Source organism: Meriones unguiculatus, chromosome 2 (genome assembly GCF_030254825.1).
Source record: "Meriones unguiculatus strain TT.TT164.6M chromosome 2, Bangor_MerUng_6.1, whole genome shotgun sequence".
NCBI lineage: Eukaryota > Metazoa > Chordata > Mammalia > Rodentia > Muridae > Meriones > Meriones unguiculatus.
In genome coordinates, this window is record NC_083350.1 from 159,844,904 (window position 1) to 160,133,261 (window position 288,358).

The 288,358-nt window shown below is 43.3% G+C and overlaps 1 protein-coding gene and 1 non-coding gene across 2 annotated transcripts; one reads left to right on the top strand and one right to left on the bottom strand.

Moving 5' to 3' along the window:
* The first annotated feature begins 22,718 nt into the window (after positions 1–22,718).
* On the top strand, positions 22,719–213,758 carry Lhfpl6 (LHFPL tetraspan subfamily member 6). The gene is made up of 4 exons (XM_060378299.1): positions 22,719–22,937; positions 24,264–24,811; positions 186,529–186,627; positions 212,617–213,758. Exons 2-4 carry the CDS (start codon positions 24,427–24,429, stop codon positions 212,733–212,735), a joined length of 603 nt encoding a protein of 200 aa, XP_060234282.1. The 5' UTR covers positions 22,719–22,937; positions 24,264–24,426; the 3' UTR covers positions 212,736–213,758.
* Positions 213,759–228,670: 14,912 nt separating this feature from the next.
* Positions 228,671–228,811, bottom strand: LOC132652606 (small nucleolar RNA SNORA48). The gene has a single exon (XR_009590203.1). It is a non-coding gene; the product is annotated as a small nucleolar RNA SNORA48 (small nucleolar RNA).
* Between the last annotated feature and the right edge of the window lie 59,547 nt (positions 228,812–288,358).

The following is a 288,358-nucleotide window of genomic DNA, read 5'->3' on the forward strand; positions in this document are numbered from 1 at the left end:
CACAGATGGCTAAAAGCAATTTGTTTTATAAGCACAAATTTATGGCCTAGTTAATCAATATTTAAATTATATATGTGTAGCTCAGTTGTTAAGCCATTTCTGCAAATTAATATTAACGAGCAATTCAATGACATTCAACAGCAGCATTCTGTCACTGTGCTAGAGCAATCATTGATTTTAATTTTAAATATTAATGTGGTACAATTCTGTCAGCTTAAGGAAATAATTGTCCAGAAACAGCAAGACCTAAGTCTGCTGAGACTCTCAGATTTGAGAGCAAAGCCTCAACAGTGACTGGTTAGCAAATGCCGGTCACTTTAGGTAACAGTGAAGGATTTACCCACGAATTGTAAGTAGCTGATTCCGGGCGAGCTCATTTGGTTTGCAGTCTGGGACCAGTCTGCTTAAAAACTGCTCGGTCTAAGTCTAAGAAGGACTTGTACATTATGGTTAAGCAATTCAGTCATCAGGCCATGAGCACAGTCACTCAATCCAGCTGGTAGAGATGGACACAGGGAAGAGTCTAGGAAAAGAGTGACCATAGATGGGCAACCTTGGTGAACCTCCTGACAGGTGGGATTAAAGAGACACTGCATGTTGCCAAGGACAGGCCTACTCTCTAGAGCACGCAGAGTGAAGCCAAGTTATCTAACACTGTAGTAGAGGACATTTGCTCCTCCAAATGTAGGAGAGTGATTTTAAGCAATATGAGAAGATTCCAAAGCTTTCTGTGTCTTAGAAACACAAAGAACAAAGATCCTGCTTTTGTCCATGGTTTGTGATCTGGACCAGCTCCCTAGCTGTAGCAAGGAAACACTTGAAAAAGTTCTCAACATCCTTAGAGAACGCAGATTAAAAGACTGTAATATTTTCTTTCATCTCAGCCAGAATGGCCAGCATCAAGAATACAAATGACAACCTCATACTGGTGTGACTAGGTCAAAATGCAGCTCATATACTGTTGGCAGGAATGTAAACAAGTGCAGACACTGGAGAAATCAGTTTCTCAAAAACTGAAACTAGAAATGCCGTATGACATAGCTATGCTGTAACGTCTGGGCTATGTGATGGTTGATCTTGATTGTAAACTTGACTACACCTGAATCAAGGGAAGCCCAAGCCCCTGGACGCCCCAGGAAGAATTGTCTTAATCAGATTATGTGAGTCAGTCATGCCCACCCTAAATCCAGGCCACATCTCCTGAGGGCAGCCCACAGAACAAGGATACAGAAGAAGGAAATGGTGTTTTGCCCACTTGCCCTCATTCTTGCTAGTAAGTCCATCCTGGTGCTGTAACATTTCTTTGCCGATAGTCTTCAACGCTTCTTCAGATTTTAGACTGAAAGGTTATAGAGGGAAACCAGCAGCTCTCTGGGAATTCTCAGTCCATATACCAGAATGGGACTGCAGCCATACCAGCCTCATGGACTGGACAACTACTGGATTATCAGCCTCTCTGTTGTGAGACATGTCGTGTTGGTCTACCCTTTCCACTTCCTATAAACCATTCTAATAAATCATAACACACACACACACACACACACACACACACACATGCTTTATTCCTTTGGAGAACCCTGACTAATACAGCATGTACCTTATGAACTTTATCTCTTACCACAGAGACACTTAGACAGCCATGTTTTCTATTGCCCCACTCACCAGTTAGGATATGGAGTCAACCTAGATGTCCATCAATAGATAACTGGATAATAACAACAGGATACACAAGGATCAGCTGTGGGGGAAGTGAAATCATGCAGTTTGATGTATGTAAATAGATGTATCTGGGAGGAGGAAAATGTAACTCAGAAAGACAACCCTTTTGTGTTCTGTCTCAGATACCTTCGATTTTTTGTTTTGTTTTGTATGTTTAAGTTGGAGGCCAAGTGGAAGCCAGTAGACTAGAAAGGGCCCTTGGTGGTTATGTGAAGGGGAGTAATACATAGTAGGTAAAACAAAAGTAGTTAGGTGAAAATCTGATGGTGAAGGTCCGGGTGAAGGAATGGCGAACCCAAAGGAAGAAGATACAGAAAACCACTGTCTCCCAGCCCAACACTTAAACGGTGGAAGGCTAGTAGATCACAGGTGAAATGAAAGATGAAGTGTTGAAAACAGGGCTAAAGGACTGAGTAGGGGTGGGATAAGGGAATGGGAGAGAGAGGAGGAGGTAGTGAGTGGATTAACCAAAACTAAAGATCTACTAAAAGAAAAAAAAAAAAAACTTATGGAAACAGATGTCTATTCTTGGTTGTCAACTTAACTACATCTGGAATTAAATAAAAAACCCCTGTGAGGGATTTTGGTCAGAAGACCCACCCCAAATCTGGGCCACACCTTCTCAGGGTGGCCTACAGAAAGGACAAGGAAGAAAGCAGCTTTGTTCTTTGCCTGCTTGTCTTCACCCTTGATTCACTGAAGTTAGTACTTCTCTTTGGGATTCCGGCATTTTCTGAAGACCAGCTGAGGCAGTCAGCCTCCTGGACAGAACATCTACTGGATTCTCAGACTTTCCACAGTGGAAGCCATTGTTGGATTAGCTGGACCACAGCCTGTAATCTACTCTAATAAATCCTATTTATGGTTGTGAGCCTAGCCTTTAATGGCTGAGTCATCTCTCCAGCCCTTAAGTCTTCTTTTATGTATAGAGTCATCCTATCAGTTCTGTTCCTCTAGAGAACCCAGGCTAATACAGAGACCCACTAGTTAGCAAACAAATTTCAAAGTATAGCTGGAGAGATGGCTTAGTGGTTCAGAGCGCTGGCTGCTTTTCCGGAAGGCCCAGGTCTGATTCCCCACACTCACATGGCAGCTCACAAGCATCTGTGATCACAGACTTGTTAGATAAAGACTTAATAGCAACAGCCTTAGAAGGCTCTGCATCCTTGTTCCACCCCTAGCTAAGGAGCTATATATAGGCAGTTGATAGCTGCTGGGAGAGGGGGTGGGTTTCTTTAAATGTGCTGTCTCTGGTAGGTCCATGTCACTCCAGTGGAAAGCCACACGAAGGTTGGAAATGCACAGGGGTTAAAGAATTCCTTCAGTCAGAGCTGGAGGCGTGCCCAGCAGAGGACATCGGGTATACATACATATCCGGACAACCTATATATAGGCTATCAACTGCCTATGTATAGCTCCACAGCTAGGGGTGGAACAAGGATTAGAGCCTTGTAAGGCTGATGCTTCAGCGGAGGAGTGCTCACATCCACTGTGTGGCACCACACACACACGCAGTTCTCTTTGATTTGATGAAGTTCACCCTTTGCATTACGTATGTAGGTAATTTGAAACTATGTACTAGCCTGGTTTTATGTACCCTCTAAGTTACATCATTTGGGATTTGTGGGTCTCTGCTTTATTGACACTTCACAGTCTTCTACAGTGCGCTCTTTTTAAAATTTTATTTAAATGTATTTACTTAACATTCCAAGGGTGCCCCTCCCTCCTCTCCACCCAGTCTTCCTCTCCCTCCTGTCCCCCTTCCCCTCTCCCTTTCCTCCCAGAAAAGGGGAGCCCCCTCCCCACCCCTTACCCACCCCTTATCCCTCCACTCCATATCAACTCTCCTCAGCACATCAAGTCACATCAGGACTGAGCGTATCCTCATCCCCTGAGGCCAGGCAAGGTAGCCCTGCCAGAGGGAAGTGATCCAAAAGCAGGCAATAGAGTCCATCTTAGAAACAGCGCCGCACCCCTCCAGGCGACCCATATGAAGACCAAGCTGCCCATCAGCCACATATGTGCAGGGGGCCTAGGTCTGAACCATGAATGCTCCTTAGTGGATGTCTCAGTCTCTAGGAGCCCCTGTGGGTCTGGGTTGGTTGTCTCTGTTGGTCTTCTTGTGGGGTTCCTGTCTCCTCCAGGTCCTTCCATCTTTCCTCCAACACTTCCACAAAGACCCCCAGAGCCCTGCCCCATGCTTGGCTGCAAGTCCCAACATCTGTCTCCATCCCCTGCTGTGTGGAGCCTCCCAGAGGACAGTCAAGTTAGGCTCATGTCTGCAAGCATAGCAGAGCATCATTAATGGTGTCAGTAGATGGCTCTCTGCCGTGGGTAGGTCTCAGGTTGAACCAATCATTGGTTGGATATTCCCTCAATCTCGGTTCCTTCTTTATCTGTGCACTTTTTGTAAGCAGGGTAATTTTTGGATCAAAGGTTTTGTGGTTGGGTTTTTGTGCCCCTCCCTCCATGAGTCCTGCCTGGCTTGGAGGTGGCCACTTCAGTCTCCATGTTCCCGCCCCACCCCCACCTCAGCCAACTAGGAGTCTCAGCTGGAGTCACACACAGGGAGCCTACCCTGTGGAAGGGCTCTAAATTGTCAAAGAGATGTCCCCCTATTTAGTTTCTCTTCTTGTTTCCATCGATCTCATCTCCTATCCCCTTCTCCCCACATCTGATCTCCATCCTCATTTCCTTCCCCATTCCCTCTCCTGTTCATTTCCCTCTCTTCACCCACTTCTGCTATATCCCCTTCTGAGTAACATTCCAGCACCCTTGCTTGGGCCCTCCTTGTTACTTAGTTTCTTTGTGTCTTTGGATTGTAGTATGGGTATCCTGTACTATAAGTCTAATATCTGCTTATAAGTGAGTGCATACCATGTGTGTCTTTCTGAGTCTGGGTTACCTCACTCAGGATATTTTCTAGTTCTATACATTTGTCCGCAAATTTCATGATTTCCTTGTTTTTAATCGGTGAGTAATACTCCATTGTGTAAATGGATAAATTTCTTTATCTATTCTTCGGTTGAGGGACATCTAGGTTGTTTCCAGTTTCTGGATATTATGAATAAAGCTGCTATGAACATAGTTGAGCAAATGTCCTTGTTGTATGGTAGAGCATCTTTTGGGTATATGCACAGGAGTAGTAGAGCTGCATCTTGCGATAGAACTATTCCCAATTTTCTGAGAAAGCGCCAGATTGATTTCCAGAGAGGCTGTACACCTTTGCACTCCCACCAGCAATGGAGGAGGGTTCCCCTTTCTCCACATCCTTGCCCACATGTGCTGTCACTTGAGTTTTTGATCTTAACCATTCTGACTGGTGTAAGATGGAATCTTAGAGTCATGTTGACTTGCATTTCTCTGATGACTAAGGACACTGAGAATTTCTTTGAGTGCTTCTCAGCTATTCAGGATTCCTCTGTTGTGAACTGTTGGCTTATTTGGCTTGTTGGCATTTAATTTAAGTTCTTTGTACATTTTGGATATTAACCCTCTGTCTGATGTAGGGTTGGTGAAGATCTTTTCCCAATTTGTAGGCTGTTGTTTTGTTCTGTTGCCACTTTTCTTTGACTTACAGAAGCTTTTCAGTTTCGTGAGATCCCATTATTAATTGCTAATCTCAGAGCCTGAGCTGTTGGTGTTCTGTCAGGAAGTTGTCTCCTATGCCAATGTGAAGTGGAAGTTTCTGGTTTCTTTGAAGACTCAGTTTTGTCATGTGCTGTTTTGTTGGAAGCTGGCTTATGAGAGGGCATGTGATGTGTTGCTGTGAGCTCTTTCTTGTGAGGGGCATCACTTTGGCCAGTTGAGAACATCTGTTTGTGGACTTTGGGGAGAGGAGATATAGAAGCCCACACACAGTGAGGCTTTGCTTTTTGGATTGACATCACTGTGCTGATCTTTGTACTCTGACACTTGACTTTGCAGAGAGAAAAGTTCCAGAGAGCTTCTTGGAGCAATCCAACTGAGTCTTCAGGCTTTCTCTGACTTGTGCTGATTCATGTTGCTGCTTGGTGTTGGCCTTTGGACTGGACTGCTGGTGTCCTGATGACTTAGTTTTGAGATCTCATAAAGACTTATTGACCCTAACCAGCAGGAAGTAGATAAAAGAGGTCTACAGCCCTTTTCCCTACTAATCTATCTAAGGTGGGGGAGGGGGTGGAAGAGAGGTAAAGGTGTTTAAGAACCCTAAATAAAGTACGTTTAGTGAAAAATCTAAGCCTACACTAATGATTTCCAGACTTTCCCCCCACTTTGTCTTCTGGTTTTATGTCAAGGTTTTTAATCCATTTGAACTTGAGTTTTCTGCAGGGTGATAAATACAGATCTATTTGCGTTTTTCTACGTTCAGACATCCAGTTAGACCAGCACCACTGGTTGAAGACTCTTTTTTTCCATTGTATGGTTTTGGCTTTTTTTGTCAAAATTCAAGTGTCCTAAGGAGTGTGGGTTTATTTCTAGGTCTTCAATTCAGTTCCATTGAACAACCTGTCTGTTTCTATGCCAATACAATGCAGTTTAAATTACTATTACTCTGTAGTATAGCTTGAAATCAGGGATGTTGATACCACCTAAAGTTCTTATATTGTTCAGAATTGTTTTTGCTACCCTGGGTTTTTAATTTTTCCAAATGAAGTTAATGGTTGTACTTCCCAGGTCTGTAAAGAAATGAGTTGGAATTTTGATCAGAATTGCATTTGAATCTGTAGATGGCTTTTGGTAGTTTGGTCATTTTTATGTGTTAATCCTACCAATCCATGAGCGTGGGAGATCTTTCATCTTCTATAATTTTCTTCAATTTCTTTCTTCAAAGACTTGAAATTTTTGTCAGACAAGTCTTTCACTTGCTTGGTTAAAGAGTTACACTGAGATATTTTATATTATTTGTGGCTATAGTGAAGGGTGTTCTTTCCCTAATTTCTATCTCAGCCCTTTATTAGTTGTATAAAGAAGGACTACTGACTTTTTAAAGTTAATTTTGTATCCAGACACTTTGCTGAAGGTGTTTATCAGCCATAGAAGTTCTTTGGTAGACTCTTGGAGTCACTTATGTATGCTATCATATCATCTGAAAACAGCAATTTTGTGACTTCTTCCTTCAAATTTGTATCCCCTTAATCTCCTTTACTTGTCTTATTGCTCTAGCTAGAACTTCAAGTATTATATTAAAGAGATATGGTGAAAGTGAGCAGCCTTGTCTTGTCCTTGATTTTAGTGGGATTGCTTTAAGTTTCTCTCCATTTAATTGATGTTGGCTGTTGGCTTCCTGGGTATTGCCATTATTGTGTTTAGGTATGTGCTTTATATCCCTAATCTCTCCAAGACTTTAAACATGAAGGGATATTGGATTTGCCAAAGGATTTTTCAGCATCTAATGAGATGACCATGTGTTTTTTCTTTCTTTCAGTTTGTTTATATGGTGGATTACATTGATAAATTTTCATATCTTGAACCATCCCTGCATTCCTGGAATGAAGCCTACTTGATCATGGTGGATGATATTTTTGATTTGTTCCTGGATTCAGTTTGCTAGTATTTTATTGAGTATTTTTGCATTAATGTTCATAAGGGAGATTGGTCTGAAATTCTCTTTCTTTGTTGAGTCTTTGTGTAGTTTAGGTATCAGGGTAACTGTGGCCTCATAGAATGAGTTTGGCAATGTTCCCTTTGTTTCTATTTTGTGGAATAGTTTGAAGTGTATTGATGTATAAGTTCTTCTTTGAAAGTCTGGTAGAATTTTATGCTAAAAACATCTGGCCCAGGGCTCCTTTTGGTTGGGAAGCTTTTGATATCTACTTGTATTTCCTTAGGGGTTATAGATCTATTTAAATTGTGTTAACCTGATCTTCATTTAACTTTGGTTAGTGATATCTATCAGGAAAACCATCCATTTAATTTAGAATTTCCAATTTTGTGGCATACAGGTTTTTGAAGTATAATCTAATCATTCTTTGGATTTCTTCAAAGTCTGTTGTTATATCTCCCTCTGATTTTATTAATTCAGATACTCTCACTCTGTCTTTTAGTTATTTTGACTAAGGATTTGACTATGCTTGTTGATTTTCTCAAAGAAACAGCTCTTGGTTTTGTTGATTTTTTGTATTGTTTCCTTTGTTTCTAAGTTATTGATTTCAGCCCTGAGTTTGGTTATTTCCTGCCATCAACTATTCTTGGTGTGTTTGCTACCTTTTTTCTAGAGTTTTCAGGTGAGCTGTTAAGTTACCAGTATGAGCTTTCTTTATGAAGGTGCTCAGTACTATGGACATTCCTCTTAGCACTGCTTTCACTGTGTCCCATAAGTTTGGGTATGTTGTGCCTTTATTTTCATTGAATTCTAGAAAGTATTTAATGTCTCTCTTTATTTTCTACTTGACCCAGTGGTCATTAAGTAGAGTTGTTCAGTTTCCATGAGTTTGTAGGCATTCTGTTGTTTCTGTTGTTGTTAAAGTCTAGCTTTAAACTATAGTGGTCTGATAGAATACAAGGTGTTATTTCAATTTTCTTGTATTTGTTGGGGATTGTTTTGTGTCTGCGTATGTGGTCAAATTTGGAAAAAGTTCTATGAGGTGCTGAGAAGAATGTATATTCTTCTGTGTTTGGATGGAATGTTCTGTAGGTACCTGTTTGGTCCAAGTGACTCCTAACACTGGTTAGTTTCATTATTTCTCTATTTAGTTTCTGTCTTGATCTGTCCATTCATGAGAGAGGTGTATTGAAGTCCCTTACTATTAACATGTAGACTTTGATGTATGATTTAAAGTTTAGTGATGTTTCTTTTACAAATGTGGGCGTCCTCATATTTGGGGTATGTATGTTCAGAATTGAGATATCATCTTGGTTGATTTTTCCTTTGATGAGTATGAAGAGCCCTTCCCCATCACTTTTGATTAATTTTGGTTGAAAGTCTATTTTATTAGGTAGTAGAATAGCTACTCCAGCTTGCTTCTTGTATCCATTTGCTTGGAAAATCTTTTTCTAGCCCTTTATTCTGAGGTGTCTATCATTGTTGCTAAGGTGTGTTTCTTGTGTGCAACAGAATGATGGGTCCTCTTCATGCATCTATTCTGTTAGTCTGTGTCTTTTTATTGGGGAGTTGAGGCCATTGGTGTTGAGAGATATTAATGATCAGTGGTTGTTAATTCCTGTTATTTTTATGTTTTGGTGTTTGTGTGTGTTTGTGTGTATGTGTGTGTGTGTGTGTGTGTGCTTGTGTGTGTGTGTGCATGCACATGCATGCGTGAGCTGTGTGCCTCCGTTCTTTTGGTTTTGCTGTTGTGGGATTATTTATTTCCTGTGTTATTCTGGGAGTGATTAGCCTCCTGGGGTTGTAATTTCCCCCCTAGTATCTTCTGTAAGGCTTGGTTTGTGGATATATATTGTTTAAATTTGTTTTTCTCATGAAATATCTTGTTTTCTCTATCTATGATGATTAAATTTTTTGCTGGGTATAGTAGTCAGGGCTGACATCTATGTCTCTTAGTGTCTGTGAGATATCTCCCCAATCCCTTCTTGCTTTTAAAGTTTTTGGTGAGAAGTTCTGTTTAATTCTGATAGAGCTGCCTTTATATGTGGCTTGATCTTTTTTCCTTGTACCTTTTAATATTCTTTCTTTGTTCTGTACATTTAGTGTTTTGAGTATTCTGTGATAGGAGGATTTTGTTTTCTTGTCTAATCTATTTGGTGTTCTGTAGGCTTCTTGTATGCATCTCTTTAGGTTGGAGAGGTTTTCTTCTATAATTTTGTTGAAAATATTTTCTGGGCCTTGGAGCTTGGAGTCTTCTATCACTATTATTCTTAGGTTTGGTCTTTTATATTGTCTCATATTTCTTGGCTGCTTTGTCTCAGGAACTTTTTTAGATTTAACATTTTCTTTGACTGATGTTTTCGTTTCCTCAATTGTATCTTCTACACCCGAGATGCTTTCTTGCATTTCTTGTATTCTTGTATCTTGGTGATGCTTTTGTCTGTAGTACCTGTTCTTTTTTCTAGGTTTTCCATCTCCAAGATTGCCTTAGATTGTGTTTTCTTTATTGCTTCTATTTCCATTTTTAGGTCTTGAACAGTTGCATTCATTTTCTTGTCCTGTTTGATTATATTTTCCTGTATTTTTTAAATGGATATGCTCAATTCCTTCACCTGTTTGAGTGTATTTTCCTGCATTACTTTAAGGGTTTTATTTTCCTCTTTCAAGGCCTCTTTCCTTTTCACAATCTCAGAATTAAGATCGTTTTTCTTGTGCTTCAGGTGTGATAGTATCCTCAGGGCTTGCTGTGGTAGATAGTTGGGTTTCGGTGCTGTCATATGGCCCTGGTTCGTTGCTGGTATTATTACCCTGACTTCTAGCCATCTGGTTGACTCTGATATTAGCAGGCCTGGGTCTCGGTCTCTGATGATAGTAGGTTTCTGGGGTTGTGGCACAGCTGGTGGTCCCCGATGGCAGCAGCTCTCTAGCTTTCCTGCTGCTCCCTGATCTTCGCTGGTGTCCTGGGCTGCAGATCAGGCTGGGTCCCAGGAAATGGTACAAGCTGCAGAACTAGGGAATGGGGTGCACCAGGGAAGCGGAGCACCTGCAAGTGTGCTCTTTTAATGCTCAGATTGTCCCAGGAGTGGTCAGGGTCAGTCCACCCACACTGGCCTGCGTATCCCTGCGCTGCTGTGAGACTATCCCAGGCAATCTGCCAGTGCTCCTAGTTGCCAACATAAATCACTGAATATGCTGCCCATGTAGAGAGGACAAACATCAAGGCCATTGTCACCTGTCCCTGTCTTTACCCATAGGAGGGGAAAAAAAAGTCCAGTTTTTATTATCTGAAAGTGTCATGATTCTGGAATTGAGAAAGCAAGACAAAGGAGACATCTTGACCTTCCCTGTGCTTGGGGCTCCTTTACTCACCCCTTAGCTGGTCTAGGAGAACACTATAATTTGAGACTTCTAAGAAATTTAATGTGTACAGCCATAGTGCCCTGAGTGCTCCCAATCTCCTCTAAGTAATTTAACATACTCATTCACTCCGAGACATTTCTGCTAAAATATGTTTGAAAATTAGATTTAAATTTGAATGGAAAGAGTAATTGTTAAGGAGAGGAATTTTATATGCAATTAAAGATGACTTGTTTATGTTCAGTCTTTACTTCCATGACTCATGGAAATAAATGACTCAAAACTGCTACGGATATGCAGAGATGAAGGAATGCTATCTGAACAGGGAGGAAAAACTCACAAAGACATTTCAATTTGGCATAGAAGAATGGGAGAGACTTTTTTTTTTTTCCTTGCCAGGGAGAACTCGATGATTTCATGGTGAAGTCTGAGAATAAATGCTCAAGATTCGACTTTTTTTTTCCGTTTCGTGTTTTTCTCTCTCAACATCCATTCTGTTTTCAGCACTTGAATCCTCACATGAAGAAGTGAAGTCACGAAGGTCCATGAAATCCAGCAGGCCCATGGCAGGGTCGGACTTTTCCAGTACAATCGCTTGTGCTAGAACTCACGCTGACGGTATAGGAGCCCTGTGGCCACAGAAGATCTTATAGTGATGACCTGTAAGATCCCTGAGGGTAGAGCACAACTCATGATGACGTGCAAGAAGCCTGTGGCTGGGCCCTGAGCAGCCTTCTTACTCCTGGCTTGCTCCGATGCTTTGCTCAGCCTGTTTCCTATAGACCCAGGACTGCCAGCTGAGGGCACCAACCCCACAGTGAGCTGGGCCCTCCCCTGTCAATCTCTAGTTAAGAAAATGCCCTACTGCCTTGCCTACAGGCCTGATGTTAGGGAGGCGTTTTCTTTGTTGAGGTTCCCTCCTGCCTGATGACCCCAGTGAAACTAGCTAGCACAGCACATTTCTCTCAATTTCCTTTTACTTTTCCTGGATTGACAGGTGCAGACTTTTGCAGGTAGTTAGTAAATTGGGCCCCAGCCTTCGTTGATCCACTGTTGTTAGCCTTGGTTTGAGATGACATGAGGGCATCAAGGGCACCTTTTACCTATACAACATCAATGGTGATGTTCACTTGTTCACCTAAGGTGAGGTCATATCTGTATCCTTCTCCACTGCAGTTATTCTGTTGCCCTTTCCAGTCCAGCCCATCTTCAAGGACCAGAGGGATAAGGTTGTACCTAGGGGGAAGAGAAGAGAACACACAGTAGTAGGTGTTTGTTTGTAATTGGAATTCTTCAATTCGTATATTTTAAAGCCATCAGATAATGGAAAGAAGGTTGATGGATTTGAGTTTCTTCTTTCTGTTTTCTTATATTTTCCTCATATTTTTGGTAATAATGAGAAATGTAACCTTTAAATCTGCAAGCAGAGGGCAGGTTCACTCTCTCGCGTTCACTCCCTCCAGCCGCTCCTCGAAATGCCAAACTATCCCCCTGCAGCCCCAGCAGGTGTCAGTGTTGAGAACTCTTCAACAGAAAGTACCTTATCCATTATCCTTCCAGGAATGATTTCTTTTATAAGTAAATAAGAAAAAATAACATTTGGTTTCTCAAACCTGATCAACACAAAGTAGTGTATGTGTGTTTCTATACCAATTTCAACGTTAGTATTGTTTTAGCAAGCTTCCTCCTGTTTAGTATTCAGATCTGTCCCTACTCTTGAAATAGTAAAAGTGGACAATAAAATGGTAAGTGCATAAAATATATCTGATGCTGAAATTACAAAATATAATGTGAAGCTTCACAGCTTTTGTTCTGAATGGCTTCTCTAAATACATAGAAGTCTGTTGAGTTTATGGTACTGGGTCTGATTAATTTCAGTGTGTGGGCTTTTTATAACTCTTTTATAGTAAATTTTAAAATTATAAAAAAAAAACCTAAAGGATTTGAAGATCATGGATACTTTGTGCAGACAATTTTTGTATCTGACCCAGTAATAATTTTCAAGAATAATCATGAGAACTGATAAAAAATAGGTAAGGGGCATTGTGTTTTTGACCTAGTACCATTTAATAAGGACTTTGCGGATCATAGTGAGTGTTTTCTTTGTGGACCCAAAGTGCACATTTCTAGGCTATTTCAGGACCATCTGGTTCTCACATTACAAAGGAGGATGCTTTAGGTGGCTGCTAAACTGGATTGACAAGATGGGTTCAGAGATAGAGTGGGAGAAATGAAAGCCTCATTAGAGGACAGCCTTCTGAAGCTTTCACGCTCAGACTTCATGAGCTCAGGGCAAACATTTATTCCTACCGCTTCCCACACCCAATAATCTTTAAGATATACCAGGTCATCAAAGAGCAATTACAGGGATTTTTCCCCCCTGATCATTATTTGAGTACTGCAAACTCAATAATACATTAGAATTAGGATGCATTCTGATTATTCATGTGGCTGGAGTTTATTTAGTATTTAGAAAAGGATCTCAAATATCCCAGGCTTCCCTTGAATTTCTGATCACACCGTCGAACTGCCTTTATCTTCCTCAGATTGGGGTTACAGGTGTGCACTATCCTTCCTGGTTTGTGTGGTACTGGAAATCACATCCAGGCCTCTGCATGAATTCTACTGAAGGAGCACTGTCCCCTGCCTGAATGTGTCTCTCTTAAACCCTGGCTGGCCAGTGAGATGTCTCAGCCCAGAAAAGCACTTGCTTCCAATCGGACTGCCTAAGTTTGGTCCCCAGGACCCACAGGAGGGAAGGAGAGAGCTGACTCCTGCAAGTTCTTCTCTACTCTCCACACATGGTGGTATGTCATGTTTCACATGCACACACATATATGCACACATAACATCAATAAATATTATAATTAAAAAAATTAATCCTGGAAACAGTAGATTATTGGATGATCACTAATTCTACACAGCAATGCATCTTATAAAGGATAGGCTAGATAGGTGTGGATGTGCTGTGTTATTTGTTAACAAATGACTCTAAGGGAATGTGATTTTACTGACATGCCATGGCAAGAAATCTTCTGATATTAGCCTGATTGGCCATTGGTGATGACCTTGTCTGTCTCATTACACAGTCTGATTGTCCTGGACCCACTGGCATTTGGGTTGTTTAGGAGATGAAAAATTTGAAGCAAGTACTTTTATATTTAGGGCTTAAAAAAAGAAAAATAAAAGGCAAGAGAACTTCCTTGCCTTCTCTACCCTTTGTACACACACACACACACACACACACACACACACAAAGGGGTGGGGGGAGGGATAAAAGGAAGGAGAAAGAGCTAGGGAGCTCCTCTCCTCTGCCAGATAAGGTGATATGGAGAGAGGTAAGATGGCGGCTGTCTGTAAGCGATGAAGCTGGCCTCAGCAGAGAGGGAGTCTTCTGAAGAACTTCACAAAACTATGAGAAAGACATTTCAGTTGCTGATAAGCCATCCTGAGGAGTCTTAGATTTTTGTCACTGCAGTGGATCTCAGGTTGCCATGCTGAAGTGTTTGGAGTAGGAAACAGGAGAATCTGATTTCTTGCTTTTCAGTGTTATTGGTCCAAGGTCAGACAGCAATTTGGTGACTAAATCAAGCCCAGAACTGGGTATTCCTGACTTCTAACTATGCCTAAATCTTACAATTTTGTGTGTGTGTGTGTGTGTGTGTGTGTGTGTGTGTTGTTTTTGTGCCTCCCTCTTTGATGTTTTGCACTTAAGAATGCAAGGTAGAGGGCATCACTCAAGCCGCAGATGCTCATCCTCCATCTCTTCCATTTCACCAGATTCAGTGTCTTTGTCATTCAAGGCAATCAGGTTCTGTCCCTCACTGTGTCGAAATTCTTTTCTGAGCTACACCCATATTCAAATACGACCCAGGTGGTCTCCAATCAACCCAGCAGCTGGTATGAAAGAATGTAACAATTACCAGTAAGCATACTATGTGTGATTTCTGGCTGCAAATCACAATTCTAAAAGAATAGCCCAGCAAGGCTGAAAAAAAAAAAAAAGGACAAAATAGTAACAGTGCATTTGTAAGACTGGTGTGGTGGCACACACCTTTAATCCCTTTAATCCCAGCATTCTGGAGGCAGAGGCAGGTGGATCTGTGAGTTCAAGGCCAGCCTGGTCTATGTAAAGAGATCTGGGACAGCCAGGGCTACATAGTGGAAAACTTTCTGGAAAAAAACAAAAAAAACAACAACAACAACAAAAAAACACTTATAGCAGAGATGGCATTTGAGGCCCACTGGTTTATTGGTATTGTCAACACGTCTATACTAAACCACACATGCTTTCAAGTAAGTGTTCTGAGTAGAGGGGCATTAGGAAGCTGGTCCATCATCACCGGAAAAGTCAGTTTAGCTGCAGCCTAATAAGCACTATCATCCCTAGAGGAAAGATTATAGAAGACAATCCCCCTTTGCTGCTCTTTGGACACTAGGGGGCTTCTAGTATCAAAAACCAAGCACAAACCATTGCAGGAAACTCAGTGCAATCCCAGTGCCCGCATTCATTCAAGCCCTTACCACTAACCAAGGACTCGACCATCTCTCCTTGGGCAAGTGAAAACACGTGCTGACATAAAGGTGCTGGCCAGAGCATAGATAAATAAATGACAACCAGCTTTTGAGTCGTTTCAGCTGCATTAAGGTCCAGACCCTGCATCTTGACTCCCCATGGGATATTCTTTCCCCAAAATGCTGTGCGTTTCACTTACAGTGGCCAGAGCTGGTTCTGGTTCTTTTTGGAAAGAACAGATGTATGCATTCTGTCTTTAAATGTCATTATGTGGACTTCCTATTTTTAATATGTTGCTCGAGATACCTAAGATGAGATAAGATGCATGCTAAATAGATGAAAAGGCACTGCTTTCAAAGAAGTATCCTTTGAAATATAGTCATCTGTGTGTGTGTGTGTGTGTGTGTGTGTGTGTGTGTGTACATGCATCAGAGGTCAATGCTTGGTGTCTTTTTCTACATCTCTAACTTTTTCAGACAGGGTCTCCTACTCAACTCGGAGCTCATTATTTTGGGGGCTGCCAGCAAGCTCTAGAAATCTCCCTGCCTCCACACAGCACCAAGCCCTGGCTCACTGCTCTTTTAAGTGGGCACTAGGGATCTGAACACAGGTCCTCAAGCTCGCTCAGTAAGCACTTTACCTGCTAAGCCAATTTTTTCTAGCCTAGACTAGAGTCTAACCATGCATTTGAACAAGTTTATTTCGTATCATAATTAATTAACTAATTAATGTGTAGGGTGTTTTACTTGCATTCGTGTCTGTGCAGCACAGGTATCAGACCTCCTGGGACCAGAGTTAGAGATGGTTGAGCCACCAAGCAGGTGCTGGGAATGGAACCGGTGTCCTCTGGAAGGACAGCCAGTGCTCTTAACCACTGAGCCATTTCCCCAGCCTCTACTTTATGATTCTGAAAATAAACCTGGGGTCAGTTAATATTTGAGAAAGGTGCATTCACATCTCTCATCATAAGAAATGTTTCCTTATTTGGGATGTGGCAGGGGAAGAGACTTTTATGTTGCCTTGGTCCACGCTCTTCTCCCCCAAGGATGAGAGTGAACAACATTGATGAAAGTGGGGAAAGCTGAAAATAACTGGAGAATAGACTTAGCTTCCAAGGGCTGGACAAGAGGGACAAAGTAAAGGAGAGTCTGGGAAGACGGACCAGCCTGACTATTCACAAAAACAGCAGAGCTCACTAATTAGGTGACCCTACGGGACATTCCGCAATGTGGGGCTGTAGGCTCCTGAGGCCTGGGCTTCCTTTTGAGGGAGTTGTAATGAAGTTATGAAGTGTGAAGTTCACCCTTGTCATTTTGTAAAATGATTGGCTTCTGTGGTCTTGTGACCAGGAACTCTTTTCCCGTTTTGGAGTCAGTGTGAGTCAGAATGAGACAAATCTGAGACTCACAGCCCAGGGGGAGTTTTCCTCCAAGAAAGAGCAATGTAGGCACCTCCCTCAGTAAAGCTATAAGCCCTCAATAAAGGTATGAGGTTCAGATAAATTTTCTTGAAGTTAGGCCTTTGAGCCCTCTGAGTCCTAAATGTATTCAGGCAGAAAAAAGATTGTGGGGCCTGCTCAGCCCCCTCTGTTTTCTTGTCCATCTTCTTGGTATCTGCTCTCTCTCTGTGTGTGTGTGTGTGAGTGTGTGTGTGTGTGTGCTTCCTCTTGCCCACCCTGTGTCTGGCTGCTGACATATTCAGTGCTATTTCCTGCTCCTAACTCTATTTTTATCCTTGTGTCTTCTGCTCTTGTCACATTGCCTACACTCCTTAGCTTTTACCATGCAGAGATATTGATCTTCTGAGACATAACTAGCCAAATGCCATCCCGTTTCCATTCACTCGCTCACTCTAGTTGGCGAGTCAACCAAGTAGAGCATTTAAGATAAAATCTTTGGCAGTTTAGCGCGATGTCAACTTTTTCTGTGTGTCTTCCTGGCCCGGCTCTGGAGCTTCCAGCAAACTGGTCACCAAAATGTTACAGTTAAATGAACTTGCTAATATTCATTGTGTGATCACTCTCACTCGGTCTCTGGAGGGGGACAGCAAATAGTAATCTTCTTCATCTGAAATCTGAACAAATCGAGAGGAAATATAGTCACAGGGAGAGCCCAGAGTCTTGCCATCTCACTGCTGGTAGCAAATCGAGGCTGTCACTCTGTAAGGGGCAAACATGTCTTTTGACTTGAACCCTGAGAGCAGCAGGAATAGCCACTCTTCTTGGTCTCTGCTGTGTGATCAGAGCTGGACTCGGACTCCTCATTTTGGAGTCTCCTGCTGGTGTGAGAGAGTCGCTGTGTCCCTGCCTCTCCTGACTCTTCAGGTTGTCCAGGCGACTGGCTTGAGGGTGGGGGCCAGGGTTCTGTAGGAAAGCAGAGAGCTGGGGAGAAGCCTTCCATTTCACTACAGCTAAAATAGGAAACCATTTCCTTTGGGAAATTATGCTATCAAGTTTCAACTGTGACTTTCTCTCGTTAGATCAGTCTATTAACATATCAGTCCACAAAATGTCCTTTACTGTTGGGAGAACTGAGATTTCAAAATCCTCAGAAGTTACAACTGATTGATAGTCTGTATTATTTTGCATAGAAATTAATTCTTTCAAGGAATGATGGTATATCCCTGTTACTTCAGCACCTGGCAGGCTGAGGCAGGAGAACTGCCATGAACTGAAAGCCAGCCTTTCAGTTTAGCAATACACTGCCTTAAAACCCCACAAAATAAACCACAATTCTTACCTCCTGGCAACTGTCATCACAAAATGCATCTCTTTACTGAAAAAAAGAAACAAAACCAGAAAACACAGACAACTGCTGAGATGATGGTTAAAAAAAAGAAAAGAAAAGAAAATAGTAATTTTAAAGTAGAACCCTAATTCATTAAAAACCTAACTAGGTACAGCGCACACTGGCCAAGTAGCTGAACTATGTATTGTGGTCATTTCCCATTTTGACGGCTCAGTGTGAAGCCCTTAGTATATTAAATGTGATTTAATACTTCATGTGTTCCAGCTTATGAATAAATTATTGATTTAAAATTTGTGTGCTACTTCAACGTATAAAGGAATAATACATAGAAATGACATGACATTTTACATTTCCAAGGTAATTTGCAAACTTTAAATGAATAATGCAGACAGCACCGCTGGGAGCAGGTCAGAGGCAGCATGCATATTCTTTCTGTGAGTGTTCTAGGGAATATACTCATACAAATTGCCATATTTAGAAATTGTACGTAACTAGACAAATACAACTCCTGTGGGGTCAGGCAACTTGGGTCTACAAACACGTTAAAGGAAAGTTACGGGAAATGGGACAGGCTATGGTAGAGCTATGGTAAGGGTAGTCTTGGGATATTATTATTTCCCATATGATTTCAAACTGAAACCTTGTTCCCTGTGTACAAGACTGATAACATAAAGCAGGGTTCCTTCACAGTGGCTTTTCAAATCAGCCACAGTGGCTTTTCAAATCAAGATGGGATGTGGGAAGCAGAAGGACTGGTCCAGGATGAGGGAAAGGGGGCAGGTCCCTGCAGCATGACTGGAAACTGTGGCTACAGTTGTGCGGCTGCGGAGCATCTGAGGGGTCCCCCAGCACCACTCTGGAATGAAGACGTGTGTTTTCTCACTGATGAAGAGCTGATGGGCGCCAGAGCAACGAGTAGCCATGAAAACCTCTTTTCCTTGGTCCTGTCAGCACCTCTCATGTCTACAGTTTTCTTTGGTACCTACTGTCTTTCTGTCGGCACTTCAAGGGAAACTTTTTCTATCAGATAAATTTACAATACCGAGAACTTCCCTTTTGGCATTATTCGAAGGTCTGACTTTTATAAGCTGTTTTTAAGGCTATTCTTGTTCCTATTGCAATGCTTCGAGAAAAGCGTGTTTCAAATACGTGCTGCGGACAATGACTCTCTACCGTTCCCCTTCACCATTTGCTTGAGAAACTTGTGACTCCCTCCCCTGCTCCATCCTCTCTCTTAGTGCTCTGTCTAACCCACTTTACTGTAATGCCAACTGCTTGACTCAAAGAACAAAGTAAAAGTTACTGGGCCAGGAAAAACTTATTGAAGTCTGCCAGAGAGTCAGACATTATCCAGTGGTCTAGTGAAGGCATCAAGATTCCTTCCCATATCCGGTGTCCTCATTCCTACCATATTGAAATTTCTCATCACACCTGGCATCCCATGACTGAAATGCAGGTGCTGTGTGATAAGATGCCAACATATCTGATTCTGGACCAGAAAAGAGCACATGTGATAGCCCCATCATCACTTCTCAGAATTGTGACAGGGCCACTCAATCCTAAGTGCATGTTGGAAATGGAAATGTTAGCTTCTGCTGCTCGCCTTAAGATAGGAAAGAGGGAACAGGAAGTGAAGAAGAACTTGCTAGAGAATGGTGATCTCTTGTTCTCCTCCTTAGTGGCCAGAAGCGCTTCATTTTCTTCCCTGTGTTTACCACTACATCAGTGACATCACATAGCATACCTTATTTGTTTAAAGAGAATTCTGCTTGCACTACAGCAAGTATAGCAATCACATGATGCTGATTTACTTATTAATTCTTCCGTTCATGTTCAGTTATTGAGGCTCTGCTCTACCCACACTGTCAAGCACCACAGTACCAAGTTGACTAATATATATTTCTTGTCATTGAACATATGTAGTGCATAGTGCTTAATTAGAGATACAATTATCAGAAGAAAAAAAAAACCTCTCAGCTTCTGGTGACTTAAACCATATTAATGCTTTTATTGTTTGCTTAAAAGTATTCACAAGGGGCTGGGCCCATACTCATGACTCCAGCAGAAAGAAAATTCAAAAGGAGGTAAAGAGCTGACAACGTGAAGATGCTATGTCACTTCTCTGTGGCCTTCCCATCCTCATGGAATTCGAGATGGTTGTTGTAATGCCAAACACTTCATGTGAAAGAACCCAAGCAAAGACAGCCAGGAAGGTGGGAGAGATGTTCTAATAAGCGTCCCTGCTTGAGCAAAAAATGGTTTTCCCAAGGCCTCCTTAGTAGACTCATTAGCTGCAAGGGAGTCAAGTAACAAGTTTAAGGGACACAGAGACAAGCATCTGCTGAACAAAGGGGGTGGGATTGGGAGTTAATAGTGAGTAGCTAACTGAAAGTGTTGTCACAAATTCCTGCAGTCCGCCATATGCCTACCGTCTTCCACACCTTCATGATCTCATTCCCCACTCAGGAGGCCCGCTAGCCAAACGTTCTGCTCCAGAATCTGGAATGGAGGTACAGCAACATCTGCTGTGTGGGAACTCCTGGCTGTGAAGTAACTTAAAAATCCTTTGAAGATGTAAATCGAATGCAAAGGTTTTAAAAGATATTATAATGCATGTGCTTGTAAAGTATGCACACCTGAATACAGAGGGTAATTCAGGAGATATTATAGTTTGGGAAAATAATTATATGGTGGACTGAAAAAGGAATGAGATGTGATTCTAGACCCTGCTTTGAGTGAGATACGGGAAGGAGTCTCTGTGAAGTCAGGCACTTGAACAAGATTAGAAGACCCCTAACTCCCTCCTCTTGGGTAGGAGTACCCATATTGTCATCATACTGACAGTCAATTGGTTTCAAGATGTTTTACAAGGAAGTAACAGACTCTTATGAGTTGGAATGTCCAGTCCCAGGAAGTGCAGCAGCCATGATTCCACACATAATTAATATTTCATTCTGCTAGGATTCAAAGTTTTTGACTTCTTCGTTTCTTCTCTTTTCATAATAACCAAGCCTCTCTGATAACATTTTTACATTACTTAATAGAATGCAAACAGTGAGACTTTAAAGAAATAAGTCTATGTTTTAACCATATGCTTTCAGGTAAATCACCTGTTTCTCTGTAAGAGAGTAATTACCTTCATGCGTTTTTTCCCCCTCCCTTTTTTGAAGAATTAGCGAAAGCCATCCATTCATAAACTTAGTATACTGGCACACAGTCATGGAAGAATCTGCAGGTGGCATGGTCACTGCTAATGCCTCCTTGACAATCCATGTCACGACCTAAAGCTGCTCCAGGCTTGAGAAAGTGTCCTGGAACTGTTCTCCAGTGGGCGGGGTTTGAGTGTATGTGCGTGGGTGGGTCTGGCCGCCACTATATAATTTTGTCTATGCTGGTATCGGCTACCTCCGCATTACACAGATACGAGATCTGTGATAGCCAGGCAGTGGTACTTAGCTAGAAGTCAGAGCAGTCATTACGTAGCCACCACGCTCAGCAACTGCTGATTTGTACAAGAAGAATTAAAACATAAATTAACAAAGGACAACTCCAAATCTAGACCTCTAAACCGGAGATTCGTGGGTCAGCTTGAACCGTGTGACATTCTGAAACACACCTTCTGGCCTTGGCCTTGTTCACACTTCCAGCTAGATCACTCTGGGTGTGCTCTGTTTACTTACTGAGCAGACCCTCACTTTGTGGACTAGCTGGCCTTCCCAGTCATGGGTCATGCTTACCAAAAACCTCTCCGGACTCTGCCAAAAGCCTCTCCCTTTCTCAAGAATATTCTGATAAGCTTAAGGTGTATTGCACTGTTTCCTGGGAGACTCATCACCCATATCGTATTCATGTAAAGGAAAAGCGTGGAATCAATCACTTAAAACCGTTCAAACAATCTTGAAACAAACGGTCTCTTACTGGTGTTGCCAAATTAAATGGCGCTCTTGAACTTTTATTACGAAATATATTCCTACGCATTTATGACTTCCAACTGCTTTGGAAAGGCACATCACAAAAACTCTATCTGGGAAAGTATGTGCTTCAACAGTTGTGGTTCCCAGATGGTGGCTTCCTAAAATAACCGTCCTCAGCGGAGACTCCAGGGGTCAGCCAGTCACCAGCAGAACACAGCCCCGGCAGAACACAGAAGGGTTAAATGCTCGGAAGGAGCCGATTTTCAGGGAGAAAACCCAAAGGTTGTGTAGATTTTAAGACTGCTCATAGGTTGGGGAGTGGAGGAGGTAAGAGGCAAGGTCCCCCTCATTGGGGGAGAGAGAAAGGGGGGTAGAGAAAAGAGGCGAGAGGGGGAGGGGAGGGAGTGGAGAAACACAGGGAAGAGGAAGAGAAATGTCTTGAAAGAGGTTCCCAAAGGTTTGCAGCTGAGGCTGGCTGGAGGATCCGCCTGCCTTCTCCCTCGCGTTGCCCTCCCTGAATCAAGCAGCCTCGCGGAGCGTGCCCGGCCTTTCTCATCCCTACGTCCACACCCGTCATGGTCTCTGTCCTCCAAAGTGACCACTTCTCAAGAGCCCCTCAGTGCTCCCAGACATCACCCCGCCCGTCTGCGAGGCTACTTCTCGCCGCCGCTGTCCTCAGAAAGCCTGCGCGAACCCCGCCGCTCCCAGACCCCCCAATGCTTGACCCAAAAAAGCAAACGGGGGTCGGGCGTGGCCTCGGCGCCCCCGGGGGAGCCGCGGAGGAGGCGAGCAACTTTCTCCCGGAATTCTCCGTCCGCCTGCCGCCCCCACTCTCGCGCGTCCGGGACTGCGCGGCGGGGCCGAGGGGAGGGGACGGCGGGGAGGGGAGGGCGGGGAGGAGGCGGCGCGTGCCTCGCCTGCCAAAGCTGGAGCCGGCATCCCTGGCGCTCCCGGGCCGCACGGCCATAGCCGGCGGACTCTCCGGGCGGGTCGTCCTCCTCCTGCTCCTCCACCCCGGCTCCCCACAGTCGCCGCGGTCTCCTCCGTGGAGGCGAGAAGGACGGTCTTCGGGGCCGCGCCGTCCCCGCCCGGGGGAGAAAAAGACAGCAAGTTGCGCTGCGCCCGGGACCCGCGAGGGACCGCGGCCGCCGCCCGGCCGGGTAAGGAGCGCGCCCCGCCGCCCCGCGCCCCGCGTCTCTCCCGACTTGGTGTCGGCCTCCGGGGGGTGCTGCCTGCCCACGGCTCCCCCGTCCCTTTCCCGGCGCCGGCTGCGAGAACTTCCCCGTGCCGCTCGGCATCCGCAGATCATTGTGTCTGTGTCCGCGTGGGCCCCGGGGTGCGGTGGGTGTGCCGGGCAGTTTGCGGGGAGGCTGGTGGGTTTGAGTTGGTCTGGACTAGGGCGTCTCGCTCCCGCTGAGGACGAGGCCCTCCTTCCTTTTACCGCCCCCCACCCCCACCCCGACCTTTGCTGGTCACCCCTAGATCAACTCCACTTCAGCCTCTGCTCACCGCTGACAAGATTTAACAAAAAACTATAGCCAGAGGGAGCGCCCTTTGGGTAGAATCCAGGACGGAGGGCAAGCGAAGTGTAGGAAACAAGAGTTTGCTGTAGGCTCTGAAGCTGGACTTGAGATGCAGTTTGCAGACGGAACCCGGCGGAGGGTAGACTTTTGCGTTCTTTGTGGAGAGTGTGGCCAGGTGTGCAAGTCGGCCCACGTCCTCATGGAACCTTTTCAATTTGACATTTGGCATTGGGGATTGGGAAAGCGTGCGTGCTTTCCTCTGGTTAGAGTTAAACGCAGGTGAACCGACCAGCAGGTGAAATCACTGAAGCGAATGGAAGGTGTGAGCCTTAGGGGGCTGCGTGTAGCCCAGAAGATTAAGACCGAAGGAGTTCTCGGTGTCATCGTGTGCTGGGGGTGTGTGACCGTGGTTCGATCCGTGCATACACCTGGGGGTGGGGGGTGGGAGGTGGGTAAAGTGTTAGTGAAATTTACAGTACTCGGCGATTGTAAGAAGTTGCCACCATCATTTTGCTTGGTTGACACGCCCATCAGAAGACGCAGAGAAACTGCTAGAAACTTAAGGGTGAACTTGCAAGCCAAATAAACAAACTACAGTGTAGTTCATTTTCTTTTAATAGCCTGAATTGTGTCTACTGCTAGTAAAAATGCTACATTGCCTTTAATGTGAGTATGTGAAATGAACTCACTGGCTTGGCAAATAGAAGCCATTCGTTTCTTTAAGTAAATAGCTGTCAGAGTTAATTTGGGAGCATTTTTACAGAAGATAAAGACGTGAAAAGCCTTTGAGCTACTTTGGCAAAACTTGTCTGGAGATGCGGGTGGAGAGAGCCGGTTCACCCCACTTTTGAAGCGTTGATAGGAGTTTCAAGTTTCTTAACTGAACGTGGTAGAGCTTCCGGAGACCTATAGAAACGAGCTAGACATACATCACTCTCACTGTTTCCTATTGTGTTTTACCAGGGGCCACCATCATAACCGCAAAGTATGAGAAGTTGACTGAAGATTCATTACAGCTAAGAGCTGCGTCCTCCTTGAAGACCTGTGGATTACTTGGGAGTTTCTGGTGATCATTCACACCTTCAGGACACTCGCCTTGAGCCCTGGTCGCCTTGCTGGGTGAAAGATGGCGTCCAGCCTGACTTGTACTGGAGTGATCTGGGCTTTGCTTTCCTTCCTGTGCGCTGCCACCTCTTGTGTGGGGTTCTTCATGCCTTACTGGCTCTGGGGATCCCAGCTGGGCAAACCTGTATCCTTTGGCACTTTCCGGAGGTGCTCCTATCCCGTGCATGATGAGAGTCGGCAGATGATGGTGATGGTGGAGGAATGTGGGCGCTATGCCTCCTTCCAGGGTATCCCCAGCGCAGAGTGGAGGATCTGTACCATAGTGACAGGCCTGGGCTGTGGCCTGCTCCTCCTGGTAGCTCTCACTGCCCTTATGGGCTGCTGTGTGTCGGAGCTCATCTCCAGGACAGTAGGAAGAGTGGCTGGAGGAATACAGTTTTTGGGGGGTAAGTGACTTTGCTAAACTTGAATTGTTTCTATAGAATCTCAAAGCAGTATTGAAAAGTATGTTTCATTTGTCTACTGATGTAATCGTAATTAACATTTGGAATACAAGGAGAAGTAGCTCTGAAATGGTCATGGTAATAGACCCAGCAAAGTGCAACATTTTTTTTTTTTAACTGGAATTCTTTTACAGTGTCAGGGTTCTTCAAGCATGCATGGCCTGCTTGTAATCCATATACTAGGGAGATAGTTTGTATTTTATAGCATCTTGCTCTTTTTCACCCAAGAGTGGATCCATGGATTGTCTTCGCCTTGCTGGACACTTGAGCTCTTTAGAGGCAAAGATTTCATAGAAAAGGCACAAGGTGTTTGATTCGATATTGTGATCCCAATAAGCCTGTAAGACTCCGGGTGGATTTAACATGGACCTTTGTTTAATTTTATACTACTTTTCCAACCAAGTTTTGTCTTGGCAACTATGTTTTCCACTATGTTACAAATACAGTTCTAGGCTGATTAGGGTGTGAGATCTCTACTTCTCTGGCAACTTTTTCTTTGGAGGAAAGAAAAGAATACCGTGTTTAAAGAATGATGTGTGCAGAAACAAATGGACTGGATTGTCTCAGTAACACCAGACAAGGTCTGATGTTCACTTGGCACTTTTCCAGGAAGTATTGCTTCAATATCTTTGGTCATATGGTTCTAATTGCACTTTATATATTTTCCACTGGGCTTTTTTACCTCCATCCTTCAACCTGACTGGCTGAACTTGCCTGATTTACAATATGCCCTGGTGAAATATGACAACCTGCATAGATTGTACAGACTGAAGGAAAGCAGGAAGCCTGGAAAAACCTGTAAAATTGCATTTGTAACTTCATAACAAAGGGAAAGTCTATTATTCGTCCGCTTGATATTTTTTTTACAGTCCTCTGTGAAGAACCCAGAAGGCCTTTGAAATGACCATTTTGCGGTATCTGCTACAGATTAGAAAGCCCTAGTGCCTTATTTCAGATTATTTTTTGTAAAACTTTGTAAGAAAGTGTGCTGAAATTGGGTATAGCAAAACAGCATTGGGTTTCCAGGCAAGACTTAGATTTCTGTGCAGCTCTTTGTTTTCTCCGAGTTAGCTTCACTGGGGCTTTGCATCTTAGACCATGCTGGGGAAGGGGGCCGGGCAGAGGTGCTTTGGGGACCTGACAGTCTCTCCTGCCTGCTTCTCGATTCACCATTGGCTTTTATTGACTTTAATACATATGCACACACAGAAATGTAGCAAAAGAAAAAAAAATCTTAGAAAACAAGGAGGTTGTCACTGAAAGTGGAAAAATAAAGGCGCTGTTTGAAAACTTGTTGATGTCACAGACTTTTAGAGCAGAGCTAAGGCTGGGAATGGTGAGAAGAGTCTTTTTCTTTAAGAGTAAACTGAGCTTGCTGCTGTTCTACTTGGCTCAGGGAAAATGCTTAGGCAGTTCCATTTTCTCCTCTTATGGTAAATATTACTTTCCTTTTTTTTTTTTTTTTTTTTTTCATTTTAGAGCAGAGACCGCTATTATTTCTGGCAGAATGGAAAAATGCTTACAAAGAGAAATCAGCTTTTATTGATTATCTTTAAACGTGTAATGAAGGAAGGCAACAAGAAGTGAATCTGAGACCCAGGAGACTTCCTCTTCCCTCTCTAAGCTCTGTACATTTTTTTTTAATTATATGGAGCTAATGCTTCACTGTAGAGAGTACTCAAGGGGACAGACACTTGAGAAATATATATATGTGTGTGTGTATATATATATATATATAAACATATATATATATTTAAATAACCATGCTTTTCTTTGTATATATGCTTCATGATCACTTGCTTGGTAAGAGTTACTGACATTAACTTAGTGATAGACATCACTGATATGGTTGGCTCTTCTTTTCTTCCCCCTTTCTCCCTTCCCTCCCTTTCTCCCTCCCTTCTTCCCAGTTCTTTCTGGTATATGCTTCTGTCTCTGTGTAGTTTGTGTACACATGTGGGTGCATACAGGGGCCAGAGATGGACATCACGTGCCTTGCTCTATCAGTCTTTGCCTTATCCTCTGGGAACAGCCCCTCACTGAGTCCGGGGTTAGACTAGCAGCCCATAAGCCAAGCAGTTTTCCCATTTCTGCGCCAACAGTGTTGGGGTTTCGGGTACATGTACAACAAATCCTGACTTTTCACACGTGTGCTGGGGACTTGAACCCCAAGTATTCAGGCGTATGCAGCACGTGTTCTTACTCACCTCACTAGTCTCCGACTAGTCTCTCACTAGTTGCCTCATTTCCTACACAGGTTTCTTAGGGCAGGCAGAAATAATTTTGGTAGTAAAACCTAAGCGAGGTATTAAACATTCTTCCTCTTAAATAGATGTTATGCCCATTACCACAGATAATAGTAAGTTTAGAGTTGAAACGTAACTTGGAACATGGAGAGAGATTTTGAAAATTTGTCACTGATCATCAACAACCAACGGGAGAACAGACGGCTAAACAAAATGCCTTCAGAAGATTGTCTCCAGTTGTTCGCTACATAACTGTGTGGTTTTTTAATTCACAAAATGTATGTGGTTAGTAGTGTTCTTTTATTTGATTCTTTATACAGTGGGTATTTTTTAAAGACCAAAAAAGATGACAAGTCAGAGAATTCTGAGAGTCTTGAGATTAGTGTCAGAATGGAGGAGCATTTAGGAGGCTCTGCCGGGAGGCATCCTCTCTTACTAAAAATGAATTGCCCAGAGGGATATGTTTAGCTAAAGTGAGGATTGTTCCAAAAACAACAGGAAGCAGCGGAATGGCAAGATACAGAGGCATCCTGCTTACCTCTGCCTGCTGGGTCTGGAGTCTGCCCATATGGTGTGACACCGGGCAGAGGGAACCCTGCAGGATTTTGGAACAAGGTAAAGGACAGAGTGTCAACCTTGAATTTGAATATTCTGGTGATGGCTGATCAGAGGTTAAAATGTCTCCCTTTAGCCAGTAGACCACCACCAACAACAACAAAAAGGGACTTCTGTAAAAAGACCTTCTATCTTAGGAATATTCCAAGACCAATAAATGCCCCTTTCCCTAAGGTAACTTGTATGTGAACTTTATTGCTACTGTCTTTACTAGAAGGCATGGTTATGTCATGATTTAAAAATAGTGGGCTTCGAATTTTACTCTCTCTTGAGTTTTTGAAAGGCCTGTAGAAAGGCTTTGGAAAAATATAATGTATAATAAAAAATAGTAGCATGCGTGGGGGTGTCCTTAGGGCGTTTCTGAAAAAATAGGTGTCTGACTTCTGTCTTTCTTCATCCAGTATAAAATTATGTACTTCCAAACACTGTAACTATTAAAGACTGAGAGATAGATAGCTAGACAGAGAGAGAGAGGGGTGGGGGAGAGAGTCAGTCAGTCATTGGGTCTATGTCTTCTGGAGAACAAATATCAAATATGCTGGGTAAGTGGTCTACCACTAAACTGTACCCCAGCTCCAGGTCTTTAACTGCATAGCAAACAAACACCAACGCACACAGATACACACACCATACGTGCACACTCTCAGATATGCACACCGTCTCACACACGTCATGTATGCTCACGCACTCTCTTACACTCACATGCCACACATACATACTCTCTCTGTCTGTTTCTCAAAAGCACACAGGGTTTAGAAGGGACGTGATGTTTGCATTCCTGACAAGTTTTTAGGTGGTAATGCTGCCGTTCTTCTGAGGACACAGCTTAAAATGCTGCTTCATGATAAAAAAAACATTTCATGTTTTAGGACGGTAAATGTTTGGCTTCCAGGACTTAAAGTTAGTTGTGCTTTGATTACATATGAACTTTCCCTAGTCCAGCTAAAGGGATCCCCGCCTTTGCAGTTTGTCGTCCATTGGGTACATCTTGGTTTCTTTTGCCTTGTTCTTGTCACCTTTTTCTGGAATTACCTTTAAACTTATAATATGCATTTCATAACATGTTTATAATATCTATGTTACATAAAACCCCTTCATTTATCAATCTTCTATACTAGAAACAAGATTTTATAGAAGGAAAACTAAAAACAAGACCATATTTTAGCCTCTGTAGTTGGCAGGTAACGGATCTGGTCTCCAGTAAGGACCTGTTTGCTGGGATATGCCCAGGCGGCTCCTGGCCAACTCCATACTACCATGCTCACCTTGGTAGTGGAAGGGTTAGGAGGGCACTTGAGGAACCAGCTTTGATTGGTGAACCGTTTCCTGGTCTTCAACATACGTGCAGAAGAAAATGATCTACTCCTGCTCAATGGCAGGGCTTTCATTACAACCATGTGTTATGATCACACACAGGAATAAGGTTGAGTTGGAGACGTAGACAGTGCCATGGTAAGAACAGAAAGACACGTTGTGTGACGTGCCACAGCCTGGCTGCTCCAAGTTCTAGGTCTCCTGAGTGCAAGAATGATGACACATTAGCTACTCATTCATAAAATATGCAGCACCAAAGTTTACATATTCACACCTAGTAAGGCTTTTGAATGGCATGGTTCACGGAGCCATTGACGTCGGTCTCACTTTTCACATGAAGAGCTTTTCTGAGCTTTGATCTACAACTTTACCCATTGCTTTAATAATTTTCTGTGACGCTTCCAAGCCTCTCATGTAGGGACTCAATGCAGCATTCCTATTGTTCGGTGAAGGTCCTAGAACTACTACCAGTGAGCTTACACCCCACAGAGAGTCCAGAGCTTTGGCCTAGAGAGCATTCAGCATGCCTAGGTTGAGCCTGGGTGGAGCGGGCTAACAAACTTCCCCGGAGATGGATGACAGGCCCAACTGGGTCACAGAACCCTTGAAGAACAAGCCAGTGCTGCTCACGGAGACCCCTGTGCTCTCCTATGCATAAGCCATATTGTATAGGTCACAGCGTAAGGTATATTAGGTGTCAATCTTAGATGAAGCCATCACACTTGTTATTTGGGGATAATAAGATTTGAGGTGAAGAACATTAGAATTGGTGCTGTTACTTTGGAGATTGCCTTTTCTTTTATATTATCCTGCTTGCCTTAGGCGATAGTTACCCTAATACATGCAATTATACAGCAAAGGAGAGCCAGATGTTATTTCCCGTGCTATACTTTGAGAAAGATTGTTTTTTGAGAGCTGCGCTTGAGTCCTTCACCTTGAGATTATGTGATGTAACCTCATATTCTGCTGGTGTCCTTAGGCTTCTGTGAAATTGTACTCTACCCTACCCCAAACCCTGTCCCCAGTCTGAGTTATTGTTTTTGTTTTCTTTCTAACATTACATCTCTGAAATAACAGTTATGGCAATAATTCTTCAAAATGACAGAATATGGGGTTCTGGCATGGGGCTGGCCATGTTAGCAGCTGCACAACAATTCTGCCTTCAATTTGCTGAGATTTCCGACCTGCTTCAGTTCCTCTGTGTGTCCTCAGAGTGGAGAGTCACGTGACTTTTCACTTACTCCCCTTGTTACCACCCGCTAATCCGTAGCTAGAGGGTACAGAGGCTGGAGTCAATAATGGATTAGTTAGCCTCAGTAGTGCATAGACTGCAAAGTGGTTTGTCACAGAGAGACCCCACCGGGGAATGCGAATGAATAACGGTTTGCCAGAACGAACTCAAGAAAGACAACTGAGATCCTCACATTGTTTCCACGTGGCATCACAAGATGCACAGAGTTCACCCATTACACAGGTATCACACTGTCTGCTGTGGGGACTTGAACCTTCCAACTTGGCCACGGTGGCTCTGAATGTGTGTGTTAAAATCAGAGAAAGAATCTGGACACCAGTCCAGATTTTTCATCCTTGATGTACTTAGGATTGACCTGGTTGACCAAGTCTCATCCTCAAGATGGTCTGAGAAACATTAATTCCTGTGTGTCCTGAGATGTGTCAGTAGGAATGATCTCATTAGCAGGAACAAGATGAGTTCAAAGTGGCTGGTTATGCAAATTATCAGATTCTGTTACAACAGGTCTTTACAGATCCCTTGGTGTGCTGAGGCATACAGATAGTTCTTCAGGGACAATGGACCTGGCCGTTGTATTAGGAGTTCCTTTAACTTATTTGTGTCCAACACTGTGAAGAAATCTATGGTACAATTTTCATTTTCATCTCAATTAAGCAAGTAACTCACTGTTTTTGTAAAAGTGATATAAAAACACTTTTTTTTTTTTCAATGCAGTTTATTCAGGAACCTTGAACAATCATCTGACCCTGGGGAAAGCCAGCCCACAGCTTAAATAGCCTCTGGGTAGCCAACCCCAGCATGCCACGTGGGCAATGCAGATAGGTCCACATACATGGAAGCGAGCCAGATCCTCAGCCTTAGCCAAATGTGGAGTTGTTCGTGACAGAGAGAACTCACCATCGGGAAGGTGGAAGGCGGAAACCAGCTCCATCTTTAAGGCGGGGCATTACGCAGCTCTCTACAGTTCCTCCTTTTTGTTTTAGACGCATCAGGCAAGAGTAGAGGTCTGATCTCTGATATTAGAAATAAATTGGGACTTTATACTGATGTTCATTTAGGTGTCATCCACCCGAAGAGCATCAGACCTGTCCGATACCTTTTTCTCAGAGGCAGGACCTGGGGCATCAACCCGCATGCAATCAGACATGCTCTTCTCTGGGTCCAAAGCGGCTGACCCTGAGTGCAGTGCTTAGCCTCGCATCCTGAGCGTATCATTTTAGCTTTTTATGGTAGCTAACCATGCTTGGGGAGACTGTCCTGCTTCAATGGCTGTAAAGGCCTGAATGATCATGGCTGCATTATGCTGTTGTGAGACTCTAATCTTGCATATATACCACAGGCAAACCAAGGAGACCAACACCAGAAGGCCTGCTAATGCTCCCATGCCCGCCCATTCCTTCAGATGATTCATGGCTGCAGCAATCCATGATGATAATCCTGTGGCTAGTCCTTCGTCCACTCTGGTAGAATTTACCGTGACAATGGCCACTCTCAACTGCTCCATCGTAGTATCGAATTCTCCAGTCCAGTTACCTAAAATATAGCTAGACAATTGTTTAGACAGATTTGCAGCACAGGGAAAATTCTCATGTTGTATGCTAGTGACTCAAAGTCCAGCACACTTTCATTGACAGCCAAGTTGAGCGATTTGCCATAGGGTATCAATCCTCTGATTGAACACCATCAAGCCTCCTTTTAGTTGAGCATTAATTCCTTTTTGTACATCTAAGGCATGAGCTACATTGGCTAAAAGGTTATTCAGGGTCTGAGCAGTCTGCACAGTATGACTCCTGGCTAATGCCGCGGTGGTAGCTCCAACAGCCGCCAATGAGATGGCAGTAACAATGGCGGCTGTAATTCCAAGATCCCTTTTCTGTCTGAAGAGAGTCATAGCGTGAGGGGCATCAACGGGCACAGGCACCCAGCGAGGCATGCGAGTAACCAGCTGGTAAATTTACTAGCATTCCAGCATTGGGCAAAAAAGCAAGTATCATTACCACAATTACTTGGCTCTATCTGGCTAATAATGAATAGAAATGGGGGATATAAACAAACAGGTGTGGGCTTATAGGAAATATTATGAGAAGCCTTAACCCCCTCTTTGGAACATCCTGCATCAGTTCTAGAACTAGCAGTGGTGGTGTCCGAGGTCTGAGTAGGTTCAGGAGACCATTGCCCCCAGGGGCGAGACGTGCTCCATGTAAATTGACTAACTCCATGTAAAAACACTATTTTTATAATAGATGATAACATTGAATTTTAGAGTAATACCAAAGATAGCTCCATTTTTTAAATCACTATCCTATTTTATTGTTCTTATTATTTATTACTATTTATTCACTTTGTATTCCGGCTGTAGCTCTCTCCCTCATCTCCTACTGGTCTCACCCGCCCTTCCTCCTCCCCCCACCATTCCCCTCCTCTAGTCCACTGATAGGAGAGGTCCTCCTCCCCTACTATCTGATTCTCGACTATCAGGTCTCATCAGGACTGTCTCGATCCTTTTTCTCTGTGGCCTCATAAGGCCATCTTGCCAGAGGAAATGATCAAAGAGCAGGCAACCAAGTTCATGCCAGACACTGCTCCTGCTCCCCTTACTAGGGAATCCCCAGGGAAACTGAGCTGTCCATGGGCTACATCTGAGGAGGGGATCTAGGGCCTCTCCATGCATGGTCCTTGGTTGATTCATCAGTCTCTACAGATTTTTTGGCTCTGTTGGTCTCCTTGTATCACTATCCTATTAAAGTATTAATTAAATGCCACCTTTTGGAGCTGGAAGATGGTTCAGTAGTTAAGAGCATTTGATGCACTTGCAGAAGACCCAAGTTTGGTTTTCAGCACCCACATTGGGAAGGTTACAACTGCCTATAACTCCAGCCCCTGGAGATCCAATTCTCTCTTCTAGCACATACATATATACATAAATAAAAATGAATCCTTTTTACAAGCTATTTTATGTTGTTTTGGATTTAGAGTTTCTGAGCATGATGGGTAGCGATTTTTTTAGCTTAGGTGAACACTTTGAAGATTTGTTTTATTTTATTTGTATGGGTGTTTTGTATGGGTGTGTGTCTGTGCGACATGTGTGTGCAATGTTGTCTGCACATGTGTGCAGTGATTTCAGAGGCTGGGAAAGGGCATCAGATTGTCTGGAACTGGAGTTTGCAGATGGTTGTGAGCTGCCATGTGGATGTCAGGAACCAAACCCAGGTCCTCTGTAAGACCAACAAGTGCTGTTAACCTCTTTATATCTCTCCTGCCCCTAGGTGAATATTTTTCTCTGTTGGAGTCAGCTTGAGTCTGGCAGAAACCTGGTAATTGTATTATACAGCAGCTTTTCACAAATATGCATTGTAGGTTGGTGGCTCTCTATCTGTGAGGCTGATGCCTTCCTTACTGAGCCGTTACCCTGTCCCTCATTATAGATTTGTCTGTCTGTCTGTCTGTGTATCTATCTATCTATCTATCTATCTATCTATCTATCTATCTATCTGATTAGGGGAATATAACTGTTTCCATTTTGTACTCTATCCTCAAAGTTACAATCAGTCAGAGAAAAAAGACACTACTTCTAATAGCAAAAATTAAATTGCAGATGTCATTCTCACATAAAATACTAGGAAGAAAAAGAACAAAGTCAAAGTTAAAACAAGACCTTCTACCTGGAGTCCAGCAAAATGCCCAAGAGAGCTTTGATAATAATTCTCTGTCTGCTCCAAACTCAGAATTTTCTTTTCCAGAATGGCAGACACTAGCTTTGTGTTGAATATTGGTGTTAGCATCTGCTATCAAAGTGTCCAAACTCTAGTGTCAGAAACCATGCGAACAAATGTGATGAAAGGGCTAAGAAGTGTTCAGTATATCTTCCCAAGATTCTTTGCATGCACCTTTTGTATAGTATGAAAAAAGATCAACCCATGGTATGCTTACCCAAACTTAGCTTTAGATCCCAAGCCTTTTATTCTAAACATTCAGTTTGATGAATGAAAGACAGAGACAGAGAGGTAGGGGCAGGTGGGCAGGCGGGGGGGTGGGGCAGGCAGGTAGGCAGGTTCACACCTTAGGAGCTCTGGAATGCGTTAGCACAGGTAAAATTGGCACTCTGTAAAGTGTTCTATGGAGTCATCATGGCTGTTGAGTTTCTATCCTCTCTCCATGTCGTGGAGAGAAGGGTTGTCTCTGTCTTCATTTACATTCTCTCAAATCCTCCAGTCAGACCTCTCACTGGATTATGGTACCCTTGGCTGGTGATTTTTCTGAGCTGGGCTCTGTAGAGTATATGAGGCAAAGAGGAAAGTCAGAGGCAGAGAGAGAGAGGGGGGAGGGGCTGGCAACTGGTTGTCACTGTGAGATAAAGCAGCAATGACCACTCTGCATTCATGTCTACTTGTCACCTGGAAGGACACTGTCATTCACGGAGAGGAAGACGCCTACAGATTTGGTCAGCTCAGCTCTGGACATTTCGTTGTTCAAGGCTGAAGGCCAAATGAGAAGTTGGGAGCATTGAGCATAGACCTCATAAGAATGGTCAAGATTTGAAAATACAGAATGATAGAAATTGTAGATTTGAAACTTTGTGTAAGAGGCATTTCTTCATTCACTTTCTAAAAAGGTACTGCTTTCGCATTTCCTGCTTCCTTTCACTGTCTGGCTGTACTGGCTGAGAGGCGCGCAGGCTAGCTGCACCTGACATAATGGTGGATGTTAAGCTTTCCCTGGAGAGCGCCAGCTGCTTGGCAGTTATTATGTGGTAGTTCAGGATAGCAGAGGAGTTTTCACTGCTGGGAGTAGCTTTTACTGTCTGGAGTGAAATGCAGTGGAAATCAAGGGGGGATACAATCCTTTTGCATAGGGTTCATTAACAAAAGACTGCCTTGGGGAAGACGGAGTCTAGAAATGTCTAAGTTCTGGACAAAAAGCAGAAAGGTGAAGGGTGAGCGCCTGAACTTTTGTAGACTTTTTTTTTTTTTTTTTGTCTCATGCATAAAGATGGTGTTCTATTTTGATCCCCTGGTGGAAAAAAAAGTCAGTTCATTCATCTCATCTCCACTGGTGGCTATCCTGATTATAGCCTCCTGTAGGAGCCATTTAAAATTCAATTTGGCTGCCCGTGCCCTCAGTGCTCAGTGGGTTTCATTAAATGACACAGCAGTGACTTCTTCCCTGTGTGTGGCACCTTTTGATGCACATTTGACTTTGCTGCAATTTCAGACAATTGTGCTCTGTGTGCAGTGGCCTCACCATAGAAATGTTCCAGTTGAGTTAGGGTAGAGGTGGAGGTCTGGATCTGAAGACAGGAGAAACTGCAAAAAGGAAATGTTTACATTTCTCTGTCCCTTTGCTGCTGAGTTTGTTAGATTTGTAGCATTTGGCGGGCTGTTTATGCAGCATCATGGACAGACTACGTGTAGGCTAATATTTATCCTATGTGAGGTATTTTGGAATTTTCATGGAGTAGGATTCTAAAACAAAGTCTCTTTGAGTTATTAAGTAAAATCAAAGTATTTTTTTTTCTTGTGTTAGCAGTCCTTAAGGAACTTCTTGTTGTCTGGGGTTTCAGTACCAGGATGCATCCATCATCCTGGTATCTCTGTCCCCCATCTTCGTGTCTTCAACTGGGACTTGAGAAATAGGAACTCATTGACATTTTTGTGACTGTCCAGTATATATACTATCAGGCCTGATAAAATAGATTCTCGATAAGGGATGTCTGTTACTGTTGGCCACTAGATAAACGCTTACTGGCTCCTGTTGTGTGCTACTGCGTTCCCATTGGAGGGAAAGCAACAGCAAAAGCCAAGAGCACACCACAAGGAAAGAACGTGGATCCATAGCATTGAGGAAAAAGGCAGGGAGGGAAAAAGAATGAAAGAAAGAAAGGGAGAACGAACTATATTTTCATCTGTTGTTGGTTTAGTATTGTTCCGCATTCAGCTCTCCTGTTGGTTTGTGAAGTATTCATATTCTTCTCAGGTGGTCTATTTATATTCTTTATTAAAGACATAATAAAAGCTCCTGTTTTGATTGTGTGTGTGTGTGTGTGTGTGTGTGTTGGGTATCTTTTTTGATCACTCTCTACTGTATATTTTGAAGTAGAGATCTCTCCATAAATTGGGGCTTGTCTTTTTGTCTGGTTTAGCCAGCCAGCTTGCTCTAGTGATGCCCTGCCTCTGCCTCCCATGTACTGGGATTCTATGGAGTCACCGTAGCCATTCAGCTTTTATGTGGGTCCACAGGCTTGTGTCATCTTCCCAAGCCTGAAAAATCCATCTTTTTTTTTTTTTAACTCAGCACTTTTGCTCTCCACAGACCACAGTTTGAGATGCCCCGTGGGTATCTGTAGATGTTCTCAGTGTCCACGCAATTGTGATTTGCCCCCTTTTTACACTGCATTGTGTTATGCATTTTCTCACTCACAGTCATATTTTTCTGTCTTACCTGTTTTATCTGAGGGACACTGCTTGCTTCTGGATGATAGAACTCAGGGCTTTGGACCTGCCAGGCAAATGTTTCACCTCTGAGCCACGCCCACAGCAAGACACATTTCCTTTAACTCCCCATCTCTCTTCAAGTACTCCCCTCCCCCGCCATGTAGTTTTAGCTCCATAACACTTGTTTGCATTCTTGAAGAATCAAAACCACACTTTTAACATAGCAAGTATAGCATGCACTAAACAGTTTCCCACGTGTTTTCTCACTTAATCTTGAAGATGCTACAGCAGATTTGTGCTTGCAGTCCGCTATGAGTAGAATAACAGAAGCCCATGTCATTCAGGGTCTAACCCTGAGGAGTTTGTAAATTCACTGCTGTGAGTGCTAGACTCTTCCTTTCAGGAACATGCTACTTTTTTTTTTTTTCTACACACCGAAAGCTTCAGAATTGTTACAGGGTTGGACTGTCACTCTGTCTTCAAGGAGCGATGCTTGTCATGGTATCCGCAGGTGTGTATTGCAGTGATGTGAAATAAGAGCTCAGCTGAGGGTTTTTGAGAGCTTTCATTTCTGATCCTCAGGGGAACTGAGAAAATAAAGATAGTGTGTGTATGTATATATATATTTTTTTCTTTAAAAACTGTAACAAATACAGTATAAGAGAAAGATAAAAAGACTTTGATGTTAGAAGTGGGTCATGAGAATTTTCTGTAAAAAATGAGTCATTTTGAGACCAGAGACTGAATCCTGGAAACGAAAAGAAATTTTGTCTTGAATATACTTGGAGATAGTTACTTCATGTGATGTGCAAATAGTATGCAACTAAATTATGCTGCTGTAGTCATGGCACCAGTGTCCATTTACTGATAAAGCCATGGAGCATTATTGTTCCCAGGGTTGTGGTACAGTCAACACTGTGGTGGTACAGTTGTCAGCCTTCGGTCTGGGCTCCCTCCCTGTTACCTTTCTTCCTCCCCATCTAGCATCATGCCTCTGAGAGAATAATCTTGGCCGATTGTGGCTCTGCATTTCTCGGTTGCCCCTATAAGACAAAGCCTTCCTGTGATGTGCTCCAGAGCCCCGTTGGTGAGGGCTGCATCCTTGGCTGCCGTGTACTTGTGACATTAGCTAAGCTGAGTCCTTTAGTCCCTTCAGTCCGAGTCCTGTGTCTGTGCTTTGAAGAGCACTGTCCCTTCACTTTTCCCTCTTCCCAGAGCCATCTCCGCTCATCTCTCCAGACGCCCTGGAAGAGCTGACTTCTCAGCTCCCGAGGAGTCTATCAGCATGGTTTTCCTGGTAGATATGGCACGAGCATGGTGCCCCATTGATGACTGTCATGTGCTCCTGCTGCAACCTCAGCAACATTTTTCTGCCCATTGGACTGCTGACTCCCATAAAATAACTCAGGAAAACTTTATAGCCAGATGTTCGGTGGAGCAAGATGCATATTTGGGGCTGATGGCATGGTTGGCCCATCTTCTCTGTATGGAGTACCCTCACCTCTTCTGGGTGAGTCGCTTTTGTGTCTAACATGCTGGTACCTCATTGCACCGGACAGAGTCGACGGCATTTTCCTCTTTTGCATTCCATTGACTCTGCTGAAAATAAAGCCGCGTTTAGGCCTAAGTATTTCTGATCTACACTCAGTATTGGAAGGTGGCCCTCCTTCTGTTATCATTTTGTGTGCATTCCTACCAACAGCCAGCAGTGATGTAGTGACTGTTGATGATGTAACTGTTCCTGTGGAGCAGTCCAGAGCCATTGCTTTGTGATGATTCTATCAGGGGTATCTAACAGGGCAGGGTGCTTTTGCATTATTCCAAGATGACTGACTCAGACATTTGCTTCACACACACACACACACACACACACACACACACATATCACACACACACCACAACTTGGTCATTCCTTTTCTGAGAGGGGAAAAAGGAGAGGTTGCTGGCGTGTGTATTAAAGGTGGTGGGTGTCTTCAGAAGTCTTCTCTTTACTTAGCCTTTGCAGACACATATTTTCCGTCAGACTGCCAAGGCATTCTTATTTCTGTGCTACCCAACATTTCTATTTGAAAGTATTAGCCAATCTAAAAGGTAGCATTGTGTTGTGGAAGGACCCTGTAAGGCATCAGTTGATCCTGATCTGCCCAAGTGCCTGCCAGTTCCCTGTCCCACCCACATGGAGTGATACAGCCGAGTTCCTCCAAGCAAAACTGAAATGGTAAATCCTTGAAATATTTCCCTCAGTTGCTATATTTTTCACTGGGGTCACCTTTGGGAGGTGACTAAAAGACATCTGTCTATGTATCTATGAGTCTATCTGTCTATCATCTATCTATTGACAGGGTCTCACTATGTAGTATTGACTGGTCTAGAACTTGATATGTGGAGCAGATTGGTCTCAAACCCCGGAGCTCCACCTGCCTCTGCCTCCAGAATGCCGAGAGTGAAGGCATGCACCACTATGACTGGCTGACCAAAAGGCGTTTCACAGAACAACTCATAGCTCGTCGTGTTGTTTGGAAGCTGCTGGTTGGAGAAGGATTGGGACCCCTGCATTTGTTGCGCATCACGCACTCTTTCACGTCCTCTGAGAGGCACTTCACCTTCTCTCTGAAACGCAAAATTGCCCAAGTTTAGAAAGAAGTTTCCCGAACCCCTCAAGTGTTTCTGTTTTGCTTGGAGTAACTTGCAATATCACTGCATATGGGGGGGCAGGGGGACAGGGAACAGTAGGCACTTGGGTAGATCAGGAGTGCAGCTCAATTGTGCACTTTTGATAGTTTAGGAATACACCTTTCCTAACTGCTCTGTGTACCTTTTGTTCAAGCCTTACAGGCTGTCCTAGCTCTTGAATATCATCATTTTTCCCTTTCTTCCTTTTGTCTGTTGACTCAGGGTAATGAGGATGTCCTGTCAAACTGAATTTTCTTGTCCCTGGGAGTTCATCTAACTTACTGAGTTTTCATTACTGATTGATTTATGTATTAATGAACAAACAGGTAATTTTAAAACTGGGCATGGTGGCACATGCTGTGATTTTAGCACTGTGGGTGTTGTGGTAGGAGAATCAAGAGTTTGAGGCCAGCCTTAGCCACATGGCAAATTTGCAGCCAGCCAGTGCTGTATAACCGGACAGAAAACAGCTACCTTAATTCTATTAGTTAAAGCGTAAGAACCATTGAATAGTGGCTTTTGGACAGGTGACATAATCTGAAGAACAGTCAAAATGAGCACAAAGGGCTTCCAAGTTAAAAAAAAAATTATCTAGATTTTTCAAAAGGCAACAGAAGAACCTCAAAAACTCAAGAGTGAGCCCATGCGTCTATTAAAATTCAATACCATTCCACTCTTCTGTAACGTAGAAAGGAGATGGAGGTTTGCATTAGCATTGTGTGTGTGCGCGCGCGCGCGTGTGTGTGTGTGTGTGTGTCTGGAAGTGTATGACACAGAGGCTAGAGGAAAACTTTGGGTATTCTATTCTATTGCTCTCCATTTTATTATTGAAGGTGGAAGTAAGCTGGCAACCAGAAAAGCCTGTGAGATCCTTTCCAGTGTGCTCCCCATGGTGCTGGTGTTGTAGATAGCGTATTTCTGGATTTTCTTGTGTTTGCTGGTGATCTGAACTCAGATCCTCACCTTGTGCAGCAAGCATCTTTTGCCTGATCTAGCTCACTAGACCCTACCTTGTAAAATAAGTGTACATCATCATTTCATTTCCAGGCCTCCTGCTAACCCTTCTGAAGTAGGGAGAGTGCATGCTTATGTTCCTACCTGTCATGGCATAAATTGGAACTAATGCTTAATTTACCATCTTTGACATGTGCCTTGTATCAGTAAGCACAGCATTTAAAGCCGTACACTCTACCAATCTAAGCAGCCTGTTCTCATCCGCAGACCCGGGATTTTTCAGGCAGTCATCAACTCAGCTCTAGTCTGCACGAACTCTGATGAAATGATTATAAACCAGAGCAGTGGGAAGAGGGCTGAGGTACTCTAATTTTGGAAATGAGATAATCAGTGTCTGTGGTCCCAAGATCAGGAAAGAGAACTTTCTGTTGAGGGAATTCTCCCGGGGAAGGTTTAGTTTGCACAAGGAATTGAATTGTAATAAAGCAGGAGGAAGAGATGTCTCTTTTAGGACTCATTGTACGGTCTATAAACTTGAATAGGAAGTAAATGTTGGCCACTCTGATCTTTACAGACTTGAGATAAATAGTCTTGCTCATCTGCCCTGTCACACTGATTCTCTTTTGGCCCCTGGAAGTCAAACTCAAAATCACTAACTGTTGTAGTTAGCTTTTCATTGCTGTGATAAAACGCCATGACTGAACAGCAACTTGGGGAGGAAATACTGTATTTGGCTTGTATGTTCCAATCTCAGACCCTCATGAAAGGAAGTTAGGGCAGGAACCTGGAGACAGGAACTGAAGCAGAGGCCGTGGGGGAATGCTGATTACTGGTTTGCTCCTTATTGCTTATTTAGCCTGCTTTCTTAAACCACCCCGGACCATTTGCCCAGAGGTAGCATCCCCCACAATGGGCTGGACCCTCCTTCATCAATCATTCATTTAAAAAAAATGCTCCACAGACTTAGCTACAGACCGGTCTGATGAAGGCAGTTTCTCAGTTGAGGGTCCTTCTTTCCAGACGACCCCAGCTTGTATCAAGTACAGAACAAAAAAGCTAACCATCACCAGAAGCAAGCATCCTGCCCCAGGCTGCCCCACAAATGGTGTACATCAAAAGAAGCGAAGCCTGCCTTACTGAAAAGTACAAGCATCTCATCCCCCAGCTGGCCCATTGTCCTTCCATTTAGGCATTTGGAACTTTCTAAAGAGTAGATTGTCACCACATCTCCTACTTACTGCTTCTTATCTTTGAGTTAGCTGGTTGCCTCATGTCCCTTTGGAATTCAAATGAAACTAAAATCAAACCTGGACATTTGGACTTTTTCATTCTTGGCCATAGACACTGAGCAGTGGAATCAGGAAGATGCTGTGACTAACTCTGTAACCTCCCTTTCAGGAGAGGACATAGTCTAAAGAGACACCCATACCCTTCCCTTTATCCATCAGACTATTTTAGTAATGGATCCTCAAAAACTAAAAACTTTCCAGAAATACCATGATGAGGAAAGAGAAACAAAACAAAACAAAACCACCAACCAACCCAAACCCTTGATGCAGCCAGAGGAGTCACTTGCTTTCCAGGAAAAGATTCCACACAGTTTTGATAAGCAATCAGATCACTTTGCAAGACAGAGCAGAACAGAGAGGTCAATGGCAGGAACCTTGAGGGGAGCACTTATTTATTTATTCCCTTTGCCCTTTATCTAACATGGATTCCCAAAAAAAATTGACTTGGGGGTGAGTTGCTGCCTCCCTTTGTTAGAGATCTTCTTTGTCATTGTGGCCACATTGATCAAATATTTTTTCCTTTCTATTACTGCTGCTTGCTGTCACAGATGTAGTATAGGCCTGGAAACATCTGTGGCTTATAAAAGCAATAGAAGAAGACTATCTCAAACTTCACTTCCTGTATTTTATACAGCTTCCCTATAAAGTTGCAAAATGATTAACTCTTAAGACTGCAAGATTATTTCCAATCTTTCTTTTATGGTGTAAAATATAACTAAGATGTATTGTTATTTAAATAACAACTATTCCATGAGTCATATAAAACAAGAGCGTGTAAAGTTTTTAATTTGCAAGCTCAGGATTTGCCAACACAACTCTGGTTGCTTTACCTTAGCGGGTGTGCTGGTGAATTTTAACTATCAATTTGACAAATCTAGAGTCACCTGAAGAGGGTATTGATAACGGATATCTAGATCAGGTTGGTCTGTGGGGGATTATCTTGATGATTAATTGGTATAGGAGGACCCAGCCCACTTGGGTGGCACCATTCCCTAAGGTCAGAGCCTAAACTGCATAGAGTAAAACAAGCTGATGGAAGTGATAGGATTATCTGCTTTGTTGATTTCTCCAAGTGATAGGCTGTAACAAGAATTGTAAGTTAACATAAACTCTTCCCTTCCTCAAGTTGTTTTTGTTTTGTTTTTGTTTGCTTGCTTTGGCTCAGGATATTCTAACACAGCAACAGAATTGAAACTAGAACAAATGGAGACACCAACTCATAAATATTAACCTATTTTGATGATTATTGACCCTTTAAATTATTTTATTTGTTTTACATTTTAATTAAGACTCTCCAAATATATTCTAACTTTAGAAAAAAATGCAATTTTTTTTACGGTTAAATGGTTTTTGGCTGAAGGCTGTTGAGACAAGGTCTTTCGGTGTAGCCCTGGCTGTCCTGGAACTCACTATTTAGACCAGGCTGACCTCAACTCAAGACATCTGTCTGCCTCTGCTTCCCGAGCACGGAGATTAAAAGTGTGTGTTACCACCCCCACTCCACAGACCATTATTTTTAAGAATATATTCTAAAAATGCCTTCTTATAAAAAGCTAGGACCTTTTTATACATACTTATATTTAAATTATAATTTATTCCCCCAATTTTATTTCCTTTGTATTTAAACAAGAATGACTCTCTGTTTCCTATTTTCACCCGTACTCATGAGGAGGAATCATAGTTAACTTTTTGGAAATTAAAGAACAGTTATATTCAGAATTGTTTATATTTTTAGAAAATTCCAAGCAGCAATATTATATATAGCTTTTATTAAATTTAAAAGAGGGCTACAATGCACTTAGTTTTGGACTTTTTTTTAAAAATAAATTCAGACATTTGTGGTCATTGAACCAGTACACTGTGTCTTACCTTTAACATCCTTCATCACTTTCCTGTGAATTCTGATCCTCTTGCCCAGAGTCTCTTGACCTTAAATGCTTTAAAGATTATGTGCCTGGCATGGGAGGGGAGATGCTAATGGCCACTGACTAAGTCCCTGGAAGTCATCCTGTGCTGGAGAAGAGCTCAGGCTTCAGGCTCAGCCAAGATGTGGCTATCCCTGTAAGGGCCAAGGCCAGTACATGGGGTTGAATCCCGGCAGGCAGAATAAGACAGGCAAGTGGGAAGAGTGGAGGAGACAGCCAGCCAGAACATTTTAGATGTGAACATAAGGAGTTGCCAAGCCCACTTTGTGTAGAAAATTGGACAGTGGTGTGCTTTGCCAAAACAGAGACAATACTCTGAAAAAGTAGAAGAGGCACATACTTGCATTATATGGCTTACTAAGTACATAAAGCCTGAACCCCAGAATAGGGGTTCCTCTTTCAGATATCTGTAGAAGAATTCTAGCTGGTCTTGAAATTGGTTCATGTGCATATATTTCCCTGGACTATGAGGTCTCATAAAGTTGGCTTCTTAAGTGGATTTTGTCATATGTACACACACACACACACATACAGGCCTGCAGCTCTCAGCCCTACATGAGTAACTGCAGACTGTTCTATATCTTCCATGCTGTATTTTTTGTTTGGTTGCTCTGGATCTTATTTTAGGTATGTTTTAGGTACTTCTGTGGAGGCTTCCTGTGGTTGCCTCTTATGTAGGACACAGGCTGCACTTCAGGCCTTTCTCATGTTATAATACCTTATACATCTCATGTCTCTCCTTCCTGGTTCAGTGTTTACATTTATAACCTTATACACATGGTGAGTTGTAACATTTTAATTAAGACTCTCCAAATATATTCTAACTTTAGAATATTTTTATTGTCACCAGTTCATTGCTAGTAGCTCTCTCATGCATGGTTACTCCAAGTTAGTACTTCAGCTACCATTCAAACAGGTTTACCAGGGCATTTGTGAGTTAATGCTTTGTAGTGGAGAGAAGCAGCCTGATTCTGCTGTTTGGCAATTTTGCCTGTCTCTCTGTAGATGATAAGCCTCAGTTACATGCTAGGAAGTGGGCTGGCAGCTAAATATCTTTAGATGAGCAAGCAAGGACACATGGATTTTGCTCTTATACAGTTTCCCTTTTTAATTTAATTCATTTATTTAAATTAACAGTGAAAACCAGGATTGACAATGGTTCTAGTCTCACTGAGAATGATTAACTGCTCAGGTTTCAGGAAGGATGAATGAAGGGTGTGATGGCTCAATCAAAGCCCCCTGTGTTTGTTGAGTCTTCTAACATCCCTGCCTTTGTGGATGGAGGTCCCTTGTCTGCTGCTGAGCAGCAAAGCAAGCCCTTCCCTTGGAGATAGTGGACATAGCCTGGAGCTTCTGAGATGGATGGCAGGAAGGCATTTTTACTTTTGTCATGAAGAAAGAACATGAAATACAAACAGGGTAAAAACAATCTTGCAGTACTTTCCAAATCTAATTTCTAGGGTGAAACTCAGACAGAGAGAAAGATGACTAGCTGAGAAATCCAACTTTTGGAAGAGTTTTTATTTGAGATAGATTCTTGTATAACAGGCACTTGGAAATTGCTTCCGATGAAAAGCACTGGCTCCTCAGTGGGGCCCACGGAGAAACTAAATGCAGGCTGGAAACCTGGACCCTCCGCCATCATGTAATGACTTTAGACAGACTTGCTTGGCTTTGTATACACATGGTGGTCCCTGAGGAGCGTCTGTCTACCTGAACTATATCAACCTCTTCTGAGGCTGGAGACACAGAGAGAATTCAGTGTTCTAAGTGTGTGTGTGTGTGTCTAAGAGAGATACACACAGAGATACAGAGAGAGACAGAGAGATATATAGAGATAGAGAGCATGTGTGTATGGGTGTATGTGAGTGTTACTGAGGCTGCTGAATCTTGCCCTACAACCCTGGCTAGTTATAGTAATTGTTTGTCTGTCTGTCTTTCTCTCCATCTCTCCCTCCCTCCCTCCCTCTCTCTCTCTCTCTCTCTTACACACATACAGAGAGAAAGAGAGAGACAATTATATAGAGAGAGCCACACATAACATTATTCTCTACTTACCTAGTGTTATATCTTTTTATAGAGTGAATTGACGTCGACCCAGAGAAGAAGCATGTTAGATCCTAGCAGGTCATTGCTCTGGGTAAAGCAGGTGATTGTCACCGCTAAGCTCTACTCAGGCTCACCCAAACCTCAACGTCCTCTGAAAGATGTGTTTCTGTGCAAGTTTATACTCACATCCTCCTCTGGGGTTGTAACAGGCTATTTTGGCTTTCATAAAGCATTTCATAAAAGGCAGTATTTCCCACTCTCTGCTGTTACAAACTATGAAAATATATGCCATGTCACCCATTTTAAGAAACAAATTCTCTACCTCACACTGGTTTCATATATAAAATTTATCTTGCTTTGACTTTTATGACATCCAACATTGGCAAAAAGAAAAAAAAATCTTCTCAACCAAGTAACTGGGACCATTTGCTCAGATTCTTTCTGTAGTAAAAGAGATGAAGAAAATGGTAAGAATAAAGTTGTTTTTTTTTTTTTGTTGCTCTAGAGCAGATAATGTCATTGCTCTTAAGAGTCTGTCAATAAATAGTATTTGGGGCTTCCTTGTCCATATTGTCTCTGCCGAAGGGATTCTCTTCTATGGGGAAGAGTCTGGAGATGATTTGAGGATGAGTGAACGTTGTGTCTAATAAAGCTTTATTAAAAAAAAAAAAAGGCTGAAGATAAAATTTTGTCTCTGTCCTGTAGTTTGTTGACTCCTTTCAACAAATCCAGCCCAGAAGCCTATATTTGACTCATCAGAGACTTTGTAGGTTTTTTTTTTTAATGTTTTAAAGTTTTGTCAAAGGAGAGAAGAGTGGAAGGAAGCAGGAGAGAGAGTCAAGGAGGGCAGAGAAGGGAAGAGGAAAGGAGGGGAAGGGGAGAGAGGATGGCAGAGAAGGGAAGAGGATGGCCGAGAAGGATAAAGTAAGAAACAGACCATATGTGACCTATAAGGCCTAAAATATTGAATTTTTTAGAAAAAAAATATTGGGACTCTCTAAATGATTGCTTACTTCTTCCTTAATAATTTCAAGCCACAACTGGATTTGGGGATCTTTGTCTATTTTGCTCTACTTCCATTTCAATAATAGGAAATAAGAGAATTTATTAGAGAAAATGCGGTTTCTTTAAACTTTTGGTGAAATGTTGAACTTCAGAGAAAGATAAACTGAGAGTTTTCTTTGGTCACTTCTTTTATAATTTAAGATTGTATAGGACACTTAAATATTTTTTTTTATCTTATGTGTGTGGGGGTTTTATCTCCATGAACGGTTCACCAACAAGTGGGGTGCCTGTAGAGGCCAGAAGAAGAGGCCAGAGACCTGGAACTAGAGTTACGGATGGTTTTGAGCCATCATGTGGGTGTTGGGATCTGAACTCCGGTCCTCTGGAAGAGTAGCCAGTGCTTTGAGCCACTGAGCCAGCCCTTTATAGGACGTTAAAAATGTATATCATGTCTTATCTTGCAAATCCTGTCTCTAAGTGAGATTGTTTACAAGCGTTCATTCCTTCTTAGTTCTGTGCTTGAAGATTGGACTCTCCTGGCCTGTATTCGGGACACACTAAGGCTGTCTCCACAGTTGTAATGGTCTTCATGTGATGCCTAAAGTAAGACCAGTTAACATGTATTCATTCCATGGTTACTATGTAAATGTCCCAAAATAAGTGTTTAATCAACGTGTCCTCAGTATATTAAAAGATAGCTGTGGTTATAAACCCCAATTTAAGGGAAATTGAGTAACTAGTCCAAAGTAACAGCCAGGAGCAGTCCCCATCCAACTTTTCCCTCTCCTCCTCTCCCAGCGACTCTTGTCTGCCATCACCTCACCTCAGAAACCTGAAAGTGACCCAGAGCATAGAGCACACACTCGGCCCTCCACCACTCTGACTGTTTCTGCTATCTAGAGATACATTAATGTTTCAAACTGATGCTTGAAGTCTTGGGAAACAGAAAACCACTGTTTACCAAGAAAATAAGAACCCTAGAAAAGTGAGCAGTGTTCGGCTTCTTTGTGCTACCATACAGCTTGCTAACCATTTCCAGCCTTTCTCACACAGGTGAGAATTCCACCTGAAGACTCAATACTTTTCCTTCAGCCTTCCCATCATGTCAAAAACTCCAACATAGTTCTTTACCCTAGAGAGGAGCAACTGGCTGTAAAACCTTGTCTCTCAAGATCCCAGAAGTCATTTCTGCATTTGTTGGCATGTGTCTTTCAGGTGTACCTCGGGGCATCGCTGGTTATGGATAGAGTTAAAAATCAAAACAAAATGGCCTCATTGCTTTTCTGCTCATCTGATGCCTTTTATTTGGCAGCCACCTTTCTCTTGGTGATGCTGTTCTCCATATGATTTCCCTGAGCTGGTTGGTCCAGCCGAGGGACAGAGGGTGGGACCCATTCTCCCCCAGCTCAGGGTGGTGGCCGGAGTCAACATCCTGGAATCTGTGAGCTCCAGAGGGATGGTCCTCATGCAAGCCATTCTTGAGATTTCAAAGGAATGGCTTCCAGCTTCATAGTCTTGAAGCCACCCTGCCGGGAATTTACACTTGGACTAAATTTCCTGAGGAATGTACTTTTCTAATAAACAAACGTTCCTTCCGAAAGTTCCCAGCAGCGAGGGCTAAAACTCCCAGCCTCCCACACAGTCCCCTGCAAACTGCTAGTTTCCTTTCTGCTGTTTCTTAGATGGTTTCCTCCTCCCTCGGCGGTTTGTTTTCGGTCTTGTGGCAGCTTGCCAGCATTCCGTCTTATTTTAACAACCACCTAAATATAAAAACCTCAGCCCCAAAGCTGCAGCTGAAGCTTCGTTTTGTAGTAATAACTGCATGTCATATGTTGCCCGCGGTGACCTTGAACAGTTAAATTCTAACCTTTCGTTTTCGTCTGTAGTGCTTAGAATTGATATTCTCTCGGATACACACGGGGCTTTACTTTTTAGAAAGAATTCTTTGTCACTTCTTGATATTAAAATGTAATTTTAACCTCTTTTCTAACTCCTCCCCATTTATCTTCCTTGTCCATCTGAGATGAACGGGTAGCAAACTTATTGGGAGACAGTTTGATTTGATTCTAAGTAAATGCTGTATTTTATTTTTCTGTGCTCCTCACACACCTTTGCTGAGGATGCCAGCCAGGTATGGTAAATGCTCTCCCGCTGAGCTATTCCTCCACGCCTAAGTTGCGTCTTTTAGAAAGAGCACTTACCACTCTGTGAACAGTCTCGGAATGTAGTAACGTAGGAGAGGTCCATAGACTTTAGACTTTAGGGGTGCCACTCATCTGGCATGAAAAATAACTCGCTTTGCTTGCCGTGGAAGGACGTTTGCCTCACAATCAAGATATACTAAGGAATATAGACAGGCCTTAGAGATCCCTGTCCCATGAGATTTTTAATTTTTTTTTTTCACGTTGGTACACTGCCTCAACTTCCAGATGAGAATCGGGTGGTCAATGGAGAGGAAGGTGGCATCCTTGAAGGTTTATGAACAGAGAGGATCTCAGTGTAAGCATGCACAGTTAATCGTCCACCAGTGTCTCCACGTCCTCATGTCCAAACTCAGCTCCTACACAGACAGCTTGATGCTGCCAACTTGTACAGCCCCAAATGTGTCACATCGCTGTACAGCTTAAGGGAGTTTGGTGACAGTGCTTATTTTTTGATATCTACTTCACCTTGAGTGAGCTACTACATGTGATGGCCTATGAACAGATGAAAGACCATTCTCTTTTGCTGTTCGGTCTTGGATTGCATGGAGCTTGTATGGAGGCGCACAGGTGTGTAGGTGTCTACTGCTCCTGTTGGCTTTGATGTCTGATATTCATTTTTTCCTTTACCACTTCCACTGGGAAGGAGTTCAAGACATCACTGCATTCAGTCATGGCAATGTTTTTCATGTTTTGTCAAATACTCCTCACTACGCACTCAGTATTTATCATGGTATTAGATGTTATACGCAGAGTATACGAACTAGAATTAGAAACTGGCCTCGGCAATCAATTTTTGTGCTAATCTGACCAAATCTGTAATGTGTTTCTTATTATTAAAAAAAAAATAATAATAATAAAAGCCATCACTCCAAAGGAAACCAGTTCACAAACTCCCAGATTCGGTAGCTTTGGGTGGTAGGAATGCTTCCAGTACAGCGAGAACAGCAGCTCCCGTGGGCCTGGTGTTCACCGTGGGCCTGGCATGACTGATGTTAGTGGAACTTGAATTTTAGGGTACAAGCCAAGATTCTAAGAGTCTAAGTGATAAGCCAGCACATTTTAGCGACAGTCTCTGTGCGCCTTTTGTACTAGGAGTCTTACATGCACATTGCAGGATTTTGACTGGCCTTGCGCAATACCCAACATCTATCTGCTTGTTCGGATGATGGACAGCCCTGGGAATGCTATCTCTTAACCTCCTAACAGGAAGCGCCGAGGTGCCAGGAAGAAAAGGATCACGCCAGACCTCACTCTTCATCTTGTTCCCAGTTCCCTGAGTTAGTCCCTATATTTTATGACTTCAGATTATTAATATAATGTGTTACTCTGGCAGGAATAATAAAATACAGAGACACGACAAGAGATTAATAAAGATCTGATGAGGAACAAAAAAAATCCCCAGATCAGTCTGTGAAATGCTGTTCCCAGGGAAGCAGAAATTACGGTCCAAGTCTCATACCAGTGCTTGCTCGTCTGTTTTATTCTTATTAGCCAGGAAGAAATGAAAATATGCTACACTTATGCTCTGGACAGTGCCTCTGTACTGCTGACTTGCAAGCTTTGTCCTCTTATCTCATTCTCTAACATCTGTTTTGACCCTTGTAAGTCACTTACCGACCCCCTGGACTCATCCATTGTAGTCAACTAAGAACATGTTGCTTTGCTGGATAATTCTCATTCATATTCTCTCTCTCCCTCCTTTCTCTCCCATGTTGACCTATGTCTTTTATGACTCACAATAAGGAATTAAAAAAAAATTACTATCACCCCCATTGCAGTCATTATCAGTCATCAGTCATCCTTATGCATAGGATACCTTTTTTCCTTTGAATACCCTCTATTTCCCCTCTGTGTAGAATTTATTCTCCCCTTGGTGTGTGGGGACAAATTACGTTCATAACAGTCATTAATGAAAATGGGAAGAGTGTATAAATCTTTGATGCATTGAAAACTGAATGGTGCCCTGGTGGGTCTTTTTTCCTCTATCTTTCCTTACCAGAGTCTGTTTGGCAGCACAGACAGTAGGTTGTGTAAAAATATATTTATTCATAATTTCTCCTTATTGTGGATGTGTAATATATACATACACACACATATATATACACATGCACACACACACATGCACGGGCACAGGACTTCTATCTGTTCATGAAGGTTACCCCATATTGCTTGGTATCCCCATGAGAGGGAAAACTGATTTGGCTTATTCTGCTCTCCGTGTTTAGTACTGACTGCAACGTTTCGCTAATAGTGGAAGCTCAATAATGTTTTATGAGCATAGACTGAGAGAGTCCATGAACATTAAAGTGAGAGACTGCGCACCCTGCCTGGGCATGATCCTGACGCTAGGGTAAATACTGTAGGAGCAAATGCTTAGATATGCATTACAGTGCATGGGGACCCCGGAGGGAAGTGACAAGAATTCAAAATTTAAAATTAGGTAAGCTTGGCGTGCATCCCGAGTTAACCACTGATTGAGTATTGGAGGAGTTCCCTTAAGTCTTTAGCCTAAATGTTCTCATCTACAACAGAGAGGTGGTAGTCCTTGGCTCCAAGGGCTGCCGTGAGAAGCCCTTAAGTGTTTGCTCTTTGACTCACAGAACATTCACATAGTCCAGTCCTCCCGGGCTTAGGTCTGAGGATAAACAAGATCCCACTGTTTTTATCCCGATTTCCTGACTGTGAAAGGGGGTCTGGTTAAAGTCTAGAGTCTACAGTACCCCGTGAGCCTTTGCTAACGTGAGATCTCCTGTTCTGGGTTTTGAGAGAGCCTGAGACTCTGATGTTGCTGCTCCACCAAGCACAACTTGAGGATAAAGGCTCTAAGGAGCAGTCAGCAAACAACAGTGTGTGTATGCGGGGAAGGGCTACAGAGTTCTTCCAAAGGAACAGTGAGAGGTGCGGTGTTGCCCAGTAAGCACATGCTTAGCATGAGTGAGGCTGGGTCCAGTCTTCATAAAGATTAAAGATGGAAGTAGAGTGAGAAAACAAAAACAAAAACAAAAACCTGGAGCTGTTTGTCCTGGGGATGGGGGGTGTTGGGGAAGAAGGGACAAAGCAAGCTACATTGCCTAGAAATGGGCAGTCTGGGTCCTAAAACGTTCTGGTGATTTTTCAGGCAGAAAACCAGAAAGGTTTTGGTTATCCCAATGTAGACTGAAGGCAACTACAACTCGGGAGTAAGGAAAGCTGAAGGATACGGTGAGAGAAGAGACTAGAAAGCTCACTTGGAGCCAGATGAGCAAGGATTGGCTCTGTTGGCAAGGCTAAGCCCAGGCATCAATGCAGAAGTTTAGTTAAGTAGGAGGCATGAGGTTCAGTAGAAATGTTGCACAGTATGTATAAAACTGCCAGGAATTGTTTATCACAAGGTAGATTATGCATGGATACTCAGTACTTGTAAGCATTAAATGCCCTTTGAAAGCATATGAATAGGACAAAGGGTGTTTCCAAAGGTTCCGGAGATAGGGAACAGGATTCAACCATTCCCTGCTCTGTCATGGTAAATTTCGGTGCTCAACCCCATTAGATTGGGACAGACTGAAAAAGTAAGCCTTGGGTGTGCCTGTGAGGACAAGCATTTCCTGAGAGAATTAACCGTGGGGAAAGCTCCAACCCAAAGGTTAGCAGTGGCGCAGTCACTTAGCTCAGGGCCCAGGGGAAATGAAAGGGAAGAAAGGGCAAATCTGCCTAGCATGAATTATTCTTCCTCCTTGCTTCTGGCCACTGTGATGTGGGCTGTCTCACTCTGTGAAGATGGACTGAAGCTTTAGAAACCATGATCCAAAATAAGTCCTTCCTCTCTGGATTTCAGGTGGCTTTCTGGGCATTCTGTCACTGCGGCAAGAAAGGCTAACCCATAGCTGTATAACTTTGAGAAAAGTTCCTAGCTTTTTGATCTCACTCTTCTTGTCAATACGGTGACAGTAATAAATGCCCTCGCCCTTTTCTGGCTTCTATGGGTACTGCACATATGTGGCATACAGACATACAAGTAGTCAAACTCTCATACACATAAAATAAATCTTTAAAACAATCTTTTGGGGCTGGAGTGTTGGCTCAGTGGTCAAGAGCATTTGTTACTCTTGTGGAGCATCTGAGTTCAAGTCTCAGCATTCACATTGTGGCTCACAACTATTTGTAACTCTAGTTACAGGGGACATGGTCCCTTTGTCTACATGCATGTGGTGAGCATACATACATGCAGGCAAACATTCATGCACATGAAATAAACCTTAAAAAAAAACCTTTCAAACTTATATAGGTGTCCACTATTACCATGACAAGATTACACTTTGTACAGTTTGATACCAAAAGTAATGTCACAAAACTTTTGCATTCCCTTATGTTCATTGGTGTGACAGCAGTTTCAATTAACTGATGTTTAATAAATTCACGGGAGCTCATGATTGTGCCAATCACTTCTTAGATTAAGGAAATGGTGACCTATGGAAATGCTGTCCTTTTTCTGAAGGCCATTGAGCTGCCTTCTCAGGGAACAGCATCAAGGAGTTTAAAGAACTTCTTGCTGAACATAATTGTTTGTACCTGAAAGTAGCAATTTCATGAGTCTTGATATTAATATGTCATTTGTTTTCTTCTCTGCAGAGCAAAATGCAAAAACTTTTTTTAGGTGAAAAAAAAATAGAGTTCTGTTTTGCTGTATGCATAAGCATCACTTACATACCCAATTCTGCCAAATGTGACAGACAGACATGGGTGAGACTAGAAAGACGCTTCTGGAATGTCTTGATTCTAATTGAAATTAGCATAGTTGTTGTTGACAGTCTTTGGATCAGGAGAGGAACATCTGCTGCTGTATTTTGACATTGAAGGGAGAATTTCGAAAGAGCCAAAAGTAGCTTCATTTTGTGCTGAACTTCCCATTTTGATATTGGTCATAGGTATTTATTTGCCCAAGATCTTGGTGTGCTTCTTGGTCCAATAATTAAATTTCTTTTGATTGCATCCTCTCCTCTCTTGGGAAACCAAGATTATTAAATTATTAAATTACTATTATATTTAATAACAGCTATCCGATAATATAATAAAATATTAAATTAATATTAAATTTAGCATATGGAACCTGTGCTATGTATATGATGTACACAGAGATTCAAGAGCTGGTGGCCAATGGATTTATAACTTTCTAGCACCCTGACTAGAGATCAAGCTGCAATGAAGATCTGAGCAGAACGGAGGTGTAGTTATGGCATTAAAGGAAAGTGGAGTTCATTCAAGGCACAAGAAGGGCATGGGAGTGGCAATGAGGGATTCATACCTGCACAGGAAAGTTCTCAGTTGAATCGGTTGGCTGCACGTTTATTAACAAGGAGGAAAGAGGATGGCAACATGTCAAAGCGCTGAGATGTGAAAGAGCATCGATTCCTTCGGTGGTAACTCTAGTGTGGCAGGACTGAAGAAGCACAGAGGGCTGCAGTAGCAAACAGCAAGAAGAGAGAGTTGGCATCAGATAATGGAGCATCTTGGCATTCCTGGTAAGCTCTTCAGAACACCCTGTGGCGTCCTGGGAGCCTTTAAGGTCCCTGACTTGTGCTTACGGGTTGCTATGTCCTAACATGTATTTTTAGTAAAATAATGATTCTCATTTAGCAGGAAATTGCTGCAGTGATTAAAGAATGAACTAAAAAGGCCAAAGAAAGAGGAAAGGAGGTCTTTTAAAGGGCAGCTGTTGAAAGGCTATGATGGGCACAAAGGATGGAGAGACATGACCTAAATGACCCCTAATGGAAAGAATAGGAGAGGGACAGGCTGAAGCATATTGACTAATCCTGAGTCATAGCCTATGGTGATACTGATGACAGAAAGCACAAGAGGAAGAAAAAGAAAAGCAAAGAATGAATTCTAAGTTTCAAGGGGCAACTTGGGACTGACAGGGATCGGAACTTTTATCATGTTGTGTCAGACGCTGAACCCCCATTGAACGTCTTCAAACAGCAGTCACGACAGTTATGTCCGTAAACTGTGAGTCTTCACATGTGTGAAGTGGGTCTTCAGATGTGGCCTGGCTTAGATTAGAATCACCTTTCACTCCTGGATCTATCCTGTGCGAAGAAAGAGCCTGATGGCTGGCTGGCTGTCCTGGGCTGGGTCTTACCACACAGCAGGTGTGTTCAGGTTTGTTTCCGTGATTGCAGAACAAGATCCCAACGTGAAAATGGCCTCTGGAGAGTGAGGCTCTCAACTGGGATGGTATACATCCCGTGACACTGTCCTACCCAAAGCAAGTGACTGGGCTGTCCCAGATCCACAGGGAGAAACTGCAAGTCGACATTCTGTGTATGGGTAAGGTTACTGCTGTAATCAGTCTACCAGAGTGACTCATAATTACTAGGTGATTATCAAAATAATTCAAGAATTCTATTCCATTAATTCTATTCATCTGCTTCCCGGTGAAAAATTAAGATAAACGGTGTTCAGAAGTGGGCATAAAACTGTTGAAACATTTACTTCATTTTCTCTTACTTTTTGTTGGACATATTGAAACACTATTTGGTTTTCCTTTCCTGGTTTCGTAGGCTTTACATGTCTGTGTTTAGCTTCGCTAAAAGGGTGTAACAAGATCTTTTTTCTATAGAAGAATATACTGCCAAGTGATAGTATGCAAGCAATCCTGCCAGTACCGCATCTCAAGGCATTTCTGACATTCTTGACCACCATCTCTAAAAAGACATCCATTAAATATGAGTGCTTGAAGGTGGAAGTAAAGGTGCCTGGGTAGCCCCGGGGTGGAGGCCTTCCAGACACAGGCTTCACAAACTGTCTTGCGGTGTTGCTGCTGCCTTTACCAGCCCTGGTGGTACAGTCAAGGTTTGCTTTGTCTCAGTGGCCTGACTCCGGTCTTATTAATCACGTTTAGCTGCCCCATGCAGAGCCCGTGAGCAGCTTTTCCAGGAAAGACCACCCGCAGAGAAAATATTAAACCTATCTGGTGGACTTGAATGCATTCCTTATGAAGCGGAGTCTTTGCGTAGAATAGACACTTGGGAAGCAATTATTATTAATTACATACCCTTTCATCACATCTTTTGATCCTCTGCATGCCCCGATCCTCTCTGCTGTTCGCTTGTAATGAGGATAGCCCCATAATAGCTTCTGTGCCACGAAGAACAAAGAGACTTTTTGAAAAATATTCAATTTACCAATTACTGTCACAACCATAGTCTTTGACTGTGGTCCTATGTGTTCCCCTCAGATTCTCTTCGTATTAGCGTCGGCCTTTTCCCTCTGTTACAAGTTTCAAGGGACGTGTTTTAGATTCTCTACTGATGTCAAGGTTGGCCTGACCATGTGTCTAATTAATTTTGATTAAAAAAAACAACAACAACAACAACAACAACCAAAAAATCCTCTCACGAGTGAGATGGATACACATAGCTACCAATCCATGAAAGCACATGTACCTGGCACAGTTATTCAAATTTTGTTCTTATGAAATTTTTTTTCTGATGTTGAGATATTTATGTTGTCGAACAAACATTAGAAGCCTGAAAAGATGGTCCAGCTGGTAGAGTACTTGCCATGCATGCGTGAGGACCTGGGTTCAATGCCCAGTGTTCAAGTGTGTCGGGGACAGTGTATGCCTGCAATTTAAGTGCGAGAGAGTCAGAGACAGGAGGACCCCTGGATTGCTGGGGTCAACCCAAACATGCCAGCCCCAGGTTCAGTGAGAGAAGGAGAACAATAGAATAGAACTGACGATGTCAGCCTCTGGCCCTCAGCACATCATAGGTCAACCCCACTGAGTTTATTCACCTGCAATTAGGAAATTTAGTCAAGATATTCTGGACTGTTCTTTAGTAGAAACTTGTAGGTATGGAGAACTGTCGTGTTTAGTAAACAACCTTAATAATGGGTATAGATTCTTTGATGATCACAAATCAGACTTTGGGGAGAGGAATACTCTCATCAAAAACAGACTATAACCCCCAAAGTTCTTCCCCTGGTGACCCACCACCAGCAACTATACCTTCACTTTTAAAGGTTTTATAATATCTCAGTGTCACAGGTGGAGACCAAGTATTCAAATACAAGAGCCTTTGGCGGATATTTCACATTCAGACAGTAACGATGGTCCATAATGTTTTTAATTCTATTGTTATTAGCACAAATCCTTCGCACTTCTGACTTTTTTTTTTCCTGATGAAAATCATATATATATATGTATATATATATATTAGAAAAGCTTCACATACTTAGTATCAAAAATTTGAAATAATTCAATTTGTAGCATTTCCCTTAATCTCTATTTGCTTCTCAAGAATAACAAGCTCCCTGTTAACTTAATAAGCATATGTAAATGGCATTTATCTTATCCATAAACAGTAATCACCAGAGGCAGGTCTAGTTAATAGCTTTATAATTGTTACTGGAAATGCATATTAGTACATTACCTCATAGTTATTCAAAACCTAAAAGAGCAGACTGAAACCACTTTAGTTATCAAAATGCAAAGGCAAGCTTAGTATGTGGAAGTCCTCCATAATGACTGAGACAGCCCCCTGACCAGCAAGCTTTCTGGGGTAGGCATCCAGCGTATAAGCTAATATACAAATTTAAAATCATATTGCTAAAGATTTTTTTTCCCTCCGATCAAAGATAAGATTGTGTTAAAATGCCATTTTTACCCACGATGTTACTTTTGGGGGCCTGGGGAGATGGCTCAGTGCTTACAAGCATTTGTTGCTCTTGCAAAAGACCTGGGTTTGGCTCCCAGCATCTAGAGAATGGCTTACAACCAGCTGTAAGTCCAGCTGTGGGGGACTCAGTGACCTCTTCTTGCCCCCAAGGGAACAGTGTGGGATCTGGGATCAAATTCAGGACATCGGGCTTGGAAGCAGGTGCTTTGCCCAGGAAGCCATCTCATGAGACTCTAGCCCTCTGCTTTCTGATTCCTCCTCTGTACACTACCATAAACTCTGCATATAGTCCCTGGATGAGCATGCAAGAGGTCTGTGACTTAACTTTTTGTTCTTACATGCATAGAAGGATGTAAAACAACAAGATTCTGCAATACCAAGGCACATGTGTCAAAGCTGACAGCAAAATAATTCTGTCATGGAGAAGCAGCCAAATCAGATTTCGCCCAAGTTTTATCTGTTATCAGTTTCACCCCCATTTTTAGTAATAGGTTTACGGCATGCGTCAAGATTTCAGTCAGAATAAGGGTTATTTTTCTTCTTTCCTTCTGCTGTCAATGATGGTAACTAGTGTATTCCGGCTGCAAAGGATAGCTCCCTTGCACACAGAAAATGGAACTCTGGATAGTCTCCCCAAGTGTTTGAGCTATACAGGAAGTGGTAGAGTATAATTGCTATAGAACATGAAAGCAAACTGCTTTTGTAGATCACGAGAATGCTTTGAAATTTTAGGCTTCCTCCTGATCTCAAAAAATCTGTGAGATTTTTTTCATCACGATACTGGCATGCCTTCATGCTAGTTGGTACCAGAGAAGTGCAGAACCATGTAGGAGTGTTTCAGAGTCTTTATTATAGGTTATTACACATCTGTAGGTTCCTGAGACCCGAGGGACTGGTGGTGTCATGCAAGGTTAGAACTAAAATTTGTAGCAGCCCCAAGCTCCCAGTTCACACCACTTTGCTTACAGGGCAGCCCTCTGTTTCCCTGGCTTCTACCTTTGTAAATGGGACCGACTGCAGATTTAGAATATTGCATTGGGGAAGAATAAATCGGCCCATCCTGGCTGTACAGACTTCCCCCAAGCAGAATGGCACGGCAACCATTTGCATAACATTTCTTTTGAGATAGTACACTATTAATCTAGAGGTGATCTAAAGAACGCGGGAGGGTGTGTATGTGTCATATTCAAATGGTGCCACATTTTACATGAACAATTGGGACATGCGAAGGTTGATTATCTGAAGGGGGCCCCGCAACCTTTGGGTATCCAGGGAGATCTGCACGGGCACCAAGGAAATAGCTATCATTTTGTTTAACTATCATTAGAAAAGATTTTAAAACAATCTCCGTGTCCTTGGGGTCAGTTTCCACTGCACTGATGTAGGAGGCGATGAGTGTAGACTATGAATGATAGACAAAGAGAAAGAAAGACGCACTGGAGATAGAGTCGTCTGGAGAGCCACCTCAACTGCGCATCTGTCACCAAGCAGCTGCTACTAGGGTTATTATTACAGCTGCCTGACAACAGTGTGATGGGCACGGGGATAGACAGGTAGATAAGATAACAATGAGCCAGGCAGGCAACTTGTGATGGAGTGCATGCGAGTACGTGTGTGTGTGTTCGGTTTTTCAATTGAGTATTTTATTCTCACCAAATGGTGAAGAAAGACATGGTACCATTCAAAACATCAAACCCCACCACGGCCGGGTCCTACAGAAAAGCATCTTGTATTACTTAGTGTACTTCCTGTTGGCATTCCTTGGCCTTCTCCCGTTTGTTTATAGCGTAATGCCTTTCTACTATATAACCATTATTCTGGTGAAGACGTAGAGTATTGCCAGCACCAAAAGTCTCCTGATTCTTCTTTCCACTTTCACCCTGCCTGGACTACATGCCACCGTAGGAACCTGCAGAACATGTGTAGAATGAGCATCTACTTCACGTCAGATGATAAGAGGTTCAAAGATAAGTCAGGTCGCCCCTGCTCTGGGACAACTCACATCTCAAAAACAGAAGCAAGCATGGGAAAATAATTCAGCAACTCCACCAACAGGTGCTGTAGGGAGCTTTGTGAGAGCGAGGTGGGTCACTTTACATAAACTGGGGTAGTCAGGGCTGTGCTCGGACGAACGTGTCCTCGGGGTCTTGAGGGCTGTTGGGTCGGGCTTAGGGAAGCAGAGCTGGAGACTGAGAATCTCAGGTTGGGCCTGAAACCTAGACTCAGCCACAGCACGTGGTTAGAGAGGTCAGACAATGCAATGTCCCAGGGCAGGGAGGGCAGCGCAGGGATTTGAACACTGTCATTGTGAGTCATGTCCCAGGTCTGTGCCACAATGGCTGAGATCGAAACAACCTGCCAAGTGACAGGAGAAGGAACCTTTGCTCGCCCAGCTTGCCAGGCTTATGTGTCTCTCACAGAGTATGTCTGTGTGGTCGCTTCTCCGTGGCGGAGAACTTGTCTTAGTTACTCTTCTGTACCTTCAGCCAAGAACTCCCACAATGGGTTGAAACTTTTATTAAGCAGACTATAGATCCCCCTAAAGGACTTATTCTCCAACCCAAGCTTTTTTTTTTTTTTTCCAGTAAGAAGAATTGAACCCAGCTTCTTCTTCTCACTAAGCATATAGCCCACCACTGAATGCTCCCTTTGTTAAATTTTGTGAATCTCACTGAGTTCCCCGGGGTGGCCTTGAACTTACAACCCTCTCACCTTTGCCTCTGGTATAGCTGGCAGCATAGGCACCATTCCTTGCCAAAAAAGCCTTTTAATAGGTTAGGGTGGAGATAAATCTCCTCTCCTCTTGACAACACTGACATATGTTTCTAGCTACCAATTAGTGTAAAGCTGTAGTAATATTTCTAATAATGTCTATACTGTGTCCTGGTGTGATCCTTGGAAGAAGGTTTTTAAGAAATAATTAACATGATTATAAACAGCCTTTAAACAACTTAAAGGTTATTATTTTTCTTTTATTTGTCAATTTAAATGACTCCTCAAGCGATACATAGAATTAATTAACAACCTATAATGTAGTATCCTTTTTTATAAGTCTCCTACTTACCGCCCAATTTGATCCACACAGAATAGCAACATGAAAAATGTGATTCCCTAGTGAATGGGTTTTGTGTTCTATTTAATCTACTTTTATGACCTTGAAACTTGGCAGAGAGTCTACCCTCCGCCCCGCCCCCCATCCTCATATTCTGTTTCCAAAGAATTTATTGGCCATCTTAACTTTGTGGGTTTAAAAAAAAAAAAAAAGCAAGTTAAATCATGATTTGGCTTTCTTTTTATTAATAGTGAGTTTATATAATACAGCTTTTCTCTCAGCTTAAACAATATATATTTCTTTGTATTTTATATATATATTTGCCTGCATGTATGTCTCTGCACCATGCAGAGCCTAAGGAGGCCAGAGGAAGGTGTTGCAGCCCCTGGAACTGGAGTTACAGATTGTTGTGAGCTGCCACATGGGTGCTGGGAACTGAACCCAGATTTCCTGACGGAACAGCCAGTGCTCTTACCTCCGGAGACATTCTCCAGCCCCACATTTCAGTTTTTACTCATCCTCTGATTGAAATTCCTTCAGAATCGAAGTCTATTTAACTTTCATGATGTGCCATATACTATAAAAGTTTATTGCTTTTGGTTTAAATAGCAGAGTTGAATAGACTGACACTTTTGATGTTAGGCGAAACCTTACTGGGCGGTCTGAACCAATGGTGCAACTTAATTAATTGTCTAAATATTTAATGCCAAATTTTATATTTCTAATGTCGTCTTGAAGAGCAGTCTGAGTTTGTGAGGGTCATTCTTGAAGATAATTCATTTCTAGGAACCCAGAGACAGGGATAAGTATATTTTAATCGTATCTGTATATACTTGGTATGAGGTACTGGTTCTCCTATGCGGCATTCAGATCGAGGCTGGTTTACTCAAAACCAATGGGGCCTGAATCCATTCTTCTAAGCCAGGGGCACCAGCAGCGTGTTATGAGGGAAAAAGAAAAGATAAAAAAAAGAACAAGACAAAACAAACATCTGACTTTCTGAGTAGCCGTTGTCTAGCAGAAGAGTATGTTGGTTCCAGGGGTGAAGTGAGATGGAGGACCTGTTGACCTTTCCACTTGCCTTCATAAGTTGTTTAGCTGCTGTAGCTCGGCTCTGAATTTTTCCGGAAGGGCCCACGTATTGAAGGTTTGGTCTCCAGCTTTGCACCATCCGGAAGTGGTGCTGAAACTGGAGCCTAGTGGGAGGGAACTAGGTGATTGGAGACAAGCTCTCTGAGGGGATTGTGGGATCCCAGTCTCTTTCTGTTCTTTTGTTCCCTAACCGGGTAAGAGTTCCTCCTTCCATACACCTGAGAGGGTATACAAGCACCACCAGACAATGGAGGGAATTGATGGAACCTCCAGAACTGTCAGCCTTTTACTGAGATTTGTTTCAGATTGTCATTATAGTACCAGGAAGGTAACTAACACAGTGTTCACAAATTAATCAGGTCCAGGCCATGTGTCTCTGGCACTTGTGACCCATGAGCCAGGGGAACCTTCTTAGGAGCAGAATTTTCTTCTTAATGCTTGTTTCATTTAATTCCGGATTGTTTTAAAATGTCACAGAGGTACCTGGTGGAAATAAGACTAGCTGTGTAAAGAAATACTTTGCAGCTAATATGGACCTCGGTGTTGTATTGGAGACGAGGCCTCACATAGCCCGGGCTGACCCAGATCCTCACCTTCCCATGCTAGGATTTTAAGAATGTGCTTCTGATTGGTCAGGACATCATATCTTGTTGTATTTCTTCTTAAGTAGAAATGCAACCAAATGATTAAAGATTAACCTCGAAGAGGTGCAATTAAAAATATGATTATCAAGATTTTTTTATAGAGAAGATAAAGTGTAAGTGAGTAATTATACTTAGTTATAATAGGTTAGAACTTTGAATACAGTGTCAAAGCTCTGGAATTCCCTAGGACACAGGGTTGTAGAACTTCCATCTTCCTCGGCATGAAATACATACCAGGCTCAGGAGACCCATATGTGTTCAAACCTGTGACTTTTTAATATGCACTTTTGTTGTGTTGGTCTAAGTTTTTTTTAAATTTTGCTTTATTTCTATGTTTTTATTAAAAACTTGTGTTTTATAGCCAAGTCTAGTTTTGATCACATTATATCGAAACTCATGGACAGGTTTGATAATCTGATGTATTTAGGACCATGAAATCAGAGTTGCCAGTGACCTAATCTGCCCCATCATTTTCAAGCAGGAATTCATTTCAGGAAAGAAGAGGGCTGGAGGAGAAGGAGGGAGACACTGTAGACAGTGAATGAACTTTAAGAGGCCCAAAGCATCCTACGAGGAGGAAGACGGTTAATTGAAATAGCAGCTGCTGTTTCATAGTGTGCGACCTATGATCGGGCTATGAGGTTGTAGGTGTACAGGGGAAAACAAGAAGTGGATCCATTACTTTACTATTTCACCTCTCAAAGTAGAATTTTAACCATGTTCTGCTTATGAGACATGGGCATGATTTAAATGAGTGATAGGAAATGCTGGTGAGTGCTAAGAGGGGGAGGGGAAAGAAAGGGAAAGACATTTGCTGGCATCTGATCTCTTTGAAGTGGCAGAAGGAGGAGCTCAGAGTTGACTGCAGTTCTGTGAAGGTCTCATCCAGGCTGAGAGGGACTCTCTCAACAAGCATTGCCTGTTAGAAGAGTTGGGTAGGTGAGGTTGGTTCTCATACACTTGTGGTGCTCATTGGCGGAGTGCCTTGGAAGAGGAGGGCTGAAGATGTTACAACCTATCTGTGGAGTCTGCGCCCCTCTTGAAGGAGATCCGAGTGGTTCAACTCCATGGCTGCCACAGATCTTCCACAAAAATAACCAGGATCATGCCATCTGTCATGGTCTCCATAGCCATCACATGGCTGTGTAATTGTATCGAACACAAGAGCTTAAGAGGGTCAGAGAGAGACACAGCAATGGGCTTACTCCACGGCAAATGTGCTCTCATAATAGAAGTTTGCTGCTGGCTTGTGCGAGCACAGGGCTGTCACCTGACAAGCCAGCACATCTTCTGCCAAGGAGATGAAAAGACACGTAACACACACAGACAGAGGGGCGTCATCACCCCGCCTCCTTCCTCCTCCCGACAAAGCGTCAAGCATAGAGCTGAAGTCGGTAATCAAGTACTCTTCACAGATAGTTAAATACGCTTATTCTGCCTGCTTATTACTTGAGGTTTTTTTTTCTTTTTATTTGGACTGTTAATAGTCTCTGTGCGAGCTCATGCCCCCTCTGTCTTGTGCCCAGAGCTTGATTACTTATTCATTTTAGTAACCAAGAACTGGTGATTGTGACCTTCAAAAAAAAAAGGTAAAACCACATCACCAGAATGTTATTTCTGCATTTAATAAATCTTCAGCCTAATTTCTATCTTATTTAACTTAGCTATAAGATTTAACACGGTGCAGATGGAGATAGTGCAACTTCAGGCAATTAAAAACTGGCAGCTGGTATAGCAGAGAGTGTTCACTAGTTGTGAATTCATGAGGCACCCTCATCAAGCATCAATCAGCAATTCCCACCTAGTGCTTTGTATGAGTGATCCGATCTTCCACAAAAGTGGATAGAAATGATGTTTACTAAAATTTCTTTCAATAAGAAATTAATTCTCAGTATTTTTGATGCTATCCAACTCTCTAAAGGCAGACAGGTAGCCATTATGGTTACCCAGTTCTCCTGCTGTACTGTGTTCAGGCCAAAGTAAATGGGCAGAGAAAGGAGCTGTGTTGGAGCCTGACCTGCGGTGGCATCATCATAGCAGTGCTATGTATCAAATTGTCTGCTGTAAAGATACTAAAGTCTAGCTCCAGGTGCCTGTTTATGAGGATGGCCTTGTTTAGAAAGGGACTCTTACAGATATACTCAAGCTAAGATGGAATCATTAGCGTGGGCCCTGATTTAGTATGACTGGGGTCCCTGGAACAATGGGAAATTTCAGACAGAGACATAAAAAAAAAAGTCACACCAAAGAGGAAGAGAGAGAGAGAGAGAGAGAGAGAGAGAGAGAGAGAGAGAGATTGCACATCAAGCTACCATGAGTCAGGGAAGAGCCAAGCTACAAGAAGCTAGAAGAGACAAAAGAGGGTCCTTCCCTAGAGCCATGCCCTTTAGCATGGTCCTCCTGAGCCTTGGACTTCTCTAGCCTGTAGAATGATGACAGAACAAATTATTCTTCTTTAATGATGCCAGTTGTGATAGCCATTGGAAAATATCACGGGTAACATTTCAAGTGGAAAGAGCACAGTAACGATATGAAAACACCCAGTTATCACTTCTGATTTATTTGAACTGGTAATGCATGGCTGTACTGTACATTTAGACTGTCATTAATAACACAAAGTAAAGCATTACTCACTACATACACAGGTTCCCCCCCCCCCCCCGAGGACATCTGTTCTTACCATTTTCTTGGTTGCCATTCACTCATGCAAGACATTCATATGCATCACAGGATATATACAAACTTTTCTTTCCAACCCATCTCAACAAATGACACCCTACCATGTATATACTTGAAATCTTGACTATTTAACTTATAAGATATTTTGAGGGTTGGAGAGATGGCTTAGTGGTTAAGAGCACTTGTTGCTCTTGCAGAGGGCCCAGGCTCTGTTTCCAGCACCTATAGCAGCAGACAGTTCAGAACTGCCTGTAACTTCAGTTCCCAGAGATCTGATGGCCTGTTCGGGCCTCTACAGGTACCAGACATACATCCTGTGCACATACGTGCAGACAAACACTAACATAAACACATAAAATAGTAAGTCTTTAAAAAGATATTTTGAAATCTCTGAATATTAACATAATATTAACATTTATAGAGCTGTGCAAAAAAGCCTCCCCCTTTTTGTTCCTTGAGACAAGGTTTCTTTATATAGCTTTGGCTGTCTGGGAACTTACTCTGTAGACCAGGCTGGCCTTGAACTTACAGAAGGAATTTTAAAAATTGATCTGAGTAACGATCCCAGGAGTCTCTTTCACCTGCTTTCTGTCACTGTCATTCAGCCCCACCCAGTCACACATGAATGCTTAATACCACCGAGCTTTGCAAAGTCTGCGTTAGCTACTTTTCTTCTTCTCGTGGCGACAAAGTGGGTGAAAGATGCTACATTAAGGGAGGGAGGCTTTCTTCCGGCTCATACTCTGACAGGGTGTGTTCAGTCCTGGCAAGGTTTCAAGGCAGTAGAAGAATATGGTTGAAACTTCTCACACCCTAACAGACCAGGGTGAGGAGAGGGTTCTGGAAGGTCAGCTAGCCAATAGCTCTGAAAGCCCACTTCTGTTGTCCTATGTCTGCTAGGTAGACCCTGTGTCCAAAAGATCCCACAACCTCTCAAAAAGCCTTCACCAGCAGAGGACCAAGTGTTCAGACACATGTGCCTCTGTGTATGTGTGTGCAGGTGTGTGTGTGTGTGTGTGTGTGTGTGTGTGTGGTGGGCCATCAGGTCAGGGACACTCCACAGTCAAACCTAACAACTCAGGGGAACCAGGAGTCATTCGAAGCAGTCTGTATGCTTTCTCTAACTCCTTGTTGGGCTGTTGGGCGGAGGCAGGAGAAACAAGAGCACCCATTTCCTGACCCTAAAGAATATAAAAGATGGATTTGCTATTGGAACAGGATCAACTTCTATTTGTGGCTGGCAGTTTTTATAAGTAGTTGTGATTATTGCCAAATTGCCTCAGGGTGAGTTTCATGTTAAAGTGCTTCTCTCTTGTCTTTTACTTGTCATTACTGAAAACCGTATTTCTTTGGTGTCGTAAATCTAATTTTCCTGTGTACAGAGGTTATTCTCAGCAAAGCAAAACCTGGCTTTGATATTTCTGAATGCTCTAACTAGGGTACTGAGGCTGTGAGCCCATGCCAGGCACACTGAATTCAGTGTGTCGACTGCAGATTATCATGACTATCACAGCCTGCCCTGATCGAATTGGAGAGTTGTGTCCCCAACCCCCACCACACAAGGCTCATCTATCAAATAGCTGTCCTTTAGCTGGTGGTACCATTTGGAAAGGTTCAAGAAACTCTGGGAGGTGAGGCCATAGCAGGAGGAAATAGGTCAGTGGGTCCTGCCCTTCTGCACCGAATCCTGTTCAGATCCCTCAAATGCTGCTTCCTGGTCACTATTTGGTGACCACCTTTGCCCCTCCCTCACCTCCCCCACCATGAGCAGAGCCATGGACTAAAACCTCTGAAGACACGAGCACAGGTAAACTTGCCCCTTTTTCAATTGTTCTGTCATGACAGTGGGAAGCTCACTGACACAGTAATCATTGTCTATGGCAGTAAAGGAAGGGCTGGGGGGGGGGTGTCCTTCCTTCCTTACAACCCCAAGGCGCATACGAACATGCGGAAGACAGTGTGATTTCAAAAGTGCTGTAGATACATGGAGGGTAAGGTCCCTGAGGAGCATACCAAAGACCTCTGGTCCGCAACAGCCTTCAGTGGTAGGGAGGCCTCTGGCTTTACTCAGTCCTGTCTCTGCTCACATCATTTGCATCCTGGCTGGGGAGATTGCGTCTGCCTCCTTTGCAGCTATGTGTGGTAGGTAACCAAGTCTGGGCTAGTGAGACGAAGGTGGGAGTCGTGCAGGCGTGTCTGTGTCTAAAGGGAGAGCATGTCTTTGGTGGGGCCAGAGTGACTGTGGGTGTAGATATGCAATGGTGGGGACAGGAGCTGCCACCTTGAGCACAATGGGGAAGCCACGTGCTGAGCACAGTCACCTCACCAACCTGGGGTGTTATCCCTCCCATTAAAGCTCCTGTATTTGGGATAGGGGCCATTCAGTGTTTCAGCAACTAAGATTGTGCCATACTTAATCCACCCCATACCTGGATACTGATAGGAATCTAGGCCACCCACGACCGTAGCTCTTCTGGAATCAAATATTGACCATAATATGGCTATTTTTTTTAAAACACCCTACAGTCCAAATTTATAATGTATTTTTCCCTATTGTTTATTCATTCAATTTTGTGTTTTGATGGCTTAAGGTAAGCCTGGCTGTTATCGTGTTAGTTATGGCATATTTTCCAAATTGCTTTTCAGAGACTTTTTATACATGAGTACTTCTAAAAAAACAGTGAGGGAGTGAAAAAGGCATGGGTCAAATGACTTTAGTCGGTTCTTCCAAGGCACTCACTGAGTATCAACTCTACTTTTCTTTCCAGCAGGAAGAATGGCATATGATGTATTATTCCATGTTCTGTGGAACCCCAAGTTCTTCTTACGTGTGGCTCAGGGTGACATTTGCAGTTACAATCATGCCATTTTAACAGGTTACCTATTAAAGAGGACATCTTACATGTTTTGTTTTGTTTTGTTTTGTTTAAATATAGACCACTTTATTCTTTCTTCAGTTTTGATCCTAGGGAGTGTATCCATGAGACCAGTAAAAGGCACAGGGCTCTACAGGAAGGAGCCGAGGCAGGTTCTGATTATGGCATAACATTGTAATGATTGTAAACAATCACATTTGTTTTATGTGATTTGGGTTATGTTTCAGAGCTTTCTGGGAAGGATTCTACTGTAACACAAAATGAGTCAATAAGCCGTTGCTGGTATTTGTTGAGCACTGGCAGTTGCTATATTGAAAACAGTCAGCCGGGGCGATGAATTTAGATGTGATGTAATAAGCCCCTTGGAAACCACTGAGATTTTGAGTAGGGCAGCTGTAAGGTTAGAATTTTTTTTTCCTTGCTCTTTTACAAGGACAAAAAGTGGTTTGGGCTTGGCTGGGGGGAGGAAGGGTTATCAGTCAGGAAGTTTCTAGCCACGCAGAGGATGAGCACAGAGGGAAGATGGTTCAGATAACTTGCAGACTTCCCTTCATCCGTATCGACACCACCAACCAGCATTACGTTTTGAGTAGATCTAGCTTGTGACTTGTTAGAACCTCAAACCAAGAACAGAAGGTCACAGGGTTGAAGCGTGCAAAGGGCACCAGACACTCTCTGAGCCAGGCTTGGCTTCCCCACGGCCCTTGGCAGCTGTGAGTGGAGTGCACTGACAAAGGGAATGTGGTAGGTTTTTCTTATGCCATTGACCCTGTGCTACATGATTCACCTTTCTTTCTCGTGTGTGTGTGTGTGGGGGAGGGCGGAGTAGAAGTCAACTCTAAGATGTCCGTCATCTTTTTTTTTAATGTTTTCCTTTCTAAGCTAAGGTTCTGGGAACTGAATTTGGGTTGTTTTCTTCTGGTGTCCACAATAACAGCTGTGCTCCTTCCCCAGCTCAGACTCTGCTTTCTTGAATGTACTTGTGGCTGAGGGTGGAATGGTGGAGTTATTATTTTTCTTAGCATGAATAATTTGTTTGCTAGTTGACTATCCTGTGTTCCTTATGTCATCGTTGAAGCCCAGAGGGGAGATTTACAATGTCTCGGGGCCACAAGTCCTGTATCTAGGGCGAGTTTAGGAGTGAAAGTTCTCCAAGGGAGCCTTTGCCCCAATGTCCAGCCGTTTTAAGTTCCTGACTTAAATATGCCATTTCATGTACACTTATTTGTCTAAGTGCATATACATCAACCTCAGAAAAATGCTTTGGCTTGAGTTGGCCTGGAATCTCAGCAGGACATCAAGGCACATTTTGTTAACTTAAAATAATCTCTCCTATTTTCCCGAGTGCGCCCTAAAATTTTCGCTGTTTTAAAAAACGTTATATACTCAGATGGGAACAAAATGTAAGGACAGCCATCAACACAGAAGCAATGGGGTACAGTAAGTCTCATCTCTGTGCCCTCAAGGCCCAACCTATCCCTGCCAGTTCTGCCCATTTTTCAGTTACAAATAGCTCGCAATGTGTTTAGAAAGACGCTGTTTACTTAGAGCATGTCTCTGGGGTCTGGTCTGTGCCCAGGTTGTTTTGTGCCTGTTCTGTCAGCATGCATGTTTTCCTCACAGGCATCCTGGATCAGAGCTGTGGCTGGATCATTAGTTGTGGCAATGCCCCTGGTCTGGCTTACAGGCAGTGCTTCTGCAAGACCTGAAGTGGTTCAGTGGGTCCTCTGGAGTTCTGTGTCGTTGTGTTCCCCATGCGCACCATCCTTGTTACCGCGCCTAATTAGCTGGTGTTCCTCCGTCTATAGAAAGTGGGGGCTGCTTGCTTCTGGCGGGGTTTCTGCTTCATTCGCCAGCTAGCTCTGTGCTCACGGTACAACGCCTCCCGGTGAAGTTTGTCTCTGGCGGGTCTGTGGTTGGGATTTGTAATGTCATGAAGAATCCCTTCTTCTCTACCTATGCCAGTTTCCAGGTTCAGCCACATGAATGCAGCATTTTGTTTTCCTTCTTGAGCCTTCCAACTGGCCACATTCCAGGGGACGCTATTTGCTGGAAATGCAACATAGACGGTGCGTTTTGATGGCACTGATCTTGATGGCACACACTGGGAACTTACCAGTGACAGAATGCCTCCTCATCCCAGGTGGGAACAGGCTCCGCCCCCCTGAGTACAGACATGAATGATGCTCAGTAACCTGCACCATCACCTCCAGGCTCTGTTCCTCCTACTCCCCTCCCACTCACTGCAGCTCCTAGATGGGACTCAGCTAACCAGACAGGAACACGCGCTTTGCCTGGATACCTGCCTTCTATAGTAGCTCTACACTGTGCTCACCTGTTAGGGTCCTATTCATTAGCTCAGTATTTAGCAGTTGTTTATTGAGTATCTACTATGGACAATGTGCATAGATGAAACTCATAGAAAGCATTCAGTTATCTTGGTTTGGGTAAATTAATCTTTGGGAAAATCTCAGGATAACATTACTTCTTTCGCACAATTTTGTTCTTCCTATCACTTTGTGCAAAACTTTATGTTTTTATTTTTATGTGTTTTGCATCATGCTGCGGTTCCTTACTTCCTCTGTTATTACAGATGCTGTCCTCCATTGCTTGGGCTACCTTGCTTTCTTTTGACAAGATAAAGTAAATTCTTTGAAAATGAAGCCATACGGGATTTTTTTTTCCGTTCCAAAAAATAATCTAAGCAACAAAATAAATAAACATATTATTCCTTCAATGTTGAGTTAATTCTTCTTGACAAAGTCAAAAAATAAATTTATAAGAAATTCCAGGAAGACCATCTAGAGACCTAAAAATAAAAATCCTGGTTTTATTTTAAGCTTGTCAACAGGGGTGACAAGTGCAAGAATTGTAGCCCAGATGTGCGGGAAACACCTCATAAATTCTATTCCTCGCTATGTTTTATCTTGCCAGTCACTTTCCCTAAAATGGAAACGATTTTAGCATCAGAGAGAAAAGTGGGAAAGTTCCAGTTTTCATCTGTAGAGGGGCAGTGTGGTCAGGGGAGGCTCACAGGGATGCCGGACTGGTCTAGTAGCTGGACTCTAGGTAGTGGGAGGCCTGCAGCCTGTCCCTGGATCTCATCAGCTCCCGGGCCTGTGGTGACCACTGTTCCTTTCGGGTCTCCAGTAGGGGATCATGAAGATTAGAAGTGTTTTCATTTTTCTTTCTGGCTCAGCCTGTGAACTATCCAAAGGTTTAGTTCTTTTCAGGTAGCCTTTTGGGGAGGGATTGTAAATGGAAGACGGGTGCCACCACGTCTGTTAAGGAGTGTATTTCACCTGGCTAGGTGACCAGGCCAGGGTTAGAGTTTATTCGGATATGCAGAGTTGGCCATAGACTCCAAGGCTGAGGGTGGGTGAGCGGTTCATCTGTTTGAATTCTGCCTTGCTTCACTATGTGAGCTAAAAGTCAAAAAGCATCTACTCTTCCCTTCTTATGGGTAACACCCAATTGAAAGCACATGCATGCCTGTTTGAGTAGCAAAGCTGCCCCAAACAGGAGACCAGTCAGATAACATTTCCTGGTTTAAATTTTATGACCATGGTTCTCATAGAAAAAAAAATATTTTTAAGTTTAAGAGTGCAGTTAGAGATAGAAATACCTGGTTATCATCTAATCTTTGTTTTTGACAACTCGGCAATGCCTGACCTAAGCAGAGGAGTTTTTGTGATGGAACTAAAGGGAAGGGTGGAAGCTAACCCCCCATCTACCAAGTTTAGATTCTCTTTGAAAAGGTTAAAAATAGCTGTGAAAGCAAAGAATCAGAGATGCAGGAGGGTGAGGAGTGTACAACCAGAAGGGGCCTTTGTTCGCTGCCAACATGGGAAAGCCCTTGGGTTCAGAGCAAGACTTCAAACCTCACATAGTTGCTGTGATCAAGAAGTGTTTCATGACAGATGCTGAGACTCCCAGCCAAACTTTGGGTAAAGCATAGGGAGACTTGTGGGAAAGTGGAGGGGTTGGGGGAGAAGAATAGAAGGACCTGGAGGTGACAGGAACGCCACAAGAAGACCAACAGAGCCAACTAACCTGGGTCGAGAGGGGCTTGTGGAGGCTGAAGCACCAACCAAAGACCATGCATAGACTGGATCTGGGCCCTCTACCCAGAGTAGCAGATGGGCAGCTCATGTGGGTCCCCTAGTAAAAGATGCCAGGCTGGTTCTGACGTAGACTCTATTGCCTGCTTTTTGATCACTCCCCCCCTAGCGTGGCTGCCTTCCTAAGCCACGGGGGAAGAGGACTTGCTTAGTCCTGATGCAACCTGATAGACTAGGGTGGGTTGGTGATGGGGGTCTTCCCTTTTTCTGAGGAATAAGGGAGGGGGATATAGGGGAAACAGAGAGGGAGGGGAGGACCAGGAGGAGAGGAGGAAGAGGGCTACAAACGGGATGTAAAATGAATAAATACATTAATTTAAACAAAGAAGTGTTTCATGGTTCTGTTGGAAGCCTGCTGTGGCCCTGAGGGATGACCCCTGGCAGGTCCACGGGTCACTTGAGGAGAGGCTGCTGTAGGAAAGAAGAAAACACAACCCCAGATGTTTGAGGGGTCATCTGTGTAAGGGGTCAGCCTAGGTTCGCCGGGTTGTGGAGCACAGCTGGTACAGCCATGTTGTCAGCAACTCAGAGGGAAAGGAGACAGGAACCTGGAGTCCCCCCTGGGAAACTGCTTGATTCCCTGGTTTAGCACAGTCTATATTAGACAGGTGACTTCTTGCTAGTCAAACTACCTCAGGCAACCCAAGGCTTTGCTGGGGCTGGAAATGCCAGCTCAGTGGTCAGGACACGGTTGAGGGCACAAACAAGCCCACAAGCCCCAGAGTGTCATTATTAACTTCAAAATCTTTATGGCTGGCGAAAAAGAGGGAAACGAGCTCTTATCAAACCGGAGGAGAGTTGTAGATATTTAGCGTCTTAGTGTATCAGAAGTCGCTGGAACTTTTAAATGCCGGCACTTACTAAGGGTGGGCAAAAAAGCTGCTGTTTAAAGTGGAGTATATGCAATTGTAGGATAACTTAACGTATTTTTGAACAAACAGCATCTGTCATCTTGAAATTTGATTAAATGTATCATTTAGAAGTGAATTTAGCTGAACATGTCTAGCAGAAAGGGCCTCTCAGGATCTGCTGTTCGAGTCTGGAAGGTACATTCCAACCTTTCTGGCTCTGCCAGAGGAGTCGCTGAAAGCCTTCCAATTACACGTTCAGAACAAGATTGCTGTAATTTCAGTGGTGCCAATTACTACTTTGATGCTGGATTTAGGGTCTAAGGGTGAAGCGAGCTGGGGAGAAGGAATGTATGTCTGGCTTCCCAAGAGCGGCTGTTCTAGGCTCTGATCTTGTCCTATGGGTGCAGCACCCCAGCCTTCACTGGTCTGACTACCAAGTACCAAGCAACACTCTAGGGTGCTGGCCAGGCAGGACGGGTCCTCGACGGAAACACCGGCGATTTTCTCCACTCTCGTTTGTTCAGTCACAAATTTACTCGCTTTTTATTTTTTTATGTTTACTTATCATTTTTAAGATGTGGTATATGTTTGTGTGCATATCTTTACTTGTGTAGGTGAACATCCACGTGTGTGCGTGTAAAAGGCCAAAACTGATACCTAGTGACTTCTGTTGCTCTCCACATTCCTTTTTGAGGCAGGGTCTCTCACTGGACGTAGAACCCACGGGTTGTCTAGACTACCTGGCCAGAAAGCCCCAGGGATTCTCCTGTCTCAGCTCCCTTCTGGTGGTGCACAGCCGAGTGCCACCACACCTGGCTCTTTCTGTGGCTGGGCAGGGTCTGAACGCAGGTCCTCGTGGTTGGGCAGCAAGCACTTTGCTGGCTCTCCCCAGCCCCCATTTATTTGCCATTATTACCGGCTGCAGTTGCAGTGCTTCCAGGTGATCGTTGGGATGGGAGTGACGTTGATGTTATTTATACTGCGGCCTTGGCTTTGTTGTTGTTGAAGCATCAAATTGTGTTCTGCCTCCAGCCCCTCCCATGGGCATCCGTGTTACGTAGATCTTCATAGATAGATGGCCACGTATGTTTGTGATAAACACTGGCTAGTTAAAGTGCGCTTCAGCCCATCTCAGACCAACTGGAATCCATCACTATATGTTAATCTCTACATGCTGATCTCTGTCCTAGACACTGGATATGTAATGGTGAATAAACTCTTGAGCTTTCATTAGCCAATATGGAGCATTTTCTGCTTGTAAAGATTGTTTTTTGTAGATTTCTTCCCATTTGAGGAGATGATTGTACATGTAAATACGTTAATTCTCAGCCTCGACGTTTTCACTCTTTGACATGACATGGTACAGTGTAGAATATTGACTTTCTTAGGGGTTGGTGCCTATGGTGTAACATTTTGTCCTCTGCATCCACCTACTGGTAGGTAGGAGGGAGGATTATTGTAATGAATCTGTAACCTTGAGTCTTTCTATGGCAATTATGCTGCTGCATTGATTATCAAAAATGCCCTTTGAATGCACTACTTTCTGTCATGCAGCTATGAACCTTTCCTAACAAATCAGCTTAGAAATGAGCAAAATGGGCTGGAAAGAGGCCTCAATGCCACATGGTTTATAAGCATGATGGCCTGAGTTTGGATCCTAGTACCCACATAAAGAAACAGGCATGGTCACATGTAGCCTGAAACCCCAGTACTGTCATGGGGCTAGAGATAAGGGGATCACTGGGGCTTGCTGGTTACTGGCCTAGGTCTAGATTCACTGAAACAGCCAGGCTCAAGTGAATAAGGTGGAAATGATAGAGCAAGTCACCAGTGTCCTCCTCTGGCTTCCATTTGTGAGCACATAACACACATACATGGACAGAGAGAGAGAGAGAGAGAGAGAGAGAGAGAGACAAACAGACAGACAGAGATAAAGACAGGGATAGACAGACAGACAACAGACACATACACACAGAAAGAAAGGGGGAAAGAGAGAGAGAATTCCTTAACTACCTGAGCCTTTGCCTTCTGATTTTGGCCTGGCCACCCTCATTATTATTATTATTATTATTATTATTATTATTATTATTATTATTTGTGTGTGTTTTTCTGTGTCAAAGTATATGAGGAAGATGCAAGGTATGAAGATTCTTAAGCAACATTTACCAGTTACTGTCCCTTCCCGGGGGACTTTATCGCTTTAAGTTAACCAGTGAGTGTTTGTCTCAGGTGAGCAACTAACACGGAATTTATTATGGCTGACGTGCAGACTAAAGACACTATTAAATAAAGAGAGATCCACTGCTGCATTGGATGAGATCCTTCCCGAAATACAATCCTATGATGAAAGACATTCTTATGTAAATTAGTTATGCCATTATCTATTCAAAATAAATTTTAAGTGAGGAGAGAACTGTGCTATGTGTCATTCATTTTTGGAATCTGAACGTTAAGAAAAAATAGATAATACCTCTTCTCGGGTAGTGACCCCATGCGCAAGCCTGTGATTAGAGACCGTGATGAAAATGACTGGGAGCCAGGTCTAAAGAGTGAGAATTACAATTCAGATCTAAGAAGACCTGAAAATCAAAGACAAAAGCATGCCGTTCACAGGGCTACTTGAGGCCTGGGGAGCAAGCAGGAACAGCACCCCTCTCCCACTTGCTCCTCCAAGGTGCCTCAAGTGTTGCTGCGGTGAGGGTGAGGTCCTCAAATGGGTTTTCCTTCCTGCCAGTCAGTCATATTCTCTTCACTTGCACCATCTGAGCTTATTTTTCTGGAGGTTACTTCCTCAGCGTCGTGGCAAAGTTGCCCTACTGGCAGGTAACAGAATTAGTCCTCAAGTTTTATTGCCTTCTCTGCTTTTGATTTGAATCATGCTGTATCCCTCAGACTTAAGAGACCCTAAGTGGATGTGATTTTTTTCTATCCTTTGTACTTTTTTATACCATTTACCCCAAAGCACTTCGCTCTTTCCATACTGGATTGTATTAAGGCTCATTGCGCAAATGGCCTTGTTGTTCCACAATGGCAGATGTACCTGTCCCCCCATTCCCACCCCCACCTACTCCACTGCTATACGGTAGGCGTGGAGAAGGCAGCGAGTGTGGTAGAGCCTTACTTATCCTCCAGAGGGCTTTTAGCTAGAAGAACACAGGAGTTTAATAAAAGCCCAGGCATCTTCCTCTTTTTTTTTTTTTTTTCCCACAGCATACCTTCTACAGATCAAAATAGATTATGTGCAAAGGGTCCTGGGGGATTCAATCAAGTGCTTGTACCCTTATTGAGGCAGGCAGTGGTACCAGACCCAAATATTCCCAGTTCCTAGAAACCTTGTAATATAAAATTACAGTGAAGCTCAAAAGATGTGTAAATAAATATTATTTTCAATCTCTCCCAACCCCCAATCCCAGATGTATCTTTAATAATCATCATCAAATATTTTTTAAAATTCTTGATTAAATCATGATTATTTTGAGGAAGATCCAGATTTTCTCAGTGTTTCTTTTTCCCTCTCTTCCTCACTTTCTCTCTCTTCCTTACTTTCTCTTTCTCTCTCTTATGCTCTTTTTTCCTCTCTCTCTATTACATTCTTAATTATTTTTTTTGAATTCAGAGCAACCTCACTGTTTCCAGGTTCTTCATCATTAGTCTCGCCTAACTATATATCCAAAATACTCGGAAAATATTCTATCTGTTCTTAACCGGAGCCCTCTTTTCCTCGTCTCTATTCCGTTAGCAGAGGAATGTGGCGTTTGCATTGTATCTGGTGTAGTTTTAACGTCTGTGGAGACTGCGTATGTGACGGAAAATGCCATCCCTCCTGTGAGAGCAACGGTCTATCTGTGGATTTGGTATGCATGCTAGACCAAGTCCCACAGCACAGGTCAACGGCATCTTTTTTTTTTTCTATTTTTTTGCTATTTTTAATTTATTTTTTTATATTAATTACACTTTATTTACTTTGTATCCCAGGTGTAGCTCCCTCCTTCATTCCCTCCCAATCCTCCCTCCCTCCCTCCCTCATCTCCTCCCAAACCCTCTCCAAGTCCACGCTGACGGGGGAGGTCCTTCATTAGTCTATACTTGTTGGTTGACTGGAATTCAATCTCAAATCACAAGGTTTCTTTTGTTTTCTTCCACCTCTTGATCAACAAAGTTGTCAGCCATCAAGACACTTTCAGCCTCTCTGCCGTTGGCACTGGAAGGTGCCGACTGATAGCCAGACAGAAACTCACATCTTTATAAGCTGAGAAAAGGGTCCAACTTGTTGTGGTCCCTGTAAATGTGGCCAGTAAACAAACAACAGGTACATATAGGGCAAACCCGACACAGCATAGTTGATGGTGCCCTCACCAGTAAGGAGAACCCAATGACATGAACCCAATAATGAAGCAGGAGAATTTGGATAGTGTAGAGGCATCGAATCCTCATTTTTAGCTCCTTCTCTCCTTTTCACTAGACAGAACCCCTGAAACACGTGTACAGAGAATCTCAGGCCAGTGATACAACTTGGTTATACGTACCTTTGCTATTTCAGAGCACTGTGAAGTCCTCCCTGCTACAATTTGATTCAAGATGAAAGGATCACACAGACATTGTACCTTGTAGCCCTGGATAGTGATGTAATTTAAAAATAGGTTATCTTTACTTCGAACTTGGAAGGAGTATTGATTGAAACAGAGAGCCGGGCTTTGTCTCTGATTTATCTAAATGGTCTGAAAGGCTGTAGGCGGCCTAAGCTCCCTCAGTCCTGTGAAGAAGGCAAGAGAGCTGGTAAAAGAAGGCAATGGCGCCATGGCTTTCTATCACTGTAACATAATTCCTGGGTCAATTTTTGGCTCAGAGTTCAAAAGGGCCAGCTTACGATTGGAAGGAGTCACGGATTTGGAGCCTCTGATAAGCAAGTTCTTCATGGTGGACCCATGTAGTAGAGCAAAACTCACTCCATGACCAGGAAAGAGAGAAAAGGAGGAAGGAGCAGGGTTCCACAATCTTCTTTGAGACCAGCCATTCCACTAACACTGAGAGATCTCCCGGCAGGCAGGCCCTACCTGTTAAAGCTCCTGGCATCTGCAGTAACATCATCTTAGAAACAAGGCCTTAAACATGTGAGCCTTCAGGGGAGAGTTCAGACACAAACTGTAGAAGTTGCTTTCTTTGTAGACACACTTCAGGATTATGCAGGACTTGGCCATGGGCGTTTCCTTTCAGGTCATTCTGGGTGCTGGCATCTTGTCTGTCATTGACCCAAAGCCACGCTTTGCCGGAGTTCCCTCTTAGTTCAAATTATCTTTTGCTCCCGTGTGGGAGGGAGTGGGCTACAATGGGGATGGAAAGTGAATAAACCAACCAACCAACCAGCCAGGTTTACTTTCTTTATCCTTCAGAAACCTAGATATTAATATCTAGACTCCCCCTTATACTACTGAAAAATGTGCCAATATGTGGGGCTTGCTTAATGGTCACCATAGGGTAAAAATAGATCAGCATTTCTATTCACAGAATAGATCAGAGTATTCTATTCTTTGTTCAAATATCTTGTTAAGTCCCATAATGTTAGGTAGCGTGTGTGCTTGTATGTGTGTGTGTATACTAACACTACATAAACCATATATATGGTTTAGAATACATATATATACACACACACATATATATATATAAATGCTCAGAGGATATTTTATAAGTTTATTAAGTGAGAAAATTCCTCAGTGTAATTAATATTTGAGCTCACCTGCAGTCTTGAGGGCAAGATGAAAAGAAAGATTCACTAATCATCTCTTGAAACTCTCCTAACCCTCAGACTATGCTAAGACTTTGATGCTAAATAACCCATCAGTAATTTGAAGAAATAGTCTCCACTAGCCTTATTGAAAAACTGAGAAGTTCAAAAGTCAAGCTAAGGTCAAATACATTAACAACTCTTTAAAAGAGGATTTGTGGTAAAATTTCTGCCCTTATCCAATTTCCCAAGTGAATTTATATTTGAATTAGTCTTGTCAGTTTTGTGGTATTTCCAATACTGTGTGTCATGTTTCTGTAAATGTGTTTATTATTTCTGGTTTTGAGGCACCAGAGTAGAAAGACTCATTTTAATGATAATATTTCTCATTTTGGTAGAATGTTGCTAATTTTCAGATGTTTGTTTTTGTTTAAACAGTTTTTATGAGTGGGCTGTTTTTGATACCCTTTGGAATTGGAGCTGGATTCTGTTAGCTATTTATGCTCAGATGAAGCTCATAGACTCAATCTCCATGTGGGTCCCTAGTAAGAGGAACAGGGGCTTTCTCTGGCACGAATTCAGTGGTGGGCTCTTTGATCACCTCCCTCCGGGGAGTTGCAGCCTTGACAGGCCACAGAGGAAGACAACAAAGCCAGTCCTGATGAGACCTGATAGGCTAGGGCCAGATAGAAGGGGAGGAGGACCTCCCCTACCAGTGGACTAGGAGAGGGTCATGGGAGGACAAGAGGAACGGTGGGTGAGACCGAGAGGAGATGAGGGCGGGCCTACGGCTGGGAAACAAGATGAATAAATTATAATACATAAATCCATAAACACATAAAAAGAAAAAAATGCCTTGAGTACTATTTGTCTGTCATTTGGCCCTTACTGACCAAAGTCTCAACGTACATGAAATGCATTAACCTGGAGAATCTTTTGACTAGTCTCATTAGCTGTCACCTTAAGAGGAAAAGCTGAGTTGAATCTGGATGAGGAAGTCATGAGTCAGGACAGGACTTTGGGATCTCTGGGAGCTGATGGAAGGGAGAGCTACTTGGCTTTATTTTCTAACGGAAGTGTTGGTCAGTACTGCTTAGGCCTCAGGTAGCCATTTCACTTTTCCATGACCACGAAGCACTTCTGAGAAGCCAGCTTTGTAGGTGCTGATGGATAATCCTCGCTTATAGTTTTGAGTTCTTGTGGGTTAACCATTTTTATCTTAACCTTTGGCCCTAGGGTATATAGAAATAGTGTTAGGGCAATGACAAAATAACACATGGACGAGCACTTTTTGCCTGCTGTGCTATATTGGTTAACAAGTTGACTATTACCAGGATAGAACTCAAAGTTATGAATGAATCTTTTAGAACCACCTTCCTCGGTTGTATCATGGGTAGCATAATCCATAAAGCTGCATGTGTTGTTGGAAAACTTACAGGAGCAGCACGGAAAGCCAATCTGAACTCCAGACCCAACGTCCTCTTAACTGCAGACTCTGTAATATTCCTACTTCTGCAGTGTTCTTAGCATATGTGAACTCTTATGCAAAACTTGGCTAGCCTGGACAGCATGAAGACAGAGGCTAATGAACAAACCCCCTGAGATTCTTTGGACGGTTTAAAGCTTCTCCTGTATTTAGGCTTTGACTTTCTAAGCAGCCTCTTCGCTTACTATCTGGTTTATTGATCTGTTCTCACTGTGTCGTCAAACAAGCTTGGATGCTGCTGGTTTGTTTGTGTTCTGGGCATCTTGTCTTGGACAAGGTGTGACTTACCACTGGCCAGCTTTAAGGACACACCTGTTTTGAAGCCTAAGTCACCCCTGGAGTTTCTGAACACCTGAATTTAAAGAAAATCTCTGTCTCTCCAGTTAGTTTCAGTATATCAAAAAGCTGAAAGAGAAGATCACTGAAGGATTTGAATGTGAAAGGAGTTTCCCGGAGAGGTACTGTTAGTCTTGAGATTTCCTGTGAGTTGGTCCAGTGTGAGCTGTCATAAAATTTTAGAAAAAAATGTAGAAAATGTTAGGCTAATGAAATAGAAAATTATATATTATATTAGACTCACTATTCAAAAGTATTACTACAAGGGCTATTTCAACTGAAAAGCTTTTATTATACATTCAAAACATATGTTGGCTGACCATATAGATTGTTGGAAGATACTGGCAAACAGTTTTTCCAAAAGGTATCTAGGATCTTGTGCTGTTCTTCAGAAAACAAGTTGTTTAAGGCCTAAAATACCCACAATTCAATACTTCAGTATCTTGAAAAAGTACTGAGTACTTCAGCATTACTATTAATTGGGAAATTTCAGTGCAGTTGAAATCAACAGACATAGAATGAGAACCTACCAAATGATGTAAAACATGGAGGGCTTTGAATTCCATGACCTTAAAGCACTTAAACCTTATTCTGAATATTGGATAAGCCACTGAGGGAGAAAAGAATACTAGTAGATTTTTCCCTTTAGGACGATTGTCTGGAAAGTGGGGATGGGTACATAGTGAGGAAGGAGGGGTGCCACAGAGACTAGAAGTCCATCCAACAGGCTGTTGCAGCCTTTGGAGCTGGAGAGAATGAGACAGACTTGGCAACGCGGCCAGTGAATGTGGAGGAGGCTGGAAACATGGATTTGGTGACCACATACTTCACTTTCCCTGGCTAGACCACCCACAGCAGAAAGAACATTTTAATAAGGACTCCTGGCCCACGTATTAGCACAAACAGAAAGCACCCCAGACAACCAGCAATATGTAACGGAGGGGAATTGCGAGCTGTGTCTAGGGTGTAAAGGAAAATGTCCGGCTGTAGATACATGTACCTGGGGATTTGATATAGATGCTACTAGTAAAAGAGGATGCCCAGAGGACTTGAGGTTATCCCAGACTTCAGACACAGAGAAGGGAGGCCACGATCATGTATCTATTTTTAAAACCAATGGTGGGGTGGGGAAGTACGTGTTTCATCCAACCCCCCTGAAAATCTAAACCCGTTTAGAACATTACTATCTGCCATGGGCGCCTCCTAACAAGTGTGAGCTTCATTTATTCTCTTTTTACTTCATTGTTTCCTTTCCAATCAGCAAACTGCATTTTAAACAGTCTTGGGTAGGCAGGAACTAATGATATCATTTAGGAGTGTAAATGTTCTCATTACCCCCTACTGTCTACAGGGTTTATCTTTAGAGCTTTTTGAGTAGTTGGCAAGCCTTTCCCTTTAACATCATGGTAGGGTTCCTTTAAGTCCATTTCCAGAAAATGTGTTGTTTGGGGATCATGTAGGGAGGTGAGAACTTTTAAAAACCTGATCTTCTGAAACTCCAGGCATATTCTTACTTCCAACGTAAGAGACAAAAATCATCATCCTGTGGTATGCCTTAAATTAATACGAGGGGCTGACGTAAGAGGCGTAGTGTGCTGTGCTGGACTGCAGCTCCCTCCTGTGCTGGCAGTTTGGATGTTTGCTTTGTGTTTTGACTATTGTCTTTGGGATTGTAAATTACTTCGACAGGCTCATCACAGTCAATTAAATTCAACATCCAATTTTCATCAGGGTTTTCCTTTTATCCAATTTTACTGTGCAGCGAATTGAGGCTTATGGAGGTCAAGTGCCTTGGCCAAGGTCATCTGGCGTGTTAATGTGTTAGCTCAGATGAGTTTCCTTTTAGTCCCTGTTGATTCCCACATTATCCATTCATCTGTCTATTAATTAGCACCTCTTCATCCCTGGTGCTCAGCTTGTGAACTGGCTGTTTAAGGACTTGCAACACCCAGTGGGATTTATGGGAAGTCTGTAGCCTCATGAATTATCTTTTATCTGGAAAATGAGAGACATATAGAGATCAATTATGATAATCTCTGGTGTGCCAGAAGGGGGTCTCTAGGGATTTGTTAACCCCTGCAAGCAAAATCAACAAGGATCTGCTTGGGCTCTCAACTGGAGTTGAATGACAAGTCAGATACTGTCTGGTATTCGAAGCTGGCATGGTAGAAGGTAGGAAGGCCTGCAAATGAATGACTTCATTCCAGGGGCATGAAATCTGCCAGGACACAAATATTCTGCATTCATTTCCTAGAGTCTGCTGGAAGTGTGGCATGGCTGTTAGGCTGATGCCGGGGGAAGGCATTGTCTAAAAGGACACAAACATGAAGCTTGCAGGAATCCGGCTAAGAGACGATTCCAGAAGGATTAGACAACTGGACCCTATAATTAACCCTCTTCGCCTTGAACATTCTAAAATTTGCTAAAATGCAAAACACGTAGAAAATTTCTTGGTTGTAATTTACTTGACGAAATTAAGTTACATACCACGAACATAATGACAGGTATGCTGTAATTGTATATATAACTTTTGGGGAATGAAATCACCTAAATGCATACTCAGGCTGTATGTTTATTTTTTCCCCACCCTGGTGAAACTAAGAGGTTTTCCCCTTTAGGGAAGAATGCCTTTTATTCTCAGCCATTCCTTTAAAAATGGCTCCTGTTCTCCTCCCTCATCATCACTCACCTATCAGTGTGGCTGGGAGGAGGCTGGCAATGTTAATGCAGCCAAGTCATTGCGCCAGTTTATCACCTAGCTCAACAGAGGGGCAAGACTGTCCTGGGGGCTGGCAGAAGGGGAAAGGAATGATTTAAAACAATGCCTTAAAAAGATTATCAAACAAAGGCAAGCATTCAGTGAGCTGCTAAGTCAAAGAGAAATCCCTAGGAAGGAGAAAGAGACAGCCTTTATCTTGCCAGAAGGGCAAATGGTAAAAGTAAAGTGTCAACCCAGACACATTTTATGTCAGTTTGAGTGACTAAAGGCCAATTTGGCACCATGTGTGTTTGGATCATAAGCTGTAAAACGTATGACCTTGTTTCCTGCTGCTGATTTATGGCTTTATATGCTTTGGGGCTTTTTCTTTGCATTCCTGAGGAAAAAGAATTGTCAACCCTTGGTGGAAAAATTGCAACCCCAAAGCAGAAGTTTGCTGGCCCACGGCTTCCCGGAGGCAACGCTGGCAGAGCAGAAGCCACAGGGACAGCCCTTTGTCAGAAATAACATTAAGCGTAAAACAGAATAAGAACCTTTGCCAGGTCAAGTGGGCTGAGCTGTTGGAGGTACAGTTGGCCCATTTAGAGGGGATTCGGGTCTCATCAGGATCAAAGAGGCACAGATGCGCAGCAGGGAAGCGAGCAGTTCTAAAGGAGTGTGTAGGTTTGGGTTGGTCACTATTTATCGATTTGATCTATTCTTGTAAATGCCTGGAGAGCTCAAGTGCTCTTAAGGGACCGTTGGGCTTTTTTTTTTTTTTTTCTTTTTTTTCTACTGCATGACATTACATGGCAATAGCATTTTCTGATCTTCAGCACCTTGTTATTTGCCTCAGGATTTTGGAGGGTTGGAATTAAAAAAGTTTATATCAATCAGCGTGTCCTTGGCTGACTTCTTCAGCTTTGGGGAATATACTTTTCCCCTCCCTTGCAAGCTCAGAAATGCATTTACATTTTAATTCTGCAATTTACTGCCCCTTCCATGGCCCCGCTCTTTTGAGTGCTCTTGAAGGTGGCAGGTGCCTTTTCTTTCTATCCCATCCAATGGAACCCAGCTAACCTTGCCTGAATAATGATTAGCCACACAGGCAGGGTGTAGGCCTGGCATTTCCCTGCTAAACCTTATTTTTATACATATCCTCATACTCTCCATGAGATTGCTGCAGTTTTCCTGTGTAACCAAGTGAGAATCATAACTTGCTTCTCAGGGCAGGTGCACGCATGATGCCACAGGGACCATGTGGATTTGAGAGTACCGTCCTTTCAGCAGCTTAGAACAGCAAGTCCAAAAAACAGCCTCCTAGTCCCTGTCCTTCTGACCTGCAGGCACAGCAAGGTTAGGCCCTTCCTTCTGTGTTTTCAGAAACAGCCTTAGTAGTTAGAACTTTGGCTTTACTTCTCCACCCTTCTGGCTCCGTCCTAATCAGGAACTAAGAAAGGGTCACCAAAAGCTAGAAGGAGTTTCAAGGGGCTTCAAAATCATCCGCATAGGTGACATAAGAAAGGAAGAACACTGCTGTATCAAGTTTAATGTTTTAAGTTATCCCTGCCTGGTGCAGGACCATGATGTGGGTCTTCTTTCTTTTACACCCTTGTTCAGCTTTTTGTTTTTAGATGGATACAATAAATGTCAGCATGAATCTATAAAGGTTATATTGTTGGACTTCAAATGTCTGGCTGTGAAGTCTAAGTTCAAGGTGGGCTCCATCTTTGTTTTTTATTGAACTGTCTTTAGAATGACAAAGGAGGGGCCGTCCCTAAATGCATGAAGCTCCAAGTGTTACCCTTCATGGCCCCTTTCAGGTTCGCTTGGAGAATCTGACTTCCAGCAGTCATCATGATTAGCCAGGAGACACAGTTGTCTATGCTATTTCTTTCTTTCTTCCTTTCTTTTTTCTTTTATTTATAGAGTCACAGCCTGGAGAATGACCGGTCTAGAATGCACTGTGTATTGTAGGCTGGCCATAGACTCATAACCTTCCTGCCCCTGCCTCAACCTCTCCATCTTGCACTTACGCCCCTTATTTTCTTATATCCCTTGATGAGAACACACACACACACACACACACAAACACACACTCAGCACATTCTTTGTATTGTGGGACATTATCTTGAGAAAGAAATTCAAATAATGAGGCCATGGGAAGATACAGAAAAGAAACACAAGCCAGAAGCAAGAATGAGAACAGAAGGTACAGACACAGGGCATCAGTGACAGTAACTGATAAAGCTGATACTTAGAACAGAGGTCCGAGGGATGCTTTAAGAAACAAGCTATGGTTTATGTACGGATCGTCCCCCAAAAGCTGGTTCATGTGTTGAAGGCATGGTCTCCAGCTAATAGATCCAGTCATCGAGAAGCAATTGGATTACACAGCCACTAACTCCACCACCGACTTATCCAATGATTTCATACCAAATGGGCTCTCAGGAGGTGGGTCCTGGCTGGAGGAACTAGATCACTTCAGGTGTCTTTGAATGATATACCTGTCTTGATTCCTTCTCTCTGGCTGTTTGCTTTATGTCCGCTGTGAGATCAGCAGCCAGTCACATGCTTCCCACTGTGAATTTCGGTTTCATCTCAGGCCCATAGCCATGAAGCCAGCTATAGAAATATGAGGCAAATACCCATTTTTCTCAGGTATTTGTCATGGCAACAGACAATGTGACTAAGGCAAAGACGGCACTCTTGTTGGACAGCCTGACAGTTCTGTGTGTCTGTGTATACGGAAGCTAGAGGTCCAGCCTGGGCGTCGTGCCTGAGGAGTCTTCTGTATTAGTTTTTGACAGGATCTCTTTTCTGGCCTGGGGCTCCCTTGGTAAGCTAGTCTGGAGGAGAGCAAATTACAGGACTGTCTGTTTCCGGCTCCTACGCTCAGGAATCAAAGGCCTTTACCACCACACCTGGCTTTCTACAGTAGGTTCTGGAGCTTGAACTCACATCCTCATGTTTGCAAGGCAAATATTGTATCAGGTGAGCCATTATCCCCATCTTGAACAACTCTTTCAGCACATGGCTTAATATCCTTTTAGTAAAGGTTATTTGTTGTTATTCGGAAAACACTCTTAAACACTCCCAGAGAGTGGGACCTGGGGTTGGAGATGAACAAGCTACAAGGTCAGCAACTGCTGAGGGTGTCCTTCAGAAACACTTGGGTCATCTTGGCATTCAGTCTTGATGCAAGTGGTCTTTCTGGCAGCTAGAGGAATGAAAGGACAGGGTCCCAGACCTTTAGGACATTGCCTAGTATTGCACCCAGTAAAGGCTGCAATAGTCCAGAGAATGAAGCTGGCAGGGACAGCCTGGATTCCTATTGCATCTTCTGGTAGATTCCAGACATGCCAGGCCCCCTTTAGACCTTAATAGTAATCTAAAGATAAGAATATTTTCCAAAACAAGTATGCAGAGCAAAATATTAAAATAGAGGATTGATTTAGTCATTTTACAACTGGTGGGCAAAGTAAGTCTTCAATATTTTTAATATATTTTGCATACTCTGAGAGGTCTGCCTTTGGTTTTGGTCACCTCTACAGCTGTATAGGTGACATAGATGCATCATAAAGATAATCATCTTTAAGACTATAAGCATGGGCTGGACAGATGACTCTACAGTGGAGAGTACTGGCTGTGCCCTTGCAGAGGACCTGAAAATGCATGTGAACAATGTTAAAACAGTTAAGTAAATATCTAGGGCTTAGTTGCTTATAAAAATCTTTAAATTAAAAATAAGCTTCTAATCGCCCATCTCAGTTCAGAGTCAGAAAACTATGGGTGCTGACAAGTAGCCTCAGGGAGACCTGGGAGCCAGTCCTTGCTAAGAATTGTTAAGAGTGGCACTAGACGCTGGCTGTGATGGTGAGAAGTATAGCTTCAGGAAATTCTGGAAATATGAATGAATGATGGCAGGGACTGCCACATATTATCAAGGGTGTGTCCTAGGGATACTATGTGCTTGTTTGATTTCCACAACGCAAGGTAGAATCTACTCTAGCTGGCGTTCCAGTATTTGAGGTTGAGGCAGGAGGCTCATGAGATTGAGGTTAGCCTGTGCTACATAGTGAGCCGGTTCTGAAAACCAGATACAGAAAGATACAAAGTTAATTCTTGATCCAGGGAGAAAATTTGGTCTTAAAAAAAATGCTGGCTCTAGACTCTTATTAAAATTCAAGCGAAAATAGTCTTTCATTTTCTTCCTAAGAAAAGAAGAGGAAGTGAGGGAAAGCAGCCAAAAAGTATAAGGGACCAAGAGTGGGAGGAAGGATCTGGACTTGAATTCAGAGACTGAGGTTGAGACTGAACTACCACTTACTTGCTGGTAAATCTGTAACATCTCAGAGCTCAGTTCTATCTTTTATATGATGAAGTTACTTCTACCCACTTTCTAGAGAGACAATGTATGTAGATTATCGTTTATTGCACGGCCTGCTCAGCCATCACTTAAATGCCATTATGATGGTTGTTATTGATGATACCTCACAAAAGGATCGAAACTGCCAAAGCTATAAGCGTTTTCTATGCAGGTGAGGAGAAATGCCTGGAGCCTTTGTGGATGTTAAAGTGGACTGCCGGGTGGAGAAAGAGGCTTTTCTAAGAGATAGAGGAGAACAAAACTTGTCAGACTTCTAAATGGAAAAGAAATACACAGAAGCTGCCATTTGGTTTGGAGTCTGCAGGTCCCAGCATGCAATGGTGCAATTTAATGTGGGCCACTGAGCATTGCTTGTAAGGACAGGCAGTTTCCGTGGGCTACCCCCAGCAGCGAGGAAATGAAGCAAACCCAGGCAGTAAATTCTTAATGCATTGCACATATTATGCCCCGTGTTATTTTTAAAAACAAAGCATACCATATGTGTTGGAATATGTTCATATTTACCAAAAGGTGGACAACTATTGGCTTCATAATTAAAGAAAATCTCCTCCAAGCATAAAAATGTTTATGAAGGAAATTATTTGAACCGTGTATGCGTTGTTCAAAAAAGAAAAGAAAAGAAAAAACCTTGCAGTTTCTGTTTCCATTAGGCACATACTTCTTGGCTAGCCCAGAGCAGAGAAGTAGGCACCAAGCACTAAGCCATTTAAAATCTAAATCAGACTTTAATAAGGGAATGTCATGTTTCATTTAGAAGCCTCTCCTCACCTTCTTTTCTTGTGCTGTCAAGTGAGAGAAAAGCTAGCTTTATAATTACACGGCTGCCTCAGCTTCAGATAATATGTAAGGTCTCACATTATTTTTCCACACCTTTCCCCCCTCCCCTCCTTGCTCTGCCTCCTGTCTACCCATGCTACCCACCCCTCCCCCACCTCTGCCTTCATCCTGTGCTTCCTGCTTAAGGGCCTGGCAGAATGATGGCTTTCTGTTGATTTAGATGCTGAACAGCAGTGGCCCCTATTAATTTCAGGGTGACAAGTGTGTGCGCGCGCGCGCGCGCACACACACACACACACACACACAAATAATAATAAAGAAAAAGAAAAGAAATGAAATAAATGCCTCTGTGGGAGGTGTTTCTTTACTGCAGCTCCCTGGCCTGGCCTGGCTGGGTAGAAAGGTAGGTCATTTTGGTTTCCACTGTTCAGCAGCCATGAAACCAGATGGAACTCAACTTTGACAAATGTTTTCTCTTCCCTTCTCACTCCTGCTGTCGTTCTCTGATCTCCGGGCTCCGATCCTAAGTCACGAAGTTTTCGGCTGAAGCGCTGTTGTTAAGAACTTGACAGAGGTCCTCAGGAGATGGCCCAGGAGCTAAGAGTACCTGCCTGGTTCTGTTTCTGAGAAAATGTTTGTCTGTCTTCTAGGAGAAGCCTTTCAACATTTCATGGACGTTATATAGCCTAGGATAAAACATGTTTCCTGCCTGAACCCCTCCCCAGCCCCCCACTCCTTCACCCCTGCTTTTTCAGGTGGTTCCCTCTTCTCTACTAAACTTCTTTCTTTCAGCAACTACATGTGAGCCATTCATTCCCCATTCCTTTCAAAACTTTCTGCCTAAATCTTGAGGAGTTTGCCTTACTGTAATAATATAAATAAAATGTCACACACAACAGATCTGGAATGAAGAGATTTAATGTACAGGAGTGGGAAGTGAGAAGAGAGAGACAGAGACGTAGAGACAGACAGTGGTAGAGCACAGAAGAGAGAAAGGGGGATGGGGTGAGGTGCCTAAGGGGGGGGTAGAGGGGGGAAGGGAAAACAAAGCAGAGAGAGCATGAGAGGAGAGAGAGAGAAGAGACAGGGGACCTTTTATTCTGGGCCCCTGGCTGCAGTGACCAACGATGATGTCACAGGTTGCTAAGCAACCTAGGAGTGGCTATTGCATTGGTTTCTGAACTAACATTCCTCCATTTTCCTATAATTAAAAAAAAGTAAGGAGCTAGGGAGGGGTGGCGAGGTGCAAATGAGAACAATGGACCGCTTCTCATGCAAGGCAAGTTAAAAGTTCATTGGAAGCAATTCTTGGCTACCATGTAAGGAGACGGGGGGGGGGGGGGAGAGAGGGAGAAGAGGGAAAAGGAGGAGGGAGAGGGAGATAAGAGCACCAAAATATTCGGATTACATGGTGAGGAGGAGGAGAAGCCCCTGCCCTGGGAAGTTCAGGGTAGAGGATGGCATTTGCCAGCCATTCCCAGCAGCACATAGGGACTGAGGAATGCCAGGAGAACCTGGAACTCTTTGTCCTGGGCCTGAAGCACATCACTTAGTCCTTGCATATAGTAAGCTCTCTCAGAGAATAACTTGGCAGAGGCTTGACACCAGTCATACTCTGAATTCCATCAAAATTCTCCTCCCATTTGCATTCATAGAAGATTCTGTCTCATCAGATGTGGAAATAGCAGCGATTCCTGGGATGGTTCCCCATTGATGTCACCACAGGGTTGGTTTTAAATCATTTGTTTGACTTAGTGTTTCCTGTTACATCAGTTGAAGGAGCCCTCCATTCCTCTTGTTTCAATTTGCATCAATGTCCAGAGAAGAATGTGAAGGAAGAAAAGGCAAGTCTGGGCAAACTGATCAAATACAAAAGGTACCTGAAGGAAAGCTGAGCATTGAGGAAGAGTCAAGTTATTTTATTCTAACTGATAACAGCAGCCAAAGAGTTTAGTTGCCATCAACTTAATGAGCTCACTTCTGTAATTGGCAAATTCATTCCGATTTGTTTAAGGAAGGTCACACATTCATTAGAAAATTGTGTGTTTTTCTCTTAGCTTTTTGTCTACATAGATAATAGCGTTAAACATGTAAAGGTTATTTAAGGATGTGAGCATTAAAGACTGTATCGCCCTATTCATGTGTTGAAGAAATGACCACCAATATCTCAGGATGTAACTGTATCCAGAGGTAGCCTTGAAAGACACGACTGCATTCTGATGAAATCTTTAGAGTGCCCGCTACTATAGCATGACTGTTGCTCACTGCAGAGGGGAGAGCGGTTAGGACTGGAACTGTCACAGAGCTCTGTGTGAAAACACACAGTGGAGACTCTCTGAAAGCCACAGAATACAGCTTAGGGGAAACCAGCCCTGACCACACCCTCACCTTTGACTTCCAGGCTCCAGAGCTGTAAGAAGGTAAGTCTCTGTTCTTCCAGCCGTGCCGTGTGTGATGACTTGCAGAAGCTGCTGCACGATGCTGCCCTGAGGAAACGCTGACTGACAGAATGAGTTTGTAAGCCACAAAGCCAGGCTGAGATTAAAGAAGACAGATGATTTCAGGCTGACACTCACAGGCTAACACTAAAGACACTTGGCCAGTATTGGTCATGATGGGTCTTGGCTAGATCCTGCTGGTCTGAATTTATTTATCCAAAATAAACCTATTCTTCCTATATAACAATGCTGAGAGGCAAATTCACAAAACTTGGCAATTAAGCTGCGGCACTTTAAAACATTCTTTGCTGTAACTAAATGAATATAACCGAAACATGTCAGTAGTCCTGGTGAAAAAGTGATGCGTTGTGGTTTCTAGACTCCATCTTTATTACAACTTTACTGTGCTCACCAAAGCTAATCTTTTCACAAAGGGATGGTAAATCAGAACATCTAGCTGTGTCACTTTGCCATCTTTCTTATTTTGCTGTGGTCTATCATGTATTATTATTATTAGCCTCCTGAAGAACCTCCCTCCTTCCTTGTCTTCCTCCCTTCCCCCTCCTTTTTCCCTTCTTCCCTGCCCTCCCCTTCCCTTTTCCCTTCCTAGTTATAGTGCTATGATTCTAAGGCAAGTGTTCCACCCCTGAGCTGCACAGTTACTTTCTGTTTCAGAACAGGGTTGCACTAAGTTGCCCAGGTCAGTCTTAAGCTCACCAGGCCAGCTGGTGTAGTCCAGCTAGGCTCGAACAAGCAGTACTTCTGCTTCAGCCTCCTTAGCAGCTCAGACGACATGCCAAGCTAGAACCTCCTGACCCAGGATCTCTTCAAGGATTTCTGGAGGAAACATTTGTATTAGTCTGCTAGAAAGCTGCATCATGGAAGGCTAGAGAGTTGGCTTTGCAGTTACGAGCACTAGCTTTTCTTCCAGAGGACCCGGATTCAGTTCCCATCACCCACATGGAAGCTTACAACTGTCTGGAACTCCGTGAGGCCAGGAGCTTTTTAAAACCTCTATGAAATGCATTTTCTTTCTTTCTTTCTTTCTTTCTTTCTTTCTTTCTTTCTTTCTTTCTTTCTTTCTCTCTCTCTCTCTCTCTCTTTCTTTCTTTCTTTTTTTTCAAAACAGGGTTTCTCTGTGTAACCCGGCTGTCCTGGAACTCATTCTGTAGACCAGGCGAGCTTCTCATTCACAGAGATCTACCTGTCTCTCGAGTGCTGGGGTTAAAGGCTTGTGCCACCACCGCCTGGCCCATGAAATGAAATTTCTGTTTTTAATGTGTTGGGAGTAAATAGAAAGTTCTGCATATGCCCTCCTAGTCTTTTGAACTGGTGTACCAACTTGAAATCAGAATCCTTTAGAACCGGTTCAAGGTCCCTTTTCCCAACTCTACCCTGATCCTGTGCATCCTTATCAACAGCTGTGGGGAATTTTTTTTTTTAAATAATTGGGAACTTCTGAAAAATCTGAGTTCAATTGCTGCTACTTCCTAGAAGTATGTAACTAGAACACAGGAGTCCATGTTACCTGTCATTGATGAATAGACAAAGGGATTGGATCTTTGTTTTTATTTTAAATTCTGGGTTTTTTTTTCCTTCTGTTTAATGGTTTGTCTGTATGTATGTATATGTGCCATGTGCATGCAGCACCCATAGGGCCAGAAGTAGACATCAGATCTCCTGGAACTGGAGTTACAGATGGGTATAAAGCACTATGTGGGTTCTGGGAACTGAACCCAGGTGCTCTGTAAGAGCTATAAGTGCTCCCAACCACTGAACCAACCTTTTAGCCCTCAGGAACTGAATCTTTAAGTTGTACTGTATTCAGTGACCTGAGTTCACACCCGAAGAGGCAGAGAGAGAAAAACCCTGCTTTTGTTCTATAGCCGCAGGATTGAAGAGGGTGGGTGGGAAAGAGATGGCAGTCAGCCATTCCAGAGCTCAGTCCTTCCCCTTTGGTCAGAAGGCCAGCCACATTTCTGAGTCCTGTGTTGTCTGAGCCTCTTTTGTTCTTATCTCTTTCACTGTTGCCTCATTCTCGGTACATTTAGATTTACACTCAGGAAATGGTTTTTTTTTTCTTTTTTTATTAATTCAATTTACATATCTGTCATAGGCCCCTCCCTCCTCTCCTCCCCATCCCACCCTACCTCCCTTATCTCCTCTGCCCTATTCTTCAGAATAGGGGAGCCCCCTACCCAGACACCCCAGCTCACCTATTCACATGAGGACTGAGTTTGTCTTCCTCCCTTGTGGCCTTGTAGGGAAGTACCATTGGGGGGGAGTGATCTAAAAGCAGGCAACATAGTCCTACTCCCCTAACTAGTAGGCCAACATGAAGTTTAAGATGCCCATCAGACTTATCTTCTTGGGGTCTGCACACTGCAGTATGTCTATCCTGTATTATATGACTAAAATGTTTTTGCTCAACCATGTTCATAGCAGCTTTATTCATAATCGCCAGAAACTGGAAACAACCTAGATGTCCCTCAACCAAAGAATAGATAAAGAAACTATGGTACGTTTACACAATGGAATACTACTCAGCCATTAAAAACAAGGAAACCACGAAATTTGCAGGCAAATGGATGGAACTAGAAAAGATCATCCTGAGTGAGGTAACCCAGATCCAGAAAGACCCCCATGGTATGTACTCAGTTATAAGGGGATTTTAGTCATATAGTTCAGGAACTTCTTCAAACATTGTATCTATTTACAGTCTGCTGAGAGCAGCCTCCAGGGCCATCTGGAGTTTTCTCAGAATAAGGAAGCCATCAACAGTCTACACACACACCGATCTGTTAATGACATATGTGTGCAGATTCTGCCTTACAGTGTAGGGTGCAAGAGCGCCTCCATCCACCCTCTTGCCCTCACCACGCCCCACCACCAGAAGATAGAGAAAATCCTCTATCTTCTGTACCAACTATGTTATATGAGAGATGGCACGTTACTGCCGCCCCTCCCGTCAGTTTCTAAGGTGACACCTTAGGAATGAGGGGGGTTTCTTCCCCGAGCCCTGCAGTGTGGATTGCACCATGTACAACAGCCAGCAGTGGGAGAGGAAACTAGGAAGGCTTCCCTGAGGAGGTTATCAAGACCCAAGAAACCTTCGGTTTCTCCTCCAGGCAGAGGAGACGCTCCCGACAGAGCAGTCACAATTACTTCACCCTGGGCGGTAATACCCACCTAGGAAGACATCTCTGAACAATGTGCTCATTGCACAGGCGTCATGGTGGATAAGATTCAAATAAGTGAGAAAGAGAGGTTTCTTGCGTAGCACTTTTAGGAACAGTCTAGAAACGATTTCCAGGGGAGTAGTCCATTGGAAAATCAGCTCTACCTGTCAACAGTTATGTGCCTTGCAGGCCTGCTGGGCAGTTTGTTGTCTGTTCTGAAAGTCAATGGGCCTGATGAGATCTGTACATCCAGGTCCTTTTGATCTGGCTAATTATAGTGAGGCATGGAAAAAATGTTAATTGCTTGAGTCTTGGCTCGGCCCTTAGCATCCTGCTGCCCTGCCCAGCCTCTTGTCAGGATTTTGAACACATAGTTGACACCTTCTCAGCATTTCTGTGACCAACATCAAGGTTTCAGGCCTGTAGTTGGGGTAAATGAAGGGAGAAATCAGTGAATCTCTCCTTTTCCTCCTCCTCCACTTCCAACTCCTCTTCCACTTTTCCCTTTTTTCTTCCTCCTCTTTTCTCCCTCTTGCGTTTCTTACCTTTCTACTACTTCTTCTCCTGACCTCCAGGTCATAAAATGCCAAAAAAAATAAAATAAAAATCCATTGCCTTACATACATTTTGTAGGAAAACTTTCAAGAACTGTTAGTGGGAAACAGAGACTTGCTACTTAGTTTCTTCTGATGTGCAAGCTGTCTGGAATAATTGAATTTGGGAAGCAGAGGAAGAGACGGCTCTAAGAAAAGGCAAAAACATTTTTCCCCAGAAGATGAGGATTTTGAGCCTTGTAACAGAACCAGAGACTAGGGTAGAGACGGATGTTAGAGTCTCCCACTGTAACAGAAGGCCTGTGCACACAGAAGATGCTGCAGCTCAGCTAAAAGAGCTCTGCACCGGGCATCAGAAGCCATGGGAACTCGTGCCGCCTCTGATGTGGACTCCCTCTGCCGACAGCAGCAGTAGCAGTGCCTGCAGGCTCGGGCATGGACGGGGCACTTGCCACATGCTGCGTTCTGAGAAGCAGGACAAATGACTTAGGTCCTCTTACTGCCTCATGCTTCACACGAGGAAATGCAAACTCTGCCAAAACGTTGGCTTTTCTTCTTGATGCTAGAGCTGCAGGTCAAACCCAGTGTCGAATGTACGCTAGAGAAGTGTTGGATCTCTGAAGGAGCCCCTCCAGCCCAGCCTGATCATGGACACCCAACAGGAGTAGAACTGGCGTGGCGACCTCTTCTCGGGGTCTAGAGATTTCTGTCATAGTTTTTTAGAGTTACCGAGCTGAGGATGGCATTTTGGATCTTGGCCTCAAATACTTTAAGGTGACAGTTAATGTGCAAAGAGAAAAGGAGAGCTATTAGGACAGTCTGAGCACCAGCATCTATTTGGGATGTGCTGGAAATTCATTTTCTAGCCCCACTCCATATCTGCAAAACAAAACAACAACAACAACAAAAAAAAACAAAACAAAACAAAAACATGCTGGGGTGTGGCCTAGATATTTTCATTTTCCTAAGCTTTCTGGGTGATTTTGATACTCTTTCAAATCTGAGCACCACTGATCTGAGGAACCACAATCCACATTTCTCAAAGCTTAAAAACATTAATATTACATTAAATATTAGGCCTGATTTTAATCAGAGTTCTTGTTTTAAAATCTTCTTCAGATAGTATTAAAACTGGTACAGAATCTATCTTCTCAGTTATTAAAAGAAGAAGCACACATTTCAAATGTTTTAAGAATACTCATTATACAGTGCCCCGTCCTTTCCCTAAGAAATGCCTGTTTACTAGAGGAAGCTGCATTTGTATTAATCCATCATTGAGTGCACAGGAAGAATGCGGCAAATGAAAAGGTGCTGACAGGAGCCAGAATGAAGAACTGAGGTGTGTTTGAGAGGAGCACTAGGAGCCGCAAAAGGGCCTTTGCTTAGACAAAGTCGCAGAAAGGAAGTTTGGGAAAACGTGCCAAGGCATGGCAGGAAGGATCAGGCCAGAGAGCAAATGCTTTGTCTGAAACTGAAAGGAGCAAATTGGAAGACAAGGAGTTTAGAAAGACAGAAATGGTGATTTTGGAGTTTGCACAAAAGCCTGCTAGCAGCTGGAACAGGACGAAAGTCTTTAAAATGTTCCTTTAGTAAGATTGGCATATCATAAAAGCATGCAATTGTATCAACCATGATTATTTAGCTGCAAATGACAGAAACCCAATTCAGAGTTGGTGAACGAAGGATGCATTGGCTCATGTCATGGAAGACTAAGGGTAGATTGGCTTTGGGCCAGCTGGATCTGGGACCTCTAGCAAGGTCAGTTCTTACCATCTCTGTGCCCACCCCTGTTTAGGGAGGCAGGACTCCTGAGGCACTAACTCCAGAAGATCTGGGTTTACCCTGGGTCTCCAGAAGCTCCAACAATGTGCTAGGATTGGGCCTTAATTTCACCCCGGCCACACCTGGTCTTCATCCCATCTGAAGAAGGGTGGGTAAGTAGGGCCAGTGCTGCCTGGGGATTGGGAATCGGTGTGTGCTGGCCCCACATAAACTGGGATTTGACTCTCAGAAAGGGGCCCAAGACGTCTGGTCGCCAAGTATGTCCTCTAGGATGACCACGAGGGAGACAAGGACTCAGGAAAGACGGCCAGTGAGGAAGCCTCTATGACTCGGAGCAGAGTGCCGAAGGAATCTGGCAGGGTGTGATCATGAAATGTCCCTCATGGCTGTGAGCTGATTGATTGGCTCCCAAGGGCCCTTACCTAGTCAATAGATTTGTCATGTGACAGACTCATAAAATAATGCAACTATTGGGAAGTGGTGAAATGTGAGGCCAAGTTGGGGAGAAAATGAATGTTCTTGGGGCTGTATGTTGCCACGGCTCCTTCCTATAGCCTTGTCGCTGATACTTGATACCATCTTAGAACTTCCCAACCACTGGATCCGAGCCTCTGAAAATGCCAGGCAGTCTCCCCACCCCTGAAGTTGGTTATGGCAGATGCTTTGTCTCAGGGTGAGAACTGACTCATACAGGCTACCCAACTTTGACCACATTGTGAAAAACCAGTCCTTGTGACCTTTCACAGGACTGTGAGAGGCAGCCAGTTCCTTGTCATACCTGAGTACGTGAGAGTGGTTAATTGGTCCTGTTGGAGCCATGATAAGGTTGAGCGGGACCCCACAGTCATGGAGGGAGGTGTAAGAAAAGCTGTAGTTGACAGTGGCTGGAGATGTGGGATTCACTCTCGAATCCTTTTCCTTGAGTTCTAAGCACAGAGAACTTCCCATACCTGTTTGTCACTTTGTTGGATGGATGTCTGGGGGCTCCCGTACCTTTGCGCAAATGTTGCTATCATCTTGAATTGTAGAGCTGTTTTGCACTTCCCAGCATGCTCTGGATAATTGGACTATTTTTTTTCTCTTTTGATTGATTTCAATCTTTGAAATAAATTGGCACCTCTACTACTCTATATGTAGTTTAAAAAATATGTAACTCATTGAAAACACTTTAACAGGCAGGGTCAGTCTTAACTCTTGTAAGCTAGGCTTCACTTAGCACACAAAGCCAATACATGCTTCCTGCTTTAGGCTAACCAGGGAAACAGTGAGCTTTCAGTTGATTCTGAGTTGGGCATTGAGAGACTGATCCTGTTCTAGACATCTTAATTAGGAATCAGACATTTGTGTCTTGTAAAATAGGTGGGAATCAGGAAGAAGAAGGACAAAGAAGGAAGAAGAAGAGAAAAAAGGAAAAAGGAAATTTGAACTAAAATGCTAAATATGCCACACGGAGCTAAAGAATTAAGCAGTGGGCTTCAGTCTCATGATTGACAGATGTTCTGGGTGGGGGCGTGGCTATCATGGTGTTCACTGCGAGGCCCCAGTTACCGCTGAGAAGATCACTGTCTCAGGAGTGTATGCTAGCACTAAAATCAGACGGTGTCTTCATTAGAGTATTAATCACAGTAGAAATGGGAATTAGACCTGGCAACATGACAAGAGAAGCTGACATCAGAGTTATTAAATTGAAAAGATTGCCACTCAAATCAAATCAGATAATGCTATTACTGTCATCTCTGGCGCTCTCAACACTAAAGAGAGTGGAGAAAATAAGCCCCAAGTTAAACAGCTGTGCGCGCCTACCCCTGTCTTTGGGATTGCTGTCATAATCCAGGAGATTAAATATGAAATCAAAGCAAGAAGGCTTCTCACTGATTGAAACATTACAAACATTACAGATTCATTAGTGACAAGTTAATTTTCTCTGGGGTGGTGCAGAGAATAAAAAAGGAACATCTTACTGCTCGAATGAAGTATATTCTAGTAATTTTTGATGGTTTTTTTTTTTTTTTTTTCAGAATTTTGTTTGCTTTTATTTGGTGGGTATATTTTGCCTGTGTGCACACTAGAGTCCAGAAGAGCGTGTTGGCTCCCCTGGAACTGGGGGACTGATGGTTGTAAGCCACCATGTGGGTGCTGGGCACCAAACCGGGGTCTTCTGTAAACACCAAATGCTCTTCACTACTGAGCCACTTCCCCAGCTCTCCCAACGTGGGTGGGTGGGTTGGTTGGTTTGTTTATTTAACGAATTCTGTGTTCTAATGAGCTTTTCCTCCTGATTCTATGCTGATGGTTAGGCAGAGCTTTCCTGTCTTTCATTCCTTCCCTGTGCCATGTTGGAGATGGCCGGAGGAGGACCAGGGCTCCTTCAGACTTCTCTCACCTTGACCCTCCTTCGCAGTTCTGGGGCAGTGCTAGTAACTAAAACCCTGGTGGCTTTTCCATCTCCCAGGTTTTCCATTTTTGCTAAACAAGATCTGACTCAGAATCCCAGTCTGATGCTTGTGGCACCTTCAGGAAATGGGGCTTAAAGCAGATGAGAAGATTCTGAAAGACAGAGAGCACAGAGAGACTTGTCACCCCATCTGTGCTGTTCATGATGGTCATCTGAACCTTCTCCCCCTGGCTCCATCCAGTGCAGAGCCAGCACTCAGCACTGTGACGGGCTTCTGCTCTCTGCAGAACACAGAGCTGAGACTTTACAGCAGAGGTTTCATGGAGCCACCTGCAGTCTGGGCGTCAGAGAGCCTGCCAGGGTCGGGCTCTTCTCTGGCAACTGGGCAACACCCAGGGTTTTGTGAAAAGTAATGATGGCTCTTTCCTCCCAGATGGTCACTGGAAATGTCTCTGGCACGGGAGACCCCGGGATTTTTTTCTGGTGGCCAGTAGAGCGAGCATTTCCTCAAATGGGATGTAATTAGACCTTTCACTCATGACAGACTGCCTGCCATCCTGAGGTGACTGTTTCTGGTCTAGTCACTCCTGAGGGTATGTGCTCTTCTTTGTAGCTCGCTTCTGGTGAGTTACTTTGCCGGGTCCATTTAGTCCAGAACTCTGTACCTGGTCCCTCTCTGATTCTGAGACATGTAAATGTGAGAGCTGGCAGGTATGTTTGAAGTGCTGAGTTTTGAAAGGGCCTTCTTCGGGGTGTTAACACATCACAGCTCATAGAACCGGCCTCATCCAGCTTTCAGTGTTGCGGTGCTGGACTCTGCAACCCCAGATGGTAGAAGGGGTGCTGGGTGGTTTGGTCCCGAGTAAAGCGCCTTCCCTAATCGCAGAGACTCATGCTCTAATAAAAGAGACCCCACGAGGCTGCATTGCTTCTGTGTGTGAGGACATGGTCAGAAGATGGGTCCTCACCAGTTTTCAAATCTACTTAATGCTACAATTGTGAGAAGCGAATTAGTTACTTATGAATACCAGCTACTGATGACCTAAGTCACAGGGATGGAGTTGGCTGGGTTCTCTTTTTCCTTCTCTGCTAATCTTTTTCCAAAGAGATGCCATTAATTAGTACCAAACCTTTATGTTCAGTATCTCATCTTAGTTTTTTATTTGACTTGAAGAAGCTGAAGCTCAGAGAGGTGAAATGTCTCCCAAGGGCACCTTGTTATCACCTTGAGCTGGGTGAATCCCAGGGCTAAAGCCTGAAGCCACCCCACAGCATTGCTGGTCCCAACACTGGCTTCCCAGAAGCATGACCTAGCAAATTACCCCCACCAGAAAATCACTGAGTTCCACCCCCAGCTTCTCTCCTCCTTGGCCTCAACCTAGGTATCTGACACTCACAACCCGTTTTTATAAATACTGATTCAGGCAGTGCAGCCGGCCCCTTCCACGCCCCCAGATTCTATATTCATGCAGTCAACCAACCACAAAGACATTCCCCTTCCAAACTGCTAAACATGCGTAAACACTCGCTGTCATTATTCTCAAAGCAATAGGGGGGTTAACAATGGTTTACATGGCATATACACTGTATTAGCTATTATTAGATTATCTAGAGAAGATTCAAAGTGGCTCTGCATAGTCTCTATGTAAGTAGCACAGCATTATGCAAGGGACTTAGGCTTCCAGGAGTTGGGTACCTAGGGGATCTGGAGCCAGTCCCTCCCCAAGGTGAGGAGAGATGATTCTATTTATGTCTTCACCAGTGTAGTCATAGGAAGAAGATAAATGCACGTATTGAATTTATTCTTTCCTATGGCAACACAGATCTTGGCTTTTCCTTCCACCTCTCTAAAGTGGGTATAACGCTTTCCCACACATATAACTGACCTACTATGGTCACGAAGCGAATGAGTCCAGAAATACATAAAATGCAGTACAAATGAAAGGTACCATCAAATGAATTACATGATAAATTCTATGCTTGACTCACAGACTCCAATTAGATGAAATCAATGGGCCATGGTGAAAGAGGTTGTAAACTGGGACTCTAACTAGGAAAGAGGTTCTTGAAGACAGGGGCCCTGAAATCTGAATGGCCCCGTTAGGCTGAGATACACGGAACAGATTCCACAGCCTTAAGGCGGTCCACGGTATGTATCCCTGGAAAATGCACTTTTCCCCATGTGATGTACAGCATCTGTTTCACAGGCCTGCCTCTCTAGAGTGATTGAGTTCCCTTGCTTCCATCACTCTCTTCCGCCAGCAGAGATAGCTGTGGAGGGCAGGGAGTGCTTCAGACAGAGTGGGGTGCAGACGGTCAGTGTTCTAACTAGATGCTGAGCCTGACATACGAAGTGCAGTCGTGTGACTGTGCATAGCTTGAATGTACATGGGCAAGTGACTTTCCTGCTTCCAGATTAGGGGACCACTAGCACAAGCAATCTGTCAATATAAATGGACAGTTCCGCACTACTTACTTAATTAGAAACGAAACATGCATAATGTCAGTCAGGGAAACATTTATTTTGGCACAGTTTTGTTCTGCTCTCCCCCGAGTATGGACGTGCAGCTAAGTGTAGCACATTTTATTGAAATTAAGTCATAAATAACTGCTGAACTTAATTCCAATTAAATATACTAGTAAATCTGTGATTATTGAATTTTGCTATAAAAAAAGATGTTTCTCTAGATTTTAAAACTACTTTTCCTTCTTTCTTTAGTATGTTAGTATGTGCACATGTGTGCATGTGAAAATCACATAATTATATGTAGGAATCAGTTTTCTCTTTCCACCATGCGGGTCCTAGGAATCAAACTCAGGTCATCAGGTTGGGCAGCAAGTAATTTTACCTGTTGAGCCAACCATCTCACTGGCCCTCTGTAGACTTTTATAAACCATAATATTATGTGGATGCCTTTTTAAAAAAACATCAAAATCGTTTGCCTAAAGTCAAGCTATAGACTATAATCTGATTATATAAATAATATTCAGTGCAAGGTTGAGAGCACAGCGAAGCTGTGTGGAAACGAGGGAAGGAATGAAAGAGTAAGGCCTGAATCCTGACTGTGGGACTCTCCTCTCTAAGTTACCTCTGAGGCCTTCAGAGGTGAGGAAAACAACAAGCCCTTGCTGTCTTCTATTCTTCTGGGGGGGAGGGGGATGCAGTGAATCAAATTATGTGAACTGTCAAGAAGGCAATGCTAATGTGCCCAGACTAGCTGTTATCCTTCAAGGGCAGCTTGTGGCTATAGGGGCCGGGTGTGGGGGGCATTTAGTAGTCTGACTTCCTGTTCATAGGAGTCAGCACTCTACATTAACAACAACTGTTCAGAATGTTGCAAAGATGTCATAGGGACCCCCATGGGACAATGGGACGGAGTCTCTTTGACACAGTAACAAACGGATTTTACTTTCATTATGAATTAGACTCCACTGAAGTTAAGACACCCATCTGTTGTCTACGGTTTACAGTAAGGTCACCGAATCCTTGCACCTTCTCAGGAAAGGGGACGGAATTGTGGACTGTGTACCGGATCTTCACGGTGAAGCTTCTCTTTGCTTAGAAATCAGCCTTGTCAGAAGGGCTCTCCCCAGGGTGGAGAAGTATGAGGTGGGGAGGGGTGTGAGGGAGAAAGGAGACAAATAAATGAAAACAAGTTTTGTTCAAAAGTGCTATCAGGAAACGGAACAGTTTAAATGGTAATTAAGACTTTTTAGAGTAAGTCCATCTTGCTCGCTGTTCTCTGCAGGGTCAGGGAGAAACTGGATCACAGTGTCTTGAACAATCAGAGTTACTGGCTGTCACCGTGGAGCCTGCCATCTTCCCGAGTTCCCTGTGTTTTTGACCAGAGTCCTCTTAGTTAGGAGCAAGCTCACTGACAGAAGTTTGCGTCTTTTACTGAACTTCCAATGTGTGGAAAAATCAGAAGCAGGAGCAAAGTTATAGTTTCTTCCCTAAGGGCAAGGATTAGCTTATTTTGGCATTTTTCTAGCTTCCTGCCCTCTGTGCTTATGTTTAAGTTTAGACTTGAAGCTGATGATTATAAATCTTTTAATAAGGGGGGCTGGAAAGATGGCTCATGGCTCGGGAGTTATGAGTACTAGCTGCTCTTGCAGAGGACATGGGGTGGGGTCTTAACACACACACACAGCTCACAACCATCTGCAACTCCAGGTCCAGATCTTACACCCTCTTCTGGCCTCTTTGGGCACTGCACACGTGTGGTGCACATACATGCAAGCAAAACACCCAGACATAAAAGTGTTTTCTATCTCATTTTGGACTTCCCGCTAGTATGTGTCACACATGGTGTGATGTTTTGTGATGTAACTTGCCGTGTTTGGTGTTTTGTCTTTAGCTGCCTGACTCTGTTGTCAATCATACTTTATGGACCACTGGGGATTATTTCATTACAATAGCTTTCTGGGAGTGGGATTTTCAGGTTGAGGCTGTTAAGGATTTTAAGTCACCTGATATAAGTAGCCAAATGACATTTTAGAACATTGAAAAGACACACGAACACTGGTAGGGGCATGATTATGGCAAAATCACATGATGTGACATTTGTAGATATTGAAATTATTTTAGAATATTGAGATTGCTAATAATATAATGATTTACTTTTTTGGAATATACATTTTTTTTTAATTTTATATGTTAAGAGCAAAGACAGAAACATACCAGCTTCTTTGGTTGAACTAGTGTGGGGAAGCCTCAAATGAGGGTGAACACTTGTCATCCCAGCACTCAGGAGGCTGAGGCAAGAGAAATGTTAAGTCTGAGGCTACCTTAGGCCACAGTCAAAACCACTGTCTCTTAAAAAAAAGAAAGAAGTAAAGGGAAGAGGGGGAAGGAGGGAGAGAGGAGCAGAGGGAGGAAAGAAGGAAGGAGATGGAGTAACTCTTATTTTCCTAGTGAGATATATTCCAAGTTTCTGTAAGAGCTATCTATTGCATTTATAATTAGAACATTATTTCCCAAATGCATGCAATTAAAGCCTGAAGGTCTTAAGGTTGTACTATATCTGAACTGTTTAGTGTTACCTGAGTAAAAATAGCACTGTCCATGTTACCAAGAAAGGTGAATGCTGGTCCTTCAAGCTGTTTTGTTTATATGCTCAAGAGTATTGATTTTGGAGCTCCTGGGAATGACTTGCATGTCCACCATGTATTAATGTATTAACTCATTCCTAGCTGTTCATTAAGTACCTATAGTTCATTGAGTCACTGTTTTAGGGATAAGCAGAGAGAAGGATGAATGACAACTACTTCTATTTTACCTACCAAAGGCCACAGCTTAATATATTTTAACTGATGCTTGGCTCATGCCAACGTCTTTGAGAAATTGCCAAAAGTAGTATAAATTGAACACCTTTGGTTATTTAAAGACTTTTAGTGGTTTTTCCTTTGGTTTACCTGATATGTTATTGACAGAAATATTTATCACCTAAGAACTCTGCTTTCAATACAGTTGCCAGTAGCTGCCTGTAGCTATTTAAATAGAAATTAATTAAAATAAGATATAATTGAAAATAGAGCTTCCTTGTTGACCTGGACATACTTAAGGGCTGAGTATCCAGAGGAGGCTGTGGCTTTGCACTGGACACCACGTGAATTTCTTAGTGCATGCAGATACTTCTTGGGGCTATCCCCAGTCCGTGTCTTAACTTCCTACCTTTTTAGACTTACTGTCACCTTCTCAGAGGTGCAACTGATTTTGTGTGTCTTGGCTAGACAGTTACTACTGATAGAATCATGGTAGTAGAGAATGCCAACTAAGAACTAGGGGTTGGATTTCCCCATAGCTTTCAAAGCAAGTACAGGCTTTCTTGGAAGCCTTGGCAGGGGCGGGGTGGGGGGCTTGGGAGCCCTCTATAAGTCACGCTCAGCCTCTCCTGTAGGCTCCATCCATGTCTGGCTTCAAGTAGTTGCAACCATCTCCCGTCTCTAAAGCTTCTGCTGCTTCTTGCTAACCTAGCTAATCAGAATGTCATCTCTCCTCAGTGTCTCACTTAGCTGGGGTTTCAATCGCTGTGATAAACCACTATTACCAAAGCAACTTGTGGAAGAAAGGGTTTATTTCATCTTACAATGCTGAGGTCACACTGCATCACTCAAGGAAATCCGAGGAAGAACTTAAGACAAGAATCTAGAGGCAGGATCTGAAGCTGAAAGCATGAGGAAACATTCCTTACTTTTCCTGGTCTGCTCCTCTGGCTTACTCAGCCTGCTTTCTTTTTTTTTTTTTTTTTTTCTTTTATTAAGATTTATTTATTTATTATTTATACAGCATCCTGCTTGCATGTATGCCTGTGCACCAGATCTCACTATAGATGGTTGTGAGCCACCGTGTGGTTGCTGGGAGTTGAACTCAGGACCTTTAGGAAGAACAGCCAGTGTTCTTAACCTTGGAGCCATCATCTCTCCAGCCCAGTCTGCTTTCTTATACTACCCAGGACCACTTGTCCAGGGTAATACTACCTGCAGTGGCCTGGGACCTCCTGTGTCAAGCAGTAAGTTAATACACATCCACTGATTTGCCCACAGGCAATCTGTTGGAAGCCTTTTCCCAGCTGAGCGTCCTCCTCATGGATAACTCTAGCTTGTGAAAAATTGACAAAACAAACAAAACGCTAATGGAGGCCACGCCATACTAGAAAACATTTCACTATTATAACATTTTTGTTTATTATTGATGTCACCAATTACCCATTTCCTTCCTTCTGCTGATGACTGACTCCAAATTTGTAGCAACTGCAAGGCATTATTGCCCGACCTGTTGTGTTTTATTTACCTCGCATATCCTGTTCCCTTGCTATGCTGTAACGTCCTGGCCTAGTTTGTACGTATCATGAGAGAACTCACAAGTCACTGCTGACTACATCTACAGGCATGCTGTGCTCATTATCTTTATTTTTATTGCACGGCTTGAGCGTGCTGCATAGCGGAACCATCTTCATGCCAGTGGGTTTGGAGTTGACTGTCCGTTTTAGAGGGCTGTTATTTTGCCCACCTGCCTGGTATGATGGGAAGTACCGGGATACAATGCTGATCATTTAGGAGGACTTCCAGGGAAGTCAGAGTTCATTAAATATGGAAGAGAATTAACATTAACAAGAGAGAAGCCCCAAGCCAAATAAGGAGTGGTAGGTACAGAAAAGCTGTGTCCTTAGCAGCTGCCTTCTTCAGCTTGGCCTTTCAGATTAAATAATCATGGCTTCTTTGAGACTTTGTGGTGTTGCTGTTTTGATTGTCCTTGTTACCAGCTCACACATCCATCAGAGCCTTGGTTTTATGGCAGCTGCTTAGCTGCACAGCTAATCACATGGCCACAGATGCAGCTACAGCCTTAGCAATGACTGACTTGATCCCAGGACACTCCAGCAACTGACTTCCATTGCACCCAGCGCCATTGCTTTCAGAATGGAGACAGACTCTCCCTGTTCTTTTCCTTTGCTGTGATGAAGTACCTCAATGGAGGCAGCTGAAGGAAGGAAAGAGTCATTTTAACTCACATTTCAAGGTACAGTCTGTTGTAGCCAGGAGGTCAAGACTGGCAGGACGCAGCTGCTCCCATGGCATCTGCAACCAGAAAGCAGAGAGAGAAGAATGAAAGCACGCTGCTGCTTAGCTCTTCTCTATTCTTTGCCCACCTGCAATCAAGATGAGTCTTCCTATATCAACCACCATCAAATAATCCCTTATAAACAAGCCAGAGGCCTATCCCCCAGGGTGGTTCCAGGTACTGTCAAGTTGGCAGCTAACACCATCAAAGGGATGCTCTTTGACTTTCTCTGTCTCAGGGAAAAGTAGGCTTGCCCTTCTTATAAGGGTTATTTGTGTCGCTCAGCATAATTTTTTTTTCCAGTTTTGACCCAGGTCGGGATCAGTGAAGAGGGAGAAGGGGACCGGTCACTCTCGGATCCTCCCACTCACTTTTCCTTGTTGTTATCGCCTGATGGTTTTTCTCTCCAGGTTTCCGACCACAGGTGAAGAAATGTCTTCACCTTGCGTGCTTGAACAGTGCTTGCTTTTGATTTCACGCCTACTGTCTTTTACTGTTTACACGGACTATTGCCGGCCTCAATGTCTGAACGTTGTATAGCAAGCTCGGAACTGGTCATTCGGAAGGCTGCCACACACTTCTTCATCGCTATGGCACGTATGAAAGCTCTTTGTGTGTACTGACAGATCATGAAAATAGGGCTTTTGAAGAAATAACCACTCCATAAACTGCCGAGTATCCTGCTTGCCCTACGGCCAACTGACCTCCAGGCTAGGGCTGTATTAAAACGACTTCTTAGCTCTAGAAAGAGAGCAAACTGTCAACTTTGAAAAAAAAAATTCCCAGGAGCTTTACCTCAAAAATCTTAGACCTACCCATGGCCAGAACTCAGGTTCTAATAATGATCATTATGTACCAGTTAGGATGTGGGCATTTAACGACCACTTAATAAGCTAGCACAGAGCACTGGGCAACAGAGTATGACAGGACTGACCAGTGAGCAGGCAGGTCTGTTCTAACAGGAGGCTTGAAGGCTTGTGGAGAGGGGGAACAAACTCAGGAAGGAAAGGGAGCCATAGAAAACCCAGGCGTTTCTGTTGTGGATGTTTTTGTCCATACCTTCCAGTTTCATGGTAGAGAACGTAGACCGTTCTACAGAGCTGTGCCTGCAAACCCACATGCGTGGCATCCAAGAAGTGGGCTTGGAGTACCGTTTGGAGCTTGAGCTGTGATTAACATCTGAGAATGCTTACAGGGAGCCAGCACCATTCACTTCATTGCCAGAGATGTGAGAGGACTGGCTTCGTGTCACCCCTCAGGTAATGAGAACGATGGTTTGGCCCGTAGAAGCTGAGTCTAAGGGGACAAATGTCAACCTGAAGTGCGCTTCGGTGAACTGGGCATTGTGTGATTGAAAAAGGAACCACCATGGCTTCAGTTTGTAGTTACGATTCTACTCATGTGGCCAGGAGTTTGTCTAAAGTCATCCCTAACGAACGCATCTCTGACAGAAGAAAAGATCGGAGAGGGTGAGAATGAGAGAGGAAGGCATTGTAAAGGGCAGGCTTGGGAAAGGAACAGGCTTCTGGGGCCGTGGGGAGAAATCACCTCATCAGTTATCCCCATCCTCAGAGTTGTGCTCCCGAACTGCTAAGGGCTGATTTTAAACACCCAGGGCTCCCACTAAACTGGCTTTTGAGGGAAAATTACTACAAACATTGATTTCTAATGGTTCTGGAGTCTACAAAGCCCCAGATAAACAGGTGCAGAGTACAGCAGGACTGACCAGTTAGCAGGCAGGTTTGTTCTGATAGGAGGCTGCAGATGTGAGCCTTTGATAGTGCTCAGGGGTAGAACAAACTCAGGAAGGAAAGAGAACGTAGAGGGCACGGCCCGGAGGAGCCTTGTCCCTGGACTACACCTTTCGGTGGCACTGGTATTTACTGGAAAGGTAAAGGAGCTTTCTTGAGCTTTGCTTCCCTGGGTACTAACGCCACTTAGTAGAAGCCTTATTCTGATCATCTGCCAAGTTATCACACCTCTGGGGGGGGGGAGATTCCAATACGTGAACCAGGAGGTGGGCGCCTTCCACTACAGTATTGAATAAGCTTTTTTTTTTTAAACTGTGATTTTCCTTCTGCTTCACTAGCAAAACCAATCAAGCAATGCATTTCTTTTAATGTCACATAAAGCCTTCCCCACAAAGTAACCCGAATGTACTTTATCATGCACAGTCCCCAATGTAATTCTGTGGGCCGTGTAGGTATCTGCTAACTGCTAGCAAATGCTTTTAAAGCACAGAAGCACATTCAGAGACAATGTGAGTAATTCAAGAAACATTTCAGTGAGGTTCATAGCTGTAAGACCTTACTGTCATTATCTTTCTTATTTTGCAGTTGGACATGTGAAAATGCAGGAAGGTTAAGTGCTTTGCTCAAGGACTTGGGGAGTCATAGAACAATGGGAGCACAATGGGCAAAAGGAATGAGTCATTTAGGCGGTACAAAGTCCCAATTTATTTCTAATATCAGAGATCAGACCTCTACTCTTGCCTGATGCGTCTAAAACAAAAAGGGGGAACTGGAGAGAGCTGCGGAATGCTATACCTTAAAGATGGAGCTGGTTTCCGCCTTCCACCTTCCCGATGGTGAGTTCTCTCTGTCACGAACAATTCCACATTTGGCTAAGGCTGAGGATCTGGCTTGCTTCCATGTATGTGGACCTATCTGCATTGCCCACATGGCACGCCTGGGTTGGCTACCCAGAGGCTATTTAAGCTGTGGGCTGGCTTTCCCCAGGGTCCGAGGATTGTTCAAGGTTCCTGAATAAACTGCATTGAAAAAAAAGGAATGGGTCTGTGTACTAAAGGCAGGAGACTGCTCTTTCATGCTTTTCTGTTTGGGGATTTATTTATTTCATTTTATGTGTGTGAGTGTTTGCCTGTTTGTCTGATGATGCGCTGCATGCATGCCTTGTGCTCCAGGAGGCTTGAAGAGGGCATCGGATTCCCAGGGACTGGAGTTAGAGTTAGCCACCATGTGAGTTCTGAGAACTGAATCTCAGTCCTCTGCAAGAAAGCCACTACCCTTACCTGCTAAGTCATCTCACAGATTTTGAGAATCGAGAATTTAGTCAGGAACTGCAGCACTTCCGGGTTAGCTGTTGGCCCATTTATCACTTTTATCAACATATGCAAAGCTGCCTTCTAGAGTAGACCCTTGTCTCTGTGACTGTCCCCAAACTTCCAGTATTGTGCTAAACTGAGAAGCAGCTCGCATTTCCTATGCTGATGAGCTCTTTATTTCTATTCCATGAAGTTGAGCTTTGACACAGCGTCAGGTATCCACGCTTCAAAAGAAAGGAGAACTGTCCTCCAGGCTCTGCCATGAGCTCATTAAGTACAACTGAATGAATTAAGGACATTCACATGTTTTTGTTTTTTTTTTTTTTTTTTTGTAGATTTTTTTTAAAATAAAGGTGCAAATTCAGGCTTTTATTTAGGGCTCCCCCTCATGTGGAATGAGACAGCAAAGAGGCGAGGTTGCCTCTTGACATCAGCTGCCTTAATATATTAGTATTTTTCTTTTTATTCTATCAAAGGGGCTCAAGGTGGTCCCCACTTTTCATGCTGGTGAGACTGTACCTTCTCTCTGTAGTGACAGATTGCAGTGCCTCTCTTGTTGGCAACTCTGTATCTTGGAAAACAAACAAACAAATGAACAAACAAACAAAAACAAGACACCCTGACTGCAGCTGGCAACAATACTTAGTAAACCTCTGGGTTGATACCCCTATGCCAGTGCCCATTAGTGGCTGGCAATAGCCTCTGTGTGCCTCTGAGATGTCTGTTGACAGCACCTGAATGGGCTTTTGTATCTGCCTCCCATTTAAACACAATAGCACAGGGCTGAAATACATTTAGCCGATCCGATCTATACTCTTGACAGGGAACACTCTACTCTTGAGAGCAACTGTCTTGCCTCAGGTAGGTGTGCTGTGGGAATCCCAAAAGCACTGCAGCAGGTGGAAATTCTCTACCCGAATGGAGACCGTCAAGAGCGGTTTTTGAGCGCTCCACTAGCAATAGTGGGGCGGTAGGAAGACATGGAAGTCTTGCCTTTACTTCCGGAAACAGCCCCTCTTCCCCCGCCACACACCTGGCAATGAATGCTTCCCCCCTCACTAGGAGGATGGAACCTGGAGAGGTTGTACCGGGAAGCAGTGGCAAAGCTGGGTGAGGGCTAACTCAGTCTTGTTTCCAGCCTTTGGTGACTCAGTTGTCTTTGCAGCCTTGAGCAGTTTACTTACCCCGAGCGCAGGTTTTCTTCTCAGCAAAACTGGAAGGGCAAAAGGTTGTTGAAAGAATTAGACATATTTTAATGTATTTCACATAGCCTAGAACTTAGCCAAGGATCAGTAAATGACAGTCATCATCACCACCATTATTGCCACCACAACCATCAACAGCGGCAGTACTGCTACCACCTCTACCATCATCATCACCATCAGCACTATCATCAGCAGCACCATCATCAGCACCATCAGCACCATAAGCAGCAGCACCATTATCACTGCCATCAATACCGTACTGCCATCATCACCATCATCATCACCACTACCGTTACCACTACCACTACCACCACCATCATCACTACCATCACCACCATCAGCAGCAGCACTATCACCACCACCACTAACTACCATCAGCACCACTATCATCACCACCATCATCATTACCATCATTACTGATGGCCATCATTTTAACAATGAGTTAGTTCTGATTGCCAGACCTGCTATTAAATATAAATGCTATGTCTATATTTCAGTTTCCTTCGTTATAACGTCTAGATTTTAAAATTTAGACTCATTCATAATTTCTTTTATTTTCATTTAAATGCCTTCCCTTTGTTTCCTAAAAGTGACCTTATTTTCATAGCTATATGTATGTTGGCCAGCTTATGTTTATGCGATAGCAAAGTGAAGGAACATATAAATATAAACACTTTGAAATTTCAAGGTTCTTTATAGAAAAGGCACCAAGAACTCTTTCTTATTGTTTTCTACTCTAATCTTGCTTTTACCCGCTATCTAGTAAACAGCAAAATGACCTTGCTTTTAATCTTCTTTCTCTTCTGCCCCACTGACCTGTGATGCTAGCAGTAATGACTAAAAGTTGTCTATGGGATGAGAAAAGAAAAGCTTCCTGTTGAGTCCCTTTTGGAATTAAGTAATTTTAATACCTTAAAAAAATGCCTGAGCCTCGTTCTTTGAATCTGACTTACAAATGAAACTTCTGGAAGTTTCATTTAAATGAAACTTAAATTTAAAATGTCCCCGAGGCATTGCTGGAGAATAGTGAGATTGATAATGAAGATTGTGGGATACATCTAAAAATATCTCTGTGTGTGCTTTGTATGCAACATAATCTTTCTCAGTGATTTATCATCCTTCATATTTTGCTTAATCTGATATCAAACATGGTTCGTATTCCATAGTAGTCACTGACAAATGGGGGGAAAGTGAGCCTGAAGCACACGAGGTCTGAGTGCAAACCTTTCTAGAATGGGAAATAGGCCATGCGGGATGCCAGCAGTTTCTAAATGGATAACTGTGACTTGTCTGCAGATGAGAGTGGCCACGTCTGGTCATTTGTTTGTTACTGTAAATATCAGTAAGAACCTTCTGGCTAAACAAGGGAAGGGAAAAGTCCATCAGTCATTCTGAAGGTCATGGCAGTGGAAGGCAATCAGATGTGTGGCTCTCTCCAGGAGGGAGCGTGTCTAGCACACAGAGGCTATAACCTCTTCGGTTTGATACTCACCCCTTTCCCCACGTGAGGCCTCTGCATGGAATGGGAGATAACCCTGCTGGCTGCAATGTCGATTACATCCAGGTCGAAAACACCCAGTATCTAAAACTCTCATGACTGCTTCTAACCTCCTGCTTGAATTCTTATTTCTGTTAAAGGAAGTCTGCATTTATGAAAATAAATGAAAAAAGAAAAATATATCACCTTGTCCATGAGGGAAGAGGAAAGATACCGAGAGGAAAAGGGAGAGCTGGAGAGGATCTTTGTTTTCTTTCCATACTTGATTTCCCTAGTAGTATCTATACTGCTTATACATGAGGATTCACTGAAGAACTTATGTCTCTGATCAGACAGATTTCCTCTAACTAAATAGACTCTAACAATTCTAGCAAGCAAGAGATATTAACTAGGAATTGGAATGTATAACAAGTAATTTAGAGCTGAAGCCAATGTGTCCATGGTGGAACCACACTATGTCGGCTCCTGAGAGGGACCACCCGCTATGTCTGCATAAAGGATATGTGAACAGGGGCTCGGAAGTCCTCTCTGACCATGTTGTTTCGAATGTGAAATGCTTAGGAGGCAATAGGCTCTGTGAATCTGTTCCTTGGTAAAGAGGCCTGGATTGGCAAAAAGAACGAGGATTGTGGGCATAAAGATGACACTAAAACCATACCTCAGATGGAAATCCCATGATTAATAAGTATAAATAAATAGCATGCCAGAAGAGGCAATTTTATATTGGTCTTCCTCCTAGTGGATGTTACAAACAAACAAAAACACCTAATCATTTTATTAAAAATGTCAGTGGTTTTCTTGTGACCCAGTCAGTAATCTTGAACACCTATTTTCAACACCTGAAATCTGTCATATAACATTAAAGAAAAAAACTAGGCATGGTCAGTCTCAAGACCCTAGTATGAGCTGGGTGAATATTCTAGGCCCTTCCCATTTCTCGGTCAATAGCTGTTTACCTTGGCGTCTCCATCTTCTTTCTCTGCGCATTGATTTTGGATGCTTCTGTAAACTCCGAAATTGGGTATGCTTGGATCCTGAAACCAAAGAGGAAAACCACCAGTATTCCATCTTGAAAAAAAAAAAAATTAAAGGATATGGAATCTGTACCGTGATCTCATCAAATGAATTTGCCTGAGGCAGAATTGGCTGAGAAGCAGGAAGATGCAGTTTTTTCTTATTTAAAAAAAAAAAAGTAACCGGAAGAAGGGGTTTGGAGTAATGCCTACCGTGTGTGTGTGTGTATGTGTGTGTGTGTGTGTAAAGAATTTTAATGTTACACTTGAGTTAAGAGCACATAAAGTTTCATTTTCTGGTTGAACAAAGTCACAGTAACTGGCTCAGCTTCTCAATGTTGTGCGTCAGACACAACCCCAAGAGAGGATCAGGCGAGCAGTGATGCACATTTGACAGCAGAAGAACCGGGGCAAGGCAGAGATTAGGCCACAAAAATTCCTTCATCTCTCAGTGGGTGTTCCAGTAAGCCTCTAGTGTAACCTTACTATTGTCACAGTTTTCAGATTAAAGCTTCATTCACTAAACTGTCCATTTAAAAAAGGATATGTTCATAATTCTAGCACTTGAAAACAAAAAAGGGTTATAACAATAAAATAAAATTCAATAATTCGAAATGTTGGATTATTCTTTCTATATAATACATACATATAAAAATCTGTCATCTAGCAGGGCGTGATGGTGCGTGCCTATAATCCCAGCACTCAGGGAGGCAGAGGCAGGTGGATCTCTGTGAGTTCGAGGCCAGCCAAGACTGCACAGAGAAACCCTGTACTAAACCCAAAAACAGACAGACAAAAACAAAAACAAAAAACCCAGAAAACTAAACAAAACAACAAATCTGTCATCTAGCTAGCTATCTATCTAGCTATCTGTATATTATTATTAATGCACACAGAGACACTGTCTAATGGGTCTTCATTACATATGTGAAGAACTGTCTCTGAGAATTTTAGGGCTGAGAAGTTCTACAGTTTCTCATGTGCAAGATGGAGACCCAGAAAGATGAGCATAGTTCTATTCGGTCTATTCCTCTCAGGAGCCTGAGGACTAGGGGAGCCATGGCAAGGATCCAGGTCAAGAGCAGCAGCTGACTAATGTTCCAGTTGGCAGGAAGCGAGAGAGTGGATTCCTCTCTTGTCTGTCCAGGATTGTGTTCACATTGGGAGGGTCTTCTGACCTAAGTCCAGTGACTCAAATGATAATCTCAGATGGAAAAACACACTCACAGACATACTCAGAAAGTAGCTCATGAATCAGTCGGGTTGGCATCGGTGCAACGGAGCCAGGCTCACAAACAATATAGATACCCAGAGTACATCCTTTAGGCTACAAACAGTATAGATCAGCTGTTTTTGCCACAGGTAGAGACAATAGATGCTCCATTCATATGAAAATTTAATTTTTAGGTGGCATGAAACAAACATGACTGCTGCTACCATACATAGTCACAGGTACCAACTCATGGTTGTTTTCTGTATTATTTTTCATTTCCAACGCTGAAAGCCCCTTTCTATGAGTCATCTGCTCCATCCTAAGACCAAGGGGAGTATAATCAGCACTTCATTCCTCATGTCAGGGCTACATTGTCTGTTCTCTCCCTGTGGTGGTGAGGGATGCAGGGCAGTGATAATGCTACCTTTTCCTGGTAACTGCTGTATTGTCATTTGTTCTCTGATCATTGAGACTCTCTTCCTCTGATGTCAATCACTATCTCCAGCAGCCATTCCTCTGGGGCTGCAGGGTTGTGCTGGTAAACAGGTCACAGTGCCTTTGGGAAAGGGAGAGTTGTCTTGAAAAAAGTCCTATATATGGCTAGTAGATGGCGTCTGCAGAATTCATGGGCCGTCTTGATTTATATGATCAGACACGCGGCCACCACAGCACCCCATTAACTCATTGTATTCTGACATTAATGTCTGCTTTGAAAACAAGGCAACAGAAATTATCATTTTTTTTGTGGCTATTTTCCAAAAAACTTAATCAAATTTATAAGGATTGCCCTTTCACTTTATCATTAAAAGTTATTCATTGGTTTTTCACAACTTGACGTAAATTAGAATCACCTAGGAAGACAGAACCTCCTCAGATTGGCTTGTGGACATGAATGTGGGGAATTTTCCGGGTTGGTGATTAATGTAGGTGGGTCCACTTGATTGTGAGTACTGCCACCTCTGGGCAGGTGGGCCTGGACTGTTTAAGAAAACAGGCTGAGAAAGCGAGAGGGAGCAAGCCAGTAAGGAACAGTCCTCCCGGACCTCAGCTTCTGTCCCAGCTTCTAAGTTCCTGCCTTGGTTTTCTTCCTCGACTTCCCTAGTGACGGACTGCGACCTGGACGTGTAAGATGAAACAAACCCTTTCTCCCCTAAGCTGCTCTTGGTCAGGGTTTTATCACAATAACAGGAAGCAAATGAAGACAACACCTAGCAGCTGAAAAACCATCACTGGATGAGTGGGTAAAGAAGATGGGGTGTATGCGCGCCGTGGGATACTGTTCGGCCCTAAGAGGAATGAATGCCTGCCATCTGTGACGGTGTGCGTCTGTGACTGTGTACCTGCGGGTCACTGTGTTACACAGCACAAGCCAGTTGCCAAAAGATCAGATCTCGTTCACATTTAGCACCTAACAACTTTGATCTCATACAGCGGAGGAGTCAGCGAGGGCTGGGGAGAGCAGAGGCTGGGACGGAAGGGAAAAGGCTGGTCCACGACCACCAAGCTGTAGTCGGGAGTGACCAGGAGCCGTGTGTAACTGCACGTCTGGGCAATGCAGATGATAATAATCTACATTTAAAAAGGACACAAGTCAGTAGTTGAATGTTTTCACCGTAAGTAACAGTCGTCCGAGACTATAGATATGTTTGCCTTGACCTAATCATTAAAGAATTCATACTTCTACCAAACCGTCATACGGGACCCATTAATATGTACCTTTTATGATGGTTTGTATTCTGTTTGTTTTCATTGATTGCTTGAGTTTTTGTTTGTTGTTTTGTTTTTTTTTTTTTCTTTGTTTTGAGATAGAATTTTGCTATTTTTCTGTGTAGTCTAGGCTGGCCTGTGGTCCACCTGCCTCAGCCTCCTGAACACTGGGATTATAGGCCACCATACCTGGCACAATTTTCAAGTCTTTGTAGATCAGCTAAAATAAATGTTAGAAGGTTGTCAGACACATATGATCTTATCTATCATTTATCCCTACATTGCTTAGGATCACATTTAAGCTCTTGCACGTAGCAAGTAAGGCATTCATGATCAGGCCCCTACCCAGGCCGCTGACTTCTTCACTCCAGTTTCCCAGACACCCAATGCATGGCCTACTTCTCATCTCACAGATGGTTCTTTCTGCCTGATATGTCACCCCCACCCCTGCCATCCATTCCATCTGCTGTGTAGTTCTCTGAGCAGAATCCTGGGGCCATTTGGAACCAGATCAGATGCAAAGCACATTGGAAGCCCAGATTTCTGGGTCACATCTGAGATATCGTGTATATGAGTGTCTCACAAAGCAACGCTGGGCTCTATTTTTGATAAGTCCAATGCAAAAATGTAAGTAGTACTGAGCTGTATAATGAATTCCTGCTTTGAAAGATCAGACCTACCATGGACACAGAGGCCTTCATCTGCTCCCTGCAGGCTCTCCCGTTCCTCCCTTCCACCTGCTGTTTCTACACTGTGTGCCAGGAGAAATGGCCTGCCATTTGTAGCATGTACCTGTCCCATCCACAGCTCCTTGTGAGGAGAGACATCACCTCGCAGCTTCCTCTGACTAGTATTTTTCTTAAGGCCTCATGTGTTTGTTTCATGGTATTGAATTAACCTAAGAATACTTTAAAAAGTCACAGTAACTTGATAGTTGGCTTCTAAAAGGGTGAGAAAGAAGGTAAGAAAGTATTGTTTTCTGTATAAAAAAAGAGAGTTAGTTAGCTTAAACAATTGGAGGAAAAAAGTGATAATGTTGCATTTTAAATTACAAGCTAGAAGCCAAATTCAGATACAAAAAAGCTGCTGCCTAGTCATCATGCCAAGTTTCTTCTCCCGCGAAAAGTGAATCAGATCAAAGACAACAAGAAGATACAGACGGGTTCTTAACGAATCTGGAAAATAAGTTGGGTTGCCATTTAAACAGACCCACAAAATAGGAAGGCTGGATTCTTGCCACAGGCCTCCGATTCCTTTCTTCCTAGGGTAATGCAACCTAAGCCTTTCTGTGTTTTATTTGCACAGACTGCAAGGTATGGAGTGTTCCCTCCTGAGTCTCGAAGGAGGCATATCCACAGCATACCTCTAAAGCAGAGGCATTAAGGTGGAATTCTCTGCTGCTCTAGCTTCAGTCGTATTCGGGAGACAGATGTGCCTCCGATGCGCTCTAGTCAGTGGCTGAGAGTCTGCGTAGTTAACTTTCTCTGGATTGAGGACACTGGGTGTAACTAGAAACTTACTGAACGACCATCTCATTCTGGTTTTCCTCATGTGTCTTCTTCGTCTGCAGGAGTAAACAAAAAGAACTCAGATTTCATGTCCTCTGTAGTCATCCAGAAAGAACAAAAGGAGACCCCCAACATATCAGTGATCACATCATTCAGTTACAGATTGATTCAAGTATCGCTCTCTCCCAAAACTCCACATTGCACCTTTGGCTATTGGTAATAATTCGGTCCCAGGCGGAGTTTGTGTAGGTTCAGCCACACACCGTAAAGTTACATGCTGATGTTTATAAGCTATAGAAAGGTTCTTGTTCAGAGCCTCTCTAGGAATGGCCTCACTCGGGTCACTTGGCAGTTTGAAATGTTCCTTTAGCAAACCATTTCCATTTCCAGCTTGTTCTGGACTAGTGTTTGGCACTCATACATTCAATAACCCCTCTTTCTTTCTTTTTTGCACTTTCTACACATACTTACAGAAAAGTTACTTCATTCCTGAATGTGGGTCAGTTGTGGTAGACCCATCTTTTTAAAAATGATTCAAGCAGGATCTTGGCAAACAGAGTTGAGGGGGACTGTGTCAGTGGATCAGAAACAAACCGTCAGTGGGCTTGGCAGTCTAGAGCAGAAATCTAATGAAATAACTGAAGTTTAGTATTGCGCTAGTTATGTTTTTCTTGTTGTTGTGGCAAAATCCTTGACAAAAGCAACTCAAAGAAGGAGGGGGCTTATTTTGACTCACAGTTTGAGAAGATGCAGTCCGTCCAGTAATGATAAGGCATAGCAGCTGGAGTGTGTGGAGGCTGGAGAAGAGTGTGAGGCGGCTGGCTACGTGGTGCCCACTGTCAGCAAGCAGGGGCTCAGTTTTTCTTTTGTACCTTTTCCTCACTCTTAGATTCCAGCCCACATTCAGGTTGGGTCTTCCCTCCTCAATTAAACCTCTCCAGACACACTCACAGACATGCCCAGAGAAGCATTTCCTCAGTCATTCTAAATCCAGTCAAGTCGGTGATGAAGAATAACCAACACAGACATATTTATCATTTGGAGAAATTAAACCATGTGTGAATAGCTTTGTAGAAAAACGAAAATACCCAGTTCTCACCTGAACTGTGGTTGGCATTTCTTCTTCCACTCTGCAGTCCCTCCTAAACCCAGTGATTGCCTACACATCTCAGCCTCAACTATTGGATGGGTGAGGACCTGGTGTGTGTGTGTGTGTGATTTATGTGTTTGAGAGTGAGAGCTTTATTTTCTTGTCCTTATTTTATAACAAGTGGTCATTTCTTTAGATACCTGTAATTCTTAATGATACCCATTCAAGTGGGTCAGGTGTATGGGATCAAGCCCTTTGCATCATGGTGCTGACACTCATTTTTAATACTATTTTATTTGGGGTACTGAAGCCTCTACCTACTGCCAACTCCTTAACTCTAGGCAAGAGAGAGAGAGGTTAGCGGAGAGAGGGGCGCAAGCCACTTTACTTCTTCCGGGTGTTTAGGGTTGATGGGTTCTTTTGGGTCAATACCAGACGCTGTCAGCAGCAAAAGCAGCAAGCAGCCTCCTCTGTTCATCTCGTCCAAGCCATTGCACCACAAAGCATCTCTCTCTGCAAGCCACCACACCGACCATCTCTGGCCTCCAGACTGCCACCACTTCTCCCCCTGGGCTCTCGTATTTATCCTCTTCAGAGTCCTAGACCACATCCCTATCTGTGCCAAAGAGGCACAGAGGCAGAGGCAGGCCGTTACCAGTTGGCAAAGACCACCCCCCGTCACAAGGCAGTTATCAGCTGTGGGCGAACTAAAGCCTGAACTAAAATCCCGCTCTTCAGATTAAAATAAAAACATATTCACATAACATAACTGAGTTTTTAAAGAGACCAAAACTTTGACTGCATCATGGATCATGGCTACAACGAAAACCTAGGCCATCTTAGAACTTGCTTGAGAGGAGAGCTCTGTGGAACTCTCTGTCCCCACCTGCCAGCCCAGGACACGTCTGTAACCCTGCAGCTTCAGAGTTCTCTCTGAGACACTCCGTGGCTTTGCTCCAGCTGTCCCCATTAGTCCATAGTTGCCACCACATGGTGCAGAACTATTACCAAGTGGCTAAGGCTGGTGTGTTGGGCTGCAGTTGATAGAGGAGGGAAGAACACTTCTGTGTTCACTGAGAGGAAAGACACGTCCCTGCTCTCACTCACGAGCTACGGTGCATCAGCAAGAAAGAAACCACACAGACACCATGTTCTGTTTATCAGACTTCAAAGCTCAGATCCTGTAACAATGAAAGCACTGAGAGGGCCACGAAGCGGGCACATTTTGTGTGTTCAGATGCATCATGGGAGTAAGAAGTGGACCTTGCAAGACAGTAATCACTGAGGAGGGGAAGGTTAAAGAACTCAGTGCTTTTAGTTGTTCAGGTCTGATTCTTATCCCTTATGCCAACGACTGAGTCTCAGGAAAGGGGGCACGAACTCACAGGGAGAAGGTGTGTCTATAAACCATAAGGCCAGGACCAGAGACAGAAGATGAAGGAAAGGTGACTCAACAGCCAGAGGCCTGCCAGTCCCACGTTCTTGTCATGCAATGCTCTGTCATGGCCCAGCTGCATCATCTTTAGAACATCTGTCTGTCCCCCTGTATGGTGTCTTTATCCTGTCCCTGGAATAGCTTGTCTAGAGTGACTGCATTCTACGCACTTTATCTCCACCACTGTGAGTAGAAAAATTGAGGATGATTTGGTGGTTGTTAAAAAACTAAAATCAGTCTCCCCTTTTCATTGAAATTAACTTTGGATTTAGAAGGATGACAATGAACAGGAATGACAATCATGGACAGATAGGCTAAAAGTTTTGTGTTGAAAGAATAGTCTAGAGCCACAAAAATGAGCATGGGTGTCTTGGCTAGTGTCTCTCCTGTTGTTCAGCACACATCATAACTGAACATGCAATAATCGATAGCACAAGGCCAACTCAGCAGGCCATGGATCTGAAAGTGCTGTGCATAGGGACTAGAGGGGAGGTTGGGAGGCAGAGGCTTGAAGAGAGAATCAGAGCAGGGGACTTGTGTGGCCGTCGGTCGCTCAGGACTTCCTGGGTGAGCTATGTTTAGTTAGAGGGCTGTTCAGCTATGGGGGTGTCTCTCATCAAACAGGAACCAACCTCTTACTGCTTCATAGTCCCTCAGGGCCTCCATGGGTAATGCTGAGGGTCTCAAATGGAGCAGTGGCAGGCAAGATAGAGAGGACAGCCATCTTCAGCTGTGTTCAAGGCAGAAAGGTGCAAAGGATAGAAATCCATGTCCTCTTCTGGCCAAACTGTCTGCTATCCTTCTGTCATTGAATATTCATTACAAGGCATCTTTTCCCGCAGAAAACAGTCCTTTTCAGAGGATCCGAGTAATCCTTCAGCTCCCGCCTTCTATGTCTGCATGGTGGGAGTAGAGTATCTTGGCTTTCTCTGAGTGATCCCTACGGCCCTGCAGCAAGAGTCCTTGCATTTAACTACGTAGCTTGCAGTGCCTAGAGTGCAATTCTGCTTTTTGATGTGATTCTGGACACTGGACAAATGCAACACATTATCTAAAATATGAGTCACTATTAAACTTGTTTTGAAGTCAGTGGTTTTGTTTTTTCTTTTTCTTTTGTTGTTCTTTTTTTTTAATTTCAGTTTATTTACATCACATCCCAAGGGTGCCCCTCGCTCTTCTCCCAGTCTCCCTCTCCCCTCCTTTCCTCTTCCCTTCTCTCCCTCCCCTCAGAAAAGGGGAGCCCCCTCCCCACACATCAACCCTGCCCACCACACCAAGTCACCAGAACTGAGCATGTCCTCATTCCCCCACCCCCCAAGGTCAGGCAAGGCAGCCCTGCTAGGGGGATGTGATCTAAAAGCAGGCAACAGAGTCCATGTTAGAAACAGCTCTCTCTCCACTCACCAGGCGACCCACATGAAGATCAAGCCACCCAGCAGTCACATATCTGCTGAGCGCCAAGGTCCAGACCATGCACGCTCTCTAGTTGATAGCCCAGTCTCAGTGAGGCCCCTTGGGTCTGGGTTCGTTGTCTCTGCTGGTCTTCCTGTGAGGTTCCTGTCCCCGTCAGGCCCTTCTCTCCTTCCCTCAACACTTCCACAGGACCCCTGGAGCTCCGCCCTATGCTTGGCTCCAAGTTCCAGCACCTGTCTCAATGCACTTCTGGCTGGGGTCTTTTCAGACAGTCAATTTGGGCTCCTGTCTGCAAGCAAGTTAGAACCTAATTAATAGTGTCAGAGGTTGGCTCTCTACCATTGGGTGGGTCCCAGGTTGGGCCCATCATTGGTTGTACATTCCCTCAATCTTTGTTCCCCCTTCATCCCTGCACTTCCTGTAGGCAGGGTAATTTTTAGATCAAAGGTTTTGTCTGTGGGTTGTTGTTTCCCTCCCTCCACTAGTCCTGCCAGGCTAGGAGGTGGTCACCTCAGTCTTCATGTCCTCTTAGGGTTAACTTTACCAAGTTTGTATATGCAGAAAGAATCTTCTCCACAGCTTGACATGTTTATCTATAGGATTAGCAATTTATTGTGAATAATGGATTCATATATCACAGACAATCAATTTATGGGAGCGCCAGCTCCTCTGCTCAGTGGGCTAGGAGCACGTGTATGCGGATAAATTGCAATCTATTCTATCCTCCAAGAAAAGAGAATTTCATTTTGATTGATTAAGATTTTTCTCAAAGTCTGTGTTTGTCACTGAGAATTTTCCTTTTTAATTTAGATCTTTACAACTGATGCTTAATTACCACATATAAAAGTGATGCACTGCATGAAACATCGAATACAAACTGAAGATGAATTGTTAATATTGCTAACATGGAAGTGAAGCTCATTATTCTAACATTGACAAGAATTTCATAACAAGTTAGACATAGTGGATGGTATTCCTTTGTTTATCTTTATCATTATCATTATCGTTATTATTATTTTTTTCTATTTTGTGTATTGGCGGTATATACATGTATGAGTATCTTAGTGCTTTGGGCATGGTATCCCATTGAACCTGAGGTTTACTGACATATCTAGACTAGCTGGTCAGTAATCTGTGGGGGACCCCTCCTTCAATCTCTGCCTCCACAGCGCTGGGATCACAGATGCATTTGCCGTGCCCTGCTGTCCACACAGGTACCAAGGATGGCACTCAGGCTGTGCAGCAAGCACTTTATAAACTGAGCCACCTCTGCCGCCACTCCTCCCTCTTCTTTGAACATATCCAGAAGTATAGCTGATAGAGGAAAAGTATTAAAGAAGAGGTATCTTATTTAGTCTAAACAAGTGTTTGAAAAAAGAACTTTTTCATTCTAGCTAACCTACTCTGACTCTATCTTATTTATATATACATTATTCATTTTTTGAGACAGGGTCTCACTATGTAGCCCTAGCTGACCTGGAATTCACTCTAGAGCCGGGGCTGGCCTCAAGCTCACGAAGACATTCAGCACATACTCTGAAATTACCTTTTACCTCTTAATACTTTGGTGAAGAGAAAGACAGAGCCTGTCAGGTTAAACTCCACCAATGCTCACTGGGAATTCATTCTATTAGCCTATTTAATCTGTGTTAGACAGTATTTAATAGATCTATGATGATTTTTCATGGTTTAGTTTCGGCCTTGACTATGCATCCACTTGTTTGCCTCAAGGACAGCAAGGAAGCAAAGCACTGTCTCACGAGCAGAGCTGCGATGTGGAGCTCACTCTCAGGAGGAGGTACTCCGGGAATCTCATACAGTCCATACTTCGTAGTAGCGAAAACCAAGGAAGAAGGGGACAGGCCCATGAGCTGGAGGAATCAAGAGGGAGAGCAATAATCAGTGGTTCCTTGTGACAAAGAAGCCATGAACTAGATTTCCACAGGGGCCCAGATCTCAGGAGTGTTTGGAACACCACCTTCCAAGCTGCCCATCAAGAGAATGAGTGAAGTGGAGGGCATGAGAGGGGTGGGAGGAAAGGAAAAGTTCACGTTAGGGAAGACAGCCCACCAGGAAGAACCTCGAGGCTAGCTCTCCTACCACGAGCTAAGAAATGTCTCGCAGCTGGCTGGCCAGTTAGGGGCACGGGCGCTCTTACAGAGCATCTGGTGTGGTTTTCAGCATCCACATGGAAGCTCCCAACTGCCTGTAACTCCAGCTCTAGGGGAGCCAATGCCCTCTTCTGGACTCCACGAGCAATTTGTGTATATAACGACCAGTAGACACAAACAGACACATAAATGAAAATAAATGAATTAAGTAAAAGAGAAATGCCTCACTGTAGAAACTTGAAGTTAAAAATCTCGTGGGAAGAGCGTCCCTCCTAGGATATCATGAGGAATAATCATCCTGAGGTGTGTGTAGCTGCCTAAAATATTGCCTGTGAAACAGTGCACGCGCAGGCATTTCCTTGAGGGGACGTTAGAATCTAAGCACATTACAGACTTTTTCTTCTATTTTAGCACCTTTCCACCCATGTAAATGGGAATATACAACCTAGTAATAGCATCGATTCCCTTGTGAAAGCAGGGTTGAGTTGTTGGTGAGGGAAAAAATAATTCAGTACAGCTTCCTCTGAGAATTTTCACCACAGAAAGGGAAGATGTGAACGATTGGTAATGACAGTGTAAGAGTACTTAGATGTTTCTGATCAGGAAACTATTTTCAGGTAATTTCCTTCTGACGATGAGTAGTGCTGATGTACAAATCATGAATTTTTCTTTGGAACATGGCCAAAGATGAAGAGCACCATGAAGGTGTGGTACCTTTGACCAAATACTTCATGCTTCTTGATTCAAAGAATTTAGCCAGTCTCTCTCTCCCTCCCTCCCTCTCTCCCTCTCCCTCCCTCTCTCTCTCTCTCTCTCTCTCTCTCTCTCTCTCTCTCTCTCTCTCTCTCTCCTCTCTCCTCTATCTCTCTCTTCCTCCCATTCCCCCAGACACTATCAGTATCAGATGATTTACCAGGTCACTGGAGCATGGAAGATAAGAGAGACCAGTCCCTCTGTTCTCATTCAGCTCACTTTTGGGAAGAAACTTATCAAAGCATGACAGGAACATCCGTGGTTTTATTTTATCATGTACCCATCAGTCCTTTGTTTTTGTCCAGGAAACAACCAGTGTTTTTCAAATAGAGATGTAACTGAGGGGATGGCTCCTCTGCCTGCAATGTAAAGCCCAATTATTGCACTGTTCTCTTCCTGGGACACCATGATGGCCAAATATTATGAGGAGTTTGGAAAATCAGTTGCGCCTCTTAAATACCACTAAACCACGCGTCCACATCTCTTCTCATAATAGATACGGAGCTGAAGTATGCAAAGAAGTGGACTTTTCCCATCAAATAGAGCTATCCTTGCTCAAAGGATGGCCTTCAAAGGGGAGTGCTTTCCCAAAAAGCAGAGAGAGCAAAGCTCTAGAGAAGACCATGAGAACTCAGGCCAGGAGCAAGATACTTACGATGAGTTCACAGGGTCCTGTTGCAAGACAACAGGATATTCTGAGGACAGGAGATGCTACAAAGCATACCCCACAGTGGGTCATTGTTGACTTCTGAAAGGGAAAGAGATTCAGAGTAGGCAGCTCCCTCCTTTCTTTCCTAGTGTTGCTTCAAACCTGGGGCTGTTGTAACAGCCATTTCTGCCCTCTGAGGCCAAGCGGAAATTCCACACCTGGAAGCTGTGGTGTGCTCTTACTGTTGCTGCTCCTGACAGATGGACATTTCAGATATTTCCAGAGAAGAATTAGGAAGTCTTTCTCCACTTTGTCCTGTCCCAGTGACTCTTGCAGCTACGCTATATGCCTCACCTTCAACTTTTCCTCTGGACTTGGGAGCACAGGCCACAGGCAGCAGTTTGGTGGGAGATGGGAGATGATGTGAGAACTGTAAGACACTTTCCTGAACTAAATGAGTGGTGAGAATGTGAGGCTTTGAAAATGCTGAGGAGCTGTCAAATGAGGCAGTCAGCTGGACTCCACAGGCATAGCAAGAGCAGAAGTTCTGAGCTCTCCCCATGCTCTGTGTGAAGGCCGTCCTGCTGAATGTCTTGTTAATTACAGGTGGGAATGTGACTGCTTCTCTCAAGTGACCTTAAAAATTGGCATTGGTTAAAAAAAAATTTTCAGGGGAATAACTTTGCAAAGAATTATCATTTTATAGCTATAGTTAGTAACACAATGGAGATATTCTCTGTGTGTGTGTTCTGGTGTCAGTGAAATCCTGTGAGAATAAGAAATCTCATGGGCGACCACATTTCCAACCCTTCTGTTATTGCCGTAGCAACAAAGTCTGTTTTTACTGCTCAAATTAGTTAATCAATAGTGGTCTTTGATTTATGATGTTTGACAGCAGCCATTCCTGAAGATCACTGACTCTTTCTTTCTCATTAGCTGGTAAGTGCCCCTGTTTCCAGACAGCCATTCCCAGGTAAAATATACACTGAATGGCCTGGAGGACTCCTCCAGTGTATGAGTCTGAGACCTCAGAGTGGGCTAATTAGATGAAATATCTGTAAAGGATACATTTGCCTCCATTTATGTCACTGATTAAGGTTAGAAACACATTTTCTGAGCTAGATCATACACTTTATATCCAGGTATTCAAACCTCCAAATTAAGAGATGAGGTCTGGGGACCGGAGAGCTGGCTCAGCGGTTAAGATCACTGGCTTCTCTTTCAGAGGACATGGGTTCAAGTCCCAGAACCTCCATGGCAGCTGACAACTGTTTGTAACTCCAGTTCCAGGACATCTGACTCTACCTCCTGGCCTCCAGGGGTACCAGACATGTAGATACATCCATGTACATAGACATCCATGCAGGCAAAACATCTATAAAAAATTTTTTTAAAAAGAAGTTAGGTATGACAAGGCGATATGTATTTTTATTGGTACTTAAATTTACTTGTATTGGGTTTGTCAAAATGTTATGATAAAAATCGTGTCTAGCTACACCTTTATTAGTTAATAGGCTTCGTGGAAGAAAAGAAATTCAGATTGGGCATATATAAATTATGTATATTGTATATATGTGTGTATTTGAGCAGCTTAGCCTTAATCCACATTTTTTACATACATTCCCTCACATAGAATTACTGTCTATAGATCACTCTAAATTCAATTATTGCCAGCCTTAGCAACCATCATGATTATGGGTTTACCTTCAGTTTCACTTAGCGTTCATATCCAGCTAGCTATTTTTATCTCATGTAGGTAGGGTGAATGCGGAATGGTGATTAACCTTTATGAGTTTGTATGAATCCATTTCCTAGCACCAACCTGTCAATTTGCTGATATATATCAGGGCTATCGCTGGACAGAGCTAATTGGCATGAAAATGGCCCTTCCAGTTTGCTGTAAGCCATCCTTCTCACTGGTGTTTCTGGGTTGAACTGGAGATTTTTTTTTTTAAACTGCGTTACTCCTTTGAGTCCTAATTTGTGATGTTTCAACTTTGAGCTTATGAAAAATGTACAGATCACAAACCTAACTGAAAACTCACCTTTCTGAGCATCTGCCTTGTTCGCTGCTCGCTCAGTTCCTGGCAGGTTTTACTCTGTGGAGATGTAGCAGGTTGAGCTACAAGCACTACTTCTGGCAGAGCCTTGCCAACACCAAGAGGAGAGAGCTTCCTTGTCAGAACGAAGGCCTGTGCACTTAGTTAGCACCAGCAGATGACCCTGTCTCAGTCTCTGCATACCTGGAGAGCATGTAGCTCAATGGATAGGAGGATCAGATCAGGATTTGTTAGTTGACATATAGCCTGGGCATAGTAAAACAGACCCTGAGCACACCAGTTGTTGAAAGAGAATCCCTACAACAGAGACCCGTGAGAATCCACACCTCCTCGCCCTTCTCTATCCTAACTTCCTAGCAGAAGTACTCAGACATTTATCTCACAGCAGGGAGCCTCTCTGCCACAAGGGGACTTGATTCGTAGACTACCATGGCCATTTACTTAGAGGTTAAGGTAGCAAGACCTTTATTCGATGTGTGTGTTAGTGTGGAAATTGGGGGTGGTTAGAGCATTTTGTACAGGCTAGGCATCTGTTCTGTTGGCCACGCTCATTACCATAAGCACTCTTCCTAGCTGGTCACTGATCACTCTCTACTGATTGTATCCCCGTAGCTCAGGTGTGCCTGCTTCCAACCCAGTCTGAACGTATGTAAATTCACAGCGAGAAAGGGGAGTTTATAGCTGGGAGATGGTCGTAGGCACGATGCTAGAGAAGACTGTCATGCAAGGTTGTTTTTTTTGGTCAGATTCACACCGGGAGCATCAGTGGGTGGACTGCCATGAGCATGTGCTAATGGATTGCGTGCTGTTGCCATAACCAGACTCTTTCCTGCCCAGCCCTCTTGGTAATCTGTCACTGTGAGTTGACAATGATGATGAAGCCTGTTTTGTTTTGTTTTGTTTTGTTTTTTTTCACTGCATCTACTGAACCATCCTGTGGCTCAACTGAATTGGTGTCTAAACTATTGACAGCCGTTTCCACTCTCCAACTCGTAGAGGCCATAATAGAGAGTGTACAGCATAGTGCGTCACACTCCTCTGTTGCCTGATAAAGCCTTGTCTGCTTTCCCTAAAAGACTTAGAATGGTAGACTTCAGGAATGTTTACAGAGGGAAGTGATGCCCAGACATTTGACAACTGTGTGGCTAAGAGCAAAAGCCAAACATCTAGAATTTGCTAAGCATTCCCAGAGACTCAATATATGACAAAACAGTCAGCAAAGCACAGGACGTGCAGCATAGTCTGAAAGTAGCCCTGCTAAGGGGATCACGCTTCAAAGGGTCAGGGCCTAGCATGGATAAGCAAGCCTTTGGGGAAGTGGGTCTGAAGGTTGGGCCGCCTCTTCTTGCTGCAAAGATGGTGTTAAGCTACTGCCGTCTCCTCCAGGGGCATGGTGGCGCATGTCCGTGATCCCAGCACTCTGGGAAGCAGAGGCAGGCGGACCGATGTGAGTTCTAGGGCAGCCCGGTCTACAAAGTGAGTCTACAAAGCAAGTCCAGGACAGCCAAGGCTACACAGAGAAACCCTGTCTCCAAAAGCCAAGGGAAAAAAAATATATATACTGCCACATCCAATCCCCAGGCTCTCTGAAGATAAAGAGGTGAAGCGGATCAGCGGCTGAGGGTCTGTTCTCATCCACAGAGAGCTAGACAACATAGACCTCCCACGGCACATGGGAGTATCTGAGGCAGGAGATCACTGCAGTCGGCCCCTCCTCTGTCAAGCAGCGTGCTGAGATGGGTGCCGACAGACAGACTTCTCAGTCTAGAAGACAGCCACCAGGCTTCTTTCCCCACTGCACGTCTCTCTGTTGTGTGGTGTCTAACTCTAAAGAGTAATCATGAACGCCTGCCGAACGCGTGTAGTAAGCTTAGGAAAGGGCACACACCGTTGAGTGAAGGGCCGAGGCTTTGCGGAGGGTGGATACTCCAGAGGCAAGTTTCTAAGCAGGTTTTATCTTGGCTTCTCCAGCCGTTAGGTTCTCACCCCTTCCCCCATGTGCCCCACCACCAGCACCACTGCTGTGACGCAGTACCTGAGGCTGGGAAGTATAGAAAGGAAGGCTCAAGATCCGTCAGGGGAGGGTCTTGTGGTGAATGGTGTATCACAGAGGAGGAAACACCTAAAGAAGACTGGCGGGTAGAAAGCAGCCAGGTTCGTTTGTCAGCCTCCTCTCACCGGTTTCGTGACCCCCGCACACTTCCAGGGACCCATGCCACACACACAAGGCCAGGTGGTGGTGGTGGTGCACACCTTTAATCCCAGTACTAGGGAGGGAGAAGCAGAAGCATCTCTGAGTTCGAGGCCAGCCTGGTGTACAGAGTGAGTTGCAAGACAACCAGGGCTATACAGAGAGACCCTCTCGCAAAAACAAACAAACAAACAAAACAAAACAAAAGAACAAATAGTGATCATCATCTCTTAGTACAATGCATTGGCACCACACCTCCAACACATCAACACCCAGGAGATAGCCAATCCTTCTTGTTAGAAATCAGGCACTCTACCCGTCTGCCCTCCAGCGACCAGGCATATCATCACCCAGTGCTGCCAGGTGGGGCACATTTCCACTGTCCCTAGGAATTGTGTATCTTCCTGTGCAACACTGGCACCCTTTTCAAAGGTCCCTCCCAAGATGATGTTTCTCTCTCATGTTCTCTCTGTCTTCCAGGCTCTCTGGCTCTGTCTCTCGTGTCTCCCTCTCCAAGATGGCTTCCACTCCCTCAACCCCCAGTAAATCTCTCATGTTAGATCCGTTGCATGATGTGATCTCTTAGTGGAACACCTTGGCTCCAACCTGCCAAGGCACATCTAAATCCTAACACCCTCCTCTCTCCCTTTCTCTTAAGTGTCAACTGGGGTCATGTATATCTTTTCTTTGGTAAAGACTGTTCTCAGTCTCTTTTTTTCTTCCTACTATGAGTACATACCAGGAGTCAGGCTGTCTGTGGAAACTGAATGGAAACTGTCTGTGACGATGTTACAGCACAAGAAAAGAACTTGCTTAAGACAGAATGACTTTGTTATACTGTGGCTTTGAGACAAGAACTCACCATGTGGCCTATGGCGGCATTACGCTTTCCAGCCTTCTGCCTCATACATGCCAGTGAGGGGATTACAGGTATTTACCACCAGGCCCATCGGGGAGAGCCTTGTGACAGTGTCTGCAGATGGTTCTGCAGATGGGCTGTGAATTATGCAATCACACTCACTGCTCACATCATTCAGGGAACCCTACTGCTGAAAGTACCAGTAGCCACAACTGCATTATAACCAAATACCGTTTGTGACGTACCCCAAAATGCTACGTCAGGCTCTGGACTAAGTGATTTGAAAGAACCAGTTACTATTTATAACTAGGTGCTACTGAGAGAGAGCCTGTGACTCTTAGGTCAGCTGCTTGTCCTGTTGCTTTCTGTTTTCCCCACTGCAGTGTCTCCTCGTGAAACTGTGTTCAGACTTCTGGGGCAGAACCCAAAGGAGGAAGATTGGAGTTTCCTTGTCATTCACTCAGAGGACTTTTCATGACATTACTTTAGCTAAGCAACAAACACTGAACCTCAGGGTGTTCAAAGAGCATTGCTATGTCTTAAGTTTGGCAGCCTCTATAGGTACATCACGTGACTCTTCACACATCTTTTATGAAGGTTTCATTGAACACCTGCTAATTGGCAGAGACCCACTGGTCACAGGATAAAAATAGCAATTTTCACAGATCCTCAAGGGATGAGTTGAATAGTAGAAAAGTTAAGAGAAGGGATTAAGATATGTAAAGGTATAGTATTTATTATCTCAAAACAATATCATTCCATGTTCCTTCCGATGATAGGAGTCTAGGAGAGCTGAGAGGAGGGCTGTGATGCCAACACCAGTTAGAATATTTTCAAACCTGCTTTAAGTGATTTCTTGCACATCATATTGTTGCCGGAACAAAGCATGTTTTTCTGAAGGTGTCTACAGCTTTTGTTGATGTCAGGAACGATTGCCCTTAAATTCCCATGATTGTGGTTACAGCATCAAGTACAAAAGGACCCCCAGGCTTTTCTTGTCAGGATGAGTTTTTAAATTCCAAACTGAAATGGAAGACATGACATTTAGGAAATGGAGAGATAAATAAGAGCTTGTAACTAGGAAAATGTTATATACAAGAAGCTGGAGTTTCCACAGCAAAGAGAAGCATGCTTTTATTTCTGGAAGGATTAATATTTAGGACAGAACATTCAATACTTGTTTCTCTCTTACCTCAAAGCATTGGAAGTTCTAGCTGGCCTCCAGCAAGTCCCAAGCAGCCTGGAATGGCTTGTGGTTTTATGTCCTTGGCAGCAGCTGAGCACTTAGTCTGGCCAGTACAGGGATCATTTGTTGGGACAAAGAAACAGGGTGGGGGAGGAGAAAGGGAGGAAGGAAGACAATGAGAAGAGGATTAAGAGAAGGGACAGAATTAGGAAGGTATGAGAGGAAAACAGGGAAGTGAAATGAATGAAGGTGGCAAAGTGTATCTTGTTAGCAGAGACCCCTGACTGTGCCTCTGTCTCACAGTCCTGAGGGAAGTGGGACTAGAGCACAGACAGGCGTCACCATCTATCTCCCTCTTGCTGCTTCTCTGTTTTTCAGCACGACATCATTTATCAACTTTTTAAAAAATTGTTTAAAAAATTATAATTTAAAAATCTTGGAAGAAAACCCATGATTTAAGCTGAGTTAAAAATCCCCCAAAGGCTACATTTCATAGATGGAATAAAACTGTACTGAAAACATCTGAAAAGAAATTCCTGTCATTATTTCTTTGGTATTTTGCTATTTTAAGTTTACAGGAAAATAATCTGCAGGCATTTTCATGTCTCATATTTGCATCCAAATGTAGACTTCTTAACTCTCTTTAATTTCAGTCTGCTTTCCTTTCTCCATTTCTTTTCTTTCAGTTGGCTCATCTTGGCTTTCAATTCTACTTGCCTGCTTTCTCCCTGGCCCTCATGACCTTTCTCACATCCCTGCATTTTCTTTCACTATTCCCACTTGCACTGTTCAGTCTCTATAACCTCTTCTCCTGCCAAGGATTTTTCTAGAGATTACAGAATCTGTATTTTTTTCTAGTTGGAAACCCCTCTTTCCCTTTCTTCTGCTGAGGTCTCTCTTCCATCCTGTCCCCTCCTGCTCTTTCCCTATCTCCAAAGATTACTGATGCAGACTGTCCTGTCTGTGACAGGACTCAGCTGTTTCTGAACTGAGTAACAGTTGAGTGTGCACAGCAACAGCTAGAACTGTTGGTCTTAGTATTTCTCCCTGTGAACATTTTCTACCAAGTCAAAGCCCCCAGATGATCTTCACAGTGGTGGAAGGTAGTCTATCTGATCTAAATTTTACATTTAGGGATCTGAACTTCCGATTATTAGCCTCTTGGTCTTAACTGTTATTTTGCCATACTTTCTATTGTTTGTTTGTTCATTGTTATTTGATGTAGATTGTTGTTTTGCTTGCGTATAGATCTGTGTGAAGATCTGTGTTGGCTCCCTGGGAACTGAAGTTAGACTGTGAACTGCCATGTGGGTGCTGGGAATTGAAGCTGAGTCCTCTGGAAGACCAACAGCCAGAGCTCTCAACCACCAAGCCATTCTCCAGCCTCTCCTATTGTTTCCTAAACCCACAGGCAGTGAATAAAGAGGGAGCTTATTTGATGCAATGTAATACGCCCTGTTTGTGGTGAGATTTGATAAGATCTGCTCTTGTGTGCAATTGCTTCATATATAAAGCCCCTCCCTCACCTCAGAAGGTTACCTTGTGGGCTTTCCTCCTTGGTGTACATTTTGTCTTGTGGCTTTTCTTTTAGCAAATGAAAGCATTTACTTTCCCCGAGTTAACTCCTAAGGATAAACTCTCTGGGTCATACCTTTAATTTTATAAGAATTTCTGAACTATGCTTATAATTTTGCATCCTCACCAGAAAATTCTGAGACATTTCACAGGACCCATGTCCTTCCCAGAACCTAACACTACAAGTCTTTTTTTAAGTATAATCTGCCTGTAGCTGTGTGGTAGTAGCTGTGACGTGTTGCTCCTAACTGGCAAGACAGAACTATTTTCTCTGCACTCAGGACCCATTTAGGGCCTTTGTTTGTGGTGGTTCTGTTTGGACATTTCTCTCCTCCTTAAATGTGTGTGTTTTTCCCTCTGAATTGAAAGACTTCTGTATACATTTGGGGATTTAAACTATCTATGGAACATAACACTATAAATATTTTCTCAAGTCTACTGCTTGTACCTCTGTTTTCCCAACTGTCTTTCAGAAAATAAACTTCTTCATTTGGATTAAGCCTATTTCAACAATTCGTTCTTTTATAGTTTGTATTTAAGCAATCTGTGTCTAACCAAATAACATAGGTATTTCTGACATTGTTTCATTCTTACATGAAAATCCATACTCTACTTAGGATACATTTTTAACATTTTTGTTTGTTTGTTTTCTTTGTGGTTCATCCAGCCCCACTTATTGAGATGTTTGTCCTTTCTACATTGGATTATCTTGACATTTTATCAAAAACATAACAACAGCAATGTAGGGAGTTGTTCTGTACTGGTATAACAAACCCATTAAGTCATATGTTGTCCCAGTTATATAGTGCCGAGCTTAACTTGTTAAGGTTTTATTTTAATTTGTTTGTGTGTTTTTGATTACTGAGGCCTCTGACCTTTGAGCCGCTGTTCTTTGTGATGTTCTCAAAACATGAACTGTGCATATTCCCTCTCTGTCTCTCTCTCTCTCTCTGTCTCTTAGGTTTGCTATTATTTTGAAATTTGCTTTTGAAATGCAGAGCTAAACCTCAGTAAATATACCAGGATTCTTTCAAATCCTTCCACCCCTGGTGTGGTGGTTTGAAGAGGTATGGCCCCCATAGACTCATGTGTTTGAAAGGTTAGCCCACAGGGAGTGGCACAATTAAAAGAGGAAGTGTGGCCTTGCTGGAGGAAGTGTGTCACTGTGGGGGCGGGCTTTGAGGTATCATATATGCTCAAGCTCCACCCGCTCAGGTACACAGTCTCCTTCTGCTGCCTTGTGTATCAAGATGCAGAGCTCTCAGCTCCTTCTCCAGCACCATGCCAGCCAGCATGCTGCCATGCTTCCTGCCAAGATGGTGATTGATTAAGCCTCTGAAACTGTAAGCCAGCCCCAATTAAATGATTTCCTTTATAAGAGTTGCTGTGATCATGGTGTTTCTTCACAGCAATGAAACCCTAACTAAGACGCCTGGGTTTGTCCAAGATTCTGAGGCTGGTGGTTTCATGAATATTCTAATGCATTGAGATGCATTCAGGAAAGGAAATATCTGTTGATACCTTAATTTCCCCCAGATTTCGGCCTTCGGCAGAGGCAGGAATGAAGTGACATATGTAAGTGGGCATCTTCCTCATAGTCTGAAGTCTGGACAAGCAGACATGGTTCTCTCCAAGGACTTCCATTTTCTTTATTCTGCAAGTCACCCAGGAATGTTTGCTGAGAATTGTTAATAATCCCTGTTAGGAAATTGTCACTTGTCTGAATGTGACTCCAGATATGTCAACTAGGGCATCTGTCCTCAAGAAGTTTATGTGTCCATCCCTTGCTTGCCACTGGCCTCTTCTTGCACAGTTAAGGTGCCTGAGACACAATGCAGCTATCATAACCTTCTTCTTCTTGAAGGCAACTGTCTAAGAATCAATGTGGCTGTGTCTCATCTTGAGTGGGTAAGGAATGATGCTGTGGGCTTCAGGACCAAGCAGCTGTATTTCTATATCCGATAGGGCTCATCAGAAAGGAAGTGAAATATCTACAATGTCTTTGCTTTCTGGATGCATTCTGTCCATTTGCGGAATGCTCTGAATGTGTTCAGCAAAGCTGTCCTTTCTCTTGTCTCTCACATGGTCACCAATGATTACAGCTAATGTAGTAACCACCTCCTACCATTTGATAAATGCATTACAGCAGCCTCAAAGGTAACAGACAACTTCAAAGCTTTTCCCCAGTGAAATAAAACCAGGTCATTGTTCTCAGAAGCCATCTTTCTTCCCCAGGCTTCTAGACAAGCATTCTCACTGCGGGGTTAAACATATCTGCTTTCTCTAGAAATAATGAAACTCCTGGAAATTTAGGATTTGGGTCACTCTTTTTGGCAGAGCAAAGCAAAACAAAACAACAAAGAAAATTTGTTGTTCAAACAGTATGAGCATCTTTATCCGATAAGCATTGATGATCTATGAAACTAAAGCCTCACTTTTTTGTGTATGTGTGGGAAGAGAGCGTGTTTTCATGTTGAGTTAATTCAGAGTATGCTGTGGTACTCCCACGTCCTGTGTTGTTGAATGACTAACCCAGATATTGCTGCTCTGGGGACCGGCGACTGCCGCTGCTACATTTGCAGCCTTTCCAGGGGGTCTGCACCGTGCATGCCGGGCACTCAGTAAATTTTATTAAATGGTTTAGACATGAAACAACTGAAACCTGCTTGACTCTTACTAGCAAACTCTTTAAAGTTAAAATAAAGAGAAAAAAAAATCAAAGAACACTGTATAAAAATTCTAGAACACTAATTTTTCCAAATGAGTTAAAATGCCAGCAGTTATGAACATTGTGACCTGTAGGGTGAAAATATTCTCTTTTATAATAGTATCACCAGGAAACCAAGAGCAATGAACATGTATGTCTAAGTATACATTCATGCTTTCTACAAATCCCCTGTTATTAAAGTATTATTTAGTAATGTTAAAATAGAATTTCAGAAAGGGTTTAAGTATTATACTTTAAGTAAAACCAACTCTTACTTAGGTAGCCCTTGCTTACAATTCATTCTATTTTTAAAAGATTTATGGATGTGGATGTTTTGCCTATATGTATGTATGTATGTATACCATGTTCGTGCAGTGCCCTCAGCTGAGGGCCATAAGAGGGTGTTGGACACAGTGGAACTGGAGTGATAGGCAGTGTGACCCACCATGGGGGTGCTGGGAACTGAACCTGGGTCTTCTATACAGGCAACAAGTGCTCATGACCCCTGAGCCATCTCTGCAGTCTCTTGATTATAATCCTTAAGGACAAGCTGCTGAGAAAAGAAATGAGAGTTCCCTCCTAGACCAAAGAACGTTGCACACCGAAATACGAGGTGCAGGCTTCAGTGAGTCTAGTTTCACGTTGTTATGTTCTTAACCTGACCTACGAGATAGAATAATTAGAACAAAGACATGCTGGAAAGTTGTTATGAGGAGGGCTCAGTGTGCAAGAGCGCTCGCTGCTTGAGCAGGAGCTGAGTTCAGCTCTCCACCCACGTGGAAAGCTGTGCCAAGCTGTGTGCACACCTATAGCTCCAGCACTGAAAGGGGCAGAGGGGGTCACTGAGGCCTGCTGGCTGCCAGATTGGCTCCAGGTTCATCAGGAGACCCCCATCTCAAAAGCCTAAGGTGGACAGCGATAGAGCAGAACAGCCAACATTATGTGACCTCAGTCCACAGGCACAGGAGTGTGCACCCTCACACAAGTGTGCATACATCTTGCACAGGTACACATGGCAGTAATAATACATTTCCAAGGTACAATGGTGGTTTGGGATCAAATGTTCCTTCGTTTTTCAAATTAAACCTTCTTAAAATCAGAAAGAACCAAGGATGTAAGAAAAGGAGGCTGGTCCATCCGACACAGTAAATGATCATGGAATCAACTGCATTTGCGTGGGGGGATGAAGGAAAAGAACCCGAGTGAACTACATTCAGGCAACACACATCGACCCCCAACATTCCTAGGCCTGACCTTGAACTGGGTTCCCTCCAGTTTTCTCAGAGTTAATGGTCTGGTGTATCAAAAAGGAAGCTGGATTTTCTTTTTTTCTTCAGTCATTTCATGCTTTAATCACTGGGTCTTCACCTAATTGTGGTAAATGTGTTTCAGTTGTCTGTGTTCTGTTGTGTCTGGGTGTTGAAGATCGAATAGACCAAAGTACAATTGCCATTGCAGAGGGAAAGAACTAATGTCAAGTAACCAATGAGTTAGAAACTGATTCTGTTAACCCTGTGTGTTACCCTAATCTCCCTTCTTCAAATATCAGTCTGAAGCAGAGGTAACTTGTCTTCCCAATTTCAAACAGTTTACTGAAAAATCAAATATTATTAACATAGGACTTTTTTTAATTGAGCACTATAAAAATGATACATAAAATCTGTTTGCTTTTTAAGATGAAGGGCTCTGGTTTTTTGGGGTTTTTTTTAAGATGAAAGGGATGAATTTAAATGTGAGTCATGATATACTTCAGGCTTATTTACAATAAAACTACAAACACTGCATAAACCTAAAATTGATGTGGCCTAATTAATCTTCCCCAGTTTGCCTATGTTTTCTCTGCATGCATATTCAAGGATAGGCTGCATAGATATTTTATTTGAACAAAGTAGTCTTGTTAAAGCTAGAATCACCAGGCCCACTTGGATGTTGCTTTTCAAGAAAAGTCTGTGAAAATTGATTCTTTTTGATGGAAAAAATTAATCAACTCCCAGGGTAAGGCTAACACAGGAATATCCCAGTATGTTTCTCTGCCTGGTACACACAGCTGGGTGATATCAGTAGCCTGCAAAGGTCAGGATCCCAGGGAGAATCTTGATTCCTGGCATCTCAGTTGTCTGCACGCTGCCTCTGCAGCACACACCTATTACCTTTGGGTCGAGTAGTGATGATGTCACCCTCTCCAGAGAAAGGAGCTAGATGGAGAAAGCCAAGTGTCAACCAGTAGGATGGAGAACAGGCCAGCGAGGCAGAGCATAAACATCCTAAAATAGGACAGAGTGGCTGTTATCGAGTGAGTAGCTGTCCTGGTCAATACACTTAATGCCTATGTCTGCTTTGAACTCTGTATTTGCTCATTGGCTACTAGTCCTACTCTGTTTTCTTGGGCTTGCAGTGTGTCTGTGATATCCAAATGCCAGTGTCTGAAGGAGGGATTTAAAAGAGGCAGCAGAGGGTGGATGGGTGTGAGATGTCCACCATCAGGTGTCATTGTAATTAGGACCGTATCAGAGTGTTCACAGTCCTCTGTCACCCCACACTGTAACGGAGATGAGACCCCGCTGGCGAAGAAATACAGGCTCATTGCCCCACTGCTGATTTTCCAAGTCTAAGATTGTGAGAGAGATAGTTGTCCTAAAGTATGTGATTTCCTTTTTCTGTCTAAGCCAAAGGCTGCACTTCTGAATTGGGCTATCCTGTCAGAACCTGGCTTAGTCGGCTTCCTGTGCAAGGGCTTCTCTTTGATGGGTAGGCCTCGTTTGTTAAGTTCTGTGAGTACTCCATGACTTAGAAGAGCCAGCGATGGCTTTTCAGGCAGGCTTCTGTGCTGTCTTTCCTTTCCCTGTAAGGCTGCTGTGAATCAAACCTCAGCTATCCTATGAGTCACCTCCGGTCTCTCCATAGCCCAGTAGGGATGGGACCAGCTGGTGTCATTCTACTGACCTCTTTTAAGCTGTTTTATGTTCTTTTCTTTTCAACTTGATAAAGTGGTATAGAACATGTTTTCTATGGAAACATTTTGTTCCTTTAATGAGCCAGGATCCTCTCAGGGCTCCATGAGGTCCATGTCCCCTCAGTTCATGGCCCTTGTCAAAAACATTTCTTAAGCACACTGATTCTCAAAACAGCAGTGCGCAAATCCACTGATTTCTTCTGTACTCTTCCATTTCTGTTTTCTATAGTTTTATTACCATGCTGAGATAGGATCTTTCTCTCAATGATTAGCAGAAATGGATTCAATATAGTTTAGTCTTCTGAAATATTAGTGAATTGTATTAGCTGATAAAATAGGGAAACGAACCCTCCTTGGCTTACCTTTACTTTGTGAGAGTTACTGGAAAGAAACTGTTAGCAGTTGAGGCATATGCTAATAGAACTTGCATTTGAGATGGTTCTAATATAAGGTGGGTGGTAAACAGCATTTGTATAATTTAAAGTTTGCCTCGTTCATCTTCTGACTGGTGCACAAAGACACGCAAAGCAGTTTCATTCAACACATGCAAGACACTGTGCATATCTCTTAGTGGCTTTGTGTGAGCTGTTTTCTTCCCTTCATGAGGTCATGGAAAAGGTTCCACACTGGTCCCTTATTTCCTAGAAAAGATTATCAATAACAAATCCTGATCTTCTTAAACCGAACCACATAATTACCTATGAGAGACATTTACTTGCAATGAAGTCCTAATGCCAATTGGTGTTTTTCATTTGTCCACTGCTAATCTCCCAGTATTCTTAGTCACCATGGAAAAAAACAACGGATCAAGCTTTGTTTTGCAAGAAACACAAACAGATTTAGAAATTTCTTCCACTGACTCATAAACTTATTTAGCCACCTCTTGCCCCTTGCTGAACAAATTGACTGCATGGTTCTCATGCTCAGGAGAAAACACTCAGTTCCCACTTAAGCTCTGTTGTAACTTCCTACGAGACCCACGGGCCAGCAGCTAGCTTCAGTGTCCTGCTATCTCCTGAAAACCAGGAGCAAAATACTGCACAGTGTTTACATGGATGGGAACAACCATTCCTCATAAGTTCATTGGTTGAGGATCTCCATGTATTCCCTTTCAACTGTCAGCATTTTTTTTCTCACTCTGGTCTCCATTAGAAAATCAATCATAATTTCCATGCCACATCTGAGTCCCCACTCGCCAGTTATTATATGCTTGTAGTCTAATCTAATTTTTATAATTGGATACAGTAAAATATACAAGTCATGAGACTACCCCATGATGTTTTGAATTATATAAGATTAGGTATAGCCACATATGAGGACTAATGTTTAATGGGTTGGACCAATAGAAATGTGATTCACTTAGCTTAACCCTAATGAAATCCAGCTCTTCTTGGTTGAGAGCCACAGTTCTTTAGTACACTAGCAACATTCCTGAGTACAGGCAAGATGACCTTCAGGTGCCTCTACTCTAAGCACCTTTCCATAGCTAGATATGTAGATATGTAGGGTGTTTGCATGCATTGATATATACATGTTTCTCACACTGACATTGACACAGATAACACACACATACACCAATATTATACTGGTTGCTTTTCCCATTGCTGGCCAAGGCAACTTAAGGAGGAAGGGTTTATTCTGGTTACTTGTGAGGTTTGAGAGATACTGTCCCTCATAGTGGTGGTAGGTGAGGGAACAACAGTATTAATGTGAGGTGGCTGATTGCACCACATCCATGGTCAGGAAACAAGTGAACATTAGCTGGCTTTCCTCATTTCCCCCTTTTTTGTTTAGTGTGGGGTCCTGGCTATGGATTGATGCTATGTGCGTTCAGTGTGTCTTGCCTCCTCTGCTAGCCTCTGGGTAAAACACTCCCAGACACACCCAGAAACATGTCTCCTGAGTGGTTCCAAACTCAATCAAGTTGATGGTGGAGCTTAACCATCACACTTATATACACCCTGGGCCATTTCAAATGGACGACTTTCTGAAATGAAACAGAAACTCGTAGCTTGAGAAACTGACTGCAGTGAAGAGAATGAGCCTAACGTTAGAACCATTGCTGGGGCTAGAGAGAGAATTCGGCAGTTAAAGGTACTTGCTGCCAAATCTGATGAGTTGACTTTGGTTCCCCAGGACACATGGGGTAGAAGGAAAAGATCCAACTACTGCAAGTTGTCCTCTGACCTCTCCATGTAGTTTGTGGCACATACCTGTACACACACACACACACACACACACACACACACACGTACTGACTTTTTGAAGAATAGACATCAGTTTCCCCCACCATCTACTCTACATGTTCTCCTGGGATCTTTTGCACTATGCTATATGTCTTAATGCCATCTCCCTTGGCGCATTGTACTCTTTAAGTTCTTGTTCATTTCAATGGGTTTTCACTTTTCTCTACTATTACCAGCCATCATTTTTTTTTCTCATAGGATCTATATCAAGTTCTAACACCATTTTTTTTCCTGACTTCTAATATTCCTTGGACTTAGCAAACAGGTCAGCGAGCTTGCAGCATTTTTAGATGAAGGATAAAAGAAAATAGCAACCGACCACAGTGGTAAGGGTCTCCAAGACATAGTAAAGATTTTTCATTGCTTGGCTTCAGCGTTGCCAGCTGCTGATTCTAAGTTGTGTGTCCCAAATGTACCAGACCAATGGATAGATATTTGTAAGTGAAACCTCACGATAAAGAACCAAAAGTGGCCAATCTATATAAAGCTGATTGGACAAACCAATTTATTCTATTTTAGTCTGAAATTCCTTGTATTTCTTTCTTTCTTTTTTTTAAATATATATATAAGAAGCACTTTAACGATTGACCTTGGGTCACTGGATGATTGATTCAGACAGTGTTATTAATATTAGGCAAGCATAATTCCATTTAATTTCCTATTTAGGATCCACTGTTGCCTTTCTTAATAAAATATTCACTGCTGAGATAGGTTGGCTCCTCATATATCTAATCCTCTATTGAAAATGTCATGGTATAAATCAGTGGCAGGGCAGGGTGCTGCGTAAGTCTAGGTTCATTTTTGGACAGATTTTGAGGTGAATGTTAACATTTTTTTTATGTCAAAATATTTGAAAAGGAAAAGCTGTAAATCGACCTTTGTGTGCAATTATAGAAAAGTGACTTCAGCCTCAATATTTTTCCCTTTCACCACTACTTTCCAGTAATTATTAATAGTATGCCTATTCATACTCTGGCCCCTTTCACATTAACAAAAAGACTGTAACTTTAAATCTTTATAATTCTATAACTAAAACGTGTAATTTCCCTGACTTAGAATCAAATAGGAATTTTTGGCCTTCCATTAAAGTGTACTTCAAGAACATTTGGATTTAGTAGATATTTTATTGCAACTGTCATAAAACATAGTAAGGTAACATTGTTGGACATTCAATTTAGTTGGCTTCTAGTTCCGTGCATGAAATAGACAGATATGAAGTGTCCCATAGGCCTCCATTGATTCTATGAAAACTGAAGTCTAGGAACACGGGTCTATTTGTATATGTGCTTGATTCAGTCAGCTTAAGGAGATATGTCCCCATTGGGATCAGTTAGGCACATAATGTGTCTGTCCCCAGCATGTTGCAGCTTCTTGGCCAAGTTTCCTCCTCTCATTCTTTTTCTGAAAATCTAATTCTGTCAGTTCATTCCCCATTAACAACAACAAAAATTGCTTTTTTTTTCTTTGCAAAAACCACATTGAAGAATTCATTATGCTTTTCCAGTAAGTTGTTTCTGTTATAGGCATCTTAAACTATCTTTAAGGATCTTGTTGGATTAATAGCTGAAAAAAAAAATTTCACCTTTCTGGATTCAGTGTTCTCTTATGAATGATGAAAGAATTTAAAATTCTTTGTTTTGTATTTTATTTTGTATATTAATCACAGTTTATTTACTTTGTATCCCAGCAGTAGCCCCCCCCTCCCTCATTTCCTCCCAATCCCACCCTCCCTCCCTCATCTCCTTCCTGCCCCTCTCTATGTCCACTGATGGGGGAGGTTCTCCTCCCCTTCCATCTGATCACCATGTCTTAGTAAGACTTGTCCATGTTTATCTATCTATCCATCCATCCATCCATCCGTCTGTCTATCTATTTTTTTTGAAGTAGGGTCTTTCCATGTTGCCCACACTGACCTCAAATTTAAAACCCCCCATTTAATCTCCCAAGCACCTGGAATTGCAGACACATGTCACAGCCAGCCCCATTTCACATGTCTTAAATCTTAGCCACCACCAGACATAATCACAGTAATTTTATACATTCTATTGTGCCTTGTTTATAGAAAATGAAAACAGAGACACTTGGAAGAGCAATAATTTTAACCGTGTCTAATGTCTGGTTTTGCTTTTCATAATTATAGAAAACATCTAATGAGTTGGATTCTTTAAATAGCATTTTTTTTTCCTTCTTGAAGTATGGGCTGCTGGTTTTCACACTTCCTTATCCTTGTATCCTATGAGTAAATACATATAACCTGGTACAATAATGCTCCCACCAAAGGAGTGGGTGGAGCTTCACCATTTGTTTATGTGGAACTAAAGATGATGTTCTACAATATTCAGGATGGAACACCCACAGGCCAACATGCTTAGCTTAACCCATGCTGCGCATAACAGCCCTACATAGCTTTGTAACTGGAGAATGTTGGGTTTTTTTCCATGAAGAGTCAAACTTCTAAATTAAACACAACCCACAATGTATGCACTTGCTGAAGACAACTATCACAGCTCTGACTATGGGATTCCTGTAGTCTGGCACCTAGCTACAATGAAGATGAGGGATTTGGAATAGGCAGTTTGATTATTTTGTTTTAAGAAATTAGAATGATTATAGGAAACAATGTGAGGTAGTACCTTTGAGGGAGAAAGAAGAGCTTCTGTACTCTCTCCCATTTCTTGCTATGTGACTGAACATGTCAACAAACATCTGCTCAGCCCAGTTAGGGAACAATGTGACAGACCAGAGTAAGGGTCCTATTGAAGCCCAACTTGGCAAACCAATGAGTTTTATTGAGGTTACTCACAGGAATATGGATGAGGGGTTACTTACTTGAGCAGAAATGACTCAAAGACAGATGCCTCACCAAAGCCGACCCCAGCATGGGTGGCAGTTCACAAAACCCTGTATCACACTAAACAACCTGCAGCCAAGTTGGGGAGTTTCTTTCAGGTAGCTCAGATGGTCTCTCGTCCTTTTCCGGCACTTAAACTGGTCTGAGCCTCTTCTAGGCAGCTGGGCTTCTCTAAGAGTGTTACTTGGCAGTCCTTACTGTTTACATAGGCTTGGAGAAGGAAGGAGCTAGTGAATCTTGTCAGTTTCAGGGACTTCCTGAAGCTTTTGAGTTGTTTATCTCCAGAATTTAAGTAGCTTCTCTGTAAGATGAAGCTGCTTAGAACATACTGTGTCTTAAATAGCTTCTCTCTTTGATGGATTGTTCTATCTCAGGAAATTGTTACCGCTCCCCTCCATATTTCCCATTTTCTTTATGCTTCTTATCCTTTTGAAAATTATAAGTAGTTCATAAAAGGTGAGAAGAGCAATGGCCAAAACACCATTCTGTGTGAAGGACAGAAACTCTCTCTTCTCGTTTCTTTGATCTTCTGACTTCAAAACTAAGACCTTGAATTACTCAGTAGGTGTGAGAAGTGAGCAGATGGTGCTAATCCCCGGGTGGAGAATATATTCTCCGTGTGTTGTTGAAGAACCCTGAAGTCCAGGCCCCAGATTACACTAGTTGTACATGTGGTCATGTGGTTCCCACTCAGGACACTCGTTGTCATTAATAGGATCCCGTCTGTCTCAGTAATTCTAGGATCTAAATAAGTTTGGTGGAAAGTCAGTTGCTTGAAGGCCTTTTTTTTTTTAAGTCCATATGTTTTTAGTCATCCCTAGGTACAATGAATTACCATTCTCCCCACACCAAATGTAACAAGGTATAAACCTTATTACTGTGAAAAATTATGTATGGCATTTGAGTCATTGTTTTTCCTATCCTCAGTAAGCTGATAATTTTGAAACAGACAGAAAAGAAACAGAAAGAAAAGAGGAAAGAGATCATGTGTGTATGTATATAACTGTGGCTTGCAATGCAGAGAACCTCCATCTCTGCTGCTCAAGGCGGGCCTCATTCAAACCAGTGCATAGTAACTGTGCATTGCTGAAGGGCCAATGCAGACTCCCAGCCTAAAGGGCTCTGATGCTGATCAGTCTGTAGTTGTTTAACAAGCAGAAGTCAGCACCAGAGATCCCAAGGTCAAGAGTTAGCTCTTCTGTGGGCAGTCACTGATGGACACCTCACCCCAACTCAGGTGACTTGTAGCGTTAGGTTATTGATGATAGAGAACGGAAAGTGGGTAGTAAAAAAAAAAAAATCACTGTTTGTAATCGGTCAGAGTGGCATGCTTCTGCAGTTAGGGAAGTTCGCAGTTGAATGGAACCTAACTGAAAACTCTGGCCTTGCCACTTTATTAAAATACTCTAAGCACAGCATTTCACTTGCTAAGTCTATCTGCCAAATGAGGATGTTATCAGCTCATGAGGGCACCATACAGGCTGAGGAGAACATAGGTACTTGTCTAACCAGGATGGAGAAGGTCCTTGTGTCTGCCTGATCAGCTCCAGGGCTGAGCCCCATGCTCAGCATGCAGGTGTCCCATGTGCTCTGTCAATGCTCTCCACTTAGGCCTCTCCAACCTCTGTGTCTTGCAGCTGCTTCCTCCAGCCACACAGCAGGAGAGGGCAGGTTAGCGAGTGATTTCATTTACTTAAGAGCAATTTAAACTGGATAGTTCTGAGTAGGGGGAGTCACCTGGCGCTAGAAGAAGATGAGAACCTCACAGAAACGTGCAAAGAAAAATAAGTGGACCTATTAGATTGAAGGATATTGTCCCGGTGGGTCTTGAAGTATATCAGAATGTCCATATGTCTTCCATGTTATGGGGCCATCCAGTTAGTTCTTGTCCTAAAGTCACTTTCACACAGGTGTCCCAGAGTGACACTGCCAACTCTCTACTTGTTTTTAAGTTTGTTCTTCTTGGAAAGGCATGGAAGTAATAGACACCATAAAAAAAAGACCCAGCATACAAATTATAAATAAGATCAATAAAAATGTGTTGGAATGATGCTTTTAAATTCTCCTTCTAAAATTATTAGCTCGTCTTGTGGAGAGAAAAATGCAAATGTGGTGCTAATTATGAAGATCCATCTGTTACACTTAAAGCACCATGGGATGGGGGAGCGAAATTGAAAGCTTCTCTGCAGTTCTTTGCCGTCTTTGAAGATGTATTTTTATTTCCATTTCAAGCAAACTTTGATGACCTCTAAGGTGGCACATCTACCTGAAATATTCTGAGTTGACATTTGCAGAAGGTTGTTCTCTCACTCCTACTCCTGGTGTTTTGGTTTGATCTATTCTTCAGCAAGTATGTGGGCTGTCCTAAATATCTGCTTAATGGACACTTGAATAATTACTTGGAAAGGGCTGTTAAATAAATTATAAACAGCAAGCACTCAGTGCTCACGAGCCATGAGTACTTATTCAGAATGTTTGGCATTTGAAATCCTCTACTCAGCAGGGATTCCAAAATAATATTTATTAACAAAAGTATATTGAAAATCTGTTCACTAGTTGAACTGTGCTTTCCCAGTAATTCTGTTCAGGTCAAATTTAGTACTGAGTCAGGAACTCATCCTGAGTTCTTAAGTTTGTAATATTAGTTCCTTTCCAGTAGATCTTCATTAATGCCTACCTAAATACCACTAAAGCTCAAACACATGCTCTTCTCTTTGTTGCGTTCTGACACCAGGCAGCCTACAAATAGAGATTTGTAAACTATCCGTGGAAGGGGACAATGAAGACACTGAAAAGTGTTAGTAATCTAAATGGAGAGAAACATGAACCTGGGTGTGACCACAGGAGAGGCTGAGGACACAGGCCTGAATGTGAAGATGGGATGGAGCTGAGGATGCAGTTCTGGGAGCTGAAGATGCAGGAGAGGCTGAGGACACAGGCCTGAATGTGACCACAGGAGGGTGGGGGCGGTGTGTGCTATTTCTTTCCTAAAGTGAGCCAACCATTACAGAAGTAAGTACTTAGTAAGTACTTGGTTCTTAAATGATATGTTGAGTCAAGAGTGACATTTTCCAGACTATTCCCAATTATGCCAGGTTCAGGAAGCGGTGATTTAGAAATGTTCCATAGCACACACAGGCACATAGGCTATGGATTTTACCCCAGGTATCAGCTAATGATGGAGCCACAGTAAATAACGGTTTCTTCCTCTACCAAAGCAATTACCACGTTTGACTGACTCACTTCCGATGTTCATTTGTTGATTTAAACAATCTGTGCTCATTTTATAAAACCGTAACAAAATGCCAAGAATAAAATTACTTACAACTTCACAACTTTGCAGATCCTGTGAACATTAGACATCTCTCTTCTACGAGATATTTTTTGAGATATTTCTGGAAATATTTCTCAGAATATTTAGCTACATAACGTTCTTGTGTATCACTGGCTTCCAAACAGTTTGTGTTCAAGACTGCTTTGTATGCTTAGAAACTGTTGAAGGCTGCAAAGAACTCTGGCTTATGCGATTCGTAGCCCTCCTTACTTTAAATAAAAAGTGACAGAAGTTTGATATCATTTTTGTTTATCTCTCATCTATCAACCATCCATCTATAGGCCTAATATCTCACCTTTCTACGTCATCACACCATAAAGGGCAGCACTCCACTCACCTCACAGGTTCCTGGCATCTTAGCTCATTCTTGGTGGTTGGTTTAGGGTCATAGAAATACACTTTTAAACTAGCCAGCTCCACATCCTTCACTGTACAGTGGATCCTTTCTTTTGAGAGAATGTCATGTAAAACACGACAGTACGTCAGGCATTCTGTGGGTCTCTAGCTGGTAGCACTGGCAGAGACACTGGGCAAGGAGGAGAACTCTTCATGTCACCACAGGTCAGGATAAATCTCTGCTCTCTGAAGTGGAAGGGGCCTATGTAATGACTTGCTATTAGCTGGCAAGCAGGTCTTTCCCAACTGGCCATCTTAGAGGCTCTGCACCAGTATCCACCCCTGACAGGGTGGGAATTCATAGCAACAGCAGCAGCTAGAGGGGCGTTTCGAGTCGGAGCCCATCTGTGTTGTTGGCTTCCCACTTACTTTCCACCCTTGCAGACGTGGTCCCCTTGAACGTTACTGCAGTGATGAGCCAACCGGCACCCAAAGGACCTACTGTGCTGTCTCCTTGCCTCTTAAAGAATGATTTCTGTGTGTATCTGTGTGTGGGTGTGATCATGCCGTGGCATGAGTGTGGCGATCCAGGATGAGTTTATCAGATCTTTCCTTCTATCTTTATTACGGTGGTTCGGAGGATAATTGCAGGTCATCAGGCTCGTGTGGCAAATACTTTTATTCACTGCACCACCTTGCTGGGCCACTTTTTCCTCCTCTTGTATATTTATATGACATTATTGTCTTTTTGGGCTTATTAGTATGAGACAAGGGGCAGCATGCATGCATACCTCTGTGGGCACACATTCCTTTTAGGAATTTCCTTACCAAATCTGCAAGTCATGTGTCAATTTGACTAGGCTTTTGCATTTAGATTTCTACTCAAATATTAAATGTTTCTGAAAAAGGTAGTTTTACACAAAATTGACAATTAGAACTGACCTGAATATTGACTAACTGACTAGATTGTTTCCCACTGCACAGTTTTGTGTTGCATAATATTCTGGCTAAAAACAGACTACATAGATTACGGTGATTCCAAAAATCTAACTTCATGACATCAAACTTAATATATTCTATAAATATATTCTCCCACACGGAGTTAAGCGCAGCATTATTTTATAATCTTTGTAGTCTTCGTTTTCTTGACATCTGTCTAGCTGAAGAAAGGGCGTTTAGGTGGCCGTATCTGTTTGCACATGCAGTTTATTGCATAGAATTGCTTTGACGACACCTCTGAGGGAGAGATGAACTTACGCATCTGCAGACACAGCAGCAGATTCTCAACAACATTTCCAAATAATTACGCTCCTTTATTACTGCACCGTATAATTCGGCAAGCGCTTGCCTCTTACAGTTTGGTTGACGTGGAGCTCATGGACGGCTGTGGAAAAACGTCAAATCCACCACTGCAGCTTGCCATCAGGAGGGCTCACTACCCATTGGTAGTTTTATAATGTCATGTACTAATCACTTGGAAAAATACTGATTTACTGAGTGTTTTACAGTTGCCCAGTATTGATACATACCACTTTGTAGCACAAAATTGTGTTTATTAACACCACTAATGATCTTTTCTTGTCGGTCTCTCAGTACAGATTAGTGGCCAAGCACTAACAGAAAAAAAGCTCTATAAAAAAAAGAAATCTTTTTTTTTTTTTTTTTTTTTGCTTGAAAGTTCATGCTTTATTTTTGGCAATAAACAATTGTCAGCCCTGTACTCACCATAGAGAAAACATTTATCAAATATTCAAGTCTGAACAACACATCGTTACTTGTTCTTCAACTAAAAAAGATGTTTTGTGGGGGAGGAAACAGAACAGGAAGGAAGCAAGAAGATAGCCAAAGCCCATGGCACAGCTGCCCCATCCAAAAAGGAAAAATATAAAGTTCCTGTTTGATCAGAATGTTTAAAACATACACATTTCAGGGCTGATACTAATAGGTATAGTTTTGTTTGTTTCATGAAGGGTTTTCTTTTCTTTTCTTTTTTTTTTTGGGGGGGATTAATCTTTTTTTATTTTATTTTATTTTTTTCTTATCAATTACATTTTATTAACTCTGTATCCCAGCTGTGTCCCCATCCCTCATTCCCTCCCAGTCCCTCCTTCCCTCCCTCATCTCCACCGTGCCCCTTTCCAAGTTCACTGATTGGGGGGGACCTCCTCCCCATTCATCTGATCCTGTTTTATCAGGTATCTTCAGGACTGGCTGCAAAGCCCTCCTCTGTGGCCTAACAGGACTGCTCCTCCCTTAGGGGTGGGGAGGCCAAAGAGCCAGTCATTGAGTTCCTGTTAGAAATAGTCCTTGTTCCCCTCACTTTGGGAAACCAATTGGTTACTGAGCTACCACAGGCTACATCTGAGTGGAGGTTCTAGGTTATATCCATACATGGTCCTTGGTTGAATGTCAGTCTCAGAAAAGACCCTGTGCCCAGATATATTTGGTCCTTGTGGAGCTCCTATCCTTTCCTCATCAGACTAACTCCCCTTCTTTCTTATGATTCCCTGTACTCTGCCAAAGGTTTGGTTATGAGTCTTTGTATCTGCTTTGAAAACACTGCTAGTTAGAGTCTTTCAGATGCGCTCAGTAGACTCCTGTCATACGTTCAATGCACATCCCATCTGTCTTTCTAAACAAGGATTGATCATCTTACCCCATGTCCGCTCTCTTATCTTTTCTAGGTGTATAGATTTCATTATGTTTATCATATCTTATAGGTCTATATAAGTATACTCACTTATATGAAGGGTTTTCTTAAGAGACTCTGGCATTGTCTTTGGTTCTAAGGAGATGGAGGATGACGTCACTTCATAAAAAGCAAGGGGCTTGGCTACTTAAAAATGTCAGTGTGGTACAAATAACAGTTACCAAAGTAGGTTTTTCCCAGACCTCACTCTGAAAAGCACTGTATTTAATTGAAATTTTACATCTAATTCTTTCCTTCCCTGCCTTTTTTTTTTTTTTTTTTTTTTTTTGTGGGAGGAGGGCATTTTTGTGAGTTTTAGAAGACATTCTTGGAGTCTGTTCTTACAAGTGGCAAAGCCCGTTGAAAACAGTTTGGGAGTAACTTCAGAAGTTTGGTGCCATGCAATTACTCCTGAGCATATTCCTGTAATAAAGATAATATGTGTCCATATGTACACTTATATACAGATAGGTACTGCAGTGCAGCCTTGCCCATAATAGCTGAAGCCTAGAAACCGATGTCGTCAGCAGGTGAATGTGTGATCCAGCTTTGGCGTGTCCGTATCTTGGACTTTCCCCAAATAATGACCAGATGAAGTACTAATAGATGCAATGTTAGGAGCTGTCAGGATAATTATGCTTCATGACACAGGGCCTAGATCATGGATGGCGTTGTTTCATTTACACTCTGTCATCTCTAGAATACAAACCGGTGTGTAACGACTAGAAACAAATCAGTGCCTGGCCATGGTTGAGGCAGAGGGGTAGGTAGGAGAGGGGGCAGGCAGGGGAAAGGGGTGTGCAGGAAAAAAGGTACAGAAGCAGAGGAAGACATTCTGGCAGGGGGAGAGGGGAGTTGGCACAAAGAAACTTTAAGGAGTGGCAGACATGCTCGTTATCTTGACTGTAGCCTTGGTCTCATATCTTGGGTGCATATCTGCCTAAAGCTACCGGGTCATATGCTGTGAATCTGTGTGCCTTGCTGCGTGTCACTCCTACCTGCTGAATCTTTACTGACGCATAAAACAACTTACAAGTGCAAAGCTCCGGTTTGCAGATCAGCCGAGAGATTATCCTCTATTACTTCTTAGTCCGCAGAAGTATTCTGGGAATGTGTAACACCCGCTAAGACATGACAGTCACACAGGATCCAGATCTCTGAAATTTTACCCAGCTATTTCCATCAGCCTGAAAAATTGTATCGATGCATTTTAGCTTTGTCAAAATCTCCATGATATTAAATTGGATGTTATCTCGCTTATTTATGTGGATGCACGTACCAGGTGATAAATTTTCTGTACCCATTTTGCAGTGTTCTTGCTCACCAGCCTTGTGCTCAACATTCAGGCAGTATGGATGGGATTTCGTCACCCTTGTTGTGATCACCAAAGTGAGACTCAAGTCACATGATTTGATTTATTTTTCATCCTCTGTGTTTATCATTTTCAAAATCTTCATTTATCTATAATTCCTTAAAATTCTATTCTTCCTGGCCATGGTGGCACAGGCCTGCATTGTGGCACTTGGGAGGTAGAGGCAGGAGTCTGATCTAAACTGGGCTGCATAGTAACAGACCAGCCAGAACTGGATAGCAAGACTATAAAAAGCAAACAAGGGGTTTGCTCACTCAGTAAAGTATTTGCATGCAAGCATGAAGACCTTAGTTCAGATCCCCAGAACCTATATAAAAGCCTTTTCTGGTGGTGGGTGTCAGAGGCAGGCAGGACCCTGAAGCTTGCTGGCCAGCCTGTCTCAGGAAATAAAGGTGGAGCAGGGTCAAGGAAAGACACTGGACATTGACCTCCAGCCTCCACATACAAATACTCACATATGTGTCGTGTGCACGTGTGCACACTAACAAATACATACAACACACACATACATACACATATGCCCCACACACCATTAAACAAAAATACAGCAAAACAAGAAAAACCCTTCATTCTCATCAACTGTTAGATATTAACTGTAAAGAGGAAATCTAATTTTTCTAACGTCCATTGAAGTTTAAACTACTTTAAGGACTTTCATTTTGTTGTGCCATTTCTCATAATTGCAGTTGTGTTTTCATCTCCGTGCATGAGCTACTTCAGGGGAAACTACAGTTTGGGTAAGTGACCTCTTAGAATTCGAAATACATTACATTTCTTCACAGATGCTGGTTTATAGGCAGCCAGGATAGAGGAGGTGTGCTGCCTCACTTTCCCCTGCTGCAGCTCAAGCCACTGTCACCCCTCACCCGCTGATGAGGCTCCCGACCCCAAATAAACTGCTGAGAGCAAAGATCTGAGTGAGAGAGAGAGCTTCATACGAAAAAAATGTATTTCAGCATGGAACCCGTGGCCACTCCCCACTCATGAAGTGGAGTGTGCCACATCGATTCTTCAGAATTTGTCACACCTCACGATGAAGCGTGACAAACCGTTTGTGGCTACGTGTACAGGAAAATATGACTGGGGGCACAGCTCCCCTTAAAACTTGTATCCAGGTACTTGCCCATCAACTGCCGAACCCTAATCATCCCTGACAGTATCAGCTAGGAGTGACACGAGATGGAGTTATGGCATGAAGACTCAGGCAGTAATCATAAGGAAGGGACAGCAACGTCACCAACTCAGTCATTTGTGCTCAGCCCAGGCTGTGCTGCTCCAGCCTAGCCGTTAGTCTATCAGGCTCTTCTCTGTTTCCACTTCTCTGGCTGCTTTTCCACGTCCATGTTTCACTAGGTCGCAGGAATTAAACTCTGCGGTGTATAAGAGGGTTTGCATGTACAGTCAGCCGTCAGGCTATGTCAGTCTGAAACCATTTTCCACCTTTCCCCGATCTTTGGAAAGGCTCCCTTGGTAGGACTGCCCCGGCAGTAGAATAAAAAGGCAGCTGAAGGGTTCCGGTAATGACCTCATTGTTTACAGTGGGCTCAAACCTCGAGTCTGTTAACAGCGAACCATGCCAGGTGACTCTCTTCATTTGGAAATGATGATTTTTTTTTTAGGGTAAAACATCTGATTTTTGTAAAATAACACATTGTTAAGGTAATCTAAATGATATTAAAAATGGTTTTAAATTATTTCAATATGTAGGCATGGTTATAACACTGGGATCTAGTTCATCACAGTGTGTGTGTGTATGTGTGTGAGTCCTGTCCTGTGAGCCCATGGTATAAAGGTATGGGATTCAGTATTTAGTAACCTCCCTTAAAAAAATTAAATTAAGGGAGGAGCAGTCCTACTAGGCCACAGAGGAAGACTTTGCAGCCAGTCCTGAAGATACCTGATAAAACAGGGTCAGATGAAAGGGGAGGAGGTCCTCCTCAATCAGTGGACTTGGAAAGGGGCAGGGAGGAGATGAGGGAGGGAGGGAGGGTTTGGGAGGGAATGAGGGAGCAGGATACAGCTGGGATACAGAGTTAATAAAATGTAACTAATAAAAAATAAAAAAATAAAAATAAAAGCTACATGAACAGTCAAAAAATTAAATTGTTATTTGTATTTTATAAAGTATTTTAAAGAAAGCTTGTTTGTAACTGAAGAATTTAAACTAAGTTTTTTGATCTTTCTCTGTGATTGACAGCTTGTCCTTAGGGGACAAATGGAATATTGGGAGAACACACTTATGATTCCATAATTTGTCTGTCTGTATGTCTGTTTGTCTGATCTGATGGATATTAGATAGTGTGACCTCCAGAAATAAAAATGACCCCCTTGGCAAAACAGAAATGATGAAGCTGGGTACCCTGTCAGTGGCATCATAAAACTATTTTCCAGTTTGGGAGAAAAATAAAAATGTCACATGATGTTGCTGTTTGTGAGACCCAGCTGTAGGGAGGAAGAGAAATCTTCCAAGGACAAACAATTTCCTGGCTAAAAAAGCAAACTGAGAAAAAAGCGGGGGCAAACAAAGACAAGAGAGATTTGCAATAGTCTGTCGTGCCTTGTGCCTGAGGCTGGGTGCACCTTCTGCAGAAGGCCTGCTCTCTTGCCTGGGGCTTGCTCATCGCTCTCAAGGCTCTCTCACATGTTCAAGCTTCTCGAATGTTCTTCCAGAAGCTCCTTCCCTGCTTAGAGCCTTGGAGTGTTGATTCTGTACCTGAGGGTCACCAGGCTCCCCAGCCTTGGTACCCATAAGCCTGTCCCTCTAAACTCAGCTGGGCTAACTAGGGGTTTTGCTGTTAGAGCTGCTGAGGTGCTTTCTGGCAGGTGTGGCTTTGGCTTAGAATTTTTATTGGGACATAGTACTTACATGTGGCTCGGATATGGTTGTGATAACTGGATATTAATATCCAATTTACATTGGTCAAAGCAAGATAAAAATTCCTGCCGTCGCCTCTGACCCCAACTCTTCCCTGTGTGCTGGGAACTGTCTCGTTGTCGTAGTGATTGTGAAATGCATCATAGGTTGTTCCAGCCAGTCCTTATCTCTGCTCCAGGAAGCCAGAGGGATTCCTTGTATTTGATTGTTTTTAGTAACCCCTCATCTCACTCCATCCATCTCCATTCCCATCCGGCCTGGTGTCTAGCAGCCTCCATTCTACCCCAGAATTATTTTACGTGTCTGTTTTATGCTGTCCTCATAGGGCTGGCAATATTGATGGCTCTTTATGAATGGAAGACTCAAAGGGTCCGTGGTTTCTCAACCAACCCCATTTAAGAAGTTCAAACTGAAGCATAGATTATTTGTACACTCAAAGTTACACTCTCTACTTTGAGGATCACATGATAACGAGAACTCCAAAGTCTCTGGGGGGAAATGTGTTATTTGTATGGCTGCTGTGTATTCCAGTTAGAGAATAAGTGGTGGTGGCTACCAATCCCAGCTGACCAGAGTTCCAGGGCATCTGCTATGAGTGGGTCTCCGTTAGCTCCACCGGCCAGTGTGTGAAAGGCATTGACATTACTGGGAGAGCGTTCGGGCATAAAGGGAGGCCCTCAGATAATTAGGGAGCTTTCTGGAGGGAGACTGTGACTCTCAGGCTTTGTCTGGTTTCCCTCCCTCACTTATTATCTCCATGATAAGCCTTGCCTCTAGCAATGAAGCCAGGCTCACAGATTCCACCTTAAGAACCTTTCCCTCATAGATTAATTATCTCACATATTAGGTCCAGTGAGGGAAGCTGATGACTGAGACATGAAGGTTGGGACTGAGGAGCGGACCCGGGAGCTGGTGAGTCAGATCTTTCCTGGAACATGAGCCTCCTAAGCTGTGTCATCTCAGAAATCCCCTAGTGCCTTTGGTCATATTACTGAAAAGTATCACTCTCTCTAAGTTTTTACGTGGGCTTTTAAAATATTTCTAGAAAAAAAAATGCCAAGTACTAACCTACATTGTTAAGACTTACTTTAGGAAAAGACCCTCGTGGGGAAAAAAATAGGAAAATGTCTTATTGTCAGTGTGTTTTTGTTGGAGATGAGCATGTACAGAAATCACAATAATTAAAAATGAAATTAAAGAACGCTATTGAGAAGGAATTAGGAACAATTTTCCATAAGTAAGAGTATAGTAGGTTTTACTAGAAGTTGAGGTATTACAGTTAATTTCGGAAGACTGACACACCTCTTCCTTCTCCACAGAATGAGTACACATTTATGGGCTTTAAAGGCTATTTGTCTATTTATTTGAGTTATAGGCGGTTGTGAGCACGTGGGTGCTGGGAACCAAACCTGGGTCCTCTGCAAAAGCAGCCGGTGCTCTTAACCAACCCTAAGGCAAAAATTAAGAAGCGAAGGCAGCATGGAGATCTTGCTGTCACAAAATCAGATGTTTTCACGTGTAAGGCTGCTGCCTGGTGCTGTCACAAAATCAGATGTTTTTAAGTGTAAGGCCGCTGCCTGGTGCTGTCACAAAATCAGATGTTTTCACGTGTAAGGCCGCTACCTGGAGCTGTGAGGGATTCAGCTTAACGAGGGGACTTTCCCGGTGTGCCTCAGCTAAAGTGCCGTAGATAGTGGGCACCACACAGACTGAAAAGGCTTCTCCCTTGCTTTTCATTGCTTCTTCATGCCTGCCTGCCTCCTGTCAGTTATAAGCAGGTTCTAAGTAAGGTGTGAAGTGAACACAGTTCTCTTAAAACAAGGGAGAAAGCTTAACAGAAGAGTGACCTGTTACTACTCAGATAGTGGCTCTGTTGTACTTTAAGAAAGTAAAGTTTTAGTCTCTTTCCTTAAAATATTCCTGTATATATCAGAGCACATTACTAGCCAGCCAGTTACTTAGCTTTGAATCTATTAGTATGTCTGTGGATACTTCTATGTATAAATGAAAATACTTAAATAAACCTTTAAGTGAATATTTAAACATAATTGCAGCATTTTTCTCAGATACCATAAAAATCTACATATGATTGGTTGTAGTCAAGGGCTCGCATCTGTTGTTCTCTCACTCATTGGATCATTTGTTCATGCGTGCTTCCATTCTGCTAGGAGCCGGACTGTGGTGAGGAGCTGAGGGTTTGGGTCTATTTTTGAGACCATCTCATAATGGTATGACGTGTCTTTCTTCTGGGACTTCCTCTTGGTACAGCTCTGCCTTACAGAGAGGCTGCAGGGCTGGAGATGAATTCTGTCTCCCCAGAATGCCCCAGACCTTGATTTGATGACTCCCACTCCTGTGCCCCTTGCTCTTTTCTTCATTTCCTGGGCATGTTTGCGGTGTGAGTTGCATGCAGACACGGGGCCTGTTTGGAGGGTCCCCTCATCACCACCTCACTAATTGGAATGCAACCCACAAAGTCAGCCCTGCCAGGGGCCCAAGAGCTAAGCCTGCCTGCTTGCCTGAGAGTTCCTTAATGTGCTGATTATCACAAAGACTTAATTCTACCCCAAAAGGTTAAAAAAGAAAGGCAGGGGGAAGGGCGGGGAGGAAGGAATAAAGATGAGGTCTGAGGAGAATGGTTTATTCAGCTAATGAACTTTTGCATTTGGGTAATGAGGGAGAATTTTGCTAAAGGAAGGCTGGTAGTTTGATGTGACTTCTTTCCCCTTCTCTTCACCTTTTTGAACAGGAGGGGACTTAGGAGCTGTTAGTTACACCAAAGAAGAAAATGCAATATATATATATATATATATGTCTTCAAAAGGAAAAATAAAAACTCCCACTTTGGCATCCCCTTCCAGCTTTGAGGAGTGGAGATGTCTGGTCATTTTTGGGGGGAGCAGCCTTGGCTGATCTCATTTACTGTTAAGAACTGCTATGACTGCTTTTGGCCTGGTCAGTTCACAGCACATGGGTCAGACATTGAGGGCTTCTCAAGGATTTTGTTCCACATTTGCTAACAATGCCTGTGGCCAGAAACCTAAGTGGTTAGTTAGTATGTGGAGACTTGTCCCAAATGGAGCAAGTGGCAGTATGGATGGCTTGCTGGGGAGAAGGGACTTTAATGATACATGCAATAAAATCACACTGGCTTCTCCTGTCTTTGTTTCATTCGACATCCTTACTGCCTGTGGGCATTTCTAAACTTGTCATAGCCTTCACAGAGCAGCAGAGTACTTTAAAACAAAGCTGAATTCACAAGGTTGAAGAAAGCAACCTTGTGAAATCAAAATAAAACATGGTCATTATTGAACACCTGTGGCAGATCCGTATGCCTGTCCCAGACAAGAAGATGAAAGAAAGTAAGTATTAGGGCTTGCAAACTGCTTTAGGAGGGAAATCTGAGTTGTGAGCCATGTATAAATTATTTCTTCCACCTCTTCCAGCAGAGCTATGAAAGTTTTAAAAACTGCAATGACTTTATAACTTCCCTGCATTTGATTTATGTTCGTGTAAACTGTAAAGCGAAACCAGCACTTTATCTTTTCTTTTAGAACTAAATAATGCATCCATGCATCAAGTAGGTAAGTCTGACTCTATTTTTCTCCAGCTGCAAACGTGTGATTTTATTACCCAAATATTTAAGAGTCTGCATGGGAAAAGAGGGGGTCCCTTTATTCTCTACCTTTTTTAATTAAGTTGTATCACCATGGCACTCCATAAATCAGGTGACTAAGGCCCTTCATGTTATATAGTTTTCTCCAACCAACAGGTACCCGTCACCTATGCTGTGCCAAGTGTTGATCTAGACCCTGGAATACATGGATGAACGTGAGGACTACACCAGCGCTCTGGGGTGGTTTTTGATGGTGTGACCTTTGCCTGAATCCTTGAGCCTTCCCTGATTACCTCCCACAGACACTCACACCCACCCAGTGCTTAGTTTCAGTTCACACTTGATTTATTGGCCTCCCCTGCAGTATCTGCGTGCTCAGTATTCTGCCTTTGTTTGCAGTTCAAAACCACTGTGCTCTCATTTGAATCCTTTTAGTCCCCAGAGCCACTGCCACAGGATACAGAGGGGACCTCTGATGAACAAATTGTTTTCACTCTGAAAAGCTCGCACTGTTCACATGCTGAAAACCTTCAAGGTTCCAGCTGTGTGCATCTATGTCCATACAGAATCTTCATTTTTTCCTCAACGTTGCTCACCTGTTTTTCCTTCTACTCTCTGGCGAAGCAAGTAGTCCTAAACCCAGAGGGATGTGTGCCCATCTGTATCCTATCAAGCTATAGGTCTGTACTTATCAATCTCTGAAAATTCAAAACTGGCTATTCCACTGAGGTCTTTCATCCCACCAACTCACTCATGCTATTTTTCCAGATGTTTCCACCATGGGTTACTATTACCAAAAAAAAAAAAAAGCCCAACACAAGTTGAAGCAGGCCAAGCTGGCCTGCCCCTGGGGATGTGGAATGTGGTCTCCACCAAATGCATTGGCCATCTGCTACATTCAGGTTAGGAAAAGGAGCCAGGAGACTCATCCAAGGGATGCTGCGAAATGTGTTCTTAAGGAAAAGGACAATGTTCGGCCCATGGATTTTTTTTTAATTTAATTTTTTATTTATTACAATTTATTTACTTTGTATCCCCTCTGCAGCCCCCTCCCTTGTCTCATTCCTGTCCCACTGTCCCTCTTCTCCCCCTATGCCCTTTCCCTAGTCCCCTAATAGGGAAGAACCTCCTCCTCATCTGACCCTAGGTCTCATCAGGTCCCAGCAGGACTGGCTGCATCATCTTCCTCTGTAGCCTGGTAAGACTATACCCTCAGAAGGTGGTGTTCAAAGAGCCGGCCACTGAGTTCATGTCAGAGACAGCCCCTGCTCCCATTACTAGGAATCCACTTGGAAACTGAGCAGCCAATGGACTTCCCTTGAACAAGGGTCTAGGTCCTCTGCATGCATGGTCCTTGGTTGGAGTATCAGCCTCTGCAGGATCTCCTGGACCCAGGTATTTTGGCTCTGTTGTTCTCCTTGTGGAGCTCCTGTCCCCTCCAGGTCTTTCTATCTCCCCCTTCTTCCATAAGGATTCTGGCACTCTGCCCAGAGTTTGGCTATGAGTCTCAGTATCTCCTTCAATACCCTGTAGCTTTGCAAAGACATTGATTTGGCCAGGTTCTGGTGAATTATTTATATTTTTAAATAAATTAACACTTTAATTTTCTCTCAGTTCAATTTCCTTCAGTCTTTTTAATACTCTCAAGTGCCAAAATGCCAATGGGTATGGGGACCTTAATCACTAGTATGCATTTAAGTGGTTAGGCAGGTATAAAAACAGATAATTGGCAGTACTATTCCTTCCACCAAAGTTTTATAAGCAAGATGTTCATAAAATGTTTTCACATAAGTCGACAAAATGAGCCCACAGCAACAGGAACATATCTGAAATTCATTAGTGCAAACCAGAAATAGGGAGAGTAAGTGACCCTAAAGAGACCCCTGGGAGACTCATATAGCCACACGCAGAAAGAGAGCCCATCTTCCAGCCAAAATCCACCATAAGGATTGCTTTGGATGTAGCTCAGCATGGTGTTTTAAAAAGAGCTTTGTGGGAAATGACAAGATAAGCCCCCAGGTTAAGCTGCCACTGAACTGTGGCTAAACTCCGCTAGATCTTGGCATATTCCTACAGAAGAAGGCCATGAAACGATGAAAAGCAGCCAATAATACCACGCTCAGCATGGTGGGTCACTGGCAAACACATATCTAAGTGAAATGAGCCACAACAGTAGAGCTGAAAAGTGGGCGATTTCTTCTCCACATGTGTCAGAACAAAGACAAGCAGGTGACAGAATGAGTGTCACCCTGGGGAAGGGGTCCTGATTCAAAAGGAGCAGAAGGATGGCTGCTGGGCATTGGTCACGTTATAATTCTTTTAATCTGAGTAAAGGTCACACGGGCATCTGACTGAACACCTTGAGCTCTGCCCTCACGGGCACAGGTGTTAGTGTGCATGCTAGATTGAAATGCAAACACATGTGAGCTTACGTTAGTTACAGAGCGACAGCAGAAAAACTCATTTGAAATACACTTGCTTTCAAACTCACAACTCACATCACCTACTTTAAAGGCAGGATATTTCCCTGTGTGGCTCCGTCGCTACATTTTGTAGTGATTATTTGGCTACAGAGTTTCTGAAGACTTGGCCTAAAATGGCTCTCAATAAAAGAATGCTCAATTGAATAAAAAATGCTTAACAAATGCTGTTTTTTTTTCTGCATAAGCTATTCCACATATTTTGTTGGTTAGCATTTCTTCCTTTTTTCAGAGTCCACAGGACTTTGTTTCACTTCCTGGTGTACACAGTATCACTTTGTATTGCGTGTAATTTTGTTAACTCCTGGGACAAGGTCAGGTCTACTCATCACCGACTTCTCTGTGACAGGCGGTTGCATAGTGACTCAGTTGAGATCTTGTGCACAGGAGCCGGGTTCAGGCTCCCAGGATGCTACTTATAATTTGTATACCTTTGGGTAATTGTTTAGCCCTGTTCTTAAGTTACCTTATCTCTGTATGGGGACAGTATGGCACCTGCCTTGGGGTTGTTTTAAGGGGGAAAATGAATTAAGGTATAAATCTCTAAGGACAGGCCTTGACACACAGTAAATGCGCAACAATTCCTCCTTTAAGTCATCATTGAGGTGTCATTGGAACTCCCAAAAGACAATGGGAAAGCAATAATGTAATGGATCCAGGAGTAGCCATCATTCCAAAGCAGGACACAAAACATACATGGGGGCAAGTTAGCTGACTCACGGGCTAAATGTAGCTGCCACCATGTACATGGCAGTCCCTCTTGTGTCAGTGAGCTGAGCTCCAGTCACAACCCACAGCAGACTGAAGAATGCTGGGAAGCATTGTTTCGGTATGCATCTTTGAAGAGTAAATTGAATTTTGTGTCTACTACATAAAAAAATAAAAAATAAAAAAGCTCCTAGAACGTAAATGCATATTCAGACCATTTGCTAGTTCACAGCCCCAGCGGTCACAGTATTTTTTTTTTTCTGAGACCTGTAGACAGACATCTAAACTCTGTCTTCTGCAGTCACTCTGAGTGTCATAGCAGGCGCAGGACGTCACTTAAACCCTAGAGATGCAGTCCATGACTGAAGTCCTATGAATCGTGTCTGAACACATTACTATTTTGGACTCAATTTCAGGAACTGTTTCCAAGGGTACGCCCTCTGTAGCTCACTAGGATTCCTCACATGTATTTCCGAAGAACAAAGAACATCTTTAGATTCTAGTTAATGCATATATATTGAGCATTAAAAAATAATCTTGCAAGACCGCATGCTTCTTATTCCATTTCTCCAATTACAAAAATTTCCAGGGTAACACAGAGATAAAAATAGCTATAGTATGTCTGCAGTAGCCATTTAGGATGTGGCTTTCTGATGGAATTCTGCCTGGCTGCGGCTGAAGTTTTGTTTTACTTAGAAAAACTGCTCATCCCACATCATAGTCAGACCACTCATGCATGTGTCCTTCTGCCATACAATAGGCAGTAAATTCAACCCTCCGTTTAAACCTCTCTTGACGAGATGCGCACCTGTGATGGTCCCCACCATGATGGCTTCATACGTAATTTCTCATAGTGCAGAATGTTGGCTGGGAAGCAAGCCATTGAGCTGAGCCATCCAGAAGCTATCATTTCATGCCATTGTGCTTCTTCCCCTCTGAAGATCGATAAGTCCCAGCGATTTCCAGATTTTAACAGCCCTTAGAAAAGGAAATAATAAAACAGTAACATCTTCCACAGGCCCTGCTGTGGAAAGCCTGTTGAAGCTACAGAAGACTGATTGAGCGTGTCAGTGGGGGTTCCTTTGGGTGGTTTTTGCAGAAAAGTTTCCTGGTTAGATTCTGCTGCAAGGAACAAACCCTGTCCAAGATGTGGGAAGTATCTATTGTGAGCCCCTGACTAATGTGTCTGGCGGGGATGGGGCCCTGGAAGATGCCTGTCTCTATGATCTTTTGTTAGTTTTCTAGCCTTACTGATTGGATGGAGAGAAAAAGGGGGTCTTTCCATGAAATGATATTTGGATTTTAAGAGCATTTCTTTTGAAGGTTTTTATACAAATGATGGTGGGTTGCCCTGTGTCATTTTGATCCTTTGCTCTAATTTGACTCCTTTTACCCACTGCCCTCTCCCATGCCCCTTTCATCTGCCTTTGGCCTGTTCCCTTCTCCCCTAACGTGCCCTCTTCTGCTTTCATGTCAAATGCATGTGTTCCATCACACACACACACACACACACACACACACACACACACACACACACTTTAAGATCTCTTCTCTTATGATCTGCTTTCTAGTTCCTGAATTGATATTTGAAATATCAAGTTTGTTTGTTTGTTTTTAGATCTTAGACATATGGAGCATGTCTAACTTCTGATATTGTTTTCAAGTTTAGTGGTGGGGTAACAAAAGCATCTAGGAGACCACCCTACTTGTGAGGGGAGTGGGGGGGGGGTTTGCTGTCCTAGCCGACCAGTTTTCACCATGGCAATCGGAATAGAATTTTCAGTCTGCTGTGTTCTGCTCTTTTTTTTTTTTTTTTTTAAGTGAGCTTACATAATACTGCAAGGACAAAGCAGTTCTCTACTGAAAGCCAAAGGAATGAATAAATTTGGCCTCTGGATTTTTGAGCTGTTGTGAAAGAAGTTTTGTTCTTGGCTGTCTTGCACCCCTTCCCCTTAAATCATAGTTAGAACATTTTCTTCTTCAGATGATGATGATGTCCTTGTTGTCCAAAACACAGTGTGTAACCCAGACAGAAAATTCTGAATGTTATTCATGTAACTTAGAGTCTGAGCAGCACTTGCAGGGGTTATCCACGTTTTTAAGAATTTTTAGCTTAAATTTAAACTTTCTTTTTAAATAATTCTCAGACATTTGATACTAAGCAAGGTTGAGCACAGAATTACTGTGCCTGGAGCAAAAATTATGAGCCCTCTAGAACCTAGGTGAATATTTCTGAGTGTTTTGAATTATTCCTTTTTTCTGGAAGAGAGTGAAACTGGAAGGAGTCTATTATAGAGCGAATTATTTTTAATTAATTTCTCTCCTTCTTTACCCATACTATCTCTTTTCTGCTAACCAAGTAGCAATTTTAAATACTGTTTTCCTATTATGTGAAGATATCCCAATAAGTGTTATTTAAATCATTTAGTAGTTACTGTATGAAACAGAGAGTCACCACTATGGCCTGTGGTGTGTGTGGTAGAGGGGAAGGAGTCACTAAGTTCAGCTTGGCCTAAGGACCTACATGAGTCCCTGGAGAAACTACTGTGCCGTAGTCCATTTCAATTTGAACTCTAAAGCAGCTACTTTCCCACCAGGTACAACGACCAGCATGCTCTTCCTTCCATGTCCTTATGGCTTTTTTATAAGACAGTCTGCTTGGCCTTGAATAGAATTTAGAAAATTCTATTTAGGGGAAATTTTGCATTTTCTTATAGGCCACCAACTTGGCCGGTTAGAAGAACTAAAGAATATAAATCTCTTGGCCATTCCAATTACTATTAAAATTTCCTCTAAATGGAGGCTAGGGAGGCTAGGCTCCATGGTTAAAAGCATTTCGTGTTTTTCCAGGTTCAGTTTCCCAGCACCCACATGGTAGTTCACAACTGGGTCGTGGGTGCTAGGAATTGAACCTGGGCCCTCCGCAAGAGCAGCAAGTGCACTTAACCATCTCTCCAGCTTCCCCTCCCCCTTTCCTGAGAAAAGAAAGAAATGTTTATTTTATGTTTGGGGAAAACAGAGGAAAGCATCATACCCAAAATAGAATGAGTCCAGAGTGTGAGGAGATGAATAATTTATTAGTGTTTTAGTTTCCTGTAATGAGAGCTAGGATGTCTCTGGGTATTTATAATTGGCTGTGTGCACGCAGCAATCTTGGAAGGTCTGTGTAAGGATCGAATGAATTGTGCTTAATTAAAGTGATTATACCAGGAACTTTGTGACATTGCTTTTAATTTGAAAGTAAAAGGATATCTTCATTACTACAGAATAATGCCTGCCTTCCAGCCCTGCAGTCTAAGGCCAGGCGTCTGTCTGCGTTAGTGCGTTTAGCTAAGGCCTAATAAGTTAGGCCACCATGATGCTGTCACAAACAAAATAGCAATTGTAACTTATGTACTCAGGCCACTGACATGCTCATCCTAAACATGGCTGTGTCTTAACATAATTGAATTCTTTATTCAAATGCTTGTGGGGTTTTCACGGATATGTGTTTATTCTGTTCACGTAAGGTTAGTGGGTAGCTGCTGCGGAGTGTCGAGAATTGGGGCTGTAAGAGGCCAGCAGAGTGCCGAGAATTGTGCCTGTCCGTCCCAGACAGTTGCTGGCCACCTGTAGTTCTCAGAAGAGAAAGGCCCCTTGTTTGTTTCCCAGGGAATCTGCCATTTGTCTGATGCTAAGGATTGCGTTTTTATTGAACAGCCATGAATTGTTCAATAATTTAAAAAAAAAAATCAACTTTGTAACCAGTTCCTAAGGTGAAACTTGGTCAGCCAGGCATTAGGTTTATTACTAATCGTCATGGGCCAGAATATATACCCTGTGTGCTATGCGTGTAGTTCCTTGGCGGCTGTTAAAGTGAAGCAGCTTTTAAACAAACATTTCTTATGTGGTGGAGCTCGCTTTCAAGAGCCCATTACAGCTGCCTCCTGCTTGTTTCAGTTACAAGGGATTGCTTTCTAACGTCATTTTCCTTAGCTAACACCAAGTTTTGATGACATGGCCCAATTCTTCCCACTTTCAACTTCTGAGCTCTGGGGATGGTGGTCCATTTAGTGCTTTACCTGGAAGCTAAGGAAGTTAGTGAAGATATTTGTAGCTGAAAAGTCCACAAAACGGAAAATTGCTAGCTGTTGGTAAGTGCCGCCTCAGCCATTACCAGAGGGGACGTCATGCAGGGACGTGGCCAGAACCAAGGGGTTAGTGGAGAGACATGGCCAGGAAGCGTGAGAGCCTTCAGGAATCCTTTCACGGGCATCGAGAGCTTAGAAGAGTCTTTAAGTACTTGGTCGTTACACACCAGAGGAAAAGCGAGAGAGGGGAGAATCTGCAGAACACAATGGAAATATCCTTGCACCCCAAATATATGCAAATGAATGCCGCTGAAGCAGTGAAGAGAGCCAGTTCAGGGCCAGGTTCTGCTCCTGGAAGCTAGTTAGCCAGACAGCCTGTGACTCAAGACCACCCTGTGTGGAAGGCCTGGGATCCGTGCTGCCCAGTGACTCCGGTAAGGGTATCCATGGCGCTGACAGCAATAGCGAGAGGCACTTCTAATCTCCGGATTCACTCTATGCCAAGGTCTACGGCTGACATCCAGCCTCCCCCGGCAGACAGCAACTTCAGGCGCTTGTCTGCGCCATCACAAATACTCTTCCATCACGGTATAAGCTTAAAGTCACAACCACGAAGAAAAAGGATTCTACTTGACCAAATACTTTTACATAAATTAATCTTCAGGAAGTCTTAAGTTTTGGGTATCTTCACTGAGTGTTGTAATTACATTTTATGTGGGCATCTGACTCCCTTATTCAGAAACAAATAATTTAAATGGATTAAAAAGATACTTGCTTATTTTGATATGAGGACTGACCTGATTCTCACTTAAACACCCACCCTTACCAGATCACAGCCTTAAAAAAAAAAAAAAGTTAAGCTTATTAAGAAGGTTTTTTTAGCGTTCATTAATTATGCAAAATAATAAATTTCTTTATTACATTTCCACATGTGTATATAATGTTTTAATCATGTGCTCCCTGCATTAGAATTTGAAATCTTAGTAAATTTACAAACAGCATGGAAGCATTTGAGAACCTAAGATTGATTATTTTTAAACTTTAATTTGCTGTATTTATACAAATTAATTGCTGTATTATTTTTATAATAGGATTTGCTGGAATTGAAGCAACTGAGGAAATTAGGAAATTAAACAGTAAGTGTCAATGCAGTTTGAATGTTTGAAGAGTCTGGTAAAGTTTAGAAATGCAGCCAGCTGTTGAACAGAGATCACCACAAAGAGAATTGGCTAACATGCTAAATTGAAAAAGAGGACAAGGATTTCATAAGTTAGAACTCGAAACTTCATTTGAAAACAACTCTTAGGAAGTTTCCACTGTGCAAAAGAACACCCCTGTATATCCATTCTTCTCCAGCACAATTCTTCCTCGGATGGCGTTCTGCTGATTAAAAAGGAAAGGCATCCAACCAGACCACCTCAAGCCTGGCTGGGAAAGGCCATCGTGCTTTCGAAGGCACAGGGCTGAGCTGGACGGAGTTGAGAAAATGCAGCGTGAATCACTTATTGTGGCTCCATTCATTCACTCACTTACCACACAGAGTAATAAATCCATGTCAGTCACACCCACGACTGCTTTAATGTCACCCACTGGCAAAAATCAGATGGACAAATTCCTTCCTTTGCTGTAATAGTAGGAGCCCAGCCATTAAGACAGATTTCTTCTGGAGAAAAGGGCTGTTGCTGCCCTCCAGCAACCCAGACTAATCTTGCATGTCCTTCATTAGTACCTTTAGCACAGGCCTTCTTTCACCCTGGAGCTCCCTAGAATTTATTCCTTCTTTCTCTGCTGTGGCCTGCGAGCGTTGCCTTAATTCGCTGCACCTCTTGCGTTAGTGGACAGCTGTGCCTGGGAGCTTCCTTTAGACTGTTTGTTGGTGTGTGTGCCTCCTAACATGGGCAGGTATGTTTACCAGTCCTTGCCCTCCATCTGGGTCTGTGCTCTGAAGCCTTCTAGTCGTGCTAGCTGCAGGCGTGGTTGGCAGGACAGACAGCCCAGAAAATGTTTGCATGGGAGGGATTTGAGCAGAAGGTAAGGACAGGAAGAGAGCAAAAATTTTCAAGTGCACGAGTATCTTTTCAAGCAGTTCTGTGGCTCTTTGGGCTGATCATTTAAACACCATCTCCAGAGCTTAAGAGAAACCAAAGATGATGCCATGAATCTGTAGCTATTGCTTTACATGTGAATCTGCTTTGCTGACTTGGGGAAGCAAAGGGCCACTGACTTAGGCAAATAATGCAAAAGTTCAGGAAAATTTACTGAGAGGGGAATTAAATTTTGAGAGTCCAGGGGCCGGTGAGACAGTTAAGAATACTGGCTACTCTTGCAGAGGACCAGAGTTCATTTTCCCAGCACCTACTTGGCAGCTCACAGCTATCCTTAGCTCCAGTTCCAAAGGATGCCCTCTTCTGGCTTCTGTGGGCACAGAGAAACCTAAGTGACAAATGACAGTGAGTGAGTTGTGAAGGCTTTGCTGGAAAAAAAAAATGGCAGTGGAATTGATGATCACGGACTTTACTGCACAATGGAATCGGGAAATCTTTAAATTTTTTTATATTTTTTCATTCATCCATTCGTGTGTGTGTGTGTGTGTGTGTCTGTGTGTACATGTGTAACCCTCCCACACACACGTGTGTATCCCTATGCCATGGCTCGTGTAGACGTCAGAGACAACTTACAGGACTTGGTTTTCTTCCACCACGTGGTATTCAGGGATCAAACTGGAATTGTCTGGCTTGTCAGCAATCATCTTTACCCGCTGAGCCATCTTGTCGGCCCCGGAGGAAATCATTAAAAAAATAGACTCATGCTCGACTCCCACCCCCAGATGTTCTAGCTGAATTTGCATGGAGCGTGCCCTGGACCGTGGGGTTTCAGAAACTCGGGGATTCGGAAGTTCAGAGAGGTTTAAAGGCTAGCGCTGTAGCCTGACACCTAAAAAGCAAATCAGAACTGGCCTAGCGAATACTGCCCAGGGCTGTGACAGTGCCCTTGATGTTGAAAGGATTATTCACCAGCCTCTGTTGCATCACGATGGAAAATGGAGCTGCAGCTTACTGGCCTAAGCCAGCCAGATCACACACCACACTGCCGACTAACTTTAAGAAATTTAAGGGAGTGAAGAGAAAACCGCTCCCTGATCAGTTTGGCCACCGGGCCTTAAAACATTCACATTCTGAACAAACTTAATACAAGTGCAGGCTAGCCCATGCAGTTTGCAGTTTGTCTCTCTGGTTATGTAAAGGCACAACTGTACGAGTAGGTATGGCAACGCTGCCTTGTAAGAGGTTCAGTTGAGGCAAAGGCAGCAGCATTCACCAGGCAGGAGTCCAAGGCTTCTAATTGGCAATAAAAGTCAGAAATCGTCCCAAACCCGTGGCTGGGCCCAGATCCAACTGGGGATCAAGCACAAAAACACAGTTTCTCCGAGAAGTATATAGGACACAGGTCCTGCTGGATCCTTCCATCCTCAAATGATGGAGTGATATTCCTAGCAGTTTCTTCATGCGTATATTTTGCATATCATAAATGCCACCCAATGAGAGCCTGGCTTTGCAATTATCATGCTAATTAAGAAAACACGACTTTCACCAATAAAACCTCGTTCTTGATATTTATTTGCTATTGGCCAAGTTTCTGCTCTTGACTGATACGCAGAGAAGAGCTTGTGTCTCTGGCTGTGACCTTCGTAACCTGCCCTGGTGTCCTTCATAGTGTGATAGCTTGAGGTCTCCGCACCCCGTATCTCATAGCTTATTCTGAAGGTATTTAAAGACCAGACTTCTTACCAAGGAAGCAGTGGATATCTCTGAGCTTAGAAAGACTTGAAAGGAGGCAGGGATAAGATTCCTGGATGATGGAGACTGATTTCCCTTCCTGTCTATATAAAGGAACTAGATAAGGACAGGGGAGGAAGGAGGGAGGGACTGCTGGGATGTTCTTGGTTAGCCTGGCCAATGCCTTCAGTGTCTTGCTCTCTAGCGACTCCAATTGCCATTTGAGAAAAGCTGCCTCTGCTGTTTCTCACATAACGTGTTGATTGCTATTTTCCTTTATTGCTTAATATCTGGAGATTTAAGTGCCAATCTAAAAGTTCTTGACACGGTTATTAAATTACCTTGCTATATCTCTCTGGGACTTTGTATATCTTGTTGGGGAATTCCTTCCTGGGGCCTTTGGCTCACTATTTTTCATTACTGAGGTCCCATCTTTGATCAAGAGAAAATCAAAGTGAGGATTTGCATGCTGCAGGAGCCGCAGTCCTAACCTCCGCAGGCTGGGTGCTGCTTTCTCACAGTTCAAAAGACCAGACAGGGATTTTGAGATCTGTGTTTTATTTCTGTTTGATATTGCAGCTTCGGGTGCAGGCTACACCTATATGGAGCTCCTGGGAGCAGAGATGCTTTATGGTGCCTTCCCAGTCCAAGTAGGCCTCTGCTCTTGTTGCCAAAGGATCCTTTTGCCTTCATTGCAGATCACAGTTGAGGTTGCTTTTCATGAGTCAGCATTTTCAAGCTCCTTTGCATTACAGACAGGCCAATCCTGGTTCTTATCAGCTTTGTCAGTAGAATCTCGTGGGCTACATATGACATTAAAAATTCTCCAGCTGCTCTATTTTTAAAAAGCAAAGAGAAAAAAAATGAAACTAACTTTACCAAACTAACATTTGGTAACCCAGTATATTTTAAATGTCATTTTAACCTGTAATTAATATTTAAAAGATCAACTTTGTATATTATATTCTTTTTCCATATTTTCCACCATGCTGACAGGTAGCATCCTCCAGGAACAGGTTGGTTTTTGCAAATGTAAAGCATGTAGCCCTAACATCTTAAATTTCACAACTCTCACTATTTGGGTTAATTGTTCAGTTAACCAAATTGATATAAAAATGAAAAGTAGACTGTTGGCTTCTTGTGGTGACCATGTCAGCGAGCCAGGAAGATGCATTAACAGCCGAGCAGCAGAGCTCATAGTAACTGAAGGACAAGGCTCCAAAAGTAGACCATCGATGCCCATGGATCTTTGCATGACTTTCTGCTTCAGTGTCAGTCTGATAATCACTACCACAGAGAGCAGATGCAAATGGAGTCTGGCCCCTCTACACAACTCATTGAATCCAAACAAAAGCAACAGTGAAGCCATCTTTGCCTGCGCTGATTCCATCACTGCAGGCTCTGCAGTTGCTTCACTTGGAGCACCCGGCATGTCTGCTGTGGTTATGCGGAATTCTACTCAGCACAGTGGTGATTCAGTGAAGAACTTGGTGGTCACAGGGTCTCTTGAAGAGTCCACGAGTGAAGAATAACTGAGATCAGCTTGCTCCATGTTACGTATACGTTGAAATGAGCACTCCATGTTTATTTCTGCAGAGGTTGAAATTGATACACAGTAATGAAATATGAAAGGAGGGAAGTTTAGGATACGTAGAGGTAGATGTTGGCGGGGACTTCAGTACCGGAAGATGTGGGAAGCCATTACTATTCCCGCCATGCCCAGGGTAGCCTGTGAAGTCCGAACAGTGTGTCATCAGAGGCTTCGCTTTCCAGTGAAACTTCCCATAAGTGATGGGCATGTCTTTTGTCTGCAGTGTCCAGTACAGTGGTCACTAGTCACGTGGAGATATTGAAGCTGTCACCCTTAGTTGGCATGTCTAAAACACCAAAAATGTACATTCTGGGAATTCACATTTGCTTTAACTCAGTTGTTATTATTATTACAAGCTAATAGAAAGTACCAAAAGATACCAGGACTATTGTCATTGTTTATTTCAAGTTTGGCTATTAGTAATTTCTACCTCACTATGGACTTGCTTTCCCGGATGGAAATATATCTTATAGTTCAATCAAAATATAATAGGTGCATTGAGCAGTATCAGCTGCAAGAATTTTACCTTCCAATCTCTTTGCTTTCTTTGCAGAATAATAGACACTCAAACACCCCTGTTCTTTCTTCCACAAAAAGGAGTTAATAATTCCTTTTCTGCTCTCCCAATTTTGCTATCCAAAATCCCAGTTACCTGCATGGATTTTGATAACAGTTTATAATGACTTGTTCAGCCCTCCCAGCTTTGTCTTTTTTACTAATAATCACTTGCTTCTTGTGGTAAATGCTAATTAAGTTATTTTTCTTGCTGTTTTCAAGCCTGATGTTTAATAAGAGAAATTAAACTTAATTTCCCCCTGGTCTCTTCAGGCCATTTTAAAGATAAATGGAAATGTATATCAGAGTGTCTATAAATAGTACCTAAAATGGTTAGTTACAGGTTTGAATACAAGTAGAAGAATAAACCAGATTGAGTCTGTTAAGCTCTTTAGATTTACAAAAACTTCTTTGTGCTGAAATTTTGAAAGGCCATTGCTGAAATTCTTACAGTTTTGAGTAACCACAAGGTTTTAAAATGATTGAATTCTTGCACCATTATTGGATCTAGGGAGGGTAGGCCAGCCATAGGCCTGGTAGATGGCTATAGAAGAGATAGGGCTGAAGGGTAGGAGCTAAGTGATAGGGAATGTCCCTAGCATGTTTGAGGTCCTTAGTTGGATTCCCAGTGTCACCATCACCACTCCTACAACAAATAAAACGTGTTTTCCTGCAGCGGGGCTAGTGGTGCTTGGTAAAGCCAGTCACTGGGAAGTATTTAGGATGGTGACCCAGTGCTATGAAGGTCACCAAGGCTGGTGAGGGGCGCCACCCCCACAGAGTCATCTCAAAGGCAAGATGGCAAACACAGAAGTGTGTCTTCTTGCTATGCCTGTGGCAGGAGGGCTCGAAGCCTGAAGCAAGGAGAGGCATCCAATCGAGAACAGTCCTTGCTGTTCCAGAAATGCAAGGAAGAGCCTCGGGCTCGGACCCAGAGGGCACAGTTTCTCAGCATCCTTGGGTTGTGACCCGAGTCCAGTCTTCCACTTCTCCACCACTGGTTCTATCAACACAGTTCTTGGAGGGTAACCAATGGGATGTGCTCTGAAGGCTGACCTAAGGCTGGCTAGACACATATACATATGCATATATGTGTATGTATACATATATGCATACATATACATGTATATATATATGCACATACACACACCTACACACATATATATGCAGTGTCTGCTGAGCTACTGAGAGGCCTCCTCCATCTTTAAAACATTTTTATGCCATTCCAAAGTAAACAGAGGCTTTCCGAAGAAATTCCAATGTCCCCCAAAGAGGAATGGATGGAGACAATGTTCTTCTGCCAACCAGGAGCTCCCAGAAACAGTTCAATGGAAATGGGAATACCCACCTCACAAATGTAAATGTGGATTGAGAAAGGAGAAAATGCAACAATCCTGAAAACAAGAGTAAAGAGGAGGGCAGCAAATGGCCAAACCGTGAGGTGCCAGGAGGAGGAGGAGATATGTCTGACCTTACTTCCCCCTCCCGGTGGATGGCTTGCAAGGATTAATTAAGTAAAAGTCTGTAAATTTCTTCAAGCTCCTTGGAGAAAAGAGCCATTTAAATATAAGTTATGACTCTGCAGTCTGCATCCCACGTCAGGCATGCATGGTTAGCGGCATCCCGTGTAAATTATGCTGCCTCCAGCATCAAGGTGAACACCGGCGCTCAGCCTTCCCTCTTTGACCTGGTCGTAAGGAGATTTACATTGCTGTGTGGCCTTTGAGGACAGCCCGCCTCTTTGAACTGTGTGTAGAGGAACCAGAGCTCCCATGATGCCTCTTGTTGCAGGCGTTCGCTTCATGTTCGCATGAATGTGAGGAATAGGATTTAGTAGACTTGGAAAATGATTTTTCCTTTTTTAATCTTTCAATTTACTGTATATTAACTTTTTGCCTAAGAGAAGAAACGTATTGGGCAATAAGAGAAGTGTTTAAGTTTCCTAAGTGTTTAAGTTTCCTAAAGGCTTTTGTAAGACAGGTTTACCAACTGTGTGGTTAAGGACCTTGTTTATGTTGTACCAGGGGCCCGTCTTCCTTCAGTACGATGCCATCTGAACAACCGACCCCTACAACAACTCTGTTTCCTCCATCCATCCATCCAGATCGGCCTGCTCATTCCAACCAAAGACACCATCCCCAAGCTATAGAACTCTGTCCTTGTTCCCCTGGACTCCTTTCTCTGGGTGAGAAGAGAAACACAGATTTAGGGTTAAGGACCGAACCTGGGGCCTCATGTGTGCTAGGTAAGCTCTACCATTGAGGTCCAGCCCTTGATCTCTACCTCCTTGGATTCATGAAGGGCTAGAAAGACTGGAGTGAGTTCCCAGACATCCTGCTTGCGAGGCGGCAGCAGGCAGGTCTATTGGCAAACCAGTCCTTCTCAGTGGAGTCTTGTTGCCATGTTCATCCAGTGATGAAGCCATTAGGGGCACAGCCCAAGTCCCTGAAAAAAAAAAAAAAAAGGCGCAGACTCACTTATCAGTCATGGGGACTAAGAAAAAAGAATGGTATCATTCATATTCGTAGATGCTAGAGGAGGGGGCCTGGGAAGGAGTCCACAGAAGACCCCCAGGGGGAGTCCTAACAATAACTCCTTAAAAATGAGGCTTTAAGTGGTCTCCGCTGATCTATATTTTTAGAAAATTGTTTTGACTCAGCCTGCTTGGCTGTAATATCACTGCCAGAAGCAGCAATGAAAGGGAGATAAACACGCTGGCGCCATCTCTCTTTTTATGCCTCCCATGAAACCCATGTTGTACACATCTCAGCTGACAGCCTTTGATTAGCAGCTGCCGGGTTCTACCCAGATGAAGAAAGGCTCATCTCTCAGGTGATGCCGTCTGCTCCTGAATAAGCCAGGGATGTCCCATTGAGGACAGCAGCCCGGAGTGAGCCTGGGCTGAGCCACCTTGCTGAGCCTGGGAGAATGCTCTCTTTGCAACCTTGTAGTGGGGTGTTGGCTGGCCAGCCGCTGTGTGCAGGAGGAAGTCTGAGTCTTCTTTAGGGTAGCCGTGTGTGATTCTAAACCTCTTTAAACATGGAGCCGTCTATGCCAGTCCTATCAGGTACTTGTATCTTTTCTGTCTGGCATTTTGGCATTGCGAAAACACAAGCTTTGGATGAAGAATGGGTTCATTGCTTCTGATGTTTATTGTCCCTGCTGCTGTTTGGTTTTGATTTTTACTACCTGCGATTTGAGCCTGTCCCTTAATCTCTTCCAGGTGCCTCTTAGCTTCCTCCTGCTAACACCAACTGGCATATATGCTTACGGAAACGTGGGTGTGGTGCTCATGCAGAAGAAGGCACAGGAGGAACCCAAAATAACTCACTGGGGTATCAAATTTAACATTTGTAGGAAAATACTTTTACATATTAAAAAAAAAGATTTTCTGTGCCATAACATAAAATTTTCCACATTAATTTTTCAATTGATAGAAGAAAGACAAATGGTCCGTGTTCTTTTTCTTTAGAACTGTTTTGATGGCAAATTTGAAAAAGAACCATTAGGTCATTTTGAGGATTCCTTTTAGCTCTTGCATTTGGGAACTTAATCCCTAAACTGTGACCTGTCTGTTATGAGCTGCACTGTGTATGCCCAAAATATGTATGTCATGGTTTTAACCTTGAGCTCAAACCCTGAGCATCTGATATTTACACTTTCATCTGAGTAAAACTCATATTTAGATCTTTAGGCTATTGATTCTGGGCCTGGAGAGATGGCTTAGCAGCTAACAGCACTTACTGCTTTTACAGAGGAGTTCAGTTCCCAGCACCCATGTGATGGCTCATAACCATCTCTAACTCCAGTTCCAGTGAACCTGCCACCCCTGTCTGGCCTCCAAAGGCACCTGGTATGCAAGTAGTACACATAATACGCACACAGGCAAATACCTATACATATAAAATTAAAAAAAATATTTCTAAAGGATTGGTTCTGATTGTACCTTCCGCCTATTCATCAGTTCAAGCATAGCATGTACTCATTTTTAAAGTGTGTAATTTTATTGTGACTGTCTATCACTGCATTTAAAAATATATTTTTGTTCCCCACTGAGATTTGCTTGGAAGATATACTAATACGTACATTCTTAATCCATGCTTTATCTTCAAATATTTAAAGGTCACTAAAGACAACCTGTTAGCCAAGAAAAATTCAGTTAAAGTTTTAGAAATTGAACCCAGTGAAAACAAGATTCTCAATTTTCCAAACCTACTTGGGACTGATGGTGAAGTCACAGATGGAAAGTAAAGAGCTGCAGTTACCCTTGACATTTCTGGAGGGAAAGAACACAGAAAGGAAAATCATTACAGAGGCCCTGAAAGACATTTCTTCCCAGTTGCTGTCTGTCGGCTATTCCAGATGGCTGTGCTATGTTTTAGTGGAATTGATGGTATTTTTAAAGGACCCGAGGAAAACAGATGGGGTTCTTACTTTCTGAAGTCGTACAGAGTAGGACTGTGTGAGTGTGCGTGTGCGTGTGCGTGTGTGTGCGTGCGTGCGTGCGCGTGCGTGTGCGTGTGCGTGTGCGTGTGTGTGTGTGTGTGTGTGTGTGTTTAAAGAATTTGATTGTGTTGACCACCTGTTATTCACTTGAAACCGTTATAAATGTCTTATATCTTCTGTGCAGTCATGAGTATTAAATGTAATAATGTTTGTTCGCTGTTTCAACCTGTTGTGTCTGAGATTTATTTTTTTCCTTTTAATTCTTTAATTGGTAGAGAAAATGAGCCCTCAAGACCCGCCAGCCACAACGTTTTGGCACCTTGTTGTTTGACTCGGCTTGTTAGTAAGGCATGAGTTCTGCTCTTCCGGCTTAACTTTATGTCAAAACTGAAATAAACTCCTGTAGTTGAAGCCAGACCACCAGAACACTCAAATGAGTGTCTCGGGGTCCAGTCACGCCTCTTGGAGATTCCTCTAGCTCAGTTCTCTGCTGTCTTTAGTGGTTTCATGCTGTTAGGATATCAAGACTGGAGAGAGGACTTTGGTAAAACAGTGGGTGGCGTGCGCAAGGCCCAGGGTTCGGTAACTATCACTGAAAAGAAAAGATCCTGGCAAGGGGTATGTTTTCCTCCACTGGTTGATTCTCTCCACATGTGCCTGTACTGAGAGATGCTTTCCCTCCCACGCCTTGTGCAAACACGATGGGCCACCAGCTACGGCACATCTATTATGTGCTGTGCAATTGTGTGTGTTGCTCTGCTGTCAAACCAGCTGCAAGCAGTCTAGGTAGCCTTGAGAGTAATCTGGGGGCTCAAGGAACTGACAGGCCTAATCCAGATCCTGGCCACGCCCTGACCCTCTGACTCCAAACCTAACTGACCCCCTTGTACTATAAGCTTTTGGCTCAGGACTTGATTTAAGGTAAAATCTGACCATGCTCCTTCTTCATTCATCCTGAATAATAAGGAAAAATGCTTATTGCAGCCACATAATGTTCAATGCAGGCATTCTTTCTAATTACACTCCTGCTTCTCTTTTCTCCTCGTGGAACTTGGTTTACTTAAATCCCACTGCGTCCCAGGCCAGCCCTTCTCAGAGGCCACCAGCCCTTCTCAGAGGCCACCAGCCCATAGGTCTTCTGTATTGTCAAGACAAGGTACTTCTTGCATTCTGCTTGGAATCAGAGCTTCTGGGTTCTGTGTCTATCTCCATTTAAACAAGACACAACTCCTAAATCTGCCCCAGTTCTTCTTGCAAGAGACCATGTGGCAAGAACCTGATCTTCAGGGACAGTCTATGCATTGATTGGCCCTTGATCTCACCACTGAGGTCCCTGGTGTCAGTTAGCCAAGGGATCCTGGGAAGATTCATGATGAGTGCATCAGACCTGAATGAGGCTGCTTCCCACGCTCAGAGCAGGGCCCCTGGTGAACGAAGCTGAACTGGTTGTTTATCAGGAATCAAAGCAAAGATCTGGATGCTTGTCAGGCTGGGAGGTGGCTGGGGAGAGCATTCTGTTTCATGATGCTGAGCTGTGCTGTCTGTGAGAATAGACACATGGTGTTATCTGCCCTTGAATGCCAGCATTTTGCAAGCCTGTCCTATAAAATGATGTACCCTGAAGGTAGCACACTTCCCTTTCATATAGGCTCTGTTCTACAAATAAAAGTAAATGTTCCTAGCGTAGCTCCCACCTTGTGAGAATTTCATGAGATAGGAGCTGTATCCCTTAACACTGTGCTGGGGCTTTAGCCATGTTTTATTTGACTTTCACAATGACTCTGGAGGAGGCATTAGCATGACCACTCTACGAAGAAACTTCTAGAACTCAAGTTTAAGACTTACTCAGCCAGTATCTAGTATGCAGCAGACCAAATATTTGAATACAGGCTCCAAAGCCCTTGTCCCAACAGTTTTCCGCTGGAAAATTTTTCTGTGGCTGGGCACACACTGACTGGAGTTCTGTTGGAAGCAACATTGCATTTTCCAAGCAAGGAGAGAATGAGCCCAGATTTTGCAGTGTCCTTAAGAGTTCAAGTGTGTTTTTGTTTAATTTCTGAAAGGGTATTGTTGGAGCTTAGCCCTGTTTAAAAAAAACAAAAAAACAAAAAACAAAAAACAAAAAAAAAACTTGCATGCTCAATTATGATGGTTGTTTCAGTTTTCAGTTTTTTTTTTTTTAACACTTTAAGAATAATTCATTTTGCGCAAAGCTACACAGGGACCCTTAAGGGTGAATACTTGTACTTAAAAGTGAGCTCTGCTGTCATTCTGGGCTTTCTGAAGTGTCTCTTGAACTCCCACTGGTATTTCTGGGTCAGAGAGCCAAAGCCAGATGTTTCTATTTTAGCGAGCAGGATAGTCGTTTGGGAAATGTGAAAGGGTTAGAGTGTCCTTTCTTGAAATTTGTGCATAAATTATTTTCCAGAGTTGATGGGTCTCAGTTTCAATGCCTTCTGGGCCAAAGGATAGAGGATGGTGTATGGATAATGACAAACTTTTTGCATACAGCAGGAGGTTGGTGTATGAGAGATAACATGAATTGTGTTAGTTGAGGCTCAATACCTATTGTAACAAATACTCTTAGCCCCCAGCTCCCCAAAGGATGGACTCCCAGATCCATAAAGAAATGGGAAGTTAGGTAGGTAGGTGATAAGCAAAGAGATAAACAAATTCTAAAGACCTGTCAGTCTTAGATCCCCTGCAGTAGGTGAGCTGTGTATGTCTCTCAACTCTTCTTAGAGTTGAAAACATTATAATACCATGTTAGATGGGGATATAGTAACTCCTAGCCATAGGTCTGTGGTTGGCTCTAGGAAATGTGTCTATTGTGCAGACATGAACAAACAATGAAGTATTTCTGCTTTTGATGAGACCACATTTTCGCTTGTGCGTTCACTTTAAACTCGTGAGCAGCAATAGCCACTGATGAAACTCTGGAATGGGTGCTGGCTGAGGTGCTTCTCCAGCAGGAACATGATTGGTATCAGCATTGACTAAAATAACGGTTCAGACTAAGCCACTATTGTATGCCATGCTCCAAATGAGACAGTTTTAAGCCTTTGGTTTACTTCTTACAACAATGCCTAATTAGGCACAGTGTTAAGAGAGAAGAAGAATTAAGACTACCATGTGCGTGAAGATCTGAGCTCAGAGAGGTCAAAGGTTCATGTTCACATGTCTAACCAGGGTAGTAGCAGACTGAAAGCTTGCTGCTCCATGTGGGTCCTAGCCAGGACTCTCAGCCTCATCAGGAGCTGTTCCAGAGCCGTAAACCAGAAGCTGGGTTTTAATAAGCACCCGCAACCACCAAAGCTCATTCTCTCATATATGTTCTTCTGTACAGCACTCTGAAAATTTGAAAACTACTATGGCTCTGTTTTGACTCCTGACACAGATGTGGGACAGCATAGGGTCTCTGAAAATACCGTCTCTTTTGCCTCAGAGGTATAGATGCAGCGTTGAGCATCGTGAGCATTTTCCATGAGGCTTACAGTGAAAGCCATGAACTGAATGTGTCAAGCCGCAGCCATGTACCACGTGGTCATGGGTGTACCCAGGACACCTTCCGGTTACCCCTGTCATGGGTGTTCCACCTGCTCCATCAGTGCTGGCTCTACTTGACTCATATAAACGGTGCCTCTAAAAGTAAAACAGTAGCAAAAAAGATAGAAAATAGGTGAAATGGAAAAGCATAAGAATGTTCCTCCCCTGCTTGCACAGGAGGGTTGTCAGGCCAGGAATGTCTCATTTGCACTGAGGTATGTGCAGCTGATATGACTTGGAGAGCAAGTGTTCAGTGCTCACAGTTGTAGGAATAGTCCTGCTAGGGCCCTTGCTATTTTTTCTTCTAGGAAGAGAATCTTCTTGGAGAGACAAGGACCCCATACATCCTGCCAGTGTATACGCAAACACAGCCTCGCCCTTTCTGCCTGCAGCAGAGATTTAAGGCTTCCAAGGAAGAGCATTCACTGGCTGTTGAGATCAAGGACTATGCTACTTCTTTACAAATGCCATCTCCTTTAACCCTTGCTGAAGCCCAAGGAGAAGCTCTTTTCCCTCATTTTGCAGATCCTGACTGATGGAGCTGAGGAGCTTGTAGCCCGCGGCTGGTAAGAAGACACCTTCACTCAGTTGACAGCTGTCACATGCACACAGTGATGCCCTTCTCCCAAACTTTCATCATCAGAATCAACTATTATTATTATTGTTGTGCCAGAAATTGCCTGAGTCCCTGGAAAGAGAGAAGATGACAAGCCACTCATGGCTGAAATTAGCTTATGAGGCATCTCTGTGAGCTAAGAAGGCATCGGCACCTAGCACACTGTATCTGTCTTTTGTGTCTTCTGTCACTTGAGCTGGAAAAGAGGGAAAAACGTGAAGATTGATGGATCATTGGGAAAAACATTTTAAGAAAACCCAAAGCCATCTTCAGGATGAATGAACAAAGAAAGAAGCTGGCCAAGATTCGATAAAACATCGGTGACCACATTGTACTTGCATTGCAGTGCTGAGGTGCTCCTTGCCGTGATGCCTGCGGGTGCACCTTCTGGACAGAGATCCTCTGTGTCCTAGAGCTCATCCTGGGGTCATGGGAACCCAACAAACCAGGGATTGACAGGTTTCGGAGGGCCTGTCCTTTCCTTTGATTGCAGGCAGCTGGCTGGCTCAGGCTCAGAGGGCTGGTGCATGTGGATATGGAGGATGGGACAGGGAGAGTGTGGCTCTTTGCAGGGGTCAGGGAGCTTGAGGTTGGGAGTGCCAGCTCAAGACTCAGAACCCCGGTGTGTCTCCTGAAAACACTACCACACATTTAGGTTCAGGCCGAGTTTGAGACGCTTTTATATTAAAAACAGGCAATTATAAGTCTCATATTATTTATCAGTTGTGAACTATTATGTTACTTCCAAAGGCTTCTGAAAGGGCCAAATAATAATGCTACCCTGACTTAATATTTAACAAAAATTATGAATGAGCATATTGAATGAAAGTAATCACACATACAGGAGACATGACACAGACATAACTGCAATACATCCTACAACCTCAAGTAAGCCTTGGTTTATGCTCATGATCCTTGGAGGGGTGAAAACTGGAGCTCATTGCTGGGCAGCGTGGGGAGGCTGAATGCAGAAGTTTCTAGACCTTAAACAGCAGGTGTTTTCATGATGGAGTTTGAGCATTTAACCTAAGGAATGAAAATGTAATCAGCCTGGCTGAAGTGAAGATATTCCAAAAAGATACTTATGTCTCTCAGTCTTACCATCAGACTGTTGAAGCCACAGGTCCCAAAGAAATGGGAATTTCTCCAGGAACCTGATATTGGGAGAAGCAAAAAGGGAAGGAGGAAGGCTTTTTGTTTTTTGTTTGTTTTTTTTTCCAGAAAGAGATTCCACAGGGCTTTAACAACTTGTCAGACCACCATAAGGATGAGACTAAAGCTGGGATAATGGCGGATGATGGTGGATGGGACCACGACCTTGACCATGAACTCTTAGATGTGCATATACTTAGTCTTCTATTTAAACTTTAGCCTCACTTCAGGACCATCAAACTTTGAGGGTGTCCCAAAATCCCTCTTTTCCTCTTCCCGATGTGGCCACATTGACTAAGCCTTCTTTCTCTTTTTCTGCTTTCCACTATTAAGTTGGCTCTTTTGATCTGCTTACTGAGAACCATTGGTGACCAAACCTGGCTAAGGTCACAGGCTATGGTCCCCAGAATCAATAACAAAAGCGTCTCTGTCAGAGAGAAAGAATCCAACTTTCAGAGAAGCAAAGATCTCAAGACATAAAGAACTGGTGATGGATGAAATAGTCAGGGGTCTGCAGGACACCGCAGCTAGTCAGCAGTAGAAGAGACATTGGGGGTCAGAGATACAGCAGAACATAATAGGGCCAAAGCCAGCATGTCCCTGTTTGACCCCATGCTTGTGTGCAGGTGTGGGCTTGAGGCCCTGGAGTGGGCTGAGATCATGATGGGTGAGAAAGCCCTGGACTGAGATTCCGGAGCCCTGCAGCTAACTTGAGTTTCCTTTTTCTTGGACAAGCTTCTTACATTCTCCGTGCCTCTGTTTCTTCTCAGTACTCTGAGGCTATACGAGCCCAACCAACCCTCCTTGCTATACAATCTACAGTTTGCTTTTAGCTACATTTTTGGGGTCTGAAGAGTTAGAACACTACAGCTTGCTGGCGCTTCCTCTCCAGGGCTGTTTATTCTGTTAAGTTCTGTAAAGGAGTCCTTATCTGGTGTGGAAATGGAGAGCATCTCCTACACAAATTAGCATAAGATGGAAGCTTGCCAACCCATTCCAATGGAAAGTTGAGATAGCTGGCTAAGAGCTTGAGTAGCTTTTATGAGAACAGTAAAGAAAACCACTTCCCCTCAGTGCTTGCCACAGAAAAGGAGATAAAGGGGCTGGAGAACAGATGAAAGTATCCAGAAAATATAAAAGGCGAATTGATGGGAAAGGCGGGTGTGACCACTGAAGGGGCAATGGGTGGGAAAAGTCACACTATTTAAAAAAAAAAATGCTGAAAAAAAAAAAAAGAATGGCTTAATAGTCCTGGAAAAGAAGTGAGATCACATAAAAACTTTCAAGAGTAGCCTGGAAAAAAAAAAAAAGGCTTTATGAGTTTAACATGAGGACTCTGTTCTGTTCTTCCCACCTGGGGAGAGAAATTGGCAATGACTGACTAGAGGTTTGTTTTGCCTTCTTGGCAGGGTCTAAATTGTTATGTTAATATTCCCCTGGCCAAGTGTTCAGTGCTGAGTTTGAATAGAAAGAGTTCTGCAGAAGAAAAAGAAAATTTTCCCAGCCTCAGGTTTGTTCTTGAACCTCTGAACTCTTTCAGAGTTTAGCCTTCACATTCAAATTCTAAGAAATAATTAGGATTACGGCAGATAGTGGTAGCCTTGTATGGACACGAAAAAGAACCACTAGACACTCCTTTGTAGGAGTATTTGGAGAGATGAAGTGTCCATGCTAAGGGGCTCACCAGGCTAAAGGTTACACTCCTAAAATTTTTATTAAGTCATTTTTTATTCCATATGAATGAGTGTTCTGCCTACATGTACCTATAATGAGCATAGAGGCCAAAAGAGGGTACTACATCCCCAGCACTGGAGTTACATATGCTTGTGAGACACAGTGTAGGTGCTGGGAACCAAACCCAGGTCTTCTGCAAAAGCAGCGAGGGTGTTTAACCACTAAACCATCTCTCCAGCCCTGAAAGTAGACTTCCTTTTGACCTTAGCCAGCACCACTCCCGAGTGTCTGCCTCTTGGCCTTTATCAAAGGTCTTTTTTCTACTAACGTTGGCTTCTTGCGGAAGGTCAGTCCACTGACATGGCTCTTAAAATATTTTAGTTGTGCTTGAACAGTGTGCCTCAAGCCCTAGGTACTCAGGATGGAATGGCCTAATAGCCAACATATTATTCAGATGGATTTGTTAAAGAATTATTGAGGCAGCTAGCTTTCTCTTTTTCTCTATTCCTTTTTTTTTCAGTAGGCAGGATCTCTCTACACTTTACACAATGACCTTATCTGCAATATTGTTGCCCCCTGACCCCATCCCCCCCCCTCATGACTGCTGTAATAAGGACAGGTGAAAGGGAAAGATGTAGCTAATTTATAATTTGTGACTTACTCATGACCTCTTAAAATTTGCAGAGTCTCTGGGATTGCAAAAATAGATTCCTTCTAAATCCCCAGGGAGCTTTCCTCTCACCCTCCCAGCCTCCCACCTCCATTAGCACTTCCTAAGGCAGCTGCCCTCTCTCAGAGCACCCGTCTCATTCTCCCTCCTGACTACACAGTTTTTTTTTTTCAAAACATGTGATAAAATGCAGCTTTTTTTTCATGACTTTTTTGATGTAGTGGCAAAAGAACTTTTTTAAAAATCAAGCCCAGATGGTAACAAGATCTATAAATACAGGAAAGAAAAATCTCTCTAAGTAATATTAAAGTTTGTAAGCTAAGAGATTCCATTGGGCCACTTATTATTTATTCCTGGTGAACAAATTAAGCAACCAGAACTATCAAAACCTGTTGGGTCACTAAGATCCCACTTGAGCGAACACTTCATCTGTGACCCCCATTTCAGCATAGCACATAATGAATGCCCACGTGAATGTTAAGTCAGGGGCTCCCGAATTGTGTTTTGGCTAAACATTTCTACATCGCAGACTGGGGCTGATTGAGTAGAGATACAGCTGGGTGATGGCAGGGCTCTCTCATTACAGAAGATGCTCTCAGTGTCACCTTCAGTCACTTTTATTTTACAATGTGGCACAGTCCGCAGAGGCCATAAAATGCTGGTTAACTGCAGTCCACACCTAAAGGGCAGCTAGTTGACATTTGAAGCATCTGCTCAGAAACCTGTCCTCCTAGAGAGGTCAATCAGCCTGTTAAATTCCCGAACCTAAGAGGGTCTCCATGGCTAAAGGCTAACCCTCCTGAGGTAAATATCTCTATCTGTCCTCCCCCAGAGCTATAAAAAGGAAGCCCAAACCTTATTCAAGGTGATGTTGCATTGAACACATGCATAGTGTTTGAACAGTAGGAGAGACTGAAAATTGTCTCTTCAGTGAGTGAGTCGTGGGCCCACCCTGGACTCAACCAAACCAGGGAATTTCAGTAGGAAGCCCCAAGAGCTTGAAGTTTTGCAGGCCCACTGGAAGGTCTAGGAAACTGAAGGTCAGAGAAGCTGCTTTAAGGAATTCTGGAAATCAGAGATCCAGGGGTCAAAAGAGCCTGATGTCTTACTGCCTCCTCTGGGTGACAGGAAGTAGGTGCCTGGAAGCCCCTCCCCAAATCTCAAGTCCACTTTCTGCAGAAAGGCTAGCACCTGACCGTAGCCTTTTGAAGTTTGTCCTTCTAGAGAAGGACTCTCCACTAGAGTTCTCTGAAGCTATTTGCACTGTGCAATATGGCAGCCACTTGCCACCCCACCCTTCTGTGACGGGACTGGCAGAAAGGAAAACTTTCTAAAGAGGCGTTTGTGGCTCTCAATCTATCAGATCATAGAAACAGCAGACCCCAGAGAACTGGGGAATTCTCCCAGGAATCTGATGGTGGAGAAGACCAGAGTGGAAACTTACCTCCCAGAAAGAGACTCCCCACAGTTCTCACAACTTGTCAGACCCCCTCACAGGATGAGACTGAAGCCCGGGAAGAATGTCCGTAGTAGGCAGGACCATATCCTTGACTGGGTCTGCTTAGATGTGCATGGCCATGGCCCACTATTTAAACCTCAGTCTCTCCCTGGGACCCCTAAAACTGGAGGGACTCCCTGGAGCTCTCTACCCCTCTTCCAGTGTGACTACATTGAATAAATCTCATTTTTCTGCTTTCCACTATTAATTTGGCTTTTTAAAATTGGATTATTGGGAATGGATGGCTAGACCTGGCTTGGGACACAGGTTATGACCCCAAATTCAGTAATGCTTCTACTGAACGGGAGGTCAGCATTGCCTGATACAACCTAAAGTTTTCTGAGTCTTCAGTCTGATCCTTCCATTATATTGTGAAATGCTAATGAGGCTGAGTCCTTGATGGAGGATCCTTCACTGTAAAGAAGAATTGATTTCTTCACTGTTCTTGGTTCTCACCTGCCAGTTCAGACATTTGCTAACCATTGGTGTTTACCTACAGAGCCCAAAACCTGTGGCCACCAGTCAGCCCAAAGATATAGATATACTTGTCTTCCAGAATGGTTCCTCAAAATTGTTCGAGTCTACAGTATCCTTCCTGTGGGCAGACAGTAGCAGATGACAAAACACAGTCTACATAAATATTACCATAAAAATTCCCATGAGCTGGTGAACTCTGAAGAACCACCAATTTTTAAATGTGAGCATATGTTTGTAGATGCTCTCTAAAATTCATGCGCCAGGCTGAGGTGTAATGAAGGAGAGTCCGCCTAAAATTCACATATACAGTGTAAGTTTCCTGTGTACAAAGGTATTACTGATTTACATGGCTGGGTCTACAATTCGTGGTTTCACAAAGACAGTCCTGGATTCTGTTAAGGAACTGAGTCCCAAGTATGTTGCTCTTTAGGGAACTGCTGGCCTCCTCCTTATATACACAGGAATATACATGCATAGCTACGCATGAGTCAGCTCCTTTCTGTTCAGGGCCCAAACCCAGCTAGCATACCACAGGACCACGACTCCATGACTAGTAAATTAGAGTATTTCTTTCTAAATTAGACAAGGAGCATTTACCCGGTCAGGAAAACCTTGCCTTGCTGCTTTGTGGGTGATGTTCTATGTCACAGTGTGGGGAATGCCTCTCTTCATAGTTAGAAACAGTGTTGGTGGAAGGGTGAGGGAGGACGCAGGGAGAGGGAGTGAATAGTTCCGCTCTGGATGGCTGCTAAGAGAAACAGCCGATTTGCCCAATGGCATTCACTCACTTTATCCTGGGGTATAAAGCAGGGCAAAGACTGGGCAGGGAGACAGAGAGACAGACAGGATTCAGTGTGTCTGTGTTACAGCATTCCTCATCCATGCTGCTGTGTTAAAGGATATTCCCATGGGGCGCTGCTAACATGGTCTTTGATATCCCTCATTCGCACCCATCACACAACTGTGGGTCAGTGCTACAGTCTGCATATTTGTGTTGTGGTTGATGATAATGTTTACTGATAGGCGTGGCCAGATCTTACTGTCAGATTAGCTTACGGAGTCCAGTGGTGGGAATTTAAATCCTGTGTATGTGAAGGTTTAGGCCTCCATGTGACCACCTCCCAGAATTCTCCCGAGCTGTGGGGGGGTTGGGTGAGGCTCAGCAGAGCAAGAGCAGACAGTGCAGTTCACAGGCTCAAGAAGGCCTGAGCTGACAAGGTTCTGGAAAATCTGTTTCTTCTGCATCTGCTAAAATTCCACAACATTACAACATTCTGTGTTGACTCTTACATTGGAAACATAAATTCCAATGAACAATGAGGCATGACTCATTAATGTTGCTGCTCTTGAATCAGTTCTCCATGGGATTCATGAGATTGGTTGGCTTTTTGCAAATGGGATTAAAAGAGGTTCTGATTTTATTTCCTTAACACACTTTTAGTGCTCTTAAAAGGTAAAGTTGGAAACAAGCTAAATTGTTACTGGTTTTATTCTTATTTTAAGCAGACTGGATACTGTTCTTGGAATCTGAATGACTTTAGGTTGTTTCAAGGAATGTAAGCGGCAAAGAGCAGGCGCTGTGGCCCTGTCTTGTTCTAAACTTTGATTTGTAAAGGCTTTTTGTTTTACCTCTTCACAGGCTTGTTGATTGGTGCTGGCTGCGCCCTCTACCCCCTGGGCTGGGACAGTGAAGAAGTCCGGCAGACCTGTGGCTACATCTCTGGCCAGTTTGACTTGGGTGAGTTCTTGTTATCCTTCTTAGAAAAAGGGCTTATCTAAAAGGAAGACAGCCTGGGGCTGTGTTTGGCGTACGCACATAGACACATACACACTTACATACTTACATATATACAGTTATCCATTTGCTTACCGAAGAGTCATTGATACCCTACTATTTGCCAGCACTATGACTTGTACTGCAGATTAAAAGAAAAAGCAATTGCTTTGATCTCAAGAGCTTTTATAGCCTCTGATTAATTTGTTCAGAACTATATATTTATCACTCATTGTACTTGCTGAAAACATCTCTGGGGGCTTCACAGGCAAACAAAACAATCAAGGACATTACAGTGAAGGCAAAGCAGTTCCTCTCAAGGATGCGGAGCACTTTGTGAAAGGGGGGGTGGGGGGTGGGAACAGAGCTGCAGCAGGGCCCTGAGCACTGTCCTAATCCACGGTGTGGATTACCAGCAGTAGATGGGAGCTGGGGGTGGGGGGGAAGTCATCAGAGAAGCCAGCAGCGGGAGCAGCAGGAAGCCATTCCTCCGATATGGTGGAGTGCGTGGGATCATGCGCGTGAATGAAGAGCCCTTCTTGGCTTTGCTTGTCTGTGTGTGTGCTAATGAAAACGTTCAGGTGCTTTCCACTTGTAGCTAAGTGTCCGCTCCTCTCTGGGCAGCCTCCGTGATTTCTAACGGTGTTCGTACCTACTGTATAGTGTTCAAGATTCTAATTGTGGTACATGGGGACTGTTTTCTCAGGCATAAACCTGTAGTGATGTAACCACTCCTTGCTTCTCTTCAGTTGCGAAAAAACTAAGTTTATTTTCCTTGGTTTTGCTTTAAGGTGTGTTCCGATGAAGTGTCGGATGAATATGTGTTGTCTCTGGTGATTTTTTTTTTTTGGAGTATTTTTTGGGAATTGGAGTTAATAGACGAAAGAATAAGGCCTTTAAGATACTTCTTTATAGGGTGAGACATGTCTCCTCACTGCCCTCCCATCCCCGGTTCATGATCTCAGGCCCCTAGAGAAAAGCATGTTAGTGTATTTAAAATAAATTTTACGGGATATATGGATCTTCATAAGAAGATAAAGACTGTGTAGATGCTAATCCCATGGCTTCCTGTCCAGGTTTAATGAGTAATCAGGTTGTCATAGACAGCTGTGATGGGACAGGGCAGAGGGTGGTGTGAGCCAATAGTAAGAGCAAGGCCGTATATTTGCCTCCCTCGCTGTGTCCCAGTGTTGAACAGCGATAGATACCCTTTAAATGCAGACACTGTAGCTCTTATGTCCTGCTTGGAGGGAGTTCACAGTCTTCTAGGGTTCCATGACCTGCTTGGAGCAGAAGGGCTCAGGCAGGTCAGAGTACCTTTCCTGCTTCTTCTGTTCTCCCAAAGTCCAAGTGCCATATTTGGGGCAGCTGTGCAGCTGTGACTGCCGAGGGCAGCCAGACTGCTCCCTCTGCCATGTGGACCGGAGGCTGAGCTTCTGCCAGCCGAGCCCTCCTTGCCACATGCAATTTACTGTCTTAAACATCTGCCATTCGTATGAGGCGGCGTACGATTCCGAGAAGGAAAATTCCAAGAGAGCTGGCCTCATGGTTCTTATTATATTCTAAATCAGTAGTTTTTGAATTTTTATGTTACAATGTTGATGTTTTTATGTTACAGTGTTTTTTACGGTTAATCCAATAAGCCACATAGCCAAACACTGTTTAAAGAAAATAAAAGAATAATGAGAAAAGTGAAGCGACATGAGAACCTGAGCATGAAGTGGTTTTTATTTGGCTCACCAGATGACAGTCAGTCACGTTGCTCCCCTCAGGAGAGCACGGGCCCCCTCAGTGGAAAGCAATGTGCTCCTAATACGCGTGGATAAAGCAGGCAGCTCCCGGGACTCCTCTCCCCCTCTTCCAGTACAAGCTTTCTGAGTTTGGATTACTTTTGTAGTTACCATCTATGTAGAAAACAGATCAAAAACTCAAGTGACAGCACATGCTGGCAAGGAGGTGGAGAAAGGGGAACCCTTCTCCATTGCTGGGGGGAGTGCAAATTTGTAGAACCCCTCTGGAAATCAATCTGGCGCTTTCACACACAACTGGGAATAGTGCTTCCTAAGGACCCAGCTGTACCACTCCTAGGCATATATACCTGAAAGATGCTCCATTATGCAATAAGGACATTTGTTTAACTATGTTCATAGCAGCTTTATTCATAATAGCTAGAATCTGGAAACAACCTAGATGTTCCTTAACCGAAGAATGGATAAAGAAAACTGTGGCACATTTACACAATGAAATACTACTCAGCTATTAAAAACAAGGAAATCATGAAATTTGCAGGCAAATGGATGAAAATAGAAAAGATCATCCTGAGTGAGGTAACCCAGAACCAGAAAGACACAACGCATATGGAATATACTCACTTACAAGCAGATAATAGCCACATAATATAGGATAACCATACTACAATCCATAGGCCTAAAGAAACTAAATAATAAGGAGGACCCTAGGGAGGATGCTTAATTCTCATTCAGAAGAGCAAATAGAATAGACACCAAAAGTGGCTGAAGAGAAGGATCAGGATGGAAGCCTACCATAGATGTCCTCTGAAAGACACCACCCAGTAGCAGATCGAAGCAGATGCTAAGACTCACAGCCAAACTTTGGGTAGAACACAGGGAGTCTTAGAGAATAGTGTGGGGGGGGGGATAGAGTGACTCAGAGCTGACAGGAACTCCATAAGTAGACCAACAAAGCCAAAATTTCTGGGCCCATGGGGGCAGTCAGATACTGATGCACCAACCAAGGACGATGCATGAAAAGAACCTAGACCCCCTGCTCAGATGTAGCCAATAGGCAGCTCAGTCTCCATTTGGGTTCCCTAGTAAGGGGAGCAGGGGCTGTTTCTGACATGGGCTCTGTTGCTTGCTCTTTGATCAGTTTCCCCTGGTTGGGGAGGGGGTGTCATTGCCAGGCCACAGAGGAAGAAGATGCAGACAGTCCTAATGAGACTGGATAGGCTGGAGTCAGATGGTAGGAGAGGAGGGCTCCCCCTTTCTGCAAAATAGGGAAGGGGAAGAGGGGGGGACAGGGAGGAGATGAGGGAGGAGGCTACAATTGGGATGTAAAGTGAATAAATTATAAAAAAGTAAATTTAAATAAAAAATAGCAAAAGTTCTTCCTCCAAAAGAAAGCAAGGAAGGAAGGAAAGAAGTATGGAAGAAAGGAAGGATGGATGGAAGAAAAGGAAAGGAAGGAAGGAAGGAAAGAAGGAAGAAAGGAAGGAGAAAAAGTGCTGGCACAAAGTGGACTCCTCACAGCTTCCTTGTTTTTTTTATTTGAGGTGCATACTGTGTCCAGGGGAAATACTTAAATTTGTTGTTTGGCTTGTCCTTTCTCTGGTGTTTGAAGCATTCCTAGCTGTTTAACACAGGCCCCAACTTGACGGGAATCTGGTCCTCCGCCGACCTGTTTCTGTGGTGCATTGTTAATTAACAAAGTGTAATGAGACTTGTTAGACCCTAGGATTCTGTGTTTTTTTCAACACGGCACATCAGAAAATTGAGTGTTGAATTAAGACGTGCCTTTTTACCGTTTCTTTTTTATTTACCATATTGTTTTTCAGGATTTCTCTATTTTACTTTATGTATGTAAGCGTTTTGCCTTTATGGCTTTGTGCCAGTGTGTGGGCAGTGACTTCAGAGACCTGAAAGGCCATTAAATCCCCTGGAACTGGAGCTGCAGATGGCTGTGAGGAGCCATGTGGGGGCTGGAAACAGAACCCTGATCCTCTGAGAGAGCAAACTGCTCTCAACCTCCAAGACATTTGTTTATTTTATGTCACTAAAACCCCATTAGCAATTCAAGAGACTAATGTGATTTAATTTCTACCTGTTTTTTGTTTTTGTTTTTGTTTTATGTTTCTCTTAGACTGGATGATGAGGGTGAAAGAAATAGACATCATCTAAAGATTAAAATGGGACTAAGTCCCCTGAGCAAATAATTTTTGCTTATTCGGCTTTTTCTTCAGGTTCTATTTTTGGGAACACTGCCATTTCTTTCTTTTAAAAGACCCAAGAAGAGTTATTAGACCCACCCCACATAATTGTCCATTTCTCCCCCCCCCCCAGAACATTATCACCTTCTCTCTGAACACGGCTCAGGCTGGGCTTCGGTGCTTTAGTGAAGTCACAAAGCATGGAGCTAACTTAACAAGCTCCCTAGGACAAGGTACTTGTGTCCAGCATGAGTTCGTGGGTGACCCTGTCCACAGAGAGCACTCTGAGTCCGACATTCAGCGGCACATGCTGAATGCCACAGCATGTGCCATTCACACCCTTGCCTCTGCCACTTCTGAGGACCCGAGCTTAGGTCTACCTCCCCCGGAAGGAGGCAATTGGCACAACTTCACCTGGACCTTCACAAGGGGGCGGGGAGATGGCGTTAGCAAGGAATAAAACAAGGCTGTATTTATTGCCCTTCAGGAACTTAAAACTAGCAAGAGAAATAAACTTGTAAAAATGTAATATGCACCTGTAATGGTCAGTTTTAATTGTCAGCTCAGCACACTCTAGAATCTCCTGGAAAGAGTCTTCGTAAGTGGTGGCCTAGATTAGGCTGGCCTGTGGGGCAAGTAGGGGGTGTTATCTTGATTAAAATTAACTGGGGTGGGAAGACCTGCCCACTGCGGGTGGCTCTACTTCCTAGTCAGGGTATTCTAAACTGTATGAGAGTAGAGAAAGTAAGCTGGGTATCGGCAAGAATGCAGTCATCGTTCTTTTTCCTGATTGTGGATGACAAGACCAACTTTGTCAGGCCCCCGCTGCTCTAGCCACTTTGCTATGATAGACTGTACCCCACCTGTGAGCTAAAGTAAACCCCACATCACACCAACAGCTGCAATGAAATTAAGACACCTGGAGGACTTTAGACAGAAAAGTGTGGCGGAGTGATTGCTTTGCTGATGCTATGATACTCCAGTTGGTGAAATTAAGCTACAATCTGGCAGGCATTTCTATAAAGAGCCAGATAGTAATGTTTTCAACATGGCAAATTATATGTCTGTGTCACGACTACTCAGCTCAGCAACGGGAACATGAAAGATTACAGACAAATTGCAATATTCAATATAGAATTTATTTATAAAGACAGACCATTGGGCCATAATCTGATCCCAGCCAAATGACCTGTAGCATGCTAAAAAATTGCTCCTTTCAGGTGTACTCGCTCACTGATCCTTGCAGCCTGCTGGCACTCACCAGCCGTCACACCGGCATGTCCATTGAGAATCTAGACACTGCAGATGAAAGGGTCCTATGCCTATTAGAGAGGAACCAAATCCTTGTCGTCCTTCCCTTGGCAGTGCCCTGCCCCAATCCAGAATGGAGTGAGTAAGCAGCGGAGAGGAGCACAGGTGGACAACAAAGCGAGCCCAAGGTCCATCACCGCTGAAGCTTGCCTTCCCTTGATTAAAACACATGAGGTGGCTTAGCTGGCAAGCTATGGACCAAGCCTTCCCTTGGACCTTCAGACATTGCTCAGACAGAGGCGTTCACTTCCCTACTGGACACTGTGTGCTTCTCTTTACTTGTAATTCAAAGAAGCCTGATGTTAGGATCTGCTAATAGAAACTCAATACCGCATGACCTTCCCTGGAGGTGTCAGAGCTGAACCCTCATGGCTTTTGATAGGTACACATAGCGTGTGGGTGTGCTTGAGGGCATATGGAAGGACGGGCTGCAGGGACATGAATGGATTTCCTCAGAAAGGAGCTTTATGTTCAGCTTTTCTGTTTGAGTGGCTACCTAGTATAAACGGTGGCTGCAAGATACAAAGTAACTTCATTAGATTAGAGATTAGCAAGAACCTCCCATTGAAAACATTTAAACAATGTATATAATAGGCAGGAAGGGTTTTCATTGAAAGTTTACAATTGTGGGGGCGGGGAAAAGGTTGCTGGCTGGTATCAGTGGTGTTTTGTTCTTTGCATGCCTAAATTTTCCTATCACTTATTTGTTAAGCATTTTCATATTAAGCTCAGAGGTTTGAACCAGTTTTGCGACGGCGGCTACTTGGACAAATCAGACAGTTTTACAGTACTGACCTTTGAATGGCACTGGTTTATGAGGAAGGAAGGAGTATTTATGAATTTACTCATTAAAAAACAGAATTTAGAGTCCCAACAGGATGGACAATAAGTGGCTCAGTCTCCCCCAATCTGCCACCTTGACAGATGTTATCAGCCTTTCACATATGAATCAGTAGTAATCCTGTTGAGAAAATGCTTGGATCCTGTATCTCAGAAATTATTATTTTTTCAGTGGTGTTTATAGAGTTTTTAATGTATGTGTTTTGACTGCAAGTATGTATGTGCACTGCATGTGGGCCTCATACCCACAGATGTCAGATCCCATGGAACTGGAGTTGCAGACCATGGGTGCTGAATCCAGGTCTTCTACAAGGACAGTGCTCTTGGTTGCTTAGATATTTTTCCAGCCCCCACCCACTGGCATTTAAATACTGATCAGATGTGTGAATCAGGATGCCTTTTATGTTTAGATTACAAAAGTCTGGTTTAAATTGACTAACACAAAGAGGACATTTCAGATGAGTTAGCACAAGGCTAGCGCTAAGGGGCAAATTTAACCGGGCCCAGTCTCAGAGTTGCCGTCTGGGCTCCTTGTTGGAGAAGAACCATCTGCAGAATGGCTGCAGCCGTTTGCCATCTGTACTGGCTGGTTTTGTGTGTCAACTTGACACAAGCTGGAGTCATCAGAGAGGAAGGAGCCTCAGCTGAGGAAATGCTTCCATGAGACCCGGCTGTAAGGCATTTTCTCAACTGGTGATAAATGCGGGAGAACCCAGCCCATCGTGGGTGGTGCCATCCCTGGGCTGGCGGTCCAGGGTTCTATAAGAAAGTAAGCTGAGCAAGCCACGGGAAGCAGGCCAGTAAGCAGCACTTCTCTATGGCCTCTGCATCAGCTCCTGTCTCCAGATTCCAGCTCTGCTTGAGTTCCTGTCCTGGCTTCCTCTGGTGATGGATTATGACCAGGAAGTATAAGTCCAATAAACCTTGTCCTCCCCAACTTGGTTTTTATTTTTTGTCATAATGTTTAGTTTCAGTAATATAAACCATGATAAGACACTATCTGTAGGTTGGCTTTGTCCTGGGGCTTGTTCTCCTCATGGGAGATGTGTTCGGCACCTGTAGCTCTGAGCATCCTAGTTCATGGCAAACAATAAGCTGATCTTCAGTAATGCAATAATTCTCCATCTCCCTCCTTTCTCCCTTCTTCCTCCCTCCCTCTTTTCCTCTCTCTCTTCTCTCCCCCACTCCTTCCTTCCTTCCTTCCTTCCTTCCTTCCTTCCTTCCTTCCTTCCTTCCTTCCTTCCTATCAGGTTAGGCAGCCTGGCTGCACATCTAGCAGATAACGACTGCTAGGGATAGTTTATCTGAATCAGCTTCTCATGGAAGATCTGTAAGTTGCCAATGATGCTAAGGGGAGAAAAGTCACCATTATCTTCAGCATTTATGCCATCGGTGTAGCCCGTGGTTGTGACAGTGGTAGTTTGTGCAGTGTAAATATCAACAGTGGCATTGTCTCTTATTATCCATTGAAAGAACAAGAATGCACGTGACAGGAACCATCCTGAACGCAGCAGAGGACCCGGCCTACAAGGAAAGCCTGGCAGAGATTTGCCTCGGGTGAGGCCATTTTTAATGTGTCAGTCAATCTTCAGTGTCCCCCCCCCCCTTTTTAACATATTAACCATTTGGTCTCCATGATCAGGTTGTCCAATTGATTTAATTCATGCCTCAGAGATATCTTCATCCATCGAAGACTTTTCCAATTATATCCTCATGATCAAAAGCAGCGTTTCAATTAATTTGTCTTGCTAATTTGCCAAGTAAATTTGAGTAATTATTGCTTTCATTTTGCTATTTAATTTGATTAAGACGCCACGGTGTTGTCTGTCCTGGAGACTGTGCTGCTGGTTTCTTGCAAACAGCACAGTAGACTAAACTCAGGCACCTTAGCAGTAAAAATAGAATTTTTTTTTCTTTTTTGCATTTTCAAACCAAGGAAAAATCTTTCCTGCTGCCATTTAAATGATGACTGTATAACTCTAAACACATCTCCTTTAGCTGTCTGACCCCTGGGTCATACACTTCATCTTTAAATCTAACCACAGTAAGTTAGAGGAAGAACAGTTGGGTAAAGATGAGGAGAAACACACTTCCTCCTCTTCCCCTGCCCCCCAAGTCCCCTCTTACTTTTTACAGTTTTGAGCTTTTTCCAGACCCGGTATTCATGGTGCTTTCAAACCGCATGACCTATTTACAGCTGACACACAGAAGCCTCCGTTAGTAGAGACGGCAGAAGCACCTCTGATTGGCCTGTGTGGTATTTGATATGACACACATCATTGTGGCTGTTTTTACAAGTCTCCTGTGCCTTGTGTGGATGAGCTGGCTGCAGGCAGCTCTTGCTTCTGACTGTCATGCTGGAGTCAGGGATTGGTTGTTTTCTTGGACAGGATAAGTTTTCCATCCATCTTAGGCGATGCAAGGTCACTGCTTAAAGTGAATGCGTGCTCCCATTACGAGATACCTGTTTGTGCCATGCGTCTGCTCAGAGAAGGAAAGGGAACCAGGGACAGGAAGGAAAGAAGGAAGTGAGAGATAGAGACAATCTGACTCTAATTTTTGACAACTGCAAAAGCGGCTTGCACCCCGTTTCTATAGATTTTGGCATCTGACACCCTGGTAGGAATAAGGGCATGGCTCCCTGAGGGACTCAGGCTTAGTCACTATTCAGAAAACAGCCAAGGTCGGGTCATAGTTTAAAGAACCAGATAATAGGTTTTGAAAAGTTAAATTCTTTTCCTCTTTTCCTGGCATGGAATGCTGCTGCCTTTTTAGAGCCTCACTCAGTCCCTTGCAGCAATTTCTGGCAATGAAATGCAGCAATTGCAGAACAAAAATGTTGTTTACTTTTTCGAAACAGGGTGTCTCTGTGTAGTCCTGGCTATCCTGGAACTTACTTTGTAGACCAGGCTGGCCTCAAACCTACAGAGTAAACCAACCTGCCTCTGCCTCCAGATTGCTTCACAAAACTTCTGTGAAGTATGATTTCCTGAGGTCCAGTGGCCAACCAGATGCTAAGATTATAATAATCCCTATTTAGAATTTTCTTCATTTGTTATCCACTCTGTTATTGGTGTGCCCCTTTCAGACACTGTGGAAAGCACTTATGGAAATGAAGGAGACTGGCCAGTGCCACCATAATGTGTGTGTGTTTTTTTAATATGCCATTGATGGTTTCCTGTTGTCTTCTGATTGGATATTAGTTTGTCCAGAAAACATTTTAAATTGAACTGTTCTTGGTGTGTGTGTGTGTGGGGGGTATTTCTCAGAACTTGACCCTCTTCAAGTAGCAAGAAACAAAACAGCTGAAACAAAAATAGCAAAGGTGAAAGGAATCCCAAAGTTCGTTCTGGCTTTGTTGTTGCCTCACTGCGCTTCTGTGTCACACTGTCATTTTTATTTACTGCTACTTATTATACGTCTCAGCCTTATTCTGTCATTTCTAATCATGGCATCTTTTCTGATCATCATGGTAATTTTAGAATCGTGTTTTATAAGAATACCACCTTGCCCTCTGTTTCTTTGTACTCTGTATTTTTAAAAATGTTATATTTTACATTTATTTATTTACTTACTTTATTGTGTATGAATGCGCTCATTTGGGTGAACTGGATATTTCAGCCCGTGGTACTTCAGATGAGTTCAGTGTTATGGGAAGGCTTGATGGATTTCAGCCCGAGGACTCCAGACAACACAAGGGGCCGCAGTTTATTTTCATAAGTTTTAGAGAACTACTGAAGTTTCATTTGCTTTCTGTGCTTTTAAATTTTTATTTATTCATGGCGTTTATTGTCAAGAGAGAGAGTATTTGTAGCTTTACACTTTGTTCAAAGATATTCTTGGCATCTGAATTTAGCACTTCTAGCAAATAACGTTGGTTATCTGGCCTCAGAGTGTGTAATGACCTGAACTCTAGACTCAGACTCCTCAGGGGCCTCAGGTCTCCCCAGGAAGACTGAAAGATGTAAAGACCCTTTGATTCATTATCTGTGACAGTACTTGCAAGGTATGCGCTAAAGAAAACACCCTTATTTACAATATGCATCCAGTAAATAAGTCTCACTCACAGTTCTGATTTGAAGTCACATCTATAAAAATGTGACCAGTCTTCCCAGTGAGTTGACCTTTTGTCCACTTAGATCTGATCCAGTTTTATTTGTATTGCTTGGACATAGCCCCACGGGTATCACCATGTTTCTCCTGACCTGTGAGTTGAGGCATTATCCTGGACTACCTTCTCAAAGATGGCTGCTGTGTGTTGAATGAGAAGTGTCCCCTATGTGTTCACATATTTGAGCATTTAGTTCCCAGTTGGTAACACTCTTTAGGAAAGTTATGGAACCTTTGGAGATGGGAGCTTGATGGGGAGGTACACCCCTGGGGGGTGGGCTTATAACCTCAACCTATTTCTAGTTCTTTCTGCTTCTTGCTCCTGCTGTTGCATTGGCACCATGCATTCTCCACCATGATAATTTCTTTGCAGCAGCAGAATGGTAACTAATACATCTGTGTAGTCATCAGGCTTAGGAGACATCACAGAGGTGAGGGGTTACTATGTCCATATGACAAAGCTATCGAGATCAAAGTCAGGCATGTTTTCTTGCAGCCCAATCCAGAAACTTCAGGTTCCCTAAAGCAGAGCTCCTCAGCTGTGACGCAAACCCTCTGTGTTTGCTACATCTGCCTGGGCTACTGAGTTTCAGCGCTAGTGGAATGTGGGAGGCAAGAGAAAACATGGAACCCATACTATTTGCAGGGCTGTGAGCAATGAAGTCCCCATGCCAGCCTAACATGCTAACTCAGAAGTAAAATCTCAGCGTTTTGTCTTTTTTTAATACTGTTCTAATACTTTAAAGCCTTTGCATAGACAGCGGCATTGCTTTGTTTTACAGAAAAAGACAAAGCTCAGTTGCATAGTCTACACTAGAGTGTGTAAGTGCCGCCGTCACACATTCCTTGATCAACACCAGAAGCTTTGTTAATGAACAAGGCAGTTACCAGAGATGGATCTTTCTTGGTAAAATTCATATCTTCTTCATTAGCATGATGAATCTCTCACTCATAAAGATAATTGAGAATGAAGATTGCCTGAAATAGCAGAGAATCTTCCCATCTTTTCATGAGGGGAGTCTAGCTTCCATCCAGGAATAGAACCATTATTCCAACCATGAGTGATGTTTAGATTTATCAACCTGTATGACATAGGTTCTGAGCAATCCAAACCCAAGCACATGTGGCCACAGTGATGAAGCAGGATCACACGGAGACCACTTGCTCCAAGGTATCAACTCTGGTTTGTGGAACATGAAGCTACAAAACACCACCATTTTCAAGAGAAGAAGAGACCAGTGGAATTTTTGAGGAACTTTGGCAAAGGCAGCTTCCTTACCAGGAAACAGATGAGAGTGCTCTGAAAACCATTCGATCTTTAGTGATGAATCCCAGCCGTGGCTGTCTGCTTAGATTGGTATCCACCTCTTGATTGTTGTTGATACAGGCTTCCTGTATAGCTTTGGCTGTCCTGGAACTCACTGTAGACCAGGCTAGCCTCAAACTCACAGAAATTGGACTACCTCTGCCTCCCATGTGCTGAGATTAAAGGTGTGTATCACCAGGGCTGAATCTACCCCAATATCTTAAGCCTCAGATTGATGGAACTTACTATGTAGGCCAGGCTGGCCTCAAACTCAGAGATCCACTTGTGTGTGGCATCACTTAAAGGGTCTGTTTTAGTCTTTGTTTTAAAGGATGTGTGAGTGTGACTCACAAGCGTAGAACCAATCCTGCTTGACCCCTCAGTATTTGCCAGTAGTGGTTCTTTCATGCACACTGGTGGTCCAAACACAAAGTGCAATCTTGAACAATTTGATGAGCCACTTGTTTGATGATCTTTTGTTTGCTTCAGTTTGCTTTGATTCGAGGTCTCACTGTGTATCTCAGCCTGGCTTTGAACTTGTGATCTTCCTGCCTTCCAAAACCTGGTTTTACAGATACAGGCCACCGTGTCTTGATGATTTGTGTTGTATTTTACAGTGGGTATTGGGATTTACCATAAGGAATCAGAAGATTGGGCTTGACTGAATTTGATTTAACCATATTCCCCTGATTTGCCTTCCAAGCGTGGTGGAGATTGTCAAGGAAAAACTCCTAGGTAGGGGCAGCTAGCCAGCATCAAAGCCCAGCTTGTGGTCACTAGGTTCCCATAGCTCAGTGCCTACAGCGAGGAAACAGACTCTGCTAGGCAGTCAATGGAAATGTGACAGTGACGGAAAGGAGGGAGACCAACGCTGTTGTAGTTGATCACTGCTGCTCTTCACCCAAGCTTGTAGCAAAACTGCTACAAGCAGCAGCACCCGTAGACAGACTTGGGGTTTTCCCTTTTTCCTTAGGGCCATCCAGGAAGCCTCTGCCTTTAGAAAAAGCAGCCCCAGACAGAAACTAAAGGATGATCTTTATGCTCTTTGTGACAGTAAACCGAAGGAAACCTTCCTGGTCCTTTTAGCCATTCCCACCTGGAAACGGGCTTCTGTGTCAGTTCACAGTGTGAAGACAAAGGCCACTTCTGTTCACACAACCAGTGATGCCTGAACAGATATCTCTAGTAAAGCTTTTGGATTTGGCTTCAGTGTTAAGGGGCAAAGATTAACAGTGCACGTACTGGCAGATACCCAGCTAGCCAACGACAAAGGAAAAACGCATTCCATAATAGTGCAAGGATGTCTATTAATAGGTGCATCTGATGTGTCCCACAGAGATGTTGTGGGAGTTACTCCCCTCATCCTATATTTACTGTATTTTTTCAAGGAACTGGGTGTTTGGGGTTCTTTGGCATGTGTACTAGATATTGTTGGTGGACAAAGAGTCTTTAACTTCTCTCTGGTGGTTATGTATGTCTTGCTGATGTGCAGCATGGAGTGCGGAACCTCTATTCAATGTAAAGTGTGGAAGGAAGGACCCTGGATCAGTCTGACACCAAAAAAAAACAAATCGGTGGGCTTCGAAAGAGCAAATCTGGAGAGTCTGACATTTGATTGAGTTGAGCAGCATTGTCCCATGCAGCCACGCCCACAGCATCACCTGGTCACCCAGCCGCTAGACCCACTCTGACCATCTTGCCTGCTCCTTCTGTTCTATCAATATCTTCTTGGTGTACTTGTCATACACTCTCTCCTGAGCCACAGCACCCAGGTTTTCATGAGTTTAACTGTCAGGTGGCACATCTCACCACAGCTGGGCATGGTGACCGCTGCTGATGTTGCCTCCTAGAAGGACAGGTGGGGACGGTCAGAGCACCTTCACCAGAGTGAGTCACTCCTCCAAAGCAGCTGTCTGCAAGTCTTCCCGAAGCACAGAGCATCAGGGCGGGGGACAGAGGTTTATCAGCTGGGAAGGCCCGGGAGGGGGAATCCAGCTGTGCAGCTGTCAACACAAAACACAGCTGTCATGTCAAAGGGAATGAGAGTATATTCTAGAGCCAAATTTGAGTAACCAAGGCCTAGAAAATATACAGCTAGGTCACCCCAGGTTCCACACTCCCACACGGAAGCAGTTTCATATATACATATATATGTAGAAAATAGTTATTAATAAAGCAATTTTAAAATACAGTAATGGGTACATCAGAGAGTTTTTTTTTAAAGCAAGATGGGGGGAAGCTCTCCCATAGACCTCAGATGCTATCTGACAACATTCTTGGATTTGCTTTTGAGTTCGTGGAAGTTAGTCATCTGCTACATTAATAGATTCCCAAGGGGTTTTTGTCTCTTGGTCAATGGACGTTCATTCCAACACAGAGGTAGACAAGGAATGGCTATTCAGGGGCTAAAGCTAGCCCAAGATAAGGTAATCAGCCTCTAGTCCTGCAGCATTCTAAACTTTCCACACCACTACGTTTCCAGCTAGTCAATCAATCAGACTTTGCAGAAATAGCTTTAAAAAAGAAAAAAAAAAAAAAAAAAAAAAAAAAAAAAAAACCTGGATAAGAATTCCTGTCAGCTAAGGAGGCGTTGTCATCCACGCTGGGTCCAGGGGTCCAGGCCTTCCAGCGTGGCTTCTTTCAGACCACCCACACGCCTGCCTGCAGCCCACACCTGTTGCTCTGTAAGTGAGCCTAATAGGCAATTTATGTTGACACAAAGTACACACAGTCGTCTTATCATCCGAAGGGGAGGATTCCGGGACTGCTTGCAGACCGGAGTCTCAGAGGATGTCCAAATTCCTCATTGAAAATGGTGCAGTATCTTCATGGAGCCTCCCTAAATTTTCCCGTATGTTTCATTTCATCTCCAGATGACTTATAATACATGCTCTACTGTAAATAACCCTGCTGGTACACTGTGAGGGGGACCAGTACCAGGAACGATGTGCATACATATTCATTGCACCTTGATTTTCACTTAGGTCAAATCTGCGTTTCAAAACTCAGGAGATACCAAGGTCTGACAGAATGTCCAGATGTCCTGGTTTGATGATGCTGGTTGATTTCCTCCTCACCCACACCTTTACACTTATTTGCTTTGCCCATGTGAAATTACTTCAAAGAAAGCAGGAATCTGAGGCTGACAAGATGTCTCTGTGGTTAAGAACACCTACTGATCCTGAGGCTCAGCTCTCAGCACCCGTAAGTCCAGTTCCAGGGGATCCAATGCCCTGGACTCATTAGTCATTGCACGTGATGAACAAATGTACATATAGGCAAAACGCCCATGCATAAAAAATAAAAAGAAATCCTTTTTTAACAAAGATCAATGTTATAGTTCTGTTAAATGGCCCCGCTTCCCCCCCCCCCCCCCGCTCTGTGTTGAGACACAAGTTCTTAGATGGTGTGCTTGCTGTTTTAGGAGGTTAAAAGACCATTACACGTGGCGTCTGGCTGGCTGCCATGGGTAGTTTGCTAAAGGCACAGCTCTACATTAGTTCTAGTTTAGCACTTCTCTTCCTGTTCTGTGCCCCTTAAGGGGCTCTGTCATAGGCTCAGTGTGCCAAGGGACTGCTCAGTCACACCTTCCCCATCCCATGGACTGAAAGCTCCTGAACCCAGGAGCCCAGATGTGTCCTTCCCTTCCTTAGACTGCCTCTAAGTATGTCATAGACAATGAGAGGTATTAACTCATGTAGATTCATGTAATGTATAGGTAAATAGTCAGGATTTAATGTTCAGCTGCAATAAGCAGTGACGCGAGCCTGCTTGAGTTTGGGAATCAGGATATTGTCTAGCACAAACAAATCCAGTAGACTAGTGTCATGCTGAGAACACCTTTGAGAGATCTGGGAAAGTCACCAGTGTCCTGGACAACCATCCTCGTGATCAAGACACAGGAGATGGCCTAGATCCAGGGCTGGCAAGCCATGCGCCACGTCTGCGCTACAGGCTTCCGTAAATTAGATTTCACGGGCAGGCAGCACTGCTCACTGACATTATTTGGTGTCTGTGCTTGCCTTTGAACTAAATCTTTTACTATCTGGCTCTTTTCAGCATGAGATCGTCAGTCTTGACCTGTGCCTTCCTTTTCAAAACTCCCTCTAGTGCTAAAGCCCGTGGCCCTGATATGCTCAGTTAGTGGCAGAAATGAGAGAAGACAGACAAAGGTCATGGAAACAGAGGAGGGATGCCCTGGTTCCGGGCGGGTCTTAAACTTAAAGAAGGCTCCGTTGTGTTCAGGTTTAATCCTTTCACAAAACCCAGCAGCATCCTCCTGCCTCCTGAAGCCTTTGCCACCACTGCCTGGGGACCACTTTGGTCGCACATAAAAGCCCTGTAGTCATTCTCTGTGGGGCACAGGGGCTCCTTGCCTTTCAGATCTATCAGCTAGGGAAAACTTTCATCCTATGGAAAGCGTTGTTTTCCTCATGGAGTATAAACCTCCTACATCTTGCCAGACAAGAGGCATTTGGTGAGGAAAATGGGCCACCTGTACCCACGGGGGGGGGCGGGTTGGATTGTTCCCTCCTACCTGGGCACCGAGAGCCTGCACACAGGTCTAATTTACTTGTCACTTTACAACCAGATTACAGGACTAGGGCAAACATGTCTTCTTAGTCTTCAGTGATTTCATTTATAGGCTGTTTGCTCATTTTGCTGTAGTAAGCTGTAACTCCCTTAGACATATATATCATACATATATATGTATATACACATACTCACATATATACATATATATACACACACATACAGATATACTTTTTTTATTTTTCAAGATAGGGTTTTTCCGTGTAGCCTTGGCTGGCCTCGAATTCACAGATATATGCCTGCCTCAGCCTCCCCGAGTGCTGGGATTATAGGCGCGCACCACCATGCCCAGCTAGAAGTTCAGTGATTTGATTCAGAAATGTTTAGAATAAAAAGAATGACCAGGGGACTATAAGCTGTTGCTTAATTATAGAATACTTGGGTAGCAGGCACAAGTCCCTGAATTTGACCCCCACACTTTAGAGAAGGAGCGGTCATTATATCGGTTTCTCATTTTGCATTGCGTGTATGTGAATGTGTGAGTGGGAGAATGATTTCTGTGTGTTCGGTGGTCACACTCAGTGTGTGCTGGGCTGTGAGCTGCAGGGATCTGCCTGCCCACACTCTGGCGCCAAGCCTGGGGTTACGAACACACAGTGCTATGCTCTGCTTTTACATGTGTCCGAGGGAGCAGAACTCAGGTCTGGGTTTTGCGTGTCAGCACTTTTCCATAGACTTGCAAGCGTGACACATACCACTATTTTGTCTGGGTATATACATCCATCGCTCACATCTTATTGAAATTTGCTTAATTTTGATTCTGAAATTATTCTACAACAGTACACAGATACTTTTGGTTTTTTGTCTTATCACATGTGTGATGAAAGGTATGTGGGGAATCTGACTATAAAGCTATAAGAAGAACTTTACTCAAGGGGAGAAAGACCTGCCTTTCTGTGGTATTTAAGCCTATAGATATTTTTCTCTTTCCATTGAGCCTTTACTTTCTTGCCTTTGTTCTGTGTACAAAAAAAAAAAAAAAAAATGAATATGGTGAGACATTCCTGCTTCTTCTCTACCCAAACTTTACATTTATAAAGTAGTACGCTGACTTTTAAAATGTCACAGTGAAAAGATGCTATGCTTTGAAACCAGCCGTCTTATAAAGTCCTGACCCAGGCAGTTGTGACAAGGCGTGCTGGATGGCCAACGGTGACCCTGTGAAGAAAGAGAAATAAGCAAGGTTGCCATGGAGCTCCTGTTCCCACCACAGAGCACAAGAGAGCTCAGCAAGGATGGGGGTGTCTAGAGCAGTAGTCAGTCAGGTTTTCATTAGGAAAACAATATCTGAAGCAGCTAACTTTATACACAAACAACGAAGGGGGGAAGGGAGGAAAATAAATTCACATAGTTCACACCTTTGGAAGTTCAAGACTAGGTGGCCCTGCAGGAGAGCATGTACAGTAGAGAATAATCCCATCTTAAACTAGGGCATACACTGTGTTCCCTCTAGACCTCCAATAACCCAAAGACCTCCCCACAAGAACCTGTGTTGCTAAGATTCCACCACTCCGGCATGATGCCACCTTTGTGGCTTTCATTAACAGTAACGTATGGGGGACGCAAAATTAAGCAAATGGAGCCTGAACCGTAACAGATGACAGGCAGTCCAGGAACAAGCGTGACGTTCTGTATCTGACAAAGCCTGCTGGGCCTGATCGTGGGCCTGCACTGGGTCTCTCTGGGCCCAACTGTGGGCACTGCACTGGACCTCAAGGTAGGATCCAGGGTGGTCTGGTGGCTCCAGCTGCACTGCTGAGTGTTCATACCAGCTGGCAGCCCCAGTGTCGAACTGAGACACTCCCCATGGCCTTCATCATATGAGTTCAGTCAGGATGGGCCAGAGGCAATGAGTTTGGAGCATGTCAAGTGCTGGGTTTTCATGTAAGGGCCATTAGTGATTTGAGTTCCACAAGCAGCTAAGTCTACCTTAGACCTGGCCTGATACTGTAGACTGGGCACTGCACAGCATTACCACCATAGCCAGAGCTGCTGCTATCACCAGATTAACCTCCCCCCACCCAGCAAGTCACACACACACACCGATAACCCTTCATGGAAGGAGGGAATGGAAGAGCCATTCTACCCTCCTCTGAGATTCCTGCCACCTGCACCCAGGGGCCCTCCAGCTGTGTCTGATCCTGCCCCGAAAGTGGTGGTAATTAACGTGGGAATTAATTACCTTCTGCCACTAAGGGAGCGAAGGTGATTTCACGCTGGAGTTGACTATAAAAGACCATGACCTAGAAAAGAGGATTCAGCTTAACTCAGATCCCATACCCTGGGTAACATTTCCACGAAGCTCTTAATCACTGAAAAAAAAAGAAAGAAAGAAAGAAAAAAAGGTTATAAACAAGGCACTTTTTAAACTTGGTAGACGCATAGGTAAGCTGGTTACAGCTGAGCATGGCAGTCTCTGCCACAGGCCTCAGCTGTTAGCTAATCACAGTCTTAGCTTCTGGGTTGGTGGAAGCGAGCATGCTGTTAGTGTAACGCCCCAGTGATTGTCACAAGGTTTTAGGTCAGACACAGAGATCGACAATGAATGGCTGTTAAGGGAGCTAAAGATATCGAAAGATAATGTTCATGCAACGTTCCAATCCTCCTTGACCCTCCACAAACATGAAGTGCTCATCAGTCCACTAGAATTGTTAACACAGCTGTGGTTTCACATGTGAGTTCCCATGGAGATGGAAGATGAACGGAAGGGGAGAAGGTGCACCCTCACTCCGGCAGGGTGTTTGGGGAGTCACTCATGTTCCTGTAAACTCTTACCTGTAATCATGCTCCTGTAAATAAGCAGGATTAAAGTTGTTGGCTCCCCGAGCTAGACTTAGGTCTGTCATTGGTGCTGTGTTTGGGGTGAGGAGACATTTGCTCATGTCTCCCCAAGAAAAGCTAGCACGGCACCTCTCTATGTCAGGTTGCCAATGGAGTGCATGTTGTTGTGTGACTGGCTCAGCGATCAGGTGCTAAATTGCCAGCATGCAGATCCTTAATAACACCTAGAAGCATTCAGAGTGGACCTGAGGAGCATCTTCTACAAAGACTGGGGGGAAAAAATCAAGGATTAGAGAAAACATGACATTTCCTTCTGGCACACAAGTTCCAACCAAACAGATGCATCTCACAAAAAGAGTACAATCAGCCTGGACCTTCCTTATGCAGTATGTGGGCACAAGAGAAAGAGCTATTATTAATTTAACCCAAGTTCATGATCAAGTTTGACACCTTCTAGAAATATGGGGCAAGTGACTCATCTTACAGGGAACTCGATATTCTCATCTGAGAGGTGAGAATCATGTTGAGAAAGTACAAATAGATTCGTGTCTCTAACTTTCTAAAAGAATCTTGGCTAAAGAGAAGTAAATGAAAGTGGCCTGGCTTCCCTGCTTAGCCCCTGGCTTGTCTTCTGCCGACAGCTATTTATACAGTTATAAATGTTGAGGTTCTACTCGCAGCCCTGGTAGAGTGAGAAGCCACTCATGCCACAGATGGGTATCGATTGCCTTCGGGGGTGTCCAGGCATTGTATTGAGCACGAGAATGCAGAAAGAAACAGGCCAATGCAATCTCATGAAAAGGTGGAGGTTATATTACAAGGTCGAAGACGAGAAGACCAGGAGAACTCCAGTGAGGTGGATCTGAACTAGGTTCCCCCTTAGTTCTCCTCCTGTCTCTTATTACTTCCAAAAGCTGCACAATAACACCAAATTGAATCACCCTCAAAGGCGAGCCACACCTTGCTTCACCCTGTCCCCCACTGGAGCTGCCCTGGAATGCTGCCAGGGAGCCTTTGTCTGTGTACTTGGCAGGTGGCTGTGGTGTGCTGCTTTCTGTCCCATTAACCTCCATTCTATCTGTCAAGAATAGTATTCCCCATTGTTGAAAGCAGCAATTTGCCAAGCAGGCAGGCTTGGAGTCCTGTTTGATAGAGCATCACAGAGAGCAAAAGGGAAAGTTTAAACAGATTTGCTTCTCTAATTTCCTGAAAGATCACAGACCAAACTTGCCCTCTGGTAAAATGCTTTCTGTTTGCATTATAATAACAAGCATTTATTGCCCTGACAGGGGGGAGGGAGAGGCCAAGAGAGAATGGCCCCTATTTCCTGGTTTAATTTAGTTCCATTACAACTCACGGCATATCCTGCTATTTAAAACATAGGAATTTAAAGACCTCCTCTTTGCTAATGGCCTAAAGTATCCCTAAAGACATTTTTCTTCTGCAACTGTAAAACACGGTGCTAATTTTTGTGTTACTGGTATTGTGTGTTGGGTTTTAAACATAAAATTGTGTCCTGAGTAGCTTTTTCTACTTTCCTTTTCCTTTGAAGAAGTCTGGCTTTACTGTCAAGCATCTGACCAGCAGATCTGATCGCTCACAGGTCTAGATAGCCCACCTTTACATTCATCTTTTCAGGAGGAAACAACAACAAAACCCGGAAACAAACAAAAACAAACCCTCCTTTATCTAGTTTGTGAACATGAGAGTCAAGAATTGAGGTCTGCTGATGAAACTAGTGACTCAGTCTCCTCAGATTGGTCTGTCTTGATACCCCAGGCTGATCTGGACTGTTTCTTGCTTCTGCAAATGGAGGCGTATGTTTGCGTATGTGTGTGTGTGTATGTATGTATATCTGTGTATACATACGGGTAGTGTGTGTGGGTATATGTATGTGTGTGTATGTATATACATGTGCATGCATACTTTTGTGTACTTTTGTTTACATTTGAGGATAATTTGACAGGCTGGCCATATTTCTTACATAGGTGACATTTAAAAGCAATATACTGATGCAAACACTCAAAGGAAAGCAGGTTTCAGGAGACATAATGGCATACACCACGCTATTTCCAGTTCCTGTAACAGTTTCAAAAAGATAACTGGTGAACTGGGGTTATTCGTGAATATAAAATACCTGATATGCCTATCTCGTGGCTTAAGTAAAAATCCAGGGGAGGGCTCTCTGAGTCAAGCTCTCAAACGGTGAGAGGCATCCCTCTTACCCATCCCCAGCAGGGCAATCAAAATGGCATCCACATCTCATGTTGATGGATGTGTTTGCGAGATCCAGCTCTAGCCCCATTTCTCTTTACCAGCGTCCTTCGTCCAAATGCTTTTCCCTGGCCTCCCACACCTGTGCCTGGTGTGCCCTTCCTCATCTGCCAGGGCTCTGCTTTAGGGTCACATCCGAATGAAGCCATTCCTACACTCGCTGCCCACACTCCCCAGGTTTGCTGCCTCCATAAGCTGGGCCGTTTTTCAAAGCACACATGGCACTTACCGTTATGTGAGTACTATTTAATGCTTCTTTTCATGACTAGGCAACCACCTCTTTGAGAGTAGAGATCAGATTCATCTTAATCAACTCAGTCCACAGCACCCAATTAGAAACAGTCATCATTCAATAAATATTTCTCAGATCAGTGAGTGGGCTGATGAAAGTAAGAAGGGAAAAATCATAAAGAAAGAAAGGGAGAGCAGGACTCAAGAACCTCCATCCGAATGGGGTTCGGTGGTGAAGAGCACTTGCAGCTCACACCTGCCTGTAACTTCAGCTCCAGGGTGCCCAACACCCTCTTCTGGCTTCTTCAGCACTGCATGTACTAACACACATGTACATACACACACCCAGGCAAACAAATCTTTTAAATCAATTAGCATTTCTAAAGATGTGCTTACGTCCTTATTCTTACCAGGTTTATGGGGTTATCCTTTGCTTCTCCAAACGTGTGTAAGAACATATGCATTCATGTACATGTGTGTGTAGATATGTGTGAGAATCAGGGGGGAGGGGGTTGAGTGCCGACGGAGCCCACGCAGAATCCGGGGAATCAGACTCCAGAGACCGAACTCAAAGGTGCAGATCTAACTTGATTGTCCAATATAGCAGCCTTTAAATGATTGAAGGGCCAACCAGACCATCCTAGTAACAATCAGTCAGGTTGGTTCCACTATAAGGAAATGTGGGAGATTGGGGGGAGGGGAAGGTCACCTTAGGAGACTTCCCTAAAGAAGGCGAAGCAGTCACCCGCTCTAGCCTGGGATCCATTCTGACACTTCACTAGTGTGCTAGGAGACCCTATCAGCACTGTGTGCAGTGGATCAGGATCAGGAGTCATAGGCGCTGCTGATGCTTCACTCGCCATTTCCTCTGGGCCTCTTGACATTCCCCACAGACAGTATGTCCGTATAATATTCACAAATGTATGCGTGTGTTTGCATATACACATGCATGTGTGGGTACTTGAGGCTAGTTTGATGGGCTGCCTGTATTATTATTCAAAAAGACAATTAAACCACCTTTGAGTCAATGGCTGTTTATTTCATGAGCTAGTAAATGGAATTCTTTGGGTCTGAAATGATGGGATATTTTTTTTTTAAAGCAAACTAAATCTTAGTTTCTCATACTGGCTCTTAACCAGTTGCTGAATTTTAATTACAAAGCCTGCATGGCATGTGAAATTAGGGGACATATTTTCTTACATCCTCCAACATTGTGAAAGCCCTCACTTAGTATCCACCCAGCTTTCGCCCACCTGGGCTCCTGGACGTTTTAAAACACAGCAATAGTAAGTTGCAAGACACCCAGGGCCGAAACAAAGAATGGGGCTTGCCCCAGGAGGGTGGTAACACAGGGCCGGGGTCACTGCATTCACCCCTGCCCCAGCCGTCACCCCGGCTATCTCTTTCTGTCCCTTTCTGTCCTCTATCTTTAGTCTTTCAGAGCTGGTAGGGTTTGTGTGGGTGGGTGCACAGTGAGTGGGGGTAGTTAAGCCTTTGGCAACTGAAAACACTTCCCAGGCCCTCTGATAACATCAGGCAAGAAAAGCCTGGCTCATCCACGGCTGTCCTGTATCTAGTTCATCAGAGCAGAGCTTCAGATGAAAATTCAAGGAAACGTGCTAAGGTGTGCTTGGGGGAGGATCAAGTCAGTGGTACTCACAGTGCAAGCGCGAGGACCAGAAACCATGTGAAGGGCCTGCCCTGCTGGAGCCGTGCGGACCCCTGAGGCTGGCTGACCAATGTGCCTGCCTACTCAGTGAGCTCCAGGCCCGAGGACCCTGGAGGTCCTGGGAGGACCTGACTCAACAAGCAAGATAGATAGCTCCTGACAAATAACAATCAAGATTGACCTCTGAAGCTCCCATATGCACTTGCATGTACCCGTATACGTGAACACACACATGAAATGTCCCCGGGAGAAAGCAGGGAGGAAGGAAGGCACGAAGGTGGCGAGGGACTATACACCGAGCAGGTATGCAGTCTGATGTAAGGACCAGCCTGAACTCTCCAGTGCCCTGGAGGATTCCTTACACTGCAGAGTATGTCCCTGTAGGGATCAGAAGCCACCAGTGTTGACCTTGGCAACCAGCCCTAAGTTCCCTGTTGACTACAGCCATGCCAAAGGCAACTGCGGCTATCAGAGTGGAGGGAGGTTGTCTCTAGTCTCTCACGGGCCCCCGGAGGGAGGAGAGTTGCAGTGTAAGCTGTTAGAGGTCAAATATGAACAGAGGCTGGTGACTTAGTGCCCAAAACCAGAAAAGGGACCCAAAGGACTGAGTGGAGCCTGATGCCATCAGCTGCGGCTCCTCACCACTTAAAGGCCTCTAGCGTTGAAACCTACTGACTCCTCTGCAGAAAACAATTAGAGTGATACCCTCTCTTGCCCTAGCTCTGTGATAACCTTTTGGTAGTTTCTTTTATATTAATAGATGTAGCTACGGCCACATGCCCATTCTCAAGTAACGACCTGGGACAGCTACTCCTTCTTGAGAACGCGTCTGATAATTAATATACTCAGCCTTCTGCATTAGGTCACAGAACTGCACGTAGGTCAATACCTGTTAATAATGAGCAATGGATTGCCTTCCACATTATGAGCCCTGTGTGGAACAGTGAGGCCACACATTTTGCTGACTCTCTGAAAGGTTCTAAACCACTGGCTACTCGCAGCTGCCTGTTAATTCTCCCACCTAGATTTATTTAATATGGCTAACGAATAATTCACAGTGGCAATGGTTCCCAAGACTCATAGCCCGTGGTTATCAAATATGGTCATGAAGCAGGGAGCAGGGATCCTGTCACCCTTGAAAAACACTTTTCCAATGGACGAGTTTAAGGGAGGTCACCGTACCTGGGGACGGGCCCCACGCTGGAGATGTGAGCCTTCTGAATCAGTTATCCTCTTAAATGCAGCCCAGCCCATGGGAGGCAGAAATGAATGCTTGCATTGGGAAAATCCCCTTTAAAGTCCAGTGCCAAAACAGGACTAGAGTTACTCTTAAAATCCCATCTCAGACTCGCTCTTTTCTGGAGCCTGGCTGCCTTCCTGCTTTGCTTCCTTCCTGTTTTTCTTTCACCTTGCTTCGCATCCAGCAGTGATTTACTGGGTGTCTGTGATGGGTGAAAACACCGTGGGTGGAGGTTCTGGAGGGAACAAAGTCATACAAAGATCATGCCCACTTCTTAAAACTTCCATTCCAGAGAGAGATCTTTGCTTTTGTTCCTTGCCATACAGTGCTTGCCCCGCAGTGCTAACAATACCGGGACCTCACACTGTTGGGTCTGTGTGTGAGGCAAATTAGATAATCAGCTGTAAATGTCTGGATAAGACGGTTGGGTGGCCGGATAGATCTAACGGTCTTTGTATCTTCAGTAGTGAGATTTTATTATAATTATTATTTTATAAATGAACAAGGCCAAAATAACTTGAATAAAAGGGACATGGTTTTCTCTGTGGTTGGTATGGTCAGTCCCTGTCAGATATAAGTGTACTGGTGTCTAACATAGTATATAAGCAAGAATAAAGAAGAGGAGGAAGCTGCCTGCTAGTGGAGGATGATAAAGGAGTAACTAGAACTAAGAGAATAAATGACAAACACCAATGGAAGAGACTGAGGGCTCCTGTACTGTGCCTACAAAAAGAGTAACTCGTGTGTCACTACAAAACAAGATGGCCGCCCACAGCAACTCATGCCGCTAAGCCCACACCATGGAGACTGAGGGAGAAAGGCTTGAGCGACAGTCTGGACTATGCACTGAGGCTGTTTCACAAAGGGTGCCCTCAGAGTTCACAAACATGGAGACCCACTCCACCAAATCAGATAGGCTATTTAGGATGAAAGGCTTTTTTATCCTTACGCTGGCTTGAATCCCGCCTCCATTTCTGAATAACTACATGGGCTTGAGGAATACTGCCAAGTTCACTACCTTCCGGTTTTCTTGTCAAAGACATCCTAGCCTCCGGTCCTTCCCCAGCAAGCATATGGGGAAAAGAAAATCTAATCTTTTAGAGTTTCCAGTGTGTCATTAAGACCTGTTTGGGCCCTGGTCAGTGCTCTCATTTGGATGTTGAGTTGAAGTGGGTTTTGGCCCCAGCATGTTGAGGGACTCTTATTCTCCGGTTTAGATCAGGTCATTGGACACATTCTGCACATGTCACAGTCTAACCTTCAGTGCTGTCCTCCAAACGGGTCCCTCCTCGGGAGGAGTGTAACTGTAGTTGGAATGTCGCCCTGTTCATCCCTTAGTATGTGTGCAAGTCTGGGCTAAAGGTGCCAAGTGAGAAGGGACACCATTGCCTCTCCTGTGCTTGTGGTTGCTCTTCCTCTTCTGCTGCAGTCATGGGTGTGGCCGGCACGAGGCCCAGACCCAGGGACCTGTGGAAATGCACACGCCGTTCTTCTGTATTTCATTCCCACCTAACTGCTCTCTGTGTGGGAAGACCCCACACAGTGGGTTTGCTAGTGGGTGTTTCAGAGTGCACACCCCGGAAGGCACAAGCAGCCCTCCTCAAAAGCCACGCTCACCTGTGTCTGCTTCTCTCTCCTTGCTCTGTCCTCAGGAAAGTGTGAAATCGGCTGGGCCTACTACTGCACCGGAGCGGGCGCCGCCGCTGCCATGTTGCTGTGCACGTGGCTGGCGTGCTTCTCAGGCAAGAAGCAGAAGCACTACCCCTACTGAGAGCAGGCCACCAGGATCAAGCGGAGGAGAGGACGGCTGCGGAGGACTGAAGGGGGCCAAAGCATCCAGCTCCTTTCACAAGGTGGAATAGTGGTTCTAACCCAGGAACAGTGTTAGTGTAAGGAAACTCGATTGAATCTGGAACATTCTACAGGATGGGAGGGCAGTGGGGAGGTTCTCAAAAGCATGGAGACTATGGGGTTACGGAGGAAAGTGGACCAAAGGCTAAACACATTGCTGGACATTGGTGTTTCTATTCCACAGAGTATCGTTAATGTATATCACACATACAGCCAACCTATATATGCAAGCGAGGATCTCATTTTTGTTCTCCTTCAGGAAGATGAGGACCAGGGGAGTCAAAAGGGCTAGTAGAAACAGTATTATCTTAGGAAGCAGGATGAGTACCCTGCAGACATTCCCTGTAAATGAGGACTGAGCCTGAAAGCACATAAGCACGCGCACACCTGCGCACAGGTCACACGCACATGTCATAGGGACACGTCAGACGCCCACGTCATCACACCACTGCACAGGGGGTCAGCTGTGGACTGTTGCTCCTGTTTCTTTTTCTTTTTTTTTAAATATCCATCAGCACAGGATCATCACTTTATAAACGCATACATTAAGCCTAGTCCATGGACCAATACGCCACTCTCGGTATTTTTGATATCCCGCATAAACTCTTTATGCCCGCCGCCTGTCGTCAGCATTCATGCAGACCTTCAGGGGTTAGCCTTCATGTCTCAGTGTTAGTCAAAAACACAGTCGTGATGTGAGTACCCTAGCTGTAACACCCGTAAAGCTGTAACACAGCTTTCGTCCATGTTAGGCGAGGATTCAGTTGCAGATATGAGGGTGAAAAGAGGTCTCTCTCCAATTATCGGCTCTTGTTTTCTTTTGTCCATTATCCTACTGTGCTATATATACCACTATTACTTCAATATTCATTTTGTAAAGGGAAAAAAGTACTATTTTGTTTGTATTTGAAAAGCTCTGTGAATAAATTCTCTTTGATCAATATGTCACCGAGTCTTAGTCACTGGCCAGCTTTGCTTCCTTTCTCAAGTAGGGCCTGTTCACCATGATGGACAGCTTCACTAATCGGATTTTTTCCCTCTAAGGCCTCTCAGTAGTTCCTTCACTAATCACCCAGCCTTATGAGCCCAGAGCGCACGGAAAAGTGTCTACTTTTAGCTTAGAGTCTTTGCTCATTTTTAGTTCAGTCATGGCAGAGTCTCAGGAGAGTTCCGGGACTGTTATGCATGAACTTGGGAATAGAGAGTGTTCCAACATAACCTAGGACCTCAAGATGGACCATCCCAAGCAATGTGTCACGGTGCTGCCTTCCCCCTGTCCATGGGGTGTTGGGTGTCTTCTGGACTCGAGTGCAGGGGAGTAGTTCACCCTACTCTTACCCAAAGGTCTTGGCCACTTGAACAGCACCCGTCTCCTCCTCTGGCCCCCAGCAGTATGCCTTGATTCGAGAGAAAGGTTTCAGTCTATCAATGACTCTCTAACAGAACCAGTTCTTTAGGAGCAAAAGTTGCACCAGATACTGGACGCATTATCTGAATTAAGCACTATTATTGTGGCACATCCTTAAAAAGCCACCCTCACCATGGGGATGCTGGTCCACCATGCAGGTGACCTCCATGCTGGCTTAACTCAAACAGCATGGTTTTCTGCTTCCCTCTTCAACACTTCCTCCAGGCAGCTGCCGAGATTTACAGCCTGCCGCCCCAGGGTTTTTCTCTTAAACTCTCATAAAATGGTCCTCTCTGAATAAACTTTAGTTTGGCTTGATTTTCAGGGGAAAAAAAAATCTCCATTCCCTTTTAAAATTCCATACAGATCATTTTTAGAAATTGAACCGTCTTACTATATATGCATGGAGGTATTTTCTGTAGTGCACACAATTTTATCGACTTCACCTGAAGAGAGTTATACATTATAAAGTCCACACTGCCTCCTGGCCTTTCTCCAACTCCTAGCTACTCATTCTCCTTATAAACCATAGGATCTTTCCACGCCCCACTTCTCCAGCCCTGGCCATATCCAGGATAAAAACCCTCCCCTGAAGGGGAGGAGGACCACCCTTATCAGTGGACTGGGGAAGGGGAGGGAGGGAGGTACAGGGGGGATACAAAGTGGACAAACTGTAATTAATAAAAATAAAAAATAATTTTAAAAAAACCTTCCCCCTAATGGAGCGGCCATTTTGGCAGTGTCTTTACTGCACCCGATCTCATGTGCTAGTGAGATGGCCCAGCTGGTAAACCAGTTGCCACAGCCATGATTTAAGTGTGATCCCTAGAGGCCATGAGAGAGAACTGGCTCCCAAAAGTTGCCCTCCATCCTCCATACATATGCTGTGGCACATGCGTGCCCGCACTCACATGCACAATGATAATGGTAATAAATTTAAAAAAATCTAACGAAAAATAATTCACAAGCTGAGACGCATTAGCTCAGTAACATAGTTCTTGCCTGACACGCACACTCTACTCCAAACCCTAACACGCAGCATCCTGGAAGTTCAGTCCCCAGCATCTTGCTCACTCTATTGCATAGAAATGTAGTGTGTGTGTGTCTGTGTATTCTTTGTTTGTTCTCAGACAGGGTTTCTCTGTGTAGCCTTGGCTGTCCTGGACTCACTGTAGACCAGGCTGACCCTGAACTCACAGAGATCTGCCTGCCTCTGCCTCCCCAAGTGCCAGGATTATAGCCATTTACCATTGCACCCAGATTATATATGGTTTTTTTTTTCCAAACCAAAAAAAAAAAAAAAGTGTTTTTTCTCATCTTCATAAACCAACATAAAGAAAATAAGAGACTGAAGCAAAGATCGGGAAAACTATGTGTTTGACCAAACCTTATATACAAAATACACTTAAAACGACTGCAGGTGAATGATTGTTAAAATTCAGCATTTTGAGTGAGCAAAAACTTGAATAAGTTATTTCTAAACAGTTGAAAGATATTCAACAAAACTGGATGACAAGGAAATGAATCCATAGTGTCACAGTGAAGCCACGTAACACGCACTAGGTGAGTAAAAAGTAAAAATATTGACAACTCTAAATTTTGTGGGCCTTCATTGTAGATTCATGGTTAAAAGACAATAGATAAATTTCTACTATGTTAGCCATAATAACATATACCCTCCTGGGCATTTGTACCCTCAGAAAATAAAAATAATAATAATAAAAAACCCTAAGCAAAACCTATGACCACAAAATGACTATACAAGAATAAAAAACAAGCGGTTTCACATACATTATGATAGAAGCAGAGATAGCAGGCACACAAGGTCATACGCTGACAGAAATGACAAAAGTAGCTGGGGACGGGGAGACACTCACTAAATAACCCCTTGTCCTCAGTCATTCAAGCAACCCAGTTGAACTCGGCAGGGAAGAAGAAAAGTCAGTAGGAATAATAGTGAGGGAGGGGAGGAGAGGGGAATGTGAGTGTGTGTGGAGGGTGGGACACTGTCAAAAGTGATCAAAATAAAATAGTTAAGTTGTGGAATATCTTGAAAAATGGGGAATGACAACAGCAGTAAATTGAGTAAGTGGAGTGTCACCTGTAATCAATGTTTGGAACATAGTTGCAGGAGAACATGAGTTCAAGGCTCACTTCAGCTATACAGCAAGTTCAAAACTAACCTGAGATATATAAGCTCTTGTCTCAAGAAAATAGAAGCAAACAGGAGCTGGTGAGATGGCTTAGTGGTTAAGAGCATTTGCTATTCCTGCAGAGGACTGGAGTTCCAGTACCCACATTGCCTGTAACTCTAGCATCAGGTGACCTCTTCTGGCCTGTGCAAGTCACACACACACAAATAACTAAACAAACAAACAAACAAACAAAAATAAGCATATACAGAAAAATGACAACTGTGACTACCCTCTCTGGAAGTGAGGACAGGGTATCAAGTACCAAGGACATGGGATGACAGAAATACCTCATATGTATTGGTTGGTGGTGGTGGTGGGTACATACACTTGTCAAGGTCTATGAATTTGTTCTCGTGAAATTTGCACCCCATTGTGCAGTAGCTGAACCCTAATGAGATAGAGAAGTTGGGGCTTCTGATAGTTTGCAAAGATGAAGAACCATCTAGAATGGCTGCAGGAATGGTGCATTGGGTGTGTGGGAAAGGGGAGGATGAAGGAGGTTTGGAAGTACCCTGTGTTCCATGCTATGGGAAATAAAATTCAAAACTGATCTTGGGAGCAGTGGAAGGGTTTAAAGCAGAGGGTGAAGAGGTATCAACAGCCTGTGCATTTTCAATAGATTGCTGGGTAGGGGTGGGGGTGGGGGAGGGAAAACAGACAGGAAAAGGAGCAAGGGAGGAGAGAAGTGGGTACTCAAAGTTGGTGTGGTGCCTGCAAGGTAGCAGGCACAGGGGCCCAGGGAACAGCTGAAGACCAAGGCCTGAACCTGGGGAGACATGTTGGATTTTGTGACTGGAGAAAATTAAAAAAAAAAAAAATGAATGCAGATGAAGCCTTAGGGGATTGAACAAATGCCATGGATCTCTTTGCTGAAGGACCAGTCAGAGACTGCAGAAGAAATCTGAAAGAGAAGGTATGATTACACACACCAATAACAGTGGACAGTATCTCACAGGGGCAGAAACACCTAAGAGGTGACTATGAAGAAAGTGTTGGGGGACTTACGTTGTATTTGTTCCACTTGCCAAAGGGAAATCAGGCAATTGCATCAGAAAGAGTTTGGGGAAGGTGATATGCTGGTATAATGTTCTTGTGGGATGTACACAGTTTACCCTTGTTCATTCAAATGCTGATTTCTCTACCCCACTATCTGCTTTCAATCCCTGCATTGTGACGTTTATTCTAAGCATCACCTGTCTCAAGTTTGTGTAAACATGCCACTATTTGTTCTCTGTATTGTCAATAAAACAACCAGCCACAATGCTGAGCAATGGAGAGAATAGGGTGGGACATCCTGGTCCGGAGGGGAGGAGAAGGAAGCGAGAGGACTTCAAACCACAAGGAGAAATGAACGGGATCTAAGATATGACTAAAAGCAAGTATAATGGATGAAGTCTGAATGGCAGGAAACTATGCGGGCTTGGAGGTTTAGGATGGAGTAACTATTGCCCAGCTTTGTGCTCTAGGTTAATTAAATAAATCCTAGTCTCTGTGTGGTGATTTGGGTATACAGCTGGTTTAGGAATAACTGCTGCTTAACTAAAAGATAAACCAATGATAAATATTAATAATCAACAACAGTGACGGGACAGTAATAAAATTACTCTCCATTACAGAACAATTGCAGAATTATCATAGAAATTGATATGAGGAGAGGAGTGAGTGAAAGCTAAAGAGACATTTTAAGAAGTACCTTTCAAGAGCATTTGTTACTCCTCCAGGTTTGGTTTCCAGCACCTACATGGCAGCTCACAACCACCTCTAACTCTAGCCTCAAGGGATTCAACACCTTCCTCTGACCTCCATGGGCCATTTCATGCTCATAATACACACACACACACACACACACACACACACGCATACATACATGTAAAATACTAATACACATAACATAAAAATAGATCTTAAAAGGGATTTAATTAGGCCAGGAAGTGAATAATAATTATTAATACTAATAATATTTATAATACATGTTTATCTTGTGGAAATTATTTATGGGGAAATAAGCTTTACTGGGATAGATTTTTGTGATAGATCGTTTTCCTGTATTTGTCTGGAATGAATTAGAGTTTGCTCGAGGCAAATTATTAAGTGATTAGCTTTCAAGTTATTCTACTGACAAACACAAGATTGAGGCCACTACCAAAATAAAGACGTGGGTAGGATGTGTTAGGGCTGGTATGCAGCCATGAAATCACACCAGTGAGGAGCTTTGGCTTTGGAACGGTTGAATTTGAGTCTTCACTGCCTTGTTCACCAGCTCTGCAAGCTTAGACATGTTTCTTAGTTATGGTTTCTTCATTTGTAGATTCTGAATAGTGATTTCTTCTTTCCTTCCTTCCCATCCTCTCCTTTTTCTCTAGTACTGAAGACTGAATCTAAAGCCTTGCACATTCTAGGCAAGAACTCTGCCACAGAGCTAAACTGCAAACTTTTACATTTATTTTATTTTAAAACAGTCTCACTAAGTTGCTTAGGGTGGTCTTGAACTGTTAATTCTCCTGCCTCAACCTCCTTATTACCTGAAATTACAAGCCTGGGTCATAAGGCCAGGCTCTAATCTTATTTTCCTAATAAAATTTTAAGGAGGGATAATATAAAACACTCTAAAGAGAACTCTTTATAGCTCTTAGCACATGATAAGCACAATCTACACATTAATTTTTATTATTGTCATTATTTTAGCGTTTCATTGACCTATTTTGTTTGATAGTAAAGAAGAATGCATGGCTCCAAGCATAATGTCAAGGACTGTGAAATAACCTCCCTTTGAGTTGTCGTCCAGAAAAGTCCCAGAGGCCCTTCAAAGTAACACAAGGTATGATTATTGCTCTTATTTGCCCAACAGGACTATGTGATAAGACTCTGTTTCTGAAGAAACCACACGCTTGGTTGTAGGATATAAGAAATGAAGCTGAAAATGACCTGGGAGCTTCCTCCCTCCTCACCATCATACACAGTGGGAAAAGGGGCTGCTGGGAAGGAAAAAGGCACTGACAATCGTATGCCTGTAAACTCTGAGAACGGCAATGAGGACATGCTAGGCACGATGGACCCACGTCTGCAGTAACGGTACTACTGTTATGGGGGTAACTCGCTGCTCCCTAATGTGTTTATACTCTGCTCCACAGGAGAAAGTTCATAACCAATGCTAGAATAAAGCTGGTCAAAACCCCATTGTTCACCTGGGCGCACCTTGCCTAGCGTGTCATCGCTGCACTTCTCACAGTCCACAGATGCACAAGGCTGTTCGTGTCTTTCTCCCTCAGCAGCCTGCATAGCGCCTTTCAGCACTGTGTACATTGATCAGTAGCAAAGAAGCTCCAGCTCAGTTCCCGCTTCGTTTCTTTACGTCCTACAACCAAGCATGTGGTTTCTTCACACTAGACCTGGGGTGGAGCTTTCTGCTGTGGTACCAAGCTGCTCTCTAAATAATTCTGTCCATAGACAGAAGCTGCTTTCAGCCTTTATTGTTGAAGTTTCTCTTTGCAGTAAACAGGAGAGACTGTAGAGACTCACAGTTGCTCAAGGTTCTGAGAATGAGTGATAACCGAGTGCTCAGCACTAAACAGGAGCACAGCACCCCCTCTAAGACACAAAGAATAGTGCAGAAGAGAGGACAGGAAGAACGTCAGAGCCAGAAATGACAGGAAGACAGGCTGCAGCCACTATCCTGGGGGCATTCTATAGCCATCATAAGCATAAAGTCGTAGTGTGGTTATCTACACTGAGCTTGCACAAGCCTGAACAACAGTGAGTCACAAATTGAGTTACCCCTCCCTGAAAAACTATTGGGTACTGATGGATGTTAGGGCGAGGGAGTCGCCATCTTTAGCTGTGTGCCCATTGGTAAGCCCACCAGCCCCCAGTGGATGGTTCTACACCCATGGTTTATAGGGGCTATTTTGGTTAAATTCAATGGCCAAAACAAAACAAACAAACATGAATGTGAAAGGGGGACTTGTGGGGAAGACACAAAGGGTTGACAAGATTGGGAGGGAGATAGAAGAGTGTGGAAGAGTTGCAGTAATGGAATGCATTATATACATGCATGAAATTATCAAAAAATACATTTTATTAATAAAAACATATTTATTCTTATTATTCTAAAATAATACAATAGGATAATTTAAAATGTATAACTTGGTTATAAAGTGATAATTATGCTTATCCCTCAATATCTACCAAGAAGAAACATCCTGAGTCCAAAGCCAGCCTGCAATTTTACATAAATTCTTGGGGGAGATGTTTTCAGTGGCCCCATCAGCCACTTTTGATGCAGCACCCTGAGCAAGCATAAATGAACAGACTAAAGCCCTTTTGTGTCCCTCATTGTGACAATGGGCTAACTACTCTGTCCTCGTCTTTCTTTTTAGTAATGAACAACATTACTCTTAGCTCTTGCGCAGTGGTCCTCTGGCTCCATTTCACCACTGAGGGATTCCCCCGAAGCACACTTCAGAGGCTCTCCACCTCAGTTTGCATATCAAATGTCCCCAATAAAGCCTGCTTACTTGAAAAGGAACTTTGCTGTCAGGCCTTAAAAATTATGTAAAATCTGCATAAACACTAAAATAACATCAGACTCATCACTGACTTGTGTGCTCTAATACCGAGAACTTAAATCTCACAGTTGTTTTTTAGGTCCTCTCTACATCGCTGGCTGCCTAGGCAATCTCAAAAAGTTCAATGCTTCAATGACATCATTTACCAAAACCTCCTTTCATGGGACTTTCTGGACCCATCAGCTCTTAAAATAATATATGGAAACTTATGGATATTTATAAAAGCTTAGGCACTATAGCTAGGCAGCCTCTCAGCTACTCTAACCCAACTAATCCTGATCTATGTCTCACCACACGGCTTGTAACATCTCTCTCTCTTTTTCTCTCTTTCCTTCCTGTGTCACGCGGGTGAATCCTCTCACAGCTCATTCTTCTCACAGAGATCCTCTCATCTTGAAGCTCTGCCTTTTCTCTCCTGACTAGATATTGGTCGTCAGATCTTTATTAGGCTAATCAAAAGTTGAGGGAGGAAGTGTTCACAAAATATGAGACAGGTGACAATCCACAAGAATAATAATACCAAAGTCTGGACAGTACTCAGCTCTCTGCTGGCTTAGCAATCAACAACTGAATAAACAGAAACACCCTTCACACAGTATACGAAAGATTACCCCAACAGCCTCCCACAGCAAAATGTAGCAGCTAGACTTCACAAACCCACACACAGCGTCATCAAAACCCAACCTATAATCTTCTGCCTAAGCCAGGTGTCCAGTTTCTGTCTGCTGTAGTTCTGTAGAAGTTATTAACCTGTCAACTAAGGCACTACCCTGGTTCTCACATTCTTACACTACTTTTATCCAGTAACTTATAACTGATCTGAACCTGGATCAATCTCAACTTCACATCCTTGTTGGACCTGCTGCCTGTTACTAGGATGTTTGTTTAGATAAGGTAAAACTCCCAAGCACAGCCCTCACAAATGTGCCACTGCATGGGAAGTTACAACTAAAGGAAGCCTTGAACTTGATTCTGCCATGTACACAGTCATTTATTTGCAAGTAAGTATAAAAGCTGCCCCCATGGACAGTTCCATATCTGTGAGCTTAGGCCTTTGGAAGGCACCCAGAGTGAAAGCGGCGTTGTTAAGCAGCAGTATTTGACCCAGAGGCTGGAGAGCCCAGAGACCTAGGATAAAGTAAAACATGATTGGTTAAAAAAAAAAGTCAGTAATAGCCAGAAGCTGGAAACAACCCAGACGCCCTCAACTGAAGAATGGATGCAGAAATTGTGGTATATCTACACAATGGAGTATAACTCAGCAATGAAAAATAAGAACATCATGAAATTTGCAGGTAAATGGTGGGACCTGGAAAGGATCACCCTGAGTGAGCTGTCCCAGAAGCAGAAAGACACACATGGTATATACTCACTCATATAGACATATAAGATAAACCTACTAAAAACTGTACATTTAAAGAAACTAATCAAGAGAGAGGACCCTGACTAAAACGCTCAATCCCCATCCTGAAAGGCAAAGAGGTTGGACATCAGAAGAAGAAAACAGGAAACAACCTAGGAACCTGGCACAAAGAGCCTCTGAAAGGCTCTGCCCTGCAGACTATCAAAGCAGACACTGAGACTTATGGCCAACTGTTGGGCAGAGTGCATGGAATCTTATGTAAGAAGTGAGAGCAACAGAACCAGAAAATTTGAACACAGGGGTCTTCCCAGAGACTCATACTCCAACCAAGTACCATGCATGGAGATAACCTAGCACCCCTGCACAGATGTAATCCATGGCAGTTTAATGTCTAAGTGGGTTACATAGTAATGGGAAGAGGGATTGCCTCTGACATAATCTGATTGGCCTGCTCTTTGATCACCTCCCCCTGTGGGGGGAGCAGCCCTACCAGGCCACAGAAGATGACAATGCAACCACTCCTGATGTGATCTGATAGAATAAGATCAGAGGGAAGGAGAGGAGGACCTCCTCTATCAGTGGACTTGGGAAGGGGCATGTGTGAAGAAGGGGGAGGGAGGGGCTTATGGGGGGATACAAAGTGAATAAAGTGTAATTAATAATTAAAAAAGTCAGTGATAGGATTTCTAATGACATTCTGCTGTACTCATAGACTGGAGCCTAGCTTAATTGTCACCAGAGAGGCTTCATCAGCAACTGATGGAAACAGATGCAGAGACCCACAGCCAAACATTAGGCAGAGCTCAAGAATCCTGTGGAAGAGGGGGAAGAAGGACTGTAGGATCCAGAGGGGTCAAGAACACAAGAAAACCCACAGAATCAACTAATCTGGGCTTCTAGAGGCTCACAGAGACTGAACTGACAACCAGGGAGCCTGCATGGCACTGACCTAGGCCTTCTGCACAAATGTTACAGTTGTGTAGCTTCATCTTCTTGTGGGACTCCTAACAACAGGAGCATGGGCTCTCTGTTGCCTGTTTGGGGGACCCTTTCCCTCAGACTGGGTTGCCTTGTCCAGCCTAGCCAATACCAGGGGAGGTATCTAGTCTTATTGCAACTTAACATGCTACACTTAGTTGATACCCAGGGGAGGCCTGGCATTTTCTGAAGAGAAACAGAGGAGGAATGGATGGGGGCAGGGGTTCAGAGGAGAGGTGGGGAAGGGGCGTGGAGAAGAGGGAGGAGGGAAAACAGTAGTCAGGATGAGACAAAAACAAAAACAAGCTGTAGCATTCAGCTCATCTGTACTTAACTCCTCTGTGACGCAAAATGCAAAGCAGATGAGTCGAGGCTTGAGCGTCACTCGGAGAGGTGACAGCAATCAGGCTCAGCAGATTCTGAGAACTCTATTCATGCAATCCCAGAAGTGCCTGCATAATGGGACAGAGCCAACCCATTAATTTTGAAAGCTACTTGGGTTACCACTGAAACACTCTGGCTGACATTTTTTATGTCAGTCAACAAACTAGTAAAGAGCTACAATTGATGTTCGAAGTCATTCATTGGAGCAGTTTCCTCTGATGGGCACATAGTGAACGTGAAGTTTCTGTCTCTAAAGTGAAGACTACAAAGACTGGCCTGTGTTTGCATCTAGTTGTATATACAGGACCTACATGCATCTATACTTACATGTATTCACACATCACATTTTATATTCTTTTAATTTATATCCCTTCTCTACATGTTCCAGACTTACCTTCCTGCCCATTTACTTCTCTAACCCTACATTGGTGAAGAGCAGCTATCATTAGTGAGGTCACCATCCATGATGTAGCCCTCTCTCCTGGCTGGTCTGCGTATGTCCTAGTGTTCTGCCATCCTCTCTTTTTTAAATTAAATTTATATTTTTATATTACAGTTTATTCACGTTGTATCCCAGCTGTAGCCCCCTCCTTCATTCCCTCCCAATTCCACCCTCCCTCCTTCATTTCCTCTCAAGTCCCTCTCCATGTCCACTGATAGAGGATGTCCTCCTCCCCTTCCATATGACCCTAGCTTATCAGGTCTCATCAGGACTGGCTGCAATGTCCTCCTCTGTGGCCTGGCAAGGCTGCTCCTCTCTTGGGGGTATGGAGGGTGGTCAAAGAGCCAGCCACTAAGTTCATGTCAGAGACAGTCCCTGTTCCCCTTACTAGGGAACCCACTTGTACACTGAACTGCCATGGGCTACATCTGGACAGAAGTTCTAGGTTATCTCCATGAATGGTCCTTGGTTGGAGTATCAGTCTCAGAAAAGACCCCTGAGCCCAGATATTTTGGTTCTGTTGCTCTCCTTGTGGAGTTCCTGTCCTCTCCAGATCTTACTATCTTTACCTTCTTTCATATGATTCCCTGAACTCTGCCCAAAGTTTGGTTAGGAGTCTCAGCATCTGCTTTGATACACTGCTGGGTAGAGTCTTTCAGTGGCCATCTGTGGTAGGTTCCTATCCTGTTTCCTGTTTTCTCCTACTTCTAATGTCCATCCCGTTTATCTTTCTGAGTGAGGATTGATCATCTTACACAGGGTCCTCCTTCTTGCTTAGCTTCTTTAGGTGTACCAATTTTATAGGTTTATCCTATATTTTATGTCTAGTATCCACTTATTAGTGAGTATATACTGTGTGTCTTTCTGTTTCTTCTGCCATCCTCTTTTATGTTCCTTTAGTTGACACGACCTTTTGGTCTCTGTGCATGTGCACACCCCCTCCTTCCTGCCTAGAGCATCTTTCTCTACTCTGTGGGTCTTACTAGACTTTGCAGCGTGATTGAGGTCACTGCTTGAAGACCTTAAGGAAATATATCACATCTCATCCTTTGAACTAAAAACTAGTGTTTAAGGAGACGTGCCTGACTCCTCAGCTCAGATGTTGTGAATTCCTGATGGATCCTCCCTTGAAACGTCACAAGTGCTAAATTGCCAAATATCTATTCCCATATTTGGGTTATGTCCTTACAAGGACAAGGCTTATGTCCTGGCCTCCTTCACTTTGTGCTGTTCTTGTCTCAGTGAAGTCTGCTACTTGCCTGAGTGAATTATTGGATGTTTATTGGATGTTTAAGTACCTGAGGAACTTCAGCCACATGCCTGCATTTGTTTGTTTCCTCTTACAACATAGGTTGCTAGTCGTATCAGCTGGGATAGACATTTAAATGTTATGCTTTAGCAAATGACAGCTTGATTACTCAAACTAGATTCACGGAGGAGATATATACTTCATCCTCTTTGAAACTTAAATCCTAAAGCTCCCTTATCTGATGGCTCCTAATAGGCTTTGTAGAGTAAGAACAACATTCGGACAAGAATGAAGACAGAAAACTGCGTGCTGCTTCTAGAAAGGGTTTCCCTCGCCCTTTTCTCAAGGAAAATGTCGCAGGGGGTCAAAGTGGCATGGGAAGACCTTTAAAACAACAACAAGAGGAAACTGCCCACAAACCCAAGCTGTAAATACTGCTCTGACTTGATTCTGTGTGGGACATACTACAAAGCACCAAGCGTCTTTGCTTAGCTCGTTCGGGCAAACCTAGACTAGACAATTTGCTTAAATTGCAAGGATTGATGCCTTTTACAATTGTATTCCATGGTGTCTTGGCGGCCATAGGAGAGATACTTTACATACTGATGGGCTGCCGTTTGCCAGGGACAGAATAGCAGGCAGGTAAGGAGAAGAGGTTAAGGGCACGGGACCCTCTGGCAGAGAATCCACGCTGAGTTCCCAGCACCTACCGGGCGGCTGACAACCATCTGTAACTCCAGTTCTAGATGATTCAATGCTTCCTTCTGGCCTCCCAGGGCACTGAATGCACATGGAATATATTCAGGCACACACATGAACACATGAACTACAAATATACCTTTGAAAGGTAGTTATTTCCTTTTCCTTTCTTTAAGGAACATACAAAATTCCCTCTCAGCTCTATTCATTAACACATTTACTATTTGTGTGTGTGTGTGTGTGTGTGTGTGTGTGTGTGTGTGCGCACATGTGCACACAGAATGGCACAGGTGTAAAGATCAGAGAACAGCTTTTGAGAGGAATTCTTTCTTGCCCTTTGGGGTAATAATTCAGAGAACAGGTTCCTCTAATGCATTTAATATGCAAATATTCCTAGTTTTCTGACTCAGAACTTCTCCAGGAAATCTCAGATTTACAAGATAGCTTTCCTTATAAATCTATTTTCAAATAAAAAGAATGAAACATTACTCAGTTGGCAAGTCTGGAAAATTAATAGTATTTTTTGGGTGTTGCTCACAGTGTTGCTATGGAGCTATTACACAGACTATAAAAGGCTGGTTTTCTTCTTGGCGAGGATGTAGGCTGAAAAGAGCTTAGGTTAGGAGCAGAAAAATGAGTTCAGGAGACAGTGCAGACCTCTTGACTCTCTGGTTTTCTCTAGGGTCCCTTATTCTTAGGAGAATTAAGACATCTCAGAGAAACAAAACTTTTTAGAGCAAATTGAGGTTGCTTAGAATCCCTGAGAACTCAAATGAGTTTTTCACACGATAACACTGCAAAGAAAAGAAAATTGAAAAATTCCAAAATTTTACCAGAAAACCAACTAAGGAAATTCATTTTCAGAGAGGGTAGCAAGTCAGTGATGAGTACGAGATGATATTATAAGTCAGTGTTTTTCAGTATTTAAGCATTTCCCCCAGCTTTGCAATACAGCTCTGGTGGGAAGGAATGGCAGAGAGGTGTGTGTTCTATATAGCCGAAGATGATGATAAGATATGGAGTAGATGAGTTATGCTTCAGAGACGAACATTGTGGTAATGACAGAGTATATACACAGAGGATGACCAGCACTCGGGGGCTGAGGGCCTGGAATTCCTAACGCATATCTCTAGTCCCTCCATTTGGATTTCCTTGGGTGCAAGGAGAAGCCAGAGGATCTGAGAATGATTTTACTGGACAGTTTCAGTCACAAAGGCAAAACAATAATAGAAAACCAAGTGCCTGATCTGCTTCCTACATGCCCAGAAGGCACTGCAAATAGGTCTGGTCCGTCTGCTCCTTTGTGGTTTGGGATGTGGTGCCAAGTTAGGGCTGGCTCTGCGTGCCATTTCTGTAGACTCTTTCTCTTTGACCCTACTTGATCTCTCAGCAAACTGTACAAGACAGCTTTGACCTCTTCTGTTCATGTCATTTGGCTTGTTTGGGTCCTTTTGGGATGAAATCATTCTTTTGTTCTGCTTGAAACTGTTTTAACTTGGCATTTAAAGCCACCGTGCATTAACTGCATCTGTCACTGAAAAACTGGCCCTGTTACTTGTCTGCTATGAGGGGACGTGAATGTAAGGGTGATGCCCTCCTCCTCTCTCCTTGCCACCCTCAGTAACCTGGAGAGCTGGCTCTGGGGTCATGCGAGCAGGAGAGCTAGTCCTGCTCCCTCACTGGCTGTAGCGCTCAGGAGAGCGGGCCCTGCACCTTGCCTGGGCAACACAGGGAAGATGGCGCTGATGCTGAAGGCACACAGATGAGCAAGCCCCTGAGGGTGTGAGAATAGGAGAGCTGTCCCAGCCCCTCACGGGCCGTAGCACATGGGAGAGCAGGCCCTGTTTTTTGACTGGAGAGCACAGTGGAGCTGACTCTGGAGGCATGGGTGCAAGTGAGCCAGGCTGGCTCACCCATACCCCTGCCATCAGGACCGGCTCCACTAGGCTGCTTGAGCGAGGTACAGGGCCCACTCTCCTGAGTGCTGCAGCAATAAGAGATGGGGTCAGCTCTCCAGATCTCGGCATCCAGTGAGGGGTACGGTCAGTTCTGCACACCCCCTTGGGCATCCAGGTGGTCTCTAGTGGCTGCCCTGACCAGGGACATCTGTGTTCTGTAGTGGTAATTTGAGCCACCAACATCAGCACCAACCTCTGTCACCACGTAGCCATGGACTCAGCTACCACCCTCAGTGGCAGCTCAGGCTGAGGCCTCACCATGGTCTCAGGTAGCAGGGCTGGCCACTCACAACAGGCTTTTCCTCTGCACCCTCCGGTCTCTAGTTCCATCTCTCTTCGGAATGTTCAAGCTGCTCCACTTCTTCTTCTCTCCCATCTGACCACGACATACACATACATTGTGGTAGCTCCAGCTCCAGGCTGGCCACATGGCTGGTGGGCCCCTAGGTGACATCCTGCATCCATGCTGTGTGACGTATTGGCAAGCAGAGGTCTATGGCCTGCCCGTGCTATGCCCCGGAGGGCAGGTCTGTGGGTGGCATGGCAGTCTATAGGTCTCTTGTCTGTCTTCTTCTTTCTGCATTGCGTTGCCTGGACTTGATTTGATTTGATTTTTATGAGTCCTAGGCATGAAACAGCTTTGGCCATCAAGCTAGGCATCAAGCTAGGATAATCAAAAGACTGCCATTTGCTCTGTCCCTGACTGATAGAAGAACACTGTCGACAAGGTGTCTCTTTGCCCATTGCCGGGGGGTGGACAACACTATTCTTATCCAGTGATTTAACATTCTAAAGTTCTAATACTCTGTTGTGACTTGAGGTTTCTAAAAGAAAACCATTCTTGGCAAGGAGAGGAGCAGTCAGTACGGGGAACCAAATGCAGAGCTTCAGGAGTAGGCATGTGCTGTTATACTGAGCTACAGCTCAACCCTAAAAACCACTTTACCACAAGAGACTTCATCTGAGTGTGACTTGGTTGTCGCTGCTGTTGTACAATCTTCTCCTGATGAGCCCGGCTTCCATGGAGAGCATTGTGAGGCCTAGGGAGTGTTCTAGACCTGTGCTGGCACCCTATACTGTTACTTAATGGAGAACTGTGTTAACACCCACCCCCTTCTGTATTCTCCTCCTTTAAATGACATCTCCCAGGTATAAATGCAATAGATCAGACCTATGTGTGTCCCATCAAGAGCTGAAGGAAGTCCTGTCCGCGGGAGCAGCCTCAGGACATAATGTACAGGAAATTGGAGGAGAAACCCTCCACACCGTCCAATAACCAGGCACATAAGAACTTCCCACTGTGGTTACACTGACAGAATGTTCTAGAATGTGGAAAAACTACATTCCGCACAACCTAGGAGTCCTCATTGCTTCTGAGCTCAGAGCAAAGATGGCTAATGTCAGGCTTGATCCTCCTCTGCATTTGGAAACATGCTATACGCAACTTCCCTTCTCCTCCCATTCCCAACAGTCTCATCCCCCCTCCTTTTCTCTTTCTTTTCCCCTTCTGAAGTGACAAGAGCCAACCAACCATGTTATATGAGCAGATACACTACAAAGCAGAGATCCAACCAACCACCTTACATGAACAGACACACTACTCTACAATCAAGAGATTTCTGCCCAAATCCTGGTGCGGAGACAGCCATGTCCTGAAGTCCAGCTCTGACCACCAATGTCTGCTCAGTATCTGAGAAGTGGAGGAGGGAGCAGCCCTTCTGTTGAGACTTTCAGGAGAGCTGTGTCGAGCCGTGCTCACTTATCTTTGTTCTTGTTAAAGAAAAAGAAGTCACTGAATCAAATGCTTGCCAGTGTTTTTTATAATCATGCACGCATACAGATTATACACACAGAGAAGTAGGTCAAGGATTTTGAATGTGCTGTTAGGAACCATAAGAAAGAGTTTGTGCCAAGGCTGGATTCAACTAGGGCAGAAAGCTTGCTAGTCTCTGGTTAGTTACATAGGCACCTTTCCTGCCCAAATTTAACTCTATTAAACACATGATTGTTTAGCTGGCTGTGACGCGTTTTTTTTTTTTTTTTTTTTTTTTCAAAACTAAGAGAAATGACACTCAGGATAAGGTCCTGCATTGTTTCTCACATATTGATATCACCTGAAAAATCTCCTTCTCAGTAATAAAAATGGTTAGATATTCACTGGATGGGTGGGAGGAGAGAGGGGATGCCCAAAAGCAAATGCAGGGAGTGCAAAGGCAAAGAGAAAAGAAGATTGTGAGCTGGGACAGGAAAGCCACCCTCGGGAGGAGGTGGGGCAGGATTGAGTGAGCTGGTGAGCAGCGCCATCCTCTCCCGGAGTGAGTCTGTACATTCCTCTTCATCCAGGGACTCATCCTTCCCCTGATCCTTTCTGTTTCTCCTCTCCTGCTATCTCCACCATTCTTGTGTTGGTGTGCTTAACAGTAACCCACATTTCTGTGAAGCTGTCCGTTTTCCCTCTTCTCATCATCATCATTGTCATCATCATCCTCATCTTCATCCTTGTCATTCTGGTCCTCACCTCCCACCTGCCCTTTATAGTCTTGCTTTTCTTCAGATTCTATTACTACTGTTGATTTCTCTGCAATGTTGATGGCTCATTCTCCCAACTCATATACATTATTGAATTTTTAAATATTTCATTTTCTTTCTCTGTGTGTATATGTATGTATAGCTAGGTCAGAATATGGTGCTAACAAGCAAATCAAGGGCCTCATGTACATAGGCAAAACTTCATCAATGAATCATGTCCCAGATCCCTATATTTGTGCTTTTCTTTTCAAAAATAACTTGTTTTATATGTATGGGTATTTTGTCTGTATATATATGTCTGTATACATATACATACATATGTATATATACATATAAACATACTATATATATACACATACATACACACATATACATATATATTATATATCCTGATGAATAGTGCTAGTGGCCCATCCTTGGAGAGGGAAATTGTGGCCTTAGTCTAGAGGCTAAGGAGAGTGAGACACCATCTTTTCTCCTGTGTCCACTGGACTCATTCTCTGATCAACTGAAACTAAAATAAGAATGGAGTGATGGGGATAGTCATGACTCAAATACTAAGGTAGTCATTCCAAGATTCAGTAATTACATTCAATAGTTTCCACTTGTTCTTCACTCTTGAAGATATATGTGTGTGTCTATATATATATATATATATATATATATATATGCAAAACACTCATGCACAGACAAATCATATACATATATATGTACTGAATACACACACATATACATATATGTGTATGATGTGTGTGTGTGGTGTAGTGTATATGCATGCCAGCTGCTGGCAAAGGCCACAAGAAGACATTGGATCCCCTGGAACTGGATTTATAATGAGTTGTAAGCTGCCATGTAGGTGCTACGCACCAAATCCGGGTATTCTGCAAGAGCAACAAATCTTCTTAACCACTGCACTATTTCTCTAGCCTCCATTTGTGGTTTTCAATATCAGAATTTCTACTTGGTTATTCCTGAGCAAATGGCTGCTCTGGTGTGTGCATTCTTGTGTGCATTTGTGTGTGTGTGTGTGTGCGTGCATGTGTGTGTTCAGGAGCTCCAGGAAAACAGAATGCATAGGGATCTGTGCATATGGAAAGTCTTAGTTCACAGGAGCCGAGAAGCCCTACAACCTACCACCTGCATAAAAGTTCAAGAAAGCTGGTAGGCTTATGGTCTTAAATCAAAGGCCTGGGAACCACAGTGTTGATGTCTGAATGAGGAAAAGGGAAAAAGAACAAAGGGGTCTTCCCTGCCTCTCCATTCTGTCAATCCTCCACAGGAAGGGTGGTGCTCACTCACACTAGGGAGGGTGACCTTCTTCACTGTCCTGTTCTGAGTGATAATCTCCTCCAAAAGACACACTGGGATTGATGCTATGTTAAGCTATTTGAGTGTCACCTAGCCTAGTCATGTTAACACAGGCGAAAGTGATCACTAGGATAACTGTATAGTACTCTCTCTGTTGAACCCTCATTATCAAACCTTCCTTTAGTTCTTTCAACACGATTTCCTTCGGTTCCTGGATCACGTTTGACAGCTGCTTTGCCATCTTTTGTTTTATTCAGAAGTGTGTCTTGCTGCTTTCTCTGTGTATGAGTTACACATTTTTATTTCTTTGCATGTCTGATCATTTTTATTAAATACTGGACATCTTAGCTAACTGAGCACCAGAGTATCGATCTGGTGACATTTCTAAGTCTTTGGAATATATTGCCTCTGATGTCTTGCTCAGGTTTTTCTTCTTCTTTTCACCTGTTGCTCTGCCTCCCAGGGATCACCTCTGGGTATTCACAAGCTGCTCTTTGTCAAAGCCCACAAGGAAGCCTTTTCTAGCCACCGCTGGGCCTAATCTTGCACAGACTCCTTGTGTGTGTGAAGAGCAGTTTCACATTTAAGGGAACTCACAGAGGCACTCTCCTTTCATTGAGAGCTGGATCCTGGCTCTTTCCAGCCCTCGTGAGGTGGCACACTGCTGCCTACCCATACACACTCCAGGTACACTAAGATGACAGTGGGTTTCCTTTATAACTCTAGAAGTTACCTTTCAAGTAGGGTTTCGGCAGAAGTCAGGTTAAGCCTTTTGCTCTACAAGGCTCAGGCACCTTTGCTGATAGACTGATGGTTCACATAGCTCCCTTGTTCCTGAGTGGGTACAGCCAGGAGCACTTACACACAGCCTCGCAGATCCCCAGGGGTAACATTTTTTTTTTAACTGTTCTTGGCTTCTCCAGATTGTCTCTGTTCATCTGTTGGATGTTCTGCTCTGCAAACATGGAGCGACAAGTCCCCTCTCAGTTACTACTCCACAATATTGTCATTGCTTTTGACAGTAATTGTAAATAGGAACTACTCAATCTTCAGACAGAATTGTGGCGTTCTTTATTCTTATCATGTGTATCTTGCCCTGAAAAGGGACTTCGGAGCTTCTGTATTAGAGTAGGGAATGGGACAACTCTCCATTGCTAACTGTGCACTCCTGCTACTCTCAGGACAGCCAGCGAGATAGGGTGATCTTGCCGCTTCGGCTTACATCACAGTGTAGAAACTGCTCCCTATGCACAGGCCGCGGTGGACGCCATCAGCACTCAGCTTACATCACATGGGCCTGACCTCTCACCCTGTGAGTGTGAGCTGGCATGACTGAGAAAGACATCCTGGCTCCGACTGTGCCTACTCAGAACAGAGTTTTTACAATATGAGCCTGTGACTGATGGCTGGTGCTAGTGGCCTGTTCTTGGAGAGGGTAATTGTAGCCTTAGTCTAAAGGCTAAGGAGAGCGAGATACCATCTTTTCTCCTGTGTCCTCTGGACCCATTCTCTGGTCAACTGGAACTAGAATAAGATGAGGATAGTCATGACTCAAATGCTACAGCATTCCTAGCAAGGCTTAGTAATTAGGTTACATATTTTCCACTTGTTGTTTACTATGGGAGAAATGTCCAGGAGTATAAAATGGTTATTTCTGTTTTGTTTTTATATTTCATACCAATTAAATTTTTTTCTGGAGACCATCCACTTACCCTTATGTTGCCTTTGGCCAAGTCTTAGTCAGTGAAGTATTACAATTTTGAAATTCGAAGCTAAGTTAATTGGCATCCAGGAAACATACTGTCAGTTTCCATAAATACAAAAGGAATACCATTGCAATTGGCAATGAAAAAAATTCTAGAAGATTCCAAAACAATAAACACTTATCAGTTAAATACAGTATTTTACAAGTTACTATAACCAGCTTGATGGGAATGTCACTAGCTGCCAGTTAACTTCAGCCACTATATATCATAAGTATGTATCACCAACGTATCACCTCTTACTTGTGACTTTTAGTAAACTGGAAACCAGGAGCTGAGGGGATGCGAGTAATTGGTAACTGTTCACTGATTCACAAGGCAAAGCCAGGGGTGATTCCTCCTGGAAGATGCCTCTGAGCGTTCTGTCAGCTGTAAAGTAGAGGATCATTAGGGCTTGAGCTTGTCATAAAATAGCTTGAGGTTTCTTAGCACATCCCATTCTAGAAGCCTTTTATTTTCCCATTTCCGTTGTACCATGTGGAAGTGGTGTTGAAATATATCCAACTCACAACTTTGACTAAGTTCTCTGTAAAGAGAAGCCTTTTACAGACTTCTGGGAGATAGTTACATCCTGAAAAATTAGTCTATCAGTGGTACCGCCTTTACACACTGCTGAGCACTTGGACAAGTTTCATGGAATCAGTGCTTAAACATGTCATAATAATCAAGTTTGATAACTTTAGCTTTGAACTCATTTGTTCTTTTGGCCAATTTTCAGACATCGCAATTACCATCACCAGCAGATTAAGATGAACCATCATTTGCTGATGCCAACTGCTGCCCTTGAGTAAAGTGCTTATGGGGTGGAACAGAGGGCTCTCCCCCTGGAGCTGTCAGCTCACACTTCATCACTGGCAATGTCAACAATGGTTTTCTGGTCTATTGCAAATTCAAATTTTGTCCTTCTGTATGTATGTGTGTGTGTGTGTGTGTGTGTGTGTGTGTGTGTGTGTGTGGTATATGAACATATATGTATACACATTTACATTATGTGTGTGTGTGTGTGTTCTCTTTATATACGAGTTTGCCAGTTCACCTCCGTGCACATAATATACAAGTATCAAGATGGGTCTATGGGATAATTCTATAATTCAGTTGACACTGACTACCCAGAGTAATCATGCAGGTTGAAAGCATGGAGCTCAACAAAGATTGTGTTTACGTGGCTGGAGAGATGGCTCAGAGGTTAAAAGCATGGGTTGCTCCTCCAGAAGACCTGGATTTGGTTCCCAGCATCCACATGTCAGTTCACAACTGTCTCTAACTGTAGTCCCAGGGAAATCCAATTCTCTCTTCCAGCCTTCACAGGCACTGCACACATGTGGTTCACAGACATACATGCAGGCAAAACACTCATACACATAAAAATGTAAGGAAAAAGAAAACCTCTTCTTTAAAGAAGGATTTCACTTACTTCTGATGATAGCTGTGACCCAGAGCCACCCGCACCTCTGACTGACTGGCCTAGTACTGAGGAGTTCTGGAAACATAAACCATGGATGTTCATAAATAGCTAGAACAACACATAGAAATCAGTAAAACACTATGTGTTACAGTTCACATTATATTTTGTTATGAGTAATACAAATCAGAGCCATCTAAAATAAGAGGCACAGAAGGCAAGGCCTGGGCAGCCAGTCTAGAGGGCATAGCTCCTAGTCCCTCCTTATGAAATCGGTCTACATCACTCCCAAAATCAGTGCATTCTCCAAGTTCAACTGAACTTCAGCATGAGTTATTGCTGTAATTTCAGTTACTGGTCATATTGACAAAACCATTGGTCAAATAGATTCAGTCTCCAGTCTTCTAGATCCTTCTAGGAGGTATATCTGAAAAGGTTACATGGTTCAAAGCTCTACCATTCTGTGTTCCAAGAGCTGATCTTTCTAACATAGCTAGCCCCCATCCTGAATTATCTAGAGACCTCTATGATGCACTTTATTAGAAAACAAACAAACAAAAAGATGAATAGCAAAAATATTCTAACATTTCAGAAAATTCCAAGTGTTTATTAACTCCATCCCCAAAGCCTAGAACAAAAGCCAAACAACATGCTACTTCATCTGCTTATAAAGTTTTTGTCCTCAGCATACACATTCGTCACTGTGTTTCTTGCTGTTCATAACACGTCACGCCCAGTGTTCCATTTGAAAAAGAGCATGTGCTAATATCTTACTAATTCTCTGAGCTCCATAGAGATTATAGCATCATAACAGAGCTGGAGCGGTGGCTCCATGGTTATGGGTCCTATTACTCTTACAGGGGACACAGGTGCTGTGGCTGATGGTTCACAACCATCTGCAATTCCAGTTCCACCTGATTGGATAATACCTTCTTCAGGCCTTTGTGGGTACCAGCCATGCACTTAAGTACATGAGGCAAAACACTCCCACATAAAATATTTTTTAAAATATTGTTATTAAAAGACCTAGGGAAGATTCTTGGCATTGGTCTAGGTGAAGATATTTTAGAATATGGTTTCTTTTTTATTTAATTTTATTTTTCTTTTTAGTTATATTTTGTTAACTCTGTGTCCCAGCTGTATCCCACTCCCTCATTCCCTCCCCAACCCCACACTCTCTCCCTGGTCTCCTCCCTGCCCCTTTCCAAGTCCACTGATAGGGGAGGACCTCCTCCCCTTTCATTTGACCCTGTTTTATCAGGTATCTTCAGGGCTGGCTGTAGAGTCCTCCTCTGTGGCCTAACAGGACTGCTCCTCCCCTGGAGGGGGGGAGGAGTCAAGGAGCCTGACCTTGAGATCCTGTTAGAAATAGTCCTTGTTCCCCTTTCTTTGGAAAACTACTTGGTTACTGAGCTACCACGGGCCACATCCGAGCAGAAGTTCTAGGTTATATCCATGGATGGTCCTTGGTTGAGTGTCAGTCTCAGAAAAGACCCTGTGCCCAGATTTATTTGGTCCTTGTAGAGCTCCTATCCTTTCCATATCATACTAACTCCCCTTTTTTCATATGATTCCCTGCAGTCTGCTGAGGGTTTGGTTCTGAGTCTTAGTGTCTGCTTTGAAACACTGCTAGGTAGAGTCTTTCAGATGCCTTTTGCGGTAGATTTCCTGTCATACCTTCAATGCACATCCCATTTGTCTTTCTAAATGAGGATTGATCATCTTTGCCCGTGTCCACTTTCTTGATTATCTTCTTTAGGTGTGTAGATTTCATTATGTTTATCATATTTTGTAGGTCTATATAAGCGAGTATATATCATGTTTGTCTTTCTCCTTCTGGGATACTTCACTCAGAATGTGGAGAAAGGGGAACCCTCCTCCATTGCTGGTGGGAATGTAAACTGGTACAACCATTTTGGAAGTCAATCTGGCGCTTTCTCAGACAATTAGGAGTAGTGCTACCTCAAGACCCAGCTATACCACTCCTAAGTATATACCCAAAATTTGCTCAAGTACACAACAAGGACATTTGTTCAAGCATGTTTGTAGCAGCTTTATTGTAATAGCCAGAACTTGGAAACAACCCAGATGTCCATCAACGGAGGAATGGATACAGAAATTGTGGTATTTTTACACAATGGAATACTACTCAGCAATCAAAAAGGAGGAAATCATGAAATTTGCAGGCAAGTGGTGGGATCTAGAATATGGTTTCAAACACAGGCAGTAAAGGGACAAGTAGAAAAACCAAACAAATAACAATAACCCCCAAGTCAAGCAAAATCTTATGTAGAGCAAAGAAAGCAACAGGATGAGAAAATGGGAGAAAAATATCAATGAGCCATACATCTGACAAGAGGCTAATATGCAAAATATAAAAGGAGCTCAAACTATTTAATAAAAGGAAGCAAACTGGCTGATTAAATGACAGCAAATGACCTGAAAAAGTATTTCTCAAAAGACAAAATACAAATAGACAAAGGTGTTCATCATCACTAACCACCACAGAGAAGAAAAATCACCATGAGATCCCACCCTCCCCATGCTAAGACTGTTGCGATAAAAGAGACAAGACATCAGGAAGCATGTAGAGAAACGTGCTGGTCATGGTTGGAATTAGCACAGCCAGCATGGCAACAGTGGTGATAGCAAGCATGCTTCTACAGTGTCTCCACCAAGACAGATCAAGTGACATGGGCAGACAGACCGGCCATCTTGATTGTTGGTGGGGCGATGCCAATAACCAGCCCATTTTGCCTAGAGCTTTAAGATGTCTGCTGTTTCCATTTCTTCTTCTGAAAGATGACAGTCTATGATTTACAGTTTGGAAACTGCTAGGAAGGGGAGTGCTGGTCTACCTGGCCCATGAAGAAAGTGCCAAGTTTTGCCTAGAAATCTGGCTGGGGTTGTGCTGTGAGTGAAAGGCCCAGTAGCCCAACACCTTTGTCCTTTGTTCTTTGGGAGGAAATAGACATGGTTTTGTTTCTTTCCTCCCTTCCTTTTTTTCAACATAGAACGATAGACACCTTCATTACATGAACTGTGGATGATGGCTGCTTTCCATTTCTGGACTTTGATCTTTCTCAGATAGGACTCCAGCTCCTTGCCTTCTAGGATAGCATGTAGCCATCTGCTCTGCCACACTGGCCTCGTCTTCAGACAATACAGACAGGAAGCTTGCCCCCATTCCAACTGCTCCACCAGAAGACTTTTGGTATTCTTTTTCCTTTCATATTTCTTTTGAACTTTTTGTTTGTTTGTTTGTTTAAGATCTCTTCCTCTTCAGGAGTCAGGTTGGCCCCACTCTTGCAGCCCAGGGGCAGTACACAGTAGGTCTCGTACCACTGTTGGTACAGTGTTATCAATAAGCACAATACAGGTCTTTGCCAGGGTCTTGGTGTGGACCAGCTCATTATTGGACACACTGTAGACAAAATTAATGTTCGTTGTTTTGTGAGTACAACACTCAGAGCTGCAGGAAAATTACCCACATCTCATCTCGTCAAGACTGAGATTAGCATCAAGGGCTAATCTCAGGGCTGACCCCAGGTGCTCCCAGCAGATCCCAGGTGGTCTCAGCTCACCATACTTCCATTTCTGGTGGGAGGGCTTTCTCTTACTCCAGATCTTGCATCACTTGTGTCAGTTGTCCCAAGAAACGTGCATGGCTCGGCGCTGGTTGGAAAGAGTAGTTGTATTTTCCAGTCTGTCGCTTGTCCCTGAACTCGTAACTCCAAGAGAACAAAACGCCTGATTTGTTTTTACTGCAGTACCCTTAAACATAGCACTGCGTATAACAAATATTAGAATCAACGAAATTTTCTGCTTATTTTTTTTCTTCAAAACTTCTCAGCCAGACTTTTGTGCCTGGCTGCCTTGATTTATCTGACTGTTAAAATTCAGATTCTGAACAAGCCCAGCTGTCACGACTGTGTAGAGGAGCCATCACAAGGGCCACTCACAGATGAACTGTATTTAGGTCATAAAGAGAAAAGAAAAAGATAACTCCTCATTGTAACTAAGTTATTCATAGCCAACAGTTCACGGATGTCTGAAATATAGACCTTCTTTTGATGCTGTGGGGAGCTGTTTGTGAGGTAGCCATGCAATTAACACAATAATTTGTTTTTGAACCACTTAAAAGCCCTGACCCCTGTTTTGTTCCTCCCACTTCTAAGCCATTATTTTCTTTGATCATTTCTGCTTATTTCTTGTCCTCCTTTTAGAGATTTTTCTTTTCCATTCCAGAGGACCGACACTTGCACCTGCAAACATGGGTGCAAACTGATGCAAACTCCCTGGGGTGCCCAGTTCTCAAATGTCCACTAGATTTTTCTCACAACGTCTCCCCTTTGCTAATATCTCTTTGCCTTGGCATTTACTAAGTGGATGTTCAAGCAATGAGATGATCAACTCAAGCACCGGGGACCAGAGGAGAATCTCTTGGGTATAACAAAAGGGGAAGAGATCTGCTGCAGTCCAGAACCTTCAGACTAAACCTTGAAGATTAACATCCTCCTCCTTCCCACAGGATAGTCTATGGTCCATCTGCTCCTTTAAAATCTATAGCTCTATTCTCAGTAGCTGCTCCCCCTTTTATTGTTGAACCTTGGTGCCCACATGTTCTAAGTACGACTATACAAGATTAGGGATGAAGTGGTACTGTGTTGAGGATTTTTTTAAAGAAATAATTTAGCAAGAAAAATAGTCATAGGCATAATTCAATAAGCAAACACACAGCAAAGATGAAGCAGATGCAGAAGGTCATAAAACTTCCCAGTAAAGGAAATCAATGTCCTTAAGTATGATTTGTCACTTGGTATTTGGAGTCTAAGCCATAGTGCCATCCCTGGAGCGCTAGCATTTAGTGCTAGACAAAGACATTAGCTTTCTTTCCTACAGAGCAAAGTATGCTGTTCTGGTGAGCCCAGCAATGTGGGTCCATGATGACGGCCTCATTAATTAGACAGCTCAATGGGACTGGTGCAGTGCTCTCATATAAGAGTATACATAAAATGGCACTGCAGGGTTGTTCTTCCCTAAAACAGACAGACAGACAGGAAAGCATAGTTGACAGACATTGCAATGAGTGGGCTACAGCATCAAATTAAATGGAGACTAACTCCAAAGAACTCCACTAAAATAAGGGATAAGATAAGGTTGTCCACTCCATATCTATTCAATATAGTCTTGAAGTCTTAGCTACGGTGATAAGACAACTGAAGAAGCTCAAGGGGATACAAATTAAAAAGGAAAAAGTCAAAGTATCCTTACTTGCAGATGATATGATACTATTCATAAAAGACCCTAAAATGCTACTAGGAAACTCCAATAGCTAATAAATACTCCAAGCAAAGTCTCTGGATACAAAATTAGCTCACAAAAATCAGTAGTCTTCCTATATACAAATGACAAATGGACTGAGAAATCAATCAGGGAAACAACATTTTTCACAATGGTCTCAAAAAATAAAAATATCTTGTAGTAACTCTATCCAAGCAAGGAAAAGACTTGTATGATAAACACTTCAAATCTTTGAAGAAAGAAATTGAAGAAAAGTATCAGAAGATAGAAAGATCTCCCATGCTCATGGATTGTTAGGCTCAACAGCGTTAAAAATGGCCATCCTACTGAAAGCAATCTACAGATCCAATGCAATCCCCATCAAAATTCCAACACAGTTTTTTGCAGACTTTGACAGGATAATTATCTACTTTATATACAAAAACAAAAATCCCAAGATAGCAAAAATAATCCTGAACAATAAAGAACAGCTGGAGATCTCACCATTCCTGATTTCAGGTTGTGCTGCAGAGCTACAGTAATAAAAGCTGCATGGTATTGGCATAGAAGCAGACACATTGATCAATGAAGACTCAAACATAAATTCGATCCATATTTATTAAGTCCAAGTGGATCAAAGACCTCAACATAAAACTATATATACTGAACCCGACAGAAGAGAAAGTAGGGAATAGCCTCGAACTCATCAACACAGGAAAAGACCTTCTGAACAGAACACTAATAGTGTAGGCATTAAAGTTAACAATAAGTAATAGGACCTTATGAAACTGAAGTTTCTGTAAGGCAGAGAACACTGTCGTTCAAACAGAGCAGCAGCCTACAGGACAGAAAAAGATTTTTACTAACTCCACATCTAATAGAGGACTAATATCCAAAACATACAAAGAACTTAAGAAGCTATATATTTAAAAAAAACAACAACAAATGATCCAATTAAAAATGGGGTACATATCTAAAAAGAGAATATGAAATAGAGGAATCTCAAATGGCTGAGAAACACTTTAAAATGTTCACTCTCATTAGCCATCAGGGAAATAAAATTTAAAGCTACTTTGAGATTCCATCTTATATCTATCAAAATGGCTAAGACCAATAATACAGTGATAGTTCATGCTGATGAGGATGTGGAGCAAGGGGAACACACCTCCATTGCTGGTGGGAGTGCAAACTTGTTCCACTATGTTTATTGCTGCTCTAGTAATAATAGCCAGAAACAGGAAAAAAACTATATGAGCCTCAACAGAAAAATGTGTAAAGAAAATATACATTTGAACAATGGAGTATTACTCAGCTATTTTTAAAAAATGACATCATGAAATTGGAAGGCAAATAGATAGAACTAGAAAAAAATTATCCTGAGTGAGATAACCCAGACCCAGAAAGATAAATATGGTATATATTCATTTATAAGTAGATATTAGCCATTAAGTAATAATAACCAAGCTATAATCCATAGACCAAGAGAGATGAGGTAAAAAGGAGGGGAATTGAGGGGACACATGGAGGGGGATGGAATAGATTTTATAGGCATACTGGGGGCAAGTGTGCATAGGAGTGGGGGTCACTGGGAAAGATGAGGAGGAGGGAGAGAATGCAGGGCGAGATGACTGTATTTGGGGGTATTTGAGGGGTGGTGTGGAAACCTAGTACTGTGGGAACATCTTGGGATGCGTGAAGGAGATCCTAATGGGGATTCTTCCTAATGGGACACATGGAGTCTCAACTGGATGGCCATCTCTGGTTACCAGCAAAACTCCCAGCGGTAGGACTGGGTTGCAGTCCATTGAATTGTTAGCCAAGAGAGTCCAGTGGAAATTCCCAAACAACCAGGCTGTTACGTAGACAAAGGGTTGCTCCCTGCAAACTGACAGTGGGACTCCATTGGCAAGGGCAATGCTCATACAACTCAGTGAACACAGAAAAGTCAGACCGGCACCTACATTTCCGTCTTTTTGGTATGAGAAAGCACTCTAAGTAAACTGGATGGCTTTGTGTGTCAACTTGACCAAACTAGAGTCAAAGGCCCACTCCACGAAATGGAATCATGCTGACATTGCTTGGGGGACCAAGAACCAGAGACTAGATGGTTGGAGTACATTCTGTGAAGACGTATATATTCAATTGTTGATTACTAAACTGACAGGGAGCTAACTAGGTACCCGCTGGATCTTGGTATTGTTATCTCAAGGCTCATTACTGGTCATATATTTTGTAAACATTCATCCCCTCCTCACTTGCCTATTGGTTGTAATAAAGAGCTGAAGGCCAATATCTGGGCAGGAAGTGGAAAAAGAGAGAGATACAGAGAGACTGAGAGAAAGGGAGGGAGGAAAGGTCAGAGGGAGATGCTAAAAAATGCACAGGAGATTGTTGGAGGACCCTGCTGCTGAAGGTTGCAGCCTCCATGACCAGACAGCTGTCTGAGCTCAGCGTAAAATGGAGGACTATGCTCCCCAACCAGGGCTTCCTACTCTCTGCCTGTCCTTATTTGAAGAATGTCCCTAAGCTAGATACCTGGATATCCTAGAAGTAGCCTGTGGAATGCTTCCCCCTCCTCTGCCCATGTGGTAATTCGGTAGTGTGGCCCTGAACTGGCAATAGGATGGTGCTGTTTGATGCAAATGAAGCCCACTGTACCTCTCAGGCTGCCTCCTGGCTGCTTCCCTTTTCCTATATATTCCCTTCAGCCCTGGAATAAAGTTGATCTGCCTTCCTGCGGGTTCCAGAAGTCATTCCGCTGTGCTCATGGCCTTCTCAGCCCTGCAACCCACCTCTGTGCCTCCTGCCCTCATGGGCTGGTGGCAAACAGCCCCTGAGAGAAGAGGAGACCCACAGGAGATTTGCCAGCAGACGTGTAAGTAAAGAATGGACAGACCAGAGCAGATCAGAGAGGTAGAGCTGGCCACATGAAGGGACATGGTGCCAGGATTAGTCCTGTTAAGCTAGATAGCTGACTGGGAGACTGCCCTAGCTAAAAGGGATAAGTTTTAAAATGTTAAAAAGCCCCTGTGTCATTATTTATACCACTGGTGGGTCTGCAGAAGCCAAGACCCCCCCTCCCCACCCTCAACATACTTGTAGGCATAAGGTTATTGTGTAATTCAAAACTGATTTCTGTATCCCCATATCTGGTTGTTAGCCTTGAAAATCTCCTTCCTGAACATTGTTTAAACTCTGATCCCAATTGTCCCCTGATATGCCAATAAATCAGCTTATAGCCAATGGCTGAGCAGGGGAGAGAACAGGGCTGGATGTCCTGCCAGCCAGGGGAGGAGGAGTTAGAGGAGGAAGTAGGGGATTCAGCCATGGGCAGATGTCCAGAAGAGACCAGGAGAGAGAGAGAGAGCTCGGGAAGCAAAGCTACAAAGTACAAGCATCTCTAGGATGCTCTCTATGAAGAAACCAGATTAGTTTAGAGTATTAAGAATAGGTTTAATATTGTTCAGGATTGTGCTGTGAAGCTTTCTAAAATCATATGATAGTCTCAGTTATTTGTATGATAGCCAGGTTAAAAGAGAACTAAGAGAAATATAGTTTTATAAAAAATATAACACATAGTAGACATTCAGAGACCTAGGGTAAATCTAACACCTCTGCACTTAAAAAAGGTGTGGGGTAACCAATGAAATGACTCCTAATGATATTCTGCTATACTCATAGATTGGTACCTCATCCAGTCATCATCAGAGGCTTCCCCCAGCAGCAGATGTGAACAGATCTAGAGACTAATGCCAAACATAATGTAGAGAGAAAGTCTAAATGGGAGTTCTCCATCACATGGATGGAACTGGAGAAAACCATCCTGAGTGAGGTGACCAGGACCTAGAAAGATAAACAGGGTATCCAGTGTAATGAGAGACAGAAAGACTGTAAGAGCCAGAGGGGAAAAAGGCCTTCTGAATCTTCTAATAAAGTCACATATGAGCTCACAGAGACTGAATTAACAAGCACAAGAGTCTACAGAGGTCTGCATCAGGTCCTCTGTGTGTCTATTAGCTTACTATTTTTATGGGATTCCTGACGATGAGAATGAATGGGTCTCTGACTCTTATGCCTGCCCTTGGGACTCTTTTCCTTCTGTTGTGTTGCTATGTCCAACTTCAATATCATAGTTTTGGCTTCATCTTATATTTTATTGTCATGATTGGCTGTTATTTCTTTGAAGCCTGTTTTTGTTGGTGGTGGTGGTTTAGTTTGTTTGTTTGGTTTGGGATTTCAAGACAGGGATTTCTCTCTGTAGCCTTGGCCATCCTGGACTCAATTTATTGACTACGCTGGCCTTGAACTCATAGAGATCCACCTGCCTCTGTCTGAGTGCCAGAATCACAGGCCTACTCCACTGCTCCCTGCTGCCTATTCTTTTCTAATGACAGACAGAAAGGGACTTGATCTGAAGTAGAGAGGAGGTAGGGAGAAACTAGAAGGAGCAGAAGGAGAGGAAACTAATCAGGATATTCTGTATGAGGGAAAAAAAATCTGTTTTCAACAAAAGAAAAATACAGCAAGTGTGCTACCAAGTAAGTTTCTTATGAATTAACAGGGATTATGGCCAATTAATTTTGTGTTCCTTCCCTGACCGCAAATTCATGCTGAAACATTACTCTCAGTATGATAGTGTTAGGAACTGAGGCCTCTGATAAGCAGCTGGGTCATTTGGGTGTGCCTTGTTAGCGAAGTCTGTGATCTGGATGATCTTCACCCTGGCACTGGACACCAGTCTGCAGAGCTTTGAGAACCAAAACCTTGTTCACTCCACCCACAAAGACAGATCGTGTAAACAGGGCCCCAGCAATCAAAAGCAGGGAAATAGCAAATGAAAACCAGATCCAACACGTCTGCTGTGCTGCAGGGTCCCTCGGAGCTTCCGTGGGACACAATCACGGCATTATTTCAGATGAGGAGAGAGAGCCTGAGAGAGAGCAGACTAGGAGCAGCTGGTGTGGGCCACTGTTGTTCCCTCATCTTTTCCTCGTAGGTGCCTATGTTTAAGAACAGTCCTGCCTGCAAGACTTGATAATTAGATACATTCCGTGGACTAGAAAAAAGGTTGATCTGTGGGTATCGGGGTTGACTGTTGCCACCGATCAGCACCTGACAAAAGCAGACACTTCCTGCAATGCTCTCATGGGAAGTCTGAGGCAGGAAAGTCACTTCTGGCCATAGGTACCGACTACTGTGTCTTTGGATGCCACACAGTCTCGCTGTTAGTGCAACAATTACCCAGAGTGGCTGTCCCCGCCCCCCACGATCATCTTCCCCTGTATGTGGCACCTCCATTCCCAGGGCAGTCACCCTAGGAGACTCTTAAGGAGGCAGGGAGTGGGGTGTGCCCGTTACTGCAGTCAGGCCTCCACGTAGGGGTTACCTTGATTTCCCACCATGTTTTATCTGTCCATTTTCTCTCTTAAAAATATTTTAAACAAATACATAAATTTCCTCTATTTTCTATCCAAGATAGTGGTCTTCAATATGACATTTTTTAATATGCAAACACTATCGTATTCTCTTGATCTCTCCTCCCTTAATCTTCCACCCCTCTTTTTGCTGGCCTCAAATGGTCTTCTATTTTCATCATTCATACATATGTGTGTATAAACACATATATAATATATACGCTTGTATTTCTTCTTTACATATGAATGCATATGTGTGAACCTATGTCTATTTAAATTATATTTCACATGTAAAAAGAATGCAGTATTTTTCTTACATCTACCATTTACACTTTCTTATTCCTCTCTTTCCTCCAGGTCTTCCTCCTCTATAATAGTCTCACTTATACTTTCATGTCATGTGCATATACATTGCAAGAACATGTGTACACACACACTTAGATTCTGTACATGAGGAAACAAAATATTTGACTTTGAATGTGTCATGTTTCAAATATGATCTCCAGTTCAACCTATTTTTTGCACGTAACAATTTGATATTTTCTTATAGCTGAATAAAATTCTATAGTGTGTGCATCAATATATATGTATATATACATATAGCTTATATCAATCACATTTCTCTGCTCATCTGTGGATAAGCATCATACCTAACACAGCGGCAAACATGAACGTTTCTGTGTTGGTGACTTAGACTCCTAATTTAGGTGTATGCCAAGGAGTGGTAGCTAGCTCGGTGGTAGTTCTAGTTTTAAGTGTGTGTGTGTGTGTGTGTGTGTGTGTGGTTTTATTGTTTGTTTTTGCTTTGTGCTGTTTTGTTAAGGAATGTCTATACTGACTTCTTCATTGGCTGCACCAGCTTATATTCCTACCAGCAGTAAGTGTTCTCTGCTCCAACCTTCTTGCAAAGCTTTGTTGGAAAAGCGATTCTGCCTCAAATAGGATGGAATGTCAGAGCTGTTTCAGTTTGCATTTCCCGACAGTAAAGATGTTGCATAACTTTTCACACTTTATTAACCACTGTGTTTTTTCTTTGCAAAACTGTCTGTTCAATTCATTTGCCCATTTATTGATTGAATGAGTTGGTGTTTGGGGTATTTAATTTCTGTAGTAGTTTATGGGTTGGAGATATTAATTTCATTATAGAGATATTTTTATCCTCTGGGTTAGATTAACTGCTGGGTATTTTTAGAGGTTATTTTTAAAAGGATTTTCCCCATCTGATTTCTTTCTACCATGTTTGTTATTTATATATGGAACATAGTTAGAACCACAAATAAAGCTATTGTATTCTCTAGGTCTTAAGTTGGGACAGAAGGATGTTTTAAATTGCGATGTGTAAAGTTATCTACTCCTTATGAGAGACTTATCTTTACAAGGTAAGAAAAATGTATCGATCATTGATGTCAACACGAGATTCCACTCTGTCCACACTGCATCACCATGGTGCCCTTCTCCATACATCTTTCCACTGCTTGAGGATAGGGATGCTTCATGTTTCCTCTGTAAACCAGTCAGTTCTACATTTTTTTTAAGATTTTTTTTTCCTCATATAAGTGGGTGAACTTGTAATCCTCCTCCATTTAAAGCATTGATTTTCACACCTGAGACAGTATGCCCAATAATGAAGAGTGTGACTGTGTCTCTAAGTCATGGGATTCTCCTTCGTGATCCAACTCTGTGTGCCTTTGGTAACCAGTAAATTATTAAGTATGGTGGCCTCCATGTAATTCCAGGTTTAGGGTTTTTATTTGTGTGTAAACTAATTACCATAAATACAAGGGGGGGAGCTTTCCATATTTGAATATGAATTAATCTGAAGTTGCTTTTTTAAAATGCAGTTGAGTCTGATTTAATGTAAGAAAATTTTTCCAAGATTTGTGTATGTCTGTTCATCTTTACCCCATCCAGAGTAAAGACCAGACTCCATATCCTTAAAATTTACATCCCAGAGGAATTTTTCATTTTTCCTAGCTTTTCAAATGTCTCTTCAATTATTTTTTTCTTCAATTATTTCTTTAGGTCTTTAATTTTTTTCCTTTCCTGGGGGAAAGTGCTGAATCTGACAACTTAGGAACTGGCTGCCTGCTATGCTCCTAAGTGCACCAAGGCTCAACGGGGAATTTCGACAAGAACAATTTATCCTAAACATTGTTTTATGAAAAAAGACTGAAAGCATAGTTGTCTTAGCCAGCAAGGAGCTGGTGAGCCATGAACAATGAGTGGTATAGACATGAGCACCATAACCCTTATGAAGCTTGCTCTTCACTGGCTCTTGAAAGCTGGTAGGAGCCTGCATCGGTCAGCCCTCCTTGAGTCTAACCTTCTAGACCAGTGTTCCCAGCATTTGAATCTGACTCTTCATCACTAACGGAAAACCATGCAGGTTTGTTCAGAGTCCCTCGGCCTGAGGGCAAACTACAATGCTGTGTAGTTACCTTTCTGTTGTGGTGATAAAATATCATCACCAAGAACAACTTGTAGAAGAAACAGTTCATTTTTCACTTTGATTTCAGAGGGGGGATCCATAATAGTTAGAGAGAGCTGGCAGCAGGGGGCAAGAGCAGGAAGCTGACATTGCAACTGTGACCATTTGCAGAGCCAGTAACTAGAAGTCGGTGAGGCACTGACCTCTCAAATCCCTCTCCCACTGACTTTTCCTCCAGCCAGTCTTCACTGCTTAAACCTCCAACTACACCACCGACCAGGGATCAAGTGTTCACATACCTGCACCCACGGGAGATGGTCCTCATTAAAACCACCACAGACGACATACATGTGTCTACCTATTTACCAGTTTCCCCAGGCTTTCCCGATCCTGTGGTTTGAGCCCTCCCCCTAGGTTTCATCTCCACGCGAGTCCATGCACGAATGTAGTATTTCTATCGCAGATGAAATGCTTTTTAGCGCTACCAAATCCACTAAGCTATCATTAAAATAGAGTAAATTTACTAAGATGTAATTAAAATAGATTTTAACGTTCAGAATGAAGAATGATCATCATATTCACTTTCATATAAGAATCTATATTCAGCTCATTACTTTTCATTATCCCGAATGCGAGATGTGCTACAGAAAGCCAAAATTCATATATTTTAGAAATCGGATGAAATCTTCATGTGGCACAGGCCCCCTCTTAGCGTTGGAGAGAATGTTTACGTCGTGTTTTCCTCCTACGGAGATGCACACCGCCAGCTTTCTCTGTTTATCCCGGCTTCCTGCCACAGGGCTGTGCCGTACATTCACAGTGTGTTGTGAATGTAATGATTTGTTTGTGAATAACAACAAAAAGTCATGTCTATAAAGCTTCCTCTGAAAATGTTTGGGTGATTTTCAAGAAAGGGTTCTTCATGATGAATTTGTTTCTCTGCGGGGATGGGGTCCTCCGGGAGTGTTCTCACTGCTTTGGATCTGGGTCGTTTTGTTTTCCCAAGTCTGCATTCACCCCACCAATATCCACCAAGACATGCCCCCCCCAGCAGTTAATAATTTAATAGTGGTTTAATACTGTCAATGATCACACAGGAGCATGGGGGTGTTTGAAGCAGCAGCTTTCACCCTCCTGATCACTGATCGGTACTTCTGCTTGCACGACATGAGGTAGCAGAGAGAGTGCATATTCAGCACGCAGGTGACAAATGTTGCCAGACAGCCTGAAGGTTTCCCAGGTGGTTCGGTGGTTCAGTGGTTTGGGACACCTTTACAAAGAAGGTGTCATGCATGCAGAAAGGGGAGGGAGGGTGGGATCGGGAGGGGAGGAGGAAGGGGCTTATGGGGGGATACAAAATGAATAAAGTGTAATTAATAAAATAAAAAAAATAATAATCAAGAGTCAACCTCGACGTGATGGGGGGGGGCAGCCTTACCAGTTCACAGAGGAAGACAAAGAAGCCAGTCTTCAGGAGACCTGATAGACTAGGGTCAGTCAGATGGAAGGGGAAGAGGACCTCCTCTATCATTGGACTGGGGGAAGGACATAGGAGAAGAAGAGGGAGGGAGGGGATGGAGGAGGGTGCTACAGCTGGGATACAAAGTGAATAAATTGTAATCAATAAAAATAAAATAAAATAATTAAAAAAAGAGGGAGAGCAGCAAGGGTGTTTCAGGCCAAGGACTGAAACCCAGGCAGTAGGCTTGCTTCAAAACAATGATTTACGTGCTCTCAGTTTAAAAGGTAACAGGGCTGTGCAGAAGGTGAGTGAATGCCATAGACCCTGCACACAGTATTAGAGATGGAAAAGGAGAATAGCACAGTCTCAAACACACACACACACACACACACACACCCTACTCACTCCTGTATTTGTTTTGGATATTGAGAACAAGTTAGATCAGCACAGACCAAGTGTTTTCAGAGATCTTTCTGATAAAAGGCGCCCCAGAAAGCAAAAGCAGCAGCATTTAAACAGCGGGGAGACAGAAAAGCATGTGCAGAGGAGGGAAGGTGGCGGGGAGGGTGCAAGGAAGAGCCATGGTAGTGGAATTCAGTGTCCCAACTCAGCTCAAGAATTTAAAGGAGAGAAAAAAAAAGGCCTTATCTTTTTAGCACTTTAGTTTAACTATAGAACAAAAGAAGGACATTTGACTCACTGCGCTTGTAAGGACAAACGAAGCAATTCATGTGTGTTGTGTGTTGCAGTTTTTTTCCCTACACAGGGGTTATGAGTAGAGTTCTTGCATAATGAATCCCTTTTAAGAAGCCCTGAGTTCAGCCATATTTGTTATGGCATATTTGAATTTCTTCCCACTAAGATTAACAACCTCAGATCCAAAGTTTGTCTGATTCAAAGATCCCACTTACGTTAAATAACAAGGTCTGGTTGCCCTCTTCTACTTTATTATACTTGACGTGACAGATCCTCTTTTCTTTTTCTTTTTTTTCAAGTTCTGTCTTTGTTTTGTCTTTTGCATGTCTGCACATGAGTGAGAGTACCCACTGAGACCAGAAGGTCTCTGTGTTGGATCCCCTGGACCAGAGTTACAGGTAGAACCCAGACAAACGCAGGTCGTCTGCCAGAGCAATACAAGGTCTCAACTGCCGAGCTATCTCTTCAACCCTTAAATGAAAATTTCCTAATAATTGCTGTAGTTTATGTTTTAAAACTTGGCACTGGAAAAACAGCTCAGGGGTTAAGAGCACTTGCTACTAGTGCAGAGGACCCAAGATCAGTTCCCAGCACCCACATTTGATAGCTCACAACCACATGTAACTCCAGCTCCCAAAGTTCCAACACCCTCTTCTGGCTTCTGTGGGCACTGCAGCCATGTGCCCAACCCCTTCTCCCCCACATATTCAACCATAATTTAAAAATAAGTTAAAAAAATAAAGTGAATGAAAATGTGCTATAGCGTGTCAAATTTCCAAACAGATCATTATCATAAAGAATGTATATATGTAGTTATGATGCTTACATATGTGTTCAATTGAAAATTACCATATTGGTTATTAGTCTGAATATTGTTTTAGAAAGCATGTTTTGGAAATGAAGACAATGCTATTTATCTTACAGAAGCCCCAGGTGAGCTGGTTGGCACAGCACTTAGGACTAAGATAAATGAGTCTGATTCCACGCCCACACCTCTACAAGGATTCTCCTGGCCGTCCTCCCTCCTTGCGACCCAGCGTATTTATCGAAGTGACATACAAAATTAAAGCTATTCAAACGTTCTTTCTTTTGACATTTTGAAAAGAAAAACATAAAAATTTAAAGCACCATGTTCTATAATTTTGTCCAAAAAGAAGTTTCTGAAATAGAGCCTAATTTTGTCCTCCTTTGGACAGCCATGGTCTTTCTCATTCCTAAACCTTCAGAAACTCTCTCTTGGCTCTGGTTCTCACCTGTCTGCAGATGGCTGAGAGAGACAAGCAGTTTGTTCTAGGGACCTCGTGCCTTAGCCTTGCTAGGAGACCTTTCATTTCTTTTGCATCTCACATCTGTTTGGCACGTGAGGACCAATAGAAGTTTGCTCTAAGTTTCATTACATTTCTCGGTACAACCACCCACTTGGATCTGGCAAAGAACATGCTATTAAAAAGTCTTCCACATTGTGGGCTTTCCCACACATCTGGAGTAAATATAATTTTTAAAAGTAAACACTCGGGCTGGAGAGTTGGCCCAGCGATTAAAAGCACTTGCTGCGTTTGCAGAGGATGTAGATTCCTAGGCTACATGGACAGTTCATAGCTGCCTATAACTACAATACCATAATCTTTTGGCCTCCAAAGACACCTACACACTCACAGAAACAATTGTATACATACAATAATAAAATCTTCAAAAAGTTGTAAACACAAATTATATTTCCATTTGAAGAGAAAATAAAAGATAGCAATGTAGCTATCACTTGTCGTTTCAGTTTATTCCAACTATCCCTCAGATACACCTAAAATTCTTTCTAGTTTCTTTTGTCTACTTTCTTAAGTATGATAAAATCGATGGCTTGCTGGACTGGAGAGATGGCTCAGCAGTTAAGAGCACTTGATGCTTTTGCAGAGATCTGGGTTCAGTTCCCAGAACCCAGAGGATGACTTACGACCAATTATAACTACAGTTCCAGGAGATCCAATGCCCTCTTCTGACCTTTGAGGTCATAGGGTGCACAGGAGCAACACACATATGGGTCATCTGTTACTTCTGCAAAATAAGAATGGGAGTGTTGACAATTCCAGCTTCGTAGGCAACTTTAAATGCATCAGTTCTTTGGTTAGATTTAGTTCTTTTTTTTTTTTATTGTTCAGAATGTTCATGCCTTTATTTTTTTTAATTTTTATTTTTTTTATTTTTTTATTTTTTTTAATTTTTCATCAATTACACTTTATTCATTCGCATCCCCCCATAAGCCCCTCCCTCCTCCCCTCCCAGTCCCACCCTTCCTCCTCCCTCTGCTTGCATGCCACTCCCCAAGTCCACTAATAGGGGAGGTTCTCCTCTCCTTTTTGATCTTAATCTGGAGAGCAACAGAACAAGAAAATTTGAACACAGGGAACTTCCCAGAGACTCATACTCCAACCAAGGACTATTCATGGAGATAACCCAGAACCCCTGCACAGATGTAGCACATGATAGTTCAGAGTCCAATTGGGTTACATAGTAATGTGAAGAGAGACTGCCTCTGACATAATCTGATTGGCCTGCTCTATGATCATCTCCCTCTGGGGGGGAGCAGCCTTACCAGGCCATAGTAGAGGACAATGCAGCCATTTTTGATGTGAACTGATAGATTTAGTTCTTGTTGCCTTGACTTATGAGGAGCCACACAATGGACATGGGAGATGGATGATGATTCCACGTCTCTGCATCTCCGCCCATGGAATAGATGTGTTCTTACCCACGAGGAGGAGTCATAAGAAACTGTTGCTTTCTTTCTTGAAACTCTTAATGACGAGTTCCCTTCCCTGGGGCCACCACCTTGAAATGTCACGTGTAGGTCCTCTGGTTGGCAGCTATAGATCAGCTCAATCTTTGTTGCCAACTGTGTCAAGTCATAGGGACTACAGAGTGGTCCATGCAGTCAGTGTCACACGCTGCTTTAAGAACTCACCCTGGCCCCACAAATATACTCCTGATCACTTCTCATACAGCTACATAACTAAAAAGATAAAATTGCTCTGTATCTTTGGACTCTGACTTCATGAATCTCAATTAGAAGTTAGCATCTATCTCCTCACATTGTCTCAAGGAACAAAAACCTCATTAAAATAGACTCCATCTGTCAAATTCACCTACTTAAAATATACAAGGCAGCTATTGGGGGTAGTAGTCACAGAATTTTCCAGTTTTTTCATCAATATATAAGTTTGAGACCATTTCATTGAAAACAAACAAACAGTGAAGCCACCATGCAAATTAATAGTCACTCATATGTTTTTTCAATCCCCAGTCTTGAAGGCATCATCAGTATACTGTCCCCAGAGATATGCCCATACCATTCATATCTGGTCACTTAGTAAAATGCTCTTTCCTGTGGCAGCATGCACCAATACTTCCTGATTTCAGCAATTTCTTTTTCTCACGCAGGAATAAGAAGTAAATATTTTAGATTATGGGCTGTTTTATGCCTATGGCAGCTACAGTACTTAGAAGCTATGGTACTAATACATCCATAGACAATATGGAAGAAGACAACAGAGGCCACATTAAAAAAAAACAACAACTTTATTTACAGAATAATGGGGAGAGGTGGCTGTGACTCACAGCCCAGTTTTCTGACCCTGATTTACGCATCTGAGGAGAGCCTATTTTTGAAATATATATATATATATTAAAGAACTTCAAGTCTTAAATAAACTATTGACCATATTTCTTTATAATTCAAATTTTAAGCCAAAGCTGAAGGTTTTATTAAATTTCAAGAGTCAGCAGAGTAGATATAAATCAATGTAGAACGTGGCAAAAAAATGTACACCAGGGAACATTATTTCAGAGATTCCTTTGATCTGCTGAGCCACAAATCTTAAGATTTATTACACATAAAAATCAGCTAAAATGGTGGGGATGGTTCTCCTACTGGGCTCCTCCTGCCAGAGTATTTTTGTCAGAGGTTGCTTTCCCTCGGCTTTGGAAGTTTTAGAGATGTTCTGACAGCTTCCCTTTTTCATGAAGCATTTTATAGAGTATGTGTAGACCCATCCCACCCCTGTCCCACATCCTGATAGGCCCTTGGTGATCCACAGCAATGCTGTAGCAAAACGTCCGACAAATCCAACGTAATGAAGGGAAGGTTTATTTTGTCTCATAGTTTGAGGGTACAAGGTGTAGCAGCCAGGAGTGTGACGTAGCTGATTGCGCTAGATTCACAGTCAGGAAGCTGAGAGAGATGGATGCTGGGGCCAGGTCTGACAATTCCTTTTAGTCACACCAGGACTGCAACCCGTAAGAACACGGAGCCGTTCATACTCAGGGCGAGTCCCCCCTCCGCAGTTAAACACCTCCAGAGGTGTGTCTCCGCGTGATTCTACCCGCAGTCATGCTGACAGTCCTCACGGCTGAAAGGCTGAGTGCTGGCCCTTTGACCTCTGCGAGCCCATGAGTGTGCCGGGCGGGAGCAGAGCGCCCCACCATGCTCCGAGTCTATGGCCGCTGTGGGTGGCAGAGAGCTTCTGGAATGAGAAGAGCTTCCTCGTGTGGGAGTTATTAGCATCAGAGAGGGTCAAAACCTTAATTATCTCCTTACTTCTGAAAGATGTCTCTGTAATTGCCTCTCAGGAGGGGAGCCAAACTGCATCATTTTCATCTGTGATACTTTATTATTATTATTTTTTTCTTGCTTGCTACCTTGGATTAACTTATTCTCCTACGTTTCAAGTGGCTTGAAGACAGGAAATAATTCTCCATTGTTCAACATATGATTGTGCTTAGCATACTTTTGAAACTGCTTAATCATATTTTTATATTTTTTTATTTCATATAAACACAAACATATGAGCCTTTGGACCAAGCAAATCTTTAGCTAGCTAGTAATGCTATTAACAGAATTTGCAATATTACCACATTGCTTCTATCTATATGAATTTATTTTATTGTTTGATTTTTGTGGATTAGCCACATATATCACAATAGTTTTGAACGTATTTTCGAATTAGAATAGGTAATATGTTTTTGCCCCACAGCTTTAAAAAGAATGAATTAATGTATACTAGTGAAAATTCAGATTACTTCCCACTAGGTACCACTGCTCTGAAGTTCTCTTTGCTGCACCCAGATTCACTGAACCTCAGTCACCCATGTTTATTGAAAGATTTGTCCTGCCTTTAAAAAGAAAAATCATACCATCTAACCAATACCCCAAGAGAGTCATGTTTTGGGTCAAGAGAGTCCATGAGACTCCTCAAACAGTGTAAGCTATTGGTGCTACCCTTGGTGGCCTCGCAGAGGTTGAAGGTAACCCCTGTTGCTCAAGACACCGTACATGTTTAACACAGGGCTGGACTCAAGAGGATCCGAGCTGGTCTGACCTGGAAGCTTCCCCTCTGGGGACCAGCTTTCATAGTACCGGAAAGCGGTATGCGAACTGCCAAGGGAAGGAGGCAACCAACAGTCCCACCCAGCTGGGATGCCTATGAACCACACCATAACAAGCATGGCAAGATAAGTAAGGGTGCAGCAGTGGCACTCAGATGTCGGCGTTAACCACTGTGGTGCTTTGACTAGGAACGGCCCTCATAGGCTCCAATATTTGGATGCCTGGTCATTAGGGAGTAGCACAATAGGGATTAGAAGATGCGACCTTGTGGGAAAAAAGTATATCATTGGGGGTGGGCTTTGAGGTTTCAGAAGTTCAAGGCAAGCCCAGTGACTTTCTCTCTTTCTCTCCCTGCTGCCTGCTGATCCAAATGTAGAACTCGTGGCTCCTTGTCTAGCACCAAGTCTGCCTTTTTGCCTGCTATGCCTCCCGCCATGACAATAATGGACTAAACCTCTAAAAAACCTGCTATCCAGCCCCCAATTAAATGTTTTTCTTTATATGAGTTGCCGTTGCTATGGAGTCTCTTCAGAGTGATAGAAGATTGACTAAGACAACCCCACTGCTGACTGTGAGAGCAGGGGTACCATGAACCTTGAAATCAGGAAAGGACCAGCCATCAAGGATAGGGTTTGAGCCTTGCTGAACTGTTACAGCACCGTAGGATTCTCTATAAGTACACGATTGAGCCTGACTATTCTGTGACTTCTTATAGAAATGGGTGTAATAAATTAGTATTGTTTAACACTCCTCAGTGTGGTAGTTTACTACGGCAGCAATAACAGATAATACTGATAACTTCACATAGGCATCTCAATTGCCTAGCTCCCAACCCACATATGCATGATCCAGCACACACATGGATACCTGGTCTGACACACTGGGTGGGTTTGAAAAGTATTTCATTACAACATTGGGATCAGGAAGCAAAGCATCATAATGAACCCCTAAAAATAGAGATTGGGTCACATTAATAAAAAGACCACAGTGTAAATGAGGGCTTGTGAGAGTCAGCGAGCCTGTGCAGTTGGGAAGTTGCTCCTAATCTTATCAAGACAGGACTTGTGCAGCCACAAGTTCCCCTAGAAGAACATCCTGCCATCTTCCAAGCGTGGCACCGCATCCCTGCACAGATGCTGTCCTGAAATGACTTGCTTTCATTCTGGTTTCTTTCTGTATCTCCTTTCAGACTGTTTACAAATAATAATTGCCTGTGAGTATATCTCCTCTGGAAGTTAATTCATCCTAGTCACTGAGATGAATATGATTATGGACCTGAAGCAGAACACTAGCCAGTTCTTCCCTATTCTTGAAATAGAAGGACAAACCTCCCCGCTTCTCATTCTAAAATAGGAGCATTTAGGTGTTGTTAGAGCTGAACAATCCTTCTTGTTCAGGGGTAAGGTTATAATGGTTCAGTAAACTGTTTGCTTCACAACCATAAGGCCCTATTCTCTGATCCCTGGCAACAGAGAAGCCATGCAGAGCATCAGTCCTCCTCTAGCCCACCTTACCCACGCAGCCCCAGCATGAAGGTTAAAATGCCCACACTCGTATCCCTGTGCTGACCTGGACCCGGCCTTCTTTTTAATCATGCCTTTCCAGAGGAACTGCAAACAACAGCTGCCCATCCTCATGGCATGTGCCTATGCACTTCGGATTCTAACAATTTTAGGAGATGGCTCAAGGGGCAAAGCCTTGTCACACAAGCAGGAAGAGCAGAGTTTATGCTCCCAGCAGCCACAGAAAAGCCAGGCAGCCCTCACCACGTTGCTGGTGTAATCCCAGCAATCCAGGCAAGATGAAGAGCTAGACCTGCCAAGTTCAACAAGAGACCCTGCCTCAGTGGTTAAAGTCAAGAAAGGCACCCAGTGGCAGTTTCTGGCCTCCATATGCTTGCAAATACACCCATTCATGTCCATTCCCCCCATTTATACACACACACACACACACACACACATACTTTATATGATATATATTTTTTAACAGACTAAAATAAACTAACAATTTTGTCTCTTCTGGATCCTCTTGTGTTATCTCTCCTTTACTCTACAAGCTTGTTGGCATAAAGCAACAACTCTGAACAGGAAGTGCCAGTCTGCTTCTTGTGAGCATTGGCTTCACAGCATCACATCTCCATGATGGAACATTTTCTCAGTGTAACAGCTCATTCTGACCTCCTTCATCAGCCCCAGGGGGATGAACAAGTTCCTCCACCGATCCGCTTGGCTGCCCTTTGGCCTTTTGAAAGCAAGAACCTTGGCTGAATTCCACATGGAGACCAAGTCTAAAGACTAACCCTTACAGCATTCCTCTGCTATAGTTTTGGGTGTAATGCTTAAAAGAGGGCATGAGCTCAGGATGCTATAAAACAAAGTGTGTCTAAGCTTACACATCTGAGTGGATAGTTACCTATAAACACAAATCTCAGAATTTCTTACAGGAGAAAGCCTTTTCCCCCTTTAGTTTTAACAGATACAAAAATATATAGAAGCTATTAGTTACAGGAGCCACATGACATCAGGATGTATAAATCAAGTCAAATACATACACACACACACACACACACACGTATGTCCTACTTTGCTTTCTGTTGCTATGATAAAAACAACTACCAAAAGAAACTTTGGAAGGAAAGGAAGTCAGGGCAGGAACTCAAGGCAGGAACTGAAGCTTGCTTTCTCTGGCCTGCTTGACTACCATTCTCATCTAACCCAGACTTACCTATCTAGGGATGGTCCCCACCGTAGCCTGTGCCATCTATATCAACAAGCCAGAGACATGCACACAGGCCAGTCTGATCTGGGTAATTCTTTGGTTGAAATTCCCTCTTCCCAGGTGACTCAAGGTATGCGTCAAGTTAATAGCTGATGTGATGGTCTTTTTGATATCTTTTATTGTGAAACATTCAAAATGCTCTCCTCCATGCTCAGTAATTGTCATCACCTTTATCACTCATTGAAGTAGCATAGCAGACTTCTTATCTCTATCCAACCATAACTTGGTGCCTATTCATCAAGCTTCCCCATTACTTCTTCTTTCAAAGCCTCTTGGTAACCATCATTCTCCTGTCTACTTCTATGATATCAGCTTTATTTTTAGATTCCACATGAGTGGTGGCACCAAGCTGTACCTCACTTATTTCACTAATCATAACGATTTCCAGCTCCATCTGTGTTGTTACAATGATAGGATTTAATGCTTTTTATGACTAGTTATTCTTCCGTTTAGTAATTGCACCATCTTTTCTTTATTCATTCATCACTTAATGGGCACTTAGGTTTTCTGCAGCACAACTTAAAGTTTCATGCCGTTTTCTCTGGGAGCTTCACAGAGCATCAAAAGTAGCACAGACAGACAAGTGACCTTCAAGACTTTGAACATAATTTTCATTTAGGATCCTCCATGACTGGTATTAAGTTGCTACGTGAAGAAGGTTTTAAACTCTGTAAGACTTACTATTGTGTAAGTAGAAAGAAATTAAATACTATGTTATAAAACAATAGCTGTTTCTAGGCCTATGGATGACCCTGTCACTCATATTTGCTGTCTCATTTTTATAATCAGCCCAGCTTATGTCAAGCATGGCCACTTGTTGCATGACTAAGTTGTTATCATCCTGATCACACAGATAAATATTTGAGTTCCTCTCATAACAGATAGGCAACAGATCATGATTGCCATACAAATATTTCCAGATTCTTTGTTTTGATGTAAACTCAAGATGAGTCTTTTCATCTGATGAAAATGGTACTTTGAAAGATGAGCCAAACGGTCCATGACAGGAGGGTGGAGATGCTGGTTGTTCATCAATGAATTGCCTAACACACTCATCTCCGCAAAAAGAACTTTAATTCGCCTGTTTCAGCTGTTGTCTCTGAGGTTTACTGCCTCCTTCTGCTAACCTAATCTTAGTCCTGGAAGCATCTAGCCTCCATACAATCTAACCTAGGCCTAGAATGTTTTCAGCCTCTGAGACTTATTGCTTAATAAACTCATTCTTTCTTCTTACTGAGCTCTGGTCTGGCTGGTTCAACTCAGCTGTTCTGGCTCAAACTCTCTTCTAGCAGACTTATTCCAGCTGGTTATCCTCTCAACCTCTGACTTGCTCTCCTTGGCTTCAAAGTGACTCAAGAAATCTGCTTCAGTCTCGTGGCTCTTTCTCATTCTCTGCTCATTTGGTCATCATCAGAGTTCTCTCTCTGCCTCTTGTCTCTCTATTACTGACTCAGTAAAACTACATCTCCTCTCTGTATTACCCCTTACATAGCTTCCCTATTCCTCTCTCTTCCTGTTAGAGTTGGGTGTATCCTATTCTGTCAAATCTTTTCTGATTTGTCACTTTTTCTGCCACTCAGTTAGACATCACATTCAAACGTGGATGCTTCCTTCTACAAACTAACTTTACTTTCATTGTTTGGGACTAAAGGCATCTACCACCATGCCTGGACCTAAGCTTTTCTTTATGTGAAACTTGTTCTATGCCAGGCTTGCCTTGAACTCAGATCTGCTTGCCTCTGTCTCCTGGATTAAAGGTGTGTTTGTATTCCAGCCGAATTACACAGACCTAGAAAAATCTTTGGATGTGATCTCTTGCCAGAACAACCATGTTCTGAATTAAAATTCTGTATCTTCCCCCCCTTTCCGTTTAACCTAAAAATTGTACACAGTTTTTAAATTTTATAATAGAAACAATAATCAATCGCCAAACCTAACAGTCCAAAATGTCCTTATTGACATCGACTCAGCCATTGATGTAATGATCTTCTGTAACTGTAGTTCTGATCATCTGTCTTTCAGCAACAGTTTATTTCAGCATCAAGGTTTTCCAGCCTGCCAGTCTGGTGAATAATCTGTCCCTCTTTAGCTGGTGTGTTAAGCTGTCTCCATGCAGGAGGACCTGCCTTCTGTGACTCTGTATTGCCATCTTTGTGTGTCATTTCCTTGCACCATGCCTTTCATTTGGAAGCTTCTCATATTTGGACAATATCTTTATCAAAATTGCTACAGCCCATAGTATTTCACCACCTATGGAAATATAGGTCAACCTCTTCTCCAATGGTAAAATATTTCCTGAGTTCCATTCTGATGCAAGAAGTATACAGAATGATCTAATTTAGTAGGTTTTTCTCTACAATCCAGTGGTTTTTGTTTTTTTTTCCCCAAGGCAAGAGTGTTATTTTTAAAGGCTAGCCCAACTCTGGAGTTTCTTCCTAGGTTCTTGTCTGACTCTGTGATGAGTCACATCCCCTCCCCCCTTTTCTCTCACACATACATACACACTGACCTCACTGATTATAACATACTAGGCAAGGTTAATTCAGCAGAATCAGGACTGTGCTGTTTGGGCTTTCTACTTTATAGGCAAATAAATCCTATATCCCCTTTGTTCAGAAAGTACCAAGCTTGAAGTATTTTGTTATGCTACTGAGAAAAATAATTTATTCTTAGATTTTTCATAAAGAAATAGAGCATAGCTTAGGTTCTGAGAAGTTGACAACAAAACAAAAATGAACAAAAACCATTATAGAAAACATAATAAATTAAACATGAATGCACTTATATTTGTTTGCCTGTGAATTATTGTTAAAATGTCATCAAATATTTTTATAAAGGACAAGGAAAACAAGTGAAGTTTGAAATGGCATCAACAATTTTGAAACTTTGAAGTAGAGAAATTAGTGATTTTTAAGTTTTCTAAGCCAACAAAAGTGAAAATATAAATTAGCAATAGAAAGGGATTGGTTTGAATTTACTTTACTTTATTTTTGGTTTTCTAAGACTGAGTTTCTTTGTATAGCCTTGGCTGTCCTGGACTTGCTTTGTAGCCCAGGCTGGCCTCGAACTCACAGAGACCCACCTGCCTTTGCCTCCCTGAGTGCTTGGATTACAGGTATGTGCCACCATGCCTCACTTTTATTTTATGATTTATAATGAATTTGTAATTAAATTAGCAATAGGGAGAAGTTAGAGAAATATAAATTAGTGACAGAGAAAGCAGATTAATTTGAGGTTTCTGTTTCCTAAAGTAAATGTGCAAATGTCTCTAAAATTGGCGGAACAGTTAAATATGAAAGCAGCAGGTAGACTTTCACTTTTATGTGAACAGCAGTTAGACCAGTAAGTCATCCTTTGGCCGACATGGTAGAGAACTCTCTTCCTTTGCCATGGCAGAAGAGGGTAGTTAAACCTTGGGGGAAACTGAAGCAGGAACATTGGCTCTTGGGGAATCAGGAACTGCAGAGATAGGAAAGGAGGCTATGTGAAAGTTGATGGGGCTGAAGAACAGAGCCCCTTTGTGTGCGGCTGCCTAGATACTGCCAGTCAGGCTCATTGCCCCTGACAGACAGATGTGTTTCTGGGAAGTCAACAAGACCACGGGAAAGACCTGGGCAAAGGGTCTGAAACACACAAATAAAACTCCGCCATGTTTGTAGAGTGAAGCCCCTCGGGGGCCCAGTCCTCTGCTCATCACCAAAATAACACCAGAACGACGTGAGAAGAGGTACCAAGAGCCGGAGCAACATCCCAAAGCGTGAAGCACAGGGACATCAGCAATTCCCCTCAGGCAAGAAGGGAAGATACTTTTCCATTTTGAATTGTGTTGCCACGTAAGCATTGGTCAGATGTGAAGGTAGAATGAAGACATGGTCAGACTTTGAAGGCTTCAAAACATCTCCCAGGTTTTGCCTTGAGGTCCCTAAGACACCTACTTCAGCAAACCAAAGCAAGCCAAGTGAGAAAGGGGTTTCTGGGAAGCCAAGAGGATTCTGGGACTCAGAGGTGGTGAGAGTATTGTCAGTCTAGCTGCTGAGCAGCCCCGGAGAGAAGCAGGTCCGAGTTGGGTAAGAGAACGGATGATTCTGGAGGGAAAGCTCAACGGTGAGCTACATGATAGAGTCTACAGGTAATTCAGGGGCGGTTCATTCCATCAGTCCCTAATGATGCATTATTAACTGACAGGGAAAAACGAAACCAACAAAACAAATCACCCGGAACTCCAGATAATAGAGGAAGTTGTTAAGGTGTGTGTTTGTCAGTGTTCTCTGACTATACCAAGTTCCTAAGACCTACTTATAAAGAAAAGAGTGTTGGCGTAGGTTTAATGCAGTAGTTTCAGTCTGAACGGATTGGCCTGTCACTCTGGCCCTGTGACTTACATCATGGTAGGATTATGTGATAGGACCAAACCTTCCGTCTCGTGGCCAGATGGCCAAAGAGAGAAAAGGAAACGACTAGGCTCGCATTAAGGAAGCCCTTCCGGTAGGCTCCACCTCTCTAGTAACCTACCATTTCCTCCCAGCTCTGTACGCTGAGAACAACCCTCCGATGTAAGAGGAGCCTTCGGGGGACAGTTAACATAGCAGAGCATAGGTCTGGGGGCTCAACACCTTCGCACAGCTTTAGTAAGATGGAATGATGGTAGCCAGAGAGGTGGGCACTGTGAGTGGAGGAGGGTGTGACCTGGAAGGGCACATGACCTCTCACTTTGGAAAAATAAAACCTGTATCATAGCAACGCTTGGGAATTGGGGATTTAAGGAACAAAACGAAATTGCCAAAGCTTCCAGAAATCACAGCAGGGCAGCGTGTGTCTACAATTCTAGCACTAGGGAAGCTGAGGCAGAAGAAGCGTCACAGCTTTGAGGTAGGAGGCGCCATGACGTCTAGGCCTGTCTGGCTTACACAATAGGCTCCTGAGCCTCAGAGTGAAGCCTTATACTGAGAAGCCAGAATTAATTAATAGCTTCCAAAGACAGCTTTAAGAATAATGGAAATTAGGCCTAAGAAGGGGATTGGCCCCAAGGGAGCATGGGGTAGAGAAACATTCTTCGCACTCCTAGTAATAACTGATGTTTAAAATCATGTTCTTTTCAACTTGACAATAAAATTTCAATTTAAAAGGTAGAAATGTCACTCTTAACTCGGTATTTCTTTTTTCCTGCAGACCAAATGTACTGTAGTTTCATTTTGAGAAAAATCTGTTGAGAGGAGAGAAAACGAAGGCGCCAAAGGTCAGCTACGGTGTATTCCTTGCCATCTATCTTAGTTAATGCCGCCTCGGGGTCCAGGCGCTGCCTGTGCACCGCTCTTCTCTTCTGCCCTGATTCTGGGGAGGTCCCCAGCTTCTGTGGGTTTTGAGGCGTGTTTGTGTGTGTGCGTTGGCGGGGGTTAGGGGGTTGTCTCTGTAACTCTGATGTTGCTGATCCCATCGCCATAAGACTCCACAGAACCAACACACCTCACTCACCCCGCTGCATTCCTTCACTCAGGGACTTGGAGTTCTTCACTGCTTTGAGGTTTCTACACTTTCTGAAGACATCCCACGTTTCAGCGCGTAATATGGGATTATAGAGGGTAATAAACCTCATGTCCTCAGTACCTTTGATTAATGCCCTCTCTGTTTAATATATAATGCTTCTATAAAAACGGCTAGGTGAACTATGTGGAAGCTTGCTCACACAGCTCGCCCTCAGCTTGTATGTAAAGGATTTAAACCCACGTCACACACAGTTGCCAAGCCCGTTCACGCCCTTGGCTTTACCCACACAGTCATGAGTGGCCTGAGAGATCTTTTTGAATCCCTTTCAATCGTTTACCACATATTGCTTCTCTTAGGGCTTCACACCACGCACACTTTTATAGCGTTATTTCTATATATTTATCCGGGTCATTGCTTAAAGTGGTGAGCCACACAAGGACCAAGATAAGGACTGGGCAGATTTAGTGACCATTGGTTAACCAGCTTTAAACGAAAGCAATTAAGATGCCTTGCAGCCTGAGTTTCTCCAGCACATCCACCCAGTGGCTATTATGTCAAACAGCTTGTTGAATTCCGGAATTATGCAACTATCACTTTCTGTTTTGCTGGTCTAGTGATCCTCTCACAAAGAGAAAATATAGATAATTTTATTTGGCACTTCAAATTAACACATTCTGGCTTGGCAATCACCATTTATTATTTTCTGAAGGTTGCCTCACCAGCCATTCTTTCTGAGACATTGATTTCAGAATTTTCCAACACTGGTGTCAAGAGAAAAATAATGCAAGCTCTTCCTTTGAAAAATCAAAACCATATGTGGTCATGTGCTTTGGCATGCCCTCATCACTCTTTAAAAACCACAGACAACATGGATCTTAAAAAACAAAAAAAGTAATCTCATTATTATGTGTCCTGATTCTCCCAGACCACACGATTTTTGTGCATCTTAGTCTTCAATTCCACTTCATTTCCTTCTGAAGACTGTTAGCCTGCTGCACACAAATCAAACCAAAGAAGGAGTGGAGCACATTCATTATAAAACACAAATACCCGGGGACAGAGTAGAAAACCCAGCCACCGTAAGGCGCTGTCTTTAACCTTATAGATCTGTAATTACGTTAGATGCAAGCTGCTTCTAAAAGACAAAGACAGCTGTGCTGATTAAAAAACAAAACCCAATTATTGTCTGCTTCTCATCTGACAGTTAAGATGTAAGAATATGGAACTATTGAAAACAGCACAAAATCTAATTGAAAAAAAAAAAGCTAGTGTGTCAATATCAAAAACAGTAGTATTTATGGGGAAGTCCTTCCCAGCTATAAAGAAAAATACTTTATTATAATTAAATCACATGTAACTTCAAAATACACAAAACAAAAGTTGAACAAATTAAAATATGCTCAATATTACGATAAGACAATTTGACACGACTGTTTCTCATTAAAAGAGTTCCTAATGAAATTTCAGTAAAAATACACAAGCAAAGACCCTATTCCAAGCCCGGTCAAATGAACATGTAGGAGACAGTGGACCTATAATTTCCTAATAAGCGTTCGTCTTAGATACACACACATACATTTACCAAAAAAAAAAAAAAAAAAAAATGTGATAGGCCATAAAGTTAATTATGCCAAAGTAAACAATCTTAATAACAGTGTTCTGCATTCTTTGAATTCACTGCAATTAAGACAGCTTAGAATCCAGCAAGATAAAGCTGATTGAAATGTTCCTCTATGTTTGAAAATTGAGGACATTTAATTCTAAATAACCCATGGGTCAAGGAACAATGGTCTTTATAAAAGACTTCTAAGTGAATTGTAAAGAAAGGGGACTTATCTGCTCTTCTGGGATGGAATTATTGCCGTGCCTAATTTACAGTATAAATACACAGAGTGAAATGAAAGCAAACTCTGCCCATCAGCTACCTGAGCACACACATAGAAGAATTAGGGAGGGCTGGACAGATGGCTCAGCAGTTAAGGGCACTGGCTGCTCTTCTACAGGCCTCAGGTTCTGTTCCCACCACCCACGTGCTAACGCAAAACCACCTGCGACTCCAGTCCCAGGGAATCTGACTCCTCCTCTGTCCTCTGAAAGTACTGCGCACATATTGGTGCACACATGCACACATGCACACAAACACACTTAGGTTAACACTCATATACATAAAATAAAAATAAAAATCTCAAAAAAAAATTTAAAGGGAATAAAGTGTACATCTAAAGGAAGCAGAAGGAAAGGATTGAAGAGGTAGGACAGAAAGAGCAATAATATTTGTCACTTAGCAGAAATAATGAGGGTGGCACACTCTGGGTGACACTTTTTACAAAAAAAAATCTCTAATGTTTGAAATTAGAAAACATAGATCATGGAAATTAACAGTAGTATTTATGTAAAACTGGTATAAGTCTGTACCTGCTAAGGAACTTGTATCTACAAATTTGTAATTTTCCTCAATGAAAATTATAGTCATATGTGGCTTTATAAAGCTTCTAAATATTTGAAGTTTATTCCAGAGAGAAGAAAAGAATGGAATAATCTTGGAATAATCCAAGATGATTTTCTGAAGGCACGAAAATTTTAATGCTAAAAGCTTGAGCAGAAGAATAAATAGCAATGCTTAACTTTTCCCTGTAAGCTTCACAAGTTACTTTTCTGTTGCTGGTACAGAACACCATGACATGAAGCAGCTAATGGAAGACAGTGCATTTGGGCCGATAGTTTCAGAGAAGTAATTGTTCATAACGGCAGGGAAGCAGTGTGGCAGCGGAAAGCTGAGACCATACACAGCTTAACCATATACACAGGAAGCAGAGACAGTGAACAAGAAGTGGGGTCACGCTATAAGCCCCCAAACACCTTCCATCCCCATCCAGCCCCTACCTCAGTTCTGCCCACCCACCCACACGCCTATGACGTACTTTCTCTAGCAAGGCTTCACATCCTAAAAGTTTCATCACCTCCCCAAACAGCATCACATACTGGAGACAAAGTGTTTAAATACAGACAATTTCTCATTCTACTGCCACACCAATCCCCCTCACTACCAAATGATAAAATTGAGAAGCACCTGCCTCTCCCTTGACTATATTACTTAGTCAAAATATTCGCTACTACGGATTCCCCTGACTTCTCCCTAATTCTGTTAAAGGGCCCAAAGACTCTTCATTACTGCTTTCAGAAATCATGTCTACAGCACTCCATCTCCATTGCTACCATGCCAAGTATACAGAGGTCCTCTTGTACATGGAGTCTTGCAAGCAAATCCTCCTGAAACTTTATGAATGCTGGAAAAAAGAGGAGACTCCTGGATCAAAGGCCAAGAACAGTGCATTGCACACCACATGGCAAGGACAGTAGCCAAAATACTGTCCAGTTTGCTTCAATGGAGTCCCACCCATCACAAAGTGAGGCACACAGCCCGCTGCACTTGGATACAGAGTCAGTTGCATCACAAGAAAGACATCTTAAGCTTAGGGGCCCTCAGCCTAGGTAGTGAGTAAACATGCCTGTCCTTTGTCCCAGAAGCTAGCTAGCTTTCTGTGGCCATGGTAAAACAAAGACTGAAGTATATCAACCTAAAAGAGAACAGTTTATTTTGTGTTGTGTGTCCTGCCATTTTGCTGTTTGGTCATCAAGTCCCATTGCTCTCTCCCCCCACCCCCTGAGCTTGGGGTGAGGCAGAATACCACCATGAAAGAACAGGGTGGAACGGAGATGCTCATCTAGAAAGCAGAGAAGAGAAAGGAAGCTGCTGAGTACCCAGTATTCCTGAAAAGGGCATGTCCAGGGTGACCTAATCTCTTTCCACTGGGCTCCAAAAGAATATGGATCCAATTTCTTTCCTGTAGATCCCACCTTCTAAGGATGCTGCCCCCTTCCAGAGTGCCATAGGCTGGTGGCCAAGCCTTCAGGATATATCCTATCAGATGACATTTAAGGACTAAGTCACAACACATTATTTTATTATATTGGACAATAAATGAATCTACCTTTTGGCATCAGTGGAGATGGCATCTCTAGCCTCCATGGTATTGTTATATCAGCAACCTTGAAAATATGCTTCAGAATACAAGAAGCTAGTGCCTACCTTTGTTCATGAAATACACGGAGATGAAGCATCTCTTAATAAATATCCCTTCAGTAAAACTTAACAGAGTGTTTGACTCCAGATTCCTGGAATTCAACACACCAAACACAAAAATAAATGAAAATCGGAGAGAGCTAATCTGAAACCACAATAATGATTATTTCTGGGTGATATTATGCAATGTTGTAGATGATTACAGTTGAATGCCAGTAAGAAGAAAATTCCAGTTATGTGTGTTTGGCTCTTTTTCCTGGAGCTGCAGATGATAAATTCTTGCTATTGAGAGAAAATTAGTATTTGCCAAGACATGAATGCCAATAGAAACATTTCCAAATGCAAATATGCAGATTGGATGTTTAATTCAACTGACTTTCCAGACTGCAGTGTTAGCCCAAATTGCTCAAAGACCTCTTTAGGTTTTTCTTTCTAGTCTAATTTGCCAGTTTTTCTTCTCCCTCTTCCTCCTCCACACCTCCCCCTTCTCCCTTTCACTCCTCCTCCCTCCTTCTTCTGTCCCTCTCCCTTCCTTTCTGGTCTCTAAAAGTCACAGATTCAATTTCTTCTCTGAAATGTCAATACTTTCCTGTCAAAATCACCTGTTTAACATGGGGAAAGCAGCATTTTCAGCTCTATAATGTATAAAAACAATTCACAGGAATCTGATACACATGCAGGTCACAGAGACATGTGTATTTAAAAGCAAGTTCTGTGGTCCATCTGGAGCTGCCAGCAATTACTGTCTGTCTTGGAAGTTCGGATGGGTACCATCTATCACAGACCATGTCAAGACATGATGGCTGTTACTGCTCTTTCAACACCCAGGAAACGGAATGTGCAACATGGTCAGAAACACACACAACACACACATTCTTGTTTGCATGTGTGTGCTTGTATATGTATGTGCAAGTGTGCATACATGTGAATGCATGTGATATGGAGGCTACAAGACAACCTTGGGTGTCATTCTTCAGGGACCACCCACTCTTTTTTGAGACACTTTTTTTTTTTTTTTCCTTTGGCCTGAAGCTCACCAAGTAGGCTGGCTGGCCAGTGAGCTCCAGGAATCCACCTGATTCTGTCTTCCCAGTGCTGGGACTCCAGGTATGCCACCTTGCCCAGATTTTAAACACATTAATTGGTTCTTTGAAAACTTTATACATGCATGCAATGTAATGCATCTATCCCCCCTCGCCCGCAGCTCCTTACAGAACCCCGCCCATTCTCCTCCCAACATCATGGTCTCTGTACGCTTTAAAAAACAAAGTCATCCATTGAGTCTAATTGCATTTCACACGGACACGTGGGTGTGGGCTCATCCACTGGAGCGTGGAGCATACACACCTGAAGAAAATTGACTCTCCCTCCGCCGCCTCAGCTAGGAGTGGAGCTTGATCTCGTGTAGGCCTTTGTTGAGAAAACCACAGCTGTTGCGAGTTCACGAGAATATGACCAAGGCAGCTCTGCACCACCACCCCCTTTAGCTCATGAACGTTCCATCTCCCTCTACTGAGGTGGTTCTCAACATTTCTAATGCTGTGACCCCTTAGTAGAGTTCCTCATGTTGTGGTGAGCGCCAGCCATGAAATGATTTTTGCTGAGACTCTGTAATTTTGCCACTGTTGTGAATCGGAATGTAAATATCCGATATGCAGGATGTCTGATATGTGACCCCTGTGGAAGGATCATTTGACTCCTGGCTGGGTCATGATCACAGGTTGAGAACCGCTGCTCTTGTGGGGAGAGGTGCGACACAGATGCCCCATTTATGGCTTAGCACTCCACAGACGCTTCTTCTCTGTACTTGGACCAGTTGCCCCCACATGTCTAATAGGATCTCTGGGGACGCAAGCTCAGGTCTTCATAATTGCAAGGGAAGCACTCTAACAACCGAGCCATCTCCCTGACCCCACCATCACAGTTATTTTTGCTGTTGTCTTGTTTTGTTTTTGCAGAAAAAGAAAATGTCTCCTATAAATGAATAACTGTCCAAGCAGATTAGAAACAACCAGTTTTCAAGCATTCAGTATAGAAAAGAAGGAAGACTAGAAACAGCTCTGAGTGTTCTATAAGCCGTCAGCCTCCATCTGCTCACACCAGTCTTATAAAGAAATGTCATGTACGTATTTGAAAAGACAAATGAGTCAAAAATGGGTGTTCGAAACAAGGTTAACTGCCTTGTTGAAGGTACTGACACCTAGGAAGCAAGAGAAAAGTAAACTAAGATGTAAAGATCGTTTTCCCTTCAGCTGTCCCACCTTGTTAATCCAGCACTGAAAACTCCTCCCGAACAGAGGACACCTGGCATCTGATTCTCCTGAGACCCACAGACCTAAGCCATGATACTTTTTTAAAAAGATTTCTTGGCCTTACCTCAGGGCAGTTCAGTTCCTCTTCTGGGGTCAACACACGGAACACTTCCAGTGAAGGTCTAAGGATGGTGTTGATGCAAGCAGATCCATCTGGGTCAGCTCATGCCTTCTTCAGGGCCTCTTGGATGTTTGGCACCACATCATACTGAAAATATATGATGCAGTTACCAGAGAGGCAACAACCCAAACCCAATACTTTTCTCAGCCCACCCATGAGATCATTCTTTTTCACATTCTTTGAGCTTCACATCTTAGCATATTTTTGTTCGTTGTGGCTTTCAAAGTGAACCATTAGCTACTATCCTTGAATAGGTGTTGTCAAAGGGAAGCTAACTCTCTTTTGGGTGATTTCCCCTTGTTCAGCCCTTCAGTCTCTCCTAGCATGAAGGACATGGGATCTCTCTCTCTTCCAAGATGAGAGAAGAAATCGGGGCACCGGCTATAAAACTATATTCTCTCATGCTTGACATCACTTCTCAAATGTGCTTTTTAGCAAAATCTCTTTTGTATGATATTAGTAAATCTGGAAATAAACAGGCTCAAGTCTTTTGGGAACCTGAATGGGGAGCAGTCTTGATGGAATTTTCCCAAAATTGTTCTTATTCGACTTGAATATACACATTGTTGTAGTTAGGGTGACTAGTGCTATGAGCAAACACCATGACCAAAAGCAACTTGGAGAATAAAGGTTTATTTGGCTTACACTTACACATCATGGTTCATCACCGAAGGAAGTCAGGACAGGAACTCGGGCAGGGTGGGGACGCGGAGACAGGAGCTGACGCAGCGGCCATGGAAGGTGCTCTGCTTACTGGCCTCCTCATCGCAGCTTGTTCAGCCAGCTTACTTACAGAACCCTGAACCACCAACCCAGAGATGGCCCCACCCACAATGGGCCAGGCCTTTCCCCATCAGTCACTCATTAAAGAAAATAGTCTACAGGCTTGTCTACAGCCTAGTCTTACAGAGGCATTTTTTCAATTGGGGTTTCCTCCTCTCGAATGATTCTACCCTGTGTCAAGGTGACATAAAATGAGCCAGCATATATATTTCCAGAGATGTAAATAATATTTGATGGGTTTTTTAGTTATACACATCAATGATAACTGATGTAATAGTAACACAACTGTAGATGCAGATTTACATAACATGTTTCACAGTATCACTTAATTTAAAAATACTAGTTTTACTGGGCTGGAGAAATGGCTGCTCTTCCAAAGGGCCTCGGTTCAATTCCTAGCACCCACATGGCAACTCTCCACTGTCTGTAACTCCTGTTCCAGGGGATCTGACCCCCTCACACATGCAGGCAAAACACCAATGTATATAAAATAAAATGAATTTATGAAAAAGAAATATTAGTTTTACATTCTTACATCTCCTGAAAAAAAAAACATTTAAAACTATTTCCGTATATTTTACTACCAATACCTGTCATTAGTAGAGGTATTTTTAATTATCAATACCTTCTTGGAGAACATATCACCTTACTATAGTTTGGGGCTGATAAGCTATGCACATCTAAGATAATCACTGAAAACTACATGCCAAGCTACTTACACACATGTATGCAACCATCCCTTGGCCGAAACATTGATGAACATCTCAGTTCTTCTGCTGGAGATGTAGCTGTGACCTTGTGAGGTAAAAGTTTTGATAGAGTTATATTTTATGGGGGACATTACAGACAGTACCGGTGTATTCTTTGACGTACAGTGATTATAAACGCAGAAGTGAAGGTGAGAGGGGGGGATCAGTTAAAAAGAATGTCTCTGCCATTTACCATAACCTCTTGTCTTCTATGTTATCATGCTTTGGCCTCTGGGCCCTGGCTGAGCCTGGAGGGACAGTATCCCTTCGGATTATCCAAGTCCTGAAGATATGGTTTTTGTTGTTGTTGTTTGTTTAAAGATTTTTAATAAGCCTTATACACTGGGGCTGGGCAGATCTTAACCCCCATCTCCTTCCTGGCCTTACAACCCATCCAAAATTCCCATAAATACTTGCACATGCTCCATTTGGGCATGATGGAGACATCATGCCAATCCTCAGAGCAAGCTCCTCCCAGCTACACGTTTCTTGTGCATGTAAGCCCATGGTGACCTGCCCTTTCCTTTTTTCTTCCTTCCTCTCCTGCACCTCTCTCTCCCATGATCCTCTGCCTTCCAAGCCTGTGAACCTTAGCTCCACCTACCTCTCTTCTGCCCACCCAAGGTATAGACAATTTTATTGGCCAATCAGGGATAATTTGGGAGGCAAGTTTATACAGCATCACTTGGTGTATGTGAACATTTGCTCATAGAACAGTAAAGATCTCAGGGGACAAAAAATAAAATAAAATAACACTTGAATGCATGGTAGCACCGTATCAACCATGACAGGAAACATCTGAAGAGTTATTGGAGGCATATGCAAATATTTATGTCACATGTATTTACTTTGCCTGGTAGTAATAGAAAACAGATGCCTGCCCAGACTGGAGGGGCACAACTGGCAGCAGAGTGTAAAACAATTTTTTTTTTGGCAGGATGCATGTACCTGAGTCAATTTCACTAATCTAAGACAGAGGAGTTCAAACCAACCAACCTATTATTTCATAGCATCTGGGTATACTGAAGATACTAAATAACAGTCCTGCGGGTGTGCTTTTCAGCTCCACTGACTCCCCTGTTTGAGGTCAATGTCTTCCTTGCTCGTTCATCCCAAATTCAGTGACAGATCACTGAGCTTTCCTGGAGTCGTTCAAACCTACCTTTTCCAACTCTGCCTTTGCTCCCTGGGAGCCATAACACAGGCTCTTGCCACATCTACCCCCTCACTGTGCCCACTACCAACCCTACTGCTTTCCCATTTGACATATTCCAGCCCCCTGCCTCCAGTCAAGCCTTTTGGCTCACAGGGGTGGGTGACATCTGAGGAGAAGCCTGTAGGAGGTAAAGAGTGAGACAAGAAAACAGCTGAAGGAGAAAGGCACCCTGCAGGGAGCTGCACGTGCCCCTGGGCTTGTCTGCGGACAAGGCAAGTGAGTGGACAGAGCAGAATGAGCAGAGGGAAACGCTGAGATCAATTGGGGTGTACCCCAGTCGGGGCTGCGCATCCCAGAGTCAACCGAGTGACTGCTAATTAGACAGTCAGTTGCTAGACCCGAGAGGAGTCTCTAGCTACGGGGCTGCTTTTTGTTGCCTTTCTACAGGAAAGGAACTTGGTTTGCGGAAATGGGTTTCTCCCAGCTTCCTTTGAGGAGTTACTTTGAATTGGGAGATGAATTGAAGAAGGTTAGAGCATGGCGGAGATTAGCAGTTTCACCTAATGCCCCTTCTACCTGCAAGCAGTCTTAAGGTGGGGAGCGGGGTTAGCAGAAAGAAGGAAAGAAGGCCCTGTTCAAGGGTCCTCCATTAGACAGTGTCTTTTTAGAAAACGAGTGTCCTAGCTAGGGTTCCCATTGCTGCCATAAAACACCACGACCAAAGCAACTTGGTAAGGAAAGGGTTTATTCAGCTTATAATTTCTGCAGTCTGTCATTAAAGGAAGTCAGGACAGGAACTCAAACAGGGCAGGAAGCTTATCAGGAGCTGATGAAGAGCCATGGGGTTCAGGCAGGGGGGGTGTGCTGCTGCTTACTGGCTTGCTTGGCATGGCCTGCTCAGCCTGTTTTCTTATAGAACCCAGGACCACCAGCCCAGGAGTGACACCATCCACAATGAACCTGGCCTCCCCCATTAATCACTAATTAAAAAAATGCTCCACAGGCTTTCACACAGCCTGATCTTACGGAGGCATCTTCTCAGTTGAGGCTCTCTCCTCTCAAGCCCAGCTTAAGTCAGGTTGACATCAAACCAGCACAATGAGCGATCAGCATCAAAGGTGGGAACACTGGGAGCAGGCATAGAAGTGGCTGTTTTCCCTTCAAAGTTGAGAGTTCTTTTTTTTTAAGGTTTGTCTCCATTTTCTCTTTCTTTTTTCTTTTTATTTAGTCATGTTATAGTCTGACACCAGCTCCCTCCCCCTCTCCTCCCAGTCCTCCTCCTCCCTCCCTCTCCCCCATCTCCTTCTCAGAGAAGAGGGAGCCCCTAAGGGGTGCAGAGAGAAATTCTATGGCTCCATTGAGTCCTGTATGGTAATGGACCGCTAGCCTAGAATTACAGAGGCAGCATTTCACCCTGTGGTCATATTTGCTGCCCACATACTATTATCCCTTTCAGCTGGATGAAGTTTCTTTCCCTTCTAGTTGTCATAACCCATGGAAAGAATTAGATTAAAGCCACCCCATAGGAATTCATACAGAAGCATCCTTGGGCCAGGATTTACACTCATCTGTTTACATTGAGTATTTATTATGCACGTGGTAGGCACAATATTTAGTATTCCTATGGTGGGTACAAACTAATTAGAAACTTTACACATCTTATCACTGTGCTAGGCCTGAAGGGGTCTTAGAAGTGTAAATTCTTTTCACCTCAAAGAGTAATCACCAAGACACATACAGATAAACAATTCTAGCAACTTCAAATAGTCAGGGAGATTATATAAAACAGCTGACATTTTCTATAAGTTTGAGGAAAGAGATTAGAAGCACTGGTTTAAATAATGAAGAGCTTGGTTTTAATTTTAAATTTGACCTCAAACTATGAGGTTGAGATACAAGGATCGTCAAGAGGCTGCTCAAAGCTATAAAAACAAAAGTGAAGGAGAAAATAGCATGTCTGGACAGTTGTAAGAATCTCAACCTCATTGGAAGAGGAACAGTATTACAAATAATTACACTTTTTTTTCTGGGATCTTGAAAACGTGAAAAATGATAATTGGGGTGGGGACAGAGTCTCATTAGTCCTTTTTAAACCAAGATGTGGCATGAATCACATTTAAGAATGGACTGAATGATTTAAGGATGAAACAATAAACTGAAGGCCCAAGGTGTAAGGAGTGTCAGTTACCTGGAACACCACCACATAGTACCGGGGAGCTTAAACCAACGTGAGCTTTTATCAGTCCTGGAATTCGTAGGTTCCCAGCCAAGGTGCTGACATGTCCACCTCTTCCTGGAGTTCCTGGGGACAGTTTGTCCTACACTCTCACCTGGCTTTCAGGTGCCAGCTTGACTTGTGGAGCTATAAAGCATTTGTGGTCCTATAAAACTCTACGTGTGTCTGTCCCAGGATCTGACACATCTCCCTGTGTCCTTATTCACTGAATTGGGTTCCACTGTAACTTCATCCTTACTTGACCCCATTTCGAAGCCTGGTCCTCTTCCTAAGCATCGAGAGTCAGGGACTGAATACACTGAGCGGGCGTAAAGCAAACAGACAGCAGATGGCTTTGATAGCAACAGTGGCTGTAGACTAAATTATGTCAGCCTCAAATCCAAGGGCTGAAGTTCTCATCTCTCATACAATGATGGATGGAAATGGGCCTTTTTATGGTGAATGGGTTCAGATGAGGTCCTCATGAAGAAATTCATACCTTTATAAGATATGCCTCAGGGCTTGTCGAGATGGCCCAGTGGTTAAGAGCACTTGACTCCTCTTGCAGAGGACCTTTTGGTTCTTGGCACCCACATGGAGTCTCATAGCCATCCACAACTCCAGTTCAAAAGGTTCCAATGTGCGCTTCTGGGCTCTGTGGGCAGTGCATACACCTGGTGCATAAACATGTGTAGACAACCACTCGGACACATAAAAAAAAAAAAAACCTTAAAAAAAAAAGCTGCATTTCAGGTCTCCTCCTCCTCTGCGGCCTCCTCCTCATCTCCATCTTTCTGTGCCTGTCCATCTCCTAGCCCATTCTCCGCCATGCTAGGGCACAGAAACTTTGAATGCTAAGAGGAGACTTACCACAAAGCAGGATCATCAAGCACCTTGAACTTAGGCATTCCAGCCTCCAGCAGCAGTTCTCAACCTGCGGCTTGTGACCTTTTTGAGGTCACATATCAGATAGTCTACATATCATGTATTCACATCATGGTCCATAACAGTAGCAAAACTACAGTTATAAAGTAGCAACAAAAATGATTTTATGGCTGGAGGAAAGTGTTTTAAAGGGTCACAGAATTAGGGAGGCTGAGAACCAGTGCCTCTAGAATGATGAAAAACAAAACCTTTTTCTTTAAGTGGTCTAGTCTATGAAATTTTGCCATGGCAGCCTGAGCTGGCTAACACAGCAGGCAACAGACAATGGGCTGACTCATTAGTTCTCTAGGCCAAGTGCTGTGCTAGGAATTGGGCTACTATGGATCAGGGCATGACAGTTAGTTTGTTAGTACCTCTGGACATCTGGGCATGTGTGCTCTATTTCTTACTTTAGTATCCAAAGAAATCAGGCATCTAACATTATTATAATACAGATAATAGAAAACCATATAAGTGCAATAATTAACAAGGATAAAACAACACATTCAACATCGGGGCAAAATATTTGAGAACTGTAGAAGAAAGGAAAGGTTTCCTAAAAAATATAAAATGTTCAAACTAAGATATGAACCTTTATTAGACCAGTTGCCTCAAAAAGAGACTGGAAAGTGACTAATGGATTTCCACTAAACAGATACCGGAATCACATGGACTCACAACTGAATTTTATGTAACCACTAAAAGAAAGATGATTCTATCGTTTCTTAAGCCCCTTTCAATACCAGAAAAAGGTGGAACACTCCATAGTTCTTTTCATCAAACAGCTTAGGTTTAACATAAAATGTTTAAAACAATCATCTGTATAAAAAGACTATAAACGATTGTTTCTATTAAGTGTGGATGAAAAATTAAGTATCAACAGATTAAACCTGTTGATAAATCAAAACACTGACATATTATGAGCAAATTGGGCACATTCCACGATGGCAAGGATTATTCGTTAGCAAGAAACACAATATATCACATGTGGACTCTAGCTTTAACTTGTGTTTATATGTGTGTGTATGTATGTATTTGTGTGAGTTAGTGTGTGAGTGACATGAAAGCACAAAGAGGGTATATGTCAAAATGAAGAGTACCTGCTAGAGGGGTCAGGAGGGATGGGGAAGGTGAGAGATAAAAGATTAGCAATGCATAATAATAATAATAATCTATACATATATACACAAACAAAACCCATTATTTTATATACAAGCAACAATAAACAAACAAACAAACAAAGCATGTCAACCCAATTCAGTTCATTAAAATTAAAGCAGAAAGCAGCCCATCAGCAGACTGAGTAGGGCTCAGGCCTAAGTGGGCATCGATCCCACACCCTTTCCTCCCAAGGCTTGGGGCTCGCTGCAGGAAGGTTGTAAGAGCACAGGTAATGGACAGCTACAGCAAAGCAGCGTTTTATGGGCTTAAAGGGGATGTAGCATGCATGAAGTCATGGAAACTCTGGGAGCACACACAAGGTCTGGTCAAGCCAGGAATGGCCCAAGCATGGATGCCGAGGGAGTCACAGAGCTCCACCTCTAGCTGAGGAGCTATGGACAGCTGATGGCTGCTGGGAGAGGGACAGCCAACTTTCTTCAGCGATATTGCAGTCCTCCCCAGCATGGGCCTTGGGATAGCAACAGAGTAGCCCTGTGCCGTAACTGTGACCTGTGAAGACCCCTGAGGAGACCTAGCCCAGCCTGGGAGAGTTCCTCATATACAGAAACTGTGAGGCAATGGGATTTATAATACTATATATGGGATTTATTATGGCTTACAGCTTGTGGTCCAGCTAGTCCAACAATGGCTGCCTAACATTGGAAAGTTCAGGAATCCAGCAGTTGTCCACGAAGCTGGATGTGAACTGATCTTCGGTACATGCCAGAATCTGGAAGAAGCAGACTAGTGCCAGTCCGAGAATGAGGACAAGCAAGGCAAACAGCAAAAGCTGCTTTCTTCCTTGTCCTTCCTGTAGGCCACCAAGGAAAGGTGTGGACCAAATTTAGGGTGAGTCTTCCAACCAAAAATCCCCTCACAGGTGTGCCTAGCGACTTGGGTCTTTAGTTCATTCCAGATGTAGTCAAGTTGACAACCAAGAATATCTACCACAGAGTCCATTCCCCACAGTATTTGGTGTTTTCTTCCGGTAGGTTTGGGAAGACTCACCCTGATGGAATGGCCAAGTCATATCCTTGGCCAAGGAACACCACCATCAGGGAAGCCTTCTGCCCTGCTTCACTAGAATGGGATTTTCCCCTGCAGGACTGTCTGGAGGGACATCAAGACTGCTTTTGTAGGGTGCTGGCTGGGTGAGGAGCTGTGCTTATTTCTAGCGTGCAGCCGGCAAGCCCACTTCCGGTCTTGTACTTCTACCTGGTTTATCCTCCGTTTTACTTCTCAGTGTACTCAGAATTAAGGCAAGAAGGAAAGAGGCCATTATTGCCCTCATTACTGTAGATACTTTGAAAAAAAACATCAGAAATTGATTATGGAAACAAAAGTGCTCTGCAAATGTTATCAAAGTGCACCAAAGACAAATATGAACGTTTCAGAATGATGTGTGTTTGCAATTCTATATCTGGACATCCTATGCTTCAGCAAACAAATAGACTCTATTGAGAATAATGAAAGCCCAGATATTCATTTTGGAAAATCACAAATGTGGAATCATATACATAAATGTGTAGCCATAAATAAAATAAAGCAAAACACATATACTCACACATACATACCTACATACATGGTGCTATCTTTGAAAAGCTGTATGCTCTTCATATCCTACTTTGAAAAAAATAAGCATGAAGAAACCAAAGGTCATCCATGAAAATATGAGGCAGAGAGGCATTCGATGTCATAGTTTCTGAGGCTCTGAAGAAAGTTCACAGCTTCCAGTGGAACAAATCCCCAGGAAGCCTCTGAAGTTGCTTTTGCAGAGACTCAGGTTTGGTTCCCAGCACCCACACAAGGAGGCCCACAAACACCTGTAGCCCCAGATCCAGGAGATCTGACATCTAGGAACTGGGCTTCTTAGCTTTTCATAAGCTGTCTTGGCCAGGAGATGACATCAGAGAAGATTGGTTTTCACCTAGCAACCTTGAACTTTAAACATCTAAGTCCTCAGGGCAAGGTGATTTAATGTTGGACTGTGATGTCTTTGAACTCCAACCTGCAAAAGGATTTAACAGTAAATTTTCCTTGAAAATGTGAAATTGTAAAAAGCAGGTTATATTAAAAATCCAGGAAATCTCAACAGTTATGGGCTAAATTGAACCCCAATTCTTCAATTCACATATGAACACTGAATTCCCAGGACCTCAGGATGTGGTATTATGTGGAGAGATGATAATCAAGTTAATAAAATCAATAGATTGGGTCCTTACTCAACATGACTATTGTCTCCATAAAAAAAGACCATGAAAGAAACTGGTACTGAAGAAGACCATATGGAGACACGGGGGAAGATGCCCTAAAGGTGGGACCAGAAGGGGCTGAAGAGATTGCTCAACAGTTAAGAGCACTGGCTGCTCTTGCAGAGGACCAGGGTTCAGTTCCCATCACCCACTGAGAGCCGCTCACAACCATCTGTAACTCCAGTTGCAGGAGATCTGACATCTTCTTCTAGCAAACATGGGCACCCAAGCATGTGATGCACATACATGCAGGCATGGCAACACTCACACACATAAAATAAAAACAAGAAAGGAAAAATTTAAAAGATGAACACAGATATTCTGAAAGACTGATGATCCCTTCCACAGAAGGTGTTGGGAGTGAAACCCAAATGACCATAATGACAAAGTGAGAACGCCATGAGAAATGTCTCTTCCTGAAAGGGAACACGATAAAATGGAACCCCAGCCCCTCTCTGCCTTGGGCTGCAGTGCTTTATTCTATTGGTGGAATTTCAATAATTAAATTGAACCTTAATATCTGAGCTGTTCTCTTTTTAGGAGCAAGTGATCTGTAGGGAACATGACTCCCCCTTGCCCTCCCTCCACGCTCTCTGCTCTCTGCCTATCAAGCACAGGGAAGACAGTCAATCATGGCTGGGGAAGGAGAGCTAGTTCTCCCAATCCTGGTTGGCTACCAAACATGCAGGCTCCCCCACTGGTTTACATTCACTTTCCATCGGGAAGCTGACCTGCTTTCTCGCCTTTCTTGTTCAATACTCAGCTTTTTCAAATTAATTGGTGAAGGGCAGATGCCCCCTTTGAAGACACCAGTAAAGGTCTGTATATACTCCAGCGTTTCGCTCTAAAAAGTCCATCCTTTGAAAGGAAGCACCCATACATGGGCTGCATTAAACACAGTCTCAGCAGCGTGCCTGCTCTGGGTAGATTAAAGGTTGATCAGTGTCTGGCTCTGCCCTTCCTATGAGGGGCTACATTATAACCAAGGCTCTCTAATTTGTATAATATATATTTCACTTATTAAGCATCCAGGGTCAGTTTAAAGTTAATTAAAATAACCCTTGGTGTAGACAGAAGTGGTGTTGCTTTGCTATTTTTGCTTGGCAGTTGATACAAATGCTTTCTTGTGTATTATCTGATTTCATATTATGTGTGACTTGGTGACTTTACATGAGTCATAAAAGGAGCGCATAGCTAATCAACAGCAGTCACCCAAATCCAGCTTTCTCTCTAAGTTCAGGGTTCTTCTTGCTGTTTCATGCAGTTGCTTAGAAGAAAATTCATTAACTCAGCTGTTGGATGAGGCATCAGAAAATCAGAGAGCTTGAAATAGACACCCATAAGCTCAATGGCACTTGTGAACTATGTGAAATAAAGAATTTTAAAGGCGCATGAACGATACTGGACATTAAGCAGTGTGTGATCCTGTGGCTAGAATATTTGACCTCATCTTGGTTCTGAGGTAAATGAGAGCATTCCCTTCTTGGAGTATCTTAGAATTAGTAACTGATGCATCCTTTGTCAATGAGAAACTACTTTGATCTCTCCTAATTTTTTTTTCTTCTCTCCAAAATCAGAGACACAGACCGTCTGGGGTAGAGTGATAAGTTCATGTCTCCTTGCCTGTCTCTTTCTCGGCCACAAGAGGAGGCCTCTATCATGTGCTTGTGCCATGGCGTTCGGCCTCACCAGAGACCCAGGAGGAATGGGTTGACTGCATACTCTTTTCCAAAATAAACTTTGCCTCCTTCAACTTGTTTATTCCAGATAACTCTCACAGCAAAAGAAAGATGACCGACACGTTCTCCTGTCAGTGTCAAATTCTTGTCATTGCCTAGAAGTTTCCATTGCCTACTTTCTCTCTTGTGGTCACAGGACCTGTGCAGACCCAAATCGTTCTCTTCCGGTCAAGTATGTGACCGGAAGCTGCTCTCAAGTATGTGAGGGCTGTTAGTCAGTTGTGACTGTCTGCTTGCTTAGACTGAGAGGGACCCAGATGGGTAAAGCACACTGTGGGAGTGTATGCACCTGGGTGAAATTCTGCAGCCAGTAAACCCACTCTGAAATGGGAGCCGGACCCACTCGTGCTACAGGTCACTGAGTAGAATAAAGGGCGAAGGGAGATGTTGGCTGGCACAGGCATTTTCTCCCTCCACTTCCTGTTCACCGTGAAACCGGGCGCTCAGCCACATGCTATGATGTTTTGCTTGGCCTCAGGTTCGACAGAGCTAAGGACTATGGTCTGGTAGTTCTTAAAACAGGAGCCCAAATAAATGTTCTTTCCTTTCTAAGTTGTTCTGTTAGGGGTTCTGTCAGAGATAAGAACTCTTACAGAAGGTAAGCCATATTCCGAAGTCTGTCTCCATAGGCACATATAGTTTCCTCCTTGCTGGCTAGCTGAAGTGTAGTTTTTTTTTTTTAAAGGAAATGCCATCCAATTCCATCAGCTCAGTACATATGGTACGAGATCATCCGAGGATACTCTTTTATAAAGACATCCAGTGCAAGGAATAAATGAAATATACATTCAGAGATGGCGTTCTATTAACATAGCCGCTCAGGACTGGCGCCTACGCTGTTAAAATTCCCCAAGTTACACAAGCAAACAGCAGAGCAGAGATTCTGTGTGCTTGTTCCTAGTATTACCTTTCAAGAAAAATTCTTTTCAAGCCGTATTTTTCCATGCAGAAAAAATTTAACTTGGAAATGCATAGGGAGAGATGATGGCTCTGGCAAACCTTGACCCAATCATGTAAAGTGGGATTAATCACGCCTCCCTGCCCAGGAGGCTATTTGGGATTCTTCGATGAAAATAGAAGTGCGAAGTGTACTTATAAATAAGTAAAGATTTTTACTGCTAAGATCAGCACAGAGGCACGTCGGGCTTTTGTGTCTTGGAATTGCTGACTGTGCAGTCACAGATGATGTGTGAAGAGAGCAGGAAACGTGAGAACTCCCTTCCCCTCCCCTCAAGGCAGCACCCCTCCCTGTCTCTAGTTCCTTGGCCTGCAGGCTCCGCTCAGGACCTTGTACAATAATCCTCTGTGCTTCAGAGCAGATACATCGCAAGTATCCTCTCTGCAGAGTAAACTCCCGCCACATTTTGGGATTATTTTTTCATTCATTCAATAAAAATTGACCCTATGGGTTGCATACCACATGCAAGTAGAATTATCCTAAGTCATGGAGCAGAGACATTTTTTTGTTGTTGTTGTTATGGGAATTTCAATAAGATACAAATAATCACTATCTTGAAACTGGGTGTCTGCGTCAGTGTTCTATTGCTGTATGACTTTGACCTTGGCAACTCTTATAAAGGAACACATTTAACTGGGGCTGGCTTACAGTGTCAGAGGCTTAGTCCGTTATCATCATGGCAGGAAGCATGGGGGCATGCAGGCGGACATGGTGCTGAAGCAGCAGAGAAATCTACATCCGGATTGACAGACAGCAGGAAGAACTAGGCCTGGCTTGAGCATTTGAAACCCACAGCCCACCCCTAGTGGCACACTTTCTCTACCAAGGCCACACCTCCTAATTCCTGACAAGTGGCACCACTCCCTAATGACCAAACCCTCAAATGTGAGTCTCCCTAAAAGGGCTACTCCTGTTCACATCACTATACTGGGGACTGTCAAACTGCTAAACTCTCCTCAGAATTCTAAGAAGTGATTTTTTTTTGGTACAGTTTCTCACAGGCTCAGATCTGAGGAGCGATTTTCCTCCAAACATTTGCATAGCTCCTTCTGTTCGCAAAGAGGCAGGTAGGTAGTCCTTTGTAAATCCAGAACCCCAGTAGTGATCCTACAGGTCAGAGGGAACAGGGATTTTTCTAGGAAAAAAAAAATACCTAAACAAAACTGTACTAGACAAAAAAGGATTTTTATCTTAAAGTAAAATCACCCTGTCCCTGGGCCTTTGTAAATCATTCTGTGAAGACTGTAATTCTTCCACGAAACCCACATTTAGAAGGCAGTCGGCAAGGTGCTTCTGACTGGAGATCTAGAAGAATAGTTATCTGTCAGTGTTCCTGGCCAGTTCCCCATATCTGCTGGGTACTGTCTGTTTTTCTGAGTTATAAGAGCAAAGAACATTTGATCACCCCAGGTTGCTGCTGATCAGGAGAGATGTAGCGAGCTGTTCTCTACCTCAGAATGGTGGCAGGAGGCTGTTTCAGGGTGGAGTGGCTCCAATCGTCCATTCAGGGCCCCGTTCTGCGAGGCCTTTTACACAACCACCTGCTTGGGAATGCTTAATATGTTTCAGGAAGGAAAGAAAGAGAAACATTCAGCCTTCACGCACAAACCCATGTGAACTCCATTTTCCCCAAAAAGAACTTTCATTTGCATTCGCGCGCTTCTGATTTGCATGCTCTTTGTAATGTCTTACATTTGAAAATACACTTACAGTTGCCTTCTGACTACCATGCTGTCACGGTGCAGCTAATTTACAGTTGCGCTAAGACTTCATTGGAAACACGTAATTTCATATTCAGTATGTACAGGGTGGGAGGAAGAGATAAGAGTAAGATGAAAAGGCTCCGAAGATGAAAGCTGTAAGTGAAGACAGGTATAAGTGGCTTAATTCATCCTTTATTCTGCAGCACAGGAGAGGGGCAAAAACCTCACTTTCAAAGCCAGGCCACACATGATATGTGCATGTGTGGAGGTATTTGACAATCACTCACTTCAATATCTGCAAGATTAATCGGGTCTGACAGCTGTTGCCCCCACACGTGAGTGATTTTCCCAGTTTTATGGATGCCCTAGTTGGTAATCACGAAGCCGGCTGAGTGCTCATAGATGCAAATCTCCCTATTATTTTACCAGGGGTCTTTGGGTGAGGGCTGGAGCTGGCTCTGAGCTGGAATGGGGCATTATATATAGGTCACTGACAACCAGCCGGAAGATTGACAGCAGCTCCTTTCATATGAGAACAGATGTGTCTCAAAGGAGAGTCAGTGGTTGGATTCACTGATGGGTTGTCCACAGGGCTGAGTCTCTGGGAGGAAAAAGAGCACAGGGCTTGCCTCTTAATTCCTCAGGCAGAAAACTACTAGGGAAAAAAAAAAATCCACCCTCCAGGGAATGGGAGGCAGCTGTCTTTTGCAGGTCCAGAGACAAAGAATGCAAGCAGGACACGTGGATTTTAATGAAATGGTGCTCAGCCCCACCCCCCGGGCCAGGGTAGCAGACATTCCTGGAGAGGACAGTAGACTTCAGCAGGCTCTGAACAGGTCACCTGAAGTTGCTGCTCTGCATCCCAGGTGCCCAGGTGCTCTCTGCTCCTGAGACCTGTACTGGTTTTTCAAGTCTGCCAATCAAAGATGGAAGAAGGACTGGTTAAGACAAAATCAACGCCAATACTAATTTTTTTTTTTTAATTCCCTGAAATCAGAAGAAGAGACTATTTGAGGAAAGGAAGGGGCTCAGCTAGAGACAGGCAGGGATGAGGGAAGATGGTAGAAGACGGGATGAATAAAAACCAAGCATAACGGTACATGCATGTGTGTAGGGGTGCTGTGTGCATGTGGTGTGTGTGTGTGTGTGTGTGTGAGAGAGAGAGAGAGAGAGAGAGAGAGAGAGAGAGAGAGAGAGAGAGAAAAGGCCAAAATGAAATCCATTGCTTTGTAATACTAACATAGAAATTAAATTGTTGGAAGTAGGGCAAAGCCTAAAAGTCTTGAAACACTTGGTCATATTGCATGCCAAGGCAGAAGGCAGGAAAAGAGCACTGTGTCACCCACTCCAAAAAAATCCTGTGAAATCAGACAGCCTGGGAAATTGACATTTCAGGGTCTTCATTACTAACGGGCTATAAACTAGAGATCATTGCTTGGACCCACATTCCTTATCTTTGGGATAGGCACCCTTTAGGTGCCAGAGACAGTGTACGCATAATATGCTTTGCCCAAGGGCGATCATAGCTCAGGGAGAGAGACACAAACCAGAAACGACACTGTGGTCCTCTGAGAGCTGTGTCAGATTTTCCCACAAGGCGGTATCTGATCAGACATGAGGGAGAGTCAAGAACATTCTTTGGATAGTCAGTATCATAGCTGAGTTTTCAGGGATCTGAGAAGTGTCGTTTGTTTATTTGTTGAGTACCTACTGTGGTAGAGTCTGCTAGTTGCAGCAGCCATGACGGCAGTCAAAGAAGTACGGAGGGGCAGAGGTTCATGGGAAAAAAACAAAACAAACAAACAAACCATGCTGAGTTTCCATGAACAAGTTTACACAGGACAATGATGCTTCGAATCTGATGCAACCATTGTGAACCATGCAAGTGAGATCCTGAAAATAGGGAGTTTGTATCCTCCTGTTGGACCTCACGGCTCCTAACTGCTTTACTGGAAATGGGACGCATGAGAAGATGCAGAAGCTCCATACACTGAGAAATTATCATGTGATCCTGCTCACCTGGACCTCAGTCAGCATTACCCTTTGTTACTTACATCCATAGGACAGAATTCATAAGCCATGCTCGTTTCAGCTCAAACAGCCAAGGCAAATCATGAGAACAGCAATGCCAGGCAACCTCTGAGATGATGACTCGGTTATTGTCATCCCTGGGCTTTGCAGGTGACATCTGAGTGTTTCTTCAGCTCGGACGTGCACTCTGTGGATTCTACCACGTCCCAGAAATTCTCCCTGAGAAACTATTCACTTAATTATTTAAAATTGTTTTCCCCAAGGACAAATCAGATAAGCCGAACTAAGTGAAGGCGACCACCTTATATATTGTTCACAAAGCAAGGCTTCACACACTGTTTGTTTTTTGTGATCTCTTTTCACCGGAGAAACTTTCACATGAACCTAAAAATATAGATATTGAGTATATGTACCCAACAATCTATTAACTCCGCCTCCAGGGGTTCTGACACCCCCTGCTGGCCTTGGTGAGCACTGCATGCACACGCATGCAGACAAATACCCATACACACAAGATACTATCTTTTAAAAATATATATGTATTGTGTCTCGTATGAGTGGAACTGAAGAAGAGCTAACTAAATTGATGAAGTGGGGAAGGAGAAAGAGACAGAGGAAGTGGAGAGGGAGTCTGAATGCAGTTGTGGACATCTGAAACTCTTCAGGAAGTGCAATGACCTGTACACTCACTATCTGCAAGTTTCCCCTTCGTTGTAGAAAAATACTACCTGTCTCTAAAAGCAGTAGTTCAGTTCTGAATGAGTAGATTTGTCACTCTAACATGTGTGAAGTCACATGAACCCTCTGTAATTTAGATATCCCTAAGGACACAGAGAAGGGGTGCTTCTGAACATGCAATCCAGCCAGGACCATGGTTATCCTTCCTGACGACCTGGGTAACCCACTCCCTTTAGAGCTTCGTTCCGCAGGTCCAGGTAGCAGTGAGGGAATGATTCACGGCTTTCCTCCAAGCCTGTAGCCTGCCATCAGCTTCACAGAAATAATAGTATGGTGGGTGAATTAAATTTTGGTTCGTGGCTTTATGCTATCCATTCTGCTCTCAAATTTTTATTAAACTACTTAATTTCTCACCCACAGTGAAACATCTTCTACAATGGGCACTGTACAGAGTCTAGGGTAATTTGTATGCCCTGCGGATTTATCAGGTAATCATGTCAACCACTTAGGACCTAAATTTACTGATCTTACATGCATTCCAGGGGGTGGGGGGGGGTAAAGCAGATTGTCTCATTGTGGTGACTTCAAAAGCATAGTTTCTAAAATTACCTGAGGTGAAGCAGAATCAAACCATGCCCCGTGCAGCAACAGCTCACAAAAGCTGTTCCCTGGAACACCAGTGCTGTGCTGAGAGTCATTCACAGCCCTTGATGATAAAGGAATCCCGTGGTCAAATAAATCCATGGTAGAGTGAGTCGATGTTAAATAGATTTCTTCTTACCTCAGGATATAGCCATCTTTAATAAGTCACATGAATGGTTTATGAATTTCTTGGAAGGAGCTCACAGCATTTTGCATCTCCTCCTGACCTTGAAGGTGGGCACGTGGCAGTTGGCCTTGTCTGTGGGATAGCTTAGGAACCAGGCGCAGACGGAGTCATGGAGATCCAGAAGCTCGGTCGTTTCCGTGGAAATCCGGGAGGGCAGTGCTGTGAGGTGAGTAGGTAATAAAGTGGATGAAAGTGCAACCTAGCACTCAGGACAGAAGCAGGGAGCCATTAAGCAGCACTATCTCTAGCTGATGCACATTTGGTGCACTTCCAGGAGCTGTGGCACTGGATGGAGAGACGCAGAATCAGCTGCTGCTGCAAAGCCAGGATCTCTCTCTTCACAGCTCCACCCTGGGCCAGGTTCTGACCTGTTAAAAGATGTCGGTCACGTGGACCCAGCATTCTTTGGAGCACGCTGGAGGGAAGAAACAGCCTCGAGAGATGGCAATCCGTGAGAATAGCACCTGTCATACAAAGGAGAGGTCCTTCCTGGACATATCTGTGGTCTCTGAAGCTAAGTGCAGGTGTTCTGGGACACAGAATGGGACCAAGGGGCCATCCTGGAGAATCAAGGGTGACCACCAGTTTGTTAGAAACAAGGAAATGGAAGTTGATTTAATAATCCATATTTTTTTTGTTGTTTATAGCATCTGGTAACTTTCTTGAGTGTGACTGTGTATTAT

Coding starts and splice junctions, on each gene's coding strand:
- Lhfpl6 (XM_060378299.1), top strand. CDS start 24,427: ATGGCGTCCAGCCTGACTTGTACTGGAGTGATCTGGGCTTTGCTTTCC. Junction 24,812..186,528: donor AGGAATACAGTTTTTGGGGG/GTAAGTGACTTT, acceptor ACCTCTTCACAG/GCTTGTTGATTGGTGCTGGC. Junction 186,628..212,616: donor CTCTGGCCAGTTTGACTTGG/GTGAGTTCTTGT, acceptor CTCTGTCCTCAG/GAAAGTGTGAAATCGGCTGG.